General features: G+C 41.4%; 3 protein-coding genes and 1 long non-coding RNA gene across 6 annotated transcripts; 2 read left to right on the forward strand and 2 right to left on the reverse strand.

Moving 5' to 3' along the window:
- Positions 1-330: 330 nt before the first annotated feature.
- Positions 331-1,275, forward strand: OR13D1 (olfactory receptor family 13 subfamily D member 1). The gene is given in 3 exon segments (XM_070794330.1): positions 331-433; positions 436-665; positions 667-1,275. Coding segments are annotated over 3 exon segments (942 nt in total).
- Positions 1,276-17,479: 16,204 nt separating this feature from the next.
- NIPSNAP3A (nipsnap homolog 3A) lies at positions 17,480-30,703 on the forward strand. Its single transcript, XM_070795223.1, has 6 exons — positions 17,480-17,680; positions 20,254-20,464; positions 22,696-22,854; positions 24,332-24,481; positions 29,747-29,833; positions 29,923-30,703. The coding sequence occupies exons 1-6, from the start codon at positions 17,621-17,623 to the stop codon at positions 29,997-29,999; spliced, it is 744 nt and encodes a 247-aa protein (XP_070651324.1). The 5' UTR covers positions 17,480-17,620; the 3' UTR covers positions 30,000-30,703.
- On the reverse strand, positions 22,651-38,347 carry LOC139184633 (uncharacterized). The gene is made up of 3 exons (XR_011568177.1): positions 32,216-38,347; positions 31,542-31,698; positions 22,651-24,136 (listed from the first exon to the last, which is right to left on the reverse strand). It is a non-coding gene; the product is annotated as an uncharacterized lncRNA (long non-coding RNA).
- Positions 38,348-49,386: 11,039 nt separating this feature from the next.
- Positions 49,387-186,979, reverse strand: ABCA1 (ATP binding cassette subfamily A member 1). Of its 3 annotated transcripts, none has more exons than XM_019966667.2 (50): positions 186,746-186,979; positions 165,647-165,810; positions 151,769-151,862; positions 144,854-144,995; positions 143,096-143,214; positions 123,984-124,105; positions 121,184-121,360; positions 111,281-111,373; positions 106,442-106,682; positions 104,443-104,582; positions 103,991-104,107; positions 99,871-100,068; positions 98,897-99,102; positions 97,927-98,103; positions 96,180-96,402; positions 93,721-93,942; positions 92,468-92,672; positions 91,221-91,334; positions 90,355-90,526; positions 88,919-89,050; positions 87,905-88,047; positions 87,549-87,686; positions 86,076-86,296; positions 84,535-84,613; positions 83,587-83,789; positions 82,451-82,499; positions 82,148-82,261; positions 80,936-81,084; positions 78,956-79,080; positions 77,303-77,401; positions 74,497-74,686; positions 73,548-73,642; positions 72,093-72,125; positions 70,817-70,922; positions 69,789-69,863; positions 69,152-69,321; positions 67,672-67,849; positions 65,541-65,656; positions 65,310-65,454; positions 63,589-63,712; positions 61,798-61,927; positions 61,412-61,532; positions 60,561-60,623; positions 59,673-59,779; positions 57,310-57,451; positions 56,821-56,955; positions 55,046-55,149; positions 54,347-54,439; positions 53,402-53,645; positions 49,387-52,771 (listed from the first exon to the last, which is right to left on the reverse strand). In XM_019966667.2, exons 2-50 carry the CDS (start codon positions 165,710-165,712, stop codon positions 52,631-52,633), a joined length of 6,792 nt encoding a protein of 2,263 aa, XP_019822226.2. In that variant the 5' UTR covers positions 165,713-165,810; positions 186,746-186,979; the 3' UTR covers positions 49,387-52,630. The 3 variants fall into 3 exon arrangements, with proteins under 3 accessions (XP_019822226.2, XP_019822228.2, XP_019822227.2); XM_019966669.2 differs by lacking the exon at positions 84,535-84,613 and adding an exon at positions 84,641-84,713 and having other exon boundaries at positions 186,746-186,978; XM_019966668.2 differs by lacking the exon at positions 186,746-186,979 and adding an exon at positions 168,292-175,914.
- Positions 186,980-288,358: the final 101,379 nt, after the last annotated feature.

Below are 288,358 nucleotides of genomic sequence, written 5' to 3' on the forward strand. Positions count from 1 at the left end.
CCCATTTCTTTTGTTTTAAGCTACCAAGTTGGTGGTAATTTGGTTTGGCAGCACTAGGAAACTGATACAGTATGTCTGTGCTTCTATATTAACCATGGAATTTTTTTGTGTTCCCGTAATTCCTCCAAAAACTAATCTGCAACCCCTTGAGGGTGGTGTGGTCCCTGTTAAACATGCTCTTGAGACTTTTAAACAAACAAACAAAAAAAACCAAGAGTCAAGCACAATACTGGAAGTGAAGATATGCTGAAAATCTATATTATAAATGTAAATTTTCCTGAGTCATGTCCTTTTATAAGCCATGAAGGTGAGTGGCATGGACCCACAGAAATGGGAAATTACTCAGCTGTGACTGAATTCTTCCTGGTGGGGCCTTCCCAATACCCAGCACTCCAGTTTTGTCTGTTCATGCTCTGCCTCATCATGTACATGATCACCTTCCTGGAAATAGCCTCCTCTTTATCATCAGCATACTGGATTCTTGCCTCCACACTCCCATGTACTTCTTCCTTGGGAACCTCTCATTCTTAGACATCTGTTATACGTCATCATCCATCCCCCCGATGCTCATTAAAAGCATTAGGTCTGAGAGAAAATCCATCTATTTCATTGGCTGTGCTCTGTAGATGGTTGTCTCTCTTGGGTTAGGCTCCACTGAGTGTGTCCCTCCTGGCTGTGATGGCATATGATCGATATGTGGCCATCTGCAACCCCCAAAGGTACCCCATCATCATGAACAGGGTGCTGTATGTGCACATGGCCACATGGTCTTGGATCATAGGTTGTCTGACTTGTCTATTACAAACAATTATAACAATGATATTGCCTTTCTGTGGTAATAATATCATTGATCATATGACCTGTGAGATCTTGGCCCTTCTTAAACTCATCTGTTTGGATATTACCATCAATGTGATTATCATGACAGTGACAAATATTGTTATACTGGTGATTCCTGTACCATTAATTCTCATCTCCTATGTTTTCATCCTCTCTTCCATCCTGAGAATTAATTCTGCTGAAGGGAGAAAAAAAAAGCCTTTTCTGTACTGTTCAGCCCACCTGACTGTGGTCATCTTATTCTATGGTTCAGCCCTTTTTATGTACATGAAGCCCAAGTCAAAGGACACAAACACTTCTGATGAGATAATTGGATTGTCTCATGGAGTGGTAACCCCAATGTTGAACCCCATCATCTACATCTTGAGAAATAAGGAGGTGAAAGAAGCTGTGAAGAAAGTCCCGAGTCAACATTTGCATCTATGGAAAATGTGAAAGGACACGAGGCATATTATATCCTCAGTATGGGACCAGATCAGGTCTTCTGTATTCTGAGATGAAGTCATAGAACCTGGTGTCAAGAAAACTTACCAGCTTATAAGTCCAAAGATGAGACTCCCATTCTTTTAAACACAGAATGTCCATGTAAACCTTCTGAACACTGTCTTGTTGGCAGAGTTTTTAATTGTTTTCAGCTCAGGCAACTGGGCCCATATAAAGCACATGGCTTTTCTCTTCTCTCTCTCCCTTTCTTCTCTCTCTTTTCCCTATTTCCTCCTACTTCTTATTCTTTCCCCTCCTCCATCTACTTTCTTCCTCTCCCTTTCCTCCAGGAATGTTAACACTTTCCTACTTTCTGGTTTTCATTTGGTGGCTCAGTGGTAAAGAATCCACCGGCCAAAGCAGGAGACACAGGTTTGATCCCTGGGTCAGAAAGATCCCCTGGAGAAGGAAATAGCTGCCCACTCCAGGATTATTGCCTGGGAAGTCCCATGGACAGAGAAGTCTGGCGAGCTACAGTCCATGGGGTCACATAAGAGTTGGACACAACTTAGCAACTAAACAACTTTTCTAAAATTTTCCATCATTCCTCTCTGATAATCTTTCATGCTTCTGTATTGCTTAAGCTGTCAATAGCACACTTTGCCCACAAATAATAGACATAAACCACACAAAGTTATTATAAACTATTGACTATATTCCTTATACTGTATACATCCCTATGACTTATTTTATAACTTGTACTTTATACCTCTTAATGGTTGTTGCTACTCTTATCACCAGGAATATCCTATTGAACTCATTCTTATCTAATATAATATTGACTTCAATAAAAGAACAGACATAAAATCTCATAAATATCCATATTCAAAAGACCACTATGTTTAAAACCTTTGCTTAGGCTTACAAATAATGTAAAGGGACTATGATCAGTAAGAAAAATAAACCATTATTAAATATTATTGCTCTTGGTATCTATTAGCCATTAACTTCACATGGGTCCTCTTAAGTCCATTTTCCTATTTAGTTCCTGCCCTACTATAAGATTGATAGTGTCTATTTACTTCCTTCTTCCATGAGAATACACACTTCTCTCAATAAAAATGAATGGACACCTAACTCAAAGTGCACTCCTAAACAGGATTCTTCCCAAAATGGTGAGTGAGTGAGCTCCCCCTCAAAACTAACTACAGCTTCTACTCTTACAACCACAGGAAAGAAATTCAGGAAGTTTTAAAAGCCCAGCGTTTCTTCACCAGCAATGATTTAGAAATACTGAAATCTAATCCACAAGCCGAAGAACTGATGCTTTTGAACTGTGGTGTTGGAGAAGACTTGAGAGTCCCTTGGACTGCAAGGAGATCTAACTAGTCCATTCTGAAGGAGATCAGCCCTGGGATTTCTTTGGAAGGAATGATGCTAAAGCTGAAACTCCAGTACTTTGGCCACCTCACGTGAAGAGTTGACTCATTGGAAAAGACTCTGATGCTGGGAGGGATTGGGGGCAGGAGGAGAAGGGGACGAGAGAGGATGAGATGGCTGGATGGCATCACTGACTGGATGGACATGAGTCTGAGTGAACTCCGGGAGTTGGTGATGGACAGGGAGGCCTGGCGTGCTGTGATTCATGGGATCGCAAAGAGTTGGACACGACTGAGTGACTGAACTGAACTGGACTGAACTGAACTAAATCCACAAGCACCTTGAGTGATATGTACCATTTGTGAAAATACATCAAACATGATCCTACTTTGTTCTCCTATAATTTATTCTCTGCACAGTAACTAGAGTGTTGTTTCTAGAAAAGTATATACTGAAGTTCTGCTGCTGCTGCTGCTGCTAAGTCGCTTCAGTCATGTCTGACTGTGCAACCCCATAGATGGCAGCCCACCAGGCTTCCCAGTCCCTGGGATTCTCCAGGCTAGAACACACAAAATTAACCTATGGTATTTTAAAATCAGAATAGTGGATGCCAGTGTGGGTGAGTGGATAAAGCAAGAATCAACTAGGTCAGAACATGAAGGAACTTTTCTGAGGCTATGTTTATGTTCTGTATTTTAATAGGAATTTGAGTGACACAGGTGTGCATCTGTTAAAACTATTAATATTATGCTAAGATTTGTGAATTTAATGTATGTAAATTTTAAATTAAAAGAAAAAATGTGAACAAATATAACTTTAAACTCTAGTTAATAAAATGCTAAAGTATTTAGGGGAAAGGGTAATGATTCCCACAGATTATTTTGAAATGCATCAAAAATCACATGGATTGAATGGAGGGACAGAGAGAGGAATAGACACACAGCATGAGATAAGCAAATCTAGTCAATATTTGTGGCACAATCTAGTTGGTGAGTATTTGATCCTCAGTGTAAAATATTTCAATTTTACTTCATGTTTGAAATTGTTCATAATATGTATGGTGTTGGGAAAAAATTATATAAACACTGTCAGGAATATAGCTCTTGACTAAATGTTGTATCAATGAATAAAGCAAAGGCAGAAATTGGATCAAATATACTGTCATTGTAAACTCTCTTAATCAATTTAGGAAAAAGTTCCACTATTCTAAAAAGGAAAACTTTTTAACAGGTTATTTACAATGCTTACAAGAGAGAAATTAAAAATAAATGTTAATGGTCCCAGTGAAACTTAATTTACTACAGTGAACTCTTGTTAGAGTTCAGTTGCTATCCCTGGGGGATGGTGTAAGGGGAGGAGAAAGAAAAGAAATATATTAGAAGATTTACCAGAATTAGGTTAAAGGTAATAAGGAAAAAGAAAACAGCAAACTTTTTTGGCATGATGTATTGTTTGCCATACTCCTTCATGTGCTCTTCAGTAATTTTGATTCCCCAAGAATATCAGATTGTACAGACCTTAACAAGAGAAAGCTCATTCTTTCTACAGCATTTATTCTCCAATTCCACAAAATTTTAGATGCCACTACTATATATTCACATGATAATCACTTAATAACACTGCTATTCTTAAAACAATCAATTTACATAATCATTCAGGACTTCCCTGGTGGTTCAGATGGTAAAGCGTCTGCCTACAGTGCGGGAGACCCGGGTTCAATCCCTGGGTCAGGAAGATCCTCTGGAGAAGGAAATGGCAACCTACTCCAGTACTCTTGCCTGGAAAATCCAATGGATGGAGGAGCCTAGTAGGCTACAGTCCATGGGGTTGCAAACAGTCGGACACAACTGAGCAACTTCACTTTCACTTTCATATTTCCCAGAAACTTTTTGGTCTAGAACTTGACTAAAAAATTAAGAAGTTCATGTTCATTCAAACACTGTAAATTGAGTAAACGATTTCTTTTATATGCTATTAATTTTCCTATAACAGATGTGACACAAACAATGATTATAAATGTGAAGGCACTACAGGTTAAAGACAACATACATTAATAGTGGCTGTATTATAATAATGATTCAGGTGATTAGAGAATATAAGTTTTAATATGTATGCCGAAAGATGGTAGCTCAGGACGACAAAAAATTTGCTTGCAGGGCAGGAGACCTGGGTTGGATCCCTTGGTTGGGAAGATCCTCTGAAGGAGGGCATGGCAACCCACTCCAATATTCTTACCTAAAGAATTCCCATGGACAGAGGAGCCTGGAGGGCTGCAGTCCTTGGGGTCGCAAAGAGTCAGATACAACTGACTGACTAAACACGCATGCAATACACAATATTATATAAAAATGGAGAATGAAACATTATTTGATACGATGAACACTATTGGTATTAGTGATAAAAGGACTATTAAAAAGAAATCTTATGCCTGTGATCAAAAGGTTTGAATTTCAAAGCATTTTGAAAGATAAGTGTACTACTCAAAACTGAAGAACAAATGAAACAAACTATTGAAGTAAATCAATCAACAATTATATGACAAAGTCTATGTATCACACTGATCCTGTTTCAGATGGAAATAGTGTCTTCGTAAGAAATAAATGCACACAGACTTGGATATCTATGTGTTTAATGTCTTAGATTTTTTTCATACAGCAGTGTAAAGTTCAAGAACATAAACTACCCTCCCCCACCCCTCCCAACTTTCTGACATAGGAAAAGAGACAAATATCAAAATAATTATATAAAGGCACAAGGCAAAACAGACTTTAAAAATCCTTGTGCTCTATATTTCTTAGCTTTGGGCTAGGCTAGGATAATTTATCACATTTTAAAACTAGTTATCTTACTCTAATCATGAAATCATCTGAAGTCAAGAGAATGATTTGCAGAAGTTTAAAGTGTGTGCAAAACTGCATCGTTTCAATACATATGCACAGCATTAGCATTTGTCTTAAATCTCTTCTTAAAGATATCAAATTATGAAATACAAACTTACTTTCTTTACAGTATAAAATGATACTGTAAAGAAGAGAATAGATAATCCCTTGAATAAGTTCTTGGTATAGATGCTACAGAAGATACTTTCCTCTCTGGTTTTTTGTACATAAAATACAGTTTAAGTTTTTACAGTATGATTTGGCTGGCACATTTAAATTTCAAAATCTAAAATTTGTAAAAAGTAGTTTTGATCAATGTTTGTAGAATATGTAATAATGTTTATAATAAAGGAAAGGTGATTACAGAATAACATATAATAAATGCATAAAATGAAAGTGAAATCACTCAGTCGTATCTGATTTTTTGCAACCCCATGGTTCATACAGTCCACGGAATTCTCTAGACCAGAATACTAGAGTGGGTAGCCATTCCCTTCACCAGGGGATCTTCCCAACCCAGGTATTGCACCCAGAACTCCCGTATTGCAGGTGGATTCTTTACCAGCTGAGCCACCAGAGAAGCCCATAATAAATGCATAAGCATGTTTATAATTAAACATAATGTAATAGCAAAATGAGGGTCTAAAAGGGTCCACAAAAGTTCATCTAAGAATGTCATGATGCTTTCCACATAGAATATTTATAGCAGTTTTTTAAAAAATGAAATAGTCTGTTCTTAATAATGAATGATCTCATTATATTTTAATATCATGTAATATCATATAGCATTTAGTTTTCTCAAATGCTTCAAAATTAAGAAGAGAGTAAAATGAAATGAGTGTAGATGCACCCCAATGTTTATAGCAGCACTATTTACAATAGCCAAGACATAGAAGCAACCTCAATGTTCATGAAGAGATAAGCAGATAAAGAAGATGTGGCATGTGCCCCCCCCACACACACACACACTGGAATACTACTCAGCCATAAAAAAGAATGAAATAATGCCATTTACAGCAACATGAATGGACCCAGAGATTATCACACTAGATGAAGTAAATCAGACAAAGAAAGACAAATATCAGATGATATGAATTATATATGGAATATAAAATATTATATGAATGAACTTACTTTAAAACAGAAACAGATTCACACACATAGAAAATAAATTTATGGTTACCAAAGGGCAAAGGGAGTGGGGGAGGGATAAATTAGGAGTTTGGGATTAGCAGATATAAGCTATCATACATAAAATAGGTAAATAACAAGGTCCTACAGTACAGCACATGGAATTATATTCAATATCATGTAATAAACCATAATGGGAAAAAAAGTTTTTAATGACATCAGTGAAAATAGAGGCCCAAAGTCAATGAAATAATATGTTCAAATTGTTTAAGCAAAACCAAAAACCTAGAATTCTATACTAAATTTAACCATCTTTCAAGAGAAAAGACAAAATAAAGGCATTTTTATTAAAAAAAAAAAAAAAAGACTAAAAGATTTTTCCATAAAGACAACTCTAGAGAGAAAGAAACTGTTTCCGGATAAAAGAAACAGAATGAAAAAGTAATAGTAAACAAAGAAATTAGTAAATATGTGAGTGGATCCAAACTGTCACTATTTTAAATAGTAAGAGAGAGAGAGAATGCTCACAAATGGGAAACATAAAAACAAGATACAAATGAAACCTGAGATACAATGAGAGGGATTAGAAATAAGAGATAAACATGTTAAGGTCCTTGGTATTACTTAGGAGGATTGCTGATATATTAGAAATTGTGTTAAGTCAAGCATCTTAAAAAATTATGGCAATCATACATGTATGTATATGTTTGTGTGTGTAACTTTGTACTTAAATTGTAAAGAATGTTTTCAAATCCAAAAAAAAGTTTATAAAAAGCATGCATTAGGAAAGAAAGTCTCAATAAATATCTAACAAGTAATATCATTCAAACCACAATCTATAGCCATAATGTAATATTAGGAATCAATACTGAAAAGAGAAACCCCCCAAAAGTCTTTTAAACATGGAAATTTTAAAACATATTTTATATGTTTAAAAAATGATGAAAATTTCAACATATTTATTACTTAATAGGACTATCAAAATTGGTGGGATAAAAACATTTTATAATTTTAAATAAATATATTAGAAAATAAGAAAGATTGAAAATTAATACACTAAGAATCCAACTCAAAGATTTATAAAAAGAAGAAATGAAAAAAATCTAAAGACAGGTAAAGCCAAATCAGTAGTTTAAAACTTTAACCAGGCCCAAACCATTTCCCTAAGCCATTTCTATAAGCCTAAAATAACATTGAAATGGAAACTGAACAGGGACAATATGAGAAAGGAAAACTCAAGAGCCAGTCTCACTTACAAACACAGACAGAAGAACTCTATACAAAATACTAGCAAACAGAATCTAACAACATTCAAAATAATAATATCTAACATCCAGGTAGGATTTATACCTGGAAGATAAGACTACCAAGGAAGTCTTAACATTATAAAAATATGTTACTGCAATTCACCACAATATCAATTAAAGAACAGAAACAAATGATTTCAGCAAACTCAAGAAAAGTCTTGATAAAATTTAATGGGCATTCAAAAATTTTTTAAAGTTAAAAACTGAGCAAACTAAAAACAAGAAAATTTCTTTAACCTAATAAAGAATATTTATTAAAAAATTATAACTAACAAGTTCCCTTAAAGTTGCAAACAAACTCAACATTGCATAGAAATCCTATCCAGTTAGAGAGAGAGAGAGAAGGAAAGGAGAAAGGGAGGAAGCAAGGAAAGAAAGAAAAATTGGAAGGGAGCAGGAAGCAAGTGCAGGAGAGAGGGGAGGAAGAAGGGAAGGAAAGAGGGTATGAATATTGGAAAGCAAGAAACAAAATTTTCATTATTTTATGAAAATAAAGTTTTCTCACTAGAAAAAAATCTATGAAAGGAAAATCTTAAAATTTAAATTAATAAAATCTAGCAAGGCTGCTAAATACACGATCAATATACAAAGTTCATATTTCTGTAGGGAATGAATGAAGTACTTAATAAATTATGCTTTGGTAACGGACTACTAATATCAAAGGGAAAAATAAAAATCAAATTAAACCTCCGTCTCACACTGTGAGCAAAATACATTTGAGACAAATCAAATACCTAAATACCAAGGCAAAACTGTAAAGTATTATAAGAAAATGTCTTCTTACACAGGGACAGGAAAAGTATATCTCAAATGAGTCCAAAAAAGACACAAGAAAGTACTAAAACATAAGAAATGACTAATTAAGAAACATCTATATGGCAAAAATGCATCATTAAGAAGGTTTAAATATTAGCTCAAATGGAAGATTATGTCAGTAACAAATACACCAAAAGAGGATTAGTATGCAGACTTCTTTTTTCTTTAAGTTATCAAATTACTAAGATAAACAACATAACAGAAAATAGGGCAGAGGATATAAATAGGGACCCAAAAGAAAAGAAAATGGCATGACATACAAAATTATGAGAAGATGCTTAATTCACATGAAATCAGAAAAATGTAAATCAAATTAATGAGATATTTCTCAGCCAAAAGATACAAAAATATTAAACATTTAACAAGAAGTGTCAAGAATATGGAGAAAGAGGAAATCCTATTCACTGCCTGTGAGAGTATAAATCAATTTTAAAATCAACAAAAAAAATATGAAATTGACTCACTAATTCCACTTAACAGGTATATGACCAAGGGGACCCATACAGTTATTTACTGAAGCATTCTTTATAAAATAAGCATACCAGTATGGGAAAGAATAAGCTGCTGCTGCTGCTGCTAAGTCGCTTCAGTCGTGTCACACTCTGTGTGACCCCATAGATAGCAGCCCCACCAGGCTCCCCTGTCCCAGGGATTCTCCAGGCAAGAACACTGGAGTGGGTTGCCATTTCCTTCTCCAATGCGTAAAAGTGAAAAGTGAAAGTGAAGTCGCTCAGTTGTGTCCAACTCTTCGAGACCCCATGGACTGTAGCCTACCAGGCTCCTCTGTCCATGGATTTTCCAGGCAAGAGTACTAGAGTGGTGTGCCATTGCCTTAACACTAGATTATGAGAGAGCAATTAAAATGGGTGAGCCATCTCTGAACTACTCATGCTGTTACCCCTTGGCAGTCACTTGGCTTCTTTGAGCTTCTTGTTTGCTGTTTTTGTTTTACTCTAAAAATGGAAAATCAACCTCACAAGGTGAAATGAAAAAGAATAATTAAGAATGAAGTAAAAGATATAATATAACAGCTCCTATGTAATGTAAGGTACATTAGAATCTAATGTTCTCTTGTCTGTGAAATAGGTATCACCAACATTCTTTGAAAGAAAGAGTGACAGGTATACAACATAAGATTTGAGAATAATCAATGTTTATTAAAATCTCCTTAAAAACAAGAAAGGGAGCTAGATAGGAAAGAGGGCCAACCAAATGAGGGCCTAGCTCTCACTGAAAAGCTAATCACAAATGAGACTCTAGTCATATGAATCTACCAACAGACCCCATTCCAAATCACTTACAGGCTCAGGATTACTATTCAAAGGAAAACACTATGAAACAGGAATTATACTGAAGCAGCCTGTAAAGTTATGACTTTTCACTATTTTTAGTTTTGTGTGTGTATGTGTGTGTGTGCTGAATGGAAGTTTCTGAGACACCAAGGCAGTGGGGAAACTGGGAACCCTATTTCTTAATATTCAGCATCTATATAAGATGAAAGTCATCTTGAATATGAAGCCAACTTCAGTAATATTATTAAGCTATCTTGAGAAGTCCATTTACATTTTTTTCAGGAAAAATTTTAATCCAAGTAGTGCTGATTTCCCATAAGCTATGAGTCTGTCAACTTTGATAAGAGATAGAGGGACATTTGAGCTTCAATCATAAAGTGCGCTTGTGAAAATCTTAGACTGTATCCTGAAGGACTTGAAAAGGTACAAAATAAACAACAGGTCCCCTGGGTTTGGATATACCCTACAAGCCTCTTACATTAATGCTTTAGCCCTCAATACAATGTTGAGAATAACTTTTAAAAATAAAAAATTATAAAAATGCTGCAAAAGCAAGTAAAGATGGTCAAGTAAAGCTAAAACAGATTAAAAAGTGTATTGATTACTCAACTAGTAGGTGTCCATGACAATTTGCAAAGGTGAACAGAATTACATTGGAGAGTGTCAGATAATGCATATTCATTTCAAAGAGGAATTTCTTGGGGAAAAATATGTGTCACAAACTAAGCACACTAGTGCCTAAAGATAACAGCTCAGAAGGTTGCAATGCAGGAACCCGGGTTTGATCCTTGTGGCAAAAAGATCACCTGGAGAAAGAAATGGCAACCTACTCCAGTATTGTTGCCTAGAGAATTCCATGGACAGAGGAGCCAAGCGGGCTACAGTACATTGGGTCACAAAAAAGTCAAACACGACTGAGCGACTAACACATACACAGGTAAGAAGTCACCCATATTTTGTAATAAAAATCCGAAACAAGTAGCAAAAGTCCAGAAATACCTCCCCTTTACCAACTGCAGTTTTTCCCCCAACTGCAGTTGTGAGGCCCAAGGATTATTCAAAGCAATAGACTTGCAAAACCTATCTTAGGAAATAATTGCTTTTTTATGGAGAGCTTTTAAAGGTCATTGGCACTAGAATTCACTTTCAAATGCAAAACTTAAAGTCAATTAATTAAGGATTTCTAAAAAGGGATGTATATAATACATTAAACTCATGTTTACATGTTTTAGTAATAAAAACAATTTACTTTATTAATAGAAATAATGTTAAATAAATTCACATTATATGTAATTTTGAGCTTTTCACAAGTCTTTCCTGCTGCTTAGTCTAAGAATGCTAACAGCAGAGAGACTGATACAGAAACATCAAGAAATTGACAAGCTCAAGAAAAGGCATCCAGTCTTCTTCCTTCCCCATGGCACTTAATTTAAAATTCAACACACAAGTGCTTAATACATATTCACCGATATGAACAGCATATTTGCTAACAGACACTGAATGAAAATTTGTTACTTTACTACCATTTATTTATATTTATAATAAAGCAACTCATAAAAGTTTTTAAAGTAATTTATCTTTACTGAAGGTGTTCTCTTCAGTACATAATATCATATGACAAAAAAAGAACTGAGAGAACTGCACTCTAAATACCCATAAGTTAAGTTATAGGAACTCAAAAGTAACAAAAATAGCTCACACTATGTAAGGCCTAAAGAAAGAAATCAGTTTATACCACCACCTAGTGACCACAGAATGCAGCACAAAGAAAGTACTTACCAGGGACATCACCAGAGTTAAGTATCTGGAGTTTACATGTAAAACTACTGCCCTCCTATGCAGCTGGGCTAGTGTTGAATCCACCTCTCCCACCTCCTTTTGCAGATGTGATGAGCCTGACCTTTGGACAAAACCAAGTAGAGACATCATCAAGTGGACTGTTGCCTTTACCCACCTCATATAATTTTCTCCACCCTTTAACCGATAACTATTTGTTATGTACAGGGTAAATAATGCACTTTCACACTCACTGAACCAGATGAGCAATAATTAAAAGTGGTACTGGCTGGGCCACTTAGCACTTAGCAGCAATGACCCTGAGGAAATTATTTATCTCTTAAAATCTTACCATTTAGATAAAAGTTTAACTACAACACTTTGAGGATAATTAAAATCTGTGAGAAACTGAACAGGAGACTGTCTTAGGCCCCTAACAGTATTTAACAATGTTTATCTAATTCTAAGTTGTAGCCATAAATTTCACTCCTATCTTGTAAGCGTTTTCCACTTGGAAATATTGGAGATTTCCTCTATCTTGCTCTCAGTTAGATGCAGTTAATGATGACACTCTCAGTTCAGTTCAGTTCAGTCACTCAGTCGTGTCCGACTCTTTGCGACCCCATGAATCGCAGCACACCAGGCCTCCCTGTCCATCACCAACTCCCAGAGTTCACTCAAACTCACGTCCATCGAGTCGGTGATGCCATCCAGCCATCTCATCCTCTGTAGTCCCCTTTTCCTCCTGCCCCCAATCCCTCCCAGCATCAGAGTCTTTTCCAATGAGTCAACTCTTCTCATGAGGTGGCCAAAGTATTGGAGTTTCAGCTTTAGCATCATTCCTTCCAAAGAACACCCAGGGCTGATCTCCTTTAGAATGTACTGGTTGGATCTCCTCGCAGTCCAAGGGACTCTCAAGAGTCTTCTCCAACACCACAGCCTTGACTAGACGGACCTTTGTTGGCAAAAGACACTCTAGGGGATGGTCAAGCCACAGCATTGAATATGTCTAAGTCCTTATGTATAGAAGAACTGCCTGCCATCTAAGTAAATGCACTCTGTTTGCTCGTTTGAAAAAACAAAATTCATTAGTGTTTGAGTCACAGTACACTTTTGGTGTCAATTTGTAACAGCAAATTAGCCTAGATTATATACATTATAATATATATGTAATATGTATTACAGCCTAAACTATTTATCTGTATGTATATATATATATCGGAGAAGGCAATGGCACCCCACTGCAGTACTCTTGCCTGGAAAATCCCATGGACGGAGGAGCCTGGTAAGCTGCAGTCCATGGGGTCGCTAAGAGTTAGACACGACTGAGCAACTTCACTTTCTCTTTTCACTTTCATGCACTGGAGAAGGAAATGGCAACCCACTCCAGTGTTCTTGCCTGGAGAATCCCAGGGACAGGGAAGCCTGGTGGGCTGCCATCTCTGGGGTCACACAGAGTCGGACACGACTGAAGTGACTTAGCATAGCATATATATATATATATATATATATATATGGCACATATATTAGCCTATACAGTATATATTAGCATAATATATATATACGTATATATAGTATATGTTCTTGAAGTGTGAATGAGTGATAGTCGCTCCATCATGTCTATTTGCGACCCCATGGACTGTACCTCTTCTGTCCATGGAATTTTCCAGGCAAAGAATACTGGAGTGGATTGCCATTTCTTTCTCTAAAGATACTGCCAAATATCAAGATCTCTGGCCTTCTTCTCTTTTTAGCCTCAAGAACTTGACAACAAAGATTAGACCTCACAGGTTGGACACAAGAAGTTTCCTGGTAGAGAAAGTTGACAAGAAACAACTTATAGCTAATAACAGTTGGGGTGATGGATATCTAATGAAGGAAACTACCCAGTCAGATCATCCTACAGTAAAGCTCATGACTTGGCAAGACCCACCACACTCACAGAGCTTTCAAATTCTTTATAGTCCCACTTTTAAAAATGAGGTAACAGACAAATATAAAAACATTTCAGGAAAAACTTCAGTACCAGAGAGAGGAAAAATAATAAAATACATAGAAAACAAAATAAAACTCAAATGAAGACTTGAAACCATTTTTAAGCCCCCAGAGAAACAGAAATATTAAACCGATGAAACAAAAAGATGATAATACTTCTGAAGACAGTAGGGGAAAAAAGCATTCTGGGAAAAAAGAGGTTAAAAAGAGCTTTTGGAAATAAACTGGACATTTAAATTAGACATTTAAAAGTTTATTAGGTGAGTTAAAAAATAAATGTGGAACATTTCACAACCCCCCTCCCTCAAAAAAAAGCAAAAAAAAAAAAGATTAAAAAATTAGTAGGAATAAAGAAAATTAGAGGATCAAGTTGGAGAAGGCAATGGTGACCCACTCCAGTACTCTTGCCTGGAAAATCCCATGGATGGAGGAGCCTGGTAGGCTGCAGTCCATAGGGTCTCGAAGAGTCGGACACAACTGAGTGACTTCACTTTCACTTTTTACTTTCATGCATTGGAGAAGGAAATGGCAATCCACTCCAGTGTTCTTGCCTGGAGAATCCCAGGGATGAGGGAGCCTGGTGGGCTGCCATCTTTGGGGTCGCACAGAGTTGGACACGACTGAAGCAACTTAGCAGCAGCAGCAGCAGAGGATCAAGTGGAGGCATGATGCTTGAATAACAAAAGTTCCAGAGATAGAGGAGGAATAAAAAAATCCAAGAAACATAACAAATTTCTCATAATTTAAGAGTTTCCAGATTTGGGGGTGGGTAGCGTTGGGAGAAAGCAAATCAGCCAAGATGTTGTGGTTAGGCTCTCTCACCCCATGTTTTGTAAATAATGACTACGAAACAGTTGAGATCATTTATAGCACTACACATGCAGTCATGAGCTTTAGGTAACAGCTGAGATCATTTATGGCACTGCACATGCACATCATTCACTTGATCATGGGCTACTTTGTGCAGCACAGCTGTATAAGCTTCACCTGGAGAAGCCCTAAAGGTTGTGTGTGGTTATGTTGTGCTATGTTATGTCTGCTGCTAAGGCTGCTATGCCAGTCAGGAGAGAATAAACCCATCTGCAGTTCCTACAGTTCCTCACATTTTCTGCCAGCCTCCTAGCCTCATGCCTTGCCTACCATGGGTTCAGCAAGCAGTGTGCACAGGGAAATACAGTAAGACAATCAGCATCACAAACAGGATCAGCAAGACAGCTGGTCAACTGAATGAGACACAATGGATGAAAAAAGATCTATCCCAAGGAATATCACTGTGAAATTTCAGAAATTTAGGGGTGAGAATATAAAAGCTTCCAGACAAGTCACATAGAAAGGACCAAGAATTAAAATGGGAAGAACGTCTCACCAGAAGCTATAAGGCAATGGAGCAGTACTTTAAAAAAAAAAGGAAAAATTATTTCCAGTGTAGAAGTTTATGTCCACCCAAACTATAAATTAAGAAAGTTGACAAATTTTTAGAGCTGAAAGCCTCTAAGTTTAATCCCCATATACCCTCTCCTAAAATTAAGAGGAAATATATATATATATATATATAAGATCCTGGAAAAAGGATATCTTAAAGGCAAATGAGATTTCCCAGGAGCGAGTGAAAGGAGATCCAAGAATTACTACAGGGCCACTTTAGAGAACATTTAGTCCACACTGGACCAAGAGACAAAAAGACTCCTTAAAGATAACTCTAGAAGAGGAAGCTTAAAAGCTGATTAACAGTTTCAACCATTTTGAGTTGGGGCAAAGAATTTGGTGATTAATAAGTAAAAGGTAAAGAAGAGAAACAAATGAAAAAGAAATAAAAGAAACAATCACCTTTCTGTGATTAAGATCATAGGTGTATGCCACATTGCAGTGGCTTAAACTAGAAGATGAATTCTCTCCTAAAGTAAGTCCAGAGACAGGCAGGCCAGGGCTCCTAGTATTCCATGATGTCAGAACCTAGGCTGCTTCTTTCGTTGTTCTGCCATCTCCAGCACCTGGCTTCTACCTTAAAGTCCAAGAACTCATTATTTCCAAATTCCAGCAAGCAGAAATAAGAAAAAGAGTGAAACAACCCCTCCTACATTGTTTTAAGATAGCTTACAGAAGGTCATAAATGTGCTAAAATATCCCACTGGCTAGGACTTAGTCACATGGCTGCACCAAGATGCCTGGGTTCTATCGGTATTTTTTTAAGGGGATTTGGGAAAAGAATGACTATTGGGAAATAGCCAGCAGTCTCTGCTACCTCCCTCCAGCACTCTCTAGTCTCCCTATTCTACTGTTTTTCCTTGTTTTAATCCCTGATATATTTTTCCTTCATTTGTCTGCCTCCCCTAAACTGGAAGTTCCAAGGACACACAGACTTTGTGTTTTGTTCACCTGTGAACCCGTTTCTGGAAAAGTGATTCAGTCAGCATAGAGGAAATTTAATTAATACAGGTTGAATGAGGGAATGAATTGCTAATTCCAGCGTAGAGGAGGGAGGTCTAAGAAAATTAATTTTAACATAAAGATCCAGTCTGGGCACAGATAATGCTTTGTTTTGTAAAAGCATCCTTTCCTCTGAAGGAATGAATGATTCAAATCATTGCACAAGGTACAACTAACCCCACTAGTCCTGATAGTATAAGAAATATTACACTAATGTTTGCAATAATGTTAACTATTAGCAAGAATAACATCAACATTGAAAAGTGAAAGTGAAGTCGCTCAGCCGTTTCCGACTCTTTGCGACCCCACGGACTGTAGCCTACAACGCTCCTCCGTCCATGGGATTTTCCAGGCAAGAGTACTGGAGTGGGTTGCCATTTCCTTCTCCAGAGGATCTTGCCAAAGAGGGATCGAACCTAGGTCTCCCGCATTGTAAGCAGATGCTTTACCATCTGAGCCACCAGCGAAGTCTTAATATGATGTAAATGATGTAAATTAATGATGTAATCAGTTAATTGATTTTTTTAGCGTGAACATAATTAGGTGCAGGAACGGAAATTAGTTGGGGGGAGGGAGTGCTATACTAGAGACGTAAATTCTCTTCTTCCATAGAGAGTCAAAAGATGCTATCTAAACAGAAAAGGAAAAAAAAAAAAACAGCTGAGTATGCCTATTATTTTAAAAGACAGAAACAGGCGTTAGAAGACAAAGCTCGAAATGTTAGAAGGTGAGCAATAATCAGGGATAGGGAAGACTAGACCAGAGGTTTTACTTTTAAGGGTTGCAGAATTTTAACAACGTATGTTTATCTTTGAACTGTTCATAACTAGCTCGGTACCCCCATTCCTCTGAGCTCCTGAAAATTACAATGTAAATTATCTGGAGCCTTACAACTTCAGGCTGTGGGTACTGACGGGGAATGAAAATGCACTGAGAAAAGTGATGGCTTCCTGGTCACACACTCACGTTCCACACGCGCGCTTTTACGAATTAATTGTACGCAGGCGCGCAAGGAGACGAGGTGATGGGCCCAGACAAGTGGTACAGGAACGAGGACGTCAACATTCTGCTAATTCTAATATCATTTCTGACGCTGAGGATAAGAAGGTTTTAGAGAATAAACGGAGAGGGTCAGAGCTGACAACAAACGCTTTCGATCTCAGCTTGTAGAGGACGCCGGGCTGACTGGGCGCTCAGCCCCACCCTCTACCCCCTCTGGAGGAGGAGCCGACCCGCCCAGAGCCGGCCTCCCGCAGTTGTGCAGGCGCTGCTCCCTGCCAGTCAGGAAGACACAAGAAGAGGAATTTAAGGAAGAGTGCCGGCCGTTGCCCTTCTCAGCGCTCGAAGCCGCATCATGCTTGCCCTCCGAAGGAGCCTGACTAGGGCCCTGGCCGCTCCAACGATGGCGCCTCAGGTACTGGCCGCCGGGACTCGCCCAAAACGTTTCCTGGGGGAGGGGAGCAGAGGGCGGGGGCGTCTGCGGGGGTAGAGCACGGGCCGCGCATGCGTCAGTGGTCCCAGACCAGCCCGCGTGGTGCTGCACGAGAAGTTCTAGCAAGTCTCGGAATCCGGAGGCGGGGTCCCTGGGACGCGCGGAAGGACGAAGGGACGAGAAGACCCACTGCCAGGGTCGCCTAGCCTAGGTGCCCGTTGGTTGTGAGGACTAGCCTGAAGCGCCAGCTGCTGCGTGTTTGCGGACCCGCGAGGTTGCAGTTGCCGCATTGGGGCCTGTACTAGGCACTGGTCCAGAGGCCTCTCTTACTATGCTTTGACAAGCCCCTCCAGACTGAAGGAGCAATAGAACAATTCTCCCCCTTTTAAATGAAATACACAACCTCCCAGCATTTTGCAGGCAGAGAACCTTAAAGAGAGGGCCCAGGGTTCGGGTGGTGGAGCATTTGCCCAGCTGTCACTGTCTCCAGAGATTGGTGCCCGAGTCAGCCACTGTCAGGAACCTCGTAGCAAATATGATGATGACAACTTCATTTAATCTGGATTAGAAATGTACAAAATAGATTATTGTGATTCAGCTTTAACTGTCAGGGATTGGCCTATTCTGTGAATCTAACCAAGAGATTTTTCCTTTTGATGTTCAGGCTTTTACTTCCTTCTCAAACTGACTTTCTGGTAGAGACTAAAGAGAAACCACTGATGGCTCCTTCACTCGAGATTATCATTACAGCCTGTATCCTGATTCTCTCTACTGGGGCAGGATCAAGAATTATTCCTTAGAATTTTATTCTGTACTTTGACGTTATTAAATGTCAACCAGATGTTCTCTTATAAATGAATTGAAAGTCACTACTAAGGAGAATGAGCCCTAATTTAGAGAAAAGGAAGCACTCATGATTCCTCTCCCTGCAGTTCTAGTGGCCTTGCAACAAAAATCACTTCATGACCTCTCACAAATCACATACCCCTAGCTGTTAACCTTTCCCTGAGCTTTCCTATTGTATATTTCTTCTGCCAGTGATAATAAAATGTGTGCCGTTGATGACATATTTTGATCTCCAAAGATGAATTCCCTGAAAAGTTGTTACATCTACTCCATTGACCCATTTTCTGATATCTGATATATTTTATTTATAATATTTTTAAACTATAAGTAGTAGGCAGCTTTTATTTGCTTAACATTGTGTTAGTAAAGTTTGGTAAAATGGCACCAAAAGAACATCTGCCAAATGCAGGGCCAGCTGCACTTGTTTTTGATGGCAAGCGTAGTCAATTGGGCAATAAGAATATGACTCATCATAGACTTGGAATGACCTCAAAAGAGATTATAATTAAGCCTTATACACAGTTAAGTAAAATATATGTATTATTGTGTTCGGTAAACAAAATATATGTCACAGCATGAAGCGTACTGCTTTCTTTGACATATCTGGTAGTCAAAATAAGGCCAAAATTCATCAATAGCTTTATAAGTACCTAAACTATTTTAATAGATAATTCTGGTATAATCAACTTCAGGAAATGTGCACACATGCTAACAAAACTTAAATAGGATGGATATGTAAACTAGAATATGAGTGTGTGTGTATATTTGTGTGTGTGTGTGTATATATATATATGTGTGTATATATATATATATATATATATAGTATGTATTTATGAGCGACTGATCTGATCTGATGTATACACACAAACACATACAATACACAAAGCATTTCCTACTGAAAGTTAAGTTCACTCAGAGAACCAAATTAGAAATTTACATTGTGAGCATATGATTATTACAGAAGTAACTAATGGTTCTTAACTGATATTTACATCAACCTGCTATAATTGGGTGGATTAAATGCCCTTCTGCAGATTGCATCTGTAATTAAAACCTAGTAACTATTCAGACAATTCTGACACTGATTTTTTTTTTCCTAAGGTTTACACAGGATATCACCATATTACAATACAATTGGCTAGGTCATAGTTTCCTGTTACATTAGTTAAACTCCTGTCCTGTTTTTGACCAGTGGTCTACTTCATTGGATTTAAAAAATACTTTGATCTGACCAGGAATTTCCATTGTTTTACTGGCAATGAATTTTTGCCAGCAAACACATTTTCATTGTGCTAGCCAAAATACCTGTCTATTTAGACATTGTTTTAAATGTTTTAACTCTAACATATATACTATTCAATAAAGATGGAATATCGGATAAAAGGTAATAAACTATTTGTAAAGACTATTAGGATCCTAATTGTAGTCCTTTGGTAAAGAAAGTGCCCCAGTGCTTTCCTGTGAGCAGCTTCTCATGAAAAAGTGACTAATGGTGGACTCCCTCCTAGGAAACAGTAAGCTATAGAATGTTTAAAAGCGGGCATCTTTATTGACATATCTCTCAAATTCTATGGAGAGAAGACAACAGAAGTCCAAATAGATTATAAATTTAATGTGTGTCCCTTGTTTCCAGACTCAGATTTGGTTGTAACATAATATTATAAACCCTTATTTCCCAGAATATTTAAATTTTCCTTATCTTTCTTCAGGTGTGTTCATCTTTTGCTACAGGCCCCAGACAATACGATGGAACATTCTATGAATTTCGTACCTATTATCTTAAGCCCTCAAAGATGAATGAATTCCTGGAAAATGTTAAGAAAAACATTCATCTTCGGACAGTTCACTCTGAATTGGTTGGATACTGGAGTGTAGAATTTGGAGGCAGAATGAATAAAGTGTTTCATATTTGGAAGTATGGTATGAGTCAATGGCTTAAGCATTTAGTACAGATGTCCTTTCTGTTAGATATTACATGAGACTTAGTTCTTGGATCTATGTTACTTTAAATAACATACAGGTTAAGTAAAACTTTTAAAAAGCAATACCAAAAATAAATTCAGTGATTATTCTTCTCAACAGTACACCTAACAGCCCATCACTAGAACCTTTATATTGTGAACTAAACTTTAACTCTAAAAAAAAAAGTTTAGAGTGACTTATTGTAAAGATTTTTTATGAAAAATTTAAAGCAGTGATTGCAAGAACCCAAGTGGGTTAGGGTCATAAAGAAAAGAATTATTTTTCTTTATATTGAAGGTATATCTGGATCATTCACACATCTAGGGGACCTTAGGGAAATAGAAGTTGATAGGGGATTCCTGGATCCAGGAGATCCACTGGAGAAGGGATAGGCTACCCACTCCAGTATTCTTGGGCTTCCCTGGTGGCTCAGATGGTAAAGAATCCACGTGTAATGCAGGAGAACTGGGTTCGATCCCTGGATTGGAAAGATCCTTTGGAGAAGGGGACAGCTACCCACTCCAGTATTCTGGCCTGGAGAATTCCATGGACTCTATGATAGTCTATGGGGTCACAACGAGTCGGACACAACTGAGCAACTTTCACTTTCAGGGGATGATAGTTAACTTCAAACCACTTATCCACCTGTAAGATTCAATAATTCTGTTGTTTTCAGGACCACGTTTGATTTTTTTGTGCCCCCAGAGTTTCAAGGAATTCACTGTCATTATACTAGTCTATGGAGGTAAAAGAAAAGGGACTGAGTGAGTTCTTCTGATACTGAAGCTGACCAACCCCTGGTTTAGAAAAAGGAGAACGATTACAAGAATCCCCAGAATATTTATTGCTGCAGTATCAGATCTTTGTGAAGTCACATAAGGACTTGATGATACCTAAATAATTTTTGGAGAAGGAAATGGAGAAGGAATTCCCACTCCAGAATTCTTGCCTGGGAAACCCTATGGGCTACAGTCCATGAGGTCATAGGAGTCAGACACAACTTAATAATTTCATTTAATGTCTGGTCATCAGTGTCCAAATAGTCATAAAGTAGTTTTATATGCAAAGGGCTTGCCAGGTGGTGCAGTGGTAAAGAATCCGCCTGCCAGTGCAGGAGATGCAAGAGAATCGAGTTCCATCCCTGGGTCAGGAAGATCCCCTGGAGTAGGAAATGCCAACCCACTCTAGTATTATTGCCTGGAGAATTCCATGGACAGAGGAGATGGGCTACAGTCCATGGAGTCACCAAGAGTCAGACACCACTGCGCATGCACTCTTACTCATTCTGTATTTAACGTGGCCATAGTTTAGGGGCTCTCCCTGTTGTAATAGAACAAACCCCATTAAAACACAGCTTATGCCTTTACGCACCACCAGTTGAATCATGTTCCACTAAGAAAATTACTAGTAACATCCTGTTATAACTTACATTAGCTCTAAGATAACTGTTATTCCTTATCTACACAGCATAAACCATAGAAGACTCTTTTACCATTAGTCTTAAAAGGTCCTATTACTAAATATAGTAGTTCTAGGCCCATATGTTAGTAACATATAGGTAACAAACAGGAGAAATAAGAATGGGTAAAAAAGAACGGGTAAAAAAGAATGGGCATTATTTCTTTAGAAGCTGTTCAGAGAGGCTAAAAAGCAAATCTTAACTTCATTTCATGTTAATTTAACTTCATGTTAAATTTAATTCAATTGTACTTTGACTTGACCACTCTTCACCATCATCACTAACAAAGAAAAAGTTGTTTTTCTAAACCAGCACTATAATTTAAATGCCTCAATAAAATTAGTAAGTATAGTTAACGTATATTGAGTACTCACTAGGCATCAAACACTCTGCTGTGCTGAGCTCATTTCATGTACTAATTCATTTAATCCTCATGTCAGCCCTGGAGTTAAACAGACACAGAAAGATTCAATAACTTACCTAACTCTCACAACTACCTAGTAAGTGGATAGAGCATATAAAGCTCATTACTGTATGACATTATCATTAATTGATTACATAGCTGCTTCTGCTTAAGACCATGAACAATTGGGAACAATGTTGGTATTGCCAGTAATATAGCACAGTTCTTATGTGGCCTTGATGAATGTTTATAAAATTGAATGAAACCCAGAAAAAGTAGAGGTAGTTTTAAATCAAACATTTTTATTTTTCTTACTCCTTCCTACAGACAATTTTGCTCATCGAAGTGAAGTTCGGAAGGCCTTGGCCAAAGATAAGGAATGGCAAGAACAATTTCTCATTCCAAATTTGGCTCTTATTGATAAACAAGAGAGTGAAATCACTTATCTGGTGCCATGGTGCAAATTAGTAAAACCTCCAAAAGAAGGTAAGTCCTTCTGTCTTACTCACTTTGAACTTTGATGGAGAAACTACTTAAGATTTTAAACTATAAAACTAAACTTCTGGTGGGAAAAACGAAGTTAATCTTTTGCTTAATATAAGAATATATGTTGATTGTTGAGATAAAAATAAATTGGAGCTCTTAATTTTAAAAATGAGCATTAAATAATGAACTGTTTTTCCAAATTAGTATTGTACTGATGCTTAAAATTTAGCTGATTATAGAAAAAGTTGACATGGTCACTAAAGGTTGAGAATTTGGGCCTTGGGAACAAGGAACACGTGGATAAATGAGGGATAATGTATGATATTTTATCATAATTTTAAAATAATATAAACTTTTAAAAGTATCTTCTATAAATCACTATTAATCTCAAATCATTAAGTATAAATTTGCTTATAAAGCTGACTGTTTGGGGGGAATGAATTAACTGAAACTGCCAAGCTATATTACTGTAGTCTAACGTTTGTGTCTTCCTCTTTCTTATTTCTCAGTTTGAAAATAATTCCTAAAGATTTGTCTTCCTGATTTCACTTCTTGCTGACTTAAAGAAATTATTACCTCAATCCAGTTTTAACCAAAGGTCAGATTAGAAAAAGCATAAACTAATTTAAATGATATTTTATTCCCCCCGTTATTCCCAATTCTATAGTGCATTTTAGATTACAAGAGATTGAAAAGTCTTATTTAGATCCTTATCTGAGATCCCCCTCAGCTTTTGGCACCATCTAAATGAACTACTGGACTTCAAAGATAATATCAAGTCTTGGTTCTCTTCCTCTGTGTTATTCATGATTCTTCAGTAACTTGCATGTTTTTCCTCTACTTCTCAAATCTACCAGTCCTGTGGTTTCTTTTTGTCCATCCACTCTATACTTCTGTCCAAAGGTAAAATGCTTTTCAAGTATTTACCTGGATATTTAGGAATAATAAAAAGCATCTCCTTTAGGGTTCATTTTCCCTCAAAAACTCTGAGGTCCATTGTTTGCCTGCTGTTGCTGGTAGAAGTGCAAACCTATAGGAGGCAATTATATAAAGCAAAAAAGTAGTGAAAGTTGCAAAGAAGAGTAGAGCTGTAAGAAATTGGAAAATACTTTCTTATTCATTTCTATTATGAAAGTGTAGATGCAGGCAGCTAAAAAGTCCTATTCTAAGTTCTATTTTATTAATTTTATAGGTTAAAAATATTTTAGATAATAACTTACCTGTATCTTCTAGTCCCTTTTTCTTTGTTCTGTACATTAAGCTAAAACAACTTGTCCTGAAACTGAAACAAAGACTTTCTAAACATAAAAGCACAGAAAAACAGTGCAAATTATTAATAAATATGTCTACATAAACATGTATATATGTGTGATCCTCCAAATCTATATATGTAGATTAGCTTTTCACCAGAACCAAACTAGACAGGACTACAAACTGTTTGAATGTGTTCTGTAAAATATTTTTCTCCCTATTCTAGGAGTCTATGAACTGGCTACTTTTCAGATGAAACCTGGTGGGCCAGCTCTGTGGGGTGACCCATTTAAAAGAGCAGTTCATACTCATGTCAATCAAGGCTACACAAAATTAGTTGGAGTGTTCCATGCAGAATACGGAGTACTCAACAGAGGTACAGTTGTCCATCTCCTCTATGAAATTACAAAGTATACTGTTGATCTACTGTTAAGCTCCTTGGGTCAGTTTTGTTTCTGTTCTCATTATTGAGTATATTTTACTTTTTATTGCCAAATTATTAGTTTTTTTGTAATTTTAAGAGTTAAGTAAACCTGTTTTCAATCTTATTTAGAATATCAATACCTTATGAAGCCTTTTTCATATATTGACCTGCTCTTTTCTCTGATATATCAAAATGATAAAATTTTTAAAAACTGGAAAGAATCTCAAGAAATCACCTGTTCATCATTTTCTTAATGTACTTTTACTATTTTTTTCTAGTTTTATTGCAATATAATTGACATATAACCTTGTATAAGTTTAAGGTGTAGAACATAATGATCTGACGTATGGATATATTGTGAAATGATTACCACAATAAATTTAGTTAACATCCATCATCTCACATAGTTAAAAATTTTTTTTTCTTATGATGGAAACTTTTAAAATTTACTGTATTAACAACTTATTTATTTTATACATGAAAGCTTGTACCTTTTGTGATTTTTTTTGAAAATAATATTACTTGACGTAGGGAGATTGTTTTGGGGTGAAAAGTAATACATAGTTACTATAATATTAAAAACACAGACAAACCCAAAGAAATAAATTAACCAATCTCTCACTACTTAGATACACATAGTATATATATCATACTGATTTATTTAATAAAAACATCTGTTTGGGATACTTAACTTTTAAAGTTGAAAGATATTCCAAACAGAATTTGAGTGGGTTTTTTTGTGTGTGTGGCAAACTCAGAAAATGTTTATAAAGTTTATCTGAAAGAATAACTGATTAAGGCTTTTAATATTTGAAAATCCATAATATCCAGTTGCTCATGTCTAATGGACATCTCAAACCTAACATATGCAAAAACTGACTTAATCATTCCCCAGAAATTCAGATTCTGTTAATATATTGTAAAAAAAGAAATAAAAAAGTTGGACTGTGCAAAAACACATGTTTGTCCCAGTTGAGAATACAGAAGAAAAGAAAAATTATGATAATTATTAAATGCCCATTTCATAACCATACACTAAAATAAAATCAAGGTGGATTATAGATCTCAGTTAAAAACTGAATTCATAGAATTATGGAAACAAAATATAGATAAATTTATTAATATGTGAAAACAACATTTGTAAGCCAAAAACAAATGAAGAAACTATGAAGAAAAAAATAATCAACTGATGATTTTATTATTCAAAGGCTCAAATTTTGTGCATTTATGTGTGTGTGTGTATATATACGTGTGTGTGTGTTTATATATATATATATATATATAAATCCAAAAGAAAAGCTTATGCCAAGATGACATAGGTGACTAATATATATTAAAGAAGATGCAGATTAAAACAATAATAAGATGCCATTTTTTATCTAATAAAAATGTATTAAAGATACAGTATTAGAGGAGCCAGGGAAAAACAAATACTGTTGTACTGCAAGGCTTAAGCTCGCCCCCCTCCAGTAATTTGGCAATATAAATAAAAAGCTTTACTATTTCAATTGTTTTTGCCTACATTCTAGGAAACATGAATGTTTTTACTTCTACGAGAAGGAAATTTGAAAGGACATAAAATACATAGTCATATTTAAATGATCAGATTAAAGGTTTTTTAAATCTCTATAATTTACTATAATGAATGTGTATACTTTTTTATTTAAAAAACTACTGAAATGTGTGTACACACATCTTTTAATCTTAAATTCATGCTCAGTGTACTAGGAGTATGAAAATATAATATGCTGAGTATAAATCAGTACTTCACTTCTTGAGGATAGTGTATAATATATACACTGTATATTTGTAAGTGTGTTCAGTTCAGTTCAGTCGCTCAGTCGTGTCCGACTCTTTGCGACCCCATGAATCGCAGCACGCCAGGCCTCCCTGTCCATCACCAACTCCCAGAGTTCACTCAGACTCACGTCCATCGAGTCAGTGATGCCATCCAGCCATCTCATCCTCTCTCGTCCCCTTCTCCTCCTGCCCCCAATCCCTCCCAGCATCAGAGTCTTTTCCAATGAGTCAACTCTTCACATGAGGTAGCCAAAGTACTGGAGTTTCAGCTTCAGCATCATTCCCTCCAAAGAAATCCCAGGGCTGATCTCCTTCAGAATGGACTTGTTGGATCTCCTTGCAGTCCAAGGGACTCTCAAGAGTCTTCTCCAACACCACAGTTCAAAAGCATCAATTCTTCGGCACTCAGCCTTCTTCACAGTCCAACTTTCACATCCTATGTGACCACAGGAAAAACCATAGCCTTGACTAGATGGACCTTTGTTGGCAAAGTAATGTCTCTGCTTTTGAATATGCTATCTAGGTTGGTCATAACTTTCCTTCCAAGGAGTAAGCGTCTTTTTTTTTTTTTTTTTAAACTTTACATAATTGTATTAGTTTTCCCAAATATCAAAATGAATCCACCACAGGTATACATGTGTTCCCCATCCTGAACCCTCCTCCCTCCTCCCTCCCCATACCATCCCTCTGGGTCGTCCCAGTGCTCTAGCCACAAGCATCCAGTATCGTGCATCGAACCTGGACTGGCATCTCGTTTCATACATGATATTTTACATGTTTCAATGCCATTCTCCCAAATCTTCTCACCCTCTCCCTCTCCCACAGAGTCCATAAGACTGTTCTATACATCAGTGTCTCTTTTGCTGTCTCGTACACAGGGTTATTGTTACCATATTTCTAAATTCCATATATATGCGTTAGTATACTGTATTGGTGTTTTTCCTTCTGGCTTACTTCACTCTGTATAATAGGCTCCAGTTTCATCCACCTCATTAGAACTGATTCAAATGTATTCTTTTTAATGGCTGAGTAATACTCCATTGTGTATATGTACCACAGCTTTCTTATCCATTCATCTGCTGATGGACATCTAGGTTGCTTCCATGTCCTGGCTATTATAAACAGTGCTGTGATGAACATTGGGGTACACGTGTCTCTTTCCCTTCTGGTTTCCTCAGTGTGTATGCCCAGCAGTGGGATTGCTGGATCATAAGGCAGTTCTATTTCCAATTTTTTAAGGAATCTCCACACTGTTCTCCATAGTGGCTGTACTAGTTTGCATTCCCACCAACAGTGTAAGAGGGTTCCCTTTTCTCCACACCCTCTCCAGCATTTATTATTTGTAGACTTTTGGATCGCAGCCATTCTGACTGGTGTGAAATGGTACTTTATAGTGGTTTTGATTTGCATTTCTCTGATAATGAGTGATGTTGAGCATCTTGTCATGTGTTTGTTAGCCATCTGTATGTCTTCTTTGGAGAAATGTCTAGTTCTTTGGCCCATTTTTTGATTGGGTCATTTATTTTTCTGGAGTTGAGCTGTAGGAGTTGCTTGTATATTTTTGAGATTAGTTGTTTGTCAGTTGCTTCATTTGCTATTATTTTCTCCCATTCTGAAGGCTGTCTTTTCACCTTACTAATAGTTTCCTTTGATGTGCAGAAGCTTTTAAGGTTAATTAGGTCCCAAAGCGTCTTTTAATTTCATGGCTGCAGTCATCATCTGCAGTGATTTTGGAGCCCAAAAAAATAAAGTTTGACACTGTTTCCACTGTTTCCCCATCTATTTACCATGAAGTGATGGGACTGGATGCCATAATCTTCGTTTTAGATACTTTTTGCTTCTCTCAGTTTAAATTTTAGTTTATATGAAGAAAATAATCAGATCCAGACTGCCTGTGTTTGAATCCCAACTCTACCAATTAAAACTCTATGACCTTGAGTGAGTTACTTAACCTTATTGTGCCTTACTTATTTTCCTCATCCAGAAGTGATAATAACCTGTACCTAAGGCTATTATGAAAACTAAATTAGTTAACACATGCAAAATTTAAACCAGGCCCAGCACCATAGCAAGCACCCAACAAATGTTAGTGGTAAATGTTCTTATCATAGATGTACATGTACTGCTGCTCTAATCAAGTTTATATCAGCATTGTTTATAGTAAGGAAATTTTGGAAACAGTGTTGTATGACCTTCTTTATGTAATACACATGTGATACATAAATAGATATATAAATATGTGTCATATATAACTATAAATACATATTCTTATACATGTTTATATGTATTGTTATTGTTTAGTCGCTAAGTCATGTCTGATTCTTTTGCAACTGCATGGACTGTAGCCCACCATGCCCCTATGTCCATGGGATTTCCCAGGCAAGAATACTGGAGTGGGTTGCCATTTCCTTCTCCAGGGGATCTTCCCAACCCAAGGATTGAACCTGCATCTCCTTCCTTGGCAGGCAGGTTCTTTATCACAAAACCACCAGAGAAGCAGATATGTGTGTGTGTGTGTGTGTGTGTGTGTGTGTGTGTGTGTAAACATAAACATGTATGCATACCTGTTATCATCGAGCCACTACGGAAGCCTGTGTGTGTGTGTGTGTGTGTGTGTAAATACAAATATATATGCAAAACTGTGGACAAGAGTTACACCAAGTATTAAAACAGTTTGTTCTGGGTGGTATAGAAATGCCTCATACTTTCTCTTTCTCTGCATTTTCCTATATAGATAGTATATATTATAAAAATTTATGCACAAGAACATTATCCCAGTATTTCAAAGAATATTGAATTAGTGAAAATAATTTAATTGGCCAATAATAAGGGGTTGGGATGAAATGTTGTTACAAGAAGGAATTTCCATAACCATTAAAAATTAATGTTATTTCCAGAGGAAGTACAAATTGTTGATTTTTAAAAATCTGTTACTAAGACTAAGCATAATATACAGCAAGATCCTAATGTGATTTTACTCCCATTTTTTTAAAGCAAATGCACTTAATAGAATTTTTCCTTAGACACTTAATATCCTACTTTTTTTTCTTTCCATCACCCAAATATTCAATAGTAAGCACAACTTTTTTATAACCTTGCTTTTTTAAAATAAAGTTAACATGTGTTAGGAAGTTATACAATTTGGATCTTGGCCTAATTATGTCTTTAGCTGCATTATTTTACTTCTCTTTTCCAGCTTTTTCTTTCTTCATCTACAAAACTAGTTTGACTAATTATAAATTTCTCTCCCAAATCTCTGGCCCCTCTGACATCTTATCAGTAACATACTTAGCATTACCTGTGATAATCACTATTTTGATTGAAAGAATAGGACTTTCAGTTTCTGGTTAATGTTTCTGTCTCTTATTGGTAGTAACGCCACAGTCTTTAACATTTATTTCTGGTTTATTTCCGCAGTTCATGTTCTTTGGTGGAACGAGAGTGCAGACAGCCGTGCAGCTGGGAGACATCAGTCTCATGAGGATCCCAGGGTAGTGGCAGCTGGTAAGCTATTTCACTAGGAATGAGTTATTCTTACAACAAATCGTATTTAGTCAATAACTTTATATGCCTTCTTACAAATTTATTTCCAGTTCGGGAAAGTGTTAACTTCCTTGAGTCTCAGCAGAATATGCTTCTGATTCCTACATCATTTTCACCATTGAAATAGTTTTCCAGTGATATACAGAGCATTTCATGAACTGTCATAAGATGTATCTGCTATTGGTGCTTAAATTCTCCCAAGAGAGTCTCGCTTTATTTTGAAGGAGGTGGTAAGTTAATTTGCTGTGTCCTTTGCATATTTAAAAGCTACATCTGTCCATTGTCACTACCACTTCAGGAAACAGTCTGTTCATTTTCCCCTTGGCATTTTAGTATCTGTCATATATTAAAACTATTTGCCTTTACTACCAGATCTTGATTTTTCATTTGTTTGAGAATATCTCTCATTCTCTCTTTTGATAACCCTCTGCTTTTGTAGCATTTTCTTACATTCAAATGATTATTACATTTCCATATCTATGATAATATCTTTAAATTATTTGTATACATTATTACCTTTTTCATCATGTCTGTTTTTCTGAGATTTTTAAACGTTTTTGTCCAGTCAGGTTTATTTTATAATATCAAATGGGGTTCATAAAAATATTAAACATATTTCTTTACTATGGAAGAGTACAATGTTATCTGTGTCATCTGTATTAATAATGTTTATCACATTAATTACTTACTTGGAAAATGTTCTTAGGTCCTGGTATTAAACATCATTGATGAATCATTGGTTTATATGCTGCAGTATCTTCATTTATAGTCAGTTTACTAATTTTTACTTCATTTTGGATCACTTTTAATAAAGATATTTGGTCATCTGTTTTAATGAGATATTTTTGCTTATGGAAATGTTTGCCCTAATAAAAGTCTACATATACAATCTGATTGTTTTTATTGTGTTTTATATTTTTATCCTCATTTCTGGAGCTATTGTTGTATTGCCATAAGGTAATGAGACAATAATAACGTACTATCTTTATTGTAAATATTAAGTCACCTCAAGTAAATACCCTGCTAGTAACCTTAAAAGAATTTCTTCAGTACCGTCACAGGTAATATAATATCTTCCTGCAAACAAATTTAGTGTTTGAGTGCCTCAGCCTTCTTAAACTAGATTTGGTACTACCAAGCTCTCCTGGTAATCTGTACTTACAGCTATGTTATTTAATGTTTCTAACACATTGCAAAAAGAATATAGTAAATTGTGAATTAGCTCTCCATGGGGAAACTGAAAAAACAGGGAGCTCGATCACCTCTCAGTTACCTGGTCCTCAGGAATTTGGAGGACAGATGAGTTTCCTAGTAAATCAAAGAACACCCTGACTCTGAAGTTTCAAATCCATCAAACATAGTAGAAGCATTAGCTTTGAGTTTTAACTGAGAGTCTTCCACCTCAGCTTCTTTGAAAGGTTCTCAGGGAATGAGGTGGTAGTTGTATTAACTGCCATCCATGTGGACATATTTGCTCTGGTGTGAGATCAGCTCTGTTTTTAATGCCGTGTTGGGTGACATGAAAGTTTACAGCTCTGTTTACCTTTTCTTCTTTCGTTCATCTTTGGATAACTAGAACACTTTCTGCTGAAGGCCAGAGGCTCTTTTATTCATCCAATCTAGAGCCCTGATGGGGGTTTATGAAGTAGCATCAGACAGGTGGTCTTACCATGTCCCAGACAAATTTGGAGAGCCAGTCGATGACAGGCTTCACTCCAGTGATGAACTGCAGGTGCTTCACTTTGCTGATGAGCTTCTGGATTAGGAACACAACAAAGCTGGCTGGGAAGAAGGATGTTACAACAGTGACACAGATGGGCTCTGTCCTGCGAAGAGAAAGTTAATGAGGATCTGAGGGATCACTGATGCAATTAAGAACTCACTAGAGGCGGAAATACACATGCACACATGTCTATCTGAAGAATATCCCAGGGATATTCTAAAAACACCTGCTCAATAAGTAAAATTATTTTATTCAGAGTTAAAACATCATTTTCAAGTCAAAAACCTGACAGCTTTGGCAAATGCAAAACTGATTTCTCTGAGTCCAATACCAAAGTGAAACTATTGAAAGAGGTCTGAGAGGGAATTCCCTGGGGGGAGCCCAGGTTCCATCCCTCATCTGGGAATGGCCTAGCCCAAAAGTGAATAAATAGATACATAGAATAAAATTTTAAAGTTCGAGAGTTTCAAAACTAACAGATTTGAACCACCAATGTCTGATGATGGTTCTGTTTGGTTCACTGTTTTTTACCTTATAAGAGCAGTAAGTTGTAAATTCTCAGACACAAAGGACTGCTTTGGTTTGAAAACTTAAATGTAGAAATATTAGTGTGAAATTACCCAAATAAGTTAAATTCTTCTGGCTGTAAGTAAACTGGGAAGCAGCAACGTATAGCATATTCCGTTCAGTTCAGTCACTCAGTCGTGTCCAACTCTTTGCAACCCCATGAACCGCAGCACGCCAGGCCTCCCTGTCCATCACCAACTCCCGGAGTTCACTCAAACTCAACGTCCATCGAGTCAGTGATGCCATCCAACCATCTCATCCTCTGTTGTCCCCTTCTCCTCCTGCCCTCAATCTTTCCCAGCATTAGGGTCTTTTCAAATGAGTCAGCTCTCTGCATCAGGTGGCCAAAGTACTGGAGTTTCAGCTTCAACATCAGTCCCTCCAATGAACATCCAGGAGTAATCTCCTTTAGGATGGACTGGTTGGATCTCCTTGCAGTCCAAGGGACTCTCAAGAGTCTTCTTCAACACCACAGTTCAAAAGCATCAATTCTTCAGTGCTCAGCTTTTTTTACAGCCCAACTCTAATCAAACAGAAACAAAAATTCTAACAGATGCCTGTTATAAGAACAGTCTTATACACCCATTATGCATGGTCATATAATATTCCTAGTGACTACACTGATATTTTGTAGAAGATAAGCAGAAACACTAATTGCCATGCTCCATGAAGCAATATAGGATCTACACTTTCAAGTGTTAACTAGAGCTCAGTCTGAACTGGTATAAGATCACTAAATGCCAGTGATGACTTTCTACTTAAAGTCTTAAATAATAAACTGTTAGGTGATCCTGTTTACCTGTCAGCTACTCACGTGTACTATGTACTCACTGAAACAATACTTATAAACATATGGAAACACTTAATGGGGAGAAATAACAGTATGGTACATACGTCCCTTGATATTTCAAGGGATTGGTTTCAGGACCCTGGAAGATACCCACATCTACAGTGATCAAGTCCTTTATATAGAAGAGTATACTATTTGCATACAGTCTATGTACACCCTCCTTAGATTTCATCATCTCTAGATTACTGACAATACCTACTAAAATACAAATGCTATGGAATTAGTTGTACATAAAATGTAAATGCCAGGTAAATAGTTGCCTGTGGGCAGCATATTCATGTTTCCTTTTTTGAACTTTCTGGAATTATTTTTAAATGTTTTTGATCCGCAGGTAGAGAACCTGGTAAAGTGGAACACACCAATGCATACCAACTGTCTACTCCAACACTGGATTACTGGGGAGTATTAAAATAAATGACCCATCTCTGAATGACTTCGTTACCTTTGGCTCTTAGCCTCTCTCAGTTTGTTGGTCGCTATTTTTGTTTTAATCTGTAAAATGGAAATATCAGCTTCACAAAGTGAAATGAAAGAGAACAAGAAAGAAAAAACTAAGTACAAGTCATTAATACACATGACAGCTCCTACATGAATTTGATGTACTCTTATCTGTGAAATAGGTATCACTGATGTTCTCTGAAATAGAATAATAAGATATATGGTTTGAAAATAATGTTTAAAAAAGAATGTTTATTAGAAACTCTTAAAATGAGAAGGGCAGCTAAATAGAAATGATGAAAGAATTAACCATCCAAATTAGGGCCTAGCTCTCATTGAAGAGGTAATCACAAATGAAACTAGTCACATGAACCTACTAACAGACCTCATTCCACACCAACAGGCTCAGGACCCTTATTCAATGAGAAATACCATGAGATAGAATTTATATTGAGGCAGCCTGTAAAGTTATGACTTTTCCCTAACTATTTTCCATGTTTATTTGTGGTAAGTGTGAACTTCCAATGATTCCAAAAACTTGGGTAAATTGGGAACTATATTTTTTAATGTCCAGTGTCTATATAAGAATAAAATTATCGCAAATATAAACTACTTCAACTAATGCCATTAAGTTATCTTCAGAAGACAGCACAATGATTTTGAGGGAATTTTAATCTAAGTAGTGCTGCTTTGCTATAAACAATGTCTCTGCCAACCTTCACAAGAGATAGAAGGAACCCTTGGCAATATCCTGAAGGACATAACAAGGGGCAAAAGAGACAACGGGTCCCATGGATTTGGATACATCCTATTGGCCCCTTGCATTATTAATACTCTGGTCTGCCATAAAATGTTGAGAATAATAAAGCATAACAAATTATAAAGATGCTGTAAAAACAATCCATGATGGTCAAGTAAAGATAAAACTAACAAGTTAACTGATTACTCAACTGATTTAAAATAAATGTAAACAACTAGGGTTTAAAATCTGGCCTTAAACACTGGATGTGCCACTTAGCAGCAGTCAAAATGAGAAAATTACTGCTCTTTCAGAAATTCAGCTTTCTCACTTGGAGATAAAGCTTAACTCACAGGGTTTTGGGGATAATTAAAACCTGTGAGAAACAGGAAACTTTCTTAGCACTTAGCAATGTTTTCCTTCTATAACTTGCAGTCATGGATTTTACTCCTCACTATCTGGTAAGTACTATCTCCTTGGAAATTCTCTGTTCTGCTGACTAGATGCAGTTGATGATGGGGCTCTAAGGATGGAAGAGTCACAGAGTAGAGAGTACTGGGTCATTAATTCACCATGTACAGAAGAGCTACCTGCCAACTAGGAAAACCCATTTTAGATCTTAAGGATCAAGAAATAAAATCCTATTATGTTTGAGACATACATGTTGGTGTCTATTTATTATAGCAGTTTAGCATATCCTATTTAATACATTCTTGAAAGGTTGAATGACATTCTAGATTACCAGATATAACTGACAGTGTCAAAACTAGTCTTAAACAAGTAAATTATGTGAATAATTATCAATCAAAGACCGAGATAGTCAGCATTCTACCTTCCTCAGCCATAGGAAATGGGCAGTAAGGCTTAGAACTCACAGATGGGACTCTGGAAGATTCCTCATGGGGGTAATTGGCTAGGCTAAGAGAAATGACTTGCACATTGTAACAGTGAGGCCATTTCCCGAGCACTGAAATGATCCAGTCAGAAAACCCTACAGTGAGGACCACTGTTTGACAGCCCCTTTCCTCCAGGTACTCAAAGAGCTCTCAGCTTTCTGTCACTGTCCAAAATGTGAACTGACTGACAAGGATCACAAACATAAAAATATTATAGGAAAAACCCAGTATCAAGAGAGAAAAGAAATCAATGAGAAAATATAATAAAACTTGAAAGAAAAAGAAATACTGCAGGAAGAAGGCCTTAAAGCAATGACTAAAATAAATGCCTGTAATTAATGTCCAAGATACAGAAATATTTAAGCCATGAAAAAAATATTATTTTAAAAAAGAAAAAAATATTCTGGGGAATATCAAGAAAGTAGACATTTAAAATTCAGTAGACAACTCAGAAGATAAAATTTCAGTACTTAAAAAAGTAGAGATATAGTAGAAAAAATGAGAAGATTAAGTGGAGGCAGAATGTTTCAATCACAGAAGTTCCAGAGACTGGCAAGAGAAGGAAAAACTCCAAGAAACACAAATACTCTGGGGCCTGTAGAGTGCCCAGATTAAGAGGGTACACTGAGTGAACGACAGTGGATCAGATCATAGGTTTAAACAACTAGAAAATGATTTCTCATGTAAAAAACAAGTACAGAGACAGGCAATACAGGGCTCCTAGTATGGTGTTCCATGATGTCAGAACCTAGGCTGCTTCATCATTCTGCTATCTTCAGCATGTGGTTTCCCCTCATACTCCAAGAACTCAAGACATTACATCCAATTTCAGCAAGCAGAAATAAAGAGATGAAGAGGGCAACAACCAACACTGCTTTAAGATCGGTACAGTAGGTCATAAATGCATTAACACATCCCACTGGCCAGGACTTAGTCACATGGCTGCAATGACTGTTGCACATGGCTGCAACACATGGCTGTTAGCACATGGCTGTTGCTAACTTTCAAAAAAGGTGGGGTGTGAGAAGAATTGCCATTGAAAATAGGTACCAGTCTATGTTACCTCCCTTCAGCACTTTATATACGACTTGTTTTTTTCTCATATCCTACTTGTTTTTCCTCATCATATTTACTAATACCTTCCCTTGTTCACCTGGGAAAGAATCCACCTGCAATGTGGGAGACCTGTGTTTGATCGCTGGGTTGGGAAGATCCCCTGGAGAGGGAATGGCTACCCACTCCAGTAGTCCGGCCTGGAAATTTTTATGGACTGTATAGCCCATGGAGCCGCAAACAGTTGGACAGGACTGGGTGACTTTCACTTTCAACATATATTTCCTTCATTTGTTCACATGTTTCCTCTAACCTGAGGAAACCAAGAGGACACCAACTTTGTCTTTTGTTCAACTTTGCACCCCAGTTTTTGGAAAAGTGCATGAAGAATAAAAGAATTTAAGTAATACCAGTTGAATGAGAGAATTGAGAATTCTAGAGGGAAAAAGTCTAAGAAATTAAAGATCCAGTCCAGGTACAGATGACACTTTTTATCTTGTTTGATTAGATACGGATGCCTATCAACTAGAAAACTGACCCATCATCTTTGGGATTACTAATTTTAAAAGCCTCCCTTCTTCTGAACACAAGATTCAAAAGTCTTTGCAAACGCACAATCAATACAACCACAGACCATAGCCCTGCAGTAATTCCATAGCCTTAATAGTATATCACTTCAGTGTGTGCATAAATGTAATTATTGTGTAACTGGATTTAGTTATGTATTATGTGTCTAGTTATGTGTGAAACAAGGTAATGTAAAAATAAAAGTGTAAACATCAATACAGTATAAAAGTAACTATTCTTAATGTGATTAATCAGATGAGGGAAAGGAAGTATATTTGGGTGGAGTGGTATGTAACAGACCTAAATTAATTTCCAGCAATAGGAAATATGTATAACTGAAAATATCAAGAAGCACCAGGAAGTGTATATAATTCATAAAAAGGGAAAAGAGCATTGAAAAAACAGCTGAAACTTATGAAAGGGGTTACCCTGCGGGCCAATAACAGGAATAAGGACAGCATCACAGGTCTGTTCCTTTTTTTTTTTTTTTTTGGCTCCTGTTTTCAAAGCTTACAAACTACTTGATTTCAAAATATTAATCTATAAATTTAAATTTTCATTATCTAGATCGGTGCCCCCATTCCTCTGAGTAACTGAGAAATCCTCTCTGTAATTAGTGCTGAATAAAGTTAGACTGGAGGTGGTGACATGGAGAGAGAATGCACTGAAGAGTGAAGGCTCATTGATCTTTATCCACACATAAATCACCAGAGTAAAAATTAACCCTGGTTCGATGCATGATACAGGATGCTCGGGGCTGGTGCACTGGGATGACCCAGAGGGATGGTATGGGGAGGGAGGAGGGAGGAGGGTTCAGGATGGGGAACACATGTACACCTGTGGCGGATTCATGTTGACGTGTGGCAAAACCAATACAATATTGTAAAGTAAAAAAAAAAAAAATTAACCCTGGCAAACACGACCCATATTTTAAATGCAAAGTATTAAGAATGCTCAAACTACCTCACAATTGCACTCATCTCACATGCTAGCAAAGTAATGGTCAAAATTCTCCAAGCCAGGCTTCAACAGTACATGAACCATGAACTTCCAGATGTTCAAGCTGGATTTAGAAAAGACAAAGGAACCAGAGATCAAATTGCCAACATCCACTGGATCTTTGAAAAAGCAAGAGAGTTCCAGAAAAACACCTACTTCTGCTTTATTGCCTATGCCAAAGCCTTTGACTGTGCGTATCACAACAAACTATGGAAATTTATTCAAGAGATGGGAATACCAGACCACCTGACCTGCCTCCTGAGAAATCTGTATACCGGTCAAGAAGCAACAGTTAGAACTGGACATGGAACAACAGACTGGTTCCAAATCGGGAAAGGAGTACATCAAGGCTATATATTGTCACTCTGCTATTTAACTTATATGCAGAGTACATCATGAGAAATGCTGGACTGGAAGAAGCACAAGCTGGAATCAAGACTGCTGGGAGAAATATCAATAACCTCAGATATGCAGATGACACCACCCTTATGGCAGAAAGTGAAGAACTAGAGCGTCTTGATGAAAGTGAAAGAAGAGACTGAAAAGGCTGGCTTAAAACTCATTATTCAGAAAACTAAGATCATGGTATCTGGTCCCATCACTTCATGGGAAATAGATGGGGAAACAGTGGAAACAGTGACAGACTTTATTTGGGGGGGGGGGCAGGGCTCCAAAATCACTGTAGATGGTGACTGTAGCCATGAAATCAAAAGACATTTGTTCCTTGGAAGAAAAGTTATGACCAACCTAGATAGCATATTAAAAAGCAGAGACGTTACTTGGCCAACAAAGGTCCATCTAGTTAAGGCTATGGTTTTTCCAGTGGTCATGTATGGATGTGAGAGTTGGACTGTGAAGAGAGCTGAGCACTGAAGAATTGATGCTTTTGAACTGTGGTGTTGGAGAAGACTCTTGAGAGTCCCTTATACTGCAAGAGAAACAACTAGTCCATCCTAAAGGAAATCAGTCCTGAATATTCACTGGAAGGACTGAGGCAGAAGCTGAAACTCCAATACTTTGGGCACCTGATGCAAAGAACTGATTCATTTGAAAAGACCCTGATGATGGGAAAGACTGAAGGCAGGAGAAGGGGATGACAGAGGATGAGATGGTTGGATGGCACCACCGACTCAAAGGACATGAGTCTGAGTAAACTCCGGGAGTTGGTGATGGACAGGGAGGCCTGGTGTGCCAGTGCACGGGGTCGCAGAGTCCGACACGACTGAGCGATTGAACTGAACTGATGACACGCACAGGAATCCATACTGCCTTCCCAGTTATCTTACACACTTGCATTTTACACGAACTTTTACTAATTGTACACAGGTGTGCATGGAGATGAGGTGAAATTGAGCTAACTCTAAAGTCAAACAGTTGACACTGGGGGTAAGATCCGTCGAAAGAACAAAAGGACACCAAGGGGTCAAGACCAACACCAAATTCCTGGCTCTGGGCCAGAGGCAGATGCCTCCCTGACTAGGCTGACCTGCCGCCCAGTCCCCACAGGACAAGCGGACCCACCCCGAAGCTCACCTACCCTGCTGCAGGGAGCACCCTGCCAGCCGGAGGTCATAGGAGGAGGAACATGAGGGAGCATACCAGCCGCTGCCCTCCTCAGAGCTCGAAGCCTCAACATGCTTGCCCTCTAGAGAAGCCTGACTAGAGCTCTGGTCGCTCAGACACCGACGCCTCAGGTACGTGCCGCGGAGACACCCACAGAGATTCCTGTGGGAGGGGAGGGGCCGGGAGAGTCTTCTGACGTAAGCGCACGGGCCGCGCATGCGCTTACGAGCCAGAGGCCAGGAGTCTGCGAGTTCCATTCGGCAGTGCAACGTATAGTGCAAGTCTCAACCTTGGGGTTAGGGACCCCGGGACGCCTGGGATGAGGGAAGAAAGGGTGGCGTTAGAGGAAGACCCTCTGCCAGGATCGCCTCGGACCGGCTTGCAAACTGCCATGGACAAGAAGCTTTTCTAGCCTCGGTGCCCAGCGGCCCTGAGGACACCCCTGAAGGGGTAGCAGCTGCCTTCTTGCCACCCCTAGCGGTGGCTGTCGCCTCAGTGGCCTGAGACACGTTTTCATCCAGCCTCTTGACTTGTCTTTTGACAAGCCCCTCCAGACTGAAGGGGGAAGGAGAAAAAGGTCAGCCAGACGATGGCAACAGAACTGGCCTCCCCGTTTTAAACGAATACACAACCTCCCAGCATTTTGCAGACAGAGAACTTTAAAGATGGGGCCGGGGGTACAGGAGATGGGGCATCTGCTCAGCTGCCCCTGTCTCCTGCGGTCAGTGCCCAACTCAAGCAAGGTCAGGAACCTCACAGGACATAAGATGACAACCTCATTTAAACTTGAGAAATGTACAAAATACACAGCTTTAATTGTGGGGAATTGGACTAATGCGTGAATCTAACAGATTTTTCTCCTTTTGATGTTTAGGTGTGTAGTCCTTTCTCAAAGGATAGGGGAGGAAGGGGATTTACAAAGAGACAACCTTCTGTAAAAACTGAAGCAGAGCCATCATGGTCCCTTCACTTAAGATTCACCATATAGTCTTTACCCTGAGTCTCTCTACTGGGGCAAAGCAAAAAAGTATCCCTCACAATGTTATTCTGAATTTGATTTTACTAAGTGTTGATCACATGCTATCTGACAGGTGACTTGGAAGTTACTGCTGCTGAAAATGAGCCCCAACTTAATATAAGGGAACTTGAAGTACTCATGATTCTTCCTCCAGGACAGTTCTGGTTCCTGCTGTGCAACAAAAATCACCTCCAGGCAAGCACACAGACTTACCTCACAGCTGTTTAAGCTTTCCCTGGGCTCCCCCTGTTGAAAATAACAAAATTATGGGTGCCTTGTCCATATATTTGTTTTCAAATACAAATTCCTGAAAATCAACTGAAAAAGCAATAGTAACAAATAACCTACTAGCTCATTTTCTGATGTATTTTATTTATAATACCTGTTAAACTATTATACCAAGAAGTTGTTTATTTGTGTAACATTGTCTACTTTTATTTGGATAAAATGACACAGCAAACATGTCCACCAAATCAGGGAGTAGCTGCAGTTGTTTTTGGTGGGAACACCTCCTCTCATTGTAAGCTTAGGCTTACACTAGGAACTTAACTTGTAGCACTAGGGTACTAGGGCATAGGAACTAGGCACTTGGGCACTAGGAACATAACTTGTAGCAGACACAAGCAGAATGAACTCATATTATAAATAGGACATTATACATAATTAAATCACATACATAGGCAATTGTGTGTCAAAACCAAAAATATATCGGTGAAAGGAGCCTACTGGTTTAATCTGACATATCCCCTAGACAACATAAGCTCCAAATCATCCATAGCTTTGTTTGTACCAATACTTGTAATAGACAAATCTGATTAATCAGCTTCAGAAATTGGCACAGGATATCCGAAACAATCAGACTTATAACCACAAATGCCATATGAGTGTGTATATATACACATTATTTACACACACATAGGCATACATAGAGGATACTTTCTGGCAGGGCATTTCCTACCTAAAGTTAAGTTCACTAAGTCTCTGGATATTAAACAGAGCAAAGTTTATGTAGTAAGCATCTGTCTAATACAAAAAGAATTGATTAAGGCGATGGCACCCCACTCCAGTACTCTTGCCTGGAAAATTCCATGGACCGAGGAGCCCAGTAGGCTGCAGTCCATGGGGTCGCTCAGAGTCGGACAGGACTGAGCGACTTCCCTTTCACTTTTCACCTTCATGCATTGGAGAGGGAAATGGCAACCCACTCCAGTATTCTTGCCTGGAGAATCCCAGGGACAGGGGAGCCTGGTGGGCTGCCATCTATGGGGTCGCACAAAGTCGGACATGACTGAATCGACCTAGCAGCAGTAGCAGCAGTATAATTGGATGGTTTAAATGTCCTTCATGTTGCATCTGTAATTAAACATAATAATAATAATGATTAGCAAGGAGAGATAAAGCCTTCCTAAGGGATAAATGTAAAGAAATAGAGAAAAAAAATAGAATGGGAAAGACTAGAGATCTCTTCAAGAAAATTAGAGATACCAAGGGAACACTCCATGTGAAGATGGGCTCAATAAAGGACAGAAATGATACGGACCTAACAGAAAGTAGAAGATATTAAGAAGAGGTGGCAAGAATACAAAGAAGAACTATACAAAAAAGATCTTAGTGACCCATAACCATGATGGTGTGATCACTCACCTAGAGCCAGACATCCTGGAATGTGAAGTCAAGTGGGCCTTAGGAAGCATCACTATGAACAAAGCTAGTGGAGGTGATGGAATTCCAGTTGAGCTATTTCAAATCCTAAAAGATGGTGCTGTGAAAGTGCTGCACTCAATATGCCAGCAAATTTGGAAAATTCAGCAGTGGCCACAGGACTGGAAAAAGTCAGTTTTCATTCCAATCCCAAAAAAAGGCAATGTCAAAGATTGTTCAAACTAATGCAAAATTGCACTCATCTTACTCACTAGCAAAGTAATGCTCAAAATTCTCCAAGCTAGGCTTCAACAGTATGTGAACTGAGAACTTCCTGATGTTCAAGCTGTATTTAGAAAAGGCAGAGGAACCAGAGAGCAAATTGCCAACGTCCATTGGATCATAGAAAAAGCAAGAGAGTTCCAGAAATACTTCTTCTTCATTGGCATCCAGTCCCATCACTTCATGAAAAATAGATGGGGAAACAATGGAAACAGTAACAGACTTTATTCTCTTGGGCTCCAAAATCACTTCAGACAGTGACTGCAGGCATGAAATTAAAGGACACTTGCTCCTTTGAAGAAAAGCTATGACAAACCTACACCACATATTAAAAAGCAGAGACATTACTTTGCCAACAAAGGTCCATCTAGTCAAAGCTATGGTTTTCCCAGTAGTCATGTATAGATGTGAGAGCTGGATCATAAAGAAGGCTGAGAACCAAAGAATTGATGCTTTTGAACTATTGAAGGTATTGAAGAAAACTTCTGAGAGTCCCTTGCACTGCAAGGAGATCCAACCAGTCCGTCCTAAAGGAAATCAGTCCTGAAATTCATTGAAAGGACTGATGCTGAAGCTGAAGCTCCAATACTTTGGCCACCTGATGTGAAGAACTGATTTCTTAAAAAAGATCCTGATACTGGGAAAGATTGAAGGCAGGAGGAAAAGGGGATGACAGAAGATGAGATGATTGGATGGCATCACCGATTTGATGGACATGAATTTGAGCAAGCTCTGGGAGTTGGTGATGGACAAGGAAGCCTGGCATGCTGCAATCCATGGGGTTGCAGAGTCAGACATGACTGAGTGACTGAACTGAACCAGCTGTTTCATTGACTACAGTAAAGCCTTTGTGGATCACAACAAACCATGGAAAATTCTTAAAGAGATAGGAATACCAGACCACCTTACCTGCTTCCTGAGAAATCTGCATTGGCAGGTCAGCCTGCCTGCCAATGCAGAAGACATAGATTCGAATCCTAGTCCTAGAAGATCTCACATACCATGAAGCAGCTAAGCCCAGTTCAGTTCAGTTGCTCAGTCGTGTCCGACTCTTTGAGACCCCATGAATCGCAGCACGCCAGGCCTCCCTGTCCATCACCAACTCCCAGAGTTCACCCAGACTCACATCCATCGAGTCAGTGATGCCAAACTAAGCCCAGGTGCCACAACTACTGAGCCTGTGCTCCAGAGCCCAGGAGCTGCAACTACTGAGCCCACGTGCCACAACTGAAACCCACATGCCCCAGAGCCCGTGCTGTGCAACAAGAGAAGCCACTGCAGTGAGAAGCCTGCGCACTGCAACAAGAGAGTAGCCCCTACTCACCACAACTAGAAAAAGCCAGCACAGCAACAAAGACCCAGCACAGCCAAAAATAAACAAAATTATTTTTTAAAGAAGATAATAATGAGATGCCATTTTCACCAAGTAAAGATATCAGTTCAGTTCAGTCACTCAGTTGTGTCCAACTCTTTGCAACCCCATGGACTGCAGCACGCCTGGCTTCCCTGTCCATCACCAACTCCCAGAGTCCACAAAGAGAGTTCAGACATACTCATACATCATACATATCATGTATGTTATATAAGCATAAACATATATTCTGTGTGTAGATAAGTATATAAACATATAAAATATATACACATATACATAAATATCGGAGAAGGCAAGGGCACCCCACTCCAGTACTCTTGCCTGGCAAATCCTATGGATGGAGGAGCGTGGTAGGCTGCAGTCCATGGGGTCACTAAGAGTCAGACATGACTGAGCGACTTCCCTTTCACTTTTCACTTTCATGCATTTAAGAAGGAAATGGCAACCCACTCCAGTGTTCTTGCCTGGAGAATCCCAAGGACAGGGGAGCCTGGTGGGCTGCCGTGTATGGGGTCGAACAGAGTCGGACACGACTGAAGTGACTTAGCAGCAGCAGCAGCATACATAAATATGGAAAGTGAAAGTTGCTCAGTTGTATCCCTCTTTGTGACCCCATAGACTGTAGCCTGCCAGGCTCCTCTGTCAATGGAATCCTCCAGGCAAGAATACTGAAGTGGGTAGCCATTCCCTTCTCCAGGAGATCTTCCCAACCCAGGAATTGAACCAGGTCTCCTGCATTGCGGGTGGATTCTTTACCATCTGAGCCACCAGGGAAACCCAAATTAGAAAAGTGGTAGGATTAATCCTGGGTGGTAGCATTAGAAACTATTCCTGCTTTCTCTTTTTGTTTATCTGCATTTTCCAAAATCTATACAAGTACCGCGTTATAAGTATTTTTAACTTTTTAAGTAATTTAAGTACAAGAACATGTATTTCAATCTTCTTTAGAATACCACACTATTTTGAAGAACACAAATAATAAACAATATGCGGTTGGCATAAAAAGATGTTATAATTATGAGAAGAAATTCAAATAAGTGCTAAAAACGAATATCATTGCCATAGAAAATTCTCTTTGTTGACTTTTTAGAATCTATTACTAAATATAACAGCAAGACCTTTATTTTCTACTTCTTATCTTTACAAAGAAATGCAATAAATATTAATACAGATTTTCCCTTGGAGGTTAAGTTTCGGCTACTTTTTAATTGCTTCTGGGCATCAGTCAAATATTCAGTAAATACAATTTTTTTTTATAATCTCGCTTTTTAAAATAAAGTAAAAGCTTTCAGTTTCTTCATTTATAAAACCGGTTTGACTAATTCATTTACAAATTTCTCACCCAAATCTCTGACCTCTCTGAAATCTCATCACCAGCATACTTAGTGCTGCCTTTTTGATATTCATTATTTTCATTGAAAGAATAGGACTTTCAGTTTTGGGTTAATGTTTCTGTCTTTCTTAGTGGTAGTAATGCCACAGTCTTTAGCATCTATTTCTGGTTTATTTCTGCAGTTCATGTTTCCAGTGGAACGAGAGTGCAGACAGCCATGCAGCTGGGAGACATCAGTCTCATGAGGACCCCAGAGTGGTGGCAGCTGGTAAGCTATTTCACTAGGCACAAGTTATTCTTACAACAAATCAGATTTAGTCAATAACTTTATATGCCTTCTTATGAATTTCTTTTTCAGTTCGAGAAAGTGTCAATTGCCTAGTGTCTCAGCAGAATATGCTTCTGATTCCTATGTCATACTCACCACTGAAATAGTTTTCCACTGATATAAGAAGCATTCGTTAACTGTCATGTGTCTGCTAATCTGCTTCAATTCTTCAAAGAGATTCTCACTTTTGTCTGAAGAAAGTAGTAAGTTAATTTGCTATGCCTCTACATTTTTAAAGCCAGCTCTGTCCTTTGTCACTACCACCTCAGGATAGTTCTGTTCATTTTCCCCGAAGCATTTCAGTATCTATTATATTTTAGAAATATGTAGTTGCCATTACTTCTTGATCATGATTTTCATTTGTTTCAGACTATCTCTTATTTTAATAACCTTTTGTTCTATAGGATTTTCTTATATGCATATGATGATTTTACATTTCTGTGCCTGACAGTGTTTTTAATTTATATACAATGGCTATGGGTTTTTTTTAATCATATCTGTGATATCTGAGCTTTTTAAAAAGATTTTTGCCCAGTAAAATTTATTTTATGATATCAAATGGGATCCAGAAGAATATTACATCAAATACACTTCTTTAGCTTGGGAAAGTACAATATCACCTGTTTTAATTATGGTTTTGACATTATTTGTCACTTTCACTTGGAAAATAATTTTTTAAAAACTTCAGAAGACTTGTTTTATATCCTGAAATGCATTCATTTACAGTTTTATTAATTTTTGTTCATTTTGGATCACCGTTTAATGAAGATCTGTGGGACATCTATTTGTGAGCTCAGTTGGTAAAGAATCTGCCTGCAATGCGGGAGACCTGGGCTTGATCCCTGGGTTGTGAAGATCCCGTGGAGAAGGGAAAGGCTACCCATTCCAGTATTCTGACCTGGAGAATTCTATGGACTGTATAGTCCATGGGGTCGCAAAGAGTCGAACATGACTGAGCAACTTTCACTTTCATGTTTATGGAAATGCTTGCTCTAATAAAAGCCTACATATCTGTTTTGTTTTTTCTTAATTTGCATTTTATGTTGATATTATCAACTCTGGAGCTTTTATTGTATTGCTATAGGATGGTGATGGGCTTCCCAGGTGGCACTAGCGGTAAAGAATCCGCCTGCCAATGCAGGAGACATAAGAGATGTGACTTTACATGCATTCACCCATAGGATGGTAACACAGTGATAATTTACTAACTTTATTGTAAATGTTAAGTTACATCAAGAAAATAGCAGATAGTAATCCCAGAAGGAGGGTTTCTTTAGTACTGCCACAGACATGCTCGTTTTCCTTGAAACACCTTTAATTTCCATTTTAGTTGTGTACCTCTGTCTGCTAAAACTTGGTTTGGTAAATCCAAGCTCTTTTGATGGTCTGTATTTATAGCTATATTATTTTAAATTTCTAAAACAGATTGTAAATGTAAAATAGTATATAATGAATTAGCTAAGGGAAATTTGGAAAACAAGGTACAGTGTGTTAGGCTCCTGATAGAAGAAATGTCTAAAGGATTAAAAAAAAAGTCTAAAGGATTAAAAAAAGAAATGTCTAAAGGAAAGGTGAGATGGTGTTCAGGTGCTGTCTATACTATAAGCAGACAAGAAAAGAATCCAAAGAGTTTTGTAATCCAACTATTGTCATGTTTTCTGTTTCCCTTCAAAGAAAAACCTCCTTTAGAGTTGGTGACTCATATGGTAAAGAATCTGCCTGCAATACAGGAGACTGGGGTTCAATCCCTGGATTGGGAAGATCCCCTGGAGAAGGGAATGGCCACCCACTCTAGTGTTCTTGCCTGAAGAATTCCATGGACAGAGGGATCTGGCAGGCTACAGTCCATAGAGTTGCAAAGAGCCATGACTGAGCAACTAACACTTCACTTCATACTCACCATCTTCCTTTCCTTACCCCGTATTCTTTCTTGAACCAAATCCAATTAGGTCTGTATCTTTGTCAGTCTGCTGAAATGATTCTTCTGAAGATCACCAAAGACCTCTTTCTTGCCAAATTCAGTTGCCCTTACCTTGCTCATCTTCTCAGCAGTAATGGACACAGTTGACCACTTCTGCTTTCTTGAAAGTATTTGATTCTGAGCTTCAATGCATGGTATCTTCTGCAATGCTGGAGACCTGGGTTCGATACCTGTGTTGGGAAGATCCCCTGGAGAAAGGAAAGGCTACCCACTCCAGTATTCTGGCCTAGAGAATTCCATGGACTATACAGTCCATGGGGTCGCAAAGAGTTGGACACAACTGAACAACTCTCACTTCTTCACATCTTTCTCTTAGATCTTCCTCCTCTTCACTGGCCAGTCCCTCTGTTCTCTTTGCTGGCTTGTCTTCTAAATGTGAGTAGCATCTCAGACCTCAAGCATGTTCTCTTCCTTCTCTCCAGGTAAGCTCCTTCACTCCCGAGGCTTAATCATATATATGATTGACACATTTTTATCTTTTTTCCCATATTTGCCTTTGAGCTCCAGACTGAAATACCAACTGCCTAGTTTGACAAACTAGAAATCACTTTGATATCTCTCTTTCCCTCATCTCCTTCATGCAGCCTGTCAGCAGGTCCTGTTGGCTGTGTCTCTAAATAGATCCTCAGTGTTACCATCCCTCCCTCTGTCACTATCATCCTGGTCCAAACCACCATCATCTCCTACTGAGCACCGCCCCCATCCCCCTACTGTCTTTTCTTCCCATATAACCAACAAAGTTCTTTCTGAAACAAAGGTTGGATCAAACCACTACCTTGTTTAAAACTCGACAGTGGCTCCCCATTGCACTCATAATAAAATCCAAGTACCTTAAAGACGTGGACGATGAGGCCCCACAAGTTCTGGGTCCTACCATCTCTGATTCCATCCCGTATAACTCGGACACTAGAATTCTCTCCAACTCGCCAAGTTCTTTCCCACCTGTGGTTTTTGCACAGAGTGTTCTTTCTTCTGGGAGCGTTCTTCCTCAATTAACATTCTTCCTCAGTTCAGTTCAGTTCAGTTGCTCAGTTGTGCCTGACTCTCTGTGACCCCATGGACTGCAGCACACCAGGCTTCTCTGTCCATCACCATTTCTTGGAGTTTTCTCAAACTCATGTCCATTGAGTCAGTGATGCCATCCAACCATCTCATCCTACATTCTTCCTACACACCTTCCAATGTTGGCTCCTGTTTGTTTTGTTTACATTTGAACTTAAATGTCACTCCGCAGAAGCCTGACTCCTCTCTGTCACCACGCGATATTTTCTACTTAGCACTTAGTGCTATTACATTTATTTGCCCACACATCCATTGTGACTATAACTTCTTCAATGAAATTCAAGTCCATTAGAGCAGGAATTCTGTCTTCTTCAACACTGTATCCCCAGAACTGTAAGAGTATCTGGTGCATGATAATGTTCAGTAAATATTTGTTATGTTATTGCAGAATGAGACTGAAGTGATTTTACAAGGACAATTTTAACTGGATACCTAACTTCACCAAAAGAATCCTCTGCTAACTACTAGCAGTGTCACTCTGGACAAGTTCCTTATTCTCTGAGCCGCAGTCTACTCCTATGTCAAATGGTACTATTTACCTCATAGGCCAGGTTCTGAGGATTAAATGAAATATCTGACAACACAGTAAAACACTTGAAAAGGGTAGCTAATCATCTCAAGGTTTTTCATATTCAATGTGCACATTAGCATTCCAGTTTCCAGAGCTTTTTTTAATCTGTAAATGTTTATATACAAAGAGGGTACACCCATGACAGTCCTTGTACTTTTGGTTGAATAAACAAAAGCTCCATTTTGCTGCCTTTGTGCTTCCTCAGTATCAAGGAAGCAATGACATTTTTATTAAATGGCTTAGCTACAGAGTAATTGTGGAGATCTCTGCAGCTTCATGATCATTAAGCAGAATAAGTTTACCTAAATCCTCTTAAACTGAATCATGAAAGTTCCAAACACCCTCTATTTTCAAGTAGTCCCCTTGATTCTCTTGTGATTAACAGGACATTTAGTCTTTTCTAAATTTCTGCTTTTGATCCAAGTATCCTCCCTTCTCCAAGCAAACACTTCTTACTTCTGTAATGACTTTATAAGCTTTAACAGTAGGTGGTGCTATGAATGCACGAAAATAAATTAGTATAGACCACAATAGAACCATCACAGGTTTATTTCGTGACTTATAACAACATAGAAATATGCCTTTTTTTAATACTTTCTATAAAGTTATTGACAATACAAAAATTTTTTTTCTTTTTTTTCTTTTAATGAAAATGATTTAACTTAGAAATCTATTGTGAAACTTTTGTCTAGTTTTGCAGTTCTCAGATATTCCAGTGCAAAAATAGATCCCATTACAGACAGCATAAAGTGCTTGGAATGAAGGGTCAATGATAAAGAAAAAGCACAAAAACATGGTTTAATCCTAGGGTATAAGAAGGGAGAACAGAATTCTTAAAACTTATGGAAGTATAAACATTCTATAAAAAGGGATGCAACAATTCTGAAGAGAATTAGAACAATATTTCTATAATACTATATTACTAGTAAATGGTAACAAGAGTAGAAATTAATATCTCAATGTCAAAGTGGTTCAATATAATATGACACATGGCTCTTTGGAAAAAACATTTTACCTGATATATACAACCACAAGAAGAAAACAGACAAATCCCTTTAGTCAATGATTACTATGCAGTGAATGTTGTGCAACATTTAATAGTCACAATGCATATGCCTTCAGTACAGATACTGAAATACAGTAGTTTAAGGTTTGGTTATTGGTTTTTTAACAATGACCTATGCTGGGTATCTGTATATAGAGGGCTTTGTTATTGTTTTCTTTTGTATTTTTTCATATTCACAGTTAATAAGGCTTCAGGTGTCCAAAAGAAGCAAAAGCAGAAATCTCTGAACACTTACAAAAAAATTTTTTTTGTTAAACTCACGTGGTTACATTTCCACAGGGATGATATAGAAATTTTACTTGACTGAGCAGAGTTGGTAAAAATCTCTACTATAATTAGGCTTACCCAGAAAAATTTTAAAGACTGCAATTTGGATATCTAATAGCAGTACTAATGAAGTAGATGAGTAGCTGTAGATTGTTTCTAGCTTAAGATAGCTTTTAAATCCATATTGAAATGTTGCATTTTTCAAAGTAGTTCACAGTATCTTTTGATTTTTTTTAATATGGCCTTGAAGTAGAATAATCGAAAAAAAGGAGCTGTTCATGGTTTTAATACAATACAGATTTAGGACATGATTCTGCTGAAATGGGGAATCTAGCAGAAGCTTAATTTTGGAAAATACTAAACAAGGAGAAACAATCATTCTATGAATTTTATATCATTAAAGACAGCATAAAATATGAGGTTAGGCCAATAATTATTGGGAAAATGTCTTTATTACTTGTTTATCATTTTAGAAAATATTGTCAATACTCTCTAACGGTCATTTTCTTTTCTCCAAGCAACAAGTCGCATGATAACATGCAGTAAATTTTAAAAGAAAAAATGTATACTTGGAATAGATCTGAAATCTTGTACTTTAGAATTAATACCTAATTTTTTAAAAGGAAAAGACATTAGTAATGATATTAAAAGATCAGTTTAACTTCAAACAGTATTTCTTTCATAATTTTGTTGTCTCAAGACAGATAACATTATTTTTAACAAGTATTTACTGACTATAAACAATTAAACTGACTTGGAAAAGTCTGAAATAATTTTCATGTGGGGGGGCATTTGCTTTTTTTTTTTTCCCGGGATAGTGACTGAAGAGAGAAAAAATTTGAGATTGTCAGAATGGGGTATCTGAGATTTTCAAAGCCAATATTCAAAGGTACTAAATGCCATAAGCACAAGTTTTATGTTATTCAACAAGTTTTGAAGCTAATCTTGTGACCCTATGACATAAGCTTTCTTGCCTTTTACATTGTTGTTATTTTCAAAAAGTGGGCTTCAATATTCTTTCAGTGGGTTCCCACAACCACAACAAAACCTGTATTTGTAAACCAGTTATCTGATGAACATGGCACAGGAAATCTACTGAAACTTAATTTCTCCCCACGCCATCCATCCATACTCACTCAGTTATAACATACACTCAAAGAATACTTGACTAATGAGCTTATACTAAAAGTATGCTTAACGATCTTAAAGATGCTTAAATATAATGTTGTCATAACATCTTGGCCATCATACTGTTTTCAAGTCACTAGGCATTAGTCAGATAATCCATTTGCAAACATACGTGAAAAATTAAAGCTAGCGAGGCAGTGTGGCCATACTCCTCTGTGCCACAGGGTTCTACAAAGAGGCCACTCTAAATTTTCAGAAGTCACTAATAGAACTTACAATTCCAAATAAGGTTAAAAGTACAAAGATTGTTCTCAAAATACAACTCCATATTTTCATATTCTAGATTAATTCAAAAAGCCAGAAATAATACTATGCTTGTGTCAAAGGACAAGATCTTGAGATGCACTGTACCATGTTAGTAGACAAGCAAGACAAATGGACACAGACTTCCCTTGATTCCAAATACATCATCTCTTTCATCACATGCCATGGCCTCCCCAGCTTGCAGCCCCAACAATGTCGTTGCTGATTCTTTGCTTCTTACCTGGATCTAAATATACTTAGAGTCCCAGAAAGATAATCTTAGAGACTCATGGTTCCAAGCAAGGGACAACAATGAAACCAAGTTTTGCTTTTGCATGTCATCATGCAGTTTGCATGTCACCATCACCAGAGCAGCTCAAAGAGGGAATCAAAGCAGGACTTTCCCCACACATGGCACTATTTCATCACCCGTATTTGATGATGTCAACAGACTGAGTAGCGCAGCTCTCACAAAAGTGTGCAAGGCATACCATGGTGCTTCAGGCTTTCTGAGAAACTTGGCACTAGTAATTCTGGCACACTCATTGCCAGCAGTGGCTATATCACCGGGAAGCCAGTCTCTTGGCATGGCATGGCATAATGAATGAGCATGTGCATGCCTTTGATTTTGAAAAATAATCACTGGCCATGATCACTTGATGAATTATTGTTGCAACCCCAGTAAAAATACAAAGGAACAAAAAAAGTATGTCAAACTCATATGTCCACTGGGTTCCATACTAGAGTTTCACATGAGTATAAGGTAATAAACTAAATTCAAGTCTTTTTCACTCGAGAGCCATATGAGACATAGGCTACAAAGGCACTGCCCTTGTAATGGAATTTTGTTTTCATTGCATTGAATTGCATTGCATTGAACAGTATCAGTACAGTATCCAGTTTACTTCTTCCCACAAAATCTTCTAGCTCTTTCCTCTGGAACACTTCACATGGTACAAAGGAAGGTCTAGTTTCTCCTTTCTTCCAGCCACCGTATATGGACAAGATTCTTCATACATAACTTTCTTTCACTTTCTCATCCTGCAGGAAAGATGTGAGGACTGCAACGTCCACTACTGTCTGGTTTTTGTGTAATGACAGGTCCTTTAAGTGGTCATCATCACTTTGGTCCTTGGCAAAGTTTACAAATACCTGTCAAAATAAAGACGGACCATTATAAACACCTCTAACTTGCGCTCTCTTTATTCAAGTTGCACTTTTCCCCATGTGGAAATTAGGCCACATAGAAGAATCTGAGATTGAATAAATAGATTAACTAGAAAACTTTGTGTAGGACGGAGAAAGGAATGATTGAAAAAGCATTAATCATTAAAAAAGTAAAAAACTGCCCTTATATATTGCCCCTCCAAATCAACCAACTGCTCGATCATCTATTTACTTTGACTCATACAGACATGATTAAAGGGAAGGGGGATGAAAACTAACATTTGCTGAATAGCTACTAAGGGCCAGGATCTCTTTTGTACCTGATGTCATTTAATTTAAATGGAATACTGTACTGGGCCTAATACCTGCCCATGGCAGATACTCAATAAATTGCAGTTTTTATGATTAGTATGACAATTAATTCTCATAATAACCCTATGAAATCAGTAGCATCATCTCCCTTTTCAGATTCAGGGAGGTTAGGTAAAAAGCATAACTAACAGTAGACAATCAGGAGTTCATGCTCAGATAATCTATACTGTTCTAGGGCCCATAATGAAGGGGGAGGAGTCCTCACCCTGAAAAGCAAATCTACTTTTGACACTCAAAGCTTACTTGGTCAAGTGTTGTCTGAGAGACAGAGTAGTCTTCTATGTGGAGTCGCTTTTTGCTCTGGGAAAGGATGCTGAAAATCCTGGCCAGGGAAGACAGTGAAGACGGAAGCTGGTACTGAAGCATGTTCCGGTGCTTCTCCTTCAGGACGCTTCCTGGAAAGGCGAGTTCAAAGAACTCCTGTACAGGCTTCAGGTCAGGGTTCGACCCTGCTATTCGTACAACTATTGTATAACCATCTCCAAACCTGAAAGCAGGAAAAAGAAAATCCTAAAAGCAGGGGAAAAAATTATCCTGAAAGCAGGCAAAAGAAAATCAAATTGAAGACTCTGGGGAAACTATCAAAAGAATACTTAACTCTTGGGTCCTGAAAGAGAAAGTGGTCCCTGCCAGACCCAGAAATCAGTTTCAGAGAAAAGGAACCAGTTGTCATATACTGAATAACCTATTCTATTTGAGCTGCCTTGCCGAGTGCTTTAGACATGACTTCATTTAATCCACACTTGGACCTGTGAAATGTTACGGAGAAACTGAAACCTAGAGAGTTGGTCACTTGCTCATGATACAAAACTCAGACGTGGTAGGGCTGGGGTGTGGACCCAACACCAGTCAAACCAACTGGTGTGTTTGACTCCAAAGTCTATGCTCCAACTTTACTGGCACGTATAAATCTTCCCATTATATCTCTATAACAAAACCAGAAAGTAGCTATTCCTAGAATACCGACTCTCAGAGAGGTTAAATAACTTGCCCAAGTGCATACAACCAGTAAAAGGCAAAGAGAGAATTTGCACACAGCTCTGCTGGACTTCAAAGTCCTCATTCTTTGCCCTACACCATTTTGTTCAGTTTATTCCCTTGGTTTTAGAACCACCATGTATACATTCACAAAAGAATAAATACACAATTTCTCATTATGTGGAATCCCAAAGAAATTGTCTTTGTTACCTATTTTTCAGATGTTGAACACTGCCAAGACACCTGAACCGCCCGTTGACCATAATGGCCATCCTAGTGCAGAGAGCTTCACATTCTTCCATACTGTGGGGACACAGAATGAGGTTTAGTCCGAGAAAGATGCTCCTGTAACCATCAGAACATCACCATGACATCTGGCGTTTCAGAGAAACAGATTCTTAGCTTCCTAGAGTATAACTGCATCCTGCTAGAAATTTCATGAAGATGTAGGGGAAATAATGCTCACTGCCATGTCGTTTACAATTGTGAAGAAGCTGAGAATGATCCAAGTGTCTACACAGAAGAGGAACAGTTAGGTAAATTAGGGTATATGCTAATGGAATACTATTCACTAATAGCTATAAGAAATGATGACACATCTCAACTAAACAGACTTGGAATACTGTTCTCAATATTGTTAAGTGAAAAAGAACTTGGTATATATGCCAAAGCTTGCATTTTTGTTTGTAAAAAACATATACACTGTGTATAGATTTGCAGAGGAAAACTTTGCAAAGATATATTGCCCAGTGATAATAATAGTTGTCTCCTGGTGATACATCAGGTGATCATAATTTTTTTTTTCTTTGCCTTTCTGTGTTTTCTGTTCTTACACAGTGATCATATATACTACTTGGAAAAGCTAAAAATTATACAACAACGAAGTCAAGCCGACTCTTCACTACAGACCTGTGAGAGGTAAGCACTACTGATCTCCCTTCCTTGATGATACTTAGGGCACAATTCCACAGGAAGCGCCGGGCTTTAGGGTCCATGCCTGTGGTTGGTTCATCCTGTAAACAGAACAGAATAAGTCTTATTATGTGTTGGAAAAAAATCAAAGATAGGTTTGGTCTTAAATGCAGAAGCATTTTAGAAATAGCCTAAGATTTAACTTACCATTCTATTTATTTCCTGATGGATCAAAAAACCAGACCTTACATAAAAGCATATTTCATACTTGTTTTTAACCAGTTCACTTTTGTAACTGTCACTGAAGTAGAAAACTCAAATTTAATTTTGGTGAAATTAAATTTCTCCAAATAAACAGAAAGGAAAAGGGAAAAGTCATTTAGTTTCAATCATCTTTTCATGACTGAAAAGCATATACTAAAAATTATTTTTGTCTGAAATGCTACTGAAGTCAGTTCAAAAATTGAATAATTTTTTTTTTTTATTCTAGTTCACTCTGGCTTAGCCTGTTATACTCTACTTGCTGGTCTTCAGTTCCGTTCAGTTCAGTCACTATTTGTGTCTGACTCTTTGTGACCCCATGGACTGCAGCATGCCAGGCTTCCCTGTTCATCACCAGCGCCCGGAGCTTCCTCAAACTCATGCCCATTGAGTTGGTGATGCCATCCAAAGATCTCATCCTCTGTCGTCCTCTTCTCCTCCTGTCTTCAATCTTTCCTAGCATCAGGGTATTTTCTAGAGTCACTTCTTCACATCAGGTGGCCAAAGTATTGGAGTTTCAGCTTCAGCATCAGTCCTTCCAATGAATATTCAGGACTGATTTCCTTTAGGATTGAGTGGTTTGATCTCCTGGAAGTCCAAGGGGACTCTCAAGTGTCTTTTTCAACACCACTGTTTAAAAGCATCAATTCTTCAGCACTCTGTTTTGTTTATAGTCCAACTCTCACATTCATACTTGACTACTGGAAAAACCATAGCTTTGACTAGATGGACCTTTGTCAGCAAAGTAATGTCTCTGCTTTTTAATATGCTGTCTAAGTTGGTCATAGATTTTCTTCCAAGGAGCAAGAATCTTTTAATTTCATGGCTGCAGTCACCATCTGCAGTGATTTTAGAGCCCCCCCGAAAAAAGTCTGTCAGTGTCTCCATTGTTTCCCCATCTATTTGCCATGAAGTGATGGGATCGGATGCCATGATCTTAGACTTGCTGCTCTTAGAGAAACAAATTCTAAATCTAAACACTCTGGATAACTTTAAAGCCTCAGTCCAAGGCTTCTTCCTGTAATAACTTCAGTGCCCTTCTCCTCTACAGAAGAAAAAGGTCAAAGGCCACTGTTGGTCTGATCTTCTGTTTTCCATTTATCCATATTTAAGGAACTATGACCCAAAGGTGCTACTTAGGAATCCTGAAGCTGTAACAACATTCTCCATCTCCAGAGGATGAACACATAGATGGCATACAGAATGGTCCAAAGAAAGTTAAATCCTACACCCAGCCTCAGTAACAGCTGTTGGGATTCTCCATGCTGGAGAAACAAGGTCCCTGGAGTATCTCCCTCTCTGGAACATCTGAGGGTAAGGCAGATACACCCCATGTGTGTTATGAAGAGGGACGGGGAGCTTCCCTCTGGTTCTCTGAGGCTATTCCTCATCGGGTGAGGTGGGGCTTGCCATTGCCAAGCCAGTCATGCACATCCTGGACATCCAGGACTTTAGAATAGAGATGCTTTCCATTCAGGCCAGAACAGGGTTTTCCATTCAGTCACACTCACCAGAAACACCACTGGAGGCCCACCAATCAAAGCCATGGCTGTTGAGAGCTTGCGCTTATTGCCTCCACTGTAGTTCCCAGCATATTTTTCTCCATACTTCACAAGGCCCAGTTTCCGAATCGCCCACTCGCCAACCTAAGAGTGATAAAAAAGCGCCATTTGGTAATTTTATCATGCTTTCTTACACTTGCGTGTGAGAACTCTTTCACTGAGCAGGACCAGATTCTATACAATCATGACCTGGACAGTGCCTGCAGCACAGGGAGCAGCACTCCCTCTCTGCCCTCCAGAGTAAGCCTGATCTCCCATACCTACCCCACCGCCGCAACTTCCCCCTTTGAAAGGAGCTGCAAAGAGCCAGCACTTCCTGTCGCTGCGTCCTTAAGGATGAACAGCCTGAAGCCAATGGCCATGTGTGAAGGTCACAGCCAAAAGGCAGGCTGTCAGGATGCCAAAGGAGGCAGGCTGGCTTTCCGGTGCCCACAGTACCTTGCCTACTTCTTTCTCTGGGACTCCTCTCAAAAGGGCAAAGAACTCCACGTGTTCTCTTCCAGTCAGCAGCTCTGTGATGGCATCAAACTGAGGGCAATAGCCCATGTTCTGATGGACTTCATGGATGTCTGATAAGATACTGCAAAGAAAAGCAAAACTGGTCAGGCTTTTAAGCATCTTGGTACTCTGGTCAGACCATCTTGCCTAACATTCTATTCAGTGTGCTTGTGCGTGACAAACAGACCAGTGAGCACACTTGCTTCTAGCTTCAAGGAACAGCCTTTCTGCCCTCAGGATGCCAGCCCCTCCTGGAAGTCAGGGTTCCTGCCTCCATCCTGCCTAGTCCTTTCCCCTGGTTCCCCCAACACCTCAATCTGCAAGCTTGGTCCCATTTCAGAATTCCCAAGTCCACCCCAACTGCGGCGCTATCTATATCAACGATCTTAGTCACGCTATCCAGGGGCTTTAACAGGAAGTGTCCATTCCTGACTTAATTCTGTGGCCCAGTCATATGCACCATGTGCTCTGTTGCGTCATTTAAGCCAGAGGAGGCCCAGCAATTTGGGTGACTTCCCTCTGCTTTTTGCTGCCTATACACTGACTTGGCCACAGCAGGATCCAAACCCCATAGTACTGCTAAATATTCAATGCAGAAACTCCCCTGCTTTTGAAGGTTTTCATGAGAACCTGATGACAACAAAAAATGTACCTACAGATACAATTTTACATATACTGGTGGGGGCAGCTTTTAGGCCCCATGAAGCCAATCTAGGGTTAAGGATCCCTGATGTAGGAGGAAGCTCAGTGTCACATCCAGTCTGATGGCTGCACTTCAGTCACCTCTGGAGAGCCATGGGTTCAGCCTGTCAGCAGTATTCATTCCTCTCTGCACATCAGTTAGTAGGCCCAGGTCCAATGTTTTCCAGAATTGAAGTGCTCACAGACCCTGTGCCTAGACCTCACAGCTACACTGCCCATACCAGTCTTCAGAACCAGGCAATGTGATGAACCTTAGTTTGGACCAGTTATTGCTACTATTGCTATATACCCCAGGAGCCTGGTACTAGAAACAAACCTGGGGAAGCATGTATGTAGCCTCAGGCCTGCTATTCTAGAAATTCTGTTCTCTTAAACCGCCTTTACACTGTTACTAAAACAAATGTAAGATGCAGAGAAAAGTCATGAGTACATTAAGTTCCTTGATGTTTTCAATTTTATTGGCTAGGAGCCCTTTGTCCAAATTGTGATCCATCCCCCATTTGTACATTATAAAATAAATTGAGTGGGTCACAACTAGTATCATTAAGACGGCATGGCAGAGAGTGGAGTAAGAAATACTGAATGCACTACAAGCAGTAAGAGTAGGGAGTATTTTACCAAATTATTTAAGCTGTATGCCCGTTTACATGTTTTTGTGCATTTACTTGACTGAGAGGTAAAATGTATTTGCTATTATAGGACATGATCAAAAAGTCTGAAAGCCACAGATTTGTACCATTTCTCCATATAAAAAGCCCAGAGAAGTTCCACATATTTAGAACGCTCGAGGGTTTCACTTTCAAAGTTGCCCAGCAGGACCATACTGTAGGCATACTTTAGTCCTTAAGATCAGACTGCTCAGAGATCTCTGCATTCTCAAGTAATAGCCCAGTGGTAGCATCCATTGTTGCTATGAACTTTAGCGGGCAGTTTCACAAGTATATAACCTTTTATCTTGATGAAACAATCAAAATGAATACAAGGACATACTTAGTGAAAAACAGAAACAAATATCCAACAATTAAGGAACTGGTGAAATAAATGCCCAACAATAAGGACATAGTGAAATAAACTACAGGTGCATGTACATAGAGGCATTTTATGCAGCAATGTAAAATTCTACATCTTAGAATATGTAACCCACTGGGAAAAAGTCATCATACAGTCACTAGCAACAAAAAACTAATTTAAAAATCTAGATCTAATATAATCTCAATTTTATAATGTATTTATATGTGTATATAAAATAGAGATTTGGGTTGATGGGAATGTTGTAAAATTGTATTGTGATAACGGTTGTACAACTCTGCATATTGCCTAAAAGTCACTGAATTGTACTCTTAAAACGAGCAAACTGTATGGTACATAACTTATACCTGAATAAATCTGTTAAAAAAAATAAAGTGAGACTAAAAGGAAATGCAAATAGTTGTTATCTGTAGGTACTGGAATTATGGATTTTTATTTTCTTCTTTACAGTTTACTATATTTCAACATTTTTAGAAACTATACAGTGCTGTTATATCAACAAAATCACAATATATTCATTTAAATAAAGTTTAAAAAAGTCTTTGTGGCAAAATGCAGACTTGTTTTCTCACCTATTTTTGTTAAGGAAAGCATCTCCTCTGGTAACAGTGGTATCTCCCGTTAACATCTTGAAAGTTGATGATTTCCCAGCTCCATTAACACCCAGAAGTCCAAAGCACTGAAAATGATTGGATCAGTAATATTAGCAAACTACTAAAAATCTGAATATAAATGACTCATAAATAGTCACGTCAGCTTCATTTTTATGTAACATGATCCTAAAATGTCACTCTTAATGAAGAGTAAAATATTTTCCAGGTTTTCAGAAGTCATATCGATGTTTAATCATACATTTTATAGTGGAATCATTTTAAATGTGGATGTGTTTGTAAATATTCTTTGAGTTGTTGGGTTAAAGCCAAAGTTAATGAGTAAAAAAGAGTAATGAAAGCCAACAAGTCAAATTTCACCATCGAATCTAGCTAAAGGGCATACAAGAATACAAACATAAATAAAGAGAAAATCTTTTTTAAAATCTATTTGAATTCATTATCATCTTGAATGGATCATAAAATCACTTTCTAGATGAACATACTTTTCTTAAATTGTCTGAGATTATCCAAAATTGTTGATACACGGGGCCACTAGTTTTGATATATGCATGCGTGCGTGCTTAGTCACTTCAGTCATGTCCGACTCTCTGCAACCCCATGGACCATGGCCCGCCAGGCTCCTCTGTCCATGGGATTCTCCAGGCAAGAATACTGGAGTGGGTTGCCATTTCCTTCTCATCTGATATATGGGGCCCTCAAACTTTCAATGACTGACTGCTACACATAGCTATAAATGGAGTAGCCTTTTTAAATCACTTTTAACTTCTTACAGACATTGTTGCTTGACTGGAGTAGAGACAGTCTGAATTAATAGGGGCAAACACAATGTAGGTAAAGTGCCTTTACCTCACCAGGAGGAATGCCAACGCAGATCCTGTCAACAGCAGGTTTCCTCTTTCTTCTGTATACCTGCAACCAGCACAATGCAAAGAGTCATGAGCTGCAGTGACTCATGGCTAGCCCAGGCAACTGTGGGAGAGGGAATTGTGACCTAAACACACCACGAAATTCAACTCATTGATAAGACTAAATCAGATACTTGATGTGCCAAAGCCTTGGTCTGTCTCTGTGGCAACTGGCTTTTGAATAACCCTGATGCTCAAAATATAAATGAATTTCTTTGTATTTTTTTAATCAAATATCAGACTTTAAAAAATATATTTGTCATTAACATCTACATAATTTTTATTTAATATAAAGACATTGCAGATATTTTTAAAATTAAATTCTATGGGATAAAAATTTGTTATCAAAACACTGCAAATATTGAACATATTACAAAAAAGTGAATTGTTGTTGTTATGGCACCTAGAAAGGGTGGAAATAGATCCTCCTTTTAATCAATGGGGATTTACCAGCTTTTTTGAAATTCAAAATCAATCATTTATTCTCCCAACTTCAGCTTTGACTCGATATACAATATTAGATGTTTTAATAACTAACACATAAATGTAAGCATGAAGAACAAACATACTCAAGAATGAGAATTCACTTTACAATTATTCTCAGTAGGATTTCTTTAATTAGAGAAGTCTCCATGGTGTATTTTAAGTAAAATTAAATTGACAGAAACTTGGTATAGATGCACATTTTAGGAAGCATGCTCCTTTTATTAAGTGAGTCAGCAAAATGCTAGTTTCTAACATATAAAGCTGAAAAAATTGAAGGCAAGTTGTAGCCTGTCTTCACTGTCTCACCTTAGTCAACTCCTTGATTTCCAAGATGTCATTCTGTCCTCCACCATCAAGAATTCTCTGTCTTTCCCTCTTCACATCTTCATCCTCATCATTCAGAGGAGGAAGCTTTGCCTTTACAGGTCTTAGGAGGAAGAAAATTAAGAAGAAGAAAAAAATCAACCTTTGAAGTTATTTTATAAGTCCAAGACCCAGTTTCTACATCAGTCCTATAAAATCCTCACTCCAGCATTGTCAGTACTGTTGGTCAGGGGATGCCCACATTGGGAGAATCAGTTTGATTATCTGCTTTGAGTTCAAGTCAACCCAACCACCAGTGAGTGTTTCCCTGTGCTCCGTCCACTGTGACCCTCAACCAGGTGCTCAGTGAGTTCTGCAAGAAAGCTCACCTGGGCCTGATGAAGAATCGGTACTGGATCAGCACAGTGATGAGGAAGAACACCACTCCTTCCACAGCCATGGCAAAGAGATTCCGTCCCACTAAGTCCCAAGACAGTGGTGAGACAAAGCGGTTCTCCCCTGGACACAGTGCAGATATCCAATCAGAATGGAGGCACCAAAGACCAAAGCCCTTGCTCAAATTCAGGCTCAAATTTACCTATGTTTTGAATCCAGGTCTCCTGCATTGCAAGCGGATTCTTTACAAGCTGACCCACAAGGGATGCCCAAGAATATTGGAGTGGGTAGCCTATCCCTTCTCCAGCAGATCTTCCCAACCCAGGAATTGAACCAGGGTCTTCTGTATTGCAGGCAGGTTCTTTACCAACTGAGCTACCAGGGAAGCCTGTTTCTACAAATGTTTATCACCCATGATAGGGATCTGATCATGGCACACATGGTAAAGAAACCACCTGCGAATGCAGGAGATGTAAGAGACACGGGTTCAATCCCTGGGTCAGGAAGATCCCCTGGAGCAGGGCATGGCAACCCACTCCAGTATTCTTGCCTGGAGAATCCCATAGACAGAGGAGCCTTGTGGGCTATAGACATAGACATGCAAAGAGTCAGACACGACTGAAGCCACTTGGTATAAGGACGAAAAAATAAAGGAGTCATCAGTTTCCAAGTCTGACTTAGGGTAAGGTTTTAGGGAAGCATACTGCAATGCAGTATCAATCAGAATTTCAAAGTCAACATGTATTAGATCTGTAACTTCATCTAAGAAATCTAATGCTTCCTTTTGAATGAGACATGCCAAAAATTCTTTGTGAAAAGACAAGCAATTCAGGGTAATTTTTAGGGTCAGTATTTTAACAAATTATTAGCTTCATTAAGAAAGATTAGAAAGCACATTAAAAGATGCTCCTTTCAGTAGCATATAATGTAATCTAGGGGTTTCCCTGGCGGCTCAGACGGTAAAGAATAGCCTGCAATGCAGAAGACCTGGATTTGCCCCTGGGTTGGGAAGATCCCCTGGAGGAGGACATGGCAACCTACTCCAGAATTCTTGCCTGGAGAATCCCCATGGACAGAGGAGCCTGGTGGGCTACTGTCCATGGGGTTGCAAAGAGTCAGACAGGACTGAGCGACTAAGCACAGCACAATGTAAGCTAGTAACTCAATTCACCTCATTTTATATAAATATTCCTTAAATTCCTTATATATCTCCTTTGTACCTCCAAGCTTAAAAAAATAGTCCCTCTTCTATGCCCATTAAATAACATGGCCCACCTAACTATATGAGCAAGTCGATAAAGAATAGTAATGTGGGCACAGGAGAGAGATTTTTAAAGACTCTAAAGGTAGAAGGAGCTGCAGTAAATTATCTTTTTATAGACTGTATAAAAGGTAATATATGACCCCATCTGCACGTCCATGATTTTCCTAATAGAGCCAAAGTTTGCATCTTTCCTTTTGATTCTCTGGCCTGTACCTAATTCTCAGAGCTGTGGTTTGATTTTTCCAATGACTTTGACAAACCCCACCAGTGGTATCAGGCACTGGGTCCAAGCTAAAACCAGTATTTTCCCTACCTCCAAAACCATGTTCTCACCTTTCAGACAAAAGGCTGCATCAGACAAGACCCAAGCCACAACCAACTGTGCCGACATGAGCCCTATCAGCGGAGGGAGGTCCTAGGCCCAATCACCAGCCTTTTTCCAAAATAAAGGCCAAAGTCTCAAGACCCATAAAAACTCCCATCCCTATTAAAACATCCTGTAGCCACTGCTGTCACTCACCAAACCTTTCCAAGGCATCAGCCATTGCCTGGTTTTTCACCATGTCAATGAGCCCCCGTCCCAGGCAAAAATGTGGGAAGATCAAGAACACTGACTTCAGGATATCATTGATGTTATTCAGCTTCTAAAAAAAATAAGAGACAGACTGTATGTCTTTTGTGACTCAGGCTAAAAATTGACCAAGGTCTAAAACATAAGAGTGAAGAAAAAGTTTGATTCCTTGAGGTCAAACTGAATCTTTGATTCAGATACCAATAAACAGCAGCAGCCATAACTAATGATATATAATGTAGCAAAATTTTTGCTCTTTAGAAAATTTGGAATAATGTTACAAGTACGGGAGGAAAATGAGCAAAGTTTAGAAATATGATTGCATTTAATCAAAAGCAAATCCAACACAAAACATTTGCTTAGCATTTTAAAAGCAAACTGCTCATGTTTGGGTCAATATATTTCGGTTTCAGGATTTTGTTGGAATTTAAATAATTCTTCTCAAATACATCAATCCAGCAATGGCCAAATACCTAACAACTAAGTAAGCTGCTAAGTGCTGGATGCACTGGGCTAGGGTATAGGAGAGATAAAGATGAATAAGAAACAGTCTCTACTCTGAAGAAAAGACATATGGAAACAGGAAATTACTACATAATTGGATGTGTTGTCCTGGAGGCATGAACTGTGTGAGCTTTGGAAGCACAGAGAAGAGAGAGTACCTGCTATACGGCAGGTAAGCAAAACTTCAGGTTGAAGCTTAGTTTTGACAGAATTGGGTGGTAGCTCACATTGTTGGTGAGGAGCTCCAACAACAGAGTGGCCACACTGCCACTGATGAAGAGGTCACACTGGTGAGGACCATGTGGGCTGGGCTGGGGATCCTGAAACAGGCCTATGGGACTACGGAGGGTTTAAGGAACCATTCGAAGGAACCAGTCGAAGCCTACCAGGTTGGGAAAGGGTGTGGTGGGGACTGTCCAGGAAGGATTACACACCTCTGAAAGGCCTTGTGGGTTAAGTTAAGGTGTCTGGACAAAAGCAATGACAACAGGAGTGGACAGGAAACCTTGTTTGAGAGAATCTGTAATTGAAGGAACTGGCAAGGTCACCAACTGACTGTGGGAGAAATAAGCAAAAGCAAAGCATATAAATAGCTCTAATACTGCCAGCTGGGGTGACTGGGGGGATGGTAATGCCATCCAGTGTGACAGGAATGGCAAGAGAAATACTGGGTTCTGAGGGAAAGATGACTGGGATGTGACCAGTCTAGGGTATCTTTCAGTTAATCTAAACGGAGCCACCCAATGGGCAAGTGAGACTGTGGGGCAAGAGTTCAGTGGAGGAGTCAGGGCTTAAGGCACAGATCTGAGAGAGAACAACGTGAGACACTGAGAGGTGGTGGTAAAAGCTTCCAGAATGAACAACATCACCCAGAGACAGTACCTACAGTGGAAAACAAGATGGCAGAGGACCAAATATTGGAGAAAGCAACATTTAAACAGAAAGGAGTATAAAAGAACTTGTCAAAAGAAACAGAAAGATTTGATCAGAGACACATAAGGAAAAGGAGAAGCAAGAGATGCTCTGCAAACCCAGGAAAGACAGACTGCAAAAGTTCAGACTGGTCCATGCGGTCAACGCCACAGGCAAGTAGAATACAATCATGGTAACTACTATCCTCTGGCTCCAGATATGGTCATCCCAGCATCTCTTTCCCCCGAACTCACATTGTTGGTGAAGAGCTCCAGTACAAACGTGGCCACACTGCCATTGATGCCGATGAAGAGGTTCACGCTGGTGAGGACCACGTAGGCTGTGCTGGGGATCTTGAACACAAAGGAGGCTGGGTACATGAGAGGTGTGATGGACCACCTGGTGAGGCACAAAGACACATGTTGGGTGTCCTCCACCGTCTTTCTGACAGAGGATTCCCTATGCCCCATCCAGAGGTGCCTTACCCATACAGCAAAAGTAGAAGAGCGAGCACAGGCAGGTTGGTGGAGGACACATAGGACTTCTGCTGGAAGCAGATGAAGATGATAATGACCAGCGTGGCAGGAACCACGTAGTTGCACTAAAAGTGAAACAAGGAAACCAAGGTCACCCCTAAGTCAAAGACACAGCACATCTCAAGTCTTCACCATCACTGGACAAGAAAGGGCAGATAAGCATATGGAAGAATAACTCTGAATTAATGAAGCCACAAAAACTATTAATCAAAATACCGGACAGCACATTTTGACAAGCCTTTTACCCCCGGCTGATTTTATAAACTGCATGTCCTTTCTGTCTTTCCAACAGATAAGCCAAGGTGTCACGCTCAGTAAACTTACTGAAGGATGGATTCGCAGTCAGAGTAATTTCAATTTCACAGGCAGCAAGTAAGCTGCCATTACTCTTCCCGAAGATGATTGTGTCTGTTTCATCATTAATGCTATATTACAGTCTGCCCAAGTTCAAGCTCTCTTGTAATCTATTTATGAGATAAGCACTTATAACATCAATGTCAGGACAGTTTCATCACACCAAGACTAATTTTAAAGTCTGTCCTGACAGTGTCTCAAGCATTAAAATGCAGAAATAAAGACTTGGCCACAAGACAATTACAGGAATTCACAGCTGGCAGAGCAGAGCACAGGCAGGGAGGTAGCAGTGGGCTTGCCAGCTGTTAGGAGAATTTGTAGCTTCAGACAGCAGGGCTCTGTGCCTCAGTCCCATCCTACTCAACTGTGTTTTTCAACAACTTAGATGAAGACACGCTTACAGCAAATTTCAGAGGTTCTACAGCAGGGAGAGATGGATAATATACAGGAAGATAATAGTGTTCCTGAGTCAGGGACTTGATCTTTCATCTCTGAATCTGTGATGCCTGGCAGAGTTAGATACAGTGACCAGTCAGTATGTATGCGCTTACTCAATAAAGCAATCATTGGATTAAGACAAAAAACAAAACAAATGGACATCCCGTAAAATTCAGTTTAACAGGGAAAAAGTTTTATATGTGCTTTAAAAAACCTTTATGTTTATAAATAAAGCTATACATAAAGGTTGAAAAAAGTCAACTGCATTAGTAAACAGTGAAAAAGACCCCATTTAACAATACCTATGAAGCAGAGGTTTCAGTTCTCTACAAGTTGCCAAAAAGACCACACTACTTCCAAAATGCAATATCCTTGGGCTGAGGAAGAGGAGTACGGGATAAAGATCAATTGCCTCTAGACCCGTAACCATTTGGATGACAGACTGATTATAAGGCCAATTCTAGGCTTTGTTCTTCAAAGAGCACATTAACACTACGGAGTATGGGCCACAGAGAGGCAATCAGGTCAGAGAGTGACAAGTCTGAAAGGCTTGCTATAACCAACACAGACATCATTATCATCACTCACACTTCTACAGTGCTTTAGAGATTACAAAGTGTGTTCTCATATATCATCTTATCTGGGGAAGATTTAGGTTAAATGATAGGTGTCTTCAAATATTTGAGGGTATAGCCAATGGGAGAAGAATTAAATTTTCTGTGTGACCTACAATTAATGGAACTCATAGGGAGATATATTTCAACTCTGCTTTATAAAAATAATTTGCACTTCAGAATTCTTTGACATCCTCCATATTGGCTCAAACAGAAGCATTATATTACAGCTGACATGAAAACAGATTTGCAATGGACGGATCAGCTTCCAGTAAAACAGAAGATGTTTTCAAATGACAGATTGAGTTCCTGGTAAGACAAAGAATATCCTGACTCTGGAGGTTAAAAATCTATCAGACAAGTTAGAGGCACTGACTTAGAGCTCTGACTGAGAGTGTTCCACCTCAGTTCTTTAAAAGGTTGTCACTTAGGGAATGAGGTGGTGGTGGTATCCGTTGCAGTCCCTTTGGACTGATTTTCTCTGGTGTAAGACCAGCTGTGTGCTGAAGGTCATGTTTGGTGACATGAAAGTGTACAACTGTGCCTGCCTTATCCTCTTTCATTCATCTTTGATTAGCTAGAACATTTCCTGGTGAAGGCCAGAAGCCCTTCCATCCATCCAATCTAGAGCCCTGATGGAGGTTTTTGAAGCAGCAGCAGACGGGTGGTCTTACCATGTCCCAGACAAAATTGGAGAGCCAGTAGATGACAGGCTTCACTCCACTGATGAACTGCAGGTGCTTCGCTTTGCTGACGCGCTCCTGGATCAGGAACACGACAAAGCTGGCCGGGACAAAGGACATCGCGAAGATGACACAGATGGACACGAGGACGTCCACGGATGTGGTCATCCTGAAAAAGACAGTGCAGCTGAGGGCACAATCAGAGCACACATGTGCACACATGCACGCACATGCACGCGCACGCACACACACACGAATGTCTGAAGCATACACACACACACACACACACGAATGTCTGAAGCATACCCCAGGAAAAAGATCTGTTCACCACATATATTTCATTCAGGGGTAAAGATGATTATTTTCAAGCAAAAAAAAAAATCTTGATAATTCAAATGCAAAACTGCTTCTACTGAGGTCAAAGAGAGTCCACAGCCAAAACAAAACTATTAAAGGAAGTCTAAGAGTGGCCTAATAACATTCACTTTGTTCTACTATTCTTGATCTTTTATGACAAACAAGCTATAAATTTTCACACATAAGGGAGTAGTGTAGCTTGAAAACTAAATAAAGCAGAAATATTAGTGTGAAACTATTCAAACAACAATTTGTGGCTGTAAATGAGTTTGACAACAAAAGAGCATGGCATATCAATCTAACACAAAAATTCCATCAGATCCTTATTATAAGAAAAATAGCCTTATAAGCCCATTAAATGGGATACAATATAAATTATTTCTTTGTATAAATTTCATATAAGCTTAGTATAAAGATCCTAGTGACATACATTGATAGTCCATACAAGTGAACCAGAAACTATAACTGTGCCATAGTCCATAAACAAGAAAGGAACCTAACATGTATTGAATATCAACCTTGTGCTGAAGGCCGGACTTGTCCATTTACATGAAATGCCTCACTTAATAGCATATATCTAGAAAGTTTAAAAAACCAGACTTAAACCCAGATCTCTGATTTCAAAGGCTATACACTCTGAACAAGATCATACTGGCTTTAACTCCATACACACATACACACACTTATACACGCATACATGCTGTCTCTCTCTCTCCCTCTCCAGGAATTAATAAACACACAAGCTAATAAAAGTGTGTTTCACTAAGTTTAAAAATAGTTGTTTCGAAACAAACGAAATTGATTTTTTAATTAAACATTAAGAGTGAGTTAAAATATTTTAGAATCATATTAACAATTTAACTTACTTTAAATGAATTCACTAAATGTACTAATGGCTTTAATATATCAGAGGCATCTATCTTGTGTAGTTTAATCTCTACCCAGCCAACTCATAAACTGATCATTTTTTGTCCAGAGCCTGGACCAACCCAGACATACATAACGTACCTACTTCCCCAGCTGTTACTCTACAACCAGCTTCACACTTCTCTCCCCTGCACCACAATTCCCCCAACACCCTCCCCTCTCCCAAATCAGACACAGCGACACTTACAGAGCCACTTCTGAGAGCTGCTGCTTGGTGAGGTTCAGCGGGTGATTGAAAGCAGTAATCCCATACTGGCTGGGGTTCGCTCCCTTCTGCAGATTGGCCCGGAGAATGGCATTGTTGATGACATTCAAGAAAGAGCTGATGGCGTGCCAGCCCTTGTTGTTGAACCACACCTGAAATAAAACATACCAGATGCAAAGTACTGCTCCTAACCTCTGTTCCCGAAGGCAGGTGCACACACACAAAACATGCACATAAACTCCAGAAATTTCTGTCACACCCAAAGACAAAACATGATCAGAGAACATGGTAAAGAGGCAGGGTGTGCCCAGCACTGACCGTGAGGTCAGGCAATATGCTGACTTTCTTTAATGTATTTAATCTTCACCAAAGCTTTGAGGTAGACATGGTTATTGCCTCCATTTTATAGATTAGGAAACTGAGGCTTAAACAGGTTAAGTATCTCAGTCATGTTCAAAATGGTTGCCCTAGTGTGACTAGCAGCAAAGCAAGTTCTTTTTACAGCCTTACCGATAAAGTTACTAGACTTTTCTGTCATGAATCAACATTATCACGAGCTGACACTTCACAGCAACACAGGAATTATTGTTCATTAAGCCACTGGAACAAAGAACTTTACCTTGACGTTATTTTTTGTGTCCAGTCCTGTCATGAACCTTCCCAAGCTGCTGAGAAATCGGTCTGCAGAACTGTCCTATGAACAACAAAAAGCTGCCTGAGCTGGGATGGTTCACAGAGGAGGAGCAACAGGAAGTCTGGAGGTTGTGGACAACGGGACAACCTTGTGAAGGGAAACACGGCTACTGCCCCATTCACTAAAATGCAACTTGAACCCTCTAAATAATAACTGGCTCCTGAAAAATAAGTGACTGGAAATCTAAAGCACTGATGTTGCCACGAGTCATAGGTCTTAAAGGAACCAGAGGGAAACCCTGTGATTCAAAGTCCCAAGAGGCAGATGTCAGTCTGTAACTGGTGGTAAGGGCTCTTCACCATGTTCCCTTAACATCACCTGAAGGCCCCCAGCTATAAACATGTAGATGCATCAGATATGGGGTCTGTGCCTCAAGGGACAGATTCTAGGACAATCCCTGCTGTCTGTGACCCTGGAATTCATATCATCTGACTTCCAGTTCCCACTTAGAAATGGGAAACTTGGGATACAGATAAAGAAAATGAATGTTTATCAAGTCCTAAAACTAGCTGCCGGTTTAAAGAAAGTGATTCATTTCCTGTTTAACCAATGATTGTTTTAGAAAAGTATGTTTGATGCCCAGTTTCTCTGTTCACTGGCTATACTTAAGTTATTCTGAGAGATCTAAAATCTCTGAACTTGCTTTTTTTCTCAAGCATTTTTTTTTTGTTTTGTTTTGGCTGCATTGGGTCTTACTTCCCTGACCAGGCACCCTGCATTGGAAGTGCAGAGTCTTAACCACTGGACCACCAGGGAAGTCCCTGCACTTTCAAATAGTAAGTACATACTGAGTGACTCAGTCTTGGCTGACCCATGATCTCTATGATCGGTGATGGTTTTGTTCTTGAAAATCTTAAACAATAAGCTACCAGGTGATCAGATCTACGTGTCAACTACTCCCATGTACCAGCAACTCAATTTCTGTCTGACATGTCTTAGGATGGGTACTGTACCTTGACCACCTTCAAGTGTTTCTTCATTTGCTTGATGGCATCATTAACTTCTTCACTCTGAGGAAGTGACTGAGAATTACTGGCACCCAGGGAAAATCCACCGTACCTAAAAGAATAGCCTGACATTAAAACACAGGCAGTGTGTGGCCCACTGTCACTCAGCAGCAGACACTGCCTGAGGATGTAATGTTCAATTAGAGGAACTGTATGTTCAAAGTAGGACCAAAATAGGACTCAGAGAAAGTTTCACCTTGGTCTCCTCTAATGGATCCTGGCAATCTCTTAACTCTTATACAGCTTCTGCCCAAGTTGGAGGGACCTGGGTCTGATTATACACAGAATGAGACATCTGAGATGTTGAGGAAATAATGCTCATTCATCTCACAGATGCTCCTCCCACCTCTGGTGGCTCAGGCCTGAACATGAGTCTCAAGGCAAGCAGATGGGGAGTCTGGATGAGAGGGAAGACATTGGCCAGAGAGGCCAGGGAGGGCTTATAGATGGGCTGTGGCCCTTTCATAACAGGAGAACCACAGAAGGTTCTGCATCCACTCTACTCAGTTATTCAGTAGGTCCTAGCTCTTGGGAAAAAAGGAAAAGAAGAAAGGTGGGAGATAGGGTCAAAAAACAAAGTTCTGAGGCAGCCATGTAAGGCTCTCATTTCTCATGAGTAATAATGGGCTTCAAGGATGCTTCCTTCGTTTTTTTCCCCAGTCCCATCTGCTTCTTCAAAACTCAGAGGGATACGGGCAGGGGTGGTGGTGGAGGGTGGAGAGGAGAGAGCCTGACTGCAGCAGAGGAGAAAATGATTCTTACTTTTCTGATGGAATTCTGGTCTTATTTCCTAACAGAAACATTGTTATTTTAAAAAACTCAGAAGGATAAATGAGTTGAAATGCAATGAACATAGATGGTTTTGAAGCCTCCTATTTCATCTAAGACCTTCTTGGTTATTACAAAGACCTGAAAAATAGTTCTTAAGCCCCTAGGTCTCCTAGGAATCTGATTTGATAATTTTAATTAGCATAGGTTTTTCCCTCACATCGTGCTTCCTGTCAAATCCCTAGAGACCCACAAGGAACTTCTAAATCTCCTCAAGGAAATCAATATGCGAAAATTCCAAAGGCCTCTGAAGTGGCAGCTGGGCACTGAGCTAAGAGCAAAACCACCCCTAAACCAACAGCTTCCCAGGGTCCAAGAAAACTGCATCAAAATCATCCTCATGAGCTTTAGGAGTCAAGGAAGCAAAAAGAAAAGCACAGAGGAGTCAACTTACCTAAACTCGTTCACCCAGATCTTGTTCTTTAAGCTGTAGTGAGGGCCAAAGACAAAGAAACCAGAAATCAGTCCAAAGAAACATTGATCCTTTTCCTGATCATACAAAAGTTAGAAATATCTACCTGGGGATACAACAAAGGGACAGAAATAACTCTACAATCAGGCTGGTGTGGTAGGGTTTTGCCACTGGAAAGAAGCCCTAATCAGCATGTCTTTTCTTCTCCCCATATTAAAACCTTATTATTTTTATGAAGGTCATGCCTTGTATTAAAACAATTAAAAAACCAACAAAGACGTGATCAAACTACAAAGTTTTTAAATTCAAAAATAATAGTTCAATTATGGCTAACATATGGAGAGATTATGCTTCTTTCTTGGAAACTAACAGTAACTGTCATTCAAGCATACCCTTGTTATTAAAAGTCACTAGAACTCCCAACTTAGGGGACCAAATATAACCAAGCTGATGGGAAGGAAGCTAGGACAAACATTTTCTGGGCATCAGCTAAGTACAGCAGTCCCCTCCTTAATTGGAGGGGACACACTCCAACACCCCCCAATGGATGCCTAAAACTACAGATAATACCAACCCCTATGTATACTATTTTTTCCTATCACCTGTCATTTTCTTTGAAGGTCAATAGGGCCACTATCACGTAAAATAAAAGTTACTTGGAAATAAGTTCTGTAATACTGTGACAGTCCATCTGATCACCAAAAGGGCCAGGGCAAGGAGCACTTACGGTGTGTGGATGTGCTGGACAGTGGGATGATTCCCATCCCAGGAGGGACACAGTGGGATGATTCCCATCACACCACTCAGAGAAGCATGCCATTTAAAACTTATGAATTGTTTGTTACTGGAATTTTCCATTTAGTATTTTCTGACCATAGCTGATGATGGGTAACTGAAACTGAGGGAAGCAAAACTGCAAATAATGGGGGAGCTAATGCACTCAGGGCTATGCAGTGATGCCCCAGGAAGCTACATGGCTCTTCTAAGGCTCCACCGAGAAGTCCTGAGAACTCAGGGCTATCTTGATAACGCCTCATATTTATCACTCATTCCATCCATGAGAGCTACTTTACGTGTATCATTTCATTTAATCCTTACAACAAACTACTGAGAGCAACATTATTATCACATTATATACAGCCTAAGGCTTTAAAAGGATAACTGGTCGCCATGGTCAAACAGCTAATAAGTGGAAGAATTAGAATTTAAATCCAGATTTATTTTCATTCTGGAGCCAGGAAACCTCAGTCTTCAAACTGAATATTCATAATACTTCCCATTACCTTTTCTAATCTGAAAGAATATCCCAAACTTCAAAAGGACAACATCAAGCCAAACTGTGATGTTTCCCACCACTACTCAATCTCCGATTTTTTAGGACTTTAATTCCTCTGATCAGTAACAGCTATGCAGGGGCCAAGGATTGTAAATGATGACCTTTTGGCTATGATCTGCACGTATGTCTTCACCAGATAATCCGAAATGTTTCTTCCCGTGAGGTTCTGAAGGATGTCAGCAGTATTCTGTTTTCTCTGTCATCAGAAAAACCAAGTGCATGTGTCTTTATGGGCCACAATTGGAACAGAAAACAAATCAAGAACAAAAATGACACATGTTCCTCAAACGTGTACCACAGTGTGAGCAGACCCTGCCCGCAGGGCCTGGACACTGTCATCAGCCGATCACCAAGGCCTGGTCCATTCTGCCCTTTATGCCAAGTCAAGGTGATTCCCAGCAAATTACTCTGAACAGCTAAGCAATAGACCATGAAGTATCATTCTTCACAGTTACAAAAGATTTCTAGGGAGCAGCACCACTGACTATGCCTAGTGAATTTTCTTCATTGGAGTTACACTGATGAAGAGATGAAGTGCTATTTTAAGGAGCAGTAACCACTAAGGACTACTTTTTCAACACTATTTAAAATTCCTTGTCCTCATCCTACAACCTGGATGCTGATAAAGCGGCAGAGAGGCATCACAAGCAAGCCTCTTCCTGAAATTCTCGGAAAAAAATGATTCAGAATTGCTTCTCTCACTCATAGTCTCGGAGGATTGTCAGAGTTATAACCCTCACAGAAGTTTTACGGGCCAGCCTCCCTAATTCAGCAGTGAGGAAACAGGCCCAGGGACTCAGAGTGACCCATCCAAGGTCACCAGCTCCACTAGGGCAGAGGTGGAGATGAAGCTGCGTCTGTCAGTCTGTCCTGGGACACCACCACTGCAGGAGAGGCTGCAGTGTGACTTCCACCGACCACTGATCGGGAGTGTTGTCTCTGGTTGTATCTCAAACAAAGACCTAGGCTGACTTCAAAATATGTCATCCATTCCCTCTTCCCAGTCCACCCTATACCTCACTTACTCAGTCACACCCTGAAAGGACTCACTTGAGGCGGAGGCAGCCCCCCTGCCCCCAGGGGGCACACAGGCAGCATCTTCTTGATTTTGTCGCTGCTACACTGGCAGGTGGGGGAGGGGTTCTCCATTGTCCAGTTTCCATTTCGGAAGAGGTCCGTGATGGTCTGGGGGACTGGGGCAGTGTTCCACTTCTCCTCTCCCACCAAGCAGGGCGTTTCTCTGCAAAGGGACACCAAGGACAGGCTCACCCAAGAGGGTCTGGCCTCTCCTATTGTCTCAGAGCACAGGACCAATCAATAACAACTGCAAATACACATATATCCCCTCACCACCGGGTTACTGATCCGTCCCACAGACTTGTCAGCTACAGACTCATTTTACAGTTAAATACCACAGAACACAAAGAAGGCCTAAGTGCTCATACACTGAACTCAAGTCAACCCAATCACCAGCATTCAATCACTCAGCGCGGGTTCACTCAACAAACATTCACTGAGCATCTACTATGTGCCAGACACTGTCTTGCATATTTGAGAATCTGGGGTGAAGAGACAAAGTCTCTGCCATCATGGAGTTTGTGTTCCCAGGAAAGATTAATTAACAAATAATATAATCTTTGATGGCCAAAATGGAAGCAAAATAAAGGGAGAATGACTGGTGAGAAAGGACCACCTGAAGAGGTCATATATTTCAGCCAAAACCTAAATGATGACAGAGAACAAGCCAGGCAGGGATTGGGGGGGAGAACATTGCAAGCAGAAGCAACAGAGCGCAGGTGAAAAGGTCCCCAGTGTTCTACGAATAAGGAACCACAGGAAGGCAGCAGGGCTGGCATGTGATGAGCTATGAGGAAGAGTGATGGGAGATGAGGAGAAGAGGGAGGCAGGAGTCAGAAGACATATGTTTGATGCTGAAAATCTGGGAAGAATGTCAAGATTCACTTTTACATGTCTTAAAACAAGTAAAGAATTTGCGGGAGTGACCCGAGGTGAGAGTTGTTGGCTCACAAAGAGCTAGGTTGTTTGCGAGCACCCCAGGTGGCAAGTCAAGCATTTATGTCTGAGTTCTGAACTACTGTGAGACCATCAAGTTACTTGCCCTCTTGGAGCCTATTTTCTCCACAAAACTGTAAAATGACTTATTTCAATAGGTCACATTTCAACAAGGCATTTCTAATATCCCTCCCACTTTTAAAACTCTATCATCTGAAGCCGAGCCCCAGCGTTTAGATAATTATTACATCAAATAAACAGTTCTGTGGGTTGCTCTCTGGTTCCAAGTGGAATCTCATCACAAGTCTTATGAAATTTGTCCTTCTCCACCTTGGTCATCTTGTTCTTTAGGAACTGATATTAACCGTCAGGATTTACACTTATTAAGTACTGCTGCTAAGTCACTTCAGTCGTGTCCGACTCTGTGCGATCCCATAGACGGCAGCCCGCCAGGCTCCCCCATCCCTGGGATCCTCCAGGCAAGAACACTGGAGTGGATTGCCATTTCCTTCTCCAATGCATGAAAGTGAAAAGTGAAAGTGAAGGTGCTCAGTCGTGTCTGACTCTTAGCGACCCCATGGACTGTAGCCTACCAGGCTCTTCCATCCATGGGATTTCCCAGGCAAGAGTACTGGAGTGGGGTGCCATTGCCTTCTCCGTATTAAGTACTAAATACTAGCAAATGTTCAGTAAGTGTCCAGAGTTAATTAGAGCCAACAAGTATATAACAGCTATATGTTTAACGAGCACACATTAAAACTTGCACACCCAGGTGATATGCTCACTGGTCTGTCACCTGCAGGCTCACTATCTTCCCTCTAAAACCTGGAATTCAAGTTTGCCCTTCTCCAGGCAACCCACTCTAGTACTCTTGCCTGGAAAATCCCATGGACAGAGGAGCCTGGTGGGCTGCAGTCCATGGGATCGCTAAGAGTAGGACACCACTGAGCGACTACACTTTCACTTTTCACTTTCATGCATTGGAGAAGGAAATGGCAACCCACTCCAGTGTTCCTGCCTGGAGAATCCCAGGGACAGGGAAGCCTGGTGGGCTGCCGTCTATGGGGTCGCACAGAGTCAGACACGACTGAAGCGACTTAGCAGCAGCAGCAGCAGCAGCAGCAGTCTTCCTAAACTTTCCCACGCTCTCCATAATCCTTGAATCTGTGGTTAACAACCTCAAGTGCAAATTCTACCCAAGCCTGGAAACCTGAACCCGCTTCTACCTTCACTGAGCTCTCAGAAGCTCCTCACCACTCTTCACTGTTTTTACTCACACAGATATCTGGACATGCCTTCTCCCCATATACAATGACAGTCAAATGAGTATTTCACTGAATTTATTTATATGCTACCTCCTTTTTTTTTTTAAAAAGGACTTTGAAGGAGAATATGACAAAAATATGCAACTCTGAAAGAAGAAAATGTCCATTTTTATAAAAATTATGTCAACTTTTCAGGCTTTTAGAGTGAAGAAACTGATTAGCAAAACTGCAAATTACGCGTAATAGGAGCCTATCTCTGCGGTCAGGTATAGGAGCTGGGGAAAAGGGATCATTATGAAGTACTATCTAAATTAAATATTAATGTCTAAAGCAGAAAACAAATGTCCATGGTCATTTTCCTGGCAGGATGCTAGAAGAGTCTACTGGTCTGTTACGTTTGTTCCTAGATGCTAGGGTTAAATCACTACATTAGCTCCTTTAAAATAAAAACTGTTTCAAAGGGTAAATGATGGTCATCACCAGGTGGCATACAAGTGACAAAACCAGTGCAGAGAGAAAACCAGGTGACAAACACAAGAAGCCAGCTGTGGAGGGGCTCACAGCTCAGTGGCACTCACGGGATCGGGTTTCCTTCCATACATCGGGTCCCAAAGCCAGGCTTTCCGGTGAGAGCGTTTAAGAGTTCCTGGGTGCTCACATCCTCAGGCGCATCATTACTGTAGATACATGAGAGGCAGTCAGCTTAGCAACGCATTTAAACCATGAATGGGAGAAGAAAAGGCACTTTTTTTTTTTTTTTTTCAAATTTAACACTTTATTAAGTACTTCCTGTGTGCCAAATCCTGCCAAGCTCTTAAAATAGAAACACAGAACCCACCCACAAGTAACTCAGCCTCTGGTTGTTTATTTGGTGTCAAGATAACATACAGCACTCCAAAGTGGAACTTGTGTAAATAAGTGATAAATATGGAGGGGTGCGTACACGTGCACCCACATACATTTACATATATCTATTTTAGTGGGAAGTACATGAATTCATTAAAGATCAGTATTTCAAAAGTACTTTCACAATTAATCATTAGGCATAGACAAGAGGGGTTTTCTAGGAAAAGGAAGGCAGATTTTATAGGCTTAACATTTGCGTGGACAACTGGAAAGCACAAATAATGATGGGCAGAAGTTATAAACACAAAATAAGCCCATGCTCCACAGCCCTGGGCAACACAAGGTCAGCAGCTGGGAAAGAAAAGAAGGAGGTAAAAACCCGCACAAAATAGGAAGAAAGCACAGAATCAGAGAACAGGAAGCTGATTTGCATGCTTATGTTTCCTTTTTCTTTTTAAAGCTTCCCTGAAGCTTCCCTTGGACATCACTGGCACACTTATCCATAGAAAGGTTTGCAAATACTGTGGGACTGAGGAAAACTCCTGCATAAGGAGATGGAGAAATTCCTTTGTTCTTTTGTTTGAAGCACTGGATTGTCACAGGATAGCTATATTTTTGTCTAAAAAAACAGGAGCTATTATATGTAACCTAAAGATGAAATACTCTTGCCTGGAAAATCCCATGGACGGAGGAGCCTGGTAGGCTGCAGGCCATGGGGTCGAGAAGAGTCAGACACGACTGAGCGACTTCCCTTTCACTTTTCACTTTCATGCATTGGAGAAGGAAATGGCAACCCACTCCAGTGTTCTTGCCTGGAGGATCCCAGGGATGGGGGAGCCTGGCGGGCTGCCGTCTATGGGGTTGCACAGAGTCAGACACGACTGAAGCGACTTAGCAAAGATGAAATAATAAATATGTGGGCTGCCCTGTATGGGGTTGCACAGAGTCGGACACGACTGAAGCGACTTAGCAAAGATGAAATAATAAATATGTGAATTGCACTATGTAGAAAACAAGAACTTGGAGGTGTGAGGGTCTGAGTGTATGGAAACCCTGTGTTCAACTGCAAAATAAAGACTTGGTATAAAAATCCAAGTATATTATAGTTCAAGAAGATTCTTCTGCATTGGCAGATTATTTACATAAGGCATGTATGTTCCTGACAACAACGAATAGAGAGGAAATGAGTTCAAAGCCCTGCTACTTCAGGTTTGGTTCACTGCTGTTCTCGCATCTAGCATGAGCTTGTGTGAGGGCTGCAGCCACAGCTGATCAATCCGTGCCCTTGTGTAACCGAGTCCCCCTCCCCTTGGCCCTCAGTATAGTAAACACTCTGGTCAGCCTGAGCCCTCCTCTCCCCCTGGAGGCAGAAGGCAAGTGCATACCTGACAAATGTGTACTGTTCATTGTACATCCAGGGCTGAAGCTCCAGGCTGGGGTACTTGCCAAAGGGTGGCACAATCAAGCTGAACACCAGGGCGATGCAGACAAACACAGCTGGCAGGACAATCTATAACCAGGAGGCAAGGAGGGAGAAGAATTGCCAGAGAAGGACAAAGGTTAGAAAGAAGACCACTTCAAGTCCAGGTAGCCTCAGACCAGCCAGCACTGGGGTGTGTGCAGGGCCTAGTTCCATCAAGACATTCTTGGCAGGTTGGAAGAAGTAGAGGCTGAAATCTAAACCCCTTCCCTTGGGTGAATTTCTGGAAGCTGGCAATACAAGGCCTGAGCTTGTGGCCACCTGGCAGGGGCACCAAGCTGAGGACTTCACAGAGTAAACAGTAGTCACATGTCAGGGTGACTCAGAACACTGGGTCCCTCTTCTCCCTGAAAACCCGAGGAAGACCACAGTGGCCATGAGCCCAGCTCAGCTCTGAGGAAAATCGAGAGCCCAAGCATGGACCAGAAGCCAGAAGAACTGCAGCTTCATTCTGTCTCTCCTTCTTTCTGTCTCTCTCGTGTATCCATGTGAAGTCACAACCCCTATGGCCTCAGTCTTCTTGTCTGTAATCTGCAGACACACTAGGTTACCCATTCAGCTCCCATACTCTGAGAAAATCACTATAGAGCACTGCCTCCATGGAAAGGGAACAGCTGCCATGTCTTTATCTGATGGCCTCAAAAAGCACAATTAATCCTTACTAAACCACCTTAAGAGGGTTTCCCAAGTGGTGCTAGTGGTAAAGAACACGCCTGCCAAGGCAGGAGACATAAGAGATGCGGATTTGATCCCTGAATCGGGAAGATCCTCTGGAGGAGGGCATGGCAACCCACTCTACTATTCCTACGTGGAGAATCCCATGGACAGAGGAGACTGGCAGGCTACAGGCTATGGTCGCAAACAGTCGGACACGATCGAAGTGACTTAGCACTTGAACAACCTTAAACTTTGTACCTTTTCTGAAAACAACTTGTACATATTTTATAAGCAAACTCTAAGCTCCTTCCATTTATTCCTGAGACATTTACCCTTAAAAAAAGAAAAAAAGATTCAAATAATGCTCCTGGTTCTAATGTTCTCAAGTTTCAATGGAGAAAATTAATCATTATGTGATTAATTCCATGGGAAAATACTGTATGAGCATTATCTCATTTAATTATCACTACAACCCTAACTAGTAATATAATTATCACCAATCAAAAAACAAGGTAATTGGGGTTCAGAAAGACTAAGCAACTTGCCCAAGGCCACACAGCCAAGAAGTAGCAAAACCAGAATTCACACATAAATCTATATGCTCCAAACTCATATTCTTTGCATTACCCACATAACTTGTGGGAAAGAATCTCTGTAACTTCTTTATACTTCTTGATTTTGTAGACTGAAATAATTTAATCCTCCCAACACAAGTTAGCATGCAAACAGAGTATAATGAGTCTTTTCTGTTTACTATTTTTTTCTGACCCCTGGTTATCTTTTCTATCAGTTTGCAGTTAAACATCAACTTAGAGAAAAATCAAGTCCCCAATAAGTTCATATGTTGAGTGTATCTGGGCATAGCATCTCTGAAGTTTTGAAAGTTTAATTTGCTCATCCAGTTTTTCTAGACTTTGTCCTTGTTACACTCTCCTCTAAGAGAAAATTAACACACACAGAAATTTCTAATTTGAGACCCATTCCAAGTACTTACTCATAACATATCATAGGTACTATTATCATCCCCATTTTATGGATAAGGAGATTGAGGCTCAGAGAAGTAATCTGTCAACAGATATATAAGTACAAGAAGCAAACTGGGATTGAAATACAGATAATCTGGCTCCAGTGTCCATCTTATAACAACGATGCTACCCTGCTTTCACTAGTTGGGAGCCTATAGTCCACCAAGGAAGCCTGAGTCCTTGGCCAGGAACACACTTCTCACCTGAGCAAAGAATCCTTTCCGACTCCTTCTGGCAATCAGCAGTCTCTTCCACAAAAGGGCCACAAACTGCTGCTGTGTGAGCTTCCAGCCCTTCACCTGGTAGGAACCTTTACCATCCATCCCACTGAGCAGGTCTGTTTCTCTGGATTCTGCAAAAAGCCATCACTAAGGTCATCGATTATACCAGGCATTTTTGACATCCCCAGCCTCCTCCCTCCAGCATCGTTAGCCACCACCTTGGAGGCTTGTGTTTGGAGGTAGAAGTAAAGGAATGAAAGGCTTTTATGACACATTGACGTCCACGGAAAAGGTATGACCCCAAATGTACCACACTAGCAGGCTCTGCCTTTGGTTCTTGTCTGATGAGCACAGAAAAATGAAGGTGGCTTGAGACAACTGAAGAGATGTGTGCACTCATAACAGTTACATCAAGCCATTCAAATGAATCGAGTCATCCTCAATTTCTTACAGAATATTCTGTAAAACAGGCCATGTCTGTAGGCTGACATACTTTGAGAACACATAACAGCAACTTGTCTCCTGCCTATTGTATCTCTGGCTAAAAGGTGGACACATTCAGGTGATCCAAGTGCTAACAATGTATAAAGTGACAGAGAACACGAGAGTTGCACATTGGACAGGAGAGCCCGGAAGGTTTCTGTTCAGAACAGTTTTATAGAAATCCTCACTTATACAAATGATTTCTCACTGCGGTGACCTGACGTCTCACCAATATTTGCTTGATTTCTTGTCTCTCCTTCTCCATCCCAAACACACAGGGATACAGTCTTCGAAAACAGCTAAGTTGAAGGGTACAATCAACTCTAGTAGCAAATTCACCTCACTCTTTCAAAATCATCCACCCATTCAAAGAACATTTATTCCAAAATTAAACACCTAATGAATGCAAGAAAACTGGGACTCTATGGAAATGATAATAAATGGATTCAGAGGAATAAAGGGCTGTCTTTTGATGTGTATCTCGAGTGAGAGGTCTCAGTGCAGTGCAGGAAGTGGGGAGGACAGGCTCTTTCAGGTCTGATCATATGCACAGCACCAGAAGGGGAAAGTGGCTTTTCTCATTCTCTCTCTTCTCTTTAGACCCTGTAGGCATCTATCATCCTGGTTCAAGGGCCTTGAAAGATAACACCAGAGAACACAAGAGGGAAATTCACTTTCAAGCAACAAAACACAGATCTCGCCCAAACGGACCTGGATCTATGTCAGAATCATTTGGATCCATAGCATCGTCTTCAGTAAAAGGGCGAAGACAGCTCTGCTTGTCCCCAAAGACTCGTCTGTTTCGTCTTGCTGGTAAGGTGCCATCTGGAGACAAAAGGAAGGAACTCCACGTTTTATTTGTAATAAAAAAAAATTATCTACATCTTTAAAAGTCTATACAGTAAAAGTAAGAATGTCATAAAACAATTTGAAGGGAAAGGCAAAACCCTGGTGAGCTAAGAGAGCCTACAAGTGGCACAGCCCAGAGGGCATGCAGTCCCTTTGGAGAGTTACCTGAGGTCTCGGCATCCACTCCACTCTCTTCAGCCACTTTGAGAAATATCTGAAAAATGAGAATGAGAGGATTATAATAAGCACCACAGTATGAGAGCAACTGTCATGATTATTACATGACTGAACACACTAGCCCCTAAAGACATAACGTAAAAGCTTCATTTATTGATAACACTTTGTCAGAGTCACTTGGGAGAGAAGCCATTTATTTATACCAGAGAACATTTCCCCAGTGGTGAGAGCTATCAATTCAGAAAGTCATTTTCAAATTAAAGTTATGACATCAGGACACTGCATAAGGTGGAATTTGTTCTGAACCTACAGGGAATGAGCCAAGTGGGCTTCAAGTCTTTGGCCCGAAATCTTTGAACAAGCAAGCATGAAAATAGGCTCTCCAAGACAGGATGATCAGGAGAAGAGGCGTTCCCTGTCACTAGAAATGTTATGGCAGGGTTTCTAACACCAGAAGGCAACCTGAACTAGACAGGCAATTCCCAAACTCTGATCTACAGAGATGCTGCCCAGGAAGCATGCAATAAAAGCACAGACATTAAGGTCTTACCTCCAGGAATTCTGATTCAAAGACCCTGGAGTTGAGCCTTGACATTTTTAGAATATTCGCAGAAGATTCTGCTGCACAGGCTAACTTGGGGACTACTGGGACAGACAACTTTTATATCCCTTCCAACCCTCAAGGTTTCCCTAAAGAGAGGCACTGCTTACACAGTAATAGAGTATGGGCTTTGGAGCTCAAAACCCCTGATCTGAATCCGCTCAGCATCCCTTCATGTCAATTTTCTCATCTTGTTATGAGGATTAAAGGAGTTACAATGACTGAACACAACAAAATACACCCAGGTTAGCCCAAGGCATAAGTAGGTTTTCCATAAATGTTGGACTTTTCCTAGGCATGGCCATGCCTGGTCACACCAGGATCAATCCTCTAATTTCTTTCCTACCATCTCCCACTGAAATCTTAAAGGTCTAACTGGGACCAACACTGCCCAGATGCCAACGACCTAAGGGCTCAGTGCCTACGTCCATGGTGATCCTACTCCCAGTGGACATGCAGGCGGCCTGTCTGGCCCCAGGACTGCGGGCCCTGCTCAGTTCTGACAGTCGGTCACTGAACTTACTTCTTCCAGAGTAGTCTCTGAGATGCCGTAACTGGAGATGCCTAGGTCTGAGAGCCGGTCGTCAATTTCGTGGAAGAGTTCCACAAAGGCTCCCTCTCTGGCAGCCTCGTAGGGCAGCACGTAGGTCAGCTCATGCCCAATGTCTTCCACCAGCCGGGCCTCAGCCACATGCTTCCTGATGAGGTTGGAGATCGCAGAGACATCTGTAGGGACCACAGCACAGATATGATACGGCTTGGCCGGCTCAGAGGCCCCCTTCCTTCACCCTCTGCCAGCTCCTCAGAAGCCCACTGCCTGCACACCACAGCTGGCCCAGATACTGAAATCATTCCACAGGTTCATCTCTGGCCCAAGGGTTCCTGGGGGCATGGACTGGGTCTTATTCACCTTTGCATCACCAAAGCTGGGCACCGTGCAGGCCCTCAGTTTATGGTGGGTAGGTGGGGGGTGGCTGGATGAATGACTTTCTGAGGTTGAAAGCCTAATGTCTATTGCCAAAAAGCTAGGATTCTTCATTGAAAAACTTGACTAAAGGAACCTTAAGAGGTTCTTCATCTTTCTCTTAATCTATTCAAGGAGGATCCTATATTTATCTCAATAGAGGGTTAATCAAACAGTTCATGGAAAGAGAGGTCTTCCTGGGAAGAGCCAGTTGTTAGGGCAGAGAAGACTTGGCCAAGGTAAAGGCTTCCATTCCATATGTGTCACTGGGGACATTGGACATCTAGACATCGCTCCTGAGGGAGGTGTCCAGTGTCCAGCCAGACCCATTCATCTCAGCTGAATGGGTGAGGAGCAACCACCCGCTACCCCAATCATCTCAGCTATCTGGGACACTGCCCTGCCGGCTCCCAGACCAAGCCCCAGGCTCCCCAGCAAGCATTAGGCCAATCCGCCTCTAAGCAGCGCCTGCTCCCGCAGCCACCCAGCCCCAGCCCAGCAGCAAACCTTGAGTCAGCGCCACCAGCCTCTGCACCTCTCCTCCTGTGCCTCCACTCTGCCCAGCTGGGGGAAGCTCAGACACCACCTGAATAAGAAACCCCAGAGTCCTTACCGATGGTCAGTGTGTCACTTTCATGGTCGCTGCCCAGGCCAGCATCAGAACTGCTCTGAGAAACACTGTCCTCCTGATGGCAAAGAAGGAGGTGAGAATGGGTCAGGGACCGAGCAAGGTACAGCCACCACCACCTTCACCGGAGCGGGGCTTCCGAGAGGTTTCTGTGTGTGAGAACTGGAGCAAAAAGTTTCTCCTGAGGGGCATACAGCCAGGCAGTCTTGGCTTCTGAAGCCACTGTCTGATCTAACATGTGTGTGTTGTGTGCACAGGAAGCAGCGCTCTCGAACTCTGGCCTGCCGATGCATACTGTAAGGACCTCCCTGATGGTTCAGTGGTTAAGAGTCTGTGCTTCCACTGCAGGGGGCATGGGTTCAATCCCTGGTCAAGGGATTAGATTCCATAAGCCATGTAGCATGGCCAAAACCCCCCCCACAAACCTATGAGTGCTGTAACCAGGCCCTCACCAACAGTCTTGGGCATGGGATTTACCTGCCTGGTTGTGTTGTTCAGAGCTTCTCAAACTTTAATTTGTGTCTCTTCACCATAGGACCTTGTTAAAATGCAGATTCTGATTTGGCAAGTCTGATTTTGGCCCATGTTTCTGCATTTCTCACAAGTTCCCAAGTGATCCCAATGCCACTGGCCTCAGACTACACTTTGACTCACCAGACACCAGTTAAAAGGTAAATAAGTGGACAGGAGGTCAAGGATGGGATATATTGGTAAGTGTTTTGAGTGCCACTGTTGGAAAACACAAATAAATCTCAGGCATGTACTGCAGTACAGGGGAGAATGTACTTTGTTATTGGGTTCTGGTCCCTCCTGTGTAATGCACTTGTTGGATGACCTTGAACGAACTAAATCCCTACAAGCCTCACTTCCATCATCTAAGATAATAAGTACAGTACCTTCTTCCCAGGGTTGCTTTGTACTCCGAGACGATGTTAAAAAAAAAAAAAAAAAAATAGGCCTACAAACGATAACAATGCTACAACTATTATCATGATTTTCTTTTATGTCCAGAGTCTGCTAGATTGAGTGTTTGGCATGAAATCAGTGTTCGATAAATATTTGCTGTTTTGTAGTTTAAAAGTTTAAGTTGAGAAGATTTAAAGGTAATGAGCAGACTCAGCAGGGCATTCTGCAGCCAAGGCTCTTAACTCTTGGCAAACCTCTCTTCAACAACATTAAGTCCTCTAAGGACCTTTTCCTACACTCACTGTGTCTCCATTAGAAAAAGCAAACGGGATTCAGCAGAGCTAACACGATGGGAACAGAAGTCTCTGTAGCTTTCCATGTAGGAGATACATGACTCCACAGGGCACAGAGCAGGGAGCTGGTGGCCTCAAGGTGGCAGACTGGGGCAGGTATGAACAAACCAGTCATAGCCAAAGAGTCCTGATTCCCCGGACGCACTGAGACTGCAACTCACCTTTTTCAGGTATGACACAGTGCTACTGCTATTTCTGCATGAGCTGAGGGAAGACTCCACGTCCTTCTTGACCAGGGTCAGGTAGTAGCCTGTCCCCAGCTGGTTCTTCAGGAACAGGGAGGAGCCCACGCAGCAGAGCTTCCCATGGGAAATGATGGCGATCCTGTCCCCCAGGATGTCCGCCTCATCCATGTGGTGCGTGGAGAGGATAATGGTGCGGCCTGCCAGGCACAAACACAGGGACATAGCACAGGTGAGGCTGGCCATCTTCACTGCTCACAGGGGCCGAAGCTACAGAAATAAGAGCCGGGGGGGGGGCGGGACGCCTGGGAGAAATACTCCAAGGCTGTGTGCTTGTGACCCCCAGGCGGGTAATGTCGTGAGGACAGCTCTGCATCCTCATAGAACAAAGGGCGGGAATGTTTATCTGGGAACTAGCTTCAGGCTAGCAGTGTGCTAGGTGGTCTACATGCTAGGCCTCATTTAACTAAATTCTTCATAAGATGGGATTCCCCGGTGGCTCAGTTGGTAAAGATTCCACCTGCAATGTGGTAGACCTGGGTTCAATCCCTGGGTTGGGAAGATCCCCTGGAGAAGGGAATAGCCACCCACTCCTGTATCCTTGCCTGGAGAATTCTATGGACAGAGGAGCCTGGCAGGCTACAGTCCATGGGGTCGCAAAGAGTCAGACACAACTGAGCGACTTCCACTTTTCATAAGGTAGGAATTAACCACCATTATAGATAAAGACACTGAGGCAAGTTTAATGGCTTTTCCAAAGTCTTGGGCCAACTTGAGCTGACTCCAAACCTGTGCCCCTTGTACCACACCATCCTATGTATCTTCCACCCTGGTGGCTCAGTGGTAAAGAATCCACCTGCAATGCAGGAGCCCCAGGGAGATGCGGATTCAAGCCCTGGGTCGGAAAGATCCGTTGGAGGAGTGCATGGCAGCCCACTCCAGTATTCTTGCCTGGAGAATCCCACAGATAGAGGAGCCTGGCAGGTTACAATCCATGGGGTCACACAAACTGACTGCAACTCTCCCATCCACTCAAGTGTTCCTCTACTTTGTCAACATGCAAGCGTAGTGCACCACGTGGGGACAGAGATATAGGTCGACACAGTCTCGGCTCTCAGGAATCTGTCTGCGGGGGACCATGATTGTACTAGGCAAGTGAAAGTTCTATGTTGGAGGGGGCCCAGGGGCCCCACAGAGGACGTCCCTTGTCCCCATTTCCCTCCCCCATGCAGGCCCCTAGGGATTGAAGTGAAACTTGAAGTGTCTTGTAAACCAGGCCTCCTACTTGCAGACCAGGGCTGATCTCATAGTTCAGCTTCATATTCTCCTTGAGAAGCAATTCTGGTGCTCTAGCAGGAACAGCCCTGAGATACAGCCAGTCTTTGAAAGCCCCTCCCTCCCCCTTTCTCCCCGCTCCCAGCCCAGAAGACAGAGTAAATACACGTCAGTGACCTTGTCGGTACTTCAGCAGCAGCTCCCATATCCCCCTGCGGGAGTAAGGGTCCACACCGGCTGTGGGCTCATCCAGAATGACAACCTTGGATCCCCCAACAAAGGCCAAGGCCACAGACAGCTTTCTCTGCATTCCACCTACGGCGAGAGGAAACAGGCCCCAGAACAGCCCAGTGAATGACGGCAGAGGGGGCAAGAGACAAGTGGAGGCACCCCCCTGGGGACAAGTCCGGGACATGTTTCTGACCCACCCTTCCCCTCCCTCGAAGCAGGGGACCCTAGGGCAGCCATATTTCGTGTGTGTGTATGTGTGTGTAGAAGGGGAGGTGGAGGAGGAAGGCATCTCTGGGCTTCACCTGACAGCTGACTTGTTTTGCTTTTCAGTTTGCTGGGCGGCAACCCAACATCCAAGGCCATCTGCTCCATCTCAGCTTTCACATGCTTCTCGGAGAGCCCTTTCAGGCGGGCATAGAACCAAATGTGCTCCTCGACAGTCAGCCTGGGGACGGAGGGGCAGGTCACTCTGGGTCCCCAGGACACACAGAACAGTGCCTCCTCACCCAGAACATGACAGGCACATTTTTCTTTCCCCACTTTTTTTTTTTTTTGTTAACTTTATTCATTTTTGCAAGATAATCTCAAGGAAGGATTCAAGGCAGAACCACAGTAAGCAGCCACATGAGCTGCTCCAGAAACATCACCAAAACTGTGACAGGTCACATCCACTCTATTCCCCGCGGGCCTGATGGCCACCCATCAGGCAGCAGCAGGTCCTCAGAGAACCTTTCTCCATGGTCCCACCAACCAAGGAGCTGCCCAGCCTTAGCCTGGAGCAACTCCCTTGAACCTCAAAGGACCTCAGCTCCGACAGAAGAAGGACCCCTGTAGAGGACACAAGCCTGAGCTGCCCACTTAGATAAGAGAAAACCGGGGGCCCAGAAGGGGGTGCCCTTGCCCAAGGTCACAGAGCTCAAGTCTCTGTCTGCTCACCACAGGGGCTCCCTGATTGCTGATGGGCAAGCTGAATGGGAGCAAAGTTCTGAGCAGGAAACACGGAGCCCACACACTGAGGGCCCTGGGGTACCACCAGGTGAAAGCTGTGGCAGCCTCAGGGAGGGTGAGTGGGGAGAGAGGCTTCCTTACTCTAGAAGGACAGCGACAGACAGCACTGTTTCCCCAGTCCTCATCCACCGCTGGACCAATGTAACACCTCTCACCCCACAACTCACTTTTCCAAAACTGAAGGACAACCAGGTCTCAACATGTCCAGGAAGGTGAGGCCTGCTACCCCTAAAGGTGGTAAAAATGCTTAAGTCCAACTCTGCCCATCACTCCTGACACACCTCCATAGAGGAGCTGCTGGTACTCACATGTCAAACAGCACGTTATGCTGGGGACAGACCCCCAGGTTCTGCCGGATGGTGCTCATCTCGGAGCGTATGTCTTTCCCTAGGATGTAGGCAGTGCCCGAGGTGGGAGGGAACAACCCAGTTAGGATGGACCTGAGGAAAAAATGTGAAAGTACAGGAGTCAGCGTTAGCCCTCCTGCCCTGGAGACGCTCCATTCTAGGCTGCAGAGCCCGGGAGGAAAGCAGGGGCAGCAACCCTCCACCCTCTTTCCTTCCTAAGAGACCCCAAGGGACACCCACACAGCAAAGGACTCTTTGCCTCAGTGAACAGATAGGGGTAGGCCTGTGTGTTGGAAATGGCAATTTTAGCACACACATTTTTTAAATAAAGATTCCGATTTGCAATGGGAAGTACACTTTAAAACACACATTTTTTATGCCTAAAATCATGTTCAAGTCAAATGGACAAAGTAGAACCAATTATTTAAAGACGAAAATAATTTGTGTGTTAGGATTTTTTAGATTTTAAAGATTTTCTGCAATTTTTGCAATATATTAATTGTGCATTTAAAAAATACATAATAGGAAAAAGAGGTTACCTCCCCCACCACCAACATACCCTCTGAAATGGTTGATGGGCTACACTGAAAGCCACTGAGGGTAACTCTGGTATGTTTATGGCCCATGTTCCCTTCTGAAACTGCTCATTATTAAGGTTCTTATCGGTCCCAGAGAAGGCAGTCTTACAGCCAGCTGCCCAGCTGTTCCTCACATCTGCTTAGAGACAGAGTTTCCAGAAATTGCCTTGTCTCTCCAACACAGCCTATCTTCCTTTTCACATTCTTGCCTCCTAATCCTGACCAAACCAGTCCCAAAGAAACCCTTTCTCAGATCTGTCACAACATCAGGTTCTAAAACACTGCAGAATTTTGAGAACCAAATGGGAAAGGTCATCAAAAGGTCCCCAGCCTATTTTAACCCGAAGATAGGAAAATCCAGCATTTGGAAAACATTCTCGTGATTAGGTGATATTTTTATACTCATCAACTCCTTATGCACTCTGCCCTTGCCTGGGTAAGCAACACAATGTCCTTAGGCATGGAGAAGGCAATGGCACCCCACTCCAGTACTCTTGCCTGGAAAATCCCATGGACAGAGGAGCCTGGTGGGCTGCAGTCCATGGGGTCGCTAAGAGTCGGACATGACTGAGCGACTTCACTTTCACTTTTCACTTTCATGCATTGGAGAAGGAAATGGCAACCCACTCCAGTGTTCCTGCATGGAGAATCCCAGGGACAGGGAAGCCTGGTGGGCTGCCGTCTATGGGGTCGCACAGAGTCGGACATGACTGAAGTGACTTAGCAGCAGTAGCAGCAGCAGTCCTTAGGTATGAGTTTCTGACTATAGGAAAGACCCTTACTGCGGCTGATTCTCAGACAGCTACACCCTCTTCTTACATGGTGGTGGTCTTGCCAGCTCCATTGTGGCCCAGGAAGGAGGTGATCTGCCCCTCGTAGAAATTCAAGGCCAGGCCATCCACAGCCACCTTCATGCCATCCCGGTAAACCTTCATCAGGTTCTGAATGGACACACCCAGTTTCAGATGGGTGGGTTCCTCCTCCATGCAGACTGCGAGAAGACAGGACACAAATGAGCCCACCGAAGACACTAACAAGTGGGAGGTCAAGACGTAGGGTCTTGTAATTTTACAACTGTCCGTTCTCCATGGCTATTTCTGTTTCTCAGGCAAGCAGGCAACAAATCTTTAATTAGGGCCTAACTGGGCACTAGTGTTGGTGATCGGAATACAGTAAGAAAGGTGCAGAGAGGCTGGGGAAGAAGAGGAGGGATGGCAGGAGGAGCAGCTGGATCAGCAGGCAGGGGCAGGTAGTAAGGGATCTCGTAAGCCATACCAAGGACATCACACGTCACCACTGGCAAGTGGGGGCAGGGCACAGAAGAATTCAGCAGAGGAGGGACTTCTGAATGATTTAGGAAGCCATACTGGGCACAAAGTACGTGTATATGTGTGTGAGGGACAGGTGGAGGTGAAGGGGAGATCAAAAGTCACTTTTTTTTTTTTTAATGAAGCCAAGAAAGCAAAGGAAATGTCCCTTAGGAACTCAGAGAGCAACTCCCCCAGAAGTCAACAGCACTGGACAAAAACGCAGTCAAGAATTTGGAAAGGGGCACCTCATGTGATGTCTCTGCCCCCAAGGTGGTTTTAGACTCTTCAAGGAGGAAGCCACTCCTTGCCCCCTCAAGGAGGGCCAGGAGGGGAAGCAGCACAGCAGTCAGGGGGACGCAGGTCAGTAAAACTCACTTTCTGATGCTCCCTTGTGGCTGGAACCAGGGTGGCTCTTCTCATCACTTTCCTCGCCAAACCAGTAGGACTTAGTGCAAGGGAAATACCAGGGCCTGGGGATTCCATACTGGCCTAAAATCCAAGCACAGATGTGAGCCAAATTATGTAATGCCCCAGCAACCCCCAGGTATCCCAGCCAGGTATCCCAGACACAGCTTCCTTGATGTCTCCCCCTGACACAGCTGTTGGGAGACAGGACAGAATGGAATGGAGGTGGGGAGGAGGGGCTAACATTTGCTGAGCTCTACTATGTATGACAAACACCCTGCACTTCTCTGAATCTTGCCAGCAACCCCATGAGGCAGGTTATCATTCCCACTTTAGAGATGAGGAGACTGAGGGATTAGTGGCCCACTCAAGATCACTCAGCCAGTGAAGTGAAGGACTCAGAATCTGAATCCGGATCTGTACAATACAAAATTGCACATTCAGTGTGGGACATTCAAGTAGTCCAAGTAGGGATGGGTAATCAATATTCCATGGCCACTCCTTTGGAGAAAAATCAGAAAGTGAACCAGAAAGGGTTAAACCTCGCTCTCTCAGAATTTGATCTTCTATGAAAATATATCCAAGGGAGGCTCAGTCAAGAAGACTTATTATGGAAGTATAAAAATGAACTTTTATGACTTTTGATTAAAACACAGGCAAGGGCTTAGCACCAATATGTATCTTGTTATTCACAAGCTGTACTCAGGAAACAGAACCTCTGCTGGTGGTAACTCAGGGGAAACAGAATTCGAGACCTGGTTCAGCTTGAGAGGACTCTGCTGGGCAAGGTGACTCAGTGTAACTCACTTGGGTTCACCTCCCAGCACCTACTCTTACCAGTTATGTGGCCACAGGTAAGTTATTTAACTTCTTTGCATCATACTTCTCTCATTTGCAAAAACTGGGTAGAACAGCAACTCCTTCCCAGCAGTCTTATGAGTATTAAATTGAACCAAAGCATCATTTATAAGACACTGTGCAGGTGCCTGGCACACAGTGCTCAAGAAATAAGAGTTAGGTCAGTAGTACAAGCTGTACTTTTAGCATCAGTAGCTTCTTCTTAGAGGTAATTTGTTTGCCATTAGGTCTAAAGCCCTAACCACTTTCCAAGGAGACCCGGGCCCTGCAGAAATTCCAGCACAAAGTGAGGAAAATGACACGGTTAGAAATTTCTTTTTCCTGGATGAAGACAAAAGCAGTGTGGAAGTCCAGTGTACCTGGAAACACAGCCTCGATGTACCACGTCATCACCCCATAGAGAAAGGTGTCAAACAGCATCATGGAGACGGAGGTGGTGAGGTTGAAGCCATCTTCCTCTGTGGGGCTCTCAAAGAGGTTGTCCCACTGTACCCCAATGCCCTGCTCCTCGAAAAGGGCGAAGTACTCACAGCCGAACCCAAAAGCCACAGGAGACATCAGGCTCTGTACAAAAGAGGCAAAATTCATTCATCCATCTCCTTGTCTCTCATTTTCCTATCACTGCTAATGTAAATGCCACCTGGAGAAATGTGAATTTGCAAAATGGATCAATTACAAGATATGGAAATATTCATCTACAGAGTCCCTTCAGGGGAGTGGGCTCCTTGACAGCATATAAAGTGATTCTATTTATAAGCACTCATTATGCACACACATTTCAGAAATGCATATATGATGGCATATAAAACTTTTAGAATTTTATGCTTCTAAAGATGCCTCAAGGGCTCAGCAACTGTACCTTATACATGCACATACACACACACACACACACACACACACACACAGGCATTTGTCAGGGTCCTCTCAAGCTCCCGGCTTGGTCAGTAAAGGGCTCAGTGTCACAGGAACCTGTCTGGGGCTGCTGATGCCTAATGGATGCCTTGGAGCATCTTATAGAAAACTCAGAAAACAACTCACTCTTACTGGGACTTGCATACTTTCAAAGGCCTCTCCTCCTCTGTACAAGGGAAGGGAGTAAAGGCAGGGATTTGTGGGGAGATGGGGCACCTGTTCCTCAGTCTTGAAGTTTAGAAAATGTTACTCAAGTTAAACTCCATATTGGACACAAGGAAGATAAAGGTCCAGAACAAGCCAGCTCTGACCTCAAGAACTTTCAGTTCTATCTCTGACTGTGACTTTGTGGTGAGCTTAACATGGCCAACAGAGCTGGGAGATAAAAGGCAGATAAAAGGGAATGCTCTAAAGTCATTCCCCAGGGCCATTTACCCCCAGCTGGCCCATGGTGCAGTCTGGCTCCCTCAAAATTATCATTCGATTCAATTCAACCACTGTTCACTCAGAGGACTAAAGATAAACTACTGAGTAAGACACAGTCCCTGCCTTCAAGGAGCATACAATCTAGAATTGAGGTTTAAGTCCCCGTGGAAAGAGAATCTCTTATCTTCTGTTCTCAGCTTGGACTACAAAGCAGAGGTGAAATACCAGGGGTGGCTGCGACTGCAGGTACTGCCGAAGGGCCAGAGGGACTCACCACGAAGATCTTGAGGGTAAAGCCCACGTAGTCTTGCCACGCCACGCACAGGACATAGGGCAGGTATAGCATGAAGTAAATGATGCCCCCGCAGGCGGCCGCCAGGTTGGCTCTGGAGAAGAGCGTGCTGATCAGGAAGCACTGCAGGATGGTCACCGTGGCGAACACAGACAGAAAGACAAACACCACGCTGGGGTCGCTGTAGGGAAGCAGGTTTCCTAACTGGGAAGAAAGAGACCAAGTAAGACTCTCAATAAGCAATGATCCGTGGGAAGCAGCCAGGGCTTATTAAAGTCATCTTAAAAGACAATATAGAGAAACAGCGCTGTTCATTTTTCTGGTGAGTGAAATGAACTCCACAGAAGGGAAATGACCAGCCCAAGACCACACAGCAAACGAACAGTAGAGTCAGAACAAAGTCCAGGCTTGATATTCACCAAGGTTCACCTCAATAGACAATTCTGTTCATTGTTTCTCCAAGAAATAATATCACCTTTTATAAGGACTATGAGCACCAAGAAAGAATTGCAAGAGATAGCATCCTACATGACCTCTCTCTCTGAAAGCCAAGAAAAATGGCCAGGCCATCTTAACATCCCCTGTAAGAATGTGCCATGGATTCTGGAGCCACATAACCATCCAAACTCTGTGGACCTGTCAAGTTTCTCCCAAGTAGTTGGTTCTGTTTCACAAGGACCTGCTGCTGCTGCTGCTAAGTCACTTCAGTCGTGTCCGACTCTGTGTGACCCTATAGATGGCAGCCCACCGGCTCCGCCATCCCTGGGATTCTCCAGGCAGGAACACTGGAGTGGGTTGCTATTTCCTTCTCCAATGCATGAAAGTGAAAAGTGAAAGTGAAGTCGCTCAGTCCTGTATGACTCTTAGCAACCCCATGGACTGCAGTCCACCAGGCTCCTCCATCCATGGGATTTTCCAGGCAAGAGTACTGGAGTGGGGTGCCATTGCCTTCTCCATCACAAGGACCTACCAGCACACAATTGGAAGAGCAGCTCACACCCACCAGCCACAAGACCCCCATCCTGGCCACAGAGGTCAGGCCTGGCAGTCAGATATCAAAGCATGAGGGGGGCTTGATTTCAGCAAGAACAGCTCTGCCATACTGCCAGGTGACCTCAATGAAGTCCTTAACCTTCCTTGGCCTCATTTCCTTGTATGTTAAATGGGTTCCTTAGTGAGGACGTCATAAGACAGCATGCTGCTGCTGCTGCTGCTGCTAAGTCGCTTCAGTCATGTCCGACTCTGTGCGACCCCATAGATGGCAGTGCACTAGGCTCCCCTGTCCCTGGGATTCTCCAGGCAAGAACACTGGAGTGGGTTGCCATTTCCTTCTCCAATGCATGAAAGTGAAAAGTGAAAATGAAATCACTCAGTTGTGCCCAATTCTTAGCAACCCCATGGACTGCATGCAGCCCACCAGGCTCCTCCGTCCATGGGATTTTCCAGGCAAGAGTACTGGAGTGGGGTGCCATGCCTTCTAAGCATACGCATGTGTTTTAAATAGTGTTTGGCAATCAGTAAGTGCTCACTTGTAATGATTAGTAGCTAGTTTTCAATTGTTAGTTCCTTTTCCTTGGTACCCCTCTGCTTTTAAAAACATTTATTTTTAAAAGATGTATTCTTTAATGAAACAGTTGAGAAAAAAATTGGCACGTAAGTCTATTAAAGTAAGGGGTGGACACAGAACCGCACTGTACAGAGTCCCCTTCATGGAAAGGCTTGCTGACTGGCTGTCAGTGGACAGCCTCAGGCAGCAACTGCTCTGGGTTTGTCCCAGCTGCAGAAAGCTGCCCAGCCCTGGGGCACATCTTTCCAGTTACTAATTGAGGGGCCTGGGACAATGGATTGTCAGAGAGGGAGGCCTTGGGGTAACCTAAAGGGCTGGACATTTCAACTCCATGGCCAGAGTGCCCAGGGGCTTAGCCATGCACCACAGTTCAACTCCTGTCTGTGCTCAATCCTGCATCCTCTCTGTTCCTTGTATAGATATAGATCCCTAAGAAATAAACATACACCAAACTCTTATCTCAGCCTCTGCTTCCAGAAAATCTAAACGTAAACAGTATCTATCCTTCTGATTATGGTTTTTAGAATTCTGGCAGAATCATCAACCAATACATACACCTAGGAAAATGAATAACTCTCAGATACTGTCACAAGCCATTGCGAAGCAGACAGCATGGTGTAGTTAAGCACACGCTCACCTAGGACATGAGGCTCCTAGGTTCAGTCCAGCCTAGCTATACTAACCAACTGGGTTGACACTGGGCAAGTTGCTGCCCTTCTCAGGGTCTCTCCAAGTTTCATCACTTTTCCCAATTATAAAATGAAGGAATTGCAGGAACTGCACCTCTGATCCTATCCCTCCCAAACAATCTGTGCTTTTCTTCTGATCCGGTAGCCCGGGGGGGCAGAGGGAGGAGCCAGTGAAGCAGTCTTACTTTCAGGATGACCACCAGTAGGCCGGCGCTCACGAGCAGAGGGATGAGGCTGCTGATGAACCAGCTGAACCAGAGGATACCGTTGTCCAGGCCCATGATGCGCATGGTCTCTTTCAGCCGCGCCTCCTTCTCGTACACAATGCCCTTGATGATCACAGCCACTGAGTAGATCCAGGCCAGCGTCATGAACAGAGGCATGGACCGGCTCATGACCCGCAGGAAGCTGGAAGGGTAGGGGAGGATTAAAGGCAAGAGTGAGCCAGGCTCCTGGGCCAACAACTCTGGGCTGGCATGCAAGAGGAATCACCAGGACCAAGCCCGAGATGGGCAGACCTGTGCACCCTGACAAGAATGCTTCGTGAGCGGGGCAATGCAGTGATTACAAACTATTAACAAAGTGATGCCAAAGTTCTTTGAGGGCTTGCTTTAGTAGCTAGATAACTATCAGAGGTCATTAAACTAAATGTGGTTTTAAAGTACTAAAACAAAGCCAACAAAACCAAAAACCCAACTCATTGTCTCATGAAAGTTCAACATCTTCAAGGTCTTCTCACTATCAGCTTGCCTTGCACAACTGTTACGACAGATGGTGCAGAAACACACTTTATGCAGCTCCTGTCAGTAACATTTCAGATTTCAGATTCCAAACTAGAAAATGAAATGCAGCGAAGTCAAAGGGATACAGAATCTAGACTCTAAAACTCAAGGTTCAAGTCTCAGCTTTACCACTTAGGCACTTACAGGGTATGTGACAACAGGCGTGTCCCCATCTTAATATGTCCTTTCTAGAGTAAAGCTTTGCTTAGGGGCGTCATTGGAAAATACTGGCTAGTCTTTCTGAAGGTGAAAAACAAGATAAATCCAGGTGAACCGAACAGCTAGAATGAACCCTGCAAGTAAAAGTGTGGTTCAATAAGAAGCTGGGAGAGATACAAGGAGAGTAACCCTGCTACTTCTGCACTCTGATCTCTATACACACACACACACACACACACACTCACTCTCACCCTCACACAACAGAGAATGAAAGAGTTTCCAGAATTTGGAAGAGACATGACATACTTCAGATGCCTGCAATAACTACACCTCTGCCCCATTCTTGCTCTCACAAGAAATCATGAGCCATAGAGCCACAGACCCCACTTGGTAGCACAGTGACTAAGCACTCAAAGGTTATCTAAAAAGTCTAAGATAAAATGGACTTGTTCAGTTTTATTTGCATTGTTTGAAAATGTGGCTTACCACTTTCTGAGAGAAGAAGAAAAACTGATGTGAAGTTAGCTTTTCAAGGTCCGTAACACCGCGCCTCTGTATTTGGGGGACGTATGGATGTGTGAATATATTTGGCATGTGCTCGTCCTGACACATTTTAAACTTGGAGATTGGGCCAATTTTGACCAAAAGGATAGGGTATGAAAAATAAAAGTTCTAGTAACCATAGACCAGAAAGGAGTGAGGATTACTGGTGTGTGGTGTGTGTTCATGTGTGCCTGTGCCTCAAACTGTCAACTACCTACATCTAGCATCTTATTTCCTGAAATCTCCACACAACTTCAAAAACAGCTGCTTTGCAGTAGCCATAGTCTTGTTTTCATCAATTTTTTGACCAGTATCAACACACATATAAAATAAATTTAACCAAAGCATTCTGTTTCCTCTCTTGGCATGTGTGTGTGTGTGTATACACACCCCACCTGCGGACAGTGCTAACCAGTTAAGTAAAGGTGGCAGCTTACTGGTAACTCACATGTCATCAACATAACAGGGGTAAGGCATCTGCTGCATGTACACGCCAGTTTTCTTCTCTGTGCCCGTCAGCACCCTGATGATTGCCTGCTCCACCACATCCTGCAAGTAAGCGAAGCCTCCCCAGACATACCGCATATCTTCAAAGGGGTCAGCCCGAGGACCAGGGTCCCAGTACCTTAAATCAAGCCACAGATGATTGAACATTCCTTAGAACCACACAACAAAAATTTCAATCACCCACAAGCCTTCAGAGCCACTGTTTTTATTTCTGCATCGTACTTTGTGGTCTCAGTGACGCGTGCGTGCACACTAAATTGCTTCAGTCTTGTCCGACTCTTAGGGATGCTATGGACTGTAGCTCCTCTGTCCATGGGATTCTCTAGGCAAGAATACTGGAGTGGGTTGCCATGCCCTCCTCTAGGGGATCTTCCCAACCCAGGGATTGAACCTGTGTCTCTTACGTCTCCTGTACTGGCAGGTGGGTTATTTACCACTAGCGCCACCTGGGGAGCCCTCAGTGATGTGTACACGTTTTTAAATAGATATAATCAGAATGAGCAAACCACTTGTTGGTTTGGTTTTTTTCCCTCCTCCATTGCTTCCTAACATTACTACAAGTGGATGTGTCAAAATTCACTTTATCATTTTTTATCTTGGTTATTTGCCCCCTTTTATAGAAATGGATAGCATTAGCACAGGGAACCTAATGTCTTTTTCCTTCTTTCTTTGTTCCAGTTGATTTAATTCTTTAGGACTAATTCCCTTGAATGGAAATGCAAAACGAAAAGACAAGGATATTTTATGACCTTTGAAACAGCTGTCTCTACCACGAATGTGCCAGTTACACAAAAATCATGCCACCGATTTATCTTTGTTTGAAATTTTTACAAAATTATTAAAGTATCTCCAATCACATTAGCTGCTCTTGACTTCTCTAAGACTGGCTGGTACAATGCGATTCCACTTACCCGTCCTTGATCTTATTCGTCCTCTCCACATTGTCAATGTCCATCCGGATCTTGTACTTGACATGATGCGGTAACTCGACACTGCCGGGAGCAATTCCAGTGAACACTACCCCAGCCCAGAATTTGCGCTCATCCAAGAGCTCCATGGACTTGTTGATGAGCAGAACCTCTGTCGCTACTGGTTCTAGCTTGTTCAGGTTGACACACTGAAGGAAGAACAGCCATCATGAGAATGCTGACAGCCAGGAAAACAAGCCGTGGCCACGGCAGCATCTACGCTAAGAGAGAAGTGCTAACTGCATGTCTTTTTTAATCTTCATCCTCTCACATCATTCTCCAATATTCAATTGAAAATGGATTATTTGGGTTTTCCCCTTAGCAATTTAAGAGAAATGTTGAATGTATTTTAGAGATAAGTTACTCATACTGATTTTTGTGGAGGGAAAGGGACTTAAACAATGATCAGGCCTCATTTTCTTCTGCTTTCTTCGTAATTTTGAGTCATAACAACGAATCAAACAGACCAAAAGAACTTTCATTTGTCTCTACTAAGTCACATCATTTTTAGGCCTCAAATTTTTTAAATGTAATCAGTCCTATTAGATTTTATGTAAGTTTCATAAGTAATGCTTTTTTAAGGGAATGCTTTGTTGCCATTAGGTAGTTGGATACCAAAACATAGGAAAAACTAGAAGACAATGGATAGAGATATTCTTGAGTCAGACAGAATAAAGTTAGAAGTTAGGTCTGTGTCTGTCTCATTCATTCAACTAACAATTTTTTGAGTGCTTTTTCATACACCACCTGTATTTTTAAGTGTCTTTTCATACACAACATGTATTAGGTTGGAGGGATGCTACTGTAAATAAGACTATACAAAATTTCTAAACTTTATTCCAGTCTGAATCATGTTGCATCATCTCAGAGAAAGAAGCCAAAGCCTTTTCTAAATGGTCCATGGAACAGTTCCTCACCTCCATGAAACGAGAGATGGTCTGGATTGCCTGGTTGGTCTCATTGAAGGCTTCTCTCCAGGTGTACACAGAGCCGTTGGTGGACTGCACATCCTCTGGGTGCTTGGCCAGAAATGCCACGATATCTTTGGCCGTCCAGTCTGAGCCTTCCAGTCGCTGTTCCCAAAAGTCATCATTGCCTCTGCTGTCCAACAGTGTCTGCCATTCCAATGACAAAGTACAACTAAGTCTTGATGAGCACTATATGATTTACAAAACCCTTTCACATACATTGTCATTTTTATATCTTTATAAAAACTGTGAGGTAGGTAACAGTGTTTCCATTTTATAGGTGAGACCACTGAGGCTGAAAAAAATAACTTTTTACCAAGGATGAATCATACACTAATAGGCATGGAGTTGACCAGTCAATATCAGTCCAGTCTGAATCTAGTTTCCAGTATAGCTTAACAGTAAACGCTATTAACTACAATAACAACAATAATCATACTTATACTCTATACAATTACTGTTGGGTTAAACACTTCACCTCATACAACATTATAAGGAAGGTACGTCTAACAGTTTCCATTTCACAGATGAGAAAACAGGTTCATAGAAGTTAAGTCCCTAACCACAAGGTCACACAGTTAATAAGTAACAAAGTCAGGATATGGGCTCTCAGATTCTATTGCACCTTCCCCCTGCATTATATCATCTTCTTCTTTTGAGACCCAGGCTGATAACTCCTCATAAAGACCTTAATTTCTAGACTGAATTAAGACAAACCTATTTAGCTTAGGGAAAGAATGCTGCTGTTAAACCAAGTGAAACCTGATCTTTCCCAATTACAGGATGCATGGGTCATGATGAAAAGGAGGCCTATCTTCCATTTCTTTTTCCTTAGCTGGCTGGCTCTCCCCATGGGTCAACATGGAAGAGCAGGAAAATCAATCAGGCACTCAACCAGCAGGTGCAGAGGACCGGGGCAGAGGCCTGCAAAGATATGCTGCCAGAAAAATGGGTCTGTTTCAACCTCAGCTCATGGAAAAGAGAATCAGCCACAACTCCTGTCATACCTTCAAGAAGGCAGATGAAACTTTGACTCTACTGAAATGGAATCTCTGAAGGCCAAACTCTGCTATTCTTAAAATCAGTCTCATTTCTACTAACATTATAAGCTTTTCCCCATGTGGCTTCATATTTATTATCTTAATGGGAGCATAATAGTTTTTATAGGGTATATAAACTATAATTTCATTAACTATTCCCATACTGCAAAACATTTAGTCCATTTCTAATTTTTCACAAAAAACAATTATTATAGCAATAACATTCTGTTTCATAGGGTGACTTCTTTCTTTAAAATTATTTCTGTATGGGATACTTCCCTGAGGGTGTGTGGAATGGAAGTACATGGGATAACACAATTTTTATGGTTCTTACAATTTTCATTCCAAATTGCTTTCCTATAGGGAATAACAAATTAGATTGTCATCAGTTAGGATATGTATTTTTATTAACATAATAGATACAAAATTGTATCTCACAAAGGTGCACAGGGGGATGGGTTAGCGATTCCAAAATGATTTTATTTGAGACTTGAACTGAACAAATAAAACCTGAGTGAAGACATGCGGTATTTGAGGTGAGGTCTGCCCTGCCCGGTGCGGCTTCTGAGCAACACAGCCAAGGAGAGCAGTAAGGCCTGAGAGATGTGCCCAGTGGGATCACTGACTACATGATTCTAGGGTATGAAGATCACCCTCAGGAGCAGTGTCCATGGAGAAAGCAGAGGCTGAAGGTGAAGGAAACAAATAGCAGCTCAGAAAGAACAACTGAGTATCAATGGGTTCCATGACCCAACAAAGAAGTGCCTCCAGATCTGTGGGTGCCTCTGGACAGAACAGGTGCAGACAGAGCCAGACACAGCAGAAGATACGAGCTATCACAGAGTGGAGGGGTGGTTGCCGGGGGGCTGGGGAAACACGGGGGTCAAAGGGCATGACGTTCCCATTATTAGATCCGAGGATCTAACGTATAGCATGGTGACCACAGTTTGTGATACCATCCTGTATACTTGACACTTGTTAAGAGGTAACTAGGTGAAGGAAGGGACGTGTTACTTAGCTCCAATGCTGTGATCATTTCACAGTGCAAACATACATCAAAACACCAAGTTGTATATGTTAAATACATACACTTTTAATTTGTCAGTTGTACCTCAATAAAGTTGAAAAAAAGAAAGAGCTACCCCAACAGAACCAGAAGTCTCAGGCACTGCCTCATGTACCAGATGTGAAGCTGCAGGGGGTACACAGGACTGAGATGCCCAAGCTTGTGCAGTGAAATAAACACTCCTTAGTAGAGAAAAGAAAGCAGGTGGAGGAAGCTCCTTCGACTTCCACCCACAGGCTGATGAGTCCCTAACTGGTGTCTCCAGCCTAACCAACCAGTTACACTCCAAGCCCTAGTATCCACTGACTTGTTGGACATCCCTACCATCCATCAGCTAGACATTAAGAATCATCCCAAAACTTCCCTCTCTTTCACCCCTCCACAACCAATCAGTCACCAGGCTTTACCCCACCAGGGTAGCCTCTGCCCTGGTCTCTGCCTTCCATCTTTCCTCTCTTCAACCCACCTGTCAAACCAGAGTAATGTATACATTGCCAAAAACCTTTCCATGGGTTTGGTAATGGTGTGTCAGAGCTTAAAGTCAAGTCCTTGGCTTGACACCCAAGGCCCTCTCAACCACACACCACGCCTTTCTCCCCAGCCACAGCTCCATTTCCTATTGCACATCCTGGGTTCTCCAGCAGGATCCCCAATGAATGCCATGGCCATGTTGACAAGGGCCTCATCCCACAAGAACTGACAGCCTGTGACCTGCTGGAGCATCCAAGTCAAACTCCCTATTTAAAAGCAGGGGAAGCATCTATCTGCCTACAAACTAAAATTCATGGAGTTCCTTCAACATGGCCCCTCATCACCCTCTGAGACTCAGAAGGAGAGAAGTCCAACAAGTAGGAATGTAGATCCCAAGGAGATGACCAAGACGCCTGAGACCACACCAAGATCTATAACACTGTTTGTGGCTGAACCACATGAATCCCTTTTGGAGGAGAGACTGGAGCTCAACAGAGACCATCCTTGATGGGTATAAGTTGTTGCTGTTATTATTAGACAGGAATTATTCACTCGATCCATACAAATTATTGTTCATGCTTCCCTGACTAAAGTCCCTTGGTTTTTAAAGGCTCCCAATTTAAGAATTAAATTGCAGGACCAGTGCAACAAAGATGACTCAGCTTTCCCATCACTGGAAGGCCCCCCAGGGTATGGTCCCTCCTAGGGCATCTCGGGAGGGTCCTCAGCCTGTGAGAGTACCTCTCTGGGTAGATATACCACCTGTAACACCCAGCTGCCCTTCTGATCAATGATGTGTCAAGACAAGAAACCTGGCAAAATCCATTCATGCTTAATAGCAGCAGGAACAAAAGGAAGAGGCCTCTCTCACCATGGAGACAGGAAATAGTCTAATGATTTTCTGACTCAGCCCAAGGCAGGATGATGTGATTAAATGGCACTCAGGCTCAAGCAAAGGAGACATTTCTTTCTTGCTCAGACTCCTCTGCTTCTGAATCCAATTGTCTTCAGAGCACTTATCCCTTTTCAAGTAGTTCTGAAGCACTAAGTGAAATTCTCCTCCACATAGTAACAGCAGCTCCTCACTCACACAGCGCCTTGGGGAGCAAGTATCTGTGATGAGTCTGCAGAACAGGCTTTTCCTCGCACACCTCTGTCCAAGACCTACCAGGACACAGTAGGGCTGAGTAAGGTGCTGTGGCTCTACAGCCAGAAAATAATTAAGGTCTTGTAATCACCAAACTCTTCCTCCAAATATCAGTCCTAAGTTTCTTGGAACTCTGATTTTGACTATCAGATGCCTTGATGCTAATGTGCATGAGATGGTGTAATCTGTGCACCATCACCTGCACCTCTGCCAAGTGACAGCCCTGGGGCTTGAGCTGTGCTCAGTCCCTCTGTACTGGGTTCAATGTAAATAACTCTCCTCTCAGTCACTTCTTGGGAAGTAAAGAGCATCAAGCAGGCACACAATAATCAGAGGGACACTCACCCGGACAAGGTCCATTTCTGAGCTGCTCTCCATAAAGGTCCAGATCTTGGGGCTGAGCTCTTGCCACATGCCTTCTAGATCATGAAACACAGCCAGTTCCTGGAAGGTCTTATTCACCTGGAGTCAACCAGGAAGCCAGGAGCAGCAAAAAATAAAAGAGGGGCAGAGACATGAGAAACTCAGCTACTCCCCGAAAAGACACTCCATCATAGAAGCCCTTTTCCTGCCCTTCCCATCCCCAAGAAGTGCCTGCCTGCAGCAGGGATTCAAACACCCAAGACTGGAGAGCTGGTCCTCAACAGTCAGCTGGGGCCTAGGTCAGACTGGAGGTCCTCATTCTTGGAAATCCCAGAAAAGTATACTCAATACACTCCATCTGAAGCCACCTTTATATTTTTGTTCTTAATTCTACGAAGCGTTTGTTGAGGGCTCCTTGGGCCCAGGTGGCTTACCTCAGTCATAAGCCGCCTTGTGACTGGAGTGTCAGGTGTATACAGGATCTTTCCAACAAGCAGGGGCTTGAGAGCTTTCCATATGATGCGAGAAAGAGGACTGGACTCCAGATTCTTCATCAAATCATTGCAATAAGGAGCTGTGAAAAGGATGAAAGGCAAATATTTGTATACATGGTCATATATTTGTAGAAACTAACAAAAGCTTTAGAACCAGCTAGTCAGTCATAGGTTTAAATCTCAGCTCTGCCACTTAATGGTTATGTAACAACTTCAGATTTGTGCCTCAGTTGACTCCTCTGTAAAATTAAAGTTAATGACATCTACTTAGGAGAGACGTGGAGAGGATTAACTGAGATGATACCTAGTACAATGCTGGATAAATAATCAAAGTTTATTATAACACTGATGATGTCACAACTGAGACAATATAGAAAAATACTTTTTACTATGCACAAGCCTAGAGTTGCAACTCTAGATGACTTAACGCCAGCCTGCAACACTTTGTTTCCACTGGAAACAGAGGGTTGAATTTCAGACTTTAGTTTTCAAGCAGAAATAAAAAATCTCCCTTCAATTACTAAGTCTCATAACAAGTACCTGTAATAAATGTAATGAATATCCCAAAGTGAAAAATACATAGTCATAATAGATAATAAGGTTTGATTATCCAGAAAGATTCCCAAATTTTTAAAAAATTTCACTGTGGGTTCTTTTAGATTCCAAGTATCCTCTACATGCTGCAAAGACAATATTTAAAAACAAAAACAAAAAAGAGGACTTGCTCACAGTTGTAGCTGTTGTGAAAATGAAGGTTCCCTCAGGTTGACTTACAAAGAGAGGGAGCAGAGGGGATGGCATTTCAGAACGCCCTTCCCTTCAGGCTCACAAAGCAACCTGCCACGGCTGGAGTGCTTCACTCCAGAGAAGAATAAAAGGTTCTTATGTTACAGTAATGCACTAAAATCCACCTCACTCAGTGTCTGAAAGACACACCTGCGGTTAGAAATGGAGAAAGGCTCACTTGCATCATGTTTTCAAGGAAAACAATGCCATTGTCTACAGCTGTAACACCGGCTCCTCGCTGCCACAGGCACAGGACACACATCACCACAAAACTGCCCAAGCGTGGGGAGCAGATAGGGTGTAACAAGGTTCTCTAATGACACCTTGTAGCTAAGAACCGAAAACAAACAGCAGATCAAATGCCTGAGTCTGATGGCACATACGCCACCATGAACAGGTATTCTGGAGGTCATGTGTTTATGGACAAAAAGCATAGAGCCAGGCAGACCAGGTTTCATCTGGGTTCTTGTGAATTAACAACAGTGTGACTTTGACCAAGTTACTGAACCTCTCCAAGCCTACAAAATGTGGGGCTATAAAACCTTCCTTGCAAGGAATTCCCTGACAGAGGTCAAGGTTCCATCCCTGGTTAGGGAACTAAGATCCCACAAGCTGTGGTCCCGCATAGTCAAAAAAGAAAAAAAAAAAAAAAAAAACCTTCCTTGCAGGGTTACCATAAGGGTTAAATGAGTTAACTTTAAAAAAAAAAAAAATGCAAAGGACATAGGAAATGTTCCCTAAATGCTATCTTTCATTATTGTTGTTATTGTTAAGTTTTTATTATAAAGCATATCTCAAGGAGAGCAGGGGGGAAAGGGAAGGGAGATGGGGAGAACGAGAAGAACCTTGAGCACTCTGGGAACCACCTTCAGACATACCCCAGAAAACTGGAGAGAGTGACGTTCAATCATTCATTCACTTGATAAAAACACTGTATGCCTGGGACGTGCCAAGTCCCCTTTCACACAAGTGGGGATAGTTCGCTGATTAGGAGAAGATTCCCTCTTCTAGGAGGTGTGTCTGGATGGCAAATAGACATGCAGACAAGTACCCACTGCTGCTATGTAGGACGAGGGTGAGCAGGAGAGAGGGGGCCCACAGGGCTGAGTCTGGGACGGAGGTGGTGCCAGGGCCTGGCTGCGTAGACACTCACATGTAGAGTTGTCATAGACGGTGCCAGCGTCGTCCTCCGTGCCGTTGCCTCCGAAGAGGGCCTTGTAGTTGTTGTCCTCGTACCAGTTCAGGGACTTGATCTTCAGGCCCCCGCCCTCGGGATGGCCGCAGATGATGCGGGACACGGCCTGGTAGATCTGGGTGGAGGAGCTGGAGCTGTTCACATTGGTCAGAAACATCACCTCCTGCCGCATGTCACTCCAGCTCCTCATGCTGAACAGCTGTGGGAGGGAGCAGGCGGAAGAGGAAAGGAAAGAGGGGGGAAGGTTGAAGACACAGAAGACAAAGAAACAGGTTAGTTCCTTCACCTCTATAAAGCCTTATCCCAGAACATAACTTGTCTGACATCGCCTCTCGGAAGCCTGGTGATGGGACCGCCGGAGCCATGCTACCCCTCTGTGGTAGAGGTACTGGTGTCATCTGAGAGACTGTTTGAGATCCAGATTCTGGTCTATCTAGAGTTCAAATCCACTTTGTCACCAGGTGCCCAGGTGATTCCCATACACATTAAAGACTGAAGTACAGCCTAGAAGTTGGTGGAGCCCCCGGTGATGGGCTTTATCTCATTCAGATTATCATCGAGTTTATAGAAAAGGATGCTTTCCCTGAAGAATTATGTGTTCACATGTGTACATCAGGAACCGCTCACATCCTCGGTCATGGCCTCATTTCTAAAACACCTCAAACTCCAGTGTGGAAACTGAGGTACCCTCTGCCCCTTGGCAGAAAAGGCACTGTGTGTGAAATCCCCACCCTCGTCTCAGCTAAGTGCCAGGCACTGGGAAGGAGCACACGATGAGAGCTCGACTTTGAATCTCAGCCACGTCCTCACCGGCTCACAACCTTCGGAAAGTCACTTTTCTGAGGGCCCCACTTCTCATCAAGACGATGAAGCTAAAATGGAGCGTGGCAACAACATCACACAATATCCACTCTCCAAGAGGGCCCTGCACAGAACAGCCGCTGCCTGGAAGATGCAGAGGCTCCAGGCAGCCGGGGGCTGAGTCTGGGACTTACATGTGATCAGCTCTTTGTCTCACACACAAATGCACTCCAGCACCCTGTGGACTTCCTGGCCCAGTGGCTCTTATGACTAACTATTCACAGAGCACTTTGTATTTCCACACATTTCACGATGAATCATTAATATACCCTTCCATTACTTGCCCTGTCACTGCGTGTCCAGGCTGAGGTGTGGCAAGCAGAGGGGAGGGGTTGCGGGACGCCACTCTTGCTCTGGAGGCAGTCTAGGCTGACTCCACGACCCGGTTTTCTGTCTCACAGAGCCCGCTGATCCCTGTGAGTGAGAAGGTCCTGGGTGCCACAGACCCTGCCTTTGCTTTCAGCCTGCAAAGGGGAACCAGGTGCTCCGGGGGTGGTCAGAGGTCACAAAGATTCTTCCCTCTAGAGAGGTAGGCTTTGACACCCAGAAAACACAATTAGGTGGCCAGATTTTCCTGACTTTATCTTCTGAGGTATACAGACAGGGAGGGGGATAGGCAGTCAGGCCATCTTTCCTTTTGCTGGGGGGGTGCAACAGCCCTAGAGATTTTTGAAGGACAGCACAAAAGCCACTCACTTGTCTTTCTCGCCACCACCATCCTGCCATCCCCCAATCAAAAGGACAAATCTCTTCCAACATAAAGTCAGCACATCTTTGATAGAAGCACTGTAAGCAACTGAGTTCTTCCAAATTCTTGGCTCTTCCCAGAACCTGCCTTAGGGGCAGACTCCTACTTGTTCTAACTTCAGCTCCTGCCCCACACCTCCCCATGAAGTGCCTCCCACCACAGGGAAGGCAGCCGCTCAGGCTCCAACCCACAGACGGTGGCATCTGATCATCATCTACAGAGTGAATGAACCACTGAGGCTTTCTCAATCCTTGGCTTTCTCCTGCCCTTGCCCCATCACAGTCTCTTCTCAGCCTAACACTGGAATCGTAAACAACTCTCATCCTCTCAGCCACACCAGACACCCCTGATCCAGACCCTCCACTGGCTTCCCATCTTACTCAGTGTAAATCCAGCCTTTCCAGGGCTGCACGGCACTCACCTCCTGCTCTAACCTAATCTCTGACTCCCCTCTCACTTGCTCTCTTTGTTCAGGCCACACCGGCCTCCTCCCTGGTCTTTACATCTCTTGATCATGCCCTACGTCAGTATATTTGGATCTACGGTTCCTCCTGCTTGCAGTATCATTTCCTCCATGTTCAGATGGCACCTGACTAGACAGGACTTCATGAATCACCCTCCCCTTTAAAATACCACCTCAACCCCTCCACCCCTCTTACCCAGCTTCGTTTTCCTTCACTGCAGGCATCCCTGCTATCCCATTATACACAGAAGGGTTTATTTCTATCTCCTGCCCCACTGCAGTCCCATAGCAACAGAGAAGTTAGTGTGCTCACTGCTGAGTCCCTAGCACCCAGCTGTGCCAGGGTCCTAGCGGGTGTGGACAGATAACCAAACACTGCTCCCTGCCCTGCTTCCCCAGGCTCACCTTCCAGAAGTGAAGCTCATGCCCACTTTTATCCCTCTGGCTCTGAAAGTCCCCATTCCCTCACAACTGCCGGCCCTGTTAGTCCAGTTTCTTTCTCTGAATAGTCTCCTTCCAACTCTATTCCAGTTACCATGAGGGTTCAGACAAAAAAGTGCTAAAGCTGTAAGAATGTGGGCTTTAGAGGCCAACCACCCTGGGTTCAAATCCCAGTCTTGCCAGTTAACCTACTAGGTGACTGTGGGCAAACAGTCTAGATTTTCTGAGCCTCGGTGTCACCTGTGCAATAGGCGTAGGAGGCCTCATCACATTTGTCATGTGGATCACACGGGGAAACCGGGGAAGCTACAGGAAACATGGCAGCTTACCCCCCTGTTCCTTTCAAGGCTTGTGGTTTAGTCAAAACAACCAACTTTCTTTCCAAACACTGAGCAGATCAACAAGTGCACTTATGTATTTATCTTCTCCCATTTGTCCCAGAGAAACTCATTAGATAATGAGTCACTGGTGGCAAAAGTGACTTGACTTTGTGTTCCATTGAGAGGAGTGGGTGGCCCTTGCTGCCCAGGGCCAGGGAGTAAGCAGGACACAAGGAAGCAGCTGCCAAGAAAAATGTATATTGTTCAGCTGGAGAGTTTCTACCATGTGAGCAACAGAACATCACATGCTTTCAATTATTTTTTAACCCTAGACAAAAGGCAGGCCAGTGATGTAAGAGGAAACAACTATAACCAGACTGTGAGTTTAGAGGCAGCTTCAAATGTTAGATCCCTGTTCTGCCTTTTCTAGGGCTGGCAGAGAGCACAGGGCAAGTCACTGTCAGCTAACGGGACTCAAGAGAGATGGCAATGGACTTGCAGGGCAGTTTCTGTTTCTCATTCTGCCTCCTGGAAGAACCCCAGGAGACCCAACTTCTCCACCTACAGAGAGGTTACCAGCGTTCATAACCAGAGTAACAGATGGCACCCTGGAAGAGGGCTTCTCCTCCTGAAAGGAACCTGAAAGCCAGTCCTCTTCAGTCAGACACACAGCAGCAGGATTGACAAAAAAAAGGATCGAAAGTGACACGCTAGGTAACATGTTGACAGAGCTGAACCTTGGTGTTTTCTGTACTTCCCAAACATTCTGCTTTCTCCTTTGTGAACATGCACTACTTCATTCTTGCTGTTGTTGTTCAGTCGCTAAGTCATGTCCACCTCTTTGCAACCCCATGAACTCCAGCAGGCCAGGCTTTTCTGTCCATCACTATCTCCCTGAGTTTGCTCAAACTCATGTCCATTGAGTCAGTGATGCCATCCAACCATCTCATCCTCTGTCGCCCCCTTCTCCTGCTACCCTCAATCTTTCCCAGCATCAGGGTCTTTTCCAATGAGCCAGCTCTTTACATTAGGTAGCCAAAGTATTCTAAGTATTTATTCTTAGAAGACATAAAGTGAGCTTTGATATTTGAGAGAAACCATAAAAACACCAAAAAATGAGTTAAAGAAACACTTCATAATAAGGCTGGACCAAGTCTGAGAAAACTTTGCCACAAATTACTCCCAGTGTTTTATACATAAGGCCTGTGTGGTTTCTGACCATCACTCCCTGGCTCAGCTCTCTACACCACGGGCTCCAGAGCATTGGTTCCTCTTTTCCAGTCTACTCTGAAACAAGGCTGGGTGTCAGAAAGGCAAGCACACGCTGACTGGGAGGCAGAGAAGTGCTTAACTGCTAATTTTGTAAGTCAGGCCCTCTGATCTTATGACAAAGGTGATTCTGTTAAGTAGGAAGTTAGGTAATTCTAATACACTTGTAAACATGTGGACCCGAAAGCAAACTCAACATTTATCAGGAGACTCTATTCCCAAAGTTGAACTCAGGGGCCAGAAGTTCACAAGGCAAAGATCCAAATTAGGGGTACCAGCTTCTCCCCTTCAGTTAGTAAACAAACGTTCTGGTAAAAAGACTGTCCAGCTTTATTACCGAAGAAGAAATAAGGAGAAGTTGCTGTAAGACAAACACAGTATGTGGAGGACGTGGAGGAATCATCTCCTCTACTAATGAGTCATTAACTCAGGACCAAGAGTAACAATTGGAGAAAGTCCTAGACATCGGGCCTTTAGCTACTAGCTAACTGACCCTGAGACATCCATGAGTCTTGGTTTCTTCATCTTTAAAGTAAGGAGATCAAACCAAGTAATTTTAAGGTCACAGATGCTTCTAAAGTTGATTTTACATTTTTTATGAAATTCATATCAAGTGGACTCTCTGAATCAAATTCAGGGTGTAAAAAAGTCATAATGGATGGTCTGCACCCTCAGACTGAAAAGATATGACTTACCTCTTGGGCCAGATTCCCAAGACTATCCAACAAAGCTTTTGTGGCTTCACCCAGCTCCTCGGTCGGGAAGAGAGATGTAGAGTTTAGTTTTGTCTGCAACGAGAAATAAATAACTGTTTCTAAATTCAACGTAAACCTGAAATCTCTATTTAAAAATAAATAAGTTGATTAAAACTATTCACAATCTTCGATTTGAAACACAAGAAACCCACTCTTAACCAAAATAAGACACTAAAATTATTCTAACTGTATGTTTGTAGGTTATTCATCTCAGATAAGAATTACTAATTTTTTGATGAATGCTTTTAAATGGTGTAGGAATTTGTATTTCAAACTAGTTGATTACATAATAGATAAAAATGTCTGATGTGCATGTGCCCAGTGTAAAGCTGACCATAAATTCCCAACTCTGTCTATGGTTTTGCTAGAAAGACAACATGGAAATGGCCTTGAGAAACAAGTTTGTGATGGTTCACAGGAAAGGAAGAAAGGATAATATTTAAAACTGCCAAAAGCATGGGAAGAAGGAATTCTCTTTTATTCTACTCGTCAGCACTGTCTCTAACACTGTAAATTTACTTACTTCTAAATATATGAAAACTCATTTTAATATATTAAAATGTATTGTTTTCATATATATTAAAATTAATTTAAAATAATTTTCAAATATCTGCTTCATATTTAGTTTGAGTCAAATCACTATATTTACTCATTGACATACTGCTATTATATGCCACTTAGCTGCATAGCCAATATAAGAAAATAATTAATTTAAGCCCAAGGTAAGATAGGTTAGGACAGAAAGTCTAAGCTAGAGAAGAAAAAGAAAAATGATGCACAGACTCTGAGGCCAGAATTGGTTTTGAAGTTTTCAGGCTTCCAAAGAAAAAAAGTGCAGGGTCAGTTTCATCATTCTTGTTTGTCCAATAGGAAAAAAAAAAAGAAAAATCTCAGGGAAAAGCCCATCCTTCTTTGGCAATTCTATAAGCATCATTTTGCTCAATATCAGATCCTTGGATATCCAGAGAAAACTGAATTATTTTAATACTTGTCTCTTATCTCAGAGATTGCTGTGAAATCCTATGGCAGACGACACAGAAGACGGCTGAAAGTATGAATAGATGGAGTTCATCATTAGCTCTGGGAAACAGCAGATGCAGAAGACTAAGTATCATGATCATCATAATATCCTAGCATAACCCCAAATGTTCCTTTCTGATAAAATCTGTCTAAAAGTTCTATGGATAATTTTGTCCAGCACGATTAGTGAGCTCTCCTACAACAGCTCACTCACCAGAGACCAGCCTTCCCACACTCCCAGTCCTCTGATGGGCCCAGGCTTTCCTATAAATGACACACTCCAGTAGGTCTCTGTGACGCAGCTCACAGGCTGTGTTAATGTTCATTCCCTCCATGAAGCAATCATGAGCAAAACCAGGTGGGGGGCTTTTGGTTTGCTTTGCCTTTCTCTCTTAAAGTTCACATTATATCTAAAGGCTACCACACTAAAAGTTGAACCTACACAGAGAGACCTTGGTAAGGAAAACTTACAAACTGAGAGGCCTTAATTGGGAGACATAGGAGGTAAAAACTATTTCCTTTCACTTTTGGGGGCTTGGATACTATAAAATACAGAGAGGAGACTGATGTAAATCAGATTTAATATTACAAATTAATAAGGAAAGATAGGCTATTCAACCGGAGAAGGCGATGGCACCCCACTCCAGTACTCGTGCCTGGAAAATCCCATGGACGGAGGAGCCTGGTAGGCTACAGTCCATGGGGTCACGAAGACTTGGATACAACTGAGCAACTTCACTTTCACTTTTCACTTTCATGCATTGGAGAAGGAAATGGCACCCCACTCCAGTGTTCTTGCCTGGAGAATCCCAGGGACGGGGGAGCCTGGTGGACTGCCGTCTATGGGGTCGCACAGAGTCAGACACGACTGAAGAGACTTAGCAGCAGCAGCAGGCTATTCAACCAGTGTTGCTGAGACAAGTAGTTACTCATCTAAGAGAGTAATTTTTCCATCTCATGCCACTATATGAAATTAAATTCTTGGTAGATTGAACAGCTAAAACTAAAAATGAAAGTTAAAAGATGTATAGGAGAAAATGTATTTATGAACTTGGGGTAAGGAAGGTCTTAAAATACAGAAGTCCAAATCAAAACTGGGAATTAAACTTCTGAAAGTAAAAACTACGCACCAAAGACACCATCAACAAAGTGAAAAAACAAGCCAAAGACTAGAAAAATGGATTTTTTTTAATTTTAGAATAAAAATGGAATACCAAGCATCAGTTAAAATTAACCAGATGCCACATTTATCAACATACATAAATCTCAAAAACATAACATTGGGTGAAAAAGACAAGTTGCAGATCAACATGCACACGTATACAATGTGAACACATGCAAACCAATACAGTATATTGTTATTAACCGAATGTGAATATATATACAGTTGGATAAAAACATGCAACTCCAAGATACCAGCTATCTTTGAGGAAAGAGAGGAATATACAGACGACAGCAACTATATCTGTAGTGTCTTATTTCTTGAAAGGAACTATTTCATAATTTTCTTTTTAATTCAAGGAAAAATAAGAAAAAAGGAAGAGGGAAGGAGATTGGCAGGAATGAAGGATAGGAATATAGGTTAGGTTGAATACATGTCAGATTCGAAAGATGTCTAACTTCCTTGAACAAAATTAACCCCAGGCAATATGCCTTGAAACGAGGCCACACAATGAAATCTGAGAACCAAGTGCCTGCACCAACTATTAACTGTGGTCTCTTGCTCATATTTACTTGACAAAGGCAGACAGAGCTTGCCAATAGTACTTCCAAAGAGCTCCAGTAAGCCATTCATAGTTTGGAATTTCTACTACTATTTTTCATAACCAAAAGCATTCCCTTGGCTATAAATTCATAGAGGTCCCCATTGAGCCCCCCCGCACAGGAGGCAAGATTTTCTTGTATGAAGGAAAACAGGGAAAAGGGGAAAAATTAAATCTTTAGTGAAGACTGTACTTTCTGTGTTACGCTAACAGGAATTCATGTATTATTCAATATTTTTAGATCATAACTAAATACTATACTAGCATTATAAGAAGAACAGACAACAGTATTATATTACTCAAAGCCCCAACCCATTTCTGTAATATGTGTTAATCACAACATTGCAACATTTCCTAAAACCATGACATTCTGGAGCACTGGCTCCATAATGACAAAAGCCATTATGCCATCCTTTCTGGGTCTAATAGATGATTTCTTTATATTCTTTTTATCCTCCCTAAGTTTTTCCTTCCACATGAATTCTCTTTTTCTTTTCTAAAACTGAGGTAACAACGGTTTATAACATTATATGACTTTCATGTGTTCAACATTATATTTCTATTTCTGTGTATGCTGCAGCATGTGCCCCACCAAAAATTTAGTTTACATTGTAAAAGACTGAATTTCTTTTTTAAAGGCAATAACTTATCAAAGTCAATTTGATTTTAATTTCTGAGTTGATGTTTTATTTCAACTCACTGTCCAGCACAGTCCCTGGCACATAATAACTAGGCACCCAAGAAATGTGGAAGAAAAGTAAAAAGCAAAGGAAAGACCACATTAGGAGGGTGAGAAATGGACTAGTGTGAGTCTTGCTTCAAAGATCATTCAAATTCACAAATATACCGTTTCATATTCACCTCATCAAGTCACTCACATCTGCAGCCTTAAGGTGGCTCCCCTTGCTCCAAGGATGAGACCCAATAGCCTACAAAGGCTACATGAACATTTCCCTCAGCACCTCTATAGTGTCATGTCTTACCATTCCTCTCCCCATCAAAATTCCCGTAGCTACATCTGATCCACTCTGAACTACTCAGTCATGCACAGTTCCTCTAAATGCCACCTTCTCTTGCCTCTTTCCTCTGGGCCCCATGCATACATCATGTCCTCTGCATGGAAGATTCTTCTGTCTTTACCTGGCTAACCTCTACTCTTTAGGTTCCAACTTAGAGGATGTTTCTTTCCTAACCGGCAAAGTCTAGGTTAGGACACCCCATCAGAGGTCTCCTGATGCACAGCACCCAGCAGAGGCTATCCCTCTGAATAGCATCTCTTCCTTTCTTTGTCCCTCCTCTCCCCAGCAGCAGGGAACACAGATCTCTACCTTGTTTACCACTGTCTCCCTGACCCAGTGTGTGGGGATTTCCTGAAAAAATGAAGTGTTTGTTTATAGATGATAGCTGTACAAAGGGACAAGTGGGAGAGATGACTATTGATGCATTAGAAGTGGTAGCCAGATAGAAATACAAGACAGAGCATCTGTGAAATTAAAATGGAATTGGAAAGCCTTTTAAGTTTAAAAAAATCTTATCCACACTCAAAATTTTACAGGGACTCCACTACTACAATGAGATGTGCTTGTACATATATTTGAATAGTATTCTCAATATAAGACACAATTTTGTTTCCTCCCTGCAAATGCATGTTTTAATGTGGTCATTGTACATTTCAAACTTCCCTGAAATACTCTCATAAAGCAGACTACAATCTCTGCTTCACTTTGCCCATATTCAGAAAAGCCAACTCAGGGCTAGGATTTATATGTTTTACTTCAAATTGAAAATAAGTAAGCCACATACCAGGTACAAAGACTATTATCACCCAAAGCAATTACTGTCTCTTTACAGTCATTTACATGACAATAAAAATTGTCCTTTGAGGAACATTTTAATAGTTTTTATTGAAGTAGGGAATTATAACTCATGTCTAAGGACAGCACTAATCTTTTAAAAGCAATTCAACAACTTAAATAATAAATTTTAAATTATATGTGATTAACACATTAAAATATTTCATTTTTGCTATTTCTAAACATAGTTAAATATATCTACTACCACATAATTCAGGATCAAAAGTCAAGCCTTTATCTTAGACATGGCAAGAAAGAAATTATACTATTTCAAGTAAACTAATTATACTATTTCAAGGAAAAAATAGTATATTTGAGGCAAAAACATCTATTTGGAGTTGAGTCATTATATTAACACACTGCTTAGTTCAGTAATTTATCCCCAGTTCTGTGCTTCCCTTGTTCTCCCAGGAATTAGGTGAACAGAGTCTAAAACAGTAAATCCCTGAGACATGTCATTCTACAATTTACCAAATGATAGCAATTGCAATTGCTTGTCAGGCAAAAGCACATGTTGTAAACAGGTGGGCAGCAAAATTATACAAAACCAAACAAAACCTGATACTTCCCACAAGAGTCTGTGTTCCAGGCAGGAGGAGAGGGAAAACCAAGTGTTTTCTCCTGCAAAACATTGTCACTGCATGTGACAAACTGAGAAATACCTAATCCCCAAAAGCTATGAGCCAAGCTGAGCCCTTATCAAAGGGTCTAGAAGACGCTAAACAAAAATCCTTCAAGACAAGAATGACTGTTCACTCCTCTTCTGCCTGCTCCTTCTATCCCTGCACAGTCCAGCTGTGAGCTCACTAGTGCTCTGGGCACTTCAGGGCACCACTCACCCTACCTCCTTTGTCCCATGAACAGAGTTCCACCTTTGCAAGAGCAGACTACACACATCAGAAGATACAGAAACAGAACACTTTGTCCCATGGACACAGAACTTTCCTGTTTTTGGGTGAAGGTACCACCAGAAGTCAAGACAATCTAGTCACACGGTTGTGCGATGTCTAAGTTGTTCCTGAAATAAAGGTCAGTCTGTATGCCTGTCCTTGCTAACTCAAATCAGACACCATTTCCCTTGCCACAAGGATCAGACACCATCTTCACATCACTGAGACAGGACTAGAGCCCAAGTCTACTTAACCACACAGACTTTCACTGGGGATCACGGTGTTCCGTGTTGAACAAGACTGTTGTCAGGGAGCTGCTGGGAAGGGCAGCCCTCACTTTACAGAACCCAGAACCTGTGAAGAATTCCTCAGATTCCCATTCTCAGCCTTAAAGTCGGTTCTCAGTGTCCACTGTAATGAAAGTACCGTGTGGACCTTGTCTGCCTTGTTCATGGCTGAAACTTCAATGCCTTCAAGCAGTAACTGGTACAAAGCAGACAGTAAATATGTGTTCATTTTGTTGTTTAATATCTCATACCTTGTTTAGAGATGTTCTGCTTCCACCGATCTATTCAGTTATGCGTGACAAACTTTAATGAGTAGTGTTTACTGTGCTTTAGAGTCACTCTCAGAATACAAGCAAGAAAGTACACAGGGCTGGAACAGGACTAATAAAAAAAGCCAAGGACACTGAAGAAACACTTCAAAGACTTAATGAAATATTGTTGCAATGTATGTTCCAATCCAAAGGCCGTTATGGCAGAATGAACACTCTCCCTGAAGCTGTCCACATGCTAATCTCTAGAATATGTCTATCAGTTATATCATACGATAAAATGCACTTTCAATTCAGTTCAGTCATCCAGTCATGTCCGACTCTTTGCAACCCCATGGACTGCAGAACTCCAGGCTTCCCTGTCCATCACCAACTCCCAGAGCGTGCTCAAACTCATGTCCACCAAGTCGGTGATGTCATCCAACCATCTCATCCTGCCATCCCCTTCTCCTCCCACCTTCAATCTTGCCTAGCATCAGGTCTTTTCCACTGAGTCAGTTCTTTGTATCAGGTGGCCAAAGTATTGGGGTTTCAGCTTCAACATCAGTCCTTCCAATGAATATTCAAGACTTATTTCCCTTAGGATGGACTGGTTGGATCTCCTTGCAGTCCAAGGGACTCTCAAGAGTCTTCTCCAACATCACATTTCAAAAGCATCAATTCTTCAGTGATCAGCTTTCTTTGTAGTCCAACTCTCACATCCATCCATACATGACTACTGGAAAAACCATAGCTTTGACTAGATAGACTTTGTCAGCAAAGTAATGTCTCTGCTTTTTAATATGCTGTCTAGGTTTGTCATAGCTTTTCTTCCAAGGAGCAAGCATCTTTTAATTCCATGGCTGCAGTCACCATCTGCAGTGATTTTGGAGCCCCCAAAAATAAAGTCTCTCATTGTTTCCCCATCTATTTGCCATGAAGTGATGAGACTAGATGCCATGATCTTCATTTTTTGAATGTTGAGTTTTAAGCCAACTTTTTCACTCTCCTCTTTCACTTTTATCAAGAGGCTCTTTAGTTCTTCTTTGCTTTCTGCCATAAGGGCGGTATCCAAATGTAAAAAGTAATGAACATTAATGACTGATTCCTAGCACTGATTTATAGAAGAAAATGTCTACATTACCAGCCACTGTTTTCAAGCACATAATTTATATTACTCCCATAAATTAAATTATTAACTTTTTATTGAGCATCTAATGTGTACTAGCCCTATGCCAGGCTCTTCATATATGTGATCAATAATCACAGCAAAGGGCAAACTACATTATCACTATGTGAAAGAATAGGAACCTGAGGCTTAATTTATCTAAGGTAGCACAACTGGTAAAATGCTGAGGCAGTATTTGAACCCAGAAACAGCTGACCCCAAGCCTACACCCTTTCTACCCTGCCACACTTCCCCACTGTTGTCAAAATACTGTAGTCCCAGTGGTCATCAAAGGACTGAAGGAGAACCAGGAGAAAGAATCAGAATATCTTGGCTGAAAAACAGAGAAATAGCCACACCAAAAAACAGAGACAGAGAGAGAGAACAGAAATGTTTCAAAGCATGTCTCTCCTCAAAATCCACTTTTGGTGCAGAAATACATATTAACAGAATAGTTTCTGTCTCTCCCACCCCTAATGTTGGTTGCTGCTCCTATTGTATTTCTTGGCACAGTTTAACTGTCTGTGTACAAGGAGGTCTCACAACACACCCATCTACCATCACCAATACCAAAATTTCAACCAAATGGCAGAAGCAAAAGGCTGCTTAATATAAATCAAACATCAATCCCAGTGCTCCAATTAAGGCACTGCTAAAAGAGTCACATTTCAAAATGTTTGGAAGTCATTTCAACCCAATGGTATCTCCTAAAACATCTTTTACACATCCTGGCCACTCACCATGTTCTAATTCAAGAGCCCCATTTTCTGATTTTAGGAAGAGAGATCTCACAATAACAGCTGACAGGCAGGAGCAGAACCTGAAATGCTCCTATGCCCAAGAGACGTGCAGGAAGCATATGGCAGCCACCCTAATCAACACCTGCCATGAACCAACTGGTCCACAAGGCTCCACCACAACACGACAGGATGGGCTGTGAAGCAGCTGACAGTTCTGACAGTACATTTCCACACTCCCCATCACACTAATTTTCCCAACTAGGGAGAGATTTTTCAAGTCAAACCCTAAGCTGTTGACTGTCAGATTATGAAGGCTTTGCTGTCTTTCTACTTAGAGAGTAATTCAGAAATTACATAATTGGAAGGATTTTACTGGGCTGTGCACACAATAGGTGTTTAATGAGTAAACAGAAATGAAACAATGAATGGGTGCCAGAATAAATTTATCTGTCTTCTAAAAACACCCATCTTTCCAAAGTTCAAATCATCCCAGCTGAAAGGGTGAACATTTCTGTCTTGTAGTGAAGCAAAGCAAAACAACCAAAATAGTCCAAGGAAATGGGCTAGTATTTGCAACAGCCTTTGACTCTGACTCAGGATGCAGAAAGTGCCAACAGGCTGCAAGTGTCTTCACAGGTGAGCTTATCTGACTATTTAGGCCAGTTATCTGGGGCTGCAAACATCTCTGTAAATTATACTACAGAATCACAGACCACTAGAAAAAAACAACTCAGTACATTTTTTAAAACACTGAAATAGAAAATACTATTTCTGGAAGAGAACAAAAACAGATCTTAAGTATTGGGGCTAAGCCCTTCACACTGATGGGGGCCACAATAAAACCTGCCATGGAAGCAGCAGAATTCAGTTTTACTACTACCTTCACTTTAGTCAGAGAATCAAACAGGATACAAGGACTCTTCAATGGTCAGTCAAGAGTGTAAACTCTGGGATGTGTTTCTAAGGAACATTCTAGGAGATGATCCAGGTACAGGGTCTAGAAACCGAAACTTCTTAGTACCCCCAGGAGGGCCCATCTTTCTCTAGAGAAATCATGGTGCGCAAAGTCCCAGAAGTTTCCAATGTCTTTCTATTATAACGAGGAACATCTCTTTCCAGGCATGTTCTTCTTCCAGGGCTTTTCTCCTGGTCTTAGAACAGCCTACTGACAATCAGGGAGCTGTCTGGTAAGCAGGAAATCTGAATGCTGGATGGATGCTAAAGGATGTTGTTCACAAGGGATTTTACCAGAGCTCCCAGAAAACCTAAAGAAAGATACTTATTCTGGAACTAGGCACAGCACTGACAACCAGAATGCTCAGACTTAGTCCTATTCTTGGATTAGAAATGAAGGTGTATTCTCATGGACTGCTTCTTTGAACGAGTGATTCCCAATTGATAATCAGACTTTGTTGGTATTTTTTAACCTCTGAAAGCAATTTTGTCATTTTTTAAGTTACTTATTGCATGTGCTCCCATTCAATCCCAGGGTTTTCCCACTGAGACATCTCAGTGTTTCCTTTCTGATAGGCTTTTTTAAATGGACATCCATCTTCCCATTAATGGTTTTGAGACTTTTTTTTTTTAATCTAGAGAACTCCTTCTTCAAATGAACCCTTATAGCATTAAAAACCATAAAAACGTAGGTCTTCTCTGAAACAGACTTGGACTCAGAGCCACACCCAACTCACTGTTCCCTTACTGACTCTTGGGGAGATGGCTCAGAATCTGAGCCAATACCACAGAGCCAATCACATCACCACTCCCAGCCAGCCCTATGTTTCTACAAAAACAAAGTCCTGCTGTCCAGGGAAAAATGTCACATTCTAAAAGCATTAGTACTCAAAGCTTCCCTACACAGCAAGCCTACTCACCAGGACTGGCTTCAGGATATCCAGGTTGGAACGAAGAACCTGTTCTGCTGCATTCAGCTTCTCCCTTGGCAGGCTGCAAAACCTAGAAACTTCTTGGTCACCAAGTCGAATCACCTCTCCCAATTTTGATCCATTGCACAGGTTGCTCAAATGTAACTGGTAGCCTTGCAAAAATACCTATAAACATTTCATGCAAAGAGAGAGAAGTAAAACTGGATTACACTGATGGGAAGCAGGGTCCTTGAAGCCTCTTGGGGGAACTTCATATCAATATTGCTTTGAGGAATGGACACTACTATACCCTGTCCAGAGCACTGGGTCTCTACCGAACTTCAGGATGAAGCAAGGCATGATGCTACAGGACATTCAACACCAGAATGTGGCATTCGACTCATCACCTCCACACTCTTCTCCTTGGGAAGGGAAATCCTGAGTCCAATTCTTTTTCTCAAAAGTGCGACACATGACTCAGCAAATAGAAATCTGGAGTCTGAACTCCCCAAACCGCTCTTATTAGAGAAAATAGAAAGTTCTCATTATTTTGAAATAAATGATATTTTTTTAAACTGGGGTTGGGCTAAATTGCAGGGGGAAAAGTATTTATACTATTTATTTGTAGATAAAGATATTTAACTAATGCAAATAACTATGTTCAAACAATTTCAGAATGTGGAACTCTTCCTTTTACTTGTATCAAAGCAGAGTACTAGAAAGTCAAGCCTCTTATCTCATTGACAGATAAGAATGACTTAGAACTGGTCTATACATTATAGCAAAGAACTTCTCCTTGGCCATATCTTATGTAACTAGCTTTACTGGATCTAAATAAACACTTCTTCACATATGGCCCTTACTGTCCACTAGGCAAAAGTCAATAAGATGAGAGACCTTGTTTTTTCATGTTCCTTTTGTGTCCTCAGTGCTGGAACATGTGGACAATAAATATTTGTGGAACGAATGAATGAACGATTCAGACTCTATTACTCTGTTACAACATTCTCTGTTTGTTTCAATTAAGGCAGCCTGACCTGCTGGTGGTACAACCTCCTGGGAGTGATGCACCAGAAGCTTCTCAGGACCCATGCAGCTTTCTAACACGGCAGAGCACTTGGTCTGTCATGGTTTCCATTAAGTTTCTACCCACTGCCAGATACTCAAATACACACTGCTTTTCTTCTTTTCTCTGACTAGCCCTTGCTGCCAGCCGACCCTTAGTATTTGTGTTTAAGACGGTGAAAACAGTGACTACAGAGACTAATCACCTTGAATGGACCACTTACATATTTAGGATGCCCCTTATTTTAAACTAGTGGGATGTGACAGATAAGAAATTGGCAGGGGGCAATGGAAACCATGCTAATGATTTTTATAAGCCTGCTGCCTTTGGCCCATCTCCCAACCGCACAACTGGTAAACACAGGCATATTTTCCTAGTTTCATAAGGGCAAGCAGTCAGCACATTTTTCTAATTTAAAAAATTCTATATCATGTAAAGCAAAGATTTTATTTTGGTGCATAAACAGTTCCACTACTTCTGCTTATGGCAAAGTCAAGCTAGTATGTAAACATGAGACGGGGTAAGGAAGCAGTTCCCCTTTCTGCCAGAGAATAAACTTGAAAAGGTCCTCTGGAAATCAATAACTATGCAATCTGGGCCTGCTGCCCACTGCATAGGAGCCGGATGATTATCTAATAATGCCAGAGGAAGGTTCTTTAAAATCTAAGGTTAAAATCTTACATAAACACTAATATTACTTCCTGATTTTATAAATTAAAAAAAAATTAAGCATATTCTTCTTAATAATAGATACTTTCTATTTTATTTATTTAATTTTAAATATTTTTACTTATTTATTTTTATTTAATTTCTATTTATTTATTATTTCTATTCTATATTTTCTAGATATCTTTCTCATCTATCTTTAAAAGAAACATTACAAATAGATAGCCAGTGGGGATTTGCTATTCTGATGCAGGGAGCTCAAATCTGGTACTCTGTGGCAATACAGATGGGTGGGAAGGAGTGGGAGGTAGGAAGAAGGTTCAAGAGGGAGGGGACATATGTATACCTATGGCAGATTCATGTTGATATATGGCAGAAACCAACACAATATTATAAAGAGTTATCCTCCAATTAAAAGGAAAAAAATTTAAATTTTAAAAAAGAAAGCACTACATTTTTAAAATCTGTTTTAGATTTTATAGACAAGAGACACTTTGGGTAACAATCCTCAACCCAAGTTATTGTTTCAGAACTGTGAGATTTTTTTTTAATTCATCTTAAATTCATCTTCCCTTTAGGAAGACGTTATCAACACGTTATGCCTGGGCTTCCCTCGTGGCTCAGCTGGTGAAGAATCCACCTGCAGGAGACCTGGGTTCGATCCCTGGGTTGGGAAGATACCCTGAAGAAGGGAAAGGCTACCCACTCCAGTATTCTGGCCTAGAGAATTCCATGGACTGTATTCCATGGGGTCTCAAAGAGTCGGACATGACTGAGCGACTTTCACAAACAAACAAAATAAAAAAACAAAATCAACACATGCCAATTGACAGACAGGCAGGAAATCAGTTTTATTTCAACCAGTTGGCCCATGATGCGCGGCTGCACCTTCCACTCTCTGGATGGTGTGGCGGGGCCAGCCCGAGCAGGGAGGTAAAAATAGGTGACGCTGCACTGGAGCCGCCAACCTCCTTCAGCACTGTTACCAAGACAGGAGTTTATTCATTTCCTTCCAGGTGCTCTTGTATAATGTCATTGCCACGAGCCTCACCAGGGAAGGTGAAGATTGCAGCTTACCTTGCGGAGACTGACATCAGCCCCCAGCATCTTGTCCACAGTTGGCCTTGGCAGGGAGAGGTTGTGATGCAGGAATCCAGAGAAGGTTTCATTGTCTACCAGGAAGTCCTGAAGTTTCAAGCCTGCAGGAGAAATAGTGTTTCATTTTCATTTCATGAGTAACTAAAAAGAAAAAAAAAAAGCACAATGGAGCAAAATATCCTAATACTGCCTTGTTTTAAACCAATTGAGCACACAGAGAAATGAGGTTCCGAGAGTTTTACCTTAACAGCAGAGACATGAAAAGAGTGCTTTCTGAAGCTGTGAAGTGTGGCACTGCTGTATACATACACATAGCCTTTTCTGTACACATACACATACCCGTAGCCTTTTCTCGCTTTTCCAAGAATAAGTAAACAAATCTGAGATTTGTGACCCTGACCCCACAGCTCCTATCTCCCCAATGCCATCTCAGACAGCTAAATTCAGAGATATTTAAAACCTTATTCCCACAAGCCCAAAGGGCTGGTTTCTTCTTGATGCAAAACAGTGGTTCTGAAACTTGAAGAGGCATCAGAATCACCTGCAGGGCTTGTGAAAACTGGTCCCCTACCCCCCAGAGTTTCTGATTCAGCGGCCTGGGGTGAGGCTGGATAATTTGCATTTCTAACAAGCTTCCAGGCGATGCTGTCACCCGCTGGTCTGGGGCCCACCTTTAGAGAACCACGGGTGCAGAGCATTATGCATATCAAAGTGCTTTCACAGGCCTGATTTCATTTCAGGTCCAGACGTGGAACACGTGATACAGAGCTCCCACACCCAGGCCGGCCCCTGCTTTAAGAAAATATGTACGCATACATTTAAAAAAATCAACACTACTAAATGATTGTATTGCTGCAGGGTTTCTTACAGAATCACTTTAAATAATAAGCCCTCCAGGTATATTTAGAAAAGGTTCCAATCCAGTGTAGTGCAGCAGAAAAAGCACTAGCCAGAAATCCAATTTTAGTCCCTAGAGTTGGAGGCTGTGCCTAAGTGATATCACTTGGATATTTCATATCATCTTTCCGAATTTCAGCTTCTTTATCTCCAAACAGTGAGGTGACCAGATGCTTCGTGGGTCCCCCTTACTGAAATGCTCTCATTTTCTCTGCCATATTTCATTTGAGTGTCCACTTCTCCTTCTGCCCCTCTCTCACAATAACCCAACATCAGGACCTCACGACTGGCCAGACATCACTGAGAGACTGCAGCGCACAGGCCCTGGCATAAACTGACCCCTAGGGGGCAAACCTAGCAAACTCAAATCACTTAACTGATGAGAAACAGACGTCTGATCTGAAAACAGGGCTGTGAGGTGAGGCTTAAAAAGAGGACAGGAGTTAATCCTGGGAGCTAAGGGGGTGATGTGCAGAGATAAAGTAGAAGGAAGTCTCAAAATCCAGCCAGACCCTCATCTGTGCTGTCTGATTCAGGTATGTTCTGCTTAAGTAAATTTTTAATAATCTCAGTTGGTAAAGAATCTGCCTGCAACACAAGAGACCAGGGTTCAATCCCTGGGTCAGGAAGATCCCCTGGAGAAGGAAATGGCAACTCATTCTAGTATTGTTGGCTGGGAAATCCCATGGACAGAGGAGCCTGGTGGGCTACAGTCCATGGGGTTACAAGAGCTGCACACGATTTAGCTACTAAACCACCACCACAGAAGGGTACACTGAGCATGACTCATATCTCTAGAGAAACAGTTCTCTGGCTACACCTTATTTGGCTAACTCCCAGTTATTCCCCATGACACATTTTAAGAAGTGGGCCTGGTCGAGTGAGTGTCCTCCTGAGAAAAGATGCTCCTGCAGGCTGCCACCTGCCTGGTGCTCCCCATCACATATGATACTGCCTTCTCACCATCGCATTCACTTCTGTAGCTGCCAAACCTCAGAGCATTGAAGATTCACCTACGGACATGCTAATATGTAATTTTTTGGGCTGGATTCCCAGAGATCCTGAAATAGTAGCTCTAGAGTGGGGCCTAAGAATCTACATTTTAATAAGCATCTTCTGTATTTCTAATGCAAGGGTTCTGAGGACCATCCTTTTAGGACTGTTGTTTTATTTACATATTATCTCCCCTAGACTATGCCTCTGGGACACAGAATATGTCTTTTATCCTTGCATCCCAGTGCCCAGATCAGGCAAAGAATTACTGATCAATGAATGATGACTGGAAAATAAGTACCAGGAGATGGGATCAAGGCTGGGAAGATTTCAGAAGTATCTGAGAAGCATCAAAGAAGATTTCCTTTCAGCTGTACAGGTCCAAGAATGGCTTGCAGATATTGGGGCGACCCCCAGGCTGCACCCCAAGATAAACAGGGCCCCTAGTCACTAGAACTGCATTCCCAGAGACATAAAGTGACACCCTAGGTGTCCCAGTATCCCAAAGGTAGAGGTACACAGGAAGAAGACAGGAAAGTTAGTGGCTTCAACTGCAGTCTGACCTGGAAAGCCTGACACTGACTGTTGTGGAACAATGAAAAAACTACCACACTGAGGGGTGAGAAAACTTGGGCTCCGCATCCATTTACTTGCCAGGGCATCTCACCTAGCTGTGTCTCCACTGCCTCATCTGTAAAGGGAGGAGTGGGGGAAAAAAAAAACTTCCCTGAGACCCAGGCAGAACAGAATATGCACATGAGCTAACCTGGTCTGTGACCAGGCAGGCCACTCCTGAGAGTGAAAAGCCAGAGCAGGAATCGACACTGTGCTAGACAAATTCAGAATAACCTCCTTCCCCCAGAGCAAGGCTGCTGAAGGGTGGAAGGCTGACTCCACTGCACATGCGATGGGTCTAGGTCACAAGCAACAATGCTTTAGTCAACGGAGCATGCGCAGTGCGTTTACATGACGTTTCAGCTAAGGCAACAGGCTCTGCTGATGAGAACATCTGGATGTGATCAAACCCCAACCACCTCTCTGTGAATCCTCTGGATGAGGCAGAAAAGCCAAGAGGCTAATTAAACAGTCAACAACCTTTGGCAGTGCACACGCACAGGGTGGTGAGGTAGCTATACGGGGTGGCAGCAGGGAATGCCAAAGATCCCTGGATACGAAGAACCTGCATTCTGGTCACACGGATACCACACACATGGATTCAGATTTGCATGCCACCAACACCAAGCTGCAGCCAGCATGGGCGCAGGAAGGCAGTGCAGTGTGCACTGTTTCTCAACCTCAGTCCCCATGAGACTCCTGAGGGGGCTTTGCAAAAATCCCAATGCCCAGGCCACACCCCCTAACAACTTCTGCATGATCAGAACTTATGGGGCTAAGACACAGACATCAGAATTTTATCTGCCATGATGATTCCAGCCAAGTTTGGGAAACATTAGTGAAATGAAAAGTTCAGGGGTATGGGGACAGAATAACTTAACTTTGATGCTGGACTCTCGTGTTTATGAATTGCATGGCTTTGAGAAATTCATTTTGCCTTCCAGAGCCCAAGATTTCTGACCTAGGAGGTAAGGGTAACAGTACCCACTTTTCAAAGGTATGAGGATTAGAGATATTTGCATGTAACGCATGAATGCTTCCCTGGTGGCTCAGATGGTAAAGAATCTGCCTGCAATATAGGACACCTGGGTTCGATCCTTGGGTTGGGAAGATTCCCTGGTAGACATGGCAACCCACTCTAGTATTCTTGCCTGGAGAATCCCATAGACAGAGGAGCCTGGAGGGCTACAGTCCATGAGGTCACAAAGAGTCGGACATGACTGAGAGACTTTCACTAACATTAGCTAATGCATGAATAGTGAGCAAGGGGTTCATGGTAGTTGCTCAAAAAATGATAATAATCTTGTGATTATTGAGAAGGGTTTACTTCACTCACCTTGACCAGCGTACCACAATGATGTATAGAGAAAAGGTAGGGACACAGACATTTCCCTCAAGGAACGCCCAAGGATGATAAGGGTGATGAAAAGGCAAATCAATAGAAAAAGCAGAGCGAAGGATGACAGAGACAAAGGAAGGCAACTCATGGAAGCATTTGACCCAGATGAGGCTTATCTGTTTCAAGGGGGGAGTCAGGCTGAACAGACTGAAGCCAGGTTCTGGAAAAGAACAGAGAGCCAGAAATCTCTAGAGGTTGTGGCTGATGAGGAGAGGGTAAGGAAGACCTCCCATGATGCAGGGACCAGGACGCCCCGTAGACATAGTGCTATGTACACATGATTCTCAATGTTTCTGAATGAATAAACACACACACAAGCAGATAAGCATAGAAGAGCTTCCTCAGAACCTAAGATGTGGGGAGTAGGATGGGAAAAGGAAGAGGACGAGGTACATTGTGAGGCCAGAGTACAGTGATTTTGTACCTATGGTCTCAAGTTTTTTCCACTTTTTTTCTTGGCAGGAAAATGAGTGGAGAAGCCAATAATATCAAGAAAGCCCAATATCTGAAATGGCCCTTCTCCTCTTGCCCTAGCTGATTCCTACCCTTCTTTAAGATTCGGGCCATGAGTCTTCTCCTCCAGGAAGCCTGTCCTGACATGATGCCCTCAAGCTGGGTCAGTTGGCCATTCCTCCATACCCTAATAGCCTCTTATGCATGCTTCCTCCGAGCTACAATTGTCTGGGACCACATCATTTTCTCCAGAAGAACAGAAGTGCTCGAGGGCCAGGACTTACTCAAAAGGACAGCAGTGCCTGGCACTGAGGAGGCATCCCATCAGTGGTGGATGAACACATAAGAGTGAATCACGTAATGAATTGAGATGACCTGCTGTGGGTAGGGACGGGTGAAACAGGACATGCGTGTGAGACGAACCAGGTCAAGACAGTGAACCTCCTCAGCTACATCAGCCCAGGGTCAGGAAGACAGTCAGGCATGTGGGAGCTGGAAGCAGGACATGAGAAGTGTCCATAACAGGATAAATGAGGATGACAAGCATCTACCTCACTGCACTGAGCTGAGGGTTAAAAGAGAAATGTACCTGAAGTCATAGCATAAAGCCTAGAACCAAAGAAAGTCCTCAATAAAGATGGCTAATACCATCATCACTTTCAGGAAAGACACCTCATTAGCTTCAATGCTAGTCTGATCCTAAAGTATATGCTTTCAGAATAGATAAGAACAGAAGTGACTTTGCCAACCAAGTCAATATTGAATTTATGATCCAAGGTATGTGTGTGTGTATGTGTGCATTATGTATTTGCCTGGCTGAGTTCCTGAGTCAGAGAGAATTATGAATTCTTTCTGCTGACACTGTTATAAGGTGAAGAAAAGGTTGAAGCTGACTGGTTTGCCTAATCAGAACTTAAGAAAAGAATAAAGAAATCTAGCATTTTACAGAGAATCAATGGGAATAATCACCTCTACAACATCACTGCAGGGATGGCATAGATAGAAGATGACTAGTAAGAAAAACCAGTCATTGGACGCTAGATAGAAAACACTTAATGGAAAAGACAGCCACTTACTTGGCCATTTAACTCTTTCCACGTGAGCTGACATGACCTCGATTTTCCTACCTGTAATGTGTGGGTTATAGAAGATCTCAGGGATCGTCTTATTGTTGGTACTAAAAGGTACACTTGGGATTAAACTAAATCGGCATTGGACTGGCATTAGAAAATCTGAATTCAGGTCCCAGCTCGGCTGTTTCCTAACTGTGCAATTGTGAACCTCACTTTTCTCCGTTTCTGAATCTCTCTAGGTCTCAGTTTTCTTAGATGTAAGATGGGCTAGTAACATTCATAAGTTGTTGTGAAAACAAAGATCAAGAAAGTGAAAGTAGTCTTTTGGAGGGAAAGAGCCTCAGGAGTTTACAAGGGTAACTGAGAGGCTATAAATACTGTCACAGAATACGGCCATCAGGGAACTGGACCGGTCACTAAATTAAAAATGGGTCCCTGCTGCCCAAAGAGAAGATTGAAAGTCACCATCCAGCAAAAGGCCCCAAGAGCTCTCCTGTTGCCATATCTCCAATGTGGACCAAAATTCTTGATCAGCTGAAATCAGCCTCCTTGGTTTTGCCTGGAGAAGCCAGCAGTGGTCTGTCCTTTTCCAGAGAGCTTTGCTTTGTATGCGGGGAGGTAGGGCAAAGAAAAGGAGGGGAAAAAAAAAAAAAAAAGAAACCAATTCAGGAGCTTGGAGTCCAAAGAACAAAACAAGTGAAATGTGTGTTTGTGGGCTGAGGACAAACAGGACAGAATCCTCAGTTCCTTGCCAGTCCTCAGTGCCGGGCCTCTCTGAGCAGGCTAAGGAAACACTTTCATGGCAGGGGAGAAGGGTGTGGCGGGGAGGATCACTGCGCCAGGGGGATACATAGGGTGGGCGTGGGGGGATGCTCTCATGGCCACTTAGTGTTCCTTCTGCTTCTTCCCAGCCTGCCTGAGCAGAGCAGAGAAGCAGGGAGGAGGGAGGGCAGCAGCCCAGGAAGGCGGAGGAGGGCAGTCCTCAGCAGAGTCTGCAGCGGGGTTACTCCCGGTCAGTGCCCTCCCGTCCCCGGCTCCAGTTTCAAGATCGCTGTAGTCTCTTTTGTTTAACATGAAAAGAAACCACAGGGATCAGCTGCTTGAGAAGTGGGTGGAAGAGACAAATAAAAAAAAAAAAAAGAGAGAGAGAGAAGTCGAGAAAGATCATGTCAGCTTCCAAGGCCCAGATACTCTTCTTAAAAGGACCCAAGGAGGGTCTCCCAGCCCTGACCCTATTCCAGGGGCAATGGCCTAGAGAAACTGCGGCCAGATTCTCACTCCTGGCTTTATTCGTCTTAAGCAGGACCTTGTATAAACACGACTGCAAAACATCTCTCTGCCAGAAAAGAGCTGGGAACAAACATACTCAGGTGTCTTCTGGGGTATTTTTTGTTGTTTCAGTTTGTTTTCCTGATGCTAGGGCTCCACTTTCTTCTTCAAGGATAGCTCCCGCCTGCTTCACTGAGACAGCTGGACCCTCCCCAGGAAAACCAGGGCTTGCCTGGGAAGTTCAGGGTTCTGGAGAAGGGGGTAAGACAGGGTGACCTGGCTGCTCCCTGGGGTGACTCCTTAGAGCAGATGAGAGGAGGCTGGGAGCCGGGGTGTACACAGCTTCGGGAACTCCTGCTGTTCATCTGAGCCAGGGTTCCCAACCCAGAAGTTTCCTTCTCTACAGTGAGGGCTTGCCAAGGAAACTGACACACTCGTGAAAGATCCCAAGTTCTAGAGTCTGGCTAACCTGATTCCTATCTCAGTTCCAGAATTTTCCAGTTATGTGCCCTTGGAGGCTTAAACTCTCCAACCCTACATTTTTCTGTAAATGGAGATCAGCTATACTAGGGGGTGGATTAGGTAAACAGTAATGACAGTATAGAATGCCCTGAATACTGACTCACACATACTGCAAGAGAATATTTGTTGTTATTCAGTTGCTCAGTCATATCCAACTCTCTGTGACCCCATGGACTGCAGCAAGCCAGGCTTCCCTGTCCTTCACTATCTCCTGGAATTTGCCCAAACAGAAAATACAAGTGGAGAAATTAAACAAGTTCAAAACAAAACAAATGTTGATAAAGTCGTAGATGACACAAGTGAAGAGTTCCTTAGAGAAACTACAATATTTAGGGTTGTGCTTCCTGATATCTGCAAGTCCTGGGGAAGCCAGAGTCTTCTGAGACCCACAGGACCATCACAGCTCCAGGAACTACATAGTCCTTATTCTACATAGAATGGAATTTGATTAATTTGATTAATTAATTAATCAACAAATTTCTAGACAGCTACTGAAGTCAAAACACTAGAGCTGTAGTTCCAAGTAGTAATATTTCTCGGTGCTCCTTGAAGGCAGGAATCTGTAATAAAAGAGATGCTGTACAAAGACAGGATCCCTGCCCTTGCCTTCCAAGAGGACAGGGACAGAAGGTCAGAACAGAGCTGTGAACCTCCCAGCCCGCTCTGCCACTACAGAATCGGTCAACACTGAAATCAGGGGATGGGAAGAGACCTGACACATCTTTCCTGGATCCATCTGCTAAGGCAACGGCATACCTGTCTTACTGAGAAGGGGTCAAGGTGGAAGAAGGGGTCAGGAGCCCCTGGAACAAGGATTCATGACAGCTGATAAGAAGCTGAATGGTAAACAGGCCCCCAAACAGCCAGTGGAGACTGTGGCCCCAGAGGGAGAGAGTGGGTGAGCTGTTCACACTGGTCAGGAGCTCTGTAAATGCAGTGGGCATGGGAGGTACAGTCAGGCTGGCTTGGGAGGCCCAGAAGGAAAAGAAAGATAACACTGAAGAGGTAGCATTAGCCCCAGGGAGTTCTAGACCTAAAGAGAAAGAGAAGAAGAGACAAGAAGCCATCATCAGACAAAGTAAAAAAATAGCTGGGTGACCACCTCATGGAGGCCCCTTTGAAGGCCAGGGAGGTAGAAAGGAAGGGGAGGATGCCCGGAAAAGGCAAGGAGCAGAGAGAAGGTGAGATCAAAATAGGAGGAAACATAGTCCAGAAACAGAAAGACCAAATCAAACAGAATGGGCCAACAGAAAATGATCTGGGAAGAAAGAGGAGAGTTGGAGGAATTCATGTGTTTTGCTTAAAAATGAGGCCAGAGGCTCTTAGCACCATGAGTGAGGGATCAGAATCAGCCTGCAGGGCCCTGAGAAGCCAGGGAACAGGGGAAAGGAAGATAAGTTTATGAATTAGGGGCTGAGAATGGGTTCTTTCCAGGCCTGGATTAGGAAGAATTGTTCATATATAAGGTATAAATTGTTTAAGTTTCTCTTATTTTTAAAATTAACAACACGTCTTAAGGGACATGGTAGTGCTTTGTTGGCAGCAAAAGGGGATCAACGTGTACTGAGCATCAGACACATTGTATGTATTATTTTCTACAATCCTTAAAACAAGCTTATGGGAAAGGTATTATTTTTCCCATTTTTCAAATAAGGAAACAGATCCAGAGATGTTAACATCCTGCTCAAGGCCACAGAGCAAGCAAGTGGTAAATTTGAACCCAATCAGCTCTGGCTTACACACCTTTAGCTCTTTCAACTATATAGGAATTAAGTAAATCATTTTATTCTTTTAAAATGCTTTATAATGATTTTGCCATCAAAAGCTGGCCATGCTACTCGTGGAATAAGGCAACGTGGCAACATGAGATGGTGCAAAGATGCTGAACCTGGAGATCAGATAGACACAGATTAAATTCACGGCTTTACTCAGTCACCTTGGGCAAAAGACGTAACCTGTGAGTCTCAGTTTCCTCATCGATAAAATGGGGATAATAATACCAAGGTGTTGTAAGACTTGAATGTAATAACATATTTAAATGTAAAATGGCATCATTACCTGGTACAACTTAGTCTGTTGGACAAAGTGTCACTCTAAGATCGCCCCTCTATACCTAAACGCAACAGTGATGAGAGCGCCAGAAATGGAAAGGTTTCAAGGAGAAACAAACTGGAGTTCCATATTGCTCTTTGCCACCCACAGAGTAAATAAACCTCATACTGGAAAAGCAAGAGACATGAAACGCTATTCTTGATGTTAACAATCCAAACTCTCTAAAGGCAGTCTGATATCGTGTGGTACATGCCGTCCAGTAGTCGAGTACAATTGTGCTTTCTATTCTTGTCTGGGCAGAGCTGACCTTTGATTCAATTTAGTTTGAGCAATATTTCCATACAGCAGTACAGCACTGCATCCCCCTGATGGCAGCCCAAGCTGGGGCCAGACCCTGCCCTGGATGGCAACCAACAGGCTGGGTTTTGAGATGCTGCCTGGCTTTGACAGGTCTGGGGAACTTCCACATTGTGAAACTCTAAGGTCTCAAGTCAGAACTTCTGATAAGTGCATATGGATGTGAATTGCAGTCAGCCAAAAATTTCAAGGATTTCCAGTTTGATGATATAATGTTGACACACGGGTCATCTGATCTCCCAAGATGACCCATAAGGGGCCTCAGAAAGTTTGAGGCTGCAGCCTCTACTTCAGCAGCTGCTCATATGGAAGGAAAGGGGTTAGGCAGGGAAGGAGAAGTGGCTGTGAGTCACAGGATGTTCTTTCTACACGGGCCTTGGGGAACGTTCCACCCATGTCTATTACCATGAAGCCAGGAAGAGGAGGAAGTCTGGCATTTCTCTCGGAAGCCCTCTTGTCTCCGCTCTGATCCCAGTCCATCCATGCCCAGTATCCTGCGACCTGAGAAATTTTCTGGCTACCCTTGGCTGCTCTCTATAGACTGTAATAACGTACTAGCAGGGAGTCAAAGTCTGGAGTTCTAGTCCTTTTCTCGCCCTTTGCCAGCTGTGCTTCCTTAGCCTCTCTGAACTTCAGCTCCTTTGTGTACACAAAGAGGAACAAAATTCCCTATCTCACATGATGGTCATATAATGAACTGAAGTATAAATAAGGTGCTTATGATGTGACAAATATTGTGCTAAATGCTTTATGCTTATTAGCTCATGATTCCCCATGATAGCCCTGAGGGAGGACTGTTACCTCCATTTGAGAAAACTGAGACACAAAGACACAGAATTATCCAAGGTCACACAGTCACTAAGCAAAGCCGGGATCTGGACCAAGGCAGTCTGGCTGCCAAGTGTATGTTTACAAGATGATAATTTTACAACCTCCTTCCCTCAACTCCCTGCCACAGCCAGCTACCTTGCCATGTCACTAAAGCCTGTCCTGCCCTCAGGGGATCAGGTCTTTCTGACTTTCAAAGATTAAAGTAGAATTAAAGGTCCATGCAGTGAGTTTTCAGTATTACCTGTAAACCCAACAGCCAGAAAGTTATGATTCATTTCCCTAAGTAAACACCAGCATAACCCTCAGGACTTTTTTCACAAAACTCTTGGTCAGAGCCACATCAAAAAAGCCAAACAAGCCAGATTTGTAACATGAATACATAGCAAATAACAGCCAGACCACTGACACTCAAAAGTCTTGCTGAAAGGATGGACAGACTCAAGAGCCAGGTCAGGATCAGTGCTGCCCCAGGCCTCCCCTCCAGTCCTTCCCTCTTCTGACCCTTGACCTCAACAATATGGGATGTCTTCCAAAGGGACATCTCCAGTGCAGCGACAGAGTGCCCAAAGTTCTTCCTTGCTCTTCTTTCCTGGCAAAGTTCTCATGAGCTTCAGAGGATGCCCTCTGGATAGAAGGCATTACAGAAGCCCTTGAATCAGGAGCTGTGGGGAGACAGTTGTAAACCTAGTCCTCATCAGGGGAAGCTGAGCTAAGGCGCCCAACTTCATGGAGCACTGTTCTCATGGGAAGTGTCATTCACACGGACTGTGGTATACATGGCATCCTCAGAAACGTGTGACCTGGCAGCCTAAGTAAAGCCTGAAAGACCTCCCTTAACTGTCCCCACCTACCTCACTTGGTCCAATTCAGCAGGTCCAGAAAAACGATCTTCTGAAGTCCCACATAGCACCTACTGAGTGAGTGAGCAAAAGTGCTCAGTTGTGTCTGACTCTTTGTGACCCCATGGACTATATAGTCCATGGAATTCTCTAGGCCAGAACACTGGAGAGGGTAGCATTTCCCTTCTCCAGGGGATATTCCCAACCTAGGGATTGAACCCAGGTCTCCCACATTGCAGGTGGATTCTTCACCAGCTGAGCCACAAAGGAAGCCCTAGTACCTACTGGGCTTCTGTTAAAAGGACTGCTATGGCTATAATGTGAGACAGGGCCAGACACATAGAGACCTAAGATCTTGGCTGAGAATGAAAGCTGCTGAATCTCATGCACAGGGGAGATTGGGGTCTGGCCCTCCAGCTACAGGACAGAAGCCAGAGCCCTGTCCACTGCACCAGGCCACCGTGGATAATGATAGAGAAACAACAGTGCCTCCTCAAGCCAAGAAGGAGAAGACTCTTGAGAGTCCCTTGGACTGCAAGGAGATCCAACCAGTCAATCCTAAAGGAGATCAGCCCTGAATATTCATTGGAAGGACTGATGCTGAAGCTGAAGCTCCAATACTTTGGCCACCTGATGAAAAGAACTGACTCTTTAGAAAAGCCCCTGATGCTGGGAAAGATTACGGGCATGAGGAGAAAGGGTCGACAGAGGATGAGATGGTTGGATGGCACCACCAACTCAATAGACATGAGTTTGAGCAAATTCCAGAAGATAGTGAAGGATAGGAAAGCCTGGCATGCTGCAGTCCATGGGGTCACAAAGAGTTGGACACAACCGAGCAACTGAACAACAACTTCACGCCAAGGAATTGTCCCTGGACCAGCATAAGAAATGGGGAGGCTGAGGGAGCATCTAGGGTTAAGAGACAAGAGACAAGAACCCAGGAGACAAGAGCCCAGCTACCTACGAAAATGAGAGACAGTGGCGAGCTGGGGAACTTCTTGCAGGAGATGTGAGGGTGGCCCACCCCAGGAGGCGCCCCTCCCAACTTCCAGCCAAGTAGGAAGTATTAACCACTGAAGTGAAGTGAAGTGAAGTGAAGTCGCTCAGTCGTGTCCGACTCTTTGCGACCCCATGGACACCAGGCTCCTCCATCCATGGGATTTTCTAGTCAAGAGTACTGGAGTGGGTTGCCATTTCCTTCTCCATGGAACTTCCTGACTCAGGGATCGAACCCAGGTCTCCCACATTGTAGACAGATGCTTTACCGTCTGAGCCACCAGGGAAGTCATTAACCACTACATATGGTATAAACTCGAGAGGGTCCAAGCCCATGTTGCCATGGAGATGAAGGAAAGCTGTAGTCCAGATGCCAGGATTCAAGAAAGGAGCAAGGCACTGGAGCAAAATCAATGTTAGAGCAGAAACATCCAGCAGGAAGCAAGCTAATGAGCCCATTAGGTATCAGTGAGCAACTCATTTTAAATAGTTCTAAAGGAAATAAGGACTTCCCTCGTGGCTCAGATAGTAAAGAATCTGCCTGCAATGCCGGAGACCTGGGTTTGATCCTTGGGTTGGAAAGATCCCCTGGAGGAGGGCAACCCACTCCAGTATTCTTGCCTAGAGAATCCCCATGGACAGAGAAGCCTGGCCAGCTACACTCCATGGGGTCACAAAGAGTTGCACACAACTGAGCAACTAAGCACAGCACAGCACAAAGGAAATAAACAGTAAAAGGTGAAGAAGAAAACAAAGGGACACCTCCTTCCCCAGCCCAGTCCTGATCTGAGCAGCTCTGGCCCCATCCAAAAGGCCTTAGTTCTGGCCAGCCTGCTGGTCATTCCACTGGAAAATGCCTGATTCCCAAGAGGAGGCTGGAGTGGTGCACAAGCCTGGAGGGTGGTGTGGAGGAAGAGGCCAGGGAAGAAGACAGTCCTTCCCATGCCCCAAAGTCTCTGGAGGGCTGCTGTGTGAAGCCTGAGGCTGACACAGTTTAGAGGGCTCTCTTTAAGAAAAACAGTATTTTTTAAACATCCTACTTCGGCAAGTTTTGATTGCTGAGATCCCTACCAGGGCCTTGGAAAGGAGTTCTGAAAGTGAAACTCCTTTAGCTTCTCAGTAAATCCACTTCAATCCACTTCAAGACTCATAGCAGGCTTTCTAGGAAATGGTAACCCACTCCAGTATTCTTGCCTGGAAAATTCCATAGACAGAGGAGTCCATGGGATCCCAGTCGGACACAACTGAGCATCTTCACTTTTTCTGGAAAGTAAACCTTGTAGAAGAAAGCAAAGCAAGCCAAGATTGTTCTTAAGACTTTTTTGTCATTATTATTAATTGAAACCCCTGGGGACCTGGGTTCACACAATGGATCAACTTGAAAATGACATGTGCTGGGATTTTATACTTTTCAAGGTGCTTTCATTTGACCCTCAAAATACTCTGTGAAGGAGAAAGGACAGGTATCATCTCTCACCTTCATTCCGCAAAGATTCCCTGGCTGCTTGCCTTGTGCCTGATTGTACTGTGCTATCTTGCTGATGCTTGGGACAGAGTTACAAACAAGGCCCAACCCTGCCCTCCAGGGGCCACAAGCAGGGGCCAGCCCACAGCACTGCTCAGTCCCAGGTGATCCCCCACCCAGGTACCAAGTTTCCAAGAGGCAATATGTTCAGGTTATTTCGCCGAAGTCCCAATTTCAAGGCAAGGGAAGCTGAGGCCCAAATAAGATTAACAAACTGGCAAAGCCAAACAGGTAGCCAGAAACAGATGGGGAGGTAAACTGACTCAGATTAATTCCATGTCAGCTGTGTGCTATGACCTCGCTATCAGTCATCCATCCACACAATGTCATCTGATGTAATGTTCAACAACCCACAGGGCTTCCCTGGTGGCTCAGATAGTAAAGAATCCTCCCGCAAGGCGGGAGAAATGGTTTCGATCCCTGGTTTGGGAGGATCCCCTGGAGAAGGGCATGGCAACCCACTCCAGTATTCTTGCCTGGAGAATCCCCATGGACAGAGGAGCCTGGCGGGCTACAGTCCAAAGAATCAGACACGACTGAGCAACTACACACAACCCACAGAATACCTGATCTCCATTTTTCAGGTAAACTGAGGGTCAGAATAAATCAAAGCATGCCCAAGTTTCACACTTAATGAGGGACAGAGCCTGATTTTGTTCCCCAAAGGATTCTTTTTGTGGGGGGAGCAAAGTCAGCAAAGACCTATTTTTACCATCTTGGTGACATCACACCTCCCAAACAAATCTTAATACAAAACCCAAAATGCTTTCTTTTACAGCAGCAATTTCCAGTCTCCCATCTCTACAAAACTACTCACACAAGTTTCACCACACCCACATAAAATGATATTGTCTTTAAATTAACTTTAAGTAATTTTTCCCTATTTAACAGCCTCATAAGCAATAATACTGTGAAATTATTTTGAGGTGAGTTAAAATTAAAAGTTGTCATCTGTGTACTGCTCAAAACCATCTCAGATATCATACAAGATTCACTTAAAGAAATGCTCTTTCTTGCCAGACTGCATCTCAGAAAGACAGAATCTAGACCTGTCACTTTTTCTAGAGCTTTTGAGAACTTGTGCAACTTTTACATTTCCACTGGGTTGGAGTCATGACGGGGACTTAAGAAGAGTGAATGCTCCTCACCTAGACTCCCAAACGTAATTTAATCCCTGTCCAACCGGGATGGATATACATTTAGGAAGAAAACAAAATGTCCAAAAAGTTCCAGTGATGAGAAAACTGAGTGAGGCCCCTCTGTAAAGCTTCCTGCACGTGCTTATAAGGATGGTTTCAAGGATATGACAGCTTGACTGTGACTTAACTCTTGAACTGGAGATCTTCCCAGGTGGGAGATTAATGGAACAGCTAGAACAGAATGAGAGAGCACTGTAGAAAGAGCACTGCATGGAGCAGCAGAGCTTTAGCTGTATTCCATTCCCAGAATATCCCTCCGGTAGCTATGGAAATTTGGGAAAGTCCCTCCCCCACCCCTGGCTGGATCACAGTCTTTTTTCTAGAATAGAAGCTCCATATGGACAGGGGCCATATTTGTTCTGTACACCTCTATGTCTCAGCACCTAGAACACTGGTTGGGACATACAAGTGTTCAATAAATACTGGCTGAACATTTGATTCAATCAACCCATTTGTCTATAAATGAACTAACGGACGTCTAAGGTCTCATCCAACAAGTGGAAATAAAACAATGCCCTAGCCCAGTAAACCATGGGACTAGAAAAGAGTATTTGAGCAGACATCCCCCTATCCACAAATTATCCATGGATGTATCAATGGAGTTAGCAGGTGAAGTGAAAAGGAAGAACAAGACAAGTCCTCTAACCAGATCACAGGAGCCTGGTGCCCAGCACAAAGACGACATGGGTTGGTAGGTCTGTAACAGCCTGAATGGCACTGTCCAAAGGGGCTGTTAGTCTCCAGCAGACTGATCCAAACCTCCAACGCTGGTCCCACAACCACCAACGACTTGGATGAGAACAAAGAGAGCTATTTATCAAATTTCTACATGACAGGGAACAAGCAGCACTAGTAAATATAATACATGGCAGAAACAGAATCTGAAACAGTTTGAGTAGGAAGAGATGACATAGGGAATCTAAAAATGTAAAACAGAAAAGAGATAGATATTCTCCCTTTAGGTTCAAAAGCCAACAGCACAATTCAGAAATGGAGAACAAGTAACTTGCGATACTCTGTATTTAAAAGGCTCTGCAGCTCAGGTTGACTGCACGTGGTGAATGAGTCAACTGTGTGACGTGGATGCCAAAAAGCCTCATGCAATCCAAGGCTACATTACAGAAATATGGTGCTCAGAGCAAGAGAGTGAAAGTCCCTTCCTGCTCTGTGCTGGAAGACTGTTGTAATTTCTGATAAACTTCAAGAAAGACAAACACTGAAACACAACCAACTGCCTCCTCTGAGAGGCAGAAATCAGGAAGTGGGGGGTGTGGTAGACATTCCAGAAGAGGAATGGAGGACTTTTAGCCTAAAAAGACAACAGATTTCAGGAAGAGAGGGAAAGAAACACAAGAGTTGTCTATAAACACTTCAAGGGAAATAGGTTAGCCTCTTTCTCTGGGAGGTACGGAAGATCAGTGAATATATTCTGATAATTAGAATACCAATATTCTAATTTTGGGTATTCTGCCAATACCCAAAATGAGCTGCTGTGGGAGAGGCAGGTCCCTGCCACCTGCCATCCCTGGGGTAGGCAGAGAAAGTTGATGGGGGCAGGAATCCAACCAAAGATCCTGTCCATCTGCAGTGTGACAGCACAAGAGAGCTGAGCCCATCATGCTCTGAGTAGGGCTTTCACTGCAGAGAAACAGAGGTCTCCAAGTCAGGATCTACACTGATATACCCCAGCCTTGGACTCTCTGAAATATAGTGCATGCATGTGTGCGTGCTAAGTCACTTCAGTCGTGTCTGATTCTTTGTGACCCTATGGACTATAGCCCTCCAGGCCCCTCCAGGCTCCTCTGTCCATGGGATTTTCCAGTCAAGAATACTGGAGTGGGTTGCTATGCCCTCCTCCAGGGGATCTTCCTGACCCAGGGATCAAAGCCACGTCTCTTACATCTCCTGCATTGTTAGGCGGGTTCTTTACCACTGGTGCCACCTGGGAAACCCCTCTGAAATCTAGAGTGTTATTCAAATTCAGCAAAAAGTTACTGATTCCACCTCGGAAGAAGCAACATTTCTCTACATCTCCCTCTGGACTGAGGCTGGGCTCAGCGCTATAAGAGAGCCAAGAAAGGTGGAAGCTGCAGGGCAGAAGTGGCCCTAAGAAGTAGCTGCAGGGCAGACAAAGGTGAACGGAGAGATAAGCTGTGACAGGAGACAACCATAATCAGAGATCTCTCTTCAGAGCTGTGGAGAGAAAGTTGTTTGAATGCAGGTTTGGCTTCTTTTCTCAACCCTGACTCATGTCTCTAGTTTATATGTGTCTTAGGAAGCACCCACCGAGATCTGAAACTACTCCCCGCCCTGTGCCCCATTCACAGTCCCTTTCTCCAGCCATGCAGTGGAAGGCAGAAGAACAAGGCCAGGTGCTCAGAAATACATTACTGATGCACAGGAGTAAAATCGGCTCCTGTTTATTGAACATCTACTATGCGCCAGACACTGTGTGAGGTTCACAGTTCACACTGCAAGTTACCTATTATTCATAGCTGAAGAAATTCAGGCGTGGAGAGGTTAAACATCCTGGCCAAGATAGCACTCCAAAATCATCATAGCTCATATTCATTAAGTGTTTACTTGGTGCCAGATGCAGTTTTTAAGCAGTTACATGTTTCAACTCCTCTACTCCTCACAACAATCCTATGAGCTAAAGTTCTCCTACTGGCTCCATTTTACAGCTGAGAAGTGTGGCCCCAAAAGGCCTGAAAGGACTTATTCACAAAGTCACCAAGCTACAAAATAATACACTGTAGCACTCTTTCCTCTGGGTCCCGCTGTCTCTGCAGTAGAAGAAATAACCCTGACTGCCTCTGGTCTACCAGGCAGGGGGCCCCCTGCAGATCAGGAAAGACAAATGCCTTGAGTGGTGGTGGTTGTCTCTCTGCGTCCTGTGCTGGGACAGACAGGTGTGCAGGATGGGGGCCTACAGGGCAAGGAAATGGCATCCAGATGGCCTGGCCATGCACCTAGGAGCAGAGCAGCTGCAAGCTCCTCAGAGCTGACCCGGAGCCCAGGCACGGCCACACTTGTTTTTCTTGTGAAACGACACCTCCCGCTCACCACTTCCCATACAGTTTGCCTCCAGGTAAAGCACAGTCCAGCCACCCAAGAGAAAGCTCCAATACAAGCCTGGTTTAAACTCCAGCACTTTACACTATTTCTGTTTTCACCAAGTGGATAGCAAACTGGGAGGCCTCTCAGCAAAAGCCAGCCCACCTATTCCTCCCAAACACCGAACTAAGAAAAAAGCACTTTCCTGGAGCAGTGGTGGCAGCTGACTGGTGATGGGGTAATTTATCACTCAACACTGTTTAGAACCACCAGTGCATGGAGACGATAAAAAGCGACTGACTCTTAGTCAGCTTCATTACCGCTTCTGAATTCTCTACAGACCATGCAGGCCATCACAACCCACACCTGGGGGCATGCTCCCACCACCCCCATCCCCTGGTTGGCCACTGCCTGGAAGGCTGCTCCATGGTGACTTCTGCAGCCAGCGCCTCGGCCAGCAGGCTGCCTGCTCTCAGCCACTTCCTAGATGGCAATAAACTGCCCAGGCCCTCACCAGATCAGAGATAAGCATGTCACTTTTTAGAGATCAGAGGTTCAAATGCTCATTGACTAAATCAAATGACTAGCGGGATGATGAACTGAGTTTTTCTTTTAGAAGTGAATGCTTAACTTTCACTTATCCATATCAAGTTGCAACTTTATCTGCTCTTATATGCACAGAAGCATCTGCCCATTCACGGCAACCATATGGCCATCTCCATAAAATGAGGTTGGCAGCAACCTGCACCCCAACTGTCCATAAGCCAGGCCAGTGCCATTCCTCTCTAGGGGGTTTCTTTTATGTCCCCAGAGGAGGCCAGGGCACTCATAATCTCTGTATTTTCTTCTCAAATACATCCTGCAGAGAGGCCTTACAGCCTAGCCACTGAGGAGGAAAACCCCACAGGGAAGAGCTAAAAGGAACAAGTGCCAGGACGCGTCAGCTGCTGTCTCTCCCCGGTGCAGGTTCATTTCCGATTATGAGCCAATTCACAGACGGATTTTGCTTACGTGAGCTGAAACGCTCGATCTGGTATAACGTCTTCAAAACTTTGCGTATGTCCTTCATGCTGGTGTCTCTGTGGCTGTACAAGAGAAGCCGCCGAGCGTCTGAGAACAGGCGAGACACACTGCAGGGGGAGCAAGAAAAGCAGAAACGTCCTGGTTAGACCAGCTGTCTCTCCAGTTCGAACAAAGTATCTGCCAGGAACACCCAGCTTGGCTGCAGGGACCCTGCAGGCCACCCCTGACCCACTCCAGCTGCCCCCTCACCCAGCCTCTGAGATGCTATGCTCCAACCCACCCATCCACCCACCCACCCTGCCCCAAACACTCATCCTCATGTATCCGTACAACCAAACCTTACCAGCCTTCAAGGCCCAGTCCACATGCTGCCTCTGCAGGAAGCGCTCCCTCACATGCACATGCGCGTGCAAACACACACACACACACACACAGGCCCCCAGGACCAACTTATCCATGAAACACAGCAGACACAGTACCTAAGGCCCAGGATACACTTAGGGGTCCACAACATTTTTAAATTTCTTTTAAAATCAGGAAAAAATTTCTGAATGAATGCATATCATTAATTTAGTCCGGAATATACTAATCTTTATACCCAACACAGTTAAAAAATAAAATTTTTAATGCTGTTTCACGGAAAAAGGGGCTCATGAAAGTCTCGAAGCCTAAGGCCCACGCATGCTGTGATGGAGCCCTGCCTGCCTGGCTCAGTCTCCTCAGAACTGTCCTGCTGCGTCTCCTGCAGCCTTTAGTCCTTTCTAACTCCTGCCATGCTTCTGTGTCTTCCAAGAATCTTCAATGGCTCATTTGGCAAACACTTACTCAGCCCTACCTATGTCTGTTGTTGAAACCATGAGCCAGGAATACAAAAGTGATGAAAGATGCCCTTCAGGGAGCTTACACCCAGGGCCAAAAAAGACCTGTAGACAGAAGGACAGACACTACAGTGTGACAGGGCACCCATGAAGGAAGAAAGGAGATCCGGGAGCAGAAAGGACCAAGCTCCCCCAGCCTTGGCTAAGCTCCCTGAGGACAGGCCACATCCTCTACACACCTCTATATCCCAACTTCTGGACCAGCGGTCTCCCACACACAATAAACGTTTGCTAAATAAGTGTTTGCTCATTAATGCATGAGGCTGATGTGCGTGTCTCCCTTCTCTACTTACCTGCCAGGTTTTGGGGGGTTTTTTTCTTTTTCTTTAATTATTTTTTTTATTGAAGGATAATTGCTTTACAGAATTTTGCTGTTTTCTGTCAAACTTCAGCATGAATCAACCATAAGTATACATATATCCCCTCCCTTTTGAAGCTCCCTCCCATCTCCCTCCCCACCCTACCCCTCCAGGTTGATACAGAGTCCCTGTTTGAGTTTCCTGAGCCATACAGCAAATTCCCATTGGCTAACTATTTTATATATGGTAATGTAAGTTTCCATGTTACTCTTTCCTTACATCTCACCCTCTCCTCCCCTCTCCCTACCTCTCTAACCTGCCAGTTTTTTAAGGAAAGGCCCCCAACCACAGAACTGTCAGCTATATAAAAAATCTACCAAAATGAGCTTACAATGTTTTAAATTTTGGCAGCAATTCTCCCTGGTCTCATTCTTTGGACTTTATCACATAAACCTTCACAAAAGCACCTTCACTCAAACCCAACCATTTAAAATTCCCCGGAGTCTGAGAAAGGAAAGAAGAAGTATTAACTGACAAGTTTGGGAAAGAAAACCTGATCCGGTACTTACATGGACTTGTTAAAGTTTCCAACAACTCCCGGAGCCTCACCAGGAGTTGGATAACGGAAACAGGGGTTATTGGCGTTACAGATAATCCCCTGAACCCAAGGAAGTGTTCCTGCAGAAGGCATGGCTTTGTTTGGAAAGTGGCCTGTTGAAATTGAGGAAGAGAAAAACACAAGGAGAAACATTAATACTTTGAAGGATTTGGGACTTGATAGCAATCTTTTTCTCTTTTGGTTCCACCCAAACATTGTTCCATCCCAAACCTGTCCCATTCTCTGAATCCCAGAAATCTGCCACCATAGACTGATCATGAGTGGGAAATGTGGCATCAGATAGCAGTTCTTAATCTGCCTGACATCATCTGTAGGGTTGGATTCATGACACCAGCTTTGGAGAAGTGACCAGATCGTACACAGAAGGTGCCTGGAGGGCAGCAAGTATGAGACCCTCATTCCTTCACCTTCCACCACCCACTTCACCCTTTTGAGACACAGAGAGACCCTGGTGATGACTTAATCCTCTTCCTTCATATTTGAAAGAAGAAACCATCGTGAGATAAAGTGGCTGATGAAGAACACTCAGGGACTCAGTGGGCAGAACCAGGGGTAGAACCCATGCTTCTGTGATCTCAGTCATGTTCCTTGCCTTATACCTGTGGTCTCCTTTACAACTCAATATTAAAAAAAAAAAAAAAAAAACTAAGATCATGGCATCCAGTCCCATCACTTTATGGCAAATAGAAGGGGAAACAATGGAACCAGTGACAGATTTTATTTTCTTGGGCTCCAAAATCACTGTGGATGGTGACTGCAGCCATGAAATTAAAAGATGCTTGCTCCTTGGAAGAAAAGCTATGACAAACCTAGACATTATATTAGAAAGTAGAGACATCATTTTGCTGACAAAGGTCCATATAGTCAGAGCTATGGTTTTTCCAGTAGTCATGGATGTGAGAGCTGGACCATAAAGAAGGCTGAGCGCCAAAGAATTGATGCTTTCAAATTGTGGTTGTGGAGAAGACTCCTAAGAGTCCCTTGGACAGCAAGGAGATCAAACCAGTCAATCCTAAAGGAAATCAACCCTGAATATTCATTGGAAGGACTGATGCTGAAGTTGAAGCTCTAATACTCTGACCACCTGATGCAAAGAGCTGACTCATTGCAAAAGACCCTGATCCTGAGAAAGACTGAAGGCAGGAGGAGAAGAAGCAACAGAGGATGAGATGGTTGGATGGCATCACCAACACAACGGACATGAATCTGAGTAAACTCCGGGAGACAGTGAAGGACAGAGGAGCCTGGTGCGCTGCAATCCATGGGGTCACAAAGAGTTGGACATGACTTAGCAACTGAACAACTCCTTTATCTGTTGGTTCTTCTCATCACCCCCATTACTGTCCCCTGTGGACCTCTGTTCACCTTCTCTACTAGTTCCCAAGCTCCTCAAAGGCACTCGATGAAGGTGCTGACTTAGGATCAAATGTCATCTGTGAAGCTACATTAGCTGCTGTTGCTGCTTCTCTATCCACCAAAACAACAAGCCCCCTCTTGCAGGCCATCTCCTCTCTTTCCCTTCCCTTCACTACAGAGGAGCTTCTTACAAACAGCAGGACTGCATGTACAGGGACTTGTGAGAGGCATCAAAATACAGTTTGGTTCATGGACATGAGCCATGGAGTTGCTTAAGCAGATCAAGATAAATGTGCCCTGGAACCTGAGTCTCTTAACTTGAGTCCAAGCATGTGTGGATTCCTGTGACAGAAAGGCCGAGGCTCCAGCACTCATCATATTCTCAGGATTACCTGTGACCCCCAAAGAGTTGACAGTCATTAAGAACCAAGGCTGTAGGTGGTGAAGAGCCATAGAGCTTCACAGGGTTTAGGGTTAGACCAACAGTTTCTGCAACTTGCTAAACAGAGACTTTGGTCAAGTCAGTGACCCCTTAAAGCCTCAATTTCTTCATCTATAAAATGGTGATAACAATAGAACCCATTTCACAGAGCCATAGTAAGTATTACATGAGTTTTTATAGGCAAAGTATGAGTCCCTGGCACAGGGTAAGGATCAGCGAATGGGCCCATTAGAGTTACTGCAGCACTTGGTGGCCAGCCTACAACAATACTTCCTCAACACCTGCCCAGCTAGGAGCACTCCTTCCATCTCACAGCCCCCACCTCCCTCTAAGGCATAAACCCATTTTTTTCAGTTTACATTTTCATGCAAATGGGCTAACAGAGTCTCCCCAGAAGTTCACCCATAGCCAGGACTTGCGACATTTTGCATTTCAATCAGATCAGTTCAGATCAGTCGCTCAGTCGTGTCTGACTCTTTGCGACCCCATGAATTGCAGCACGCCAGGCCTCCCTGTCCATCACCAACTCCAGGAGTTCACTGAGATTCACGTCCATCGAGTCAGTGATGCCATCCAGCCATCTCATCCTCTGTCATCCCCTTCTCCTCCTGCCCCCAATCCCTCCCAGCATCAGAGTCTTTTCCAATGAGTCAACTCTTCGCACGAGGTGGCCAAAGTACTGGAGTTTCAGCTTTAGCATCATTCCTTCCAAAGAAATCCCAGGGCTGATCTCCTTCAGAATGGACTGGTTGCATCTCCTTGCAGTCCAAGGGACTCTCAAGAATCTTCTCCAACACCACAGTTCAAAAGCATCAATTCTTTGGTGCTCAGCCTTCTTCACAGTCCAACTCTCACATCCATACATGACCACAGGAAAAACCATAGCCTTGACTAGACGGACCTTTATTGGCAAAGTAATGTCTCTGCTTTTGAATATGGTATCTAGGTTGGTCATAACTTTCCTTACTGGGGTCCTTTTATCTGTCTTTTTCTTCTGTCCACATACCAACCAGAGAAGCAACATCCAAAACAAGGATGAAACAAGATCTGGTCCTCTGCAGGGACTCTGGCCTCTTGAGCATTTACTCAGTTAATCCCCTTATCTCCCTGTTAATAGTTCAAGGAAAACCAAACAAGGTCCCTTGCCTGAGTCAGCTGCTCCTCATTCAGGGGAGATTTATGTAACCCAACCAAATACTCGAAGGACCAAGGGATTGTCCCCTTTTAACCTCCAGGAAATGCTGGCACCAAAGACAGGGTGGTGCTGGTCCAGCACACTGACAAGGTGCTTCAGACTATAGCCCAGTGGGTGTGGGCACACCCTTCCCCATGTGTCATGTCCCATCTGATTTCCAGACAAAACCAGGATGAGGATTTGGCATCAGGTACACAGGATGATGGACTCTCATGATCCAGGGAAGCGATTAGGATTTTCATGGGTCTGGGTCAAACTGGGAAAGATTAATGGGGAAGAATTATATACCAACCCCTTGCTCCCAGAGACAAGACACCTCTGCAAGCATCAGTTTAACTCTCTGCCCTTCTAGCCAGGTCCCTAGAAAGTGCTGAGAACAGGAAATAAAGCTGCAAGAACTGCATTGATGGAAGGCAAAAGTTTTATCACAATAAACTGTGGAAAATTCTGAAAGAGATGGGAATACCAGACCACCTGACCTGCCTCTTGAGAAACCTATATGCAGGTCAGGAAGCAACAGTTAGAACTGGACATGGAACAACAGACTGGTTCCAAATAGGAAAAGGAGTACATCAAGGCTGTATATTGTCACCCTGCTTATTTAACTTATATGCAGAGTACATCATGAGAAACGCTGGGCTGGAAGAAGCACAAGCTGGAATCAAGATTGCCAGGAGAAATGTCAATAACCTCAGATATGCAGATGACACCACCCTTATGGCAGAAAGTGAAGAGGAACTAAAAAGCCTCTTGATGAAAGTGAAAGAAGAGAGTGAGAAAGTTGGCTTAAAGCTCAACATTCAGAAAACTAAGATCATGGCATCTGGTCCCATCACTTCATGGCAAATAGATGGGGAAACAGTGGAAACACTGTCAGACTTTATTTTTGGGGGCTTCAAAATCACTGCAGATGGTGACTGCAGCCATGAAATTAAAAGACGCTTATTCCTTGGAAGAAAAGTTATGACCAACCTAGATAGCATATTCAAAAGCAGAGACATTACTTTGCCAACAAAAGTTCGTCTAGTCAAGGCTATGGTTTTTCCAGTGGTCATGTATGGATGTGAGAGTTGGACTGTGAAGAAGGCTGAGTGCTGAAGAATTGATGCTTTTTGTGTTGGAGATGACTCTTGAGAGTCCCTTGGACTGTAAGGAGATGCAACCAGTCCATTCTGAAGGAGATCAGCCCTGGGATTTCTTTGGAAGGAATGATGCTGAAGCTGAAACTCCAGTACTTTGGCCACCTCATGCAAAGAGTTGACTTATTGGAAAAGACTCTGATGCTGGGAGGGATTGGGGGCAGGAGGAAAAGGGGATGACAAAGGATGAGATGGCTGGATGGCATCACCGACTCGATGGATGTGAGTTTGAGTGAACTCCGGGAGACGGTGATGGACAGGGAGGCCTGGCATGCTGCGATTCATGGGGTCGCAAAGAGTTGGACACAACTGAGCGACTGAACTGAACTGAACTGAAAAGTCTTATGTTAGGTATAGGAATTTCACAACATTTCTGAGAATCAGTGGTCTGGATTCAAAGAGATCTGGGTCAAAATTCAACAACTTGCCCAAGATCACAATCTCAGTAAGTGGCAGAGCCAGGAAGTGGCATCCAAACAAATCCCAACTTTTCTGATACTAAACTCTGTGATTTCCACTACACTGCCTTCCTTGCTTGTGATAATTCCAGAGAGAGACTAGCCTAACAGATGAAAAAGCTGAGTTTTCCCTAAAATGGTTACATCAGCAGGGCTTAGGGTAACATTTATATAAAATCAAATGTGCATTTGCTCATCAACCTTTGAGGTTCCAAACACAAAAGCAGAATTACCTCCCAGGCCCACAAATTGAGTGTATATTTCCTTGTATGTGCTTTTCCTTTTTGGTAAAATCAGAAAATCACATCTGGTAGAATGTTTTCAGGTACTGTTTTTTTTTTAACTTGAATATATATAATGTGTAGCAAATTAGCAGATGAATAACTGTCAGTATGTGCCCTGAAATACATGGGATCAGACTGGGAACACAATTCAAATGTGACCCCAGCCCCACCACTTCCCTGAAGAACTGTATCCTGTACACCTATGGGGCTGGTTCTTTATCAGCTGAGCTACTAGAGAAGCTGCTTGCTCCTTGGAAGAAAAGCTATGACCAACCTAGACAGAATAATAAAAAGCAGAGACATTACTTTGCTGACAAAGGCCCATCTATTCAAAGCTATGGTTTTTCCAGTAGTCATGTATGGATGTGAGACCATAAAGAAAGCTGAGCACCAGAGAATTGATGGTTTTGAACTGTGGTGTTGGAGAAGACTCTTGAGAGTCCCTTGGACTTCAAGGAGATCAAACCAATCTATCCTAAAGGAAATCAGTCCTGAATATTCATAGGAAGGACTATGCTGGAGCTGAAGCTCCAATACTTTGGCTACCTGATGTGAGAACTGATTCATTGGAAAAGACCCTGATGCTGCAAAAGATTGAAGGTGGGAGGAGAAGGGGACAACAGAGGATGAGATGGTTGGATGGCATCACCAACTCAATGGACATGAGTTTAAGCAAGTTCTGGGAGGTGGTGATGGACAGGAAGGCCTGGATAGCTGCAGTCTATGAGGTCACAAAGAGCTGGACACGACTGAGAGACTGAACTGAACTGAACTGAACTGATGGGGCTGATGGGCTGTGGATGGAGCTGGATAATTACAGGAAAAGTCACTGGGGCCATAGAATAAAGGTCCCAGCTAAACTCCCCAACAAATGCTGATCTTTAAGATTGGGGCACTTTTGCAGTGTTAATCCATCTAGCAAGCTCAGCCAGGAGAGAAAGATTGAAATTGTGGGATAACACTCACAACAACCATGAAAAAATAAAATGAAAGTGTTAGTCGGTTCTTTGCAACCCCATGGACTGTAGCCTACCAGGCTCCACTGTTCATGGAATTCTCTAGGCAAGAATACTGGAGTGGGTAACCATTCCCTTCTGGGAATCTTCCCGACCCAGGGATTGAACCCAGGTCTCCTGTGTTGCAGGTAGATTCCTTACTGTCTGAGCCACCAGGGAAGCCCCACAACAAACATATGGGGTAAGCATCATTCCCCTTTTATAGAGATGAGTAAGCTCAGTAAAAAGAACCTACGTCACTTGCCCAAGGTGACCTGTGTTGAAGCCAAGAGTCAAACCAGGTAACCTGACATCTAGAGCATGTGTTCTTAGCCACTATTGTATTCTCTATGCTCACTGAAAAGGCCATCATCCAAACATATGATTGGGAGTCAGATGACCTGAGTTTTATTGCATCGCTGTCACTTAATAGATGTACCTCAGACAAGCCCCTGAACTTTTCTGAGTCCCTAGTTACTTATTAAGAAATTAAAGCAAATGATCACAAGGATAAAGTCCATTATACGAGGTTGTTATGAGAATCAAATGGAATAATATTAGTCGATCTGAGATATTCTACACAAATGCTGCTTAAAATTATATGTCCCATGATTTACAACTGTGCGATAAAAACATAATGTATGTGAAAAAGCCTGGCAGGGACCAGATGACAGTGATGTTAAGGTATTGCCTTAGGGAGCTTTTTTAATCACCCCTCTCTGAGCTATCAGTAAGACTATTTTATTTTCATGATTGAAAATGTATGAAACAGATGTCAGCTATTTTATAACTACTATTATCACCATTCACTAGGGCTGAAAATGGTTTCCTGAGTTGATGGCTTATCAAATAATCGGAAGCCTAGCTGTTCTGTTCCAAACCATTTTCCGTGTTTCCTAAAGATAGAGTTATGGGAAAGGTCACATTTAGTCCCTGCCCTTTGCCTGAATTTCGGTTGCCAGTGGTAAGCCTCAGGCGGGATGCTCACATACTCACATTCATGTTGTTCATAGGGTGGATAGCTCAGCCGCACGGAGATCAGGATCAGGAAGATGAATAGAGGCCAGGCCACTTCAAGAAACAGTTGACACTGAGTAGGAAACAAGACAAAGCACTGTGAATTAAACAAACATGGATGCCTAACACTATTGAGCATTTGGAAATCCATGAAAAGATGAATTAAACAATGAACCTACTTATCCGGCCTCTCTTACCACGCTCTAAGCTTTAATGATATTGAACTGTTTGTAGTTCTCACCTTATACACCTTACTATTATTCCATACCTCTGTGTTTCCCCTAAGAAAGGGAAGATGCCTCCCATCCTGCTTCATCTGGCTCACTTCCACTCACCCTTCAAGACTCAACCAGGCACAATTTCCTTTACTAAAATCTCAGGCAGAGCGGGAAGCCCTTCTGCTGTGCTCCCAGAGTAACCCATGAATCCTCCTCCATAACAGTTTCCCTGAGCCCCTGAAATCCTGTTTTTGTTACTGGCTTCCTCACTACAATATGAGCACCTGAAAGCAAGCACTGGATCAACTCATCTTTGCACCTCCACAGCCTTAGCACAGTGTCAGGTATGTTATGACCATTTGGTGAAAGAAGACTGTGCAAACTGCTATGCTAAATACAAACCAGCTCAGCTCTAAAGGAACAAATGAAGTTGCCCCCTGTGGGGCTGAGAAGAAGGCTCCAAAGGACAATGGAAAGTCACACTCAGTTCCATGTTGACCTGTGTGCCATCAGGGCTGGAAATATCTGGGAAGAGTGCAAAGTCCTTCCCCATCCGTCAAAATCCAGTCACCATCTTCTCCAATGGGTTAGATGACAACTGAACGTAAGTAAGTGTTATTCACTGGTTAAAGCAATGGGGTTTCTCTAAAGGAAATCTGCTTCAGTGAGCTACCAGGGGATAAGTAAGCACAGGGACAGGATAGAAATCATGAGACATAATCTAACTGAACCTGTGGTGTTCAGACAGCTAGTTCCACTGCCTGAAGCCTCACTCTATCATTCCTTTCAGCTCTAGACTCCAATGTTCTAATTAGGAAGAACACCAAAAGCCCAGGAGAGCCTCGGGGCCTTGTGGGTGAGGGTAACTACAACTGTGTCTTCAGAGACATAAAGCCATGAGAACACAGATATGAAATCTTTCCTTTTATTTAAATAGATTTTTTTTGATCCCCAAGTCCGTATATTTTTATTGCGGAAAATTTAAAATTAAAAAAATACAGAAAAGTAGAAAAAAATAAATATACATCACTGTTAATCCTACTTCCTGGAGATAATCCCTAGTAAATTAAGCTAATAATGGTTCTCCATTAATATTTCTGTCTTTCTTTTCTATTCATACATAAATAATATTTTTTCTCTACAAAATTAAGATTATACAGCATATATAATCTTATATTTTGCTTTTTCATTGAATATCATACTGGGAGTGTTCCCCATGACATATAATATTCTCTTAAAATATAGATTTTAATGGCCACTTGATACTCCACACTATGAATAGATCATAACTAATTTAACCTTGCTTCAGCTTGGTTTCATTTTTTATTTGTTGTTGGATTTCTGGTATTTTAGATTCCAAAGACCTTTGATATGGTTATACATTAAATTCTTTTTTAAATCTTCTTTATAGAAGGAAATATATGGATGACAGCAGTGGATGTCCTAGGATGGTAAGAACACGTATGGGTGATTTTTTTTAAAACATTTCCTGTGTTTTCTAAATTTTCCATAATGAGCATGTATTACTTTTTTTTTTTGAACAAAAAACACTGCTACCATATAACTATGAAGAATAATTTGCTCTAGATAGCACATCAGGAAAAAACAGACACATAGGTCTTTCTTTGGAAGAAAGCATGCTATCTATGGGATTTCCAAGACCAAAGATGGGCTGGTCTTGCTAAGTATTTCTGTAAATAATCCCAAAGAAGCAACACTCAGTGTTGCTTTCAAATGACATTCTACCAACTGAGCTGCAGGTCCCTTCTGCGGCTCCCCAGGTACCCTGAGCCTCTATCAGCACTTGGCACAGCAGGAGTTTCTCCCCTGGTGTCACCTTTTTCTCTCTAAGCCTGCCTCAAGATAAGGGCTTTAAAATGTATGTTGAGCGAGAGAATGAACTGGAGTTTACAAAACAATAAGGCTGGAAATGTAAGTCAGTTGAGCCCTCTAGGAAAGCAACTTAGCCATATGTATTCAAAAGATATGTTTATCCCCTTTGACCAAAGAATATTCCTAGGAATTCATCCCACAGAACTAAGTTTAAAATGTCAAAAAGCTACATACATTTAGTTATTCGTTCATTTAGACAGTATAATTGGAAAATATTGGAAACAACTTAATTGCACAGCAATAGGGAAATGATTAAATTATGGCACATCTACTTAACCTTATACAGTTATTACAACAATGTTTATGAAACACATATACTATTAACCATATAATAGTAACTGAACGAAGCAGAACACAATTGTATGCATTCCAAGCTTACAGCTAAATAAAATCACTTACAAATATTAACAAAAGGGAGTACAACTTTTAAAAAGCAGTTTAACTGTGAATAAATTCAGAAAAGAACTCCAAAAAATAAAACCAAAATTAAAGAGTATGAGTAAGATAGTCATCAACCTTGAAGCTCTGAAACTGCCATGTACACTTTGGGGATAAATAGTAGCTACCACTTATTTAGAGTCCAGTGTGTAACAGGCACCTTATAAATGGATTATTTCATTTAATCCTGCAAACAACCCTGAGAAGCATAATCATCTCCATTTTATATGTGACAAAACTAAAGCTCAAGGAAGGGTAAGTCACAGAGACAGTCAGTGGCAGGGTTGAGAGGAACAGCTAGTTTTGCCCAACTTAGGAAACCAGTGGCTCAGCTGAGAAATAACCCCACTAAGTCATGATCAAAGCATATCAACAGGTTCCACAAAGGTAAAATAAGCTCATGGCCTACAGATTTATAATAGTGACAGTCAATATTGAGCACCTACTCTGCACCGGGGATTTTATATACACCTTGTCTCTAATATTTAATTTTCACAATAACTCTGTGAGGTAGCTGGTATCATTAGATTGGGGCAGGTTCTGAGCCATAGCCTGGTAAAAGAGTGTACCAGAGTTTGAACCCAGGTCTACTGACTCCTACATGCTTTTGCACCCCTCATGCTGCCTCTCATAGAGCTATGTTCGGGACATATACCTTTCAAGACAGCCACTTAAAAGGAGTCCGGTGTTCACCAGCCCTCCTAGGCACTGATCTGACTCAATGAATCAAGTCTTAGGTTCCTTAACATCTCTGCAGTCCCACATCTAGGACACTGCAGGGGAATCAATGCTCAAAATATGTTGATTGACTGGGGGAAAAAAAAAAAAACAATGGATCTTTCCCATGGTACTGACAGCAAAGAATACAAAGTATATCTTGCAAATCATTCCCAGCAACTGGGTGTAAGCAGATTAGGCAAAGAGGTAAGAACGAGACCGACAATAATAATGATGGCTAACACTTAAATAGGTCTTACCATGATGCATCAGTGCAGGGCTTCCCAGGTGGTGCTAGAGGTAAAGAACCTGCTTGCCAATGCATGAGATGTTAAGAAAGGCGGATTCGATCCCTGGGTTGGGAAGATCCCTTGGAGCAGGGCATGGCAACCCACTCCAGTATTCTTCTCTGGAGAATCCCATGGACAGGGGAGCCTGGCAGGCTACTGTCCATAGGGTCGCAAAGAGTCAGAGACAACTGAAGTGACTTAGAATTCATGCATCAGTGTTCTCAGTGCTTTACATATGTAAACTCAGTTAATCATCAAACAACCCTGTTAATACTATTATAAATCCCATTTCACAGATGAGGTTCAAGGAGTTAATAAATGTGGATACAAATTTGGTAAATAGTGCCAGAATTCAAAACCAGTCCAACTCAAGGGTGTGTTTTAAACCACTATGTACCCCAATCTCCTTATCCCCTGCCCCATTACTAGAGTATCTAGATTTTTGATCCTTATAAGCCTTAGTGAGCTGAGACACTAACATGTATTAATGAAGAGACTGTCTCCAAGAGACAGCACTCAAACCAGAGAACTCATAAAAGACACAATTCTACCCATGCACTTTTACTCTGAACTTCTAAAATGATTTCTGTCACTGAACACAGAATTTGCCTTCTAAACTCAGGGAGATGTTCCAGGTTTTTCTTTACCAATAGCTTCCCTCTTGAAACTTAATTTGACTTCTGGTTCCACATATGGAATGCCATTTTGGTTGCACTTATTATCAAAATCAGATTTCATCCCCCATTTCTAAACAGCATTTTTACTTCAAGTAGGCCTTCATAAATAGCTTGGAAATAAGACAACACTTTATGGTTCAGTTCAGTTCAGTTCAATCATTCAGTCGTGTCCAACTCTTTGCAACCCCATGGACTGCAGCACACCAGGCTTCTGCAACTCCCAGAGCTTACTCAAACATGTCTGTTGAGTCCGTGATACCATCCAACCATCTCATCCTCTGTCATCCCCTTCTCCTCCTGCCCTCAATCTTTCCCAGCATCAGACTTTTCAAATGAGTCAATGCTTTGCATCACGTAGCCAAAGTATTGGAGTTTCAGCTTCAGCATCAGTCCATCCAGTGAATATTCAGGACTGATTTCCTCTAGGATTGACTGGTTGAATCTCCTTGCTGTCCGATGGACTCAAGCGTCTTCTCCAATACCATAGTTCAAAAGCATCAATTCTTCAGTGCTCAGCTTTCTTTATAGTCCAACTCTCACATCCATACATGACTACTGGAAAAACCATAGCTTTGACTAGACAGACCTTTGTTGGCAAAGTAATGTCTCTGCTTTTTAATATGTTTTCTAGGTTGGTCATAGCTTTTCTTCTTGCTCCTTTCTTAAAAGGAGCAAGCGTCTTTTAATTTCATGGCTGCAGTCACCATCTGCAGGGATTTTGGAGCCCAAGAAAATAAAGTCTGTCACTGTATCCATTGTTTCCCCATCTATTTCCCATGAAGTGATGGGACCAGATGCCATGATCTTAGTTTTCTGAATGTTGAATTTTAAGCTAACTTTTTCACTCTCCTCTTTAACTTTCATCAAGAGGCTTTTCAGTTCCTCCTTCACTTTCTGCCATAAGGGTGGTGTCATCTGCATATCTGAGGTTATTGATATTTCTCCCAGCAGTCTTGATTCCAGCTTGTGCTTCTTCCAGCCCAGCATTTCTCATGATGTACTCTGCATATAAGCTAAATAAGCAGGGTGACAATATACAGCCTTGACATACTCCTTTCCCGATTTGGAACCAGTCTGCTATTCCATGTACAGTTCTAACTATTACTTCTTGACCTGCAAACAGATTTCTCAGGAGGTAGGCCAGGTAGTCTGGTATTCCCATCTCTTTCAGAATTTTCCACAGTTTGTTGTGATCCACACAGTCAAAGGCTTTGGCATAGTCAATAAAGCAGATGTTTTTCTGGAACCTTCTTGCTTTTTCGATGATCCAACAGATGTTGGCAATTTGATCTCTGGTTCCTCTGCCTTTTCTTAAATCCAGCTTGAACATCTGGAAGTTCATGGTTCACGTACTGTTGAAGCCTGCCTTGGAGAATTTTGAGCATTATTTTGCTGGCACATGAAATGAGTACAATTGTGTAGTAGTTTGAGCATTCTTTGGCACTGCCTTTCTTTGGAATTGGAATGAAAACTGACCTTTTCCAGTCCTGTGGCCACTGCTGAGTTCTCCAAATTTGCTGGCATATTGAGTGCAGCTCTTTCATAGCATCATCTTTTAGGATTTGAAGTACCTCAGTTGGAATTCCATCACCTCCACTAGCTTTGTTGATAGTGATGCTTTCTAAGGCCCACATGACTTCACATTCTAGGATGTCTGGCTCTAGGTGAGTGATCACACCATCATGATTATCTGGGTCAGGAAGATCTTTTTTGTACAGTTCTTCTGTGTATTCTTGCCAACTCTTCTTAATATCTTCTGCTTCTGTTAGGTCCATACTATTTCTGTCCTTTATTGAGCCCATCTTGCATGAAATGTTCCCTTGGTGTCTCTAATTTTCTTGAAGAGATCTCTAGTCTTTTCCATTCTATTGTTTTCCTCTATTTCTTTGCATTGATCGCTGAGAAAGGCTTTCTTATCTCTCCTGCTATTCTCTGGAACTCTGCATTCAGACGCTTATATCTTTCCTTTTCTCCTTTGTTTTTTGCTTCTTTTCTTTTCACAGCTATTTTTAAGGCCTCCTCAGACAGCCATTTTGTGTTTTTGTATTTCTTTTTCTTGCGGATGGTCTTGATCCTTGTTTCCTGTACAAGGTCATGAACCTCCGTCCGTAGTTCATCAGGCACTCTGTCTATCAGATCTAGTCCCTTGAATCTATTTCCCACTTCCACTGTATAATCGTAAGGAATTTGATTTAGGTCATACCTGAATGGTCTAGTGGTTTCCCCCACTTTCTTCAATTTAAGTCTGAATTTGGCAATAAGGAGTTCATGATCTGAGCCACAGTCAACTCCTGCTTTTGTTTTTGCTGACTGTATAGAGCTTCTCCATCTTCGGCTGCAAAGAATATAATCAATCTGATTTTGGTATTGACCATCTGGTGATGTCCATGTGTAGAGTCTTCTCTTGTGTTGTTGGAAAAGAGTGTTTGCTATGACCAGTGCATTCTCTTGGCAAAACTCTATTAGCCTTTGCCCTGCTTCATTCTGTACTGCAAGGCCAAATTTGCCTGTTACTCCAAGTATGTCTTGACTTTCTTCTTTTGCATTCCAGTCCCCTAAAATGAAAAGGACATCTTTTTTGGGTGTTAGTTCTAGAAGGTCATATAGGTCTTCATAGAACCATTCAACTTCAGCTTCTTCAGCATTATTGATTGGGGCATAGACTTGGATTACTGTGATATTGAATGGTTTGCTTTGGAAATGAACAGAGATCATTCTGTCATTTTTGAGATTGCATCCAAGTACTGCATTTTGGACTCTTTTGTTGACTATGATGGCTACTCCATTTCTTCTAAGGGATTCCTGCCCACAGTAGTAGGCATAATGGTCACCTGAGTTAAACTCACCCACACTTTTGTTACACACACACCATGGTTACATACTTTTGAATCTTACTCTATTATGAATTCACCTCCCTCCATGCCTGCCCCCACCACAGAGTGGAAGAAATGGAGAGGAACACTGTTTTTGTAATGGTGCTTCTTAACAAAGTCAGAAACTCAGAAACCCTATTTCAGATTGGTATTAAGATTAAACTTCTGATGATTAAGTAAATAGCTACCCTGAACTGCTCTGGGGACTTGCCCTCTCCTTACTCCTCAGCAACAACATGGGGATACAATGCACAAGCATTTCTAGAGCAGGGTTCTTCTCAACTCTTGACACAGGGGGCCAGATAATGGTTGTGAGGGGCTCTCCTATGAATGGTAGAATGTTTCCCCCATCCCTGGCCTCTACCAGTCGACACCAACCACCCCTAGCCAGGACTGTAACAACCAGACAATGTTTCTAGACATTATCCAATGTCCCTGGGACAGTAAAATACCACTAGGCTACTTTTAGAATTTGATAAGGTAACAGGATTCAATGGGGAAAAGAAACTGATGAAAATATGGAAGACGATTCTGAGAGGTAAAGAAGTGTACATGAAACAGTGAGTTTCCCAAGATAACAGAAAATTCATCAAAGCAATGGCACACTCTAGGCTCTGTCAGCATCACAGCGAACACTTATCAACATACACTTCAATTAAATTAAACTGAAATCTTGAAAGATCAAATTAGAGGAATGCTGAAGGGAAAAACAAATATGAAAGCCAGGCCTATCCTCCCAGAACTGTAAGGCCTCATGCAGTGACAGTGGATTTTTCAATTGGTTTGATCTTTGGAAGGACATCTGACCATATATGTCAAGGGCCACTTCCCTTTGACCTAGTAATCATACTCCTGAGATTCTGGCCTAAGGAAATAATATAAAAATAAGAAAAGGCTATATGTATAAAATCTTTATAGTAACTTACTTAAAGTTACTATAACACGAGAAATATCTCAGTGTTGGCAATAATGCATGAGGTTATAAAATGAAAACGGCATGGATCCCTGTATTGGTACCAGGAATGTCACTGGCATTATCCCATGGTAGATTTGGGGTCAAAACTTCCAGTCCCTCCTCTTAATGATGTACTAATTTACAATACTTCCTTCATCTATGAAACAGAAATTGTAATGAATACCTCTCAGGATTTCTGTGAAAATCAAGAAGATAACAGGTACAAGAGTACTTTCAAAAGTATAAAACACAACCTACACATCAAGAATCATAATTATTATAATATGAAGATTATTTGGAAATACGCAACATACATGCCATGCTAAGTTGCTTCAGTCATGTCTGACTCTTCATGACCCCATGGACCATAGCCACTCAGGCTCCTCTGTCCATGGAATTTTCCAGGCAAGAATATGTGCCCTCCTCCAGGAGATCTTCCCAACCCAAGTATCAAACCCGAGTCTCTTGTGTCTCCTGTACTGGCATGTGGATTTTTTACGGCGAGGCCACCTGGGAAGCCCAAAAACAGAGCACAAAATGGTACATGTATATGCTTAGGCTGTCATCCTTCAAGTCCTCTCAATGCCAAGGACCACACAATCTGACCCTCGTCATTATGACCTACCTACCTCAGGGACTCCTTTTGCACATTATATAAAATTCAACTGTCCTTCGCCAGCTCCATGACCTGACCCTGCCGACTCCCAACTCACCCGCAGCCAGTCTTCCTTCAGTGCCACTGGTGCCCCAGTCCCTTGGCTCCAGGACATGCATTAGGCACGTGGCCTTCACACCCTGTCTCTCTGCCCGGAAGCCAGTGCCTGGATGGCTGAACTCCTGATCTTTCCCTGGCTAACTGCTGCTTAAACATCAAGGCTCTCAGCTTAAATGTCATGACCTTTCATTCTAAATTAAGTCCCTACCCACAGCCTAGTGGTAACTGACATAGTAGGACAGTTTTTTTTTTTCCTTCATAGCACTTACCACAGCTATGATATTTCTACTTATGGGACAACACGCTTCATATCTGCTTTCCTGGCTGAACTGTAAGCTCTATGACAGCAGGGATCCTGCCTGTCTGCTTCACCACTGTACACCCAGGACACTGTCTTACATGCAGTAGATGTTTAGTAAATATTTATTCAAAGGAAACAATAAATGGCTATTTGTGCTAATTGTCCTCATTCCATAGAAGGGGAAACTAAAAATCAGGGAAAATGAGTTTCCCTAAGCCATTAAGGCAGATAGTGGCCAAGCTGGAATTAGAATTGAATTAAAATCAGATAGTAATTAGAATTATTAGCTGGATTTGAACCAGCACTGCCAAGCCAGAACTAAGGACAGGGAAGAAATGTATCAGGTGAAACTGGAAGCTGGGAGGGAATGCTGAAAGTTTGCATGTACACTGTAAAATTCTCCAGTGGCTCTTAAATGAGGACTCAAGTTGTATTTATTTGATTGCTTATTCCTTGTCACTGAATAGTGCCCAAATATTGGTACTCTAAAATACGCAGAAATTAAAATTGTCTATTTCCTCAGCCACATGGCTAAACAGATCTAAGTGAGAAAATTAACAGCAAAGGCAAAAAAGAAAGGCCATACGGCCATATTCTGTCCCATCTGTTCCACAGGGACCTTGTCTCTGGCTCAGCCTAAAACCAGATGGGGATCCGGAGAACTCCGAAGCCCCTCACCTTTCCTGTCCCAAGCCCTGTTTGTGCTCACTGACCACCACCCACACAAGTTAACTGTTACTTTGGACCCAAACTGAGCTTTGCACCCCACTTATGCAACTCATTTTCAATGTATTCTTTGCCTAACAGGAGCAGCAGGAGCAGCGGAAAGCTATCCCTGGCTGATGGTCCCCATGAGTCTGCATAATGGGGGCACAAGAAAAGAGGTCCCCCAAATTCATTAGCAAATGAGGACACAGAGTGAACGAGCAAATGGCCACCTTTCAAGAAGGTGGCGCTGGGGTCTACTATTCAGCACCCAGCTCCTACATCTTCCTGTCTCCCTGCACGTGCGGCCCCTCTAGCAGGGGCGCCTCCTCAAGACCTATAAACTAATGGCCCATTTAACACATTCACCCCTCACTGAGCAAACGCTCGTTAAGCATATCCCCAGTGCCAGGCTATGGAGCCAAGCCAGTACATCCAGGATCTCTGAAGGGGAAAATTAAGCAAGGATTCTGTACACTGTAGGTGAGAACTGTCATGGAGCTGCTAACTCCTTCCCCTGCCTACAGGGCAGGGCATGTCCTGAGCTAACAATGTGGAACCAAGACCCTAAACAGGTTTCACTGTCTACAATCAATATATCTATAGATCCAAGCTATTTGGACTGGGAAATAGCTACAGCCAGCACTTGAGATCCATAGGTATTAAACCTCCTGTGCAGATAAGGCAAAGCCTGCTCAAAAGAACTTGTGCCTCTAGGGCCATCAGGAAATTGAATCTGGTGCTACTTCCATGACTGATCCACTCTGGACCCCCTGCCCCACAGCTGAAACCCCATTCCCATCAACTGTACAAGGGTCAGGTCAGATCTTTCCAACCCTGACAACCTAAACTTCTGCAACCTGAAATAAACCACCTTTTTTTTCTAGTTCGGCAAAACACATTTCCTGTAGACATCAGGAAGGGAGGTAAGGCAGACAAGCTGGCAGACGGTAGGTGTATATCTAAAAAAGTCCTTCTGTGTCAGGATGCTATGTCTTACTTCCCCTTCAATAAGAACTCTGCCACAGGGCCAAAAATTGCCTTTTATGAAGCCTGCCTATCTCTCTAATTGTGGCTCTTTTTAAACGGATAAGCAATATTGAGCAAGAAGCAGCAAGACTAACACACACTAGCCCAGTCTGGATGGCCCAATCCCAAGTTCTGTTCTGGGACCCTGTGCTCCGGATTCATTAGTTGACTGTGGGGAAATCCCTTCCCCGCTTTATCTGTAAAATGACAGGTTTGGGCTTGAGACCTTGCCTTACTAAGATGATACAGTTCTTTCCACTACTCACTGGCTAACAGACACAGCACAGCAAAGACAGTTCCCCATCACATGGGCTGCTGCCAACATGATAAGAAGAGACAAGGGACCACAGAGTAGCTAAGAAATGAGATTAGGAAATGAATACACCAGGGCCTGGGCACAGCTGTGGGAGGCGGGGACAAAGGTAAGGAAGAGGTCAGAAACTTCAAGATGTTGAGACTGAAGGTAGAAAAAATAATAATACCACTGAAGAGCAATCTGACATAGTGATTTAGAGAACCAACTCTAGAGTCAGATTATTTAGAACTGAACACTACATATGCCCCTGACTAGCAGTGTGAACCTCAGACAAATTACTTATATTCTCTCTGTGATTTAAGTTCCCCAGTTATAACACAATAGCATATTGTGTTATAAGGAAACAACAGTACTTTGTGGATCTTAAAAGGATTAATCTAGTTAACAATTCACTTTAGTGGCTAGTACATGGAAGTGCAATCTAAGTGTTTGCTTTTATTATATTTATACTATATATATATTATATACTGTTATATTTTAATATCATTATTATTATTATCAAGACATATAGGATGCATAAATTCTAGTTCCTACTGTCTCATTAAGTGACCTTGGGATTCAGCTCCCTACATATAATATAAGGGACTGAAAAGTCAGTGTTTCTCAAACTAGTATATATATACAAATAATATATATAATTTCATGAGGGATTATATGAGTTCTCTGTCAGAATTTTCAACACTTTGTGTTTTCATTTCAATGGTTATCTAAGGAAATATGAATAAACATACCTGGATTTTCTGAATGCCTACTTTACAACCAAGATCTGGCACAAGATCACGAGTCTAAGTTTCTATTTGTGTTTGCCATTGTGTTAGCACCAATATTCCCTGGTGGCTCAGATGGTAAACACGTCTGCCTACAATGCGGGAGACCCGGGTTCGATCCCTGGGTTGGGAAGATCCCCTGGAGAAGAAAATGGCAACCCACTCCAGTATTCTTGCCTGGAAAATCCCATGGACAGAGGAGCCTGGTAGGTTACAGTCTGTGGGGTTGCAAAGAGTCGGACATAACTGAGCAACTTCACTTTAGCACCAATATAATTGCAGTAGACCAATGAGAAAGGCACAGATGCAGAAGCAATTTGTGAATGATGAGACTGGACCAAATGAAAGCAAATGATAACCAATGAAAGTCGCTGGAAAAATTGGAAAGTCATTGGAAAACTGACTTGGAAAAATTCCAAAATCATTGGAAAAGTGTATGGTAATATACTGTCCAAACTCAAACAAATAAGTGTTCACTACCATAGTCACACTGTTGCCTTCAAACAGTGTCAAATATGGCTTCAAACAGTGTCAGTCGCCTTACTACATTAACAGTGTTAATTTGAACTGTACTGGTTCTGCAGTTTTGTTTGCACTTAATTTATAAGTCTGTATAGGTCATATGTTTCCATGACAGTCTATATGAATAAGGGGCTTATATCTAGTTTCACATACGTACATATTCACGTAACATTATAATAAAAAATGTTTAGTGAACATGAGGGGACTTTGACATATTTGTTCTTTTAAAGAAGGGCCGGCATTAGTCTAGTTTCAGAAACAGTGAATTAAGTTATCTCCAAGATCCCTTATGGCTCTTTGAGTCTAAAGAGGATGGTCATTTCTGTTGCAGATGTGTTACACTTCATGAGGACAGCCAAAAGGGGATATAGGCTTTGAATTCAGGAAAAAACGCAGGGCAGGAAACAGACATTTAGAAGTCAACTATAGAGAGGTGTGGCTAAACGCAGGAGACCAGACAGGATCTCTAGGGGTGTTCAGGGAGGAAGAAGCCAAGAGCTGATATCAGAGCTTCAGAGAAATCTCCGGGCCTTATAGTTTGTACCTTCTCACAGAAAAATATCATTTACCGAGTGTTAAAGATGGTATCGGAGAAGGCAATGGCACCCCACTCCAGTACTCTTGCCTGGAAAATCCCATGGACGGAAGAGCCTGGTAGGCTGCAGTCCATGGGGTCTCAAAGAGTCAGACACGACTGAGCAACTTCACTTTCACTTTTCACTTTCATGCATTGAAGGAAATGGCAACCCACTCCAGCGTTCTTGCCTGGAGAATCCCAGGGATGGGGGAGCCTGGTGGGCTGCCGTCTCAGGGTCGCACAGAGTCAGACATGACTGAAGCGACTTAGCAGCAGCAGCAGCAGCAGAGATGGTATTCTCAGGGTTCTTGAAAAGATCACTGTCTCATCCAGAAGTGAATGGCATAGTACCCTCCGCAGAAATAAAACAAATCCGTTTTGTATTCCTCCAGGCTCACAGTCCAAGCTGAAAGGGGGAAGTCCATACTAAAAGATTCAGTCTCTGACCTCTAAGAGCTGGGCCATGAACTCACTTCAACTCCACCACCCAGACCATTAGGAGCTCTTGAAGAGCCAAGCAGCCCCCAGGGCTGCAGCAAAAGTTAGGAGTAAGATGGCCAAGGGGCATGTGTGCCAGGTTCCAGGGGTCTGAACTTAGGCCTGGGCACTAGCACAAACCAAAGCTATGATCGCCACCTGGTTGCAAATCTGCCTCCTATGATAAGAGACAGGGCTAGCTAAATCAGGACCCCACCCAGTCCTGGGTCCACCAGGGCCAGACACATTCAATCACCTTAAGAAAACCAAGAAGAACAATACTGTAAAAGAATTATCCTCCAATTAAAATAAGTAAATTAAAAAAAATAAATAAATAAGAATCTCTTTCCCACCCCCTTCTTCACTCCCGGAGAAACCCAGGCTTACTGTTTGTCTTCTTCTGAAAGTGAGGTTCTTCCACAGCAGCAATCTCAGCTGAGGCCAGTAAGCCATGTTACCTCAGCCAGCACCACAGCAGCCTGCGTGAGGCTCGGGAGCCCGGGAAGGAAGTGGCTGGAGCTCACAGCAGGGACGCTGTGGCTGGTCATTAACTGAAAGATAAAGCAAGAGGGGATGTTAGTTTTTGCTGCAAAGCCATACGCCAGTGAGGGCTGTTGCACCAGCCCCCTCACCTGAGCCTTCAACACCCAGTTCTGTCTCATGACTGCCTCTCCATAAGGCATGAGTCCCCGACTTCCAGCCTTGGGTCTCTGCTAAATAGGGATGCTGGAGCTATTCTGGCGTTAGCCTGTGAGTAAGTCATTATTATCCAAATCACTTGAGCTCCACTGATGTGACCACTGGGAATGAAAACTTGAAAAAAATGAAAAATTGAAGGCAGACCTAAGTGATCAATCTTATGTGCCCAAAACATCAGAGCTGCAAATGGCATACTGGAATCCCAGAGACCTGCCTCCCTTCTCTAAGAAAATGCCTTCCTTCTCAGAAAATGTCAGCAGCATTTATAAATTTTGCCTTGAACCTGGAGTGACTTAACACTATTGTCTGAAATTTGCTGCAGACTACATTTTCATCTCGCCACAAAGTTGAGTCCTTCCAATGATAAATGGCACCACTGATAGAAAGTTTCCTAATCTGAAACATCACAGCGTGTCTTAGATGACTGTGAGTACACACCAAGGAAATGCCATAGACACCCAGCTCCCAAGTGAGGAGGACAACCCCTAGTATTCTATGTGTGTGGAGAGAAACCAATATCCCATGGAGTAAAACAAGGCAGCCAAGGCAGGCAGAGAGCATCGCCCGTGAAACTGACAAGTTCCCACTGTCTGGACATATGCACACTTCTGGCCTTGCTCCACCTGCACCTGCATGCAGGGCCCACCTACTCCTCGCCAGGTGTCACAGATGCCTCCTTGGAGGACTGTTTTGCCATGCTGGGGGAAGGGGAGGCTCTCATATACAGGGGATACAACTTTCTGTGTGTCCCAGCTGCCCCTCAACAACAGTACTTATTTAATGCTGGAGTAATCCCAGTAGTCACAGTAAAATTAAAGCTAGGGAAAAGGCAGAAAATAGAAACTGGAAGAAGGGAGGGATACATAGGTCAAAGCTAAGCCCTGATACCACTTCACAGCCAGGAACTTTTAGCAGAAATAAGAAACCAACTTTACCTCTAAAATGGCTCATTTAATCATTGTGGTCTCTGGAGGAATGGAGGTGGGGATGGGAGATTAGGCAGGAGGAACAAACAGCAGAAAGGGCTAAGAATGTAGTGTCCGCTTGTGGATACAAAATTAAGGACTGGACTAAAAGTCTGTGAGTCCAAAGGGACCTCAACGCAAAGGTCAACCTCTAGCAGGACTTTGCCCTCTTGGCCCCCACACCACAAGGACTTGGATTAAAAACTTCTACAAAAGAAAAGGGAATGTAAGCAGTCTACAGTGTCTGAAAAGAATCACTGACTCTACTAGTATATATTTTAATTCACTCATTGATAAGCCAACAAATCAGGGATTCCTCTGAAAGAGTCAAGCCTTAGGACCTTTCTTTTATCACTTGCTCAGCAAACCTGTAGATGGACACAAATGCTCTTCCCCCCAAAATTTCTCACTAAAAATAATTAAACTAGCACTGTATCCATCCACAGTTTGTTATTTAAAGATGGCCACTGGTCTCTCTGAGCACTGAGAGCCAGAATTTGGTTGTGAGCTTCGTGCTTATAATCCTAAATCATTTTGTAAGTGGCCTGGGACAGGGCTTGCATCCCAGAAACACTGAAATAAATAATTAGCTAGATTTTCCGGATGCAAAAGGTGCTCTCCAGGAATCACTTAGTTGATTTAGAAGCTACACGCATCTTTTCAGGTCCCCAAGGTAACAATGAGGAGGTTGGAACATAAGTGTATAATTTAAAAAAGAAAGACAGCTTAGACAGGAATTAGGCCCAGCTTCTTAACTACATGCCCTTAGCCAAAACTTTATGCCCTCTGAGTATCAATTTCCTCAGTGTAAAATGGGGGTGACAATACCTACCTTGCAGGATATTCAATGGATATTCAATCGTCAATGAGACAATATAAATAAACATATAAGTTCCCCAGCAAAGTACACAGCACACTGTAAGTGGCAAAGAAATGAGCTCCCTCCTCCCCACTCTTCTTTCTCTGGTCCATCCCTACCTCTTACAGAGAAATGGTTATCTCCTGTCCAAACATTCTTTTCTACTCCATTATTTTTAGCAACAGCAGCATTTTTTAGCAAACCCATCATGGGTTTCTGACAAGGTAGGAGGGGCGAAGTAGGGTGGTGGCACTCCTGGGCCTGTGGTAACCGATTTCTCAAGCTTGATTAACTGATTAAGGCAAGTTGTCTGCAGGAAGGGGGCTCTATGATCACCACACACTGGGGACAGCCGTGAGGGTTGCTGGTGACTCCTGGGATATCCAGGAAAGTGGCACTGAATCCAGGTTGAAATCAGAATGGCCTAGTGTTAAAGACCCTCAGGCTCAAACCAGGACACAGAATCCCCTAAATCTGAGTGGAGAATCTCAGAAGAAAAGAAGACACACCTCTGCAGAATGGGCGCGAGACGAGAACGGCCAGGAGGAAGCTTTCTGGAGAGTGTTTTCCTAAAGCGGGGTTTCTGCATTTCCAGACACAGATCCTGGCTTCAGAGACCCTCCAGGAGACACGCAGAGACGTCAGCAAAAGTAGCCTATGCAGCGGTGGAAGGTATCGCTCCGGCTTCGCTGGGTACCTGCCCCGCTTTCCTACCCACCTTGGCATAGCCCTGGGCCTCTTGCATAATTCCCTCCTCCCACCTCAGAACATGGTGACCACTGCTGGGAGCAATTTTATCCAAAGAGGAGGTTTTGGCAATGCCCAAATCCTCTTCTCAGGTAACTGGGGCCAAAGGGACATTTCTACATCAGTTTTCCAAGGAAGCAAACAAACAAACCAAAACCAAAAAGAAGGCCGTACTATGTATTGACTAGATTTCTCAATGCTTCAAAGCTAGTAGCACACTCATTTCTGCCCCTGTGCACATTTCCAGTTACTGGTTGGAAAGCGTCCCACTTCACAGTCATGGCCAGTCAATAGGCCACCCTCTTCCGGCTCCTGACGACCACAACAGCCACTTCCCTGAACTCCCTGCCTCCTGTCTTGCCCCCTCCATCCATTTATCACAGAGAAACCAAAGTGATGCCACTAAACCAAAGCTCCAAACAAGCCACTCTCCCACTTAAAACTGCCTTTGTCAGCACTCCACTGCCCTGGGGATAAAGTGCAGTCCTCACCTTGGTTTAGCTGGTCTCCCCAATGACTCCAGCCTCCTCTCTCACCACTCCCCACTTTCTAAACCAAGCCCCAGAAAACTACTCATGGCTCCAAATGGGCAGCCCTCTTTCCCACCACTGGGCCTCTTGCATGTTCCCTGTCCTAAACTGCTGCTTCCAGAACTGTCAGCCAGGCTGAATCTTCCTCAACCGTAGGATCCTGTCCTGATACCTCCCCTGCACAGACATCTGGTTAAAAACCCCTCCGAGATGCACTCACAGCAGCCTCTGTTTTCCCTTGCATCGTTTTTGCCACTTTCTGAGTCCACGGGATAATTTCTCTTCATCGCAGTTTTCCCCAACATGCAAAACAGTATAAGGCATACAGTAAGCCTTCAGGGACTATTTGCTTAATTAATTAACTAAGAGATGGACATGAGAAATAGGGATTCAGGATGGAAGGGTGGTGGCACTCCTGGGCCTGTGGTAACCGATTTCTCAAGCTTGATTAACTGATTAAGACAAATTGTCCGCAGGGAGGGGGCTCTATGTTCATCACACACTGGGGACAGCCGCGAGGGTTGCTGGTGACTCCTGGGATATCCAGGAAAGTGGCACTGAATCTAGGTTGGCTTCCCACAAACACCGGTTTAGCTAAGGATGGAGCAGGCCCTCCCAAGGCCAGAGGAGCCAAGAAACCTGCTTTTCCCCACCTTCATGCCAAGTCCTAGGCATGTCCTCTTCTGGTCTCCACATCAGTCACCCAGGTGAATCACCCGTGGCCAAAATTTGACATAGTGTCCACACCCCAACCTTTTTTGTACAGTATGACCTCATGGAAGTGACCAATTAGATCTTTGGCCAATTTTTTAAAAGAAATTTTCACTTCAAATGCCACTGGTATTTTAAAATTATTAAATACCTAGAGAATACCACAGCCTGCTAAACCATGACCTTCTCAAATAAGCAATTATTAGCTGCATAGAAATGAAAATTAAAACCACAATGAGATACCACTACATACCCATTGGAACTACTACAAGTTTTTAAATTTTAAAGTATGAGTAGCAACTGGCACTATCATATACTGCTTGTAGAAATGAAAATGGAACAGCCACTTTGTGAAATACTCTGGTGGTTTCTTGTAAAATTACACACAGACTTATGATACAGCCCAACCATCCTGTCCTAGGTATTTGCCTGAAAGAAATGATGGCATTCGTTCACACAAAGAGCTGTATGTGAACATCCATAGAAGTCTTACACAGAATAGTCCAAACTGGAAGCAATCCAAAGATCCATAAATCAGTGAATAAATTAAAATGGAATATTGCTACTGCTGCTAAGTCACTTCAGTCGTGTCCGACTCTGTGCGACCCCTGAGACAGCAGCCCACCAGGCTCCCCCGTCCCTGGGATTCTCCAGGCAAGAACACTGGAGTGGGTTGCCATTTCCTTCTCCAATGCATGAAAGTGAAAAGTGAAAGTGAAGTCGCTCAGTCGTGTCCGACCCTCAGCGACCCCATGGACTGCAGCCTATCAGGCTCCTCTGTCCATAGGACTTTCCAGGCAAGAGTACTGGAGAGGGGTGCCATTGCCTTCTCTGAAAATGGAATACTACTCAGCAATAAAAAAGGACCACACTACTAATACGTTCAACAGCATGGGAGAAATCTCAAAAGCCTTATGCTAAGGGAAAAAAGTCAGACACAAAAGACTACATACTATATGAATCTACTTATATGACATTCTGGAAAGGTGAAACAATGGGGGCAGAAATCAGATCCCTGGTTGCCAGTGGGTAGGGGAGAGGACAGACTGTCAGAAGCACTGAGTGATAGATATATTCCACACCATGGTTGTGGCAGTGGTTATACATATACCACACGGATGTATCAAAACTCTTCAAACTATACCTGTAAAAAAGGCTAAATTTAACCACATGTAAATTATATGTCAATGATCTCCTCCCCCTCCCCCCAAAAAAATGTGTTCTATGATAATAATTAACATATTCCACAAGTCAAATCATGCCTTGGAAGAAATAAGAACTGTATGGTGTAAAGCTTGAGTATTGTGTGATTCTCTAGGAAAGTAAATGATGACTAAAATCTTCAACTCCTGTTCATTCCACAAACTGCAGCCTTAACTCTGCAAGGTTTCCATTACTACTACTACTACTACTAAGTGGCTTCAGTAGTGTCCAACTCTGTGCGACCCCATAGACAGCAGCCCACCAGGCTCCCCCGTCCCTGGGATTCTCCAGGCAAAAACACTGGAGTGGGTTGCCAATTCCTTCTCCAATAGCTTCCATTAGCCACAGCAAATATTTATTGAATACCTATTATGTGCAGGTGCTGTCCCAGACATTGGAGATTCAGCAATGAACAAAAGTGTTCTCACGGAACTTCTAGCAAGGTGGAAGAAGACCTGACAAATAACAGTAGGATTGTTGTTAAGGCAGTGGGTGATAAGAATAATGAAGAAAAATAAAGCAGAGCAAAGAGAGTAATGATAGGTGGGTAATTCTTTTCTTTAGGTTAGTGAAATGAGAATGTGCCATATGCTACTGGCAAAGGGGTCACCGAGTGACAGCTGGGATTGTGAATTCTTTTAACTTTTCCCTAAATCAAAATATGAACTGCCAGGCAGACTCAGCAATTGTGGCAAAAGAAAAAATAGAGGTTCACAGGAAGCCTGGTGCCAAGGGGGCAATGATGACCCCAGTCAGCAGCTACTGCACTGCTCCTCCAACTCCCATCCTCACCAAAATGTTCAGCCCTTTTGAATTCACACGTAAGTTTCAAAGAGAGATGAGAGAAGAAGAAAGGAAGAGAAAGAAGCAGACACGCTAAAAAGACAAGGTGGGAAGATTTTTTCCCACTGACTGATGTCAAAAGGAAAACAGGAACTATATCCCGTGACTGCCTTCTACCCTTCCAAAACATTAAATCTGTCTACAGAAATGCAGTAAGGAAAAAAACCACACATGTTTTCACTACCATCCAAAACTCAGTTTGTGCAGTAACAAAGGGTTGGTTGGTCTTTTTCCTTCCTACAAGAGCGCTGCAAGCACATAGGCTGAGCTTCCATCTAAGGGGGGCAGGGAACCTCCTACCTGCTCACTCCAAGAAAGGCCAGTCTCCACTGGGAACCACACAACTGCCACTTCTCACTGGAGCTGAGAAGTCGGCCCCTCGAAGCAGAAGAGGACAAGCTTGCACAAGGCCAACCCCCAGCTGATAGAAAGAGGTCATTGCAGCTTTGGAGACCCACTCCCACCACACCCCAATCTTACAGAGAAGCCAAGGCCCACCAAAAGCAAGGGGCCTGCCCAGACTCACCCCCAAGAGTTGGAACTGGCCTCCAGGTTTCTCCAGAAATAACTTTGTCAACAACTGCTCCTAGCTTCCCACTACTGCATTCCTCCTACAACTCTGTTTATTCTTCTGAACACACTTTTCCTATCAGTTCTACCCAAATAGCTCATATACACAGAATATGCAGCCAGCAACTGACTTTCATTTTTCAAAAACAGTGGTTTTATGATAGCTCTTTCTCTAAACAAAGTAATAAATAAGTATGTGTGTGTTCTTCTTTGTTAGATAAATTTCCCTATAGTTTCCAGAAGTGAGACAGAAGTTGAAATCTCTCCTGATGAAACTGTTTCTGGATATCCTATGCCAATAAATGACTAGCCAGTAACAAAAGCAAGAGGTAGATTTAAGGCAGAATATAACTATATAACATACGAACTGTAGTAAATGTGTTGGCACTAAAGCTCAACTAATGACCTCTTCCTCAGATGCTGATGCAAATTCAAGGATCACAGGTACTGCTGCATCTCATCTCCAGAGAGATGTAGAGCTTTCTGTAGAATTGAAGATAAGAAACCTGTAAGACCACCAGAGCATGCTTCTTTGGAAAAGGTCTGTTTTTTAATTGCCTCTCTGAGTGTATGTCTCCAGATCAGTAGCCACATTTATGGAAAATGATAGTGAGGTTAAAACCAGGCTGGAACAGGCTCTTTGCACCCGTGGCTGATGGATGACAGGGCATGCCTGCCGTGGTGGAAGAAGGTGACTTGGAAAGTCTCCCCATGATTTCTCCCAAGATAGCCATCAACTTTATTAAGCCTGAAGTTATTTTAACTGCCTTAGTTTCTTTTCTGGCCTCCAGTTGTCACCGAGCTCTCTACCCATAGGCCATTCATGCTAATCCTTAAATTCTATCCCCTCGCACTCTCCAGACACACTGTAGACTCACGACTCAGGGAAACTGTCCTTAGCTGCCACTAAGCCCTTAGAGGCCTGCAGAAAGGTCATGGGCTGGTACTTGGTGACCCCTGAAACTGCGTTCCTACTTATACCATAACATCTTAATACTCAAATTTAAAGAGAAAAAATGATGTAAGAAATCCTCCAAGATAAAAGTCACAGATAAAAGGAAGTGATTCTATCATTCTAGAAGATTCCTGTCATTCTAGAAGAGGCTCTGCTATCACAAGACCTGTTTTAAAAATACAGATTCAGTACTTTCCTGGTGGTCCAGTGGGTAAGATCCTACATTCCCGATGCAGGGGGCCCAGGTAGGATCTGTGGTCAGAGAACTCAATCTCACATATCGCAACTAAGACCAAGTACGGCCAAATAAATAAATATCTTAAAAATATATAGATCTAATGAATTTTATTAATTATAACAATTTGTAACTCAAGGGGAATTTTAAGTACCGAATGTATCATAACTTGATTATTAGTGACAGTAAGTTTATATATAACTGCACATTCTTGTTTCACCCTGGAACATATATTCAATTTCCTGGATGAAAGTATTTGCTAATGGCTAATTTTCAAAATGAGGGCTATGACAGGAATACACAAAAACTGAAAAGTTAGAAGAAATACCTGAATATTGTACAAATCCATAATGAGCCTTTGAGAAGCACAATCCTCATGCTGTCAACAATTCTATTTTAAAGGGGATTCAAAAAGTTTAAATCTATTTCTATCATGTTGCTGATATTTGGACAACCAAAGATCCTATTTATCACTCTCAACAGTCCAGTTGCTAGCAGCTAAAACAGTCTCAGAACTTCCAAAACTGACAACCAGAGTTTCTGAAAGCAAATCCATCCTGTCCTCAAGTTCTTGTTTCATCATTGTAGAATTATGGAGAAATTCTGACAAAATGTTAGAGACAGCCCTTCTTATGCTGCTGATTTCCACTAAACAAACACAGAGCAACCCTGAAAAGAAGACTTCAGCAAACAATACAACTATTTGCTTTTTTCCCTGGTTGCAGGTGTGTAGCATATAGGAAAAAGGAACCTTTCCCCTAGAAATGAAATACCTGTCAACATTACATGACGTAGAAAACACTTTTTTCTCAACCACAATCATAATGCCAAAGTTAGAGGGTCCTCGGGGAAGGAACTATAAAAGTGACAAACACCCTGAGTGACACAGAAACACACGCAAGTCTGCCTCCATGAGCAATCCTTTATTTGCAGAAAACTTTGACTGGATAATGTTCCCTGTTGTTGGACGAGGGCTTTCCAAGAGCATTTTAGGATAAAAGGCTTAGTGACTATATCAGCAAAAACCATTTTGTTTGCTTTACATCTTGGAAGGGTCAACATCTTCAGATGTTCAAACTTCTCCCAGCCTAAAAAGTTTATTTTTATGAAAGTGCTCAAAGGACTTGGGGACAGACAAACCCAAATCCCTTCACTGCCTTCCCCTTCCTGTAGACCTATGTCGCCGTGCAGCAAGCTTCCCCAGATGTCCTTAATTATTTTCATGGATTAAATAGCCTGGTAGACAGAAGGGAGGTTTTGGAGTCAGAGAAAGTGGGGTTTGAATACTGACTCTGCTACTCACCAGCTCAGGGACCCTAGGCATTGAGTCCCTGCATTCTCTCCATAAAATAGAACAAATAATGTATATAAAACATTATTTGGGACAAAAGAAGTATCCAGTAAATGGCAGCTATGATTAGTGCAGCTGACTTCACAGTGTAAAGTACTCAGCGTGTGTGTTAAGTCATCTCCGACTCTTTGGGACCCCATGAACTCTAGCCCACCAGGCTCCTCTGTCCATGAGATTTTCCAGGCAAGAATACTAGAGTGGGCTGTCGTTTCCTCCTCCAAGGGATCTTCCCGAACCCATGTCTCCTGCGTCTCCTGTATTGGCAGGTGAATTCTTTACCACTGAGCTACCTGGGCTTCCCCAAAGCACTTGGGTGGGGCACAGAGTGGGCAGTTTATTAATATTAAAGCAATCTCTCTTCTTCCTTCTCTGTCCACAGAAGGGACTATTTCCCCAATGGACTTTCCAAAACACACTGGAACTTTCTGCATGCCCAGATCTGTGGGAGATGTGAAAGGGTTTTGCTGGTATCCTGGTACCATTTCTACCAGTGTCTTACCATAACTCCCCCGATTTGGGGACCCCTACCACATATGTATACTATTCTTCTGCTCTGGGAGCAGTCAGCTCTTCTGTTCCACATAGGCTGCCTTCCTCCATGTCTTCAGCACCTCACTCAGTTTTGTTCTCCAGACTACTTCCTCCAGCTTCCAGGTCAATTACCTATTTGTGATCTGGGCCTTATATCTATTCCTTCATCTCTTCAGCTCTCCCACCATCTCCTCCAGTGTACTAAGTACTCCGACGGTCCCTGCTACACAGTAAGTCAGGCTGCAAGCGACCATCTCAACATCTTACTGTCCTACGCCACACTGAGCCCAGAGCCACTTGGTGCTTGTACACATTTGTGGAGTGAAGCCTTCTGAAGTCAGACCTCAGGGATGAGAAAAATTAGTTAAAGCAGGTTCACCACGGTAGCAAATCAGAAATGTCATAAAGGACAAGCTCAGGTAGCCCTTGAAGGAATTTGAGTTTATATCCTGACACACAGGAGGCATTGGTTGACGTTACAAATATTGGTTAGTTAACTGATTATGCAAGGTAAAATTTGGAGTTCCAAGTCAACTGAATCAACTTTTTCTCATGACAAATTTTCCAGCTGCGTTCAAAGCAATTCAGATTAAACAGGACTGCATCTAATTTGGTCTTCCCCAAAGTCACTCAAATTTGTTGGTAAGGGCGTTCATTTTCATGTACTTCTTGTGAGCAAAGGAGAATCTGTAATTTGCCCAGACTGAGGCTCCAGTCCCCTGTAAACATGCCAACTAACAAGAACACCTCCCCTAGGGGTTCAACCATGAATACAAAACTGTCAACATTGGTCAGGAGCCTCAAACTCTAAACTCATAGGCTCAAGTCAAGAACTCACTCAATGAAGCTTATCAAAACCTGTATACTATTTTTCAACCTCAACACTTTATTCCTTTTACTTTTGCCAAAACAAGTAATCTCACCTGTGGCTCTTTCCCAGTTCTAGCTCACATGTGACCAAACCCGGCAATCTTGTCCAGAACCTCCCCTTTCACCAACCAGCTCTTGAGATAGTGCTAGCACAGATCATTTGTCCAAGGTGCCTCATGTGTCCAAGATGCAACCCAGTGAGAACCAGCTGACCAGCTAGGTGAGGATGTAGTTGGAGCTCCAGGACAGGCACAGAGGCACAGGGTCGAACCTGCCCTCCCAACTTCAAAACTGAACTCCTTCTCTTGAACTAACAAGCCACTTTGTTGACTGCCTTGCTAAATTACAGAGGAATAAGATCACAAGTTGACCTGAAAAACAAAAAATGAAGGATGTTAGCTTTTAAAAAGAAAAAATACTGGCAACATGAGCTCCATTATTTGAGGTCTGGAAGGATGTTCCCAGTGGAAATTGATCTGAATTATTTCAATGTTATCATGATTCTGAGTACTTCTTCTTGAAAGTGCTACTGTCATTAAGATCTTCACAAATCAAACATTTTATGTGCCAGATAACAAAATGCTCAAGGAAAGATGCAACTAAACTATTGGGTAGAACTCCTGCTAGCCTCTTTTATCAACTGCAGTTGACAGTGGCATTTTAAAATGCACACACTCTCATCTCCCAAGCGACTGTATGCTAAGTGTCTACATCACTTGAGCATGGAGTTCCCAGTGGAGTTCCACCTGAGGACAGTGTGCCTTGCTGGTCTTTGCAGCCTCCAGGGGGACATCCACTCCCCTCAATGGAGGCCATTGGAACCTAGTGTCAGACAGCCAAGGAGAAAGCCATGCTGAGACCATGTGAAATGGGACTAGAGTTGGAAATGGGGAAATGGCACTAATTCCACTAAATTTGCAAGTCCTGTAACAGGACTGGCAACTGAAGAAACACAACTTGACCAAAGGCTTTCCTTATCTTGAACTCCAGGTACTTCCTATAATTAACACAACCATTAAAGTTAAAAGAAAACTAAAAAGCTAAAAAACTGCTGGTAATCACAATTAATCCTAAACAGCCAAAATTAGCACAAGGTTTTTCTACTTTTGCATGAAGAAAATGGTCCCAGGGAAAGACTCAACCTTCGGGACTTTTGTGGGCCTTTCCTTGATTTGAACTTACAGCCAAAGAGCAGTGTTTATTTGAGAGAAAAAGAAAATCCAGTTGAAAAACCCATTAAGATTCAAATTGGACCAATAGAATAAATGAGGCCAGTTCAATATTAAAGATTCAGTGTCCACTGTAAGCTGAAAGGACAGACCTATAGACTGAATTTTTTTTCTCCTAAAGGGACACTGTAAATACCACCCTAAATTCTGATACAGTAGCAAGAAGCTTGGATTAAAGAAGCAAAAAGTTAAGATTTTAAATTCCTGTTACTGACTGCTAGGGAATGAATTTAGGTGAGCCATTCTACCACTCTGAGCCACAGAATATAAGGAGACTGGAGTAGAAGATCTTCTGGGGACTTCCTTAGTAGTCCAGTGGTTAAGACCACCTTCCAATGCAGGGGGTGCAGGTTCGATCCCTGGTTGGGAAGCTAAGATCCCACATGCCTGGCCACCAGAAAACCAAAACCAAATTGTAACAAATTCAATAAAGACTTTAAAATTTAAAAAAAGATCTTCTGAGTCTAAGAAAACTGCCTGCAGCTTGAGTTTCAGACTCAAGTTTGAACCCCCAGCTCTGCCATTACTGAAGTACGTGAACCAGGAACAAATTATTTAACTAGTCTCTGTATCAGGTGTACCATCAGAAAAACGCGGCAGCCTCAATATTTCCCCGATTGCAGGAAAGTTTATGAGATGAATTTAAGCAATATTTAAATTCCACTTAGAAGATTTTAGGGGATGGTCAGGCACAGTATTAAACACTCAATCACACAATGAGAAAATGTTCTTTTCAGCACTTTAGATTTGTAAAAACTGTATTAAGGAGAAAGTTTCTGTTTGATCTTCTTTTCAATGCTTCTATAACATGTGCTTAATTTCCCTTTTTTAACAAAGTAAGAACAAGTTTCAGAGTCAGTGCCTTTAGAAAGCAAGCTTATTTTATCAGATCAGATCAGTCGCTTAGTCATATCTGACTCTTTGCATCCCCATGAATCGCAGCATGCCAGGCCTCCCTGTCCATCACCAACTCCCAGAATTCACTGAGACTCACGTCCATCGAGTCAGTGATGCCATCCAGCCATCTCATCCTCTCTCGTCCCCTTCTCCTCTTGCCCCCAATCCCTCCCAGCATCAGAGTATTTTCCAATGAGTCAACTCTTCGCATGAGATGGCCAAAGTACTGGAGTTTCAGCTTTAGCATCATTCCCTCCAAAGAAATCCCAGGGCTGATCTCCTTCAGAATGGACTGGTTGGATCTCCTTGCAGTCCAAGGGACTCTCAAGAGTCTTCTCCAACACCACAGTTCAAAAGCATCAATTCTTCAGTGCTCAGCTTTCTTTATAGTCCAACTCTCACATCCATACCTGACTACTGGAAAAACCATAGCTTTGACTAGACGGACCTTTGGTGGCAAAGTAATGTCTCTGCTTTTTAATATGCTATCTAGGTTGGTCATAACTTTCCTTCCAAGGAGTAAGCGTCTTTTAATTTCATGGCTGCAGTCACCATCTGCAGTGATTTTTGGAGCCCAAAAAAAGCTTATTTTATAGACAGGCTTTAAAAAACAATTCATTTTCATTCTAATTATTTTTAAAACTACCTTTTATTTCAGACAACTGACATCAGTTTTCAATTTAGAGAACCAATATAAGGTTAACTTTTTAAAAATATATGTGTTGATAACTATAAAAGTGTGAGTCCATTGAAAGAATCTGAGGGGTTTACATGCTGCCTGTCTCCAGGTTCTAGTGAGGAGTAAATGAGGTAATGGAGGGGAAGGCCCAGCCCACACTGTGCTCATCTACCTGCGGTCAAGGGGCAAAATGTTGTCAGTGAGGAATCAGAGGAGAAGGTACAGTGTAAACAAGATCCATCAACCACGAAGGATGGATGTAAGATTCCAGAACAATAAGCTCAGAGAAAGCATGAAGGGGTTCTTAAAGTAGAAATCAGAGAAAAGAAGAAAACCCACAGAGGGAGTCAGTTAACAGTTACTGAGCCAGACTATGTGCTCATCACCAGTGAGAAAACACGGTGCAGTGGATGCCTCGTACGGTCCAGGACAAAGCTATCCAAACCAGAGTCTTATTTGGAAGAGCCTTGAATGCCAAGATTACTATGGTGTCAGATCCTTAATGTCTTCTGACATTTGTTCAACACCTAGTACTCTACATGGTGTTCAAAAAATATTTGCTAAAGGAATGAATTTCAGTTTAATGGTATTTTTTGTATATTAGCCATAAACAAATAGATACACACACACACATTTTAAAAATATGGTATCTTCCTCTTCTTTCCTTCCAATACCAGAAATCACACCTCACTCCAGCTGAAGTAAACTGCCACTTCCATCCCAAAGCCTTGCATCGGGGAGTGGAGAAGAGTCTACAGATCAGTCTAAAAGCCATTATTCTGGGCCTTTTCATCCTCTCTGCCTTTCCAAGGAAAGCTGCTGCTTCCATTAGTGTTACCTTTATGTCAAACGTGGACCATCTAAATACCAGATCCAATCAAATTCAAGCTGCCATACCCTTGAGGACTTGCTTCTTCCAAAAAACAAGCTTGGTTTGACTCTTGACAAAAACTATTCCCAACCTGGCATCCTACAGAAATTTTGCAACGCAAAAGTAAACAGGGATATGAAACCCAAACAACTTCTTAGCAGTTCCTTCCCTCTTCCCATGTCTGTTTCAATCATGAAACCTCTTGCTCCTTTTTTTCCCTTCTGGTTCCTTCCAGTCCTAATTTGTTATGATCTTTGAAACAACTAACTCAAAGCAATGCTTTAGAAAACTTTGTGTCTTGCCCATCTGCACCCAGTGAGAGTCTTCTGAGATATTTAGAAATATCCTTATAAGGTTAGTCTATTTCTCATCCTTTCTTGGAGGATGAACATATCTCAAAAGTCAGTTAGCTTTCTATTATATATTGGCTTAATAGGATTGCACTATAAAAAACAAAATCTACACTCAAAATGGAAATGCCCAGAATGGAGAGTCCAAATGAATATTTTCTTTCAGAGAGAATCTCCAGATGGTGAGTCGGAAATGAGACAAATGTCTCATCATGTCTCATTCCATCATGTTTGCTCCATTGAAACTTACTGAGATCACCAACCACTTTTTCCTTTGCATTTAAGATAAAATTCTTCTTTGGGTTCTATGAATCAAGTCTTCATCCACCTAATGTGGATAAATAAGTAATTCCAACCCCATCTCACTTCTTCTTCCTCTCCTCCCACCATCTTCTTTTCTTCCGTCATCACAATCATCAAAACACTCCTATGTATTCCATGGGTATTTCCATTCTACCTCTCAAAACCCACACAATCTCTTACACTAATACTGAGAATGTCCCTCAGGACGTTTCTCTGGGCAGCTCCTATCAAAGAATCCCTCTTTTTCCTAAATACACATCTGCTGCTGCTAAGTCACCTCAGTTGTGTCCGACTCTGTGTGACCCCATAGACGGCAGCCCAACAGGCTGCTCCGTCCCTGGGATTCTCCAGGCAAGAACACACATCTAGAGAATACAAAAGCTTGAATGGCTCTTCAAAAGTCATGTACTCAGCCTCTTTCATCAAGAAATTAAATCTTAGAAAAGTAAAATGACTAGCCCAGGGCCACATGACTGCTTAGTGGGTTTCTGGAATTACACATAGAATATAATTACATCAAATTGTATGTAATTATATGTAAAATTTGGAGTGTACATGCCTGTGTATATTTTTTATGAAAAGGGAATCCATAGCTTTCAGCATATTCTCCATGTAGTCCAGAATACTGTCCCAATAAATAATAACCACTGATTGGTTTTATATATACAAAATTCTTCCCAAAAAGTGTCTGGTGCTAAACACCAGTTATCATAAAACATTTTGACTTCAAGAGTAGCCAAATAAAATGTTTTGACTTCCAAATGCTTCTTAGAAGTTGGATTTAGCATAGAAAATGTTGCAATTCTAAACAAATACACATATATGCATACAGACCCACACACACATGAAGAATGAATAAAAGAAAAGATTCTATACATAAAAGGTTATTTTGATTTTTAAGTAATTAAATTCTAAATTACTTAGTGAATTATCTCTTTCTTATTTTTTTAGAAATAAATTAATGTGCAAATAAATGTAGTTTAATGTGAAATGTAACAGACTAGAACACTTTCTCAAAACACAGCTGCCTCAAAAAAGAGAAATGAAACTGAGTGGAATCAGAATTGTTTGTTCTACAAAAAGTAAGCTGGTCTAAGTACACACTAATATTTCTCAACCTATCATAAACCCAACCTTAATTAGTTAGTTCTCATATAATTCTACTTCTAATGCTTTTCTGTGATTATCACATCATTTTAATTCATCTTTCAGAATATAGAAAACCAACATTAGCTTCCCATTCTCTTTGACTTATTCAAGATAGCATTTATTGAATCCCCTTCCATATCAAGGAGAGTAAATTAAGGACTGGGACCTTAATCCTAGAGAATTAGGATTCTCTAGGATTCTAGGACCTTAACCCTAGAAGAATCCTAGACCTCCTCCTAGAGAAGCATACACTCAAGAACAAGACAAATGTTAACTATAACCAAAAAAAAAAAAAACAAAACCATGCAATTAATCCCATGACATGAATAGTGCTATGATCCAACCCTATGGGAGCAAAACAGAAAGGGATAATTAATTTTAACTCAGTGTTGGCAGGAAGGTGTGAATCCAGGAGAGCTTATGAGAAGGATGGCATTTAAATCAGGTCTTAGGGTAAATTTTCAAAATGGAAAAAGACAGGATTTCAAGTTTTCTTTTGTTTTAGGAACCAAGTCTGATGCTCCTCGGAGTAAATGCTCTTTGCTTTAAAACAGCTTACTGTCTCAACAGAATGCAGAATAACCAAAGGCTCTACCTGAAAACAATTTTACATACAAGATTTTCTTACTCTGACTTCAGATATTTCTAAAATGTGCCTCTCTAACAACATCTGTGCTGCTTACCTATCCAGGGAACTATTTTCAGTCGTAAAATACCCAAATGAAAAGTGAGACTGATTCTTTGCCTTTAGCGAGTATTTCATTTGTCAAAATTCAATATTTTAACAAAGCCCTTATCCTATTATTGGTAAATTCATGGAAACCAGACTGCCTGGAATGCAACCTCAGCTTCACTACTTACTTACAAACTCCATGGTCAGGCTACTTACCCTGTCTACACCTCAGTTTCCCTGTCTGTAAAATGAAAATAATAACAGAATCCACCTTATGCGGTTCTCAACAGAGTGAACTAAATTATTATGTGTAAAATGCTTGAAACACCCAGCATAAGGTAAATCAATAATAAGCATAACTTTTTACCAAGAAAAATCTTTTCTAAGAGTTTATGTCTAAGGTGCTACACCAATTTAATAAGAAGTTTCCCATTCTGTCTCACCTTTATTTAAGCTGACTTTGAAAATGTATTTGCTCAGAGAAAGATGCCATAAGAAAAGAGCTAAATTTGATTTCTAGACAGTAATGTCAGTAACAGAAAAACAGGTTATTTCAGAAGGTCTCTGACATATTGAAGGATAAAACAAACAGAAATCATATTGTACAATAAGCAATTTTAAAAATTCGCCAAAGATTGACAGCTAAGCTAACAGTTCCCTTCCCTTTTTCTTTTGTTCCTTATCCTTTTACAACCAAACTGTCTATCCACTTTTTATGTATTACATGGGGAAAGATTTGGACATCATTATAGACTTACAAATATTTGACTGAAACAACAGTAAATTTTTTATTTTAAACCAAGAGCTAAAGTTGAGCAAATTTTACTGTCTGTCCTTTCCATGGTGTTGCAATCCCTATGCAATCAATGTCCCAACACGCTAAAGAGAATTTGTCTGGCCCACTCACAGCAACAAGGGAAATAACATACAGGCTGTAGATTCCGTGAAGGACTAGAGCAGATATATCTACCAGAACTCAGCGAGCATCCTCGCAAAGTCCTGTGACCACAGCAACTGAAACTGTACCACCTCACTGCTTAGTGTGGGAGTCAAAGAACTCTGGGGCTCACTGGATAGGTTCAAAACTTAGCTCTGCCAGTTGCAAGGTGTGTGGCCAGAAACTCTCTCTGTTTATTAGTCTGCAAAATAGGGATAACAGGTGGATTTGTGGTTAAAATTAAAATAGTATTTGAAAAGCATTTGTAATAGTATTTGGCACCTGGTGCTATTTAACAGTGTCTATTAAATAAATATTGCAGTAACTTCCACACTTATGATAATTTCCACATGCAGATATGAAGACAGTTTCAGTTTTAGTGTAAGCCCTCCTCCAGAACAGTTAAATTAAAACAAATTTTCAGCAAGATCTTTAAAATTTAATATGGAGGTAATTAATCATAAAGAGCATTAAATTTCCATTATTTCTTTACCATCTAGATGGTAAATAAAATGTATTTGGAATTTAGAGTATTTTAGAAGTGCTAAAACAACATGTCTATTGGAATTTTCTAGACTGTCAGAGGTTTAGGAATTAAGGAAGAGGTTATTAAGAAATCTAAGGCAATGTCCATTTAATTTTTTAGGAGCTGAAAATAAAAATACAAAGATATTAACAATTTACAATCATGCGGAATATAGCATAAGCAACTTAGCTTATGGGAAGGAAGAGCCCCTAAAAAAATTTTTAATAAGATAAATACTACAGAAGATAAAAAACTGTGTCACTGAGTTTCATTTGGTTTCATTCATTTTTAATAATGTAAGCATTAAGACTTTTTAACGTAAGCATTAAGAGCAGAGGTTGGAAACCATCAAACTCTAATCACCCTTTTCCAATCTAAGCTAGTCTTACATGAACTGTAAATATGCCCTAAGTCAAAAGGTGTCCAGGGTTCATTATAGGCCTCTATTTAGATGTAAATTGAGAGCTGAGATTTTAAATGCTCATCTGAAGGGGAGACACATATCACAAGTGTCCATTTCACCATCAGATACATCATTCTGGAACACCAGGCTGGTCCTTGCAAGGGGGCTCAAGAATTACTCTGACTGCAGTAGCAAGTCTTACCCCTTGAACTGTGGTCATCGAAGGCTGTCACTCTGATTCTACCGCTTTTTCTCAAGAAAATACGAGTGTGCTCTGTGTATCTAATGTTTTCCCAAAACTCTATCATGAATTAACTCAATGCATAAAGCATTAAAGCTCCTATAAAAAGAGCATTTGGGAATGGATACATGTATGTGTGACTAAGTTCCTTTGTTGTCACCTGAAACTATCAAATATTATTAATCAGTTATACTTAAAAGTAAAATTAAAAGTTTTGTTTTGTTTTGTTTTGTTTTAAAAAGGAGTACTTGGGGAACAGGCTGACAAGGAAAACTTTGTACTTGAAAATTATTTACCACCAGAAGAGGTTCTACTCCAGAACCTTCTCCCTTTGCTCTCACACTTTCTTTGATTTAGGCTAAGTGTCTCAAGAGAATGACATGAACAACAGAAAGCCTCCATTAATTTCGTAGTAAGTATGAGGAAAATGGGCTGAAATAAAAGGGGAGATAAAAAACTAAGTACTTCTTTAGTTGAGTTTTAAATTTTGTCTGAAAAGATCGAAATCCCACACTACTGTTTAAAGGACCATTAAAACTCTGCTTTTGAACTTGCAAAATTTTATGAGGTGTTCTTTGATGGGAGGTGGGAACCGGTCCTTAGGAAGTGACTTGCTGATTTTTATCACCAAGGAATTTTTTAATATCAAATTTATCGTCTATTATATGAATGTATATACCACGCACTCACTTCCTTGTTTCACCGAAAAGTCCTGGTTTTAAAAGCTGATGGTATCGCTTTTGCAAAAGACAAGGGCCAATTATTTCCAGTGCTACATTTCTTTCTCTCCCTTTTTCCTTCTCTCTCCCTCTCTCTGTTTTCTTTTATCTTGTTTTATCTTTTCTTTTATCTTGTTTATTTCCTTCTTTGAGTGCTGAAAAACAGGTACCTACACACAACCCTAGCACTGGCCCACGCCCCAAGAACCTTCCATTTAGCAACTCTCTGGGAGTTGGGAAGCATTCTAAAACACAAGCAGAAGCCCTTTCGCCTGATCCCCCAGGTTTCCTCCCAGTTTACAACCACCCGTCTTCACCGGATCTCGGTCGGAACCCTAGCAGGCGACAAAGCCTCTTACAGCCTGGGCTCACTCTGGTCAAGGAGCCGATTCCCAGGCCACCCGGCCAGGAGGCGCTGTAGATCAGTTCCCACCCCACTCGGTGGCTACCAGCAGCCGGCGCCCAGCCCTCCCTCCCCCCACCACGAAGCACAGCCCGCCCGCGGAGCTGCGAGCTCTGCACCGCGCGCCGGGGTTACTCTCGGTCATTCTGCTGCACCGTCTCGCCCTAGCTTCCCCATCCGTGCCCTGTCTGAAGCTGCTCCAAGAGACACGCAGCAAAGGGCAGGAAGATGGGGGGGTGGGGGGTGGGCAGGGGAATGGTCACCTCAGCTCCTGGTTTCCGCAGACCCCCCTTCTAACGTTTGTTAAAGAAACAAAACTCTCGTCCCTCCGCCCTGCCCGTCTCCCCCACCCCCATCCCCAGCCTCCCACAGCGTCAGAGACAGTAGCTCCTGGAAGCGTATGGAGACTATGGAACAGGAACCCCTGACCAAACAAAGCCCCCGAGGCCTCAAAAGACCACTAGCGCTAAGGACTCTGTTTGGGACACCTCCCACTCGCATTCTTGGTGAGCCAGAAAGCGCTGCTCCAGTCCGGGGGCGCGGGGGACCTATTCCCAGATCAGAGCCCAACCCGGACTAGCTCCTTAGGAACAGAGGGGATTCTGACGGCTGGCATTTTTCCCGGTGGGCGCCAGCCGACCCGCAGCCAGAGAGGGTTCCAACCGACTCAGGCGCTTCCAAACAAAGGGAATAGCTCAGTGCCAGACCTGCCACTCTCCCTACTCCGGCAGCAGCGCCTCCAGCACCACCAGAAGCCCCCGATTCCACTGCGCCCCAGCTACTGCGCTCGGGTCTCCGCGCGCCCAGAGATGCTCCCCGAGCTCCACCGCGGGCGAACCCTGAGCGCAGCGATGTCCCGTCTTTGGGTCGCCAGAGCTCCTCCTAGGACGTCCTCTCCACATTTACGAGCCCCTGTTTGTGCTGCAGGAGGTGGGGATGTGGGGGTTCGGACTAAAGTCCCCGAAACCCAGAGCTTCCCAAAGTCCCCTCGGCCCGAAACGAAACAATAACGTCCAAGTCGCTCAAGAGACTCTTACCTGTTTTCCACTTTTGTGTTTGTGGCTCTTTCCCCAACCCCTTGAAAAACCCTTCGGGAAAGAAGTGGGGTAAAGGGAGCAAAGCGCCCCGAGAAATTGGCTGTGGCGCCGCTGGTTGCACGGCGCACCCTGTTCTGCCCACCTGGGCCCGAGGAGAGAGAGGTGTCGGCGCGTCTCTGCCGGCCCCGGCAGCACTCACTCTGCCTCGGAATTACCGGGGTTTTGCCGCGACTAGTTCCTTTTATAGATTCGGCGGCGCTGAGCGCTGGGGTTACTATCGGTCAAAGCCTGTTCTCTCCCTCCTTCCCCGCCCCCTTCCCGGCCTCTGTTTATGTAGTTCAGTCACTCAGTAGAAAGCACGTGGAGCCGCGTCCCGCCCCTTAAACGGGCGACGTCCAGCGGCGCGCGGGGCTGGGGGCGGAGGGCGCCAGTGGGGTGCAGCCGGCCTACCCCCGGCGTAGGTCCGCGCCCCTCGCCCCAGCCCGGCCCGCCAGCGCAGGAACAGGGGCAAACGCCGGTCTTGTGGCTGTGCCCTCCAGAGACTCTCATCCAGGTTCAGGGCAGCCAACAGCACGAGTGAAAATCGCTTTCTCTAAACTAGTTCTTTCAGCAAGTTTTGTTTCCTTTGTTAATTTACTCAGCTGGAGGGACTCGGGGGCGGAGAGAGGAGAGGAAAGGGGAAGAGAAAGAGAGGCTAAAACCCCGAAGGATGCCAACCCTTTAGTCTTTTTTTTCCTTTAAATGCCCAGAGTGGGGAGAAGATGGACAGTCCTCTGGACAATTGGCTGGTTTTGTTTTCCACTGCAAACTCTGACTTTGGAATTCAAGAGCCTTTGGGGTTCCCAATTTGGGGCCTCCCAAGTCCCAGGAGGACCCCTGAAAACTGTCTTGCTCCTTCCCTTGGCAAACTAGGAGAAGGAGGGAGGCCACAGAAAACCGAGCAATGTGGACTAATTTCCTTTTTATTTTCACCATTTCAGTCAGCAGTAATAGATAAATACACGTGGGCTTGTATTTTGGTTTGTACCGGTTCGCAAATTACGGCTAGAGAATCGCAGTCTTGTAAAATTACATAACCATTCCAGTTCTCCAGATTCTTCCTCTGGCTTTGGCCTTGACAGTCAAGAGCAAGAGGGCCCATAACATTTGAGGAACAGAAGCAAGTGTACAAATGGAGGCCCACATACTTTAACTCTTAATATTTAACTCATAAATAAAGCTAACAAACTGGAAAATAAGTTCCTCCTACTTGACAGAGATACCTTTGGAGCAACTGGGAAGGGTGGATTCACGACCAGACTCCTTAGGTTTGACTTGAGTTTTAACAAGAAAGTGGTAGAGCAGGAGAGCAGGCTCCTGGACAACTTTGCTTCCCATCCTCAGTTCCATCATATTCCAGAAGAACCTGCAGGTGTGCATCTGGACCCCCAGCTGCACAAGCCCCTCCAGACCATGATTTAAATGCAGGTCCACATGTCAGTGGTTCTGTCAACACTAAGGATGGATCCAGTGAGGAGCCCCATGCAGGACCTGGAAGAGCATTTAAGGGCCTTAGGACAATTCTGGGGTCTCAGCTACTCATAACTTGGTGACCTGGACCCTGGGTCCTGTGGACCATTCATCCTTAGGAAGGGATGAAGTTTGAGGTGGGCCAGAGTCAATCAAACCTTCTGAAGCCCAGGGCCCACAAGAGGAGACCCTGGTCCCTAGGTTCCAGGGTCAAATCTGACAACCACATGATCCACTAACTAACTGCCTCCATTTCTATATCCACAAAAGAGACTATACAAATGCTCTCCCTGACTCAATGAAGTTTTCTGAAAGTAAATTTTGTTCATTTGAGCTCTTGGGAAGAATGGCTCTGTAAAATTAAGAGCCTATTGATAGCTGCCTATTAATGTCATTTTCTGGTACCAATTATGGCCTATAAAGAATTTTCCATGCCAAAATTTTAAAATTCCAAGTCTAGCAAAGAGTTCAAAGTAATCTCTCTGACCTCTAGATATAAAGGAAAGCTCCTGGAGGATGTGTTATGACTCCAAGTGTGATTTGTGGAAGTGATTATGACTCTCTGACTCTCCATCCCCTGTCCCACCCCACCCCACCACCTACCTATCACGGTGCTTAAAATCCCACCACCAGAATCATTTCTGAATCAGTTTCTGAAACTGAAGGCTATAGTTTCCAAGAGCACCCTACTAAAGTAACCCCTCAGGTTGTTTTCCTGGGGAATGACTGACAGTAAGTCCTATACACATGAGACAAGGATAGGCTGTTGGAGAAAGGAGATGGGGCCAAGAAGGAGATGAAAGCACCAGAGAAGAAAGCCATTGATTCTAAATACACAGGCCTATGGCTTAAAGCTCAACATTCAGAAAACGAAGATCATGGCATCTGGTCCCATCACTTCATGGCAAATAGATGGGGAAACAGTGGAAACAGTGTCCGATTTTATTTCTTTGGGCTCCAAAATCACTGCAAGTGGTGACTGCAGCCATGAAATTAAAAGACGCTTACTCCTTGGAAGGAAAGTTATGACCAACCTAGATAGCATATTAAAAAGCAGAGACATTACTTTGCCAACAAAGGTCCGTCTAGTCAAGGCTATGGTTTTTTCAGTGGTCATGTATGGATGTGAGAGTTGGACTGTGAAGAAAACTGAGCACCGAAGAATTGATGCTTTTGAACTGTGGTGTTGGAGAAGACTCTTGAGAGTCCCTTAGACTGCAAGGAGATCCAACCAGTCCATTCTGAAGGAGATCAGCTCTGGGTGTTCTTTGGAAGAAATGATGCTAAAGCTGAAACTCCAGTACTTTGGTCACCTCACGTGAAGAGTTGACTCATTGGAAAAGACTCTGATGCTGGGAGGGATTGGGGGCAGGAGGAAAAGGGGACAACAGAGGATGAGATGGCTGGATGGCATCACTGACTTGATGGACGTGAGTTTCAGTGAAGTCTGGGAGTTGGTGATGGACAGGGAAGCCTGGCATGCTGCGATTCATGGGGTCACAAAGAGTTGGACACGACTGAGTGACTGAACTGAACTGAACTGATGGCCCCAAAGTCAAATGTAATCATTTATAACTGAGAACAACCTATGATATCAAGAATCTGCTCATCTCAGTACACACTGTAATGTCTGAAATAAGCTTATCAGATGTGTTCGTTTCTACCAATAAAAGAGCCTAAATCCCCAAAAAGACTAAGTGATTTGGCCAAGGGACACAAGCACCTAATTCTGCCTTCATCAAGCCCACACTTTGTGAGTATGATAGGTTCATATGAAAAAATATGCTGAATTTCAAAAGTTAGAGGTTAAAAGAATGTGTCCCTTGGGGGAGTATAAAAGTGTGAATTTCTCTCCCTCAAATGTCACAGGTCAATTTGTTCCTGAGTATGCTTCAGTAAGCTTCCCCCCAAGTCCTTCAGTTCCTGCTAACACCGACACCAGCACTCTGGGTCTCCACCCTAGGTGACTCTTTCCAAACAAGCAGAATGGCCCTTCTTCGTTGCTATCTCTGGCGAAGATGATTCTGTCAGTGCAGCCTGAGTGTCTTGAAGTTCTACTCTGACACGACTCTGGCATCTTCTAATTACAGAATTCAGGTAGCTGTGGTCTTAGAGACCCTGGTAGAGGTCATGGCTCTATAGATTATCATTCTATTGAGACCTTTTAAATTAGGAATTACCCAAAAGGCTTTGCTTGGAAATTGCTTTGGTATATAACACTCGTTAGCTGGTTCACATAAGTGTGCTTAGTCACTCAGTCATGTCCAACTCTTTGCAAACCCCATAGCCTGTAACCTGCCAGGCTCCTCTGTCCATGGGGATTCTCCAGGCAGGAATACTGGAGTGCATTGCCATGCCCTTGTCCAGGAGATCTTCCCAACCCAGGGATTGAATCCAGGTCTCCCACATTGCAGGAGGATTCTTTACCAGCTGAGCTACTAGGGAAACCCCCACATAAATGTGCATGTAAAAATTATTTAAAATATAAATTATTTTCACCACACATGTATTTTTGGTATGCATACCATGCTGTTTGATTCCTGGAAACTCTGGGGGAAAAAAAGAGTATTATCGGAAGTCAATGAAGAATAAAACAGAAAGTATTCTAAAAATAATTTCCTTAGCAGAACTTGTTACAATTAAGAAGACCTGATAGCTGGGCTTTTTGAGAATTCCTGAAGAATGACAGGTGCCTCAAAATTAACGAAGAAAAAAAGACAATTCTTCTTTTATGTAAAGTGGAATTAAAGGACCTACAGTTCATATTTGAGTCAGTTTAATTCCAATACATGGTTAGTAGCAAATTTTCAAGCTAAAGATAGTAAAAAAAAAAAAAAGAAAAGGAATCACCATTATTTGTAGACTAAACCAGGTGTTGCATAAGCTTTCAATATTACAAGTTTAACATAATCAGACCAGTGCAATACCCTTCTTTATTAATGTGACTCTTATTGACACATGCAAGATTCAAAACCATTACTGCTTCTGGTCCTGAGTTTGTTCTGCTTGTCATTAAGATGAACCAGTTAGTCTGGATTATAGAGAGATATATTCCCCTGATTTACCAGTTGATCAATGAACTATAATTCTTTTTAAAAGCCATCCTTCTAACCTTTCTCCCTTCAAGCTCTCCTGCTTTTAAGAGCCAAACTGCTGAAAAAATTTCTTCGGTAATCCCTCTCTTTTATTCAGTCTCCAGCCCATTTCAGGCAAACTCTGGCCCCCACCACTTTCCAGATCCATTAATGACTTTCTCAAAAAGAGAGAGAGTGGTATATGTGCTTTCATTCTTATCATATAAAGTACTTTCATGTAGAAAAATAGAAAATACCTCAAGCATAGAAAGACCACTGAATGGGTAATGCTGATGACCTCCTTTAAGTCCCCGGGCTACCTGATCTCTGCTATTCAACACTAATGACCACATCTTCAGTCCTGAATCTAGTTCTTCTCTTGAATTTCCTGAATCTGGTTCTCTTCTGACTCTCCTGCCTCTTTCATAACTCTTTCCCTGACTTTCTCTGTCCTTATATAATGTCTCTAATACTGGTTTTCTCTCTCTCTCTTTTTTTTTAAACACAATCCACTCCCTTGGCTTCAGGTAAACTGGGTATCCCCAGCTCTCATCTCTTTGCTGTTCTCTGAGACGGTGCCCCCTGCACCCCCCATACAGCATGGAGCATCCAGCAAGACCAGTGGTGCGCTCATTCCAGCTCGTAATTGGTTACTGTGTATGTATATCTCTTCCCAACTCTGCAATAAGTAACTTTCATAGAGTGAACTTACAATCAGCCCATCATGGGAATATTAACACCACTGAAATCTGATACAATCAGGGCTTTCCTTTCTTCCTGTCTTTCAGTCTCTCTCTCTTTTTTCTTTTCTTTCTTTCTTTCTTTTTTTTTTTTTTTTGAAAGCCAGTTTTAACATTTACCAGCACAACACTAAACAAGATATTCTGCAACTAAATCTCAAACCAATTTTTTAATCTTCCTTTCAAATCTCCCTTCTCCATATGCATCTTGTGTTTTAATTTCATTCAATGATGGATCCACATATTGACTGTGGAAAATTATAGTCATACTTGTTTGGCTTTTCCTCTCTGTGTCCCCATCTTTTTCTTCTCATTCTAAAAAGCACCCAAGCCAATTGAATCTCCTAAATATCTCTTTAATCTGCCCTGTCCTCTTCATCCTCACTTGTCTAAAATCACACCAAAGTTCTGGGTAACCTCCAAATTGTTATCCCTGCCTTTAGTTTCTTCTTCTTCCTATTTATCTTTCCTACCACGATTGAGTAATTTTTGCTTGAAGGGAAAAATCTAATCAAATCAACACAAAGCCAAAAAGTATCTAATCAAATCTCCCCTCCAAAAAACTTCCTATGGTTCTCCATTGCTTACGAAGAAGCAATCCCTCAAAGTTCCTTTAGAAAACCTACAAAGACTTTTGCAAACATTACACAGAAGGCCTTTGGATCTTCTCCATCTCCCCATTCCTTTCTTCCTTTTGCCCACTCCCCACTCCACAAACACTGTATCTCATATAGTTCCCTTACTTGAAAATCTTTCTTCTCATCTCCATCCCTGGCCTCCTGTATAAGATTATTGAAGGAGAGAGATGGGATTAAATAACTAACTCTGCTGTGCTATTTTTCAAGAAGCAGGAGACAAAAGGGACAGAGAAGAGAGAGGATTAGAATTCATTAGATAAAAAATATATGGAGTAGAGAGTAGATAAAAGAGAAAGAGAGAAATACTATAGATAGATATTTTTTTAAGTACTCAATAGGTAACTACCCTCCTGATGAAAGTGAAAGAGGAGAGTGAAAAAGTTGGCTCAAAAATCAACATTCAGAAAACTAAGATCATGGCATCTGGTCCCATCACTTCATGGCAAATAGATGGGGAAACAGTGGAAACAATGTCAGACTTTATTTTGGGGGGCTCCAAAATCACTGCAGATGGTGACTGCAGCCATGAAATTAAAAGACACTTACTCCTTGGAAGGAAAGTTATGACCAACCTAGACAGCATATTAAAAAGCAGAGACATTACTTTGTCAACAAAGGTCCGTCTAGTCAAGGCTATGGTTTCTCCTGTTGTCATGCATGGATGTGAGAGTTGGACTATAAAGAAAGCTGAGCACAGAAGAATTTATGCTTTTGAACTGTGGTGTTGGAGAAGACCCTTGAGAGTCCCTTGGACTGCAAGGAGATCCAACCAGTCCATCCTAAAGGAGATCAGTCCTGGGTGTTCATTGGAAGGACTGATGTTGAAGCTGAAACTCCAATACTCTGGCCACCTGATGCAAAGAGCTGACTCATTTGAAAAGACCCTGATGCTGGGAAAGATTGAGGGCAGGAGGAAAAGGAGATGACAAAGGATGAGATGGGTAGATGCCATCACCAACTCAATGGACATGGGTTTGGGTAGACTCCGGCAGTTGGTGATGGACAGGGAGGCCTGGCTGCGGTTCATGGGGTTGCAGAGTCAGACACGACTGAAGGACTGAAATGAACTGAACCCTTAATTAATAGTGCAGACAATATCCTTAAATTTGAAAAGAAAAGAATTGGACTCTGGGGATTAAAAGAAATCAAGCATTTTTTATAACAGAAGTGATGTATTTGTATTCTTCTCTCCTCATTCAGAGTGCTTTTTTGACACGTAAGAATCCATTTTGCTGGCTGTGATTACTGGGATTAGGGGCCATTATTTCTTAGCCAGGAGCATTTTTTCTCTCTGACATATTAATAAGAGAATAAGTCATTAAAAAACAAAGAAATCCTAGGAAATGTTCCAGATTACCGTTCTCTTTTGCGCTGCTGGAGAGGCAAGCCTCTTTTTCCACTTCAGCATTTTGAAGACAGTCCTTTTAGGAGTGAAAGGTCTTCCCTTTATTGTCCCCTTGGTGGTCTTGTGTTGGTTTGACTTGTCCTTGCACCAGTGCCTTTCATAGCTTCTGAGGTTGTTTAGACAGAAGGAATGTTTGTGCCTCTTCAAAGACAACACTGTCCAGATGTTGTGCTGTGACCAGCCATGGAAGCAGACCTTCATTTCCCTTCTTTGTTGCCATGCTTCCAGTGACTGATGTCCAGTGAAATCTGAGCAATTTCTTAGCCCAGTTACTTGTCCCAAAACCCTCCCCTTGCAGAATTATCCACACTATGTAAGTTAGTGGGGGATGAGCTCCATTCCCAGATGCCTAGGGCTTCCCACAGAGCTGAGTCTAAAGCTGGTTCCTCTGGATTGACTCTTTTGCCCTACAGAGCTCAGCAGCAGGAAGTCCCCACATCTGTCTACTTACTGCTGGAGATGGGAGGCCCTCAGCACACTGCTAGGATGAGAGAAGAAAGCTCAGTGGAGGGTCCAGTTCTGACAAATAAGGAAATAAACTCAGAGGTTAAGGAAATAGGAAAGTGCTGCAAAAGTGAAGATCATAAAAACTGAGGATGGCATGTGAATTGGCCCAACATTCTGACAGGCAGTGTAGCAACATATGTGAAGAACTACTGACCCATTAATTTTACTTGGAGGAATTTACCCTAGGGAAATGTCCAAAAATCCAGTTAGAGACTTATGTTTGTCACTATGTTTTCTCCAGAAGTGAGCATTTTTTTTTAAATATTGATTTATTTGTCTGCACTTGGTCTTACTTGCAGAACTTGGGATATTCAATCTTTGTTGTGGCATATTGGACCTTTGTATTTGCAGCATGCAGAATCATAGTTGTGGCATGCCAACTCTTAGTTGTGCATGTGGGATCTAGTTCCCTGATCAAAGATTGAACCCTAGCCCCTTGCATTGGGAGTGCAGAGTCTTAGCTCCCGGACTACCAGGGACGATCCCCATGAGTGAGTATTTTTAAAATAGTTAATCATCTAATGGTTAAAAGATTCTAAAATAAATTCTGGTAAACTCATATGATAGAATCCTGTATAGCCATTACAAATAAAAATAATGTTTTCAAACGTAGAGATATGGGAAATGGCGTGTGACAAATGTTAACTGAAAAAAGCAAAGCTAATAGTTATGTGTATATATGATTTATAGTCTGTAAAAATGGTAGTATATTTGCAGTCTTTTTTATTGAATATATATGTGCATAGAAACAAATGGAAAGAATGTCACCTAAAGGTTAACAGCAATTTCCTGTGGATGGTGGAATTAGGAGAAATTTTGTCATATGTGTCTGTATTTTACAAAATTTCTAGGATAAGTATATGCTATTTTTTACCTAAGGAAAATGGCATTAAAGACGGAGTCTGTAGATTAGCAGTGAGGAGATAGTTTACAACTGCAGAAAGGCAAACCATAAATTACCGTATGGAAACAGTAAACTCTAATGTATTTTAGAAGAATGTACACTCAGTAATGAAGAACAGAAGAGAATACCAAAAGATGAAATGGTTAAGACAGAACTTTTTGGTGAGTATCTTTATAAATAAGTGCTCCTACTGCTGCTGCTGCTAAGTCGCTTCAGTCGTGTTCGACTCTGTGTGACCCCATAGAAGGCAGCCCACCAGGCTACCCCGTCCCTGGGATTCTCCAGGCAAGAGTACTGGAGTGGGTTGCCATTTCCTTCTCCAATGCATGAAAGTGAAAAGTGAAAGTGAGAGGATTTTAAACCAAACCTAGTCGGAGAAGGCAATGGCACCCCACTCCAGTACTCTTGCCTGGAAAATCCCATGGATGGAGGAGCCTGGTAGGCTGCAGTCCATGGGGTTGCTAAGAGTCAGACACGACTGAGCGACTTCCCTTTCACTTTTCACTTTCATGCATTGGAGAAGGAAATGGCAACTCACTCCAGTATTCTTGCCTGAAGAATCCCAGGGACGGGGGAGCCTGGTGGGCTGCCATCTATGGGGTCACACAGAGTCGGACACGACTGAAGTGACTTAGCAGCAACAGGAGTACAGTGCTAAGTGAAAACTCCTTGTTTGTCTAATGTGTCTGTGTGTCCTTGGGAATGTTACTTCACTTCTCTGTGTCTCAGTTTACTTATCTGTCAATGGTAGATAATAATAGTAGAACCTACCTCTTACGGCTTCTATGGGTATTTGGTGAGTTAGTACATGTGAAGTGCTTGTACTGTGCCTGGTACATGGTAAGAGCTCAAAAAAAGACAACTATTATTGGGAATTCCCTGGCAGTCCAGTGGTTAGGACTCCCTGCTTCCACTGCAGGGGGCACGAGGTTTGATCCCTGGTCCGAACTAAGATCCCACATGCTCCAAGGTGAAAATAAATTAATAAAACACACCTGTTGTTATTATTAATACCATTTATTATATTGCACTATTATTATTTCAAATAACAATATAACTTTCTGCAATGTCCAATAATAACGTCATAAATATGACTTCTTTCCAAAATTCCAATCTGTGGATTTTTAAATTGATGTTTTCAATTAGATTAACCAGTATAAACTACTTTCCCAGCTTACAGTTCAAATACGATCATATCTCTTTTTCATCTTTTATTTAATCACTCAAATCCCCACTTGCCTATTAGCAGGAAGTCCAGTATCTTTTTCTTGAGATTTCCATCTTCTCCTCCCTCCCCCAGAACTGCCTAAAAGCCCTGGGGGCTTCCACTGGGATCTAAAAAAGCCAATTAGGCTCTAATTTTCAGCATCCAATAGCCCTGTCCACTAGCACACAGCAGTACCACCGAAGTACCACTGATTTGTGCCTCCAAGTCCCATGTTACTCTTGTTCACTGCTGGGATTGTATCTGTGCTGGTCCTGACCTCGGAACAGCCTCCATGAGTACCCTAATTTTGGACGCCCGAAGTTTATACACTTTAGTTTTTATCAGAAGTTGCACACTGGCAGCCCATAGTCACATCCAGCTCTTAGACACATGGTTTGGGCTAAAGTGTGCTGGTATTTCATTGGAAATGGTTGATGAGATTGGAAATGTCACACAAAAATCTTTATTTCTTGCTTCTGTTGAAAAGGTGGAAGCTCTGATCACCCAAGGCCTATTCCCACATAGCAACAACTGGCTGATTGTGAGAAAAGGTTTTCTCGAGGACTTCCCCAATGGTCTAGGGCTTAAGGATCTGCCTGCCAATGCAGGCATTTATTATGTTAGATCCCTGGTCTGGGAAGATCCCACATGCCATGGAGCAACTAAATCCGTGCACCACAGCTACTGAGCCCATGTGCCCCAACTACTGAAGCCCACATGCCTAGAGCCCGGGCTCCACAACAAGATAAGCCACTGCAGTAAGAAGCCCGAGCACTGCAATGAAGAGTAGCCCCTGCTTGCTGCAACTGGAGAAAGACTGCGTGTAGCAACAAAGACCCAGCACAGTCAAAAATTAAATAAATAAATCTTCAAAAAAAAAAAAGGCTCTCTGTCCAAAAAAAAAAAAAAAGAAGTGTCTCTAGGTGGAACATGCTATCTCTACCTTGGCCAAATCCCCACTAATTCCTGTTTTTCTTAAACAGTCTTATTTACTCTTCTGCACTACCTGCCCAGCTCCTATAGTCTTCTGAGTTTGTGGCCCTTTGACCTGGAAGTTCCTGGGGGAGTATGATAGAGGGGAGAGGCTAGTCCCCTGTACACCCTGAGAATGTGTTGGGAGAAGTGGTGGAGCTTGTCAGTGTAGTCGGCAATGAATGACCTAAAGCTTGGCAAAATGAAAGCTAGATGAGGGTTCTTATTTGCTATCTTTGCATCAATAATGAGTCACTTGTTTCCTTAAAGATCAAAACCTTGGTTTCTACTTTTGCTACTTTTAATTTGATTTTTTAACACCTTTGTGATTGTAACTGAACACAACTTGAGTCACAAAGCAATAAAAGGCAGTACCATCTCTAACAAAAGCAAGACCACCTCCTCAAAAATCTCACCCTTTACTAGTATCAAAGGCCTAGTAAAATCAGCAGGGAAGAGTCAAAGAGGTCAGAAACAACACTCCCTTTTGGTAACTAAAACTGAGACCAAAGAACACATTCCAAACCCGTGAGAGCCCAGAGTTTGATCCAGGCCACTTTGTTTATTGAATTAAACCCTGGAGATAAACATAGAAAGCAAGATGAAAAATAGTCAGCACTCCACTGGAGGTGGTCAATAAGGCAAAGCTGGAGAAGAGGGCAGCTGGGGAAACAAAAGCATTCCCAAACGAGTCTTCAGTATGTGGGACATGGTTCTGAATGACTTAAGATTCAATGAGGTAATGACAATTATTTCTTGGGCAATTTGTTTGTCACCTTATATTTCTATGAAATGACTACAGTGTGTCACATAAAATATGATACAATGAAAATTAAATGTGCATTTTCACTCTTCATTTTCTTAAAACCATACAAAGGCAAACAGAAATTTGAGACTATGAGACTTCAAGGAAACTGTAGAGTCATAGTAATTCAATTCTAAAAACAGATGCTTGACAAGAAGTTATATTTAAATCAACCATCAATCTATCAGGACATAATTTCTAAATTTAGTAACAGATAATCTTTCCGTTTTATCTTCCCAATCACCATATACATAGAATCATACTTTATACTAAACAAGATGCATTATTTGGTTTTTAACCATATAAACACCTTAAGGTTATGGTCCTTGAGTCTAAGAATTACATTTCAAATATCAAAGACAACTTCTCAAGATGAGGAAGTGTTTTAGTGACCCACACATATCTGGAGGGTGAAAAGTTCAACAGTGGAAATAATATTGCTAGTGTCAGCAGTCCTAGCAATAAACAGCCAAATGCTCTCTCTTTTACAGTAGATTTGGTCAGGATACTTTTGTGGAGTATGTAATGTTTGAATATGTCTGCTTTGACTTGGGAAAATTTTGTCATGGTCTAAAACTAAAACCTTAAACCTTTGCATGGGTTTTTGTAAAAGTCAAAATAAATGTTAAAAGTACATAATACATGCTCATAGTCAAATGTTCAGGCTATAAAAAGTATAAAGATTAAAAGACTATGAAAAAGGTACAAAGAAGAGAGAATCACTATAATCCCACTACCCAGAGATGACTTCTGTCAATGTGCCTGGTGTACATTCTTCCAGATATTTTTTCAGTGAATAAATGTGTATTTGGAATACAATGGGTTGGCCAGAAACTTCATTTGGGTTTTTCTGTAAGATATTATAGAAAAATGCAAATGAACTTTTTGACCAACCCAATATTTCTCATTTTGAAAAACAGTTTCATGCCAAATATATTATTTGTAAATGATTTTTACATAAACATACTTTATATAAACATTGAAGTAGCAAATGGCCACCCACTCTAGTATACTTCCCTGGAAAATTCCATGGACAGAGAAGCCTGGCAGGCTACAGTCTATGGTTTGCAAAGAGTCAGACATGACTGAGTGCACATGCACACACACACACACACACACACACACACACACACACACACACACACACACACATATGTCAAACATATATTTGACACCACCCTTATGGCAGAAAGAACTAAAGAGCCTCATGATGAAAGTAAAAGAGGAAAGTGAAAAAGTTGGTTTAAAACTCACGTTCAGAAAACTAAGGTCATGGCATCTGGTCCCATCAATTCATGACAAATAGATGGGGAAACAGTGGAAATAGTGACAGTCTTTATTTTGGGGGGTTCCAAAATCACTGCAGATGGTGATTGCAGCCATGAAATTAAAAGATGCTTGCTCCTTGGAAGAAAAGAAAAGTTAGGACCAACCTAAACAGCATATTAAAAAGAAGAGACAATACTTTTCCAACGAAAGTCTGTTTAGTCAAAGCTTTGGTTTTTCCAGTAGTCATGTATGGATGTGAGAGTTGGACTATAAAGAAAGCTGAATGCCGAAGAATTGATGCTTTTGAACTGTGGTGTTGGAGAAGACTCTTGAGAGTCCCTTGGACTGCAAGGAGAGCCAACCATCCTAAAGGAAATCAGTCCTGAATGTTCATTGGAAGGACTGATGCTGAAGCTGAAACTCCAATACTGTGGCCACCTAATGTGGAAGAACTGACTCATTGGAAAAGACCCTGGTGCAGGGAAAGATTGAAGGTGGGAAGAGAAGGGGACAACAGAGGATAAGATGGGTGGATGGCATCACCAACTCAATGGACATGAGTTTGAGTAAACTCCAGGAGAGGGAGGCCTGGCGTGCTGCAGTCCATGGAGTCACAAATAGTCAGACATGACTAAGTGACTGAACTGACTAAACTGATATATTTGCATATTACTAATAATTTGGAAATTATTTTCACCAAGTAATATGTTACGGACATTTTGATTATACCATTTTAAATGTATATATTACACTGTATTAGGAGGGGAAGCACTAGATAATGTCAGAATTTTTTACTTTAGACTTTCTAATAGGTGTATATTGGTATGAATATGCCTAGTTCTTCATCCTTTTATCAACATTTTTATCAGTGTTAAAATTAAATCCAATCTAATTTATTATTGTTTTGATTTATATTTTCTTTTATTACTAATAAGATTGAACATCTTTTCATATATTTATTGACATTTTTGTATCCTAGTGTTCATCCTTTTCTTCTTTGTTAAACTCTTGTAAACCAAGTGTTTTAACTGCTCAAATGCTACTCATATTACAAATACTTTTCCAAGATTGTCATCTTTTTTTTAACTTTGTTAAGTCTATAAATCTTTTCCTTTAGAGTTTTTGGCTCTGATGTTTACAGATTCTTTCTACATTTCAAGATTATAGAAATAGTCAATAAAATTTCTTCAAACACTCACATAAATTACTAAACATTTAATTTATTTTCACCCAGTCTCCTTCACCCCAGCTCTGTGGGGAGAGGCTCAGAAGTGGGGTAAAGGTCAGGGCAGCCAGTTTACACTCATTGTTTGAAAATGAAAGCTTTTTTTCAAAAATATTTCTCTATCAGCAGGGATCAATTTTCTACAGCCACACCAAAACATTACGTAAAATGTTCTGCTGGGCTTTAAAGTAAAACAGCCAAGACATTTCATGGGTAAGGAGATTGTTCTGATTGGAGAAGGACAGAGGTGAGAGTGGAGACAGGCTCTTCCTGGTGAAACTTTGCTAAAAATTCCATCTCCTTCCCCAAAAAAACCCCAACCCCAAGAAAAAGAAAATAACCTTTTAAATTAAATCAAGAGTTAATGACTAGAAGTCCTGATTTAGATGCTACATACCTCAAAGAACAGTTTTAGTGACTAAATAGGATTAACACTGAGCTAAGCAGAGATGGCCTTAAAGGTGATCTGAAGGATAAACACAAAGATGGTTCCAAGGCAGGGGGTCCAGTGTTGGGGAGAACTAAGGAAACAAACTATAGAAGAGAAAAATATTAATATACAATAGAGTAAACTGAACATAGTAAAGAAAAACTATGATTGAAGAAGGAGTCTTAAGGATCTGCAGCAAAGCAGATGACCAACTATGAAAGCATTGCAGCAGGAGATGGTAACTCTCTGATGGAGGAGAAGGAAAGATAAACGAAGTTGAGGGGCCTGAGTCACAAGGAGCCAAGCGTCCTTGATAAGATCAGCAACTGTTTAGGAAAACAGTAGAGCTATACTTCAAGCAAAGGCAGAAATTATAATCAATTGTCATTTTCACTCTTTAGTAAAATCAAGCAATGGTTTCTCTACATTTTATAAATTATGCTCAAATCTCTCTTTAAAGACTCTAAGAACCTCCAAGGCTCATTAGTTATGTCAAAAATTCCAAACTCCTGTCAAGTCCAGGATAGGAACAGCATATCTTCCAACAGGTTTTACCTGAATACCTGCCTACCTGGTAAAATGAAAAGGGAGGGTGTTACAGCTGATCCTGAAAATAAGGGTGTTACTTGTGTGTGTGTGTATATATATACATACATATATATATGCTTTATCATCAACATTACCATCATTAGAGTCACTGCTTAATTTGTATGTTATCAAAGAGTCAAATATTTATAAAATGTCAATAATTTATGCAAACAAGCCAAAATAAGTGAAAGGATTGACAAAATTATTAGGATAATCAGAACCAAAAATTAAGTTCTTTACATAAGCCTGAAGACAGAATCTCTGAATGCCCATTGTTATCTAATGATGGGAATGTTACCTGAAAACTGGGTTCACCTCTTAGTGGGTGTCAAGCCAGAAAAGTGAAGATGGATTTATTACTTGCAGCAAATAAGGAGAACAGCAGGGATCTTTCCCATGGCAGAACTGGGGAAGTTTTAAGCTAATGGTACATGCACCTTCATGAAGGGGTTTGGACAGAGGACACTTCAGCTTAGAACTGGGGCGAAGGTAGACATAGTACAAGCTTTAGTTGACTGAAGTCAGGAGGGTCAGAATAGATCAGCATCATTATTCCTCAGGTTCTGACCAGTCTAGGATCTCAACATGTAGTTACCAGTCTCCACTCAGGTGGGAACCTTAGTTCCTGCAGAACTCAAAAATGTGTATCAGATTCTGATGTATGTCCTTTGAGGAGGAATTAGAGTGAGAGAGAATGTTAGTCACTCAGTTGTGTCTAACGCTTTGCGACCCCATGGACTATAGCCCGTCCGTGGAATTCTCCAGGCAAGAATATTGGAGTGAGTAGCCATTTCCTCCTCCAGGGGATCTTCCTGACCCAGGGATTAAACCTGGGTCTCCTGCACTGCAGGCAGATTCTTTACCATCTGAGCCATCTAGGGTTCTGTTTTATTGCTAAATTCTGGTTTCTTGACTATTTTTCCTTTGTTCCCGTATTCCTTCATTTCCCTTAAGATTTATTGAGACTAGTTCAAGGGCAAACACTTTGGCCAGGTTTAGATCACAAAATGGCTTAGGCCAAAATTGGCTTATCTTACGTAAAGAAAGTCATGCCTGATTCTCTTTCTCTGGGGATCCCCTACCCTATTTGCTTATAGAAATACTTCCTTTAGACTTTTTTTTCAGGAAACATTTATAGCACACATTTTGCTAGATGCTACCATGATTTGAAGGAGCCCACTAAGCTCTTTGAAGCAGTTTAGTAAGGAGAGAGAAAACAATTTCAACATTACCTGAAACAAACTGTTAATAAAGAACCAAAACCAAACAACAATAAAAAACATAGGCCCAAATGGTGTTACTTGTGCCCATGGTACCAAACCTAGATTTAACATCTAACCTAATTGCAGTTTCAACTTACACCAGAAATGTACTCAATCAACCCATCTGAAGTTTTCTATTCAGCGCCAATGAAGTAATCTACACCCTCTCTACACCTAAGACAAGAAGAGTCAGTCTGCATGATAAAATCTGCTGTTCCCTTTCCACATCCCACCAAAAAGATTTCCTATCCAAAAAAATAAATCTTTCTTTCCTTTTGCTAATAGCTCCCTTGCCCCACCCTTCTTTCTATAAAAGCCTTCTATTCTGTATAACCCCCTCAGAGTGCCCATCTACTTGCTAGATGGGATGCGACCCCATTCATGAACTGCCCAATAAAATCAATTAGATCTTCACAATTACTCAGTTGAACTTTTGTTTTTTAACAAGCTTTGACAAAGGGATAAGCCAGGTGATGAGGAAGCACAAACAAGCAACAGCCCAGGATAAAAAGTCTGTGTGCTAAGTCACTTCAATCATGTGCAACCCTTTGCAACACTATGCACTGTAGTCCACCAGGCTCCTCTGTCACTGGAAGTCTCCAGGCAAGTGCACTACAATGGGTTGCCATGCCCTCTTCCGGGGAATCTTCCAAACCCAAGGATTGAACCCACATCTCTCATGTCTCCTGAATTGGCAGGCAAGTTCTTTAGTACCACTTGGGTACTTGGTGCTACTATGAAAAGTCTGAGAAAGTTTCAAAAAGGAGTTAAAACATTTGACCTGAGTCTAAAAAGCTGACAATTTCACCAAGCATAGATGGAAGAAAAGCTTTCTAGGGAGGGTGTATAAAGGCATAAAATTACCGGGAGTTGAACAAATCAAGATGGGTACAGACAGTCTCCTATCATGGCCGGAGCTCAGGAAAGTCACGCAGCTCGGGTGGCAGCACACAAGGCCCAGAGGCTGGACAAGACCAGCTCGGGAGGGCTGAGACGCTCTGCCACAAGGCTTGGTTCACTGGAGCCTTCGCTTGGTTCAACTCTCTTCCTCTATTTTTCTTCGTTCTTTCGGTTTTATTAAAATATAACTGACATGCACCATTGTGTACGTTTAAGGTGTATCCCTGGTGGCTCAGATGGTAAAGAATCTGCCTGCAATGCAGGAGACTCAGGTTCGATCCCTGAGTAGGGAAAATACCCTGGAGAAGGGAATAGCAACCCACTCCAGTATTCTTTCCTGGGAAATTCCATAGACAGAGAAGCCTGGCAGTCTATAGTCCATGGGGTCACAAAGAGTCGGACACAGCTGAGTGACTAACACGTGACACCACAAAAGTCACAACTGAGTGACTAACACGTGACATAATGACTTGACTTACACATACTGTGAAATGATTACCACACTTAGTTCACTGCCATCATCCCATATAAATACAAAAGAAAAAACATGTTTTCTTCCTTATATCTCCTCCACTTCTAATTTGGCCTGAAATAGTTAAAATGAACATTCCTTTCTACATTTGCGAAACAGACAAAAACATTCCTGTTCTTGAAGTATAGCCATTAGTGTGAACATTGAAACTAAGTGGTCTGCTTTCAAATCCCAGTTTTGACCCTTCAGCAGCTGGCTGGTCAAGTTATTTTCCATTTCTGTGGCTGGGTTTTGTCATTTATGAAGTGAGGAAAACAATAGTACCTGCCCTGGTTTGTGCTAAGGATTAATGAGTTAACATACATTGAGATACTTGGAACATAGCTGATAAATAGTCAGCATTCAATAAGTATTAGATATTACTGGGTTATTAGGTTGTATTGGCATATTCAGAAACTAGTAATATGCTTTTAAAAAGTTTCTTTTTCATCTTGTGCCTTCCCACTGATCCTCTGATTAGACCACATGTGATTTTTGTTTGCTTTCAGCATCCATGCTGGGCAGCCTCAGGACAACATCCTTTCTTAAAAAATACTTCTGAAACAGAGCAGTCTGTTGTATCGTCAGACTGGTCTTGTTTGATCACTGTCCAGCCTGGCTGCTAATAAGAAATGAATGGACAGCTCACAGCCAGTTCAGCTGTACCACCCAGATCAAAACCTGGGCAAGGAGAGGCTGCTCACTTGGAGAAGTCTCAGCCTAGGGCCCCCAGATTATGGCATGGGGGAGGTGGACTTTCTACTTTCAAAAGCAATGACACCATGCTGTAATAACTACACTGGAGGCAAGACATTTAACTTTCTGAAACAACAGGTGGCCAACTCTGTAGGGAGTGAAAATAATAAAAACGGTGTCAGTTATAAGCACGGGATAGAAATCAGTCTATCAGGGCATAAGCAGATAGCTGTAAGAAGCATTTTTTAGTTTGTTCCAGTTCAGTTCAGTTCAGTTCAGTTGCTCATTCGTGTCCAACTCTTTGCGACCCATGGATGCCAGACTTCCCTGTCCATCACCAACTCCCAGAGCTTGTTCACACTCATGTCTGTTGAGTCGGTGATGCCATCCAACCATCTCATCCTCTGTCGACCCCTTATCCTCCCGCCTTCAATCTTTCCCAGAATCTTTTCATATGAGTCAGTTCTTCACATCAGGTGGCCAAAGTATTGGAGTTTCAGCTTCAACATCAGTCCTTCCAATGAACACCCAGGACTGATTTCCTTTAGGATGAACTGGTTGGATCTCCTTGCAGTCCAAGGGACTCTCAAGAGTCTTCTCCAACACCACAGTTCAAAGGCATCAGTTCTTTGGCACTCAGCTTTCTTTATGGTCCAACTCTCACATCCATAAACGACTACTGGAAAAAAGCTTTGACTAGACAGACCTTTGTCAGCAAAGTAATATCTCTGCTTTTTAATATGCTGTCTAGGTTGGTCATAGCTTTTCTTCGAAGGAGCAAGCATCTTTTAATTTCATCGCTGCACTCACCATCTGCAGTGATTTTGGAGCCCCCCAAAATAAAATCTGTCACTGTTTCCATTGTTTCCCCATCTATTTGCCATGAAGTGATGGGACTGGATGCCATGATCTTAGTTTTCTGAATGTTGAGTTTTAAAACAGCTTTTTCACTCTCCTCTTTCACTTTCATCAAGAAACTCTTTAGTTACTCTTCACTTTCTGCTATAAGGGTGGTGTCATCTGCACATCTGAGGTTATTGATATTTCTCCCGGCAATCTTGATTCCAGCTTGTGCTTCATCTAGCCAGGCATTTTGCATAATGTACTTTGCATTTAGTTAAATAAACAGGGTGACAATATACAGCCTTGAAGGACTCCTTTCCCAATTTGGAACCAGTCTGTTGTTACATGTCCAGTTTTAACTGTTGCTTCCTGACCTGCATACAGATTTCTCAGGAGGCAGGTCAGGTAGTCTGGTGTTCCCATCTCTTGAAGAATTTTCCAGTTTGTTGTGATCCACACAGTCAAAGGCTTTGGCGTAGTGAATAAAGCAGAAGTAGATGTTTTTCTGGAACTTCTTTGCTTTTTCTATGATCCAATGGATGTTGGCAATTTGATCTCTGGTTCCTCTGCCTTTTTTAAATCCAGCTTGAATATCTGGAAGTTCTCAGTTCATGTACTATTGAAGCCTGCCTTGGAGAATTTTGAGCATTACTTTGCTAGAGTGTGAGATAAGTGCAATTGTGCAGTAGTTTGAACATTCGTTGAAATTGCCTTTCTTTGGGATTTGAATGAAAACTGACCTTTTCCAGGCCTGTGGCCACTGCTGAGTTTTCCAAATTTGCTGGCATATTGAGTGCAGCACTTTCACAGCACCATCTTTTAGGATTTGAAATAGCTCAGCTGGAATTTCATCCCCTCCACTAGCTTTGTTTGTAGTGATGCTAACCACAAATGGGTGCAGTTAGTTGCCACCTTGGCAACCTATATTTCATGCTCAAATGTATGATTTACAATGAACTTAATAAAGGCTTGGTGTCCCAAAGACAATAAAATATCAATTTAAGAGTTGTCTCTTAAACATTTAAAATAAAGTCCCAAAGTAGACATTCACAAAAGCTGCAGCTGACATTCCCTTTCAATTCCACCATATCTGGCCATAACCTGACATTTTATCCAAGAGCACTGTAAGAGAAAGAGGATCCCAGGTTCACGGGCCACTTCTGAACTCCAAGACAGGAGCCACATGGTGTGACATTCTCTAGGACTCTGTGTGATCACTAGGAATTTCTGGAGAAAGAACTCTGGTTTTCTTAATATTTAAAAGAACCTCAGCATTCATCTTTCCCAATGAGGTCATTATAAGATGAAGGAATCTGAAGCACAGAGAAGTCAAGTGACTTGCCCAAGGTTATTATCGGTGACAGGGCTAGAGCCCAGGATAATTGACTCAAGGGCTTTTTGCTGGACAGGTTGATTAAGTCATGTGAATGCCAGCAAACTTATAGCAAACATCATTTAGCTAAATAGCCCAGGTTTCACCTGCCTGTGAGTACAAACTAGGTCATATGGACAAAGTCTCCTAAACTTTGTCAGTCCCATTCCTCTACCCGCTCATTCAGGAATTTAACCCCCTCCCAAAAGGTCCTTTGCTTTGTCCTGCTCATAGACAGACTGCAGTGCACCAGCTCTTTATGGGAGATATAGGCTCTCGGTTAGTCCAGCTGCCCTGCCCTGGATCTTGCCTGATGTTCCACTGGTTCTATTTCTGCAGACTGACCTCTGATCCAGAATGAACACTGTGGTCTGGGGGGACTGGGGTGCGGCTGAAGTGGGAAAGGAGGGCCAGGGCATGTGTGGCTCAATGTGTGCTGCCTTTGGCCACCTTTGTCCTAAAGCAGGACTGTGTGTACCCCAAGCTTCCAGTCTGTCTGAACAAGGACTCTGTTACTTGCTCTGGCATCAGTCCCACAGGGGCTCACAGCCAGGCCCTCAGCCATAGGCCAAAGTGAAGGGAAAGTCTGAAGCAATTATCCAGCCAATTCTTGCTTTCTTATCCTTTCATGGTCTTTATCTTCCCTCACGCCTCTCCACCAGAAACAAAACAGGAGCAACAACATTCAACATCTCCTTCCTCAATCACCCCAAAACAAAAGTGCCCACACGTATGTGTCTGAACTTGTACAATGAGGTCTTTGAAAGGATGTAATTGCCTAACCCTGAGCACCAGAACATCTGAGCCCCAGATCTGTCTCAGAGAAGATAAACCTCTACAGCTAATGGAATGATACCACGAGCTGATCATAAGCTTAAATAAATCACTGGTGGATTGGGGGTGGGGAGAAGAAACGCCATTTTAAGAGATGCTTGTCTTACCTTACATTCCCTCAGGAGTAGAAGCTGAGGAGAAAATGGGTGAAAGGCAATCCCAGAGTGCACCAGTGAGAAAGTATGATGACAAAGAAAAGAGGAAAAACAGTAAAAGGTATGTTAATAAGTAGGTTATTAACTGTGAGCTATGAGGGCTCAGTTCTGCTGAAAACCCTCTCAAAAACTATGAGGAACTTGCCTCAGAATCAGAACCAGGACCTGGGAGGAATGAATGAGGCAGTCAAGGTGCAAAATTCAAGAAGAGCAATCACTCTTATTGAAGAGGAATATTTTCCCTCCACTCTTCTAGGTTCCTCTGGATGACCTATAAGTAAATTGACATAAGACAAATTAACAGGAGAAAACCCAAATGAATGTACGTACAGGAACTCCTTAAGAATATAAGGCCCAAGAACAAGTTAGGCAATCAAGACTTACATGCCATCTGAGAGGAAGAGAAGCAGGTAGAGGTTTGGGGCTTGAGAGAGAAGGAAGATGATTTACAGGAAGATGGGGAAAACAAATGTTTGTAAACAAATGTTTGCTCTGCCACGCAGACAATAGGACACAAAGAAGACTTTGCCCTCCAGGCCCCGTCAAGTTCCCCCTGTAATCCTGAGCTCATATTTGTAGATATCTCTATTGGTAGTTCCCTGTCTGGATTGGTTCCTTTATCTAAATTCTTTCAGGTGGTTAAGAGGGAGGCAAAAACAATGACTTTTCCAGTATTCTGTTTCTTTAAACAATCATCCTAAAATAATCCTCCTGTCAAAGAGACACATCTTAGGAGTGGGGAAGGATATTTTCTTCCCCTATAGTCCCACCACTGCAAGTTCCCCAAGAAGTTTCCCAGTCCAGAAGTTGAATTGGTAGACTGTTTCATCTTAATGAATCAGTCTCTTAGTCCTGAAAATAAGTTAGTTCAGTTAAACTCATTTCAGGAGACCGTGATGCAGTGAGGTTCCCCAAGATAGGCCTATGGGAGAAGCAATTGGGTATTTAATTAGGGGCATTTCTGTGGAAACAAAAGAAAAAACAATGGTTAGTGTTTGGAGCAGACCATAATCTTATTTTCAAACTTCTGAAGGCAACCAGTTGAGAAGATTTCTAGATGTCCAGTTCAAAGCATTTAGATGAAATGAGGGCAGGCAGTGACAATCAGATTTCCCTGGTTTGTAGATTGATTGAATGTCTCTAATGATGTTATCAGGCATACTGGTAAACATGCTAACTGATTCACACAGCAACAGGCACAAAGAAAATTGTCTAAACATGAAGAGTTATTTACAACAACCAGGGCAGGGAAGCAACCTAAATGTCCATCAACAGAGGAATGGATAAAGAAGATGTGGTACGTATATACACGAATATTACTCAGCAATAAAAATGAATGAAATAGTGTCATTTGCAGAGATGTGGATGGACCCAGAGATTGTCATACATGAAGTCAGAAAGAGAAAAATATCTAGATATAGAAAAGTGGTACAAATGAACCTATTTACAAAACAGAAATAAAGTCACAGATGTAGAGAACTAACTTATGGTTCCCAAGGGTGGGGTGGGTAATGGGATGAATTGGGAGACTGGGATTGACATATATACACTATAATGTATAAAATAGGCAAGAAATGAGAACTTGCTGTGTAGCGCAGGGAACTCTACTCAATGATCCATGGTGACCTAAACGGGAAGGAAATCTAAAAACTAGTGGATGTATGTATATGTATAATTGATTCACCTTGCTATACAGCAGAAACTAACACATTGTAAAGCAACTATATTATAATAAAAATAACAATAAGCATGAAGTGTTGTGATGATTTCTCTGAAGTTTATAGCTTTGACTAGCTTCAGTTTGTAGGACTTCAGGAAAAGGGCCATTTTAGTTCTCAGTGATTTCAAGTCAAAAGGATGGGAGAAATTGGGAACATTAACTTGGAAATTTATAGCCAAATATGAGACAACTAGAATAATCCTCATGATCTAGAACAGTTCACATGTAGAAAACAAACCTCAAAGACAATAGACAATATTAGAATTTAATATCCACAAATGTATCACTGAAACATAATTTTTCTCTCTAAAATGACAGCCAAATTAAGACTAATTTGTTTGCAAAAATAGGTCTAGCTTCAATGCACATGGCCTAGTCATTTACAAAAGTGAAGGAATAATAGTCATTGGTCATATAGACTTTTACATTTGCTGGAATTTTTCAAAGGAATTTCACATTGCACATGCCTTAGTGATGGAACAACAGCAATGCTAGGAAGCCAAGTCAAGAATTTGCCACTAGACTTACCTGCACTACCTATAGATTTGGATGAATTTCTCTCTTCTTGAGATGCTCAAAACAGCTTGCAGTTCCTGCACCTCCCAGAAGTAACCTTCTTTACTCACCTGGTGAGACTGCTGAGAACCCTAAGCAAGGAACTAGGCTGTTTTTCCAAGGGGCTTTTACTTGGCTTCATAAAGCCAACTTTAGTTCCTTAAGGCTGTCTGGTAATATCTGAGTCTAAGCATGCTCTCTCAAATAGGACATTGCAGTCAAAGCCCTGGCAATACAACCAATGTTTCTTATTGTGTCCTATTTCAAGAAGAACAGACTCTTATTGAACTTATGCAAATAACGACATTGCCATGAAAATAAGAATACTCATGGAGAGTTTCTGAATTCTGGAGGAATCAGGTAGGGAGAAAAAGATAGATGTTTCTATCCTACTTATAAAGATATAGTTTACCAAATTACTCTAGGTCATAGTTAGCTTCTTTATAGTTAGCTTAAGAGGAAAGGCTTCTTTATATTTGGAAAACAAAATATTTTTAAAAATCAGCAATGTTTCAAATAAAAAGAAACTGCAAAAAAATTATAATCATCTTTATCAGTTCCTTTAGTCCCATGTAATTATTATTGATCTTGATCTTTTATTATCAGATTTATGAAGTTATCAATTTCTCCATTAGGATTCCGTAAATTCTTACCCAGGTCAGTGGTACAATCTGAAAGTTTAGACTTCCCTGGTGGTATAGAATCCACAGAGGACTCAGATTTGATCCCTGGTCAGGGAAGACTCCACATTTTGTGCAGCAACTAAGCCTGTGTGCCACAACACCTGAGTGTGCATGCTGCCACTACCGAAGCCCGTGTGCTCAGTCACAGCCTGTACTCTGCAACACGAGAAGCCGCCACGAGAAGCCCGTGCACCACAGCTAGGGAGCAGCCCCCACTCTCTGCAACTAGAGAAAGCCCTCCCCCCTCATAGCAATAAAACCAAAAATAAAATTAATTAATTAATTTTTAAAAATCTGAAAGTTTATCAGAAACTTGTATTCTGGAATATGTGTGAGAAGTCCTCTCCATGAATCTGTTTGAAGATGAAGTGTATTTGCAAAAGCATCAGAGTAAAATGACTCCTGTCTATAGATTATAGTGAAAGTGAAAATGAAGTCGCTCAGCTGTGACTCTTTGTGACCCCATGGGCTGTAGTCTACCCGGCTCCTCCGTCCATGGGATTTTCCAGGCATTAGTACTGGAATGGATTGCCATTTCCTTCTCCAGGGGATCGTCCCAACCCAGGGATCGAACCCGGGTCTCCTGCATTGTAGGCAGCCGCTTTTACTGTCTGAGCCACAAGGGAAGTCGTCTATACATTATCAGAGATCAGATCAGATCAGTCGCTCAGTCGTGTCAGACTCTTTGCGACCCCATGAACCCCAGCACGCCAGGCCTCCCTGTCCATCACAAACTCCCAGAGTTCACTCAGACTCACGTCCATTGAGTCGGTGATGCCATTCAGCCATCTCATCCTCTGTCGCCCCCTTCTCCTCTTGCCCCCAATCCCTCCCAGCATCAAGGTCTTTTCCAATGAGTCAACTCTTCGCATGAGGTGGCCAAAGTACTGGAGTTTCAGCTTTAGCATCATTCCTTCCAAAGAAATCCCAGGGCTGATCTCCTTCAGAATGGACTGGTTGGATCTCCTTGCAGTCAAAGGGACTCTCAAGAGTCTTCTCCAACACCACAGTTCAAAAGCATCAATTCTTCAGCGCTTAGCCTTCTTCACAGTCCAACTCTCATAACCATACATGACCACAGGAAAAACCATAGCCTTGACTAGATGAACCTTGTTGGCAAAGTAATGTCTCTGCTTTTGAATATGCTATTTAGGTTGGTCATAACTTTCCTTCCAAGGAGTAAGCGTCTTTTAATTTCATGGTTGCAGTCACCATCTGTAGTGATTTTGGAGCCCAGAAAAATAAAGTCTGACACTGTTTCCACTGTTCCTCCATCTATTTCCTATGAAGTGATGGGACCGGATGCCATGATCTTTGTTTTCTGAATGTTGAGCTTTAAGCCAGCTTTTTCACTCTCCACTTTCACCTTCATCAAGAGGCTTTTGAGTTCCTCTTCACTTTCTGCCATAAGGGTGGTGTCATCTGCATATCTGAGGTTATTGATATTTCTCCCGGCAATCTTGATTCCAGCTTGTGTTTCTTCCGTCCAGCGTTTCTCATGATGTACTCTGCATATAAGTTAAATAAACAGGGTGACAATATACAGCCTTGATGTACTCCTTTTCCTATTTGGAACCAGTCTGTTGTTCCATGTCCAGTTCTAACTGTTGCTTCCTGACCTGCATACAAATTTCTCAAGAGGCAGATCAGTTGGTCTGGTATTCCCATCTCTTTCAGAATTGTCCACAGTTTATTGTGATCCACACAGTCAAAGGCTTTGGCATAGTCAATAAAGCAGAAATAGATGCTTTTCTGGAACTCTCTTGCTTTTTCCATGATCCAGCGGATGTTGGCAATTTGATCTCTGGTTCCTCTGCCTTTTCTAAAACGAGCTTGAACATCAGGAAGTTCACGGTTCACATATTGCTGAAGCCTGGCTTGGAGAATTTTGAGCATTACTTTACTAGCGTGTGAGATGAGTGCAATTATGCGGTAGTTTGAGCATTCTTTGGCACTGGCTTTCTTTGGGATTGGAATGAAAACTGACCTCTTCCAGTCCTGTGGCCACTGCTGAGTTTTCCAAATTTGCTGGCATATTGAGTGCAGCACTTTCACAGCATCATCTTTCAGGATTTGGAATAGCTCAACTGGAATTCCATCACCTCCACTAGCTTTGTTCGTAGTGATGCTTTCTAAGGCCCACTTGACTTCACATTCCAGGATGTCTGGCTCTAGGTCAGTGATCACACCATTGTGATTATCTGGGTCGTGAAGATCTTTTTTGTACAGTTCTTCTGTGTATTCTTGCCATCTCTTCTTAATATCTTCTGCTTCTGTTAGGTCCATACCATTTCTGTCCTTTATCGAGCCCATCTGTGCATGAAATGTTCCTTTGGTATCTCTGATTTTCTTGAAGAGATCCCTAGTCTTTCCCATTCTGTTGTTTTCCTCTATTTCTTTGCATTGATCGCTGAAGAAGATCGCTATACATTATAAAAGACCTTAAATGCCTATTGTTAGAGTTCATTTGATAAGGAAGTGTAGTTATTTTTGTGATGTACAACATTTTAAGATAACTGAATTTATGAAGACAACATTACACCAGGACACACTGGATTTTTAGTAATTTCCCATAATTTTTGAAACACTTATAATACAGATGTAACATACAGAAGGTTTAGTATTACTTCTTATTTGACAATGGTTCCCATGTAATTTAACATACCAAATAAGATTAATTAGCTTAACTTCTCCCTTTTTATAAAGAGAGAAAACACATATTTCACAATGTTCCAGGAAAAGTCTTAAAAATTTCAAAGTTAATCTGAGATCAAAAATAACTTCATTTAGAATTTGGTTTTGGGAAGTCTGTCAAAAACATCAAAAGGTTTTAAAACAGTTGGTCAAATAGAATCATAGATGACTGTGAAAAATATTTAGTTATCCACTTAATCATACTAAGATTTTATAGGCAAATACAGAAAGTTACATAGTTCTAAGCAAACTTACTCTTCATATCAAGAAGACTTGGTTTACTTAAGTAATCAAAGACTTGATGAAGACAGAAAACACAGGAAATTATTTGACAAAGCATAGTATCCTTGTTTTCTAGGCTGGCTGTTTTTAAAAATAAAGAAAAACCTTTTACATTTCTTATCGGGAGCAGACCAATAGTTCAAGAACACTTTATCCTTTTAACAGAGAAAACCCAATTCTAATTTTGCACTCGATTACCTCTGATATTAACATTCATTTACTTAAATAAATTCATTCCAATCTTATCTAGTCCTGACCACACATACAATTTCTTTCCAAATACTCCTTTTTCCTCAAACCTTCTACAACTTTCTGTGCCTACTTTAGTTTGTCCCTTGTTTTCTTTTCCATTTAGAAATAATCAGTTTTAGGACAAACTCACTTTCATATCACCCAACAAAGAAAGTATCTCCATATCTCACACTTTTTCTTACCCCAAAATATATTCTACTTTCCATGTATGCAGAATTGCTTACCGCATCATTTCTAGTAGCTTTAATCATGTACTAGAATACTTAACCCTTAGAAACCTTAATTTATAATAAAAAACTAAGATGTAACAATTGCGAATATACCAGCATTCTTTTTATTGACAAATGTATGAATACATTTAGAAATTTCTAAAAACATATGTTTCCTCATAGCAATGTTTTCAAATTGGCCCCGTTTTGTGGCCAATTTGAAAATAAACATCTTTAGTTCCTCTCTAATAAGAGATCAAAAGTAGGTAAACTTAGACTTATTCAGCAATTAATGTTTCAGTATTTTATCTTATTTGGAAGTGATTTAGATATTCAAGGAACTTAACTCATTAAGTTTCTTAATTTAACTCAACTTAGCAGAACACTAAAGTTTCTAGTAACCAAAAAAATTTTGGAAGCTATTTTAAAGTATATATGCAATGATATGTAATTATTATTTAAAACATTGATCCTATTTATAGCTATTTAATTTTATTTATTCTAGATGATTATATTTATATTACCTACAGAAAAAAATACTTCCTGAGACATTAAACAAAGTCAACCATCAACACAAGCTTTTTTTTCTGGCTGACAAATTTTGTAATCGACATAACATGAATTTATTTGACTTTTAGTAAATCTAAGTAGAATAAAAGTAACAAAGCACTGGTAATGCTAAAGACATGCTTGTTTTCATGAAATCAATAAACTTGCTTTTATTTTCTAAAGATTAATCCTAGATCACAAGAACTTGAAAAACATTTGATTCATGTTGATGTATGGTAGAAACCAACACAATATTGTAAAGCAAATATCTTCCAATTAAAAATAAATAAATTTTAAAAAAGAATCACTTCCCTAGGCATTCCCTGATGGTCCAATGATTAGGAATCTGCAAGGGGCATGAGTTCAGAGTCTGGTAAAGGAACTAAGATCCTGCAAACTGTGCAGCATGGCCAAGAAGGAAAAAAAGAGAATATACCTCCCTGAAGTTTGTAGAACATTTACATCTCAGAGGCACAGGGAAGAAATGTAGGTTCTTCAGGAAAGGCTTTGGTTTCCTAAAACCAGAATACTTAAAAGCCTTTTTGAGTTGCTTGAGAAAGGACAAATCTATCCACTTATGTTGTAATGCTTTTCTTTCTCTTTGGGTGCATTTAACTTAGGGGATCCAACTAGTCTATCCTAAAGGAAATCAGTCCTGAATATTCATTGGGAGGACTGATGCTGAAGCTGAAACTCCAGTACTTTGGCCACCTGATGGAAAGAACTGACTCACTGGAAAAGACTCTGATGCTGGGAAAGATTGAAAGCAGGAGGAGAAGGGGACGACAGAGGATGAGATGGTTGGATGGCATCACTGAACCAATGGACAGGAGTGTGAGCAAGCTCTGGGAGTTGGTGATGGACAGGGAAGTCTGGTGTGCTGCAGTCCATAAGGTCGCACAAAGTCAGACATGACTGAGTGACTGAACTGAGCTGAACTGAACTTAGGGGATGAGGTGTAAAACTTTCTTAGTAGGCTCTGAATATCAGCTGTGGTCATGAGTTCAGTCAGACCAGTGGCCATCTATTTTGTTTTCTGCCTTTTATAACGAATCTTTCAACAAAGCTATTTTGGAATTTAGAAACCTTTTGAAGTTTCCTGCATACCAATTAAAATAGGGATCCTTTTCTCTTTGTTTGATTCGGGAGCCCTTGCTTTTAAGTGCGCTCTTTAAATGATCTTATCTAATTGGAATGTTCCTCAAAATGGCCATTGTAATTCTAGGTTGTAATTTCCTTGAGGGCTGGCTGCAGTTTGGTAAGGCCCTAGTTGCAACTGGGGTTTAACTCACATTTTCTGTTCAGCTATATCCAGCTACAAACAGGGTGGAACCCACATTTTTGTCTGGCCATCTTTTTTTTTTTTTGGTAGAACTAAACCATAGTTCTTAGACATTTAAAATTATTTTTATCTGCCCAATTTCCAAACAGTTCCTCTTGTTCCTTTTCCTTCTTATTCTTAAGTGCAGGACAATTGTAATTCCAGTGTTCTGATTTTTCATAGTATCTGCAAATATCTGAAGGCAAATAGGAACAGGTCTAAGTAAACTTTTACTTTAATTCTAATTTCTGTCCTTTTACCTTATTAAGGATGTCCCTTAGGCTAGCTGTTATATAAGATGATTATATAAGACAATTGTTCACAATGAGAGGTCTCTAATTTTTTTTTCTTTCAAATATAGCCAAACCATTGGATCCATCATCTGGCCACTCTTTGCGACCCCATGGACTATAGCCTACCAGGTTCCACCCTCCATGGGATTTTCCAGGCAAGACTACTGGAGTGGGTTGCCATTTCCTTCTCCAGCAGATCTTCCCAACCCAGGGATTGAACCTGAGTCTCCCGCATTGTAGGCAGACATTTTACTGCCTGAGCCACCAGGGAAGTCCATAACTCATCAATGGCCAGATGATGGACCCAATGGTTTGGCTATATTTGAAAGAAAAAAAATTAGAGACCTCTCATTGTAAACAATTGTCTTATATAATCATCTTATATAACAGCTATTGATGAGTTATAGGACCTCTGAAATAGTGACTCAAACTAATAAATCTTTTTATAGTTTAAACAAAGATGCAAGAGGCATCCCACACGAGAGTGCAAAAGATGCAGTCCTTTAAAGATCCAGAAAGTTCACTCCCAGAATTAGTCTAAAAAAGCAAAGACCATGTTGTCACATGAACTAAGAACGGTGCAGTGCAGATGGTATCTCTAGTTTCCCAGAAGAATATAAGACATCTCCAGTCACAAACCCACTAGTCTGTGGCAGCAGGTAGGTGCTATTTGACTCTTCCAGCACTAATAAGACAACAAAGGTTGACAAGACAAGGTCCCTTATTGGACTTATGACAAATTCCCACTGAGAGCTAGCACCATGGAGCAAAGAGACACAAGTTGCAAGCCCAGGTTGTTAACTATGCTTCTAACAAACTGGCTACAGCTGTTTGGAATCTCAGTCCACTACAATGACCACCAAATACATGCTGGAACATGTACCTTTCAGCTGGTGGAGATCAGAGTACTCCCACTGGTCATAAAGCTAAGATCTCAACATACAGAACAAGACAAACAGCACAACACACAAAGAAAAGCAGTGACCATCTTTGGGATGAAAAGTATCAATAAAAATCAAGAGTAGTCATTAACCAAACTTTCACCAGGGTCGCTGTGACTTAAGGAACTAGTTCTACAAATGTTTTCTCCTGCTAAGCTAAATTTAGAAAAAGAAAATAAAGGACTCTTAACCATTATGGCTTTCAATAGACCCTGAAGGCAGAGATTTGGGAGACTGATGTGGTAAGAATCTTATTATATGTCGGCTGAATCTCTTAGCAGTAATAGCCTCAGAGCAAGTAGTGTCAGTAAACAAAGTTAATCCTGCCAACTATGCCAACTATTGGGGAGAAAAACTTTTCTTATACCTTTCTGGGTCCTTCTGGCTGGCCTAACAACTAAATTGACATAAGATGGATTAATAGGAGAAAAACCAAATGTATGTACATATGGGAACTCCATGAGAATTTGAGATCCAAGGACAAGTTGCTATGCTATGCTAAGTCACTTCAGTTGTGTCCGACTCTGTGTGACCCCAAAGACGGCAGCCCACCAGGCTCCCCCGTCCCTGGGATTCTCCAGGCAAGAACATTGGAGTGGGTTGCCATTTCCTTCTCCAATGCATGAAAGTGAAAAGAGAAAGTGAAGTCGCTTAGTCGTGTCCGACTCTTAGCAACCCCATGGACTGCAGCCTACCAGGCTCCTCCATCCATGGGATTTTCCAGGCAAGGGTACTGGAGTGGGGTGCCATTGCCTTCTCTGAAGGACAAGTTAGGCAATTGAATTTACATGCCATCTGACAGGAGAAGAGGGTAGGAGGCTGGGACTTCAAAGCGGAGAAAAACAATTTAAAGGAAGATGTGAAAAACAAATGTTTGGTAAACATATGCTTTTATGCCACTCAGGGACAATGGGACAATGTAGAGGATTTTGTTTCTCAAAGCCCTACCACATGTGGCCCATATTCTTTGTAGATATCTCTGGCGCTAGTGCTCTTCCTGGAACCAGGACTTTTATCTGAATTCTTTTAGTCAGTTAAGGGGGAGGTAAACAAAAAACAAAACAAAATTTCCTATATCGTCTGTATTTCCTAAAAACAACCAACCTAATATAAATCTCATGCCAAAGAGACACATTTTGTGGTGGCAAATTTTGCTCTTATCATGCGAAAGCAGAGATAGCCCTGCCCAGAATTATTCCATGAGTGGAAGGGAAGACTGGTTTTATCCACTGATTTCCATCTCCCATTGCTTGAGAATTGCCCTGTGCCCCATGGATACTGATGCCCCTGGACTTCTGGGCTGAGCCAGTTTGAGGCTCTGTAAGCCCTTCATGGTGCCAAGAAAGCCCCTACACAGAGAAAAAAGAACCAGGTGCTTGGGTGGGAATCTGTCTATGTTGTGGAAATTCTCTTCAGCAGGAATCGGTGAGCATGGGTGGACAGAGGGGATAGAAGCATGGCATCAGTTGCATCTGCAACATGCCTTACAAGTACCAGCAGCTTCTTAAAAACACATAAAAATTATGAAGTTCATGTGCAGACCCCAATAGTGTTAAATATTTGGGCCACCTATAACTCAGATAATCTCTCAAACCCAAAGCAGGTTGAAGGCAAAAATATTCTGCACTTAGAGGTACAGGATTTCAAATATATGAGCTTTAGAAAATTAACACGACTTGCAGCATCACTTGGGTCTTCATAGTTTCCATAGAAGAAAGGTCATTTTTAAAGTCCCATTCTTCAGGACTTTGGCACATGTAGTGGGTTCCATATTTATCTCAAAGGATATGTGTGCTTATACCTATCTTATACAAAATTCAGAGTGGGAGAAATCCCTTTATCTACATTTTTTTGTTCCTCTTTCAAACTAGACCTTGACCTCAGGGAAAGGAAGGCTTAACAAAAAGAAACACAAAGAAAAGAAAATAATTGTTCACACTTATTTTTTCCCCATTGTTTCTCTTCAAATTCAACTATACTACAGTGGGCACTTAATAAATGAATGAGTTAATAGATTATTGATAACTAAGGAAATTATTGGACCAGGTCATTATAATAGTGGATTGATAGTAAGGGATTTAGACATTAAAAAAAGAATTGTGTAAGAAGTAGGGTCTCAAATTTTCAGTGCTGTAACTGGACAAAGGGGAGTCTAAGTTGTGGGTAGCAGAGGGAGTCTTCTGATGTGTCTTATGTGTGAGTTAACTAGAGGTCTAAACACAGAGACTCACATCTTTCCTGTATTGGGTTAGGTTACACTTGGTTACCTCTTTCTTGGTTTATTCACTTTTTGGTGGAGTATATCCTTCAGGAGCTTCTTGAAAAAACTTGCATCAAAAGTACCTTTTTAAGGATCTTATATAACTTTATTTCAGACAAATTTTATTGGTAGTTTAACTGAGTATAGCATTTAAGATTAGAAAACATTTTTCCTAAAAATGTGGAAAGATTGCTTTTATGGTTTTCTGAAGTCTGGGGTTGCCATTGAGATGTTAGATGGCATTCTGGTTCCTAATGCCTTGTGTATGATTGGTATCTTTTTCTTTCTCCTCCCCTTCTCCCACTGGAAGATTTTAGAGCTTCTCTTTGAGACAATGTTCTGAGATTTCACAAAAATGTTCCTTGGTACGGGTTTTTTTTAATTCATTGTGTTGGCCGTTCATATGGCCCTTTTATCCTGGAGACATAGACTTCAATTCTGGAACATTATCTCCTATTTGATAATGCCCATATCCTCCTCCTCCTTATTTCTTTTCTTTCTTTTTTGCTCTTTTTCTGGAAGCTGCTTTTACTCAGATTTGAACTTCTTGGACTGATCTTCCCATATTTTTGCTTTTTTTCCCCCATTTTAATCTCATTGACATTTTGTGTTACTTTAATGGATATTTCCACAATTTTATTCATTGAACTGTCTACTTAAATTTTTTTGCCTTCATATTTTTTATATTTTGTGTATTTTCTGACCGTTTCTTTGTTATAGAGTTTTATTTTTGTTTCATGGTTACAAAACAACTCATTTCTCTGAACGTAGTAACTAAAAGGTTTATCCATAAATGTTTCTCCAGCCACTGTCTTGTTTCTCTTTTTCCTTTGACTTGCTTTTATCTTTTCTGTTTGTCTGTCTATGTCTTTTAGAGAGTCAGTATATGGACTGGTGGATTTCACTATATGATGATTGTACCTGTCGATGGTGATTGTGTTGGGGGTACTCCAAAAGATGATATCACTTATTTTCTTTGGGGTAGACCAGAGAAAAGGTCTTTAATTTCCCATCTGGGAGGTATATTAATTACTATGGCTATAGACGTTCTGAGATCCTTTCTTAAGGAGAAGGCTGCCAGTTGTTAGAGACTGGGGGAGTTCACACCAGCTCATAGACTTGCAATTAATCACCCTCCCACTGTGTCTGGTGTTCCCAAGACTGGCATCTTCAGTCTCCTTACAGGAGAGGTAGTTCATTCTAGTCATGAAAGAAGGAATCTGGTGGCCAACTGCTCTTTGTGCAGACTTTTCAACCTATTTCTTCATATTTTCAGCCTTACCCCAGTGCTTTATGCCTCTAATTCTTCAGCCTTTTGAAGACTGCCACTCATGTCAGCTCCCATCTGGTTGGCCAGCCCCTCTGTTGGTACCTAGGTTTCTCCTTGGTAAGACTGTTAACTCTCATCTACCAACTTTCCATCTTTCAGAATTTTGCAGATTTTTGCAAATTTTTGCTGATTTTGCTGAATTTTGCAAATTTTTCTCTCCTTCTGTCATCTTATCTCCTTTTCCTTGTGAATTTCCACCTTTCTAAATTTACAATTGTGTTAGTTTGGGTCCTTTGAGAAGCAGATGTCAAGATTGGCTTATACATACAAGAGGTTTATTTCGAGGAAAGGGGGGCAGCAGAGGCTTCCAACTGCCATGAAATTTGGATGTCTGCAGGAAAAAGGAGGGAAAGAATTGAGGATTGTGTAGGAAGAATATAGAACTACATTGTGGTTCTAAGAAAGATTTGATCAGGCCAGGGAGGAGCCGTCAAACCAGTATCCTGCCACTGGAGGAGTCTCGTAGTAATGAGGTTGCACTGTTGTGCTTAGTCACTCAGTTGTGTCCAACTCTTTGCGGCCCGATGGATGGTAGCCCACCAGGCTCCTCTGTCCATGGATTCTCCAGGCAAGAATACTGAAGTGGGCTGCCAGGCCCTCCTCCAGGGGATCTTCCCAACCCAGGGATCGAACCCATGTCTCCTGCATTGCAGGTGGATTCTTTACCATCTGAGCCACCAGGGAAGCATCATAGTATGAGGTTGTATTAGTAACCCTTTGTTGTTCAGTCACCCATGGACTGCAGCACAGCAGGCATCCCTGTCCCTCACCGTCTCCTGGAGTTTGCCCAAGTTGATGTCCATTGCATCAGTTATGTCATCCAGCCATCTCATCCTATGATGTCCTCTTCTCCTTCTGCCTTCAGTCCTTCCCAGCATCAGGTTCTTCTCCAATCCTACTTACCCTAATAACCCTACCATGTACCATCAGGAACAGCTCACAGAAAGTGTGGTCTTGACATCAAGGCAGTGGTAGCAACTAAGGCCACTGGTGAGTTATGCTCCTGAGAGCAGGGGATCTGAAGAGCCCATTTTCCTGGAAGCCGTAACTGTCATTTTAGTGAGGTTTGAAAAGGGAATGGAGATAAAAGTATATGGTTGGTCTAACATGTTTAACAAGAAGTCTAACTTATTTTTAACACCTATAATGTGCCTTCCATCCCCATCACTACACTAAAATTGTTCTTGGCCTAGTTAGTTTTGAAACTCCAGGTTGCTAAACATAACTGTTCTACTTCTAAAACTGTTTATTACTAATGGCCCTACAAAGTGCAAAGGGGAGAGTGAACAAGATAAGAAAAGAAATAAAATATTGGAGGATGGTGGTACTGAAGAAGCTAGAGAAAGAGGCTTGTGCACAAAGAAAAGAGATAAAGGAAGAGAAATTTTGGAGAAAGAACAGAGATGGGTAAAGATTTTCATCTTTTCAGTAGGTAGTGTATAACTACATCCCCACTTGCCCACAAAACCTTCAGTTACATTCCATATTACTTATCAGTTGATTTTCACAGTTACATGGGACACCCCATTGCTCTGAGATTAACCTCATAAAAGGTACAGGAGAAAAAGAGGATGTCAGGGGCCCAGTTGTCTTAGTCACCCAGGGGCCTCTGTAACTCTCAAGCTACTTGACTTCTCTACAGCCTCTATTATTGTTCACTATTCTTGAAACATTCTTCCCTTGGTTTCCATGATGCCACACTTCCTGGCTATCTGGCAACTTGCTTAACTTATTTTATCATCCATTTTGTGGGGTTCTCTTCCTCTTCCCCATTCTTTCAAAAACTGGTGCAATTCAGGTTTCTTTTTTGCTTTCTTTTGATTCTGTTCACCCAAGTCTGCAATTGCCATTTACAAATTCAGTATGCTGATGACTCTTGAATCTTTTTTTCAAAGCCCAGTCTTTCTGTATAAGTTCTATTCACATATCCAACAGCCCAATGAACAGTCCCACTTGAATGTCCCACATTCACACCAAATTCAAAAGAAAATTCATCAGCATCCCATAAGCCTATCTCCCAAAACTGTTCCTCATGTCCCATAAAAGAGTGAATGATATCACCTGCTTATGCAAGGCAAAAGTTTTATTCTTACCCTTGACTCCTTTCTCTCTCTCCCAACAACTAACCATTAATCACCAAGTCCCTTTAATTCTAACTCTTCAGACCTCCTGGCTTTGCGTTTTCTTCCCACCCCCACCATGACTTTAACCTACTCCATGATCATCTCTTATTTGGATACTCCAGCAGCCTTTGAACTAGTTATCTACTGCCTGCTTACCCCAAGCTCTCCTCTATGATAAGCTCTCTGCACTACAGCTGAGTGGGTTTTTTTTTTTTTTTTTTAATAAACTACAAATCTGATCATATCATTCCCTACTTAAAACACTTCAATGACTCCTTCATTTGACTGCAGGATAAAGTCCAAACCCATAAAATTATTTACAAGGGCTTTTGTAGCCACCTCTTCAGCTTCATACCATGTCAGTCTTTCTCATACTTTACATCTGGTTCTCCCAAACTACTTGTAGCTATGCCAGCTTGCTCAGTTTTTATTACTATTATTATTACTTTCCTCTACATGTACCGCTCTTCCCATCATGCTATCCCATTCTCCTGACTAATCTCAACTAACTCCCCAGGAGTGAGGTTTATATAATTTATTTTAGGAAGTCTTTTCTGCTCCCCACCACTGAATTAACCCTAGGTTTTACCCAAGCCCAGTGCTTACCCTTTCTACTTTCCCATTTCATGGTAACTTTCTATTTTCTTATTGTAGTTTTAAACCATGTTTGCATATTGACAATTGTCCTATCCAGAGGTGGAGTCTAATTCTCCTCTTATTGAACAAGAGTGAGATTTTGCCCAGAGGAATGGAATGCACTGGAAGTGATGCTGTGTGACTTTTTAAGCAAGGCCAGAAAATGCAATTTATGCTGGTTTCTCTTGGGTTCCTCATTCTTGGACCTTGATCACCACACAGTGAAGAAGTGGGAGGAATATACTGATGGGTCATACTGCAGTGTTATAGCCATAGCCACAGCTAGGACGTTAGCCTACAGCCAGCATCAACTTCCAGACAGGTTAGTGAAGCAAGCCTTCATGTGATCCCTGCCCCTTTAAATTTCCCCAAAAGATGTGGAACAGAGATGAGCTCATGCTCTGCTCTCTGCCAAAATTAGGGATATGTGAGCAAAATAAATCGCTGATTTTGTTTTCAGCATTAGGTTTGGGTAGTTTCTTGGGCAGTAATATATACTAGAAACACTTGTGCCTCTTCCCAGTAACTCTTGAAGATAAGGGCAGTGGCCAGTTAACTAATGTATCTGCACAACCTGTCATATGATGCGTGCTCTGTATGTAAGGAATGTGGATGGAAGAATAAGATATGGATCCACCTTCTGAAAAGCAATTTCAGAGGATGGACTTCATTGACAAGATGGAGGCCATCTTTGAGATGGGATTCTTTTGAGGAAAACAAGTACCACTGACATAAATCTCATGTCTAAAAGTGGGTTTCTGCTTCCCGCACCATTTCACATTCATAAGGGAAGAAGCAATATGCCCCGGCTACACTTGACTACAAGGTTTGTCTCAGTTATCCAGAATGAGGAAAATTACATTCTCCTATAAAGTCATGGTCACCAAATGTAAGTCTAAGGAACAATTTGTTAAAGTTACTTCATTTACTCTAGATAAGAGGGGTGCCTTAAAGGACCATAGGAAATTTAAGAGTTATGAATTGTCAATCAAAAGCAGGGCCCTTAATCACTCCCATATCTTCAGGAGACTTCCCTGGTTTTCCTGGGATAATTCATAGCTACTGCTTGTCAACTCCCTGCTGAGAACATAATCCTCCCCTTCTTGGTCTACATAAAACCTTGGTTTCCATTCTTTACTAAAGATTCTTTCAATGAATACGTCAGTGTTGGGGGGGGGCAGGTATGCAGTACTAGCCAGCTTTACAGGTTAACACTTTTGGTAAAACTGAGAAAAGCACCCTCTCCACACACTATCTAGTAGTGTTTTGTTCATTGCACACCCAGCATGCACCTTCTCTGAGGCAAACCAGTGTCCAGGCTTCGGTCTGGCCAAACCCAAGTCAGATAGTCATGTATCAGCTGGTTACCAAGTACCTCTGGATGGGTCTGAATGCTTCCAGCCTACACTCAGAAATGGCTACAGGAATCCTGAAGATTTTATATTTGCCTGAAAGTCTGACCAGAAAGAACAAAAGCTGTTGTTAATTGGAATTCACACGCGTAGCTGTTTAGCAAGTCAGTGCATAACAGGAAAGGAAGTTACATATCCCTCCTGTGAGAAATATCTTTGGCAGAATTCTGTCATTATTTATAACTTAGATTTCAGGATTCACGAGGAAGGGATGGGAGACTGAGTGCTCACAGATGAAAGAAAAGACACTGCTTCAGAACCAAATGTTCAGTCTTCTCCGACACCAATCAATATGTAATTTGATTGCTATGCTGCTGCTAAGTCGCTTCAGTCGTGTCCAACTCTGTGCGACCGCAGAGACAGCAGCCCACCAGGCTCCCCCGTCCCTGGGATTCTCCAGGCAAGAACACTGGAGTGGGTTGCCATTTCCTTCTCCAATGCATGAAAGTGAAAAGTGAAGTCGCTTAGTTGTGTTTGACTCTTAGCGACCCCATGGACTGTAGCCCACCAGGCTTCTCCATCCATGGGATGATCCAGGCAAGAGTACTGGAGTAGGGTGCCACTGCCTTCTCCGATGATTGCTATAGTTATTACTAATGCAGTATAATGTGTATGTATATATGTTTTTTCAGCTTATTAGGTTATTTAAAATTGAATGAGGTTTCAGAGTTTTATTTTTCCATAACCGGTTAGAAGATCTGTTCTGGGTCCAATTAATACAGTAATTTAATTCCTTCCTTATACATTCAGGAAACATTGGGAACACCCATAAGTATCAGGCACAATGTTATTCATTTGAGAAACAGAAATGGATAGGGCAAAGTCTTGCCCTCAGGGAGTCTGAAGTCCTATGAAAAAGCTAAACTTCTAAAGGAAAATCTTAGGATGATTTTAGAAGCACATGGGATCATAGCTTATCAGGTATTTCAATAGTCACTGAATGAATAGTCTTTATAAACACATAATAGGTATAAAACTAAAACATTTGAATTGCATCAAACAAATTCTAATACCTTTTGGCCACTGTTCTCTCTTCCCCTGCATGGCCTTAGAGTATGGTTAAATGCTTATCAGTACCAGTACCCTTTCTTCAAGTTAATTCATCTGTGTATAATGAACAAATAAAACAGAAGTAGAACTGCTCTGCTTAAAATGTGAGTAAAGGAGGATCTCTGACATCTTCTGATTTGATCTCCCCCTTACAAGTAGGGGAAAGGGCATGGCAACCCACTCTATCATTCTTGTCTGGAGAATCCTGTGGACAGAGGAGCCTGGTGGGCTACATTCCATAGGGTTGCAAAGAGTCAGACGCAACTGAAGTGACTTAGCACACACTTGTACATAGCAACCCCTAAGAAAGCTTCACAAGAGCCCAAAGATTCCACGAGGCACTGTCTGAAAACAACACACTAAGCAGATGTCCAAAATCCCCTTCGGCTATGAAAGTCTGTGCAGATGACACTTAGTCACTGGACTGATGACTGAGTGACTCTAGATTCCTAACTTCATTTCTCAGTTCTCAGCGGGCCGACTTGTAGGCACAATGCCCATTTGTCCCCTCCAGACTGTGAGCTCAATTTATGTAGAAAATGGATTTATTCAACCTTGTGTCTCCAGTTCCTACAATGAGGCTTGGCACTAAATTAGCGACAACAGTGAACATGGAATGATAAGGACAAACTGGACTGCCCTGGGGGAAGGCATGGTGGGAGTAAGGGGGAGAAGGAGCAGATGCTACTATGTCTGTGTCTACCCCCACCCCAAGACATGTTGAAATCCTAACCCTAAAAGTGGTGGTGTTAGGAGGTAGGACCTCTGGGAGGTAATTAAGTCATGACAGTGCAGCCCTCTCTATACCATACTTATGAAAGGGATTCCAGAGAATTCTCTCATCCTCTCTCTGCCATGGGAGAATACACTAAAAGACAGCAGTCTGCAATTTGGTCGAGGCCCCTCACCAAAACCTATCCATGCTGGCACCCTGATTGCAAACTTTTAGCTTCCAAAACTGTGAGAAATAAATTTCTGTTGTTTATAAGCCACCCAGTCTGTGTCATTTTGTTCAGATCAGATCAGATCAGACCAGTCGCTCAGTCATGTCCGACTCTTTGCGACCCCATGAATCACAGCACGCCAGGCCTCCCTGTCCATCACCAACTCCCGGAGTTCACTCAGACTCATGTCCATCGAGTCAGTGATGCCATCCAGCCATCTCATCCTCTGTTGTCCCCTTCTCCTCTTGCCCCCAATCCCTCCTAGCATCAGAGTCTTTTCCAATGAGTCAACTCTTCGCATGAGGTGGCCAAAGTACTGGAGTTTCAGCTTCAGCATCATTCCTTCCAAAGAAATCCCAGGGCTGATCTCCTTCAGAATGGACTGGTTGGATCTCCTTGCAGTCCAAGGGACTCTCAAGAGTCTTCTCCGACACCACAGTTCAAAAGCATCAATTCTTTGGTGCTCAGCCTTCTTCACAGTCCAACTCTCACATCCATACATGACCACTGGAAAAACCATAGCCTTGACTAGACGGACCTTTGTTGGCAAAGTAACGTCTCTGCTTTAGAATATACTATCTAGGTTGGTCATAACTTTCCTTTCAAGGAGTAAGCGTCTATTAATTTCATGGCTGCAGTCACCATCTGCAGTGATTTTGGAGCCCAGAAAAATAAAGTCTGACACTGTTTCCACTGTTTCTCCATCTATTTCCCATGAAGTGATGGGACCAGATGCCATGATCTTCGTTTTCTGAATGTTGAGCTTTAAGCCAACTTTTTCACTCTCCACTTTCACTTTCATCAAGAGGCTTTTGAGTTCCTCTTCACTTTCTGCCATAAGGGTGGTATCATCTGCATATCTGAGGTTATTGATATTTCTCCCGGCAATCTTGATTCCAGTTTGTGTTTCTTTCAGTCCAGCGTTTCTCATGATGTACTCTGCATAGAAATTAAATAAACAGGGTGACAATATACAGCCTTGATGTACTCCTTTTCCTATTTGGAACCAGTCTGTTGTTCCATGTCCAGTTCTAACTGTTGCTTCCTGACCTGCATACAAATTTCTCAAGAGGCAGGTCAAGTGGTCTGGTATTCCCATCTCTTTCAGAATTTTCCACAGTTTATTGTGATCCACACATTCAAAGGCTTTGGCATAGTCAATAAAGTAGAAATAGATGTTTTTCTGGAACTCTCTTGCTTTTTCCATGATCCAGGACATACTCTTTGATCACCACCTAGCTCCCTACTTATCTGAACCTACACAGACACACACATAAGTACACACGCACACACTCCTCACCCTTATTCAGAACAAGAGAGGGGTAGAATGCCCTACTTGACTCTTTCCTTATCCCAGATAACTTGTGTTCTGGGGCCATTTCCTACACATTTACTAATTGTTTAAACCCCTAGGAAGCTAACCTATTCTTATTTCATCCTCCTGTTTACCTCCAACCTTTTCATCTTCTTTCTTATGCTCTAACTAGACATTCAGTACATGCTGTTCCTTCCCCCCTATTTGTCCCATGATGGAATCTTCAGACTCAAATCAACACAGTCAGATTTTCAGAAATGGCTTCACTTTGTTAATGTCTTTCCTAAAATCAGACACGTGGTTCTAGAAACAATTCTACTGATGGATGTGATCAATAGAAACTACAGTGGGATGACCATTTTCATCTGATACAGATACTATTCTATTATTCAGCGCCCATTTTATACAGTTGACTCACATTACTTTTGAAATCCTTTAATTCTTTCTGGGGTTATTTCTCCACTGATCTCCAGTAGCATATTGGGCACCTACCAACCTGGGGAGTTCATCTTTCAGTGTCCTATTTTTTGCCTTTTCATACTGTTCATGGGGTTCTCAAGGCAAGAATACTGAAGTGGTTTGCCGTTCCCTTCTCCAATGGACCACATTCTGTCAGACCTCTCCACCATGACCCGTCCATCTTGGGTGGCCCCACATGACATGGCTTAGTTTCATTGAGTTAGACAAGCCTGTGGTCCATGTGATTAGATTGGCTAGTTGTCTGTGATTGTGGTTTCAGTCTGTCTGCCCTCTGATGCCCTCTCTCAGCACCTACCGTCTTACTTGGGTTTCTCTTACCTTGGACGTGGGGTATTTCCTCAGGGCTGTCACCCCTGACCTTGGATGCTGCTCCTGACCTTGGATGCTGGGTAGCTCCTCTCCACCGCTCCTGTGCCACGCAGCTGCCACTCTTGCGTCGCACACCAGTCCATCCTAAAGGAGATCAGTCCTGGGTGCTCATTGGAAGGACTGATGTTGAAGCTGAAACGCTAATCCTTTGGCCATCTGATGTGAAGAGCTGACTCATCTGAAAAGACCCTGATGCTGGGAAAGACTGAGGGCAGGAGGAGAAGGGGACAACAGAGAATGAGATGGTTGGATGGCATCACCAACTCGATGGACATGGGTTTGGGTGGATTCTGAGAGTTGGTGATGGACAGGGAGGCCTGGTGTGCTGTGGTTCATGGGGTCACAAAGAGTTGGACACGACTGAGCGACTGAACTGACCGACTGACTGACTGACTTTTGAAATTGATTTAAATATCCATGTCTTCTCTTCATGAACTAACAAGAAGTCGATTACCCCCTTCTATATGTGTACATTTTTTTAAGGCACAGATTTAGGACTTTACATCTGTCTTTATTAAAAATCTTTTATTAGTTTGGGGTATAGTTCCAATCTGCTTTTTTTCTTCTTAAAAAAACTTGATTTTGATATTCATTGTATTCAGTATCTCTCAAAAATGTGCAGATTTCTTTCAGGTTATTGATAAAATGAAGGAACAATTAGAGTCCCCTGACATACCACTGTAGACCTCCCTCAAGGTTGTCCTGGTCCATAAACCACTTGTTTAAATAGCGACAAATCGACTGCATTACCATTTCGGTGCGTTTTCTCCATCTTATCCTCAAGGACTATTTTAACCTTACTGAAATCAAGATACACTGATTCTAAAGAATTTCTTTTTTATATCAGTGTCAATCCTATCAAAATCCTAATGGGAAACAAGGTTAGTTCAGCATGACTTGCTCTTAGTAAGCTCATGCTGTTTTCCTTGCTATGTGCTTACAAACCATCTGTTTCACCATCTGATGCCAGAGATTGTATATCAAACCCATCATTTTCATGAATCTACTTTTTCTTATATAAAAGTTAGATTTATTGCATACAGAATTGAATTTTATTTTTTTTAACAAATCGTAACATATTTGGGTAAGACTTTGGATATAATGTATTTGCAAACAAAAATATTAATGTCTTTCCAGGACCTTGATTTTATCACAAATTGAGAGTTGAGGAAAATACAAGATCTCATGCATATGCTGTCCCCATAGCTTACCATGCCACTGTCTCCACCCTTCTGTTTATATAATTTTTAAGGGGGGCTGTTTACTGTCAGCCGCCCTTGACTAGTCCTCTAATACTGGTGACAAGCACAGTGGCGGACCCCAAACCAGCAGGCATACACAGTGATTTGATACAATGATTTAACAACTGGATGGGAAAGCACGGTGACATAATAGGAAGAAGTTAACTATACTAAGATAGCACCAGCCAAACAGCAACTATCCTAGTCCAGAGTGGATGCACAATAAATACTACCAGTGAAGGAGAAGGAGGCAGAAAGCAGCCTGTATTTCACCCCATCCTTATCCCTGACAGGCAGCATTATCAATCCCATACTTCATGGAATGGAACAAAACAAATCCATATCCCCAAACCCATTGTTAGAAAACCAATAATAGCCAAGGGAAATTAAAGGTAAAATCCAGCTCTCCTACTATCTGTTTTTATAGTTAATATGTTCTGGGTCACGAAGAGCAAGAGTAGAAGGGGCGAAAGAGAGTTAGGCAATGAATTCCTGCTGCACCTAGAGCTGGCTTGTCTGCCTCACGGCATTTGCATGCATCCCAACAAACCCACAGGTGTTGCTTTCCTTTGTATGCCTCCCTGTTTTATGTTTCAGGAATTTTATGTTCCTTTATGTATGAGGTTGACCTTTATAAAAGAGGATGCTTAGAGTTTTTCTCATTTTTATGTGCTTCACTGTACTTCCCACACTCTAGCTGTCTGTTCTCTTTCAGGGAAATCCTAATTGAACTCCTTGAAATAAATTCTTCTCTTTAGTTCAGATTTTATAAAATTTCTAGAAAAACAATGCATCTCTCCCAGAAAAAATATTGCCAAGCAAGTCTCCTCTGTAGAGTCAGACTCATGATCATCACCAAACAGAAAACACTTGCAAAGCTACCCCCAAAATTCTTAAGCAACGGAGGGTTAGGACCCAGAGAAAGAAAAACAAAAGTTGCTTTAATCAGGAAAAATATTTTGAGGGATATTAGAAAGGTGTGAGGAGTCTGGCACAGTAAATTTTATTTGACTAGAATATTCAGGGAATAGGCTCTGGTTTTGTTCTTGCTCACTCACTTCGCTTTAAAACCCTTAATTTAAAAGTTGCTATGCTGCTATATAATTCCACTTGCATGTCATTCTGGAAAAGACTGAAGAGACAGAGACAAGATCACTGGTTTCCAGGGTTAAAGATGGGAGGAACAGTTGACTACAAGGGGGAAGTACAGGCTATTCCGAGGGGTGACAGAACAGTTCTGCATCTTAACTTTGATGAGGTTGCATGGCTCAGGCCATTTTTCAGAACCTATAGAACTGAACACTAAAATGAGTGCATTTAGATGAGTATAAAAACAGATGACGTAGAAGTTTAAGTTGCTGTATGAAGCAGAAAGAAGACTGCTGGGTTGGAATTCTAGTGATTTACCATCCACTTCTGTTAGCTGCATTCCCCTTTCTATGTATTTTTGTTTTTATTTACTAGAAATCATTCTAAAATTACTCTAGAAGACATGTCTGCCTTAGGAAGTAGAACATGCAGGGGGAGAATGTCAACACTCTTTGGCAAGCATCAATGTCTGTGCCACATCCCGGGGCACAACCTTTCCCAGGTGAATATTCTCCCTTCCCTGTCCTCCTCTGGTGCTTTGCACCTTCACCAGCCAACATATTTTAATAGATTTTACTATAGTATTAATGCACTTATTTATTCATACATTTCATTATAAGCAAAATTAACAATTATGTTCTTAGATGCACTTAATGAGTTCAGTAATCAGGCTCTTGAGAGAGCAACATATGGTTGTTTGTGATTAGATACAGCCACACAGAGATGTCAGTACAGAGCTGTCCTCCTGTACATACTCTCTGAGCTCTGCCTGTGTCTCCTGTAAAGGCTCTTGTGATAGAGTCAATGTCTCAAACAGAGAGGCCAGAGAAATCCTCCTACCACGATCATCTTTAGAGTATATTTTTAACTCCTGCATTGAAGAGTCTTTGTAATAAGAATATTTACTACTTTTCCATCGTCATTAATGATTTGCCCTCAGGATTTCTATCTGACTAGTCCCAGCAAATTTTTACATTTCATTTCCAATACCTTTTCTCTGCCATCAATGTTCTCAGTCTTTAGTTGGTCTCCTGAACTATCCAATTGTTCTGTAATATTTCACTAGTTTTTCTTATATGAGTTTGGGGGTTCAAAATTTTATTTAAAGTTTATACTTTTCAGCCATGTAAGCTTCTTATAACTCTTAATAATGTAAGGCAATACACAGTCACTATGTGGTAGCATATCAAGTGAAACCTTGCCCAGCAGAACTTGGAGGCAGCAAGTCTAAGTACTATAAATTATACGTAGAAAGACTGCAGTACTTACCATATTTTGTTTGTTTCAGGTGGCACGCAAGTTCCAGAGTTCCTGGCAGAGACTGTAGAACTCTGCAAAATGGGAGGAGAAAGAACCTCCAATGAGGAGCTGTCTTTGACTTCTCCATCATCATCATCCTTCACCTCCTGCTGGGTCTCATGTCTTGTCAACTCCCTCACTTTTCTGCTCTACTCTCTATCCCGACTGCCCTGCCCTTGAACAGGCCTCCACTCTCTCTATTCCCGGATCAGAGCTACTAGTCTAAGGAGCTTGGCACATAGAAAGTACTCAGTAAATATTGGGTGGGTGGATAGATGGGTGATGGATGATGATTAGGTGAATGAGAAGGAAAATGGAAGGGAAGTAGGGGAAAGAAAAAAATGGAAAGAAAGAAGGAAAGAGTTCTTTCTTATATCATGTGGATGGATTGCTTGTAAACCAGAAATGGTCATGTTGTGAAGCACATTTAATTTCCTAGCTCTCTAAATGGGAGAATGAAACCAAAGACATAAGTTCTCCCCACCCCCATTCACCTAGGATTCTACTATGCATGTGAATAGTTCGCATCTGATGATTAATAATACTTTATATTCCACCAGCAAAAAAATAGAAAATAGAGAAACAACCACATTCTAACATCTCCCTGGGAAGATGATGAGGCATCTGGTGCAGTTTGTTGACAGGCCCCCTCTATCCACACACATGGCTGCACAAGTCACCATGACCCTCAGTATCAGTTGCCTGACTTCCTATTCTTTCAAATTAGAAAGTCCCCCCACATGACCTCTTTGAGAGTGCTAAGTCCTTCTCCTAAATCTCCTAAGAGTCTGAAACTGTGAAAGCCATCCTCATCAAGAAAGAGGCAGCCTGGGCTGTAAATTGATTAACTAATGTAATAAGCTAGAAGATAGAAACCCACTCTTAAGACCATCACTCTCCTGTCTTGGTGGAAATTGAATCCTCTCATTAAACTGTGTTGATCACATCTCTATTAACCAGGAACTTCTTTCTCTAAACTGCTGCTATTTATTTCAGTTGTATGATACTAGAACTTTATCATGTTTACACAGGTGAATGCTTTTGGCTTCACCCCTTACAGGAAAAAGAGTTGTGTCCAACTTTCTGCAGCCCCATGGACTATACAGTCCATGGAATTCTCCAGGCCAGAACACTGGAGTGGGTAGCTTGTCCCTTCTCCAGGGGATCTTCCCAACCCAGTGACAGAACCCAGGTCTCCCACATTGCAAGCAGATTCTTTACCAGCTGAGCCACAAGGGAAGCCCTTACAGGAAAAAAAAAAAACCATAAAAAATGAATTCAAGTATGTATGTGAGTGGGTGTTATCAGCTCCCAGTACTGCCTTTGGGATTTTTGATTGGTAGAGCTCTATACTGTGGGCTAAAATGAACTACTTCCCCTTTCCTACATGCAACTCTAACGAAACAAGCTTCCCAGGTGGTTGCAATTGGTAAAGAATCCGCCTGCCAATTCAGGAGACCAAAGAGACACAGGTTTGATCCCTGGGTCAGTAAGATACCCTGAAGCAGGACATGGCAAACTGCTCCAATATTCTTGCTTGGAAAATCCCATAGACAGAGGAGCCTGGCAGGCTCAGTCCATGGAGTCTCAAATAGTTGGGACACAACTGAGCACGCACATGTGCATACATACACACTTCCCCTCTCTGGGGTGAAAGTCTATTGAAACAAGTTACAGCTAGCTTTTTGCCCATAGAAAACCATGTGATTAAAACTAGCTGAGAAGGTGGGAGAGGGCAAAACAGGTGAAGGAGGTACAAACTTTCAGTTAGGAAATAAATAAGTCATGGGGATGTCGTGTACAGCATAGGGATGTAGTCAATAATATTGTATTAACACTAACTTTATATGGTGACAGATGGTTACTAGACTTGCGATAGTCAATTTGTAATGTATACAAATGTCAAATCACTAATATAATATTGTCTGTCATCTTTAAAAATTAATTAGAAAAAATTAAGTACAAAAAAATTAAAAAGAAAAACAAACAGCTGAGAAGTTAAAAAGCCATCTGCCCATGGCAAAGGCGTATTAGACTTTTCCTAAAGACAGAGAAACTCTTTGCTACCACCTTCAGCCAAAGCCTGTAGTGAATACCCACTGCGTGGCTCATGAAGGTGGTGGAGACCCTATAGTCCTGGACTCAAACAGCTCCAACAATCTGGAGGGAAAGGGGTGAACAGTGTAGCCAAAGATGAAGACCCAACTGCCTATACAACTGGCACTACTTGAGTTTAAGCCTTTGAGGCAAAGGCTGTCCTTTAAAAACTTATCTGTCAAGTGCTCAATAGAGCATTGTATCAGTGCGGGTGCCAATGTGGGTGTCTAATTAATAAGATGTCTTTGCTGATAAATATAAAAGCATTACAAGGTCATTTACATCACTCGAGAATCCAGGAGGACCTGTGAGTCAAGGCATAAAGGTAAAGGTGGTAAAGAGCCAATATGTCCTACTAAGTGTTCATTCCAAATGCTCTTGTTTTAGGGAGAAAAAGACTGGATACACTTTTCAGTAGCCAATGATTGTAACTTGTGCTGCCTAAATAATAAGAAAGCAAGAATTAAAAATTTTCAGCCAAATTAAATTTTCACAATTAAGTATCTTCAGTAAAGCAAGGTATATTATGCTCTGTGAACATGGATTTCTCACCATTTCAAACCTTTTAAAATGATTCTAAAGGCACCTTTTCTTTTTTTTTTAAATTAGATATAGTTGCCATATAACATTATATTAATTCAGGTGTACACCATGATGATATGTATATGTGGCAAAATGATCACCACAAGTAAGTTCATCATCATACATAGTTACAGAATTTTTTCTGTAACTATGTGATGAGAAGTTTAAAGATCTACTCTTAGCAACCTTCAAATAAACAACACAATAGAATTAGCTATAATCACTGTGCTGTATATTACACCCTTAGGACTTATTCATGTTATAACTGAAAGTTTGTACCTTTTGACCACCTTCACTCATTTTGCCTCATTGGAAAAGACCCTGATGCTGGGAAAGGCTGAAGGCAAAAGGAGAGGGGACAACAGAGGATGAGATGGTTGGATGGCATCACAGACTTCATGGGCATGAGTTTGAGGAAGCTCCGGGAGTTGGTATTGGACAGAGAAGCCTGGCGTGGTGCAGTCCATGGGGTCACAAAGAGTTGCACACAACTGAGCAACTGAACTGAACTGAACTCATTTTGCCTATCCCCAAAAGCACCTTTTCTAAAACTTAAAACCAGTGGAAGAAAAGGGAAGGCATGAAGAGACCCTCGTTTAAGAATTTGGCTCAGCTGCAATCCCACTAGCATCTGGGATTCCAATGGATTAATTTACCCATTTTGATTGGAAGATGCCTACAGAGAGATGAGGTGTTTAAGTGCTTAAAACTGCAGCTTTTATCGGCATCCACCAGAGATCAGCAGTAAAGAGCCATGCTCTCAGCCTGCACCCTTCCTACTCTTAGAATAAGAATTCTCAGCCAGATTTAAATTCCTCAACGCCAGCTAAGCATGTTATCTCCACTAGTTTCATTGCATTGTAGAAATGTGGAGATAGAAAGCTGGGCAGATGGCTGTCAGCAAGACTCCAACATGCCTTAGTCCTCAGTGCCAAGGGATCCTACAGAGAGAGTGATGGCTCACTGTGAATTATAAAGGAAACTCAGAAAGTTATCTGAAAATGTAACTTCAGTTCAGCAAATAGGCCAGTCCATCTTTTCCATTTCTTATTTTGGTGGAAAATTTCAAGAAATAAGGAAATATGTTATAGACACATTTGAAGTTACTTCCAATTTTACTTCCTTCTTCTTGAATTTAGTGTTTCTTAATCCCATGTATGCTTTTTATACTTTCTGTACATATGAAAGTATCCATAATCAATAACTAGTATTGTATTATATGTCCCAAACGTTATGTTAAGTGGTAACAGATTGACATCATATACATCATTCTATAACTTCTTGTTCTTGCACTAATTATGTTTTCTATACATGTTGACAATGCAGTTGTAAGTCATTCATTTTCACTGCCTTATAGTAGTCCATTAAATTTGGTTTACTTATCCATTCCTCTCTTGAGGGACATTTTCATTGTACTCTATTTGGGGCTATCATCATCATGAATGAATATTTTCCAACATGTTATTTTATGCGTATGTACAAGAGTTTCTCTAGAATATATATCCAATGTGGAATTGTTTTGTAACCTTGACTTTTCATGATACTGTCAAACTCAACCAATTTATACTAACGTCAGCCGTAGACGAGAGTACCTGTTGCCCAACACTTTTGACAACGTTGGATATTATTGGTCTTATTAATTTTTCCAATCAGATAAACATGAAATGATGTCTTCTTGTTGTTTTTATTATAATTTCCTTGATTACCAGGAAAGCTGAGCATCTTCTCACTATTAGCCATTCTGTTTTCCTTTTCTAGAAATTGCCATATCTTCATTCACTATTATATTGTATCATTACATTGTATCAATTGTCTTTAAGTGATTTCTAGTAGTTAAATGTTCTGAATGCTAATCTTACACCTCTGAGTTGTAAATGCCTTCCAAGTGTGCACCTTGCCTTTTCACTTGTGTTTTCTAATGTACAAAGTTTCATTTGTTTCTTTATTTGCTTTTATTTTTATTTTTGGCTGCTCCATGTGACTTATGGGATCTTAGTTCCCTTATGGGATATTAGTTCAAAACCAGATCCACAGCAGTGAAAGCCTGTTTTAACCACTGTACCTCCAGGGAATTCCCTCTTACTTATTTTAAATATAGTCAGATTTACCTATGTTTTCCTTCATGGTTTTAACTGTATGTAGCTTGTTTAAGAAATCCTTTCAAAGACCAAGTTAATAAAGATACATAGGAGAACATCTAAATTTTTAGTTTTCCTTTTTACATTTAAGATTTCATCAGAATGTATTTATTTATTAATTAATATGTTGAGAGACATATGTTCATTTATTGAATAGAACATCTTCTCCCAGTGACCTATCACATAAGTTCTTCTATATGCCCAGGCCCTGATCTGTTCTCTATTTGCCTATTCCAGCAACAATACCACATTATCTAATGACTATAGTCTTAATATGTATTAAGGCCCCACCTTATTCTTAAAAAATTTGCTAATTCATGAACCATTGATCTTCCACACACATTTTAGAATAATCTTGTTAAGTCACACACATAATTCTAAATTCACTAAATATTTGTGTATGTAAAGATGCATACACTGAAAATGGAATACGAATTTGATTTGGGTTACATTCAATGTATAGATTTGTGAAGAATTAATAGCTTTATAAAATAGAGTCCTTTCATCCATGAATACAATGTATCCATCCATTTATTTAAATATTTTCTTAATGTTTTTCAATAAAACATTATATTTCCTTTCATTAAAATACTGCACATCATTTTTCAGATTTATTCTAGGTTTGTTGCTCTTGTTAGTGGCATCTTTTGTCAAACTGAAGCTTGTCCTTTGTTGACAGTGATGGGAATAAATTGATTACTGTATATTGCCCTTATTTCCAGCTGCTTTTTCTAAAAAGTGTTAATACTTTGCAGGTTCTCTTGAAATTTTCTTGTTCACAAAAACATTGTTTTAGATCTTATTCTTTTTTGTCTTACTGTGTTGGCTAAGACTTGATAAACTGAATGTTTAATTGAAGAGCTGATAGCCAGAAAACATGTTCTGTTCATGACTATAAAGAGAACATTTGAGGTTTGGGAAAATTTTAAATATTACCAAATATCATGAGTATTGCTTTCTCCCCTATTTAATGTTTCAGAATGTATGGAGGGTTTGTTTAGAGCACAATAGCTACTCTCTAATCTTTTAAAAAATCACTATACGCCAACTATTATTTCCAGTTTTCAGTATGCCTATTACTGAGGTCCCCCCCAACACAAAGAACAAACAAAAATTATACAAATTATTAATTTTTGGCAAAGTTGGTCAATTTCACATTGTCCTCAAATGCCACACTACACAGACTGGCAGCATACATAGTCATAAACCTCAGCAGGCTCAAGTTGAGACATCCCCCAACCCCCAGAAAACTCTTCTGCATTCAAGTTCTGAATTGATTCCCTTTGAGGCCTTTAAAAAGTTTTTGTTTGCAAAAAACAAAAGTTCATTGTTGGCATTTGGAGGTGGCTTATTAGTGACTGTGAGAAATCAGGGTTAGAACTTGAGGTAGGAAGACAAAAGTAAAGTTCTTAAATTTTATTGCTGTAACACAGTAAAATTAAGTCAGTTCTCAATACAAGAAACTTTTGTTCAAGAAACCCAGTATAGCCATGAGGACCTTGGACCCCAGTAGCACTATTCTGGTAACTATTCATGCCATCTAACTGTCATCACTTTTCGCTTCCCTATAGCAGGAAGCAAAGAGTAGCAGTTTTAAACCTCACTCCACATCCTATTAAAAAAAATCAGGTTACAATTAAAAATAGATTTTAAAATCTACACCTTAAAACATAATTCAAGTATGCTGCATTTTAAAAACACTTCATTACAAAAGTTAAAACTTAGAAAATCAAGTAGAACATTCATCAAATCAACAAATAAGCTTTCACTTTTTCAAGATGATTTACTGCAGGATTTAACAGATTCCTGTATTACTGATTGTGCTGAGTCTTTACAAAAAAAATAAATAAATAAAGTGAGACTAGACATCAGCCACTGCCATTTTCAAACTAGAAAAGAAAATAAAGTTGCTCCCACATAATTGGGAAAATAATTTATCTTACAGAAATTTAACACACGAGCTATCTTTTAGGTTCTCATTTGCTAAATCGACAATTCAGGATTTGTGAAGTAGGAACAAGATGCTGAATCTGAGAGGAACCTCTAAATATGCTAGAACTACAGTTACTTTGTTTTGCGTTGTTTCTTTAGATGCAAAATGAAAAAACACTACCGCTTCCCACGCTGCCCAGTTTGGGATAAAGAGCGCAGGGCCGTCTTGCAGCAGTTGCGGCGACGTGGTTTTGCCGCTTTAAGCCGAGTCGCGGGGGTGGGAGGAGAGGGGGGCGGGGCTCTAGCCCGCCCACAAGAGGCGTGGCCTGTCCGGTGTCTGCTGGGAGCTGTAGTTCCAGGCCCTAGCCCTTCTTGACAGGCTTTTTCCTCCCTCCACCGCGTCCCGCCGCCTACAGACTCTGAAGGTGCTGTGGATTTTGTGCTCTGAGACACAACCGGAGATAAAAGGAGAGGCTATAGGTTCTGTCGAGTGCTAGGCGGCAGCGGCGCGCATGCGCAAGCTGGCCTTGCTCCACCTTCACCTCTCCCGGCGCGTTGCAGGGTGGGGGACATTGGTAGGACACTAGCCCAAGACCAGTTTGAGATGGTGTGGCTTGTGGGCCGCATTTGTTAACCAGGAGATGATGAAAGCTACCCGATTTTCTTCCCCTACCTCATCCTGCCTTTCAGGACTCTCCCACTACCCTTATACAGTTTGCAGAATTGCAGCCGCACACACATCCCCGCCCTCTCCTATCTCTCCTTGGGAAACCTTTCCCGCTATGTTGTGAAATCTGTTCGAGCTTCTCAGCCAAGGCCTTTTAGCCCGCCTGGAATTCAAAGTGCCCCTTTCTTGCCAAATCCAGGTCATGTGAGGCAGCAAAAGGCTTGAGCCACAGGCCCCACAAAGCAATACCCTTGGGCAGTTCTCTGAAACTTTCCTCCTGCAAGGCTGGAACAAGCTAGGTGATAGATTAGATAGATGGATAGATAGATTAAGCGCTTAAGTTTGAAAAGGGCTTCCAGAGCTTTCTTTGTTCTGGAAAGGAACATCAGTACTGTATACGGACAGACACTGAGTGACCCAGGAACTCACGAACTCTCGAATGTAACTGATGACAAAGCCTCAGGACTACAGCCTCCAGGAGTTCTAAATCCACTGCTTTTCCCACCACTTCACAGTTGTCTCACAAACAGTTAGAGGAGGTAACCAGCTAAACTTGATGCAAGTTGCCTTTCAGAATGATCAAGCTCTGGTTGACAAAAGTCACTCTTAAATTAGTGAGCAGTTGCCCTCAAGGAGTAAGCCCTCCAGCAAACACAGAGGAGGGAAGTTTGCTGAGGGAAATGTTTAAGATTGAACACATACTTTGTGCTGGGCTCTGAAAAGATATGCATCACATTATAGCTTAAAATGTGCCCCTCCCCAGGGACAGGTTGGACCATAAAGCACCCTATATTTCCCTTAGGAAAGTATTAATCACACTATGTCTTGTTTGCCTGCTTTTCTTGAGAGTCTGCAACACTTTTGTTCACCATGGTGTCTGCAGTGCTAACATGATGGTGGTCTCTTAGAAAAGGTCAGTGATGACATGTGTGAATCCGTCGAAAGCACAAGCCTTTTAGGTCTGTGCTCCAAGTCTGTTAACAAAAGTGCAGATGCGAGTAGAGATGCAGATTTATACAACATTTGGAAAAAAGCAGCATGAAACTGCCTGGAGAGGCCCCTGAAGCCTGCATGGAGGAGGCAGTATCTGCTAAGCTTTGGAAATGCCCCTCATTGACTTAGCAGATAGGAAGTTTTCACACCAAAGCCTCTCTATGAGCTTTGCCTAACAGGGAAAGCTGATAATGTTTAAGAGCCAAACAGGACCAAAACACAGAGGCTACCCTCTTCCAGGTGGTCATCTGGAGAAACCATGCTTTCCAGGGACCCTGGCTTTCTTCAAACATCTTTGGAATGCTCTTTGTGGAAATGCCTTTTGAGTTTACAGCACATTGTTTTGCACCTCCTCAGCACTGGAACATCTCGTTCCTTCAGGGATTTGATATTTGGGAACAGCTAGAAGTCACTTTGGATGAAAGTCTATAAGATGAGAAAGAGAGTCATGCTGCATAATAGTTGTTGAAATTTGGGAGAAGGTGTTTTTTTGTTTATAGGGTCTCATCCTGGAAAGTGGATGTTTTGAGTGGATGTGTATTTTCCTGAGAGATCATGTCTTAGGTCCTATCAGATTCCTCAAGGACTTCATGATTTAAAAAAGATTAACAACTACTGCTGTACAGTTATGAGATCACTTCTTCTGGGACCTGTAAGCTCCTCTGAAGGAAAATCACGTGGAAGGAGAGCAGAGGGCAGGTTTCAGCTGCTCCTCTAATTTGATGTGTGACCTTGATGGATTTGAAAGCTCCCAGAGCCTCAGTGTCCCCACATACAGAGTAGAACAAATAGCATCATCCCTGGACTAGACATGTGATGCAGCCTTCCCAGGTGACTCCTTCGAATGACAGCCCTAATTTGGTTGTGTGTTAGTGCTACTGTGCTTGTTCAATGAGATCAGACTCTAGGGACAACAAAGAGGCCAAATCAGAGAGGAAAGGTGGGAGCTCAAAAACTAGCAAGACTTGCTGAGATTAGTACAAATGGATAGGGAAGGGCTCATCAAGAAGGGGGAGCTTGGAAAGAGGGAAGGGGGTGCTAGGGCATCACCCTTCCAGGGGCAGGAATCAGACCAGAGAGGCAGCACAGGAGTCCAGAAACAAGGTTCTGCCATATGACTGAAAGTTCTGTTAGAAAACTCAACCTCCTGAAGGGCCAATTGGAATAATCAGAATTTAAGCAAGACATTTATTTGACAGGGACTGAATTGCAGGCAGCAGGGGACCCATTCTAGGTACAAGGTGACCTGTGACTAGGTCAGGAGCCACAGTCCTCTGGATTGGTCCCGAAGCCTGCAGCAGAAGACTATGCCTCCAGCTGTGGGGGCAGAAAGCCTGGGGGCCAGCTGGAGCTAGGAAAAGCTGAGGAGCCAGTCACTTCAGTCACCACAGCCTAGGGCTACTCTTCTCTCCCACCTTCACTTTCTCCTCTCTCCCTCCTTTCCTCCCTCACTTCCCTCTTTCTTCCTAGTCTCTGTGAGAGGGAAGAGATTTAAAAAAACAAAAAACACCAAATGATGCTTTCTGACTTTAAGGAGTTTGCAGATTTGAGAGACATCTTTCCCACTTAGAAGTAAATATAAGTGCTTAGTTGGGCACTAAAAAATAAAAATCCTAGGAGGCAATGAAGGGTAAAAAAAGTTAGTGTGAGTGTGTGTGTGGTGGGATGGGGGGTGGGGTCCATAGTTATTCTCTGCTTTTCCACAGAAAGAAGAGAATTTCAAAGTCACTTCCCCGAAGTGGAAAAGTATGGAGGAACTCTCTGGTTTCTCCCTACTCCCAAGGGAAGGGATGACTTAGCAACTGGTGAATCTGCCCCTGCCTTTTCCCTCTATGTGTGTTCTTTTAGAGCTAGCCTGTACACAGAACACCTGCATTCATGTCTGTCATGTGAGCGTGGCTAAACCAGCTTTGCAGGGTAAGCACAGATCAGGAGGGGCATTTCAGGAACCCATCTGGCTGCAGGTCAGGCCACATTGTTCAGGTCAGCTTTATTAATAAACAAAAATGATATTTTGATATCCAGTGGTCTGCCTCCTGGTCTTATTTCTCAGTCACTTCCAAACTCAGAAGGAGAAAACAGGCATGTTCCTTTTCAACCCTTCCAGCCCCCAACGCAGGGCAGAGGCCTTGGTTTAGGTCAGTCTGGAAGGAGGAGTCAGGCCCAGTGGTCACTCTGCATTGGAGCCTCAGGGACCTTTTTGTCACAGGGCTCTCAAGCCATGTGATCTGGCTACCTTGAAAACAAATTTAGTCTCTTAACTTCAAAAAAACCCCTCTGAATCCACAAGACTGAACCTTGAAGAAGAGAGAGGAGTGAATGGGGGATATCCCTGCTGTGTTCTTTTGTACAATGGTCACAGTCAGGACCAGACACGTGGCGTGAACTGAGGTTAGACACACAGGAAAAGCTGCTTCCACAGGTTTCTCTACTCTCTTCAGTTGTATGTACGTGTGAGCTTTCTACCTTTGGCTTAAGTGGTTTTCTCTTCTTGGAATTCCTTCTCTCCATTATTTGCACCAGTTAAAATCCAAGAAGAAGCAATTTCTTCCTGAGTAATGCTGTTTCTTCCTAATTGAATACTTTTATCTTTTTGGTCTCCTAACAAGTTCCTTGACATTCCATTCCTCTAGCTCCAGGACTGCAAAGTCCTCCACAGTCTGGTCTCCATCTCCAACACATCTCGACTCTTGCTTCTTACTCCAGCTGTGTCATACAACCTGCCTCACATGCCCTTCTCTCTCTTTACAACTACCTGGCAAAGTCCTTCATCCTCTAATATCCACTCCACTCTGTTCCCCTCAGACTTCCCTGACCCCAGAAAGAATTAACTGTACCTTCACCCTTATGTGACTTCATGATTAACATGGCACCTAACACACTCTACTGAATTTTTTTTTTTACTACACCTATCACCTGAACTATATTATGGGTTCTTTTTACCAGAGGGATCATGTTTATTTCATCCTCGAGCCTAGAACTTAACAGACACTTCAATAAATGTTGAATAAATGAATGAATGGACTAATGGTTTAGTTTACTTACATATGTATCCCTCCCACTTTAATATGTATCCCTCCCACTCTTTGAGGTTAGGAATATTGGGTCATTTATCGTTTATTCTCAATAGCTACCTTCAGTTCAATTCAGTTCAGTCACTCAGTCGTGTCCGACTCTTTGTGACCCCATGAATCACAGCACGCCAGGCCTCCTTGTCCATCACCAACTCCCTGAGTTCACTCAAACTCATGTCCATCGAGTCAGTGATGTCATCCAGCCATCTCATCCTCTGTCGTCCCCTTCTCCTCCTGCCCCTAATCCCTCCCAGCATCAAGGTCTTTTCCAATGAGTCAACTCTTTGCATGAGGTGGCCAAAGTACTGGAGTTTCAGCGTTAGCATCATTCCTTCCAAAGAAATCCCAGAGCTGATCTCCTTCAGAATGGACTGGTTGTATCTCCTTGCAGTCCAAGGGACTCTCAAGAGTCTTCTCCAACACCACAGTTCAAAAGCATCAATTCTTCAGTGCTCAGCTTTCTTCACAGTCCAACTCTCACATCCATACATGACTACTGGAAAAACCTTAGTCCCTGGCTTATAATAGGCACTTAGTAAGTATTTTCCACTGAATGGGTGAATAGATGAGCAAATAAAGTTTTTTGTAATATCTCCAATCTGATATACCCTTTTCCTTCTTTGGAATCTCGAGCACTTTCTTGTGTTTCTCCTGTGGTATTTTCTTTAGCTTGCACTTACCTGCATGTCTACTCAAGAGTCAACTCCTTGAAGGCAAGAGTTGGGTCTTACTTCCCTTATTATCCACTGCGGTATCTACTGCAATGCTGGACATATAGCAGGAGCTCAAAATTGAGCTTTTCTGAGAAAGATAAAAGTACCTGTCATTCAGAGGCTCTGTTCCAGCCACAAGATGACTAAGTATATGACCTACACACATTGGGTCATCTAACTCACCACTTCACCTCACACATAACGTTGCCAACTCCTGGGTGATGGGAAAGCAGAGTTGAAAAGAACATGTTGTTTCAATATTATGTTAGCTGTAATTCTCTTTACTAGTAGATGCTCAGTAAATCTAATTTTCAGGTTAATAAAGTATATGAAAATGAAAGTGAAAGTCACTCAGTTGTGTTCAACTCTTTAAACCCCATGGATATACAGTCCAAGGAATTCTCCTGGCCAGAATCCTGGAGTGGGTAGCCTTTCCCTTCTCCAGGGGATCTTCCCAATCCAGGGATAGAACCCAAGTCTCCTGCATTGCAGGCGGATTCTTTACCAGCTGAGCCACATAGGAAGCCCAAGAAGACTGGAGTGGGTGGCCTATCCCTTCTCCGGCACATCTTCCCAACCCAGGAATCAAACCGGGGTCTCCTGCATTGCAGGTGGATTCTGTACCAACCGAGCTATCAGGGAAGCCCAATAAAGCATATGAAGCCCATCAAAAAGACTTCCCTGGTGGCTCAGACAGTAAAGCGTCTGTCTACAATGTGGGAGACCTGGGTTCGATCCCAGTTCCCAGTTCCCTGAAGAAGGAAATGGCAACCCACTCCAGTACTCTTGCCTAGAAAATCCCATGGACAGAGGAGCCTGGTGTCCATGTGGTTGCAAAGAGTCGGACACGACTGAGCGACTTCACTTTCACTTTCACTTTTCAAAGGACACAAAAGAACAGCTGAAGGATGAAAATCATATCAGCCGATAAGAACACATGGAAAGGCAGATCCGTGCACTCCCCCTCAGGGCAATGGCTTAAAAAGAATTAAAAGGAATGTTTTTCTTCACAAAAAGACAGAGGGGACTGGAAGAAATTCAACTTCAAAACATTAAAGTCCCTATAATTTCACCATAACTAAATAGAGAAGAGCAATCCTCAATATTAGAAACCATTATCAATTGTGGGGATTTTTCATCCATTTGCTTTTTCGCATGGGCTTTCATTCCTCTTCCTTCCTCTCTTTCCTTTTCTTTTTCCTCTTCTTTTTCTTTCTTTCTTTCAACATATTTTCACTGAGCATTAACTATGTCTGTGGTACTCATTCTTCTAAGTGCTTTATATTTATAATCTCTCATAACCCTGTTCCAATTCTGTGATGTAGTTATTAGGATCATCACTTAAAATGGGACAGAAGCTGGGGCTCAGCTTAGTTGCCTAAGGTTTCAAAGCCAATAGTTGCTGGGATCATAACTTGAAGCCATATTTCATAAACTCTGAAACTTACATGTTGTTGCTTAATTCCTACATTGTAATGCTTCTCTATACAGTTCATTGGTTCTGTTCTCGCATAGCTTACAGACAACTGGAAAGATAGCAAATTAAATCAAGTGCAGGGTCAGAGGTTAGCAAGAGACAACATGGAACACAGAGAAGGCCATTGATGTCAGAGGGGAAGTATGAAGATTAGCAATGGCTCCTCAGGGGAGGAGTCACAAATTGAGAACCGAAGGATAAGTGGAAGTCTACTGATGAAGCAAGGGGCATTACCTAGGCAGAGGTACAGCAAGTACAAAGACCTGGGGATGGGAAGCAGCCCAACACATTCAAGGAACTGTAAGTATTTTATTGTGTTTTCAAAGCTGTGTGTGTGTGTGTGTGTTTGTGTGTAACTCACAGTGATTATTAATTGTCTTACTTTTGTCTAAAACTGCTGAAGTGTGAGGTTGAGTGGTCATTGAAATGAATTAGTGTTTTTGTGCTGGTTTCAAATGCTCTTGTGGGGACCAGTGCGTTCTGATGTCCAAATGACAGAGTGAAGTAGCCAGTGCTATGTGCCCTGTGAAATTAGAGAGCTGTGAGAATGCACTAGGACCCTTTCGGGACTGAAAAGTCCCAAATGTGAAGGCTTATATTATGTTTTTTAAAAATTATGATTTATCATTTCCACAGAATATATAAATGTAAATCATTCGATTTTTATGTCAGTTGTAAAATTGAAGCCAATTTAAAAATAAATTATTTCACTAGTCACCTTTAAGTTGGCTGGTCCATGGGGATCCATTCATTCTCTCTAATTTTGTATACATTTGAAATTTTGCATAGTAGCCTAAAAATTTTTAATAGACTTTTTAAAGAGTAGTTTTAGATTCGTAGCAAAATTGAGTTCAAAGTAGGGAGTTCTCATCTACTCCTTGCTTACCTGCCCCAAAACACACAGTCCTGTTCCATAATTTTTAATCTAATATTTAAATCTGATGTATATCATAGATGCTGTATTTATCAACTACATAGTATTCACTCTATCAACATCCTGTACAATAACTTTTAATTTAATATTTAAATCTGATGTATATCATAGGTGCTTTATTTATCACCTCATAGTATTCACTCTATCAACATCCTGTACAATAACTTTTAATTTAATATTTAAATCTGATGTATATCATAGATGCTTTGTTTTTTGTTTGTTTTTTACTTTTTTTATGTATTATCACTTTTATTATTTTTTTAAATTTTATTTTATTTTTAACTTTACAATATTGTATTGGTTTTGCCATATATCGAAATGAATCCACCACAGGTATACATGGGTTCCCCATCCTGAACCCTCCTCCCTCCCCATACCATCCCTCTGGGTCGTCCCAGTGCACCAGCCCCAAGCATCTATGGTACATATACACAATGGAGTATTACTCAGCCATTAAAAAGAATACATTTGAATCAGTTCTAGTGAGGTGGATGAAACTGGAGCCTATTATACAGAGTGAAGTAAGCCAGAAAGAAAAACACCAATACAGTATACTAACACATATATGTGGAATTTAGAAAGATGGTAACAATAACCCTGTATATGAGACAGCAAAAGAGACACTGATGTATAGATGCTTTGTTTATTTATCAAATACAGAGTATTCACCATTTGCTTGGCATTTTGCTAGCTCTTAGGGCTACAACTGGAGAAGGAAATAGCAGCCCACTCCAATATTCTTGCCTGAAGAATCCCAGGGACAGGGGAGCTGGTGGGCTGCCGTCTGTGGGGTCGCACAGAGTCAGACACCACTGACGCAACTTAGCAGCAGCAGCAGCAGCAGGGCTACAACAGTGTGCAAAGCAGACATAGTCCCTGCTCTTCACGTTTTTATAAGTCTTGTTGGAGAAACAGCCATTAAAGAAATACTTTTACAAAAACTAGTTCCAAACTGTGATGAAAATGCTACAAGTATGTGTTCTAGGAAAACTCCCTTACCCGGTAGTAAGGGAAGACTTTCTAAGAGAAAATCAATAGGTAAACTGATATAAGAGTGAATGAGGCAAAGACGACAGAGGAAAGCATTTTAGGCAAAGTAATGTCTTCACAGATCTTAAGGAAAGAAGGAGCCTGGCATATTTTAAGAACTAAAAGTTGGTAGGCAAGGACAGAGAGATGTGACTGGAGAGGCGAGCAGAAGCTAGAACACACAGACACTGTCAGCTGTATTAAAGTCTAGCCTTTTGTCTTTTTTACCCTAAGTGATGGGAAACTGTGGATGGAAAAACAGTGGAAACATAAGAGAAGGCATGAATGGATTTTTCGTTAAAACAAAGGCCCTGACTGCATGGTAAGGAATAGATGGGAATGGGGTTAAGAGTATACCTGGGGAGACTCGCTGAGAAACTATTGGAATAGACCCAGAGATGGTGGTGATGTACTAAAGTAGAGAGACAGAAATGACCTGATGGCATATGTATCAGGTAAAGTCAACAAGATGTGGTGTATGCTTTTAAAAGTTAGAAGGGTGCTGGATTTCTGGGCTTGCAAAACTGGATGGATTATGGTGTATTTACTGAGATGGAAGTAGGGGTGAAGAGAAGATCAAGAATTTAAAAGGGTTCTATAAGGGTTGAATTAGGGTTCAAGCTAATTTTTCTATATAACCAACTCTGTGTTAGGCACCATGCTATTAATAAATGACTCACATTTGGTATCAGAGAAGTTCTTATATCTGATGCAATAGGGACAGCTCAAGGCACCTTGAGACACTTGATTTACTGTCCTGTTATCATGTCCATTGCATGTTATTTATTACCTATGCACATTCTATTGGTATATGGATATCTGAAGTTCTAAGTATTGTTTCCAACTCCCTCCGCTATTATTCTTTCATGTGACTCATTAGGCAACTCCCACACCTATTTTCTTCTCTCAGGACTGTGTATTACTTCATGGTTACTTGCTTAACAGGTTGATCTGGGCATTTCCCCCTCCCCAACGAGGGTCAGTTTAAAGCCCTCTTGATCAGGGTAGGTGTTCACTGGCAAACATGTTTGTAACCTACACATGGTAGAAGTTCATGTTTGATTCATTATCACAAATCCTCAATCCATTGAGTGGTAGCCCTCCCTGGCCTCAGGCACTGCAGTGATTTGCCCACTGTTATAAGGAGCAATCCTCACATTCCCATTTTCCATTTCAAAGCCCTTATCAGAACAGACCATGGCATCTTTCCCATCTTCTCCTTATTCTAGATGCCTCCTCTATTACCCTGAGGCCCCTTTGTTATTGGTTCTCTTGAGTAGCAACCAAGAGAGTACCAGGTGTTTTCACAGATGTTGTGCCCCATTTATCCCCATAACACTTCTCCCTAGTTCCTGTCCCCAAGCCTGGATGGAAGTAGTCGTCTAACTCTTTGTACAACTAATGAATGAACTGTGTTACTAGAAAAACAAAGAATGCCTTATTTGGAGGGAGATTCTGTTTTTTAAGATGAATTGCAATTTTTTTAAATTTCCTTAAGTAACAATTCATCTGTACCTATTACCAATTTTAAACTATTAATTCATTTATGAGTATAATTCATTCAAATGACTTACTGTAAGTATGAACCTTACATTCTCACATGAATTATTGTTTAAATCAGAGGTAAGATGATGCCAAAACATCATTAAAAGGAAAAGTTAGGGCTTCCCTGGTGGTCCAGTGGCTAAGACTCACACTCCCAATGCTGGGGGCTAGGATTTGATCCTTGGTCAGGGAACTAGATCCCACATGCCGCAACTAAGACCCGGTGCAATCAAATAAATAAAGATACATTTTTAAAAGTAACAATTAAAAATGAAAAATTAAAGTTTTCCAAAACAATCCAGATTGTTTTAGCTTTGATTGTCCATTGAACATAGCTAGATGACTATTTTATGACTTTAGTACCTTTTCTAGAGTTGCATTGAACTATATGTTTCAGACAAATGGTGCCATATCATTGCTTAGTGCCTTGTGGTAGCACTTTATATTTTTAAAGTGCATGACAATCATATTCCTTACTATTTCTGCAGAGCCTTCCTGTGAGGTAGCTTGGCATTACTGAAGCCAAGCAGAAAAGTGAGTGTGCACTTATTGGGAAGATGCTGATAGGACCCAAATGAAATGTCAATGGACACTATGCACACCATTCAAAATGGCACAATCTGTCTAGATATCGATATGTTTCAGCAGAACTATCAAAACCTCTTTCCATATCATTTGAATTTCCAACCTGAAAAGTGAATCCTAATTTTGAAGGAAATAAGTGATTATTATATTAGATCTTTTTCTAAGTGTTAGGGTTTATGTTACTACTTAAAATTTCAGTTCAGTTCAATTCAGTCGCTCAGTCGTGTCCGACTCTTTGCGACCCCGTGAATTGCAGCACGCCAGGCCTCCCTGTCCATCACCAACTCCCAGAGTTCACTCAAACTCATGTCCATCCAGTCGGTGATGCCATCCAGCCATCTCATCTTCTGTTGTCCCCTTCTCCTCCTGCCCCCAACCCCTCCCAGCATCAGAGTCTTTTCCAATGAGTCAACTCTTCACATGAGGTGGCCAAAGTATTGGAGTTTCAGTTTTAGCATCATTCCTTCCAATGAACACTCAGTATTGATCTCCTTTAAGATGGAGTGGTTGGATCTCCCTGCAGTCCAAAGGACTCTCAAGAGTCTTCTCCAACATCACAGTTCAAAAGCATCAATTCTTCTGTGCTCAGCTTTCTTCACAGTCCAACTCTCACATCCATACATGACCATTGGAGAAACCATAGCCTTGACTAGACGGACCTTTGTTGGCAAAGTAATATCTCTGCTTTTGAATATACTATCTAGATTGGTCATAACTTTCCTTCCAAGGAGTAAGCGTCTTTTAATTTCATGGCTGCAGTCACCATCTGCAGTGATTTTGGAGCCCCCCAAAATAAAGTCTGTCACTGTTTCCATTGTTTCCCCATCTATTTGCCATGAAGTGATGGGACCAGATGCCATGATCTTAGTTTTCTGAATGTTGAGCTTTAAGCCAATTTTTTCACTCTCCTCTTTCACTCTCATCAAGAGGCTCTTTAGCTCCTCTTCACTTTCTGCCATAAGGGTGGCGTCATCTGCATATCTGAGGTTATTGATATTTCTCTTGGCAATCTTGATTCCAGCTTGTGCTACTTCCAGCCCAGCATTTCTCATGATGTACTCTGCATATAAGTTAAATAAGCAGGGTGACAATATACAGCCTTGATGTACTCCTTTTCCAATTTGGAACCAGTCTGTTGTTCCATGTCCAGTTCTAACTGTTGCTTCCTGACCTGCATATAGGTTTCTCAAGAGGCAGGTCAGGTGGTCTGGTATTCCCATCTCTTTACTTAAGCACACAGAAATTTAAGTTTATGAAGACAATGTTTAAATCAGTACTTCAGCTGTAAGAACTCACTTGTTGACCAGAGCTATTTCGTAAGAGTCAGATTAAAGTTAAGAATCTCTTGTGGCAGAGAATCTGAATTATTCAATGAAACGGTTTCAAGATACCCTCAAATTGCCTGGAATTTACCATTTTTAAAGATCACATTTTAGTTAATTAGCCAAAACCATTCACCTATCATGACCTATATTCAGACCGGCACACTCCTAGAATCTATTGTGATGGAAGGGAAAGCTCCAGTCCATAACAGACTGAGAGAAAGATAGGGCAAACACAAAGAAGTAAAGTGAAATTCTTAGTAGCAGATAGGGATTGTTTTGCCTGCATGGAACAGAAAGTTGAGTACAAAAGGATTAATCAAATACAGGTTTCTTTCTCTTGTGAGCACTTGGGGTTGTATGGAGGCTCCGTAATGCCATCAAGCACTCAGACTCCCTCTGTCTTTTTGCTTCACCAGAATCCACATATGGGTCAAGGCAGGGGGCCTACCTCCAGCGTCTCACCCTTGTTTTAGACAAAAAGAAGGAGAAGGAAGAAGGGGAGGAAGAAGAGAAAGGGAACAGCACAGGTATCAAGAAAACAAGACTTTTCAGTAACTGCTCAGAAGACTCCCCAGCAGATCCCCAAGTAGCCTCACTTTACCCTCACCCCAACTCTACCCCCGAAGCAGCTGCATGGGAGATAGAGAGTAATGTGTTTGTTTTTTCAAAAACTGGGCATGCTGCCATCCCAAACAAACTGATGTTCTGGTAATAATGAAAAGAGGGTGAATGGATATGAAACAGGAACTAGCAATATCCACCATGCCAGTTGTTTTTAACATGAATTACAGAGACACTTAAGTGCATGATGCAGAGAAAGGAAATGGTGAGTAGTATTAAGAACAATGGGAGGAAGATGCTAAAAAGGTTTCGTGGAGATTACTACGCCTTCAGGCAGCCTCTTGAGGTGGTTATAAGATTTAAATTTTAAATTCCCCCAAGTATACATAAGGAGCTATATTTAAGAATGTTCATTCATTCCAGAATTATTTGTAACAGCCAAAATTTGAGAAAAACCTAAATGTCCATCAACAGAAGAATAAATTTAGGTTTGTAAAAGTATGAAATACTTTACAACAGTTAAATAAAATTTGACAAAACTCTGTTGTAGGTATTCATTATATTCATTTTGTTTTTCTGTATGGGATTGAAATGTTTCATAATGTTATAAATTAGCAAAATAAAATAAAAGTTGGGCAGTGTTTCTCAACATGTGGCCCACAAATGCTCTGCACCAAAATCACTGAAGGTATATGTTAAAATACAGATTGCTGGGGGCCCCTCCCCTAGTACCAGAAACTCCTGGCCCAGGCCCAACAGTCTGTATCTCAAAAAAGACACCAGATGAGGACCATTGGCACAGGGTTTGGATGAGAAAACAAGTTTAGGGAAATAAGGAAGACCTCTGGGCTGGAGATGTGACTCATGGAGGGCATGGAGGTGGACTGAAACACTGTACTTCTCAGAGGCTCGGGTGGAGCACATCAGTTGCCACCCCTCCACACAAGCAAGGAGAGGAGTTCAGTGGTGAGCAGGACCTGATAATTAGGACTAAACTGTGAACAATGAAGAATCTAAACATCAGTAATGCAGGACTTGCATTTCCTGCTCACAGGGAAGGAGTCTGGAGGCAGTCAATGCAGAGCGGGTGCAGCTCTCCATGACACCCGGAACTCAGGCTCATTCTCTGCTGTCGCTTTGCTATGCTTGGCATGTCACACCTGCCTCACAAACTAAGGTGACTGTTGAGCTTCGGCCACCATGACTACACTGCAACCAACAGGAAGGAGGAAAGGGAGAAGGGGATACGTCCTCTCCCTTTAAGAATTCTTCCTGAAAGTATCACAAAATGTTTCTGCTCACATCCAGAGTGTAGTCCCATGGCCATTCATAGCTGGAAGGGAGACTTGGACATGTTGTCTTTATTCCGTGGCCAGGTACCCACTAAAGATGGGGAGGGGAGGCCCTGTCACAGGGAGAAAGGGGTAGAATGGATAAAGTCCAGCTGAAAAGACTCTGGAAGCTGCTGTGAAGCCTGCAAGATGAGCCGTGCTGGTCAGGTGATTTCTGGGTGTCGCTCACAGGCTAGATTTTTGCTCTTCAAAGTACAGTCCTCAGGCTAGCAGCATTAATGTCACCTGAAGACTGTTAGAAATGCAAATTCAGGCCCCACTCCAGCCCTGTGAATCAGAATCTGCATTTTAACTTTCTGCCCAGCACTGAGCTAAAAGATGTCAAAGAAAGGTCAGAAACTGGGGAGACTTGTAGCATAGGACATGAACTAGAAGTGATAAAGTGGTGGCTTGGCTCCCATAAGGTGGAAAGCCCCCAGTGGAAGTGAATGTGGAGACAGGCTAGAGAGCTGAAGGTTCAGATGACTCAGGGATGTGAGTAGGAGAGACTGTCAGCAAAGGAGAATGAGGAAGGGGAAGAGAAGAGATGCTTGAGAAACTTGGAAAGAACGTGGCCTTGAAAACACACTTTAAAAGAGTTACAGTGAAATACAGATTCAAATGCCGTGTACTGTGAATCACGCAGCTCTTAATCCTTGTAACACCCCTGAGTGGTAGGAACTTTGATCCCCATTGGAGGTAATGAAACTGAGTTTGGGAGCTGTTGACTTGTCAAGGTCACAAAGCTAGACATTAACATAGCATACAGAAATACTTTGTAGAGACCAGGCCAGTTTCCAAAGCACTATTATATGCATTATCTAATTTATTCCTCACAATTACCCTGTGAAGAACACAGAAAGTGGTTGTTATTTTAATTTTGCAACTAAGGGAGTCTAGGTCTTTGATTCTCAGTCTAATTTTTTTTTTTCATTTTTTCCCCTGGTTTTCTTACATTTGATGATAATGAAGAAGGGACAGGAGTGAGGGGGTTCACCAGACCTGAATTTAACTGTATGGGAGTTTAGCCCCATAATAGGAATATAGTAGAACTTCCTGTGTAACTAATATTGTTATTATTATAATTATGATTGGGTTTGTTCAAAAAGACAGCAGTATTACAAAAGTAGCTTATTGGAATGAGGAGTATAGATATGGAGTGGGAAATTGAAGCTATTGTGTCAGCAACAAAGGAAGGAATTCTAAATAAATGCTGCAGAGCAGGGACTTTGGAGCCAGACAAGCCAAGTCCTCTTGCCAGCTCTGCTGCTCATGAGAATGGTAATGCTGGAGAAATTCTTTAACATCCCCTTGCTTGCACTTCCTCATTCTCAAGATTGAGAGAAATAAGACTTCATTGGGTAATATGAGGATCAAATGTGATCAAGTATGTAAATAAGCCCAACACTTGGAAGAAAACAAATGTTCAACAATTACAGCTATTATTAAGTCTGGTTATGGATGGAATGAGGTAGAAGTTAAAGCAATAGCAGGTTTAGGTGGTCACTAAAGTAGGAATACAATAACCTACATTAACTGTTTTTAATGTTTATCAGTTTATAGACTTCATATCAACTTTAATTAAAAAAAAAAAAGTATACTCCATCTTCCTCAGGCCCCCAGTCTTTACACACTGGGTACAATTAATTTGCCTTCTGATGATGCTGCGTTTATGACTGATGCTTCCAAGTTGTATATTTTTAAATTCCTGTATTTCCCACAAGTGTATTTTGTAATTCTGAATCTGTCAAATGAATACAAAACAAGTCATCACAGCTCTTTACCTTAAATGTTCATGAAGTAAAAGAAGGGAAAATGCCAACAAACTCTGAGATTGTCTCATGAGCATCTTTGGCACAACTTATGAAGGTGACAGATGTTCTGCTTCCTAGAACCTTTTTGTTCCACCCTGGAAATCTATATTTTCCTTTAGTATATCGATTTTTTGTTATAGAGCAGAATGGCTATTAAATATCTCTATTTGGGAGATGAAGTTGCCAGAATGTGAGAGGGGAAAATGCATCAGTACTTAAAGGAGGGTTGATGGGATGGGTGGAGAAGGACTCAAGAGAAGGTTGTCTGCATCTGGGAAATTATTTATAATTTGACTGAAGGATAAAGAGACTTGCCAAAGGAAGAAAGGGAGGGAGCAAATGAAAAAAGCATCCAATCACAGGTAAACCTTTTAATGGATGAGGAAGAACTTTAATAGATGAGAAAGCACTTTCCCCAGTGGCCAGCTGGCTCACCTCATCTCTCTCTTTGTATTGCAGCACAGTGGAAAGATTCAGTGTAACTAATTATGAAATAAAAGATAGTGAACCAGCTGATGCTACTGATTTCTCCTTTGGAGTGAGGTTAGATATTCACTACTGAAATGTAGCTGGAAATTGAGATGACTAATTATGAATAATGCCCTAATAATGGCTTCTCAGCAATAGGAATAACATTTCTGTAGTTTATTTATATTTCAAAACATGCTCACCTGCAATGTCGCATTTTATCTTATAAATAACCCTGTGAGGTAAATGTCATTTTATACTTGAGAAAATTGAGGTTTAGAGAAAGTAACTAATAGCAGTATCCATACAAGGGTCTGTCTTACCATACTACCTTTCTCTGGCTCCTCCAATAAATGTCAGTTTACAGCTACAGTTTCCACCAAAGGCTTTGGGATGGGGGGGACCCATCTCTGCCAAGCATTTCCTAGGTTTCAATAATGTTTTTTGCTCCAGGTCAATTCCATGGCCCTTGACAATTCTCAAAGGCCTTCCAAGCCCACTTGAGGTTGCCTGGAGAACCTGCAATGCGGCCAGGTGCTTCGAGTGGGACAGAGCAGTGCAATCGTGCCAGCAGCCATGCTACAGCTTCCCCGGGCTCTGGAGGACCCTGTGTTCTTGGTGTCCCTGTTTCCCTGCAGTTCACACCTCCTGCAGCACCCTCTCACCTGTCTCCCTATACTCACTAGGCTGCCCTCTGTAGTCATCCCAAGCATCTCATCCCTCAAAAGCCTCTCTTACTTCTACCTCCTTCAGGACATTTCAGCCAGTGTTTGGAGAGCACTCATTTATTGCAAATTACCTTCTCCTTAAGAGAATTTCCAACACAGGGAACAAAGGACCCAGGGATGGGTATTCCTTAACCATAACAATATACGCTTCTTCATCTGTAGGCAGAGAGCCTCCAGACTTGAAGCAACTTCTCCACTTCCTCCTCTGATAACTTCCTGGTCTGAGGGAACCTCTTCTATTACCAGTGGTCAATAAGCTTAATATTGGGTTTACATGAAAAGGAGAGGGAGCAGCCTTGCCTCAGTTTGGCAGTACAAAGTAAAGCCAAGTACAGCTAAACATACTTGGATACCTCCTTCAATTTCCAAGGGTACCTCATATTTCTTGATTAGCTTAGGCTCTAAATACCAGCTTCTTCAGAATTATTCTTTTTGAGGACTGTTTTCATCTGTACATTGTGTCTCCCAAATGTTTCAGTTCAGTTCAGTCACTGAGTCATGTCCAACTCTTTGTGACCCCATGGACTGCAGCACGCCAGGCCTCCCTGTCCATCACCAACTCCCAGAGTTTACTCAGACTCATGTCCATTGAGTCGGTGATGCCATCCAACCATCTCATCTTCTGTCATCCCCTTCTCCTCCCACCTTCAATCTTTCCCAACATCAGAGTCTTTTCAAATGGGTCAGTTCTTCGCATCAGGTGGCCAAAGCATTGGAGTTGCAGTTCAGCATCAGTCCTTCCAATGAATATTCAGGACTGATTTCCTTTAGGATGGACTGGTTGTATCTCCTTGCAGTCCAAGGGACTCTCAAGAGTCTTCTCCAACACCACAGTTCAAAAGCATCAATTCTTCAGCACTCAGCTTTCTTTATAGTCCAACTCTCACATCCATATATGACTACTGGAAAAACCATAGCTTTGACTAGACAAACCTTTGTTGGCAAAGTAATGTCTCTGCTTTCTAATATGCTATCTAGATTGGTCATAACTTTCCTTCCAAGGAGCAAGCGTCTTTTAATTTCATGGCTGCGGTCACCATCTGCAGTGATTTTGGAGCCCCCAAAAATAAAGTCTGTCACTGTTTCCCCATCTATTTGCATTGAAGTGATGGGACCAGATGCCATGATCTTAGTTTTCTGAATGTTGAATTTTGAGCCAACTGTTTAACTCTCCTCTTTCACTTTCATCAAGAGGCTCTTTAGTTCTTCTTTGTTTTCTGCCATAAGGGTGGTGTCATTTGCATATCTGAGGTTATTGATATTTCTCCCGGCAATCTTGATTCCAGCTTGTGCTTCATCCAGTCCAGCATTTCTCATGATGTACTCTGCATATAAGTTTAAATGTTTAACTCAATCTAATATACACACAAAATTTATCAAAGTGTTCTCATATGTAGCAAACTTTACTGAAATTTCAGGGAAAGGGAAGGTTATGTTACAACACCCAATCAATTTTAAATTTAATATCAGTCATCCCTATTCTTTAAACGGCCTTTGACCACATCCACATATTAGGATTCAGCCTTCTGTCAGCATCTTTAATCCTCCTCTCTCTTCCCTTTCCATACTATCCTCCTCAGTCCCTCCCTTCAGATTGCCTGAGACTCCAATTTCTTCTTGTTCCATTACACAGACAAATCTATTACATTCTTTCCAGTCCACTACTTAAAAAAAAAAAAAAAAACCTGGCTAACCCTCAAAGACAAGTCACATAAATACCTTGCTAAAGATGGGAAATCATCCTTTATAAGGACTTCGTTAAATTATTGGCCAAAGATTAAACTCATCCTTGCTCTGTGTTTGTATGGAGGTGGGAAACAGCAAGAGGATGGTTACTAAGCATACAGTATCTCAGTAAATTCTCTTAGCAATGCTACAAGGTAGGTCTGATTCTCCTCACTTTATAACTGGGAAAACTGAGGCTCAGAGAAGTTAAGGAATACACTAAAAATGACCTAGCTTGGAGGAGATAAACAGAGTCAAAACTATGTGAGTTTAACTCAGAATCCCTTGCAGTTGTCACTACACCACATTGCCTCTATATTGCACTTGGCCTTGGGGATGTAGAATGTACCAAGGTGGTGGCCAAGGTCAGAGAAGCCAAATGCAGCTCCTCTACAGGCCCTTCATCTTGGATAAACCCTAAGCTCCTGACTGTCATCTTATGGTAAGTGTCCATGTCTTCATAGATGGTGCCCAGATCTGAGCTCAGCCTTTCAGGTAACCTATGACCACCACACAGGAGAGAAGGACCCCTCACTTCATTCTTTACCCTGGATTTCTAGTCACACAACCTGGGGTCCCTTTGGCTACTTGAATCCACATTCATTGCTGATTCATCCCGCGTTTTCAGCCAAGAGAAACCCATAGAACAAAGGACCTCCTTGAGCTTTGGAATCAGTCCCAAGGTGAATCCTTGCTTCACCACTTCCTGTGAGAGCTTGGGCAACTCTCTTTTTTAGGTCCCAGTTTCCTTGGTTGCTCAAAAAGAGACAATAATATTACCCACCTTATAAGGCTGTTAAAAGAATTAATGAATTCATGCATGAAAGGTGCTAACACATTACCTGGAACATTGTAAAGTTCAATAAATATCAGCTGTAATAATAATAATTATAAATGCCAATCCTCTTGTCTATCTCCAATCAAATCTGTTCTCAGCACTTCTCCACACAGCCACCTCCATGTGTGCCTGAATACACACGTATAAACACACACACACACTCCTAAAGTAGAAGGCCTGGTCTTAGGAACCCCAGATTTCGCTTTATCACATGCTAATTGTGTGACCTTGGGCCAGATGTTCAACCTCTCTTAGTCTATTTCTTCCTTTGCAAAATGGAAACCATTACTTTGTACACATTTAACTCACAGTATTTTTATAGGGATTACATAACGTAGAGATATAAAGGAGCTATATACTTATTGGTACTTTATTTCCATCCTCCACATAAAGTATGTCAGTAATTTTTTTTTAAACTGAGTGCTGGACTTTATACTAATCTCTGTTAAAATGTATAGACTCATTTAGGGTTTATCAGATTAACACTGTTTTAATGGTTTCTCTATGTTCTGCCTTCACTTTTTTTTTCATGTGATACATTTATCTGCTCATGAGTTTTAAAAATCTATTCACATTAAAACGAAAGCAAAAGACCCCTCTGGGGCTTCCCAAGTGGCACAGTGGTAAAGAATCTGCCTGTCAATGCAGGAGACACTGGTTTGGTACTTGGGCTGGGATGATTCGCTAGAGGAGGAAATGGCGACCCAGTCCAATATTCTTTCCTGAAAAATTCAAAGGACAGAGAAGCCTGGCAGGTTACAGTTCATGGGGTCACCAAGAGTCAGACACAACTGAGCACACACACACACACATATCCCTGCTAGTCACAAATTTTCTTTTATTCAGTAAGAGAATAAACTGGCTGCATTGTACACAGTGCTGGAGTCAAAGGCAGAGTCAAAGAAAGATAATTAGGGGGAGGTGCTCTCATGACTATTAGTACATAGAGGAAATGATCTATGTACTTAACCTTAAATGTAATGTCTTTTGACAGTTGCACAACCTTTTAAGAAACCTAGAAAACCTCAAAATGTCCAGTCATGGAACAACCTTGTAACTCTCACGGTAATTCTCTTTAACAGCATTCCCTGCTGGTCCTATCTGAAATGGAGGACACGTGACATTAGGGAATTGAAAATCTTAGGACTCCTCACCTAAACTTTAATGATGTAGGGCCAGGGGGACCATGAGGGCTAACCCTTACATCTTACACGAGAAGATACCCATTCTGGGGACAGAAACGAGCTTATTTTAAATCATTCCGGTCGGTGGCAGAGCCTGGACAAACCCTGGTTGGCCTTCACTCTTTTGGGGTTGTACCAAACTACAGGAACCAGAGGAAGGAAGCAAGGGGATCAGACCACAGGAAGAAAAGAAACTTTTTTTTTTTTTGCACACATCTGATTCTTATTTTATATCCTAGATCATGTTCCCTGCTCCTAAGTCGGTGGGATGTCAGAGAAGGAGGATCCCTGAAGCAGAAGAGACAACAAAGACCCCCTGAGAATCGTCGACGAGATTGTGTGATTGGGAACTGAAAACCTCCTTAGATGATTAAAAGCATTTCTGCGACTGCGGTTTCTGAGCTCGAAGTCTTTCCCTCCCCCAGCGCCGCGCACGCCCCGCCCGGTGCCCGGTAGTAACCCCGAGACTCGCGGCGGCCTCGGCCGTCTTCAACATAGCCATTTGAGAAGTGGGGAAAAAAAAGAATGTGTTCCTTTTCACTTCAAACCTGTTGTTAGGTTCGGGCCCCTCCCTGACAGAACTGGGAACATTAACTTTGTGCCTATGTGGCTTTTCCGCGGGCGTGTGCTCCATTCAGAAGCTCAGGACTCCTTTCCTAACCGCGTTTTGAGAAAAACGATGAACTGAGAGGACAGAGCTGAATCGGGGCCAGCTGTAGAAGAAGGTGGAACGTGAAGATATCTGATAGGAGGTGGATGAGAAATTAAGAGGAGTCCGCCGAGGCAGGGAGATGCACGAAGGGTGACGGCTCAGGGGGCCTCGGTCGCCACCATCCCCCTCCCTAGTCTGAGATTGTGCCTAGCCCCTTACAGACCCAGATATTAGCGCACATCAGCAAAGCCCATACCCTTCATTTCAGAAGGGAACGGAAACCAACAGAAAATAAACGCTCTGGCCACCCCACTGCGACTGGGAGCGAGCTGTGCGCAGGCGCACTGGGTTCCGCGTTTGCCCTCGAGTTACCCAGCGCGGCTAGCCGGGCGAACTAGGTGAAAGGTAACTAGCAGACGCTGCTCCCGGCGGCTGCCCCGGCGCTCGTGTGCTGGCAGGCGGGCGGGCGCGGGCCTGGTAGCTGCTTCCCTCCGTCGCAGATTTCTCCAAGTCTGCACGTCATGGAGCTGCGGGGGTGGCAGGGAGCGGCTCAAGAGGCAGCTGGGCGGCCGGGCATCGAGCAGATTTGGAAAATGCTTGTCACTCAGTCTTGCATGGGGAAATGAGTTCCAGGCATGGTGCAGGGGAGAAAACCACCGCCTGAGCGCCATGCATGTGGTGGACACCGTGCTGGGTGTTATCTTCATTCTTGTATTCCAACATACAAGGTAGCTTCCTATTTACAAAAGAGGAAACTGAGGTGCAGCGAGTTTTTGTAATTTGCTCAAGGCCATCCAATCATTAAAGGGTAGTTTCCACAAATGGTCACTAGTTTGCAGTGAGGTTTTTTTGCCATAGTGCTAATAACCAATGTGTTAGAGCATTTTACAAGGCACCCTCCTGGTTCCATCCTTACCTGAAAAGTATGAAACTAATACTCTTTCCCTTTTGCATATGGGGAAACTGACTTAATTTTTTTTTTCCTGTGATCACACAGAGACCAGCAGAGTTGAGATCATGTGTCCCATTTCAGAGGGATAAAAACCTCAAGGTCAGGTTCCCCCACCCACTGTCCCAGAGACCTATGTGAGAGCTTCAAGTTTTATGGGATGAGCTGACCAGGCATGAGGAAGACAAAGATGTTTTCATCATTGGAGGTTTCCACTGATGTTTCCATTACAGAAGTATAAAGTGACCCTCCCACCCCTTCTAGCAGATATATGTCTTGTTAGCTCATCCAGTGGAAGAAGGACATGACAACCCATTCCAGTATTCTTGACTAGAGAATCCCGTGGACAGAGGAGCCTGGTGGGCTGCTCTCCATGGGGTTGCACAGAGCTGGACACGACTGAAGCGACATAGCAGCAGCAGCAGCAGCAGCTCATCCAGGGCAAGGACAGAGTGCACTGTTCGTGGTTTGTTGAAAATCGTGTTTACTGGGTGAGTTTATAACTGACTGAACACATTTTCAACCCCAGACTAGACCAGAGGGAAATTGCAATAGTGTCTGGCAGTAGGTGAAGGGACTGTTTTCCTGTGACTCTTCCCAGATGAGAACTCTTGCTTTCATTCAGCATACATACTGAGCCTGAGCACCCACACTGCTGTACACACAGGTGGAAAACAGGATGGGGGCTTCAAAGGGCAAGAATGCCTTGCTTTCCTGAAAATTCCATTCTGAGTCCATCTGGGAATTGGCCAACCTCCATGCATGTGGAAACCATTGTATTTCCTGTCAGCTCAAAAGTGCATCTCCCAGGGAAGAGCATGGAAACAAATCACACTCCTCCTACCCCCACCTGCCTCAGAATCAGAAAAATGATAGCAGCTCAGCTCCTCTCCACAAGAGGCCTGGGAAACAGGCAACGGCTAAAAAGGGAAGTGCAAGGGGAGCAGAAAAGGCTGCAGATCTGCCAGTCAGCCCCCTCCCACCCTCATCTCTTTCCAAGAACCCCCTTCCTTAAGTGTTCAGTCAGGGAATTGGAATGTCACCGCCTTGTGCTCCAAGACTGCGCTGCTGCTCAGGCTGATAAAGACAAAGGCTGTGATTGGACTGTGTTTTGCCCTAACATAACCCTGCATCGCAGCCTCCCCGAGGTGACTAGGGGAGATCATGTGCTGCCCGATGTTGTCAAGATGCCTCTGAACCGCCTGCCTGCTGGTGTTGGCAGGAAGAAAGCTGCTTGGGGACTGACATCATCAGCTCATGTGCTGAGAACATTGGCCACAGTGAGCCGTTTGCTAGAATAGACACTTTTACTTAAATTCCCATATGATCCTCCACAGATCTACACAGTAATCCCCATTTTGCACAGGATAAAACTGAGACTCTTGAGATGGTAAATGGTTTCCTGACATCACATAATCTGTAAAAGGTATGGCTGAAACTCAACTTTTCTTACTGCTGTATGCATTTGACCCTGATTGTCCCTCCTCACCCAGTGGGGCAGGTACTTGGGGCTGGTTGGGAAAACTGCTGCTAAATTTCTTTCTTTCCTAATTATCCCGGAGGTAGTTCAATAAAATGTACAGCAAATGAAAACCTGTGCCTTTTACACCATTAATACGTGACTTAAGAGAGGAATGAATGAATGAAGGTGAAGGATGAGGTGCGATGAAGTGCCTTGAGTTGTACCTGGCACATAGTAAACAATAAATATTTACCAAATGAGTTAATAAAGAAGGAAGAATAAATCAAAGTATAAGGAGTGGAAGAATTTCAATGTGAGGTGCAAATATTTTAGGAAAACAGTTTCTCAGCCTCAAGCTCACTGATAAGGTTTATAGACCTGTTACAATTTGAAATTCTTCTTTTTGAACCATTGGTGAAAGGTTTACTGGCCCCAGAAGGTTAGCAGTAGATATACAGAAAATGGATATAGTCAAGCCCTGGTCCACAATTCAGGGTGCTTCTTAGGTATGATTTGTGCAGCTGGCTTCTATCAATAGGAAAGGCCTTTCATTCCATTCAGTAAGGGATAGGCCTTTTTATGAAGCTTACACAGATTACAAAGTGCATGAGATATGGTCCTTCTTCCCAAGTGGGGAAAACATGAGATTTGGAGTCAAGTGTTTCAGGTTTGAGTCCCTGTTCTTACTGGGGTGCATATTTCAGCACATTAGTTTACCTCAGCAATCCTTGACTTTCCTATATGTAAAATGGGTGCAAATTACCCCACAGGGTAATTTTAAAGGTGTGTGTGCTTAGTCGTTCAGTCATGTCCAACTCTTTGTGACTCCATGGACTATAGCCTGCCAGGTTCCTCTGTCCACAGGGATTTTCCAGGCTGGAATGGGTTGTCGTGCCCTCCTCTAAGGGATCTTCCCAATCCAGGGATCAAACCCAGGTCTCCCACATTGCAGTCAGATTCTTTTCTGTCTGAGCCACCAGGGAAGCCCAATTTTAAAAATAGCAAGAAAATTTAATAATATATATATTTAAAAGGAGGAATTGATAAGTTGCAAGTGATATTGGGCAAAGGCTATTAATTTTATTTTATTCAGAGAGAATATGGGGCATGTTGTCCCAAAAGCCAAGCCTAGCCCTCTAAAGGGAAGAGGAACTGAAAGCTGTACACTTGAAATCTAAGAAGGATTATAGGCTGGAAGATTTCCAGGCAGCATAGAGCATGGAGGAGCAGGGTTGTCCTGCCCATTAACAGTAGAGGAGCTAAGCAAGTGCCTCCTGTGCCTGAGCCTAGAGCCTATCTACCTCTCCCATATGGGGCTATGGATATGTCACTTGGCTCCAGTGGCTGCAAGAGGAAGAAGCATCATGGGATCCATGAGAACTCTGCTGTCTCACAGTGCTCATTGTGCCACTGCTCCACTCAGGGCAGCCTGAATTCATTACAGCCAGCATTTATTGAGCCTTTACTGGATGCCAGACCCCGAAAATCCAGAGCAGACCTAATATAAATATAGAGTTTGTAAACACAGAATGATCTGAAGGTTTAAAAGGGGAGAAACCTAGCACAGGGGGGAATGAGACATTCACCAGGAGGTAGGCTTTGGCAGAGACATGAAGGTTGGAGTCCATTTTGCCTCAGATATGGAAAAAACAAAATGGGTTTACACCTTTTGGCAAAAAACAATAAAACAAAAACAAGGCAGAATCCTACTGTGACTATACTGAATGCTTTCTTTGATTCTCTAGATTTTAAGAAAGAAAACACTAGGAAATGCATCTTGGTCATTGTGGAAGCAAAAGTAGCCGCTAAGATTTTATGGCTAAGGCTTGACTTGCTTACCAGCTCTGTGGCCTTGCCTGGTCACCTCCCCTTCATGCCTGTTTCCTTGTCTATAAAATGGTTTTCTTCTGCTTCCTGGAAGGTCAGAGTTCAAAAGGGCTGAGCTCATTCATTTGCATTTAACCACACAGCCCTCTTAAAATTAGAGGCCCAAGAAAGACTTCCAAACATCCTCCTAGATTTAGAAATGTCTGCTTTCTTCCTTTTAATCTGTAGAAAAAGTTGTGCAAGTGTTGACCCCTTGGGAACCAAGCAACTCTGTTAATTAAGCATAACCCTATTCTGTCTAAAGACTGTAATTACCCTTCTGTGTCACTGTCTCGCCTTGAGACTTCCACCGCTCCCTTGAGACAGGGTAACCTGTCAGAGCCCAGCCTCCTTAGGGTGAAGAGGAAGAAGGACTGGGATCTTACAATCTGTTCACCAAGGATAAAATCTGGTCCCCCTGGAAAGTTGTTGTAAATAATTAGTGTGAGCCCCATTTCTTTCCCTGGCCTCATGGCAATTCCAAGAACAACAATACAGAGGAAAGCCAAGTCTCTGAGGCATTTCCTAAATAATCCAAAATGCTCAAGTGTCAAGGAATTTCCCCATATAGATCCAAATCTAACCTGTTCTGCTCTTTGTCCCACTTTACACTTGAATACACTGTAGAGAGTATACAAAAAATTTTAATTCCCAAAGTTGTTTTTTTTTTTTTTTCCCCCAGAGTTAATTGTCACTGGGAATAAAAACTGTCAATGCTATAAAAAAGAAACAAGAAGTTTTAATCCAAGCTAAACCCATTTCAGGGGCTTAATGTAAATCTGTGAGAACCAGCAGTCAGTCATTTCAAGAAAGGGAAACAGGTGACTAGGGTCCAACCCCGTTTCTACTTCTAACACAACATGCAGCCTGAACTAAGTCATTTCCTTTCTCTGAGCTTCAGTTTCTGAACTTACAAACTTAGAAGTTTGGATTAATCGATCTTTAGGTTCCTTTCTAATTATCAGTTACCTCTGGTATATGTTTGGCATTATGCTACCTGCTGCCAAAACAGGGAGTGTTTTGAAACTAGAAGTCAATATCTCAGAAATAAGTAAATCTGAATAAGGAAATCTGTAAAAAATGACATTTGGAGCAGAGGAGCTGAATAGACATTTTTCCAAAGACAACATACAGATCACCAAGAGACACATGTAAAGGAATTCAACATCACTAATTTTTAGGGAAAAGCAAATGAAACCACAATGAGATATCACCTCACACCTGTCAGAATGGCTCTTAACAAAAAGGCAAGAAATAACTGTTGGTGTGGATGTGGAGAAAAGGGAACCCTCATATGCTATTGCTAGAAATGTAAAGTGTGCACCCACTATGAAAAACAGTATGGAGATGCCTCAAAAAATTAAGACTAGAACTATCCACTTCTCAGTATTTATCCAAAGAATACAGAAACACAAATTTGAAAAGATATATGCACCCTTACATTCCTCACAGCATCATTTACAAAAATGAAGAAATGAAAACAACCTAAGTGCCCATCAACAGATAAATGGATAAAAAAGATGTGATATATATGTACAATAGAATACTACCAAGTCATAAACAGAGATGAAATCTTGCCATTTGTAACAACATGGATGGACCTTGAAAGCATTATGCTAAGTGAGGTAACTCCACAGAAATACAAAGGATCATAAGAGACTACTATCAGCAACTATATGTCAATAAAATGGAAAAATTCTTAGAAAAGTATAACATCCCAAAACTAAACCAGGAAGAAACAGAAAATCTTAACAGACCCATCACAAGCACAGAAATCAAAACTGTAATCAGAAATCTTCCAACAAACAAAAGCCCAGAACCAGATGGCTTCACAGCTGAATTCTACCAAAAATTTAGAGAAGAGTTAACACTCAACTCTTCCAGAAAATTGCAGAGGAAGGTAAACTTCCAAACTCATTCTATGAGGGCACCATCACCCTAAGACCAAAACCAGACAAAGATGCCACAAAAAAAGAAAACTACAGGCCAATATCACTGATGAACATGGATATGAAAATCCTTAAAATTCTAGCAAACAGAATCCAACAACATATTAAAAAGATCATACATCATAACCAAGTGGGCTTTATCTCAGGGATGCAAGGATTCTTCAATATTCACAAATCAATCAATGTGATACACCACATTAACAAATTGAAAGATAAAAACCATATGATTATCTCAATAGATGCATAGAAAGCCTTTGACAAAATTCAACATCCATTTATGATAAAAAAAAAAACCCTCCAGAAAGCAGGCAGAGAAGGACCATACCTCAACATAATAAAAGCCATATATGATAAACCTACAGCAAACATTATCTTCAATGGTGAAAAATTGAAAACATTTCCCGTAAAGTCAGGAACAAAACAAGGGTGCCCACTCTCACCACCACTATTCAACATAGTTTTGGAAGTTTTAGCCGCATCAATCAAAGAAGAAAAAGAAATAAAAGGAATCCAGATTGGAAAAGAAGAAGTAAAACTCTCACTTGTTTGCAGATGACATAATCTTCTACATAGAAAACCCTGAAGACTCCACCAGAAAATTGCTAGAGCTAATCAATGAATATAGTAAAGTTGCAGGATATAAAATTAACACAGAGAAATTCCTTGCATTCCAATACATTAATAATGAGAGAACAGAAAGAGAAATTAAGGAAACAATTTCATTCACCATTGCAATGAAAAGAATAAAATACTTAGGAATAAATCTACCTAAAGAAACAAAAGAACTATATATAAAAAACTATAAAACACTGATGAAAGAAATCAAAGATGACACAAATAGATGGAGAAATATACCATGTTCATGGATCAGAACAATCAATATAGTGAAAATGAGTATACTACCCAAAGCAATCTATAGATTCAATGCAATCCCTATCAAGTTACCAATGGTATTCTTCAGAGAACTAGAAAAAATAATTTCACAATTTGTATGGAAATACAAAAAACCTCAAATAGCCAAAGCAATCTTGAGAAAGAAGAATGGAACTAGAGAAATCAACCTGCCTGACTTCAGGCTATACTACAAAGCTACAGTCATCAAGACAGTATGGTATTGGAACAAAGACAGAAAAATAGATCAAAGGAACAAAATAGAAAGCCCAGATATAAATCCATAACCTATGGACACCTTATCTTTGACAAAAGAGGCAAGAATATACAATGGAGAAAAGACAATCTCTTTAACAAGTGGTGCTGGGAAAAACTGGTCAACCACTTGTAAAAGAATGAAACTAGAACATTTCTAACACCATACACAAAAATAAACTCAAAATGGATTAAAGGTCTAAATGTAAGACCAGAAACTATAAAACTCCTAGAGGAGAACATAGGCAAAACACTCCCCGACATAAATCACAGCAGGATCCTCTATGACTCACCTCCCAGAGTATGGAAATAAAAGCAAAAATAAACAAATAGGACCTAATTAAACTTAAAAGCTTTTGCACAATGAAGGAAACTATAAGCAAGGTGAAAAGACAGTCTTCAGAATGGGAGAAAATAATAGCAAGTGAAGCAACTGACAAAGAACTAATCTCAAAAATATACAAGCAGCTCCTGCAGCTCAATTCCAGAAAAATAAACGACCCAATCAAAAATGGGCCAAAGAACTAAACAGACAATTCTCCAAAGAAGACATACTGATGGCTAACAAACACATGAAAAGATGCTCAGCATCACTCATTATCAAAGAAATGCAAATCAAAACCACAATGAGGTATCGTCTCACACCAATCAGAACAGCTGCTATCAAAAAGTCTACAAACAAATGCTGGAGAGGGTGCAGAGAAAATGGAACTCTCTTAAACTGTTGGTGGGAATGCAAACTAGTACAGCCAATATGGAGAACAGTGTGGAGATTCCTTTAAAAACTGGAAATAGAACTGCCATACGACCCAGCAATCCCACTGCTGGGCATACACACCGAGGAAACCAGAATTGAAAGAGACACGTGTACCCCAATGTTCATTGCAGCACTGTTTAGAATAGCCAGGACACAGAGGCAACCTAGATGTCCATCGGGAGATGAATGGATAAGAAAGCTGTGGTACATATACACAATGGAATATTACTCAGCTATTAAAAAGAATGCATTTGAATCAGTTCTAATGAGGTGGATGAAACTGGAGCCTATTATACAGAGTGAAGTAAGTCAGAAAGAAAAACACTAATACAGTATATTAACACATATATATGGAATTTAGAAAGATGGTAACAATGACCCTATATGCAGGACAGCAAAAGGGACACAGATGTAAAGAATAGACTTTTGGACTCTTCTCTGGGAGAAGGTGAGGGTGGGATGATTTGAGAGGATAGCATTGAATCATGTATATTATCATATGTGAAATAGATTGCCAGTTCAGGTTCGATGCTTGAGACAGGGTGCTCAGGGCTGGTGCACTGGGATGACCCTGAGGGATGGGATGGGGAGGGAGAAGGGAGGGTGGTTCAGGATGGGGAACATATGTACACCTGTGGTGGATTCATGTCAAAGTATGGCAAAAACCACTACAATATTGTAAAGTAATTAGCCTCCGATTAAAATAAATAAATAAATAAAAATACTAATAATAAGTGAGGTTACTCCTTGGAAGAAAAGTTATGACCAACCTAGATAGCATATTCAAAAGCAGAGACATTACTTTGCCAACAAAGGTCCGTCTAGTCAAGGCTATGGATTTTCTAGTGGTCATGTATGGATGTGAGAGTTGGACTGTGAAGAAAGCTGAGTGCCGAAGAATTGATGCTTTTGAACTGTGGTGTTGGAGAAGACTCTTGAGAGACCCTTGGACTGCAAGGAGATCCAACCAGTCCATTCTGAAGGAGATCAGCCCTGGGATTTCTTTGGAGGGAATGATGCTAAAGCTGAAACTCCAGTACTTTGGCCACCTCATGTGAAGAGTTGACTCATTGGAAAAGACTCTAATGCTGGGAGGGATTGGGGGCAGGAAGAGAAGGGGACGACAGAGGATGAGATGGCTGGATGGCATCACTGACTCGATGGATGTGAGTCTGAGTGAAGTCTGAGCAACTGAACTGAACTGAACTCAGACAGAGGAAGACAAATACCATATGATTTCACCCATATGTGGAATATAAAAAACAAATGAATCCAAGATAAATGAACAAACCAAAGGAAACAAAAACACGCAGATATAAACAGCAGAATAGAGGTTACCAGAGGGGAAGGTCTATGGGGATGGGGAATGGGTAAAGGAGATCAAATGAATGGTGATAAATGTAAACTAAAATTTTTGGTTGGTGAGCACATTGTAGTGGGCTTCCCTGGTGGCTCAAATGGTAAAGAATCTGCCTGCAATGCAGGATACTGGGAAGATCCCCTGGAGAAGGGAATGGCTAGCCACTCCAGTATTCTTCCCTGGAGAATTCCATGGACAGAAGAGCCTGGCATGTCCATGGGGCCTCAAAGAGGCAGACACAACTGAGCGACTAACACTTTCTTTCACTTTTCACATTGTAGTATATACAGAAGTAGAAATAGAAGGTTCTAACATGAAATATATAATGTTATAAACCAAAGTTATCTCAATATAAAATAAAATTTTAAAAAACAATGACATTTGTCAAAATTTAAGCACAATTGCCAATCACAATCCAATAACAAAGTCCAATTAAGGAAAATACATACTTGAGAACAAAGAAAGTATTATTTAGTTCTTTGCCAAAAATTGAACTGAATTTAACAGTTTTTTTGCTAAACATTTTATTTATTTTGTTGTATGTTAAGCATATTTTTTAAAGGAAGTAAGCACATTTTATTAAAGGATAATACTGTGCCTATTTTTATTATTTAGGGGAAACGATGAATTTGTTTGCTTACCTTTCTCAACATATATGTGTATTAGATAAGGAGTAAGGAATCTTAGAATCAATAGCTAGGTAACATGAGTATACTTATAAATTAACTTTTTTGTGCATAGAAAGGTTGAGTTGGTGTAGTTGTGTTGATCTCCTGTTGATGCCCCCAACTATTCTGCATGCCCACTACTAATATGGACACTGGGGAAATACATCATGATAAATAAAGTAATCATATTTTTAAGTGAGAAGAATTTAGGGTTATTTAGATTTTTCAAAACTTGTGTTTCTTGATCATGTGCTGTGATCACTAAATAAATGTTCAAAATTTGAGTATGTATTTTTCCTGTGTATAAGCCTTTGACTCAATGATTCTATATCAAGAAATTCATTGTAGATATACCTGTAGAAGCAACAGTTAGAACTGGACATGGAACAACAGACTGGTTCCAAATAGGAAAAGGAGTACATCAAGGCTGTATATTGTCACCCTGCTTATTTTAACTTATATGCAGAGTATATCATGAGAAACACTGGGCTGGATGAAGCACAAGCTGGAATCAAGATTGCCAGAAGAAATATCAATAACCTCAGATATGCAGATGACACCACCCTCATGGCAGAAAGTGAAGAAGATCTAAAGAGCCTCTTGGTGAAAGTGAAAGAGGAGAGTGAAAAAGTTGGCCTAAAGCTCAACATTCAGAAAACTAAGATCATGGCATCTGGTCCCATCACTTCATGGGAAATAGATGGGGAAACAGTGGAAACAGTGGCTTACTTTATTTTGGGGGGCTCCAAAATCACTGCAGATGGTGATTGCAGCCATGAAATTAAAAGATGCTTCCTCCTTGGAAGGAAATTTATGACCAACCTAGACAGCATGTTAAAAAACAGAGACATTACTTTGTCTACAAAGGTCCATCTAGTCAAGGCTATGGTTTTTCCAGTAGTCATGTATGGATGTGAGAGTTGAACTATAAAGAAAGCTGAGTGTCAAAGAATTGATGCTTTTGAACTGTGGTGTTGGAGAAGACTCTTGAGAGTCCCTTGGACTGCAAGGCAATCCAACCAGTTCATCCTAAAGGAAATCAGTCCTGAATATTCACTGGGTAAAGGAGATCAACTGAATGGTGACAGATGTAAACTAAAGCTGAAACTCCAATACTTTGGGCACCTGATGCGAAGAGCTGACTCATTTGAAAAGACCCTGATGCTGGGAAAGATTGAAGGCAGGAGGAGAAGGGGATGACAGAGGATGAGATGGTTAGATGGTCTCCCTGGCTCGATGGACATTAGTTTGAGTGAACTCCAGGAGTTGGTGATGGACAGAGGCCTGGCCCGCTGCAGTCCATGAGGTCGCAAAGACTCGGACACGACTAAGTGAATGAACTGAACTGATACCTGTACCTGTGCTTAAAGACACATAGACAAGGCTGTTTATAGTAGCATTGTGCATAATAGTGAAAGATAATAAACAACTAAATGCCCATAAATGGAGACTCGATTAAACCAATTATGTTTTGTTCATTCTAGGGAATATTTTGCAGCTATTAAAAAGAATTGGGTAGTTTCCTGGTAGCATGGTAGTTGGGACTCGTACTTTCACTGCCAGGACCTGGGTTCAGCCCTGACTAGAAAACTAAAATCCTACAAGCCATGCAAGATAGCCAGTTAAAAGGAAAAAAAAAAAAGAAGAAGAATTGGACAGATGTATATTTACTAGTGTGGAATGACCTCTAAAATGTATCGCTATGTAAAAGAAGTGAAGTATAAGACAGTTTTTGTAGTATTCTTCCATTTGTGAATGAGTGAATGTGAAGACACACACATACACATACACATACACTACACACAACTCCTACCCTATAGAATCTCTGGAATAATACAGGAGAAACTGTTGATATTGTTGTTTTCTGCAAAGAGGAACTAAGTGTCTGGATTTCTTTCCATTCCATATTTAATTTTGTAAATATATCCATGTACTATTCAATAAAGATAGTTGATTTAAAAGGTACTACATACTTATTGTAGAAACCATACAATATACAGAAAAATTAAAATTACTTATAACCCACCTCTAAAATATACCATTGTTTATATTTTGGTGTATTTCATTTCAATCTTCCTTCTATATGAAGACATAATTTTTTTTCATATAAATCGGATCATATGTACATGGTATAAATTTGTATTCTTATTTTTTTATTCCATGTTATAGGGTTTCCTTGATAGCTCAGTTGGTAAAGAATCCTCCTGGAATGCAGGAGACCCCAGTTTGATTCCTGGCAAGATCTGCTGAAGAAGGGATAAGCTACCCACTCCAGTATTCTTGGGCTTCCCTTGTGGCTCAGCTGTTAAAGAATCCACCTGCAATGCAGGAGACCTGAGTTCTCCCTGGGATGGGAAGGTCCCCTGGAGAAGGGAGAGGCTACCCACTCCAGTATTCTGGCCTGGAGAATTCCATGAACCATACAGTCCATGGGGTCACAAAGAGTCAGACACGACTGAGCTACTTTCACTTTCATATCCTAAGTATTTTCCCACATCAATAAATTTTATCCTAAAGTATCATTTGTAATGGCTGTGTATTTTCTCATTGTATAAATGCACAATAATTTTTTAATCAGTTTCCTGTTGATGACCATTGAGATTATTTCCTGTTTTGCTATTGTGTAACACTGCTAGGTAGCTCTGAGTATCTCTTTGTCCATGTGTCCCTAATACATATAATAGATTGATAGATGTGGATTTACTGATAAAAGAAAGTGAACAATTTTAAAACTTATAATAATTAAATATTAAATTGTCCTCCCCAAAGCGTGTATCCATTTACAGTCCCCTCAGAAGCTTATACAAATATTAACCAGCCCTGAGAATAGTGCTTAGGCATTCTTGGGTTTATCATTCCCAGATCTCTACTACTCAGGTGCTTCCCAGAAAATTCATGACAAGTAATTGTTGTCATGTAGGCTGAGACAGGACTGGGAAACTGTTGAGACTGACTGAGAAGCTCACTTAGCACCCAGTAGGCCTAGCTGAGGGCAGTGTGGGAGCTCTATGTAGGGCCTTCATCCTGCAGTGTAGCCACTTCTGATCATGTTACATCCATCAGCCCTTTACCAGGCAGCAGTGGTCACTGGCATCCATCATCATTACTGAATTTTTGTACATTCATGTAAGCTCATAGTTTGCTTTGTTTTAGTAATGATATCAGCGTATGGAGTCAACTTTATTTCTGTGACAGAATCTATTTTAAAAGTCTAGTATTTATAGGGGTTTCCCAGGAGGCACAGTGGTAAAGAATCACCCTGCCAATGCAGGAGATGCAAGAGATATGGATTTGATCCTTGAGTCAGGAAGATCCTGTAGAGAAGGAATGGCAACCCACTCCAGTATTCTTGCCTGGAAAATATTTGCAGACTAAATAAGGTCTTTATGGAGTTACTTCAACTCCTCGGTTATTCTATAATGCATTTTCTGGAGGAAGTTGTATTCTTCAGTGATATATGATAATTTGGAATCTCCAAATAAGGGAGACATTCCTTATAGATGTCTTCTTTCCAATACTTGGTTTCTTTCCAATACTTGGAATTCTTTCCAATACTTGGAATTCTTTCCAATGCTTGGTTTCTGTCAGTGGGCACAGAATTCCTGATAGTAAGTGCTTCTAATGTTCCCATCATATGTCTATTCCACATCTCATGATCTGGGAGGATCTGTGACCTTTATGAACAGGCTTCTAATTAGCCTGATAAATGCACAATTCTCCAACTTAAAGTTCCAGGTTCTAGGGCTGGTCTAACCCTGACTAGCTGGGAGTCCTCAAGAACCTCACTTCTCTAAATTTCAAGTTTGTCATCCTCAAAGAGAAGTTTATTCTCAAATAGAAATTCCTTAGAAACTCACTGGAGTCTTAAAAGCTATAGTAATGAGTATTCACAAGCTAAAATATTTCTAATATTTTATTTTATTAGAAATAAAATAATATTTTATTAGAAATCTAATATTAAAAGAAGCCTCTTTTGGTTTGACAAGACAGTAAAGGGGGCTTTTCTTTGTTTGGGCTGCAATAATGCAGAAATCTTCACAACTCAATATGAAGTACGTACATCATTATCATTCACGTACAGATGTGGAAACGGAGGCACAGAGAGTTAAGAAATTTGCTCAAGGTTGCTCAGCTAATGAATGGTGGAACGAAGATTCAAACCCAAGTAATTTGGGCTCCAGAATCAATAGCCACCTGCCATAATTCCAACTGCCTCACACTAATTGCAAGTTATGATTAGCAGTAACATCTTTAATGAAAGTGAGAAAAATAAAATATTGGTAATTAATAATGAAATACAGTTTGGCAGGCAAAAATTTTCCAGACCTTGAGTCTTCAGAAAAGAAGCATTTTCAAATATTATGAAAAGAATGAAAATGTTTAACCAGCATTAGATTAGATGATACTCACATTTCCTCCTAGTTCTAATGTTCTGTGAGATTGAGGAGGAAATATGGATATTAAAGAAAAACAACTCTACAAAACATTACTCAGAATGGAGCATTTATATTCCAAGAGGAATCAAAACACTATTTCTCTGTTAAATGGTGCAAACAAGTTTAATTTTAAAAACCGATAATCAAATGAAAATCAGTGGACTTGACTATTAAGAAATATTAAAGTCAAAAGCAAAAGGACCTTAGAAATGTAATTTCATGGTTGATTTTTAACACATTAATATTCTGCTGGAGACTAATCACATAGAGTTCTTACATAGTACATGGTGCCTATCAAAACATCTGAATGCTATATAAACATTTTCTCCATTCCCCACAGCAATTTTGCGAGTTCAGTGACCAGGATAAATAGAGTCAACATGGATTATTTAATAGCAAAAAAAGAAAAAAACAAATGAGAGCAAGGGCAAGGTCTGTCCTGTTTATCTCTCTATCAGCCATTTCTAAAATAGAGCTGGCATATGATATAAGCTCAGTAGACATTTGTTCAGCAAATAAAAAAACTCACCAAGTTGGTACGGGACTCTGGCAAAACTTCTATTCAACTGTCATATATCTACAGTATAAGTTTAATATAATGTAATGCCAACCAGTGCAATTAATCTTGAATAGCCATATGCAGTAGTGGAACATAATAGCTACAAAGGTCAGAAAACTTTTTTTAAAGATTCTGTGACCATGGGAACTATAATCCAATCATTTATTCTGGATTTTATCTTCCCATCAGTTCCAACAATCCTTGTCCTGCTCAGAGTTTGCATTGTTTTTTGCACATGTATAATGATTCAGATTCTTACTCTGACATTCTTGGTAAAAGAGATAGGCCTCGATTTGAAGTAAGTTGTGAATTAATGCTTTCTAGTCAGAGGTAGATAAAAGACTTCTGGTAACCCTGACTGATTTTAACATTGAAGGCAGCCCCACCCTCCAATTCATTGTGCAATGGGGAAGTGGTTTGCTGAGCAGGCTTATGTAAAAAAGGCAAGAACTGTATTGTACATCAAATGCTTGAGTCATACCCCTTGCTCCTTGCTCAGGAACTGTATCTTAAACAAATGATGGAATGCATAGGCCAGACACTGCTCAGATTTCAAAGATGAACAAGATGCAGTTTCAGCAATCACGTGACTGGGGCCCTGCATGAGGGAGTGGGAGGGTAAATTAAAAAGAAAAAATGCTGACAGATAACTACAATTCAAAGCCCTGATGCTGGGAAAGACTGAAGGCAGGAGGAGAAGGGTATGACAGAGGACGAGATGGTTGGATGGCATCACCGACTAAATGGACACATGTTTGAGCAAGCTCCAGGAAACGGTGAAAGACAGGGAAGTCTGGCGTTCTGCAGTCCATGGGGTCACAAAGAATTGAACACAATTGGGCAACTGAACAACAACAACAAGGCAGAAGGCGTTCAGAGCGCTCAGTTCTCACCAGATGCAAAAATTACTCCTATTTACAGGATCAAAAGATTTCGTGGGAGAAACACAGCTAAAACTGGAATTCCCCACTTTCTATAGGCATGTAATGTGCTCTGCAGTTCGTCAGATTCTGTGCCAGGCACTATGGATGCAGAGATAAAACTGGCACACTGGTGCTCATGAGAAAGCTCTCAGCTCAGCCAGGGAAGTGAAACTTCTAAAAAGAAAAATCTCAACCCAACCTGGTAAATGCTCTCAAAAGAAAAAGAATAAAAAGCAACTGGAGCATGGAGAAGTAAGCAGCTAGTTCTGCCTGGGGGCCCCCCAGGACAGCACAAAAAGGGGCAAACAAGAATCTTCAAGAGAATGACGTTTAACCCTCACAGTGAAGTGGGTGCTTTCCTTAAGGTTTTGCAGCATCTGGACCCTATATCCTACAATAACCCCTCAGTTCAATTCAGTTCAATTCAGTAGCTCAGTTGTGTCTCACTCTTTGCGACCCCATGGACTGCAGCACACCAGGCCTCCCTGTCCATCATCAACTCCTGGAGTTTACTCAAACTCATGTCCATTGAGTTGGTGATGCCATCCAACCATCTCATCCTCTGTCATCCCCTTCTCCTCCCACCTTCTATCTTTCCCAGCATCAGGGTTTTTTCAAATGAATCAGTTCTTCGCATCAGGTGGCCAAAGTATTGGAGTTTCAGCTTCAGCATCAGTCCTTCCAATGAATATTCAGGACTGATTCTCTTTAGGATGGACTGGTTGGATCTCCTTGCAGTCCAAGGGACTCTCAAGAGTCTTCTCCAACACCACAGTTCAAAAGCATCAATTCTTCGGCACTCAGCTTTCTTTATAGTCCAACTCTCACATCTATACATGACTACTGGAAAAACATTAGCTTGGACTATATGGACCTTTACTGCAAAGCAATGTCTCTGTCTTTTAATATGCTATTTAAAAAGTTGGTCATAACTTTTCTTCCAAGGAACAAGCATCTTTTAATTTCATGGCTGCAGTCACCATCTGCAGGGATTTTGGAGCCCCCAAAATAAAATCTGTCACTGTTTCCACTGTTTCCCCATCTATTTGCCATGAAGTGATGGGACCAGATGCCATGACCTTAGTTTTCTGAATGCTGAGTTTTGAGCCAACTTTTTCACTCTCCTCTTTCACTTTCATCAACAGGCTCTTTAGTTCTTCTTTGCTTGCTGCCATAATGGTGGTGTCATCAATATCTGAGGTTATTGATATTTCTCCCGGCAATCTTGATTCCAACTTGTGATTCATCCAGCCCAGCGTTTCTCATGATGTACCCTGCATATAAGTTAAATAAGCAGGGTGACAATATACAGCCTTGACATACTCCTTTCCCGATTTGGAACCAGTCTGTTGTTCCATGTCCAGTTCTAACTGTAGCTTCCTGATCTGCACATAGATTTCTCAAGAGGCAGGTTAGGTGGTCTGATATTCCCATCCCTTGAAGAATTTTTCACAGTTTATTGTGGTCCACACACACAGTCAAAGGCTTTGGATAGTCAATAAAGCAGAAGTGGATGTTTTTCTGGAACTCTCTTGCTTTTTCCATGATCCAGGGAATGTTGGCAATTTGATCTCTGGTTCCTCTGCCTTTTCTAAATCCAGCTTGAACATCTGGAAGTTCATGGTTCACATACTGTTGAAGCCTGTCTTGGAGAATTTTGAGCATTACTTTACTAGCGTGTGAGATGAGTGCAATTGTGTGGTAGTTTGAGCATTCTTTGGCATTGTCCTTCTTTGGGATTGGAATGAAAACTGACCTTTTCCAGTCCTGTGGCCACTGCTGAGTTTTCCAAATTTGCTGGCATACTGAGTGCAGCACTTTCACAGCATCATCTTTCAGGATTTGAAATAGCTCAACTGGAATTCCATCACCTCCACTAGCTTTGTTCATAATGATGCTTCCTAAGGTCCACTCGACTTCAGTCTCCAGGATGTCTGACTCTAGGTCAGTGATCACACCATCATGATTAAATTGTGAAGATCTTTTTTGTATAGTTCTTCTGTGTATTCTTGCCACCTCTTCTTAATTTCTTCTGCTTCTGTTAGGTCCATACCATTTCTGTCCTTTATTGTGTCCATCTTTGCATGAAAAGTCCCCTTGCTATATCTAATTTTCTTGAAGATATCTCTAGTTTTTCTCATTCTATTGTTTTCCTCTATTTCTTTGCATTGATCTCTGTGGAAGGCTTTCTTATCTCTCCTGGCTGTTCTTTGGAACTCTGCATTCAATTGGGTATAGCTTTCTTTTTCTCCTTTGCCTTTTACTTCTCTTCTCTTCACAGCTATTTGTAAGGCCTCCTCAGACAACCATTTGGCCTTGTTGCACTTCTCTTCCTTGGGGATGGTCTTGATCCCTGCCTCCTGTACAATGTCATGAAGCACTACTATTTTTCCTACTTTATGGATGGAAAAACAACAGTTCAAAGTCTGAATTACTTGAAAGTTGACTAAAGTTGTAGGCTAGGAAGCAAAGTTACCATCTGAATGCAGAAATGCTGGACTGGATGAAGCACAATCTGGAATCAAGATTGCAGGAGAAATATCAATAACCACAGATATGCAGATGACACCACCCTTATGGCAGAAAGAGAAGAGGAACTGAAGAGCCACTAGATGAAATTGAAAGAGGGGAGTGAAAAGGCTGCCTTAAAACTCAACATTCAAAAAATGAAGATCATGGCATCCAGTCCTCTCACTTCATGGCAAATAGATGGGGAAACAGTGGAAACAGTGACAGATGTTATTTTGTTGGGCTCCAAAATCACTGCAGATGGTGACTGCAGCCAGGAAATTAAAAGACACTTGCTCCTTGGAAGAAAAGCTATGACCAACCTAGATAGCATAATAAAAGGCAGACACATTACTTTGCAGCAAAGGTTCATATAGTCCAAGCTAATATTTTTCCAGTAGTCATGTATAGATGTGAGAGTTGGACTATAAAGAAAGCTGAGAGCTGAAGAACTGATGTTTTTTCACCGTGGTGTTGCAGAAGACTCTTGAGAGTCCCTTGGACTGCAAGGAGATACAACCAGTCCATCCTAAAGGAAATCAGTCCTGAATATTCATTGGCAGAACTGATACTGAAGCTGAAATTCCAATACTTTGGGCACCTGATGCAAAAAACTGACTCATTTGAAAAGACCCTGATGCTGGGAAAGATAGAAGGGAGGAGAAGGGGATGACAGAGGATGAGATTGTTGGATGGCATCACCGACTTGATGAACATGAATTTGAGTAAACTCCAGAAATTGGTGATGAACAGGGAAGCGTGGTGTGCTGCAGTCCACGAGGTCGCTAAGAGTCAGACGTGACTGAATGACTGAACTGAACTGAACTGAAGAAGCAAAGAAACAATAGGAATTGAACTCTGGATTTTTTTGGCTATGTCCAGTTGCTCAAAAGGTAAGGGAAGAAACTAGAAGAAGAAAGGAATTTATTCTGGTAGCTTGACCACAAGCCAGGAAGCAGGACAGCCAAGCTCTTTTTTTTTTTTTTTTGGAAAAAACACATAGAAAAGATTTTCCAGAATGTAGATTGCCTGGTAGTTATGACAATGGCTGTATTATAATATATATAATCCTTCCTAGAGACTGTATGCTTGTTTCCAACATTCTGCCATTAAACGGAGCTGACACCACTAACCCAGAAAAGGAGAATAGGAAGTGATGGGGAAAAGGAGAGTAGCTATTTAGATGTAGTGATAGACAATACCTCCCCCTGAAGAAGTCAATGGACTTTTAAAGGCATTGGACTTTATTCCAAGTGTAGTAAGAAAACAGAACATTTTGAATATAAATAAGAAACTTTATAATAACCCTTAAAAATTAAAAGAGGATATAACCATTGACAATATTTTATTGTATTTCTCTCCAGTTCCTATGTATATAAATAAGGTAAATAAATATGTTTTAAAGTTTTAATCTTTCAAACTTATGATTATACTACACAGGGGTTTGTACCTTATTTTTATAACTTTTTATTTTAGCATAATTTCAAATGTCCCCTACAAAAATGTTGTTAAAAATAAAACAAAAAGAATACTCATATACTCTACCCAGATTCATCAATACATGTGATTCATCTGTTTTATCAGATGTATGTATGTGTATTCATGCTTTTGATATAAACCATTTGAGAGTAAGTTGGAGAAATCAGTGCATATTCCCTAAGAATAAGGTCATTGATTCTCTTGTATAATAACCACAGTACAACTATCAAAACTTGGAAATTTAACATTGATGCAATTCACAGTCCACAATCTTTATTCAAATTTCATCAGTTGTCCCATAAATGTCCTCTATAGATTGTTTTCTCTTGGTCTAAAAGCAAATCTTAGGTGCATTTAATTCTCACAATTTCCAATCTCCTTTCATTTGGAACAGTTCCTCACTGTTTTGTGTGTGTGTTTCTTGCCCTTGACATTTTTGAAGAGTACAAGCCAATTATTTTGTACAATGTCCTTTGATTTGGGTTTGTCTGATCAGATTCAGATTTTGCCTTTTTGGCAGGAATACCACCAAAGTAATGCTGTGTCCTTCTCAGTGCATCTCACCAGTAGACAAATAATATTGTTTTGTTAACTTTGATCACTTAGTTAAAGTAGAGTCTGCTAATTTGTCGCCACTCTAACATGGCTATTTGCCTTTAAAATTAATAAGTGATTTATGAGGAGATAATTTGAAACTACATAAACATTCCATTCTTCATTAAACCTCCTAGTGAACCTCATTCATCCACTAATTTTAGCACTCATTAATGGTTTTCTGTCTCCATCACTCTTTTCTATATTTGTCAGTATTCTACTGAAAGAACTCTCCTCCTTTCTCATTTTTTATTTATTCATTTATTCCTTTATTGATAAAAATATGGCCTCATAGATTTTATTTAACAAGTTATAATCCATTACTATCACTATTTATTTTTATGCACAAATTGTCCCATATTTACTGAGTAAGAGCTTTTCAAGCTGGTTTCTGCATTCTTTTGAAATGTTCTTGCTGTTCTTTAAGAAATTCCTTTCTTTCTTACACAAGATGATCCAGACTTATCTTGTGTTTCCCAACCCACTCTTGGAACCAGCTATTTTTCCAAGGAGTCTCAGTTCCTTTCATTGGAAAGTGATATTTAGATACCAAGTTTTGTGTGCGAGGTGTGCTCACTTTTATTACTGAGTCATTTCTCCTAGGCCCTCTCAGAAGACAGAGCTAAAAATTATCTATGTATATATAATTATTTCTATACCTATATAATTATGATTCTTCTATATTCATCTTTCTATACATAATATATTTTAAAAGTATATACTAAAAAACATTAATTGAAACTAACACCTCCAGTTTCAACCCAACACTTCAGAGAATATTCTGAAATTCCACCTATTCACACCTGTAACTACCTTTTTCAAGTGAAAAAACTAGCTTCCATATCCTCAGTATATCTATTCACTTGCTTAAACCTAAGATACATAGTTTCAGAATTGCTAACTCATGCTACTACAAAAAGCAAATCTATTGACTAGAGTTCAATATATTTATAGAGTTTTTCTAAGATACATTCAGTGTGTGACATAGTCACTGAAATGCATACATATAACATGTACAATGTGATGAGTTCTGACAACTCCCATATCTTATTTTCAACTCAAAATGAGCAATTTTTCATGCCATTAAAGCTTTTCAAAGGCGTGAATTTTTTAGCTTGGTTATTATTCTACAGTATGAATGCGTTGTAACTGATTTTCCTGCTCCTTATAATTATATAATTAGTCTTCGATGCTTCTTCAATGTTTTCTATTAAAAGCAGTGTTGCAGTGAATATCCTATTAACACTGTTAAAAAGAGAATGTAATACCACTGTGTAAGGTATACTGATGCTACCATTCTTCTACTGAAAGAGATATTCTGTTGAATAAATTAATGAAACTTTCAAAATTCTAACTCCAATTGTTATTTCTAAGCTAAACTGGTTCTTGCCCAGTGTTTTAATTTCCTAGGACCACTATATCAAACTACCACAAACCAAGCGGCTTAAAACACTAGGAATTTATTTTCTCACAGTTCAGGAGATCAAAAGTCCAAAATTAAGGTGTCAGCAGGGTTGGTTCCCCCAGAAGCTGAGGAAGAATCCACTCCATGCTTCTCTCCTAGCATCTGATAGTTTCTGGCAATCCTTAGCATTCCTTGGCTAACAGCTGCATCACTCCAGTCTCTAACTCCATCGTCCAATGGTCTTTTTCTCTGTGTGTCTTCACTTACAAGGACACCAAGTCATTGGATTTAGGGACAACCCAAAGCAGTGTGACCTCATCTTAATTGAACTAATTACATTTCCCCAGTCAAAACTCTAGTTTTAACTCTTCTGTCTAAGATATCTATTAGTGTCTCTAACAAAATTCAGTAAGTGTGTGAGCTTTATAATCTTCTCTTTGTATAAAAGAATCTGTGTGCTTTTCCATTTAGTTTCCCCCTTTCTCCTGGGTTGGCCAATTCCTGTGTTTTGAGATGCAGAATCTGTAGAACGGGTAGATACATATGACTTAGAAGCAGAGACAGGACCTAACAAGATATCAAGTTGAATTACCCAAAAGCTGGGATATAGTGGAAAGAGGGGAAATAGAGGAAAACAGACCCTGAGGACATCATGTTAAGTGAAATAAGCGAATCATTGAAGGACAAATACTTGATTTCACTTATATGAAGTATCTAAAGTAGTCAGAGTCATAGAAGAGGATAGAACGGTGATTGACAGGGACTGGGGGCAGGGGAGGTGGGTAGCTGCTGTTCAGTGTGTATAAAGTTTGAGTTACATAAGATGAAAAAGTTCTAGAGATCTGCTGTACAACATTATGCTTAATGGTAATAATTAACACTATTAATTAGTTAATAATGTACTATACTCTTAAAAGGCCTTCCCTGGTGGCTCAGCAGTAAAGAATCCACCTGCTGATGCAGGAGATGTGGGTTCAATCCCTGGGTTGCAAAGATCCACTGGAGAAGAAAATGGCAACACACTCCAGGATTCTTGCCTGAGAAATCCCTCTCTCAGAGGGGAGAGGAGCCTGGCGGGCTACAGTCCATGGGGTCTCAAAACAGTCAGACTTAGCAACTAAACAGCAACAAACACTGTTAAAAGTTATTAAGAGGGTACACCTCATATTATGTGTATGGATGGTCTTTTTCTTATCACAACTAGGAGGAGATGGAGGAAGAGGAGAAGATGGAGCTGAGGATAAAGGAGGAATGGGATGTAAGAGACTCCAGAGCAGATTTAGGGTGGAAGAGAATTGGGCTTGAGGAATTTTTTTTGAGAAGTACAATTCAAGGCTAGGAATTGGAACCTCTTCAATATTCCTTAACAGATTTGAATAAAAATAGAATTCATTTTTAATAGCTCCATTTAGAAGGACACTTGTTTCTTCTTTACATGTAACTGGATACAATGGACTTTAGGGACTTATTAGGGTTACACATGTTTTGGCCTTTTAGAATTAACATTTATCAGCTGTGACCAGGGGAGCCCAGGGAACTGTTAAGGTTGCAAAATTCCAAATTTCAGAGATCGTTCTAAAGTTTAAAGAAAAGGACTATATTAGCTGTTTCCCCAAAATGGAAGTAAAGTATAGCTCAAGTACACTGAATTTCACAATCTCACTCTGTAGTTCAATCCCCTAAAGCTTTTTAAAAGTACTTTTGGGCAAATTAAAATTCAACTGAGTTACTATTTTTTTCACCCATCAGATTGGCAAAGATTGAGAGACTAATAACTCACTCTAGACGAGAGTGTGGAAAAATACGCACTTTCATACAATGCTATAGGCAGGACAAAACAGCACAACCTCTGTGTAGGGTAATTTGACAAGATCTGTCAAAACTCAAAATGTACACATATCCTTTTACTGGGAAAATTATTTCTAATAATTTAGCTCACAGTTGTACTACCACATGTTGAAATGATATGTATATAATGATATTTACTGCAGCATTGTTTGTGATACTAAAAACTCATTAAAAACATATACATTATTCAAACTGAAACTGGCCAAATAGCATGAGATACAGACAATGGATTCTATGCAATATTTAATAAGAATAAGGCAGCTCTGTGTATACCAAGGTGAAATATATTGTTTAAAAAAAAAAAACCGATCAAGGTGCTGTGCGTGCATTTTAAGCTACCATTTATGAGGGTGGAGCTAAACAAACACATATCCATGAATTTCAAAATGCATAGACAATCTCTGAAATCCCACACTGGAAACTGGTAACAATGGTGTGTTCAGAGAGAAAAACTGGGCAGACAACAGACTAAGGTTAGGGTAGGTGGGGGGGTCTTACTTTGCTTTTCACTCTTGGATTTTTACCTTCTGCATGATGCACCTATTTAAAAAAAAATAAGTACCATTAAAAAAAAAGTGTGGAACAATCTATCATTTGAAGTGAGAGAGCTGGGCTCAAACTGCTATCTACTGTCACAATGATCTCAAACAAGTGATTTTCCCTCTCTGAGTATTTGTTTCTTTGGGGAAATACAGGGGTAATATAATATTGTTGGGAGGACACTTGAGATATTGGATATGAGGTTGCTTATAAGTAATAAAATGTTTCCATGATCTATTTGCCTAAGTGCAAAGCACAGGAAAACCAAGTGTCCCTAAATCAGGTCATTACTCAAATTAGAACTGAGTCTCACACTTTAAGTTGATGTCACAAAGGATCTTGGAAATTTAAGAGCAAAACACAAGATACAGCAGTGGTTCCAAAACTTGTTACTATTGAAACCAAATGGAGAGCTTTACGTTCTCCAAAACTTCAGGTTAACGGGTCTGCAGCACAACTGCTCCTTCAGGTGATGAGTATGCACAGATCTTGAAACCACCAGTAGAAAGGCAGGAGCCTTATCGCATGTAGGTTCATGCCGAGTTCTTGCCCAGCTGTGTAACCTTGGGCAGGTTAATCCACCTTTCTGGGCCTTCGTACCCTCATCAACATATGTCCGTATCTTTTTTACCAGCTGTGATCTCTGAAGAGCTTTATGGTTTGAATGTCCTGGGACTCTCACTTCTGTCAGTTAGTGCCTCCCAGGACAGTTGAAAGACCAAAGAGGGGACAGAGACTATGGTACAAATAGGAATGTTCCTAAGATTCAGTCCTGACAATGACGGAAGTGCCAGGTTTCTAGAAATGCTGCTCTGATGCACAGTAGAAGCAGTTCTGAGCCATTCTGGCACTAGCTGGAACTTTTTATTTCAATTTACCTGATTCTGATTCTATCTGTAACTCTCAACAGGCAATCATTAAATGCCATGGATCAACCTCCCCGGTCCATTCCTGGTTAATGATTTAACCTTTAAAACTCTGACTCTGAAATTGCTTAAGGATACTATGCCACTGACTCATTCATTCATTTATTTAATACTTAATACCCAAATATTTGTTGAGCACTTACAATTTCCAGCTACCTGTGTCCAAACCTGCAAGGAATTATAAGTGTGAATATTATTTACTCATCAAGATGTAAAAATAACGCAGACATACAGATGGTCAACAGGTACATGAAAAGATGCCCAACATCACTAATTAGCAGGGAAATACAAATCAAAACCACAATGAGATATCGTCTCACATAAGAGTGGCAATTATCAAAAAGACAAGAAACAGCAAGTGTTGTTTAGGATGTGAAGAAAAGGAAACCATTGTGCATTGTTAGTGGGATGCAAACTATAAAATACAGTATGGAGGCCCCTCAAAAAATTAAAAATAGAACCACCATATGATTCAGCATCTCCATTTCTAGGTATTTATCCAAAGAAGATGAAAGTACTACCTGGAAAAGATATCTGCACCCCATGTTCATTGTAGCTTTATTTATAATATTTAAGATACAAAACAACCCAAGTGTCCATGAATGAATGAATGGATAAAGAAAATGGGGTATGTATATACAATGGAATACTATTCAGCCATAAAAAAAATTAAATCTTGCCATTTGGGACAATACACATGGACCTTGAGAGTATTATGGTAAATGAAATAAGTCAGACAGAGAAAGTCAAATACCATATGATCTCACATATATGTAAAATTAAAATAAGAAACAAACAGGAAAAAACCCAAGCTCATAGATGCAGAGAACAGATTGGTGGTTGCCAGAGGTGAGAGATGGGGAGTGGGCAAAATGCATGAAGAGGGTTAAAAGTATTAAAAGAAAACTGTAGCTTTTACAACTAAAACCAGGAGTTCAGACAATGTCCTTGAG

This window comes from Bos indicus, chromosome 8, assembly GCF_029378745.1.
Source record: "Bos indicus isolate NIAB-ARS_2022 breed Sahiwal x Tharparkar chromosome 8, NIAB-ARS_B.indTharparkar_mat_pri_1.0, whole genome shotgun sequence".
NCBI classification, from domain to species: Eukaryota; Metazoa; Chordata; class Mammalia; order Artiodactyla; family Bovidae; genus Bos; species Bos indicus.

Coding starts and splice junctions, on each gene's coding strand:
- ABCA1 (XM_019966667.2), bottom strand. CDS start 165,712: ATGGCTTACTGGCCTCAGCTGAGATTGCTGCTGTGGAAGAACCTCACT. Junction 74,687..77,302: donor ATGGAAGGAAACCCGATCCC/GTGAGTGCCACT, acceptor GTCCCTTTGCAG/AGAAACGCCCTGCTTGGTGG. Junction 56,956..57,309: donor CAGAGAAAGAAGTAGGCAAG/GTACTGTGGGCA, acceptor TATCACTCTTAG/GTTGGCGAGTGGGCGATTCG.
- NIPSNAP3A (XM_070795223.1), top strand. CDS start 17,621: ATGCTTGCCCTCCGAAGGAGCCTGACTAGGGCCCTGGCCGCTCCAACG. Junction 20,465..22,695: donor GTTTCATATTTGGAAGTATG/GTATGAGTCAAT, acceptor TCCTTCCTACAG/ACAATTTTGCTCATCGAAGT. Junction 24,482..29,746: donor ATACGGAGTACTCAACAGAG/GTACAGTTGTCC, acceptor TTATTTCCGCAG/TTCATGTTCTTTGGTGGAAC.